This window comes from Copadichromis virginalis, linkage group LG10 (assembly GCF_057382275.1).
Source record: "Copadichromis virginalis isolate Kocher_CV1m ecotype Utaka linkage group LG10, C_Virginalis_male_GT1.1, whole genome shotgun sequence".
Taxonomy (NCBI): Eukaryota; Metazoa; Chordata; class Actinopteri; order Cichliformes; family Cichlidae; genus Copadichromis; species Copadichromis virginalis.
Window position 1 is genome coordinate 22,297,764 of NC_140627.1, and position 274,625 is coordinate 22,572,388.

At 39.7% G+C, this 274,625-nt stretch overlaps 5 protein-coding genes across 11 annotated transcripts; 4 read left to right on the forward strand and 1 right to left on the reverse strand.

Annotated features, from left to right (window-relative positions):
• The first annotated feature begins 1,320 nt into the window (after positions 1–1,320).
• LOC146700469 (uncharacterized) lies at positions 1,321–2,217 on the forward strand. Its single transcript, XM_085471306.1, has one exon. It carries the CDS (start codon positions 1,321–1,323, stop codon positions 2,215–2,217), a length of 897 nt encoding a protein of 298 aa, XP_085327432.1.
• Positions 2,218–32,134: 29,917 nt separating this feature from the next.
• LOC146700470 (glucocorticoid receptor-like) lies at positions 32,135–99,861 on the forward strand. 2 transcript variants are annotated; one of them, XM_085470686.1, is made up of 10 exons: positions 32,135–32,626; positions 34,313–35,559; positions 70,368–70,537; positions 72,832–72,858; positions 76,694–76,810; positions 84,111–84,383; positions 89,015–89,159; positions 90,921–91,051; positions 95,319–95,476; positions 95,846–99,861. In XM_085470686.1, exons 2-10 carry the CDS (start codon positions 34,322–34,324, stop codon positions 95,996–95,998), a joined length of 2,412 nt encoding a protein of 803 aa, XP_085326812.1. In that variant the 5' UTR covers positions 32,135–32,626; positions 34,313–34,321; the 3' UTR covers positions 95,999–99,861. The 2 variants fall into 2 exon arrangements, with proteins under 2 accessions (XP_085326812.1, XP_085326813.1); XM_085470687.1 differs by lacking the exon at positions 72,832–72,858.
• Positions 99,862–102,701: 2,840 nt separating this feature from the next.
• Positions 102,702–188,109, reverse strand: LOC146700471 (rho GTPase-activating protein 26-like). 2 transcript variants are annotated; one of them, XM_085470689.1, is made up of 25 exons: positions 187,905–188,109; positions 187,394–187,660; positions 144,837–144,932; positions 142,004–142,065; positions 141,713–141,784; positions 137,695–137,796; positions 137,489–137,599; positions 137,058–137,162; positions 136,349–136,478; positions 135,863–135,963; positions 133,947–134,041; positions 132,330–132,408; positions 131,521–131,557; positions 131,265–131,330; positions 130,191–130,265; positions 129,979–130,063; positions 128,308–128,366; positions 123,140–123,245; positions 121,373–121,532; positions 120,431–120,569; positions 119,668–119,851; positions 110,499–110,534; positions 110,245–110,355; positions 108,747–108,838; positions 102,702–104,690 (listed from the first exon to the last, which is right to left on the reverse strand). In XM_085470689.1, the coding sequence occupies exons 2-25, from the start codon at positions 187,545–187,547 to the stop codon at positions 104,602–104,604; spliced, it is 2,346 nt and encodes a 781-aa protein (XP_085326815.1). In that variant the 5' UTR covers positions 187,548–187,660; positions 187,905–188,109; the 3' UTR covers positions 102,702–104,601. The 2 variants fall into 2 exon arrangements, with proteins under 2 accessions (XP_085326815.1, XP_085326814.1); XM_085470688.1 differs by having other exon boundaries at positions 187,736–188,109.
• Positions 188,110–192,704: 4,595 nt separating this feature from the next.
• Positions 192,705–197,400, forward strand: LOC146700472 (putative fibroblast growth factor 1). 5 transcript variants are annotated; one of them, XM_085470691.1, is made up of 4 exons: positions 192,705–192,844; positions 194,746–194,962; positions 195,450–195,553; positions 196,065–197,400. In XM_085470691.1, the coding sequence occupies exons 1-4, from the start codon at positions 192,803–192,805 to the stop codon at positions 196,248–196,250; spliced, it is 549 nt and encodes a 182-aa protein (XP_085326817.1). In that variant the 5' UTR covers positions 192,705–192,802; the 3' UTR covers positions 196,251–197,400. The 5 variants fall into 5 exon arrangements, with proteins under 5 accessions (XP_085326817.1, XP_085326818.1, XP_085326819.1 ...); XM_085470692.1 differs by lacking the exon at positions 192,705–192,844 and adding an exon at positions 193,607–194,140; XM_085470693.1 differs by lacking the exon at positions 192,705–192,844 and adding an exon at positions 193,607–193,801.
• Positions 197,401–245,816: 48,416 nt separating this feature from the next.
• On the forward strand, positions 245,817–250,641 carry spry4 (sprouty homolog 4 (Drosophila)). Its single transcript, XM_085470695.1, has 2 exons — positions 245,817–246,144; positions 248,292–250,641. The coding sequence occupies exon 2, from the start codon at positions 248,339–248,341 to the stop codon at positions 249,485–249,487; it is 1,149 nt and encodes a 382-aa protein (XP_085326821.1). The 5' UTR covers positions 245,817–246,144; positions 248,292–248,338; the 3' UTR covers positions 249,488–250,641.
• The last annotated feature ends 23,984 nt before the right edge of the window (positions 250,642–274,625 follow it).

Sequence of the window (274,625 nt, forward strand, 5' to 3'; positions counted from 1 at the left end):
TAGGGGTGAGCTGCCATTTCTTTTGATCACCCGTTTTCTCCTGTTTTGAGTTAGTTAAGGAGGTCAGACTCTGTCTTTATTTTTGACTTTGTTTTGGTAAGGTCAGGGGTGCGGGATTTGTGTAGGTTTGTTTTGTTTATTGTTTTGGCCTTGGCTCACCCTGAAGTGTTGACACTCCCGTTTTGGTTCTCTTTATTCACATTGTAAATAAATCACCTCATATCTAACGGATTGGTTTCGTGTGACTGCTTGGGTCTTGGGGGGGAAGCGAGTGCCTCGCTCATGTTATGGCCTGGCCCTAGACGGGTCGCAACAGTGTTTTTTAATCAACAAAACTGTTTTTTTTAAATATCTTGCTGCATTTTGTATAAGTTCATACTCAAGTTTAAAACAACAACTACACTAAAGCTATTCTGTTATACCTGTATGCAAAAAAAAATATTTCATAGTTCAGCAATACTGATCAATCTAATAAACTTAAACCTACACCATCCTCCCTATTCTGGTATTTTAAAGAGTACTTTGCGTAAATATTAAGCAACCTAACTAATAGGGTTCCAACTCCCAGCAACAAAAATAAATAAATAAAAAATAGGGAACCACCCCTCACGCTCCACCTCATGATGCTTAATCGACGTAATCAACCTTAATTTGATGCAGTGTGAAAAAAAAATGCACAGAAATCAATTATTTTTCAAGAAATATTAAATAGATTCAACATCTTTCTTCAACAAAATTGCAGACTGCACAGATGGTACCTTCCCAAAGGAAAAAGTACTATAGCTTACTAGGGTATATTAGACTTAACAGTTACTATATACAGTAATGGACTTCTATACATTTTACATCAGATTAAAACTTTGGGTGTAAGATTCAGATAATTATTTAATAACAGTCAGACATTTTAAATGAAAATAAGAAAGAAAAGTATGTCTTTGTGCCCCCTTTTCCCTGTTAATGCCCTATCGGCCCCCCTGGCTAAACTTTGCTAGATCCGCCCCTGCACAGTTACAGCCGTCAGCTGTGTAGAAAAGGATCCTGGTGTAGAAAGTAATATTAAATAAATTCTAACAACAGTTTATCAAGCTTAAACGTGCTGCTGTTGTTCAGCCGCTGGTTTCCTCTTTCTGGTGCAAAGTGGGCCAAAAACAAAGAAGAGAGACGGACTCCCGACAGAAAAGCCGATCAGCTGATCATTAAATAGAGGTTGTAACCTCAACTCTTTTCATTGTTGTTTTTCAGTTCGGAGCTTATAGTTGCAATTCTCACACGTCTTGACAAAAGGTTTTTAAAAGTCCCTGAAGTCATTGCTGTGATATCATGCTTGGGTTATCAAAGAAATACTCTTCATCTTCGATGAAGACCATCATTAGAATGATGAAGGCTTTGAGCCTAAAAGATGATCCAACCCAACAGCCAGTGTCTACAAGCCAAGTACGGAGCAGTTTCTCCACTGGAGTGCAAAGTCCACCCAGTGTGATGAAACTATCATTGGTTGATCAATCTGCTTTAACTAGCAACAAACTTGCATCAAAAAGAAAGCGATCTGAAGTTGAGGATCGACTTGATGACAAAAGAAGCTTCTCCACAGCAAAGAAGCAACGGCGTTTCTCAAAAGAGAAACCCTGCAGTCACACTGAAGTGAGCAAGACACAGAAGAGGGTACCTAACATATGGATCATCGGCTCAAGTTACATAAAGCGAGGAGAATGGGCAGCACGCCACATGTTTGGAGAAAACTTTGGACTTGATGCCAATGTTCATTGGTTTGGAAAAACAGGGATGCGCTGGGATGGCGTCCTTCTTCGTTTTGATGCAGAGTTGATGTCCAGAAAGAGTCCACCTGATATTTTGGTCATTCATGCAGGCGGGAACGACTTGGGACTCGTATCCGCCCAGGAACTTTCCTCTGCAATGACTAAAGACTTGACTGAACTGCATGCAAGGATCCCCTCCATGACAATCCTATATTCCTGCATCAACAAACGCCAAGTGTGGAGGTACAGAAATCCAAAGTACATTATGGACATGGGCGAAAAAACTGTAAACTCAATCATGAGAAAGGCAGTTCATTCCTTTGGAGGCTTCATCATTGAACATCCCTCCCTGAAATATTATGACGAAACCCTATTCGGACAGGACGGAATTCACTTCAACAAGAAGGGAAATGACGTGTTTCTGACCAGCATCCGCTGTGCCATCGAGAAGATCCTTTAGAATTTGTCTCACAGAAAATAGACTTGAGAAAACGCACAACCTCTGGCAACCCCAACCTACCATCTGACATCAGGAGCTCTATCAAAACTGTCTTTATTTGATTACTTTAATGTAGTCAAATAAAAATGAGTACAAATCTGAACACTTAAAGTAAACTTCATTAAAATAAAATGATAAATAGATAAATACAAGCTGAATAGTTCAATGTCTTGGCTTCGTTTTAAAGTTTTAATGGTGTCTCTATGTGAATGTGTATGGAAGTAGTTAGAGTTGAAAGACGAGTAAGGTGAATGAGAATTTGAAGATCCTCCCTTTGAATTACATGGAAAATTTTTGTTGAATAAAGTTGAATAATTTAAAAATTATAAATGTTAAAAATGAGAAAAATACAAGCAGTAATGTCCTAAAGAAGAGGAATCTAATGGTGGTTGAATGGGTTTTCTAAGTTGAACGGTGTTGAAGAAGATAGATGCTGAAAACGTATGGAATATATAAAATGGAATAATAAAGATTAAAAGAACAATACTGTGAATGCTGATAAACATTCACACTAATTATACATGAAACATTAGTGAATATGTATAAGTGCAGACATATTCACTGTAAATACCGTGTACATTTTATTTAGTATGTACTTTGTAAGAACAGCTGCAGCAAGTAAAGTTGGATTTCAGTTCTTCTAAAGCCTAAAGTCATTTTACAAGGCCTTCAGGCAGAGAGGCCTAAACAGAAACTGCATGAGGACAGAACTGTCAGTCAGTATTTCTTAGTAATCTTTATGTCAAAGCTAAATATGACACCATATTACAACAACAAACACACAAAATTGCTATACATAGTTTCTTTTTCATTGTTAAAAGTTTTTTGTTCCTTCTTTCTCGATGTCGACATAAAAACTACTGTAATGACGGGCCATTTAAAGCCTGGTAATTGTCTCTGGCATCCTGAAAACTCCATTTTGGCTCAGCGGAGAGCACTTTCACAAACACAGTCCCAAAGATGCATTACTACTGCAAACACACATTTTGTGAATAATTAAGAGAAGGCAGGAGAAAATTAGCTCTTCTTCTAGACTGTGGATGGTTCCCAGCTGTACAGATGGTTTCAAAAAGAAAGCATGGTTTGAAGAGTACAATGGTGTCTCAGGAGTGATTCATTATTTCTTGCTCAGAGAATGTGGAGTTCCTGAAAATCTTTCTTTGGTGAAGGGATCATGGCTTCACATATGTGCAGTTGTTTTTTATTCTGATTTTTGTCTAAATAGTTTTTCTAAGTTACACATGTCTTTTGTTTGTTTGTAAGTTCTTTTTTTTTTTCGCCTGTCCCATTTGGTTCTTTAGCCATCAGAATTGTTGTCTGAAGACCAACAAGGATACCCAATGGATTTACTTTGCCAAATGGATCATCGTGGCATTGCCGTATTGGTCCATTTGGTCGATCTTTGTTTTTCTTATTTATTATATTTTATTTTCAGATGTTACAGACGGGACAGAAATGAGTGAGGGATAGGAAAGGGAGAAAGAAAGAGGAAGGAAAGGAAAAACAGAAGGGGAGAGGGACAGTGAGAAAGGGGGGGAGAAAAAAATAAAAATCTCCTGGATCACCTGTTGAGAGAAGAATAGAAAACAAGCAAAAAAAAACAAAAAAAAAACCAAAGCAACATACTAAACACAACACCATCGCATTAATCTAGCTAAGTGTAAACAGCAGTAAATACTAAATATTCAATGTTGTTGTGCAGCACGCAGGACAGATGTGCTTCGAAGTAGCAGCCAAGAAAGGTGTAATTTGGGTCTATGAGCAGTGAACACCCGTGTGCATACCTGTGTGGATCAGCGCGCTTGTATTCCAAAGGTTTCTCCATGTAACGATCTGCTAGGGAGTGTGGGGGGGCCACAGCCCCGTCCTCCAGGGTGTGAAGCAGGTATGGAGGAGATCAAAACTCCAGACATCCAGAGGCCCCCAGAACACAAGAGACCATGGAAGACCAACAGAGGGGCAGCCGCGCCACTGTTCCAGTAAGAGCTGAGGAGAGTCCCAGATGAGGGTTCACTCAGTAGCCGCGGAGCAGAAGCCAGGGGGAGTTGCAGTGACGCGCCCATGAGCTCCGCCGGCCGCCAGCTGTGCCTGAGTGACCGAGCCCCAGGCCGAGAGGCCGGGGGCACCCCACCCCCGAAGGGGCACCCCACCTCCAAAGGGGCCCGAGCGCTCCAGGCCCCGATAAGCGGCCGCCAAGGAGTGAGCCGGTGTGTACCTGGACGCCCACCCCCAGACACAAAGAACCACCAACGCACCGACACCTGAGGGAGTCCGCCACCGGCAGGGGAAGTGGTGGTAGGTGGAGATAGGCCTCCATACCTTGGAGGGCCTGAGGTGTCCCCAGAGAGGTGGCGTCTGATACCCAGCCTGACATATAGACACAGACATACAGGCACACACAGATACAAACATCCATTCCCCCCCTCATGCTCTCATATGCACTCACTCCACACTCAACCAACGTGGAGACAGACATAAAGAGACGCTGTACACACGATCACACTCCCCAAGCGTACTCTACAAACCGGGTTTAGGTGCCCCCGCCCCTGGAGGGGGGAACTGCACCCAGACACAGGTGGTGTTACCCTTTTCCCTGCGGTGGGGAGAGGCAGACCACCCCGACTCCGTAGCAGCAGGGAGGCCCCACACTCCAGACCGCAGTCGGACGGCCAACTCCACCTAGCCCTCCCGCTCCAGCAGGCCGCAGAGAATGGGGGTGGGAGAAGACTCCAAACCTCCCTCCACCCGCTCATTGTAGTGTTGATGCATGTGTGTTCTAAGGTGCAATTAAAACCCAGGAGGGCTTGGAGTTACCTGCCAGAGAGCAGCAGGTAAGCGCATGGTCCCTCCTGATAGCCCTCAATGTCTAAGTGTATTTAAAATTGAGAGGTGGGCAACGACGCCAGGGGTGAGGTGTACACCCTGATGGTAATTTGGACTCCGTGATTGTGCCCACCCCCAAGATCCTATATGTATGTGTAATGAGAGTGTGAATAATGTGAATGTCTAAGTTGTGGGATAAAATTGAGGCAGAGGCAGCCAGAAGGGGACAGAGGGGGGGGTAGCCTCCTCTGCACCCTGGTGACATACCCCTACTCCAAGGCCCTGGAGTAGTTTGTTTGTAAGTTCAAGTATAATTGTATTATTTATTGTTTCGTCTTATTTCCTTTCACGTAGAGGAGTTTTGTTCTCAAACATACATATGAGACACAGCTGATTATTGGAAGAAGGCAACACAAATCAGTCTTACTTAATCATAAATTCAGATGTTATTTCATGGGCCGTGCACAGCTGCTTGAGATCAACTCTGGCACACTTAAGATCGATTTCATCTCAAGTGGCTCAGTCTTGAGGTTTTTGCACTTAATGAAGGATTCATTGTGAAAACAAACGATGAGCACCATGAGATGTCTTAAGAAAAACAAATTCAATGCCCGCTTTCAATCAGTTACAAAACTTTAAAACTTTAGAGTTTACATTAACAGTACAGTTTATACCAAGGCATTGCTTATGTATGGAATTTGGGAAGTAAACCACTTTTATAATTTACTTATTTCTTTTTCAGATAATGGTAAGGTCTAGAAATAACTAGAGATGGACCGATCCGATATTACGTATCGGTCCGATACTGACCTAAATTACTTGATCGGATATCGGAGAAAAATAAAAAATGTAATCCGATCCATTAAATATCACGAAAGCACCTCACAAAACTTGCAACACGCCGTAACTCACCTCAGAACGTTAGCACGTTGGAGCAGTATGCATCAGGTGATAGAGCGGCTGTGGCATGCGGGACCTGTGGTGGTCTGGATAGCATTTGGAGCTTCGCTAGCAACCTGACATTTCATCTCCGACAAAGTTATCCCGAGAGAAGTAAAGCAAGTGTGTAAGTCCATCTCTGAATGTTTGTAAAGCATTCCTGCTTTAAGCTTAACAAGCGACTGCCTCTTCTTGCTGCTACTTCAATCATGAAACTGCTTAAGGGGTTTTGAAGGTCTGTCATGTGGAATTCCTTTAATGTCATCTGCACCTCTATGATGTCACAGAGTAGACCCGCTTTTTGTATGCTATTTCCTTTATCACCATCAGAGATGGGCAGTAACGCGTTACTGTAATCCGATTACTTTTTTCAAGTAACAAGTAAAGTAAGGGATTACTATTGCAAAAATGGTAATTAGATTACCGTTACTTTCCCGTAGGAACGCTGCGTTACTGCGTTACTAAAACCGTGATTTTTTTTTGCGAGAATGTCTCATGACAGTGATGTAACCAAGTGCGACGTTCGTGACAACAGCTGTGTGCAGCTCAACAATGGATAATATATCGAGTGCAGGAGACAGTATGAGCGTGCAGCATTTAAAGTGTGGAAGTACCTACCTTACTTTGAGTTTGATTCCATAAAAAGTGACAAAAACATTAGTGTCCGTTGTGCGTGGGAAGAAACCTTCTTTTTACAGCGAAAAAAAACCCTAAACTTCCAAGCAAGCACCGAGTGCGCAACGACGTAATGGGAAACTCACAGAGAAACTCGCGGATTCTTCCACTGACCACCGTGGCACACCTGCACCAGGGTAAACCTCCGCCTGCCCCACTCCTGCTCTTTCTGTTTGTGATTTTGATTTCTGCAGCAGGCCTGGATTCTTACATAACATCCAGACAAAAATCAAAAGGCTTAAACAGCATTTGTAGCTTCAAAACTTAGACACAATGCCAGGTGCAGTTGTGCACATTTTCAGTATATTTAGATATAATATTTATTTATTTAATTACCAATTTGTGTGTCATGCTGACCAAATAACATCAAAATGTGCACAAAGTTTCACAGGAAAATACAGTAATGGAGTATAAATAAACTCTAATGACAGTCCAAATATGATGTCAGCTGAGTTGCTGCTTGCTGTGTTAGGATAATGTTTTGAATTATGATGCTTGTGCCATGCATTTTTAATGCTCTGGATTAGAATAGAGAACAAGCATTTTACTTTTTTTCTCTAACAAAAAACTGTTTATTATATTATCGTTCTATTTAGTTTGGGCCACAGCCGGGCTATCAGTTGGATTTATTATTTATTGTTTAGTGAAGTAGAGATAAAATCACCATCATTTTAGGACTTTTAAACTCAGTAGTCCATGCTATGTCAGCAGCTGTGTCTTGAACCACTCTTTTTTTATCCAGGAACCTGGAAGTAATTGGCAGCATACTGGAGAGCTGCAAACAGCTATGGGCTTTAGTGCAAGTCCAAAGGGAAGAGCTCAGGCAGAAGAAAAATTCTTCACATGGTTGAATAACCTTGTGGTTTTAATTATTTATAAATGATCCAGTGACTAGAATGTTGGGTTTCACGCACTTGACCAAAGGGTGGAGTAAGGAAAAAGAGAAGCTAAAAAAGAAAAGAAAAATGGAAAAATGCATCCATCCATCTTCTTCCGCTTTATTCGGGACCAGGTCACGGGGGCAGCAGCCTAAGCAGAGAATCCCAGACCTCCCTCTCCCCAGCCACCTCCTCTAACCTATCCGGGGGAACACCAAGGTGTTCCCAGGCCAGCCGAGAGATATAATCTCTCCAACGTGTCCTGGGTCTGCCCCTGGGCCTCCTCCTGGTGGGACATGCCTGGAACACCTCACCCAGGAGGCGCCCAGGAGACATCCTTGTTAGATGCCCGAACCACCTCAGCTGGCTTCTTTTGTTGTGGAGAAGAAGCGGCTCTACTCTGAGCCCCTCCCGGATGAATGAACTTCTCACCCTATCTCTAAGGGAGAGGCCAGCCACCCTTTGGAGGAAACTCATTTCCACCGCTTGGATCCGCGATCTCATTCTTTCAGTCACTACCCACAGCTCGTGGCCATAGGTGAGGGTAGGGGCATAGATCGACCGGTAAATTGAGAGCTTTGCTTTTACACTCAGCTCTCTCTTCATCACGATGGACCGGTGCAGTGTCCGCATCACTGTGGCCGCAGCACCAATCCGTCTGTCGATCTCCGGCTCCCTTCTCCCATCACTCGTGAACAAGACCTCGAGATACTTGAACCCCTACACTTGAGGCAGGAACTCATTCCCGACCCAGAGTGGGCACTCCACCCTTTTCCGGCAGGAAAAATGCCACTCTAAAAATGAATATATAAATAAATAAACAAAAAGCTACAACATATACAGGCCACCACAATGTCAGTATATGACTTTGATTTATCCATCCAGACATCCATCAATTTTATCCCACTTATCTGGGGCCAGGTCACTGGTATTATAGCCCGATTGTAAGTCTCCTTCTCTCAAGTCACCCTCCAGTATATCCTGGGTTTGCCCTGGGGCTTCCACCCAGGAGGACGTGCCTGGGACACCTTGCTTAGGAGGAGTCCAGGAGGCATCCTAGTCAGATGCTTGAATTCCCTCCACTGGTCCCTTCCAATGTGGAGTGCTTGCCTCCACATTGGAAGGGACCACTTTTTTTTTTGGAATTCCCACTTTTTCTCCAACTTTGGTCTTGCATAAGTTGTCTTGTTTGGGTGCTTTGTCTGATTTACTGACCAAGAGGTTTTGGAAAATTACACTTTGTTTGTAATTTGGTCTCTGTACACCACTACAGTGGATTTAAAATCACCCAATTAAGATGCAATTGAAGAGCAGAATTTCAGCTTTAATTCAGTGGGTTTATCAAAAGTAGTCCATGAACTGTTTAGGACTTACAGATGTTTTTGTATATATACTACTCCAGTTTTAGAGGCTCAAAAGTAATTGGACAATTGACAGACAAGTAATTTGATATCCAGTTGGAGCCTATTTAGTTGCTATTCAGTGACAAAAAAGACAAAATACATAAGTGTTGCACTTGCATTTGATAGTTGAGATCCATACAGATAGAAGATGCACTATCATGGTGGCTATCATTGGGCTCAAAAAAAAAAGAATTTGTTGCAAATCACATCTAAACAAGCCTGCAACGCTATAACAAACAACTCGTTAGACAGATGAAACTTATAGCAGAATGATAGGAAGAGAACAGTATGAAGAAGGAAAGGAACAGTGATCTGAATTGTACCACATCAAACATGGCAGAGGCAATGTTATGACATGACATGGCTTATACAGCCAAATGCTGCAAAACTGATTGGAATCTGCTTCACAGTGCAAAGGACCCACAGCATGATGTAAAGGCAACCCAAGAGTTTATCAGTGCAAAGAAATGGGATGTTCTTCAGCGGTCACTCAACCCAAAGCATGTTTTTTTGGTTAAACAGTTAATGCAATGCTTTTGTAAGCCCCCTTGAGACTTGAGAAGTCGGTACTTTAATCACAAAGGCAAAACAACAAAAGTTGTGTCATTTCCCAAAAACTAGTTTTAAGAAGCATTATTTTCTCCTAAAAGCTAAAAACTACATTATGCAATTACAGGATTTTGGTAACTATCTCTTTAGGTAAAGCAATAAAGAAAGCAACATTTAATACAGATAGCGATGTTTCCTCTTCCATTATGCAATCAGATAGGCATTGTATTGCTCCCAAATTCTCAACTATTGTAATGTTCCCAACATGCAAACATCACAATAATAATAAGCATAATAAATGTTTTCTGTTCACCATGTATGTAACAGTCAGTTTGCATATAGTTTATCCCACAAAGGCACCCAGATTTAATGCAACAGCTAAATGTAGTATTCACTGTGAGATTTAGCATGGTAAGGTATGGTTTCTAATCTTGTACATATGTTTGGAAAGAGACCAGGACCCAGATGTTAAATAATAAAAGAAGCATTGTGTTAGTTCACTGAAGTTGCACTTTTTTTTGGCTTTTTCATACCATCTGTTTGCAGTATGCTTTAAAATACCTAAATCATTTATCACTGTGGGGCTAGTAACATCCTATCCAATAAATCCTGGTTCCCAGGGCAGGATTAAAGTCATTCTCGTTCTAAGACAGTTTGTTTGTTAAGTGGTATTTTGTACAGTCCATTTAACAATAGATTAAGGTTTCGTTTTAATGTATGTTCTTAGTTGGGATATTCACGCATAAGCAGTAGTTTATTTGAGTGGTTGTAATTACTACGAGTTCACATAAATAGCAAAGCCATATCATGTGTACAGAACAAAAGAAGGTGGAAAAAAAGGTTTTCTGTGAGGAAACAAAGGACACCTTTACTGGTTCGATAAGAATTAAGAGGGTAAGTAGCAGCCAGGTGCTGTAAACCAAATGCACTTGATTAACTTAATCATCAGCAAGTGCAAGCAGCACTCTAAAAGCAGATATTTTTGGCAACTTGCCAGGGGTGGATCTAGAAGGGTGGCACCCTAAAATGAACTCTTGCCACCCCTAGCGCCACCCTTGTTTTGCATATGACAGCGTAGTTTATTAAAATAAGATAGCATTAACACTTTGAGCCTAGCTACAGTTAACACTGAATATAAATTACAAAACTGAATATATTGCATAGTGTTACTAAATCCAGAGTTGTGATATAAAATATATATATATAAGCCATTCTTTCTTCTAAATACTACCATCATGGTTTAAAAAAAAAAAAGCATTATCTAAGGACAGCACGAAAACAGTAAAGAAACAAAACAAAAAAAGCCGCCCCGTTCTTATTGGTGGAAAACTGTCGACCAATAAAAAAATGACATGGGATTTGGTTGTTTAGGAAGAGGGGAATGTTTTGGGAGTGGCAGTGAGACGGAGCGAGTGAGAGGGAAAGAGAGAGAGAGAGATTGGTAGTGAGTTTTGAGATGTGAGAGATTTGTGACGTTTAGCATGGAAAATGTATTGTTAGTGTGTTGTGTAGTCGTTATTTTGTGTGTCAGTGAGGGCACTATTGAATGTCCCAAAAGCAGATTTCAACGTAAACATTGTCTCCAGGTGGAAAACCAGAGGAGTGATACACCTCCTGCTGTCAGGCCTGCAGTGTGTGTAGGCCTGACAGCAGGAGGTGTATCAGATAGATAGATAGATAGATAGATAGATAGATAGATAGATAGATAGATAGATAGATAGATAGATAGATAGATAGATAGATAGATAGATAGATAGATAGATAGATAGATAGATAGACTACTAGGATTTTATGTTTTTTGTGTGATTTCAGATCGGTTGCGTTAATGCAGTATGTCAATGAAAAAATAACTGTAAATTCAGACATGTGAGATTGAGCTGAAAAGAATGATACCAAGAAGCAAGGCAAGGAAAAAAATAAAATGAAACAATTTGAGGGTGAAATACAGAAGTAAATCAAAAGTAGTCAAAAACGGCCAGTTATATTTTGGAGGGTTAATCCAACAAATCATGAAAAATTAGGTTTACATTTTTTTCACAACAGTACAGATTTCTGACATTTTGTGTAAATTTAAGCAACAATTTGATTTTTTTAACAAAAAAATTGTGAAACTTAAGTTAGACTTGTGTTTGTAAATGAACCGCCCCATGTTGTGTAGCCTTCTGGATTTTATACTTATTGGGCTGCATATTTTTTTTTTTTTTTTTTTTTTTTTTTTGGCCTGTCCCGTTTGGCTCTTTTGCCATCAGAATTGTTGTCTAAAGGCAAACAAAGATGCCCAACGGATTTACTTTACCAAATTGACCATCCCAGCCTTGCCATAATGGTCCATTTGATTCACCTTTTATTGTTTATTTTATTTTCACTTACTGAACATGGGACAGACTTGACTGGGGGAAAGAAGGGGAGAAAGAAAGAGGGAAAGAGAAACAGCTGAGAAGAGGGACGGGGGAGAAGGGCAAAAAACAAAAACCAACAGAATGAGCAGAAAAAGAAAAAAAAGAAGAAAAAAAGAAAAAAATGCATATATCAATCACCTGGGTCACCTGCTGAGAAAGAAAAAAGAAAACAAGCAGAAGAGAACAAGAGTAATAGAATAAACAACATCACAATGATATATGGGAATATGACAGTAAATACTAAATATTAAACATTATTGTGCAGCACATAAGATCAACAGAACACAGTGTGCTTTGAGGTAGGAGCCAAAAAGGGTGTAGTTTGTGGGTGTGATCACCCGTGTGTACACCTGTGAGCATGGACGCGCTTGTTTTTTGTTTTTTAAAAGGTTCCTTCATGTAATGATCTGCTAGAGGGTGTGGGGGGGGCCACAGCCCCGTCCTCCAGGGCATGAAGCAGGTATGGAGGAGATCAAAACTCCAGACATCCAGAGGCCCCCAGAACACAAGAGACCAAGGAAGACCAACAGAGGGGCAGCTGCGCCACTGTACCAGAAAGAGCTGAGGAGAGTCCCAGATGAGGGCTCACTCAGCAGCCGCGGAGCAGAAGCCAGGGGGAGTTGCAGTGAGCTCCGCCGGCAGCCAGCCGCGCCTGAGTGACCGAGCCCCAGGCCGAGAGGCCGGGGGCACCCCATCTCCGAAGTGGCCCGAGCGAGCCCCAGGCTCCAGGCCCCGATGAGCGGCCGCCAAGGAGTGAGCCGGTGTGTACCTGGACGCCCATCCCCGGACACAAAGAACCACCAACGCACCGATGTCTGAGGGAGTCCGCCACTGGCAGGGGAAGTGGTGGTAGGGGGAGATAGGCCTCCATACCTTGGAGGGCCTAAGATGTCCCCAGAGAGGTGGCGCCTGACACCCAACCTGACATATAGACACAGAAATACAGGCACACACAGATACAAACATCCATTCCCACCCTCATGCTCTCATATACACTTACTCCACACTCAACCAACGTGGAGACAGACATAAAGAGACGCTGTACACACGATCACACTCCCCAAGCGTACTCTAAGCCCCGGGTCTAGGTACCCTTGCCCCTGGAGGGGGGGGAACTGCACCCAGACCCAGGTGGTGTTACCCTTTTCCCTGCGGTGGGGGGAGGCAGACCACCCCGACTCCGCAGCAGCAGGGAGGCCCCACACTCCAGACCACAGTCGGACGGCCAACTCCTCCTCCTAGCCCCCCCGCTCCAGCAGGTCGCAGAGAATGGGGGTGAGAGAAGACTCCAAACCTCCCTCCACCCGCTCATTGTAGTGTTGATGCATGTGTGTTCTGAGGTGCATTTAAAACCCAGGAGGGCATGGAGCTACCTGCCAGAGAGCAGCAGGTAAGCGCATGGTCCCTCCTGCTGGCCCTCAATGTCTACGTGTATTTAACATTGAGAGGTGGGCAACGACGCCAGGGGTGGGGGTGTACACCCTGATGGTACTTTGGATTCCGTGTATCGTGCCCACCCCCAAGATCCTATATGTATGTGTAATGAGAGTGTGAGTAATGTGAATGTCTAAGTTGTGGGATAAAATTGAGGCAGGGGCAGCCAGAAGGGGACAGGGGGGGGGGGTAGCCTCCTCTGCACCCTGGTGACATACCCCTACTCCAAGGTCCTGCATGTGTGGGTGGTTGTGATGGAGCGGGAAGAGGGAGGCAGCTGGAGATGGGGAGGGAAGGAAGGGAGGGGCAAGTGACCCCTCCCTGGGGCCAGCTCCCCCGCTGACCCCAGTAGGCACCCCCATACTCCGCGACCCACCAGGGAAAGGGGGCCCAGGCCCATCCAGACCGGGGCCCAGCGCAGCAGCGCCTCCCGGCCCCACAGAGCCCAGGACAGTCCACCCAACCCCACCACAGAGAAAACTGCACCCACCCCACCATCCACTCTTCTTCCAGACTACATAAGACAATAAACACCCAGGCTGAGATCTTCCTCCACCTCTCCTGTATCTCCCCCTCCTGTAGAGAGAGCCCCTGAGGAGAGGAAAGCTCCTGCAAGATGTGACAATCTTCCCCACCAGTTGAAGAGCCCCCCAGGTGGCTCGATGCACCGGCGGCACCCTGCTCCAGGGCTGGGCCCCCATGCACCCACCCGCCCACAACCCCGGCAACACACCAACCAGGACCCAAGCCCCCGAGGCCCGGTCCGGGCCCCAGCCCAGAGACGGAGCGCCCCCAGAACCTCACGCCCATCCCGGACCCACCCAGGGGCAGCCAGGCTACCAGGTCAGTAACCCACGTCCGTCAGCACAGACCCTCCCCTAGTCCCGCTGCACGCAGCCGCGAGGAAACAGTCACCGGAGAGCCAACAGAGCCCCTAACCGGACATGACCGCTACCCCGGGTTGAGCCCCCCAAGGAAAATGCCTTGGGGGGCTCAACCCAATGCATATTTATTTATTATACAGGCTATACAGAACATAAAACCAAAAATTCACGTTTTATGTAACTGAGATTTTTAATTAAAAAATACAGACAATAATTAAGTTATAGACAATATTTATATGGCAAACGTGCATACTTACTGGATTTGAATAATTTTAGCCATATTTAACACCTTTATATGTGTTTTTAAAAAAAGGCTCTGATTTTGCCACCCCATTTGATTTCCATGCTACCCTCATGCCACCCTAAGAAGATTTCTCTAGGTCCACCCCTGCAGCTTGCTGTTCTGGAGTAGGTGTGTGTCACAATGTCACAATCTTCCAGGACAGGATGTCCCAGTAAATTCACTCCAAGGACAGACTGTGTAAAACCCAGGCCTCCATCTCAAATTCTACAGGCCTTAGTTTGTATGTTAAATGTTAAAGTTCATGACAGTACAGTTAGAAAAAGACTAAGCAAGAAAGGCTTGTTTGGAAGGCTTGCCAGGAACATGGCAGCAGAGCTTAGGTTTGCAAAGCTGTACCTAAGCACAACACGAGACTTCCTTTGAAGACGTCCTTTGAAGTCTTGTGGTTTGTCTTTTGAACAGATAAGACCAAAGTGGAAATTTTTAGCCATAACACAATGAAAACAACACAGCATATCAGCATAAACACAAATATCAAATGTCAAGCATGGTAGTAGGCTACTGATTTGAGCTTGATTTACCTAGGACCTGTGCACCTTGCAGTCATCGAGTCAACCCTGAACATTATGCCAAAATATTCTTTGTGAGGCCATCTGCCTGACAGCTGAAGCTTGGCCAAAAGTGGGTCATGCAACAAGACAACAATCTCAAGAACAGCAGCAAATCTGCAAAACAATGGCCTAAAAAGAAAAGAAAAAAAAAAATCAAGGGCCCCTTTAAAATCTAAACTTCAACCTGACTGAAACTCTGTAGCAGGACCATAAGACAGCTGTACATAAATAAAGCCTGCAAGAGAACTGACGCAACACTGTGGAGAAGAGTGGGCCAGAAATAATTTTGTTTGTTTGTTTTTTATTTTTTCTCCCACAGGACCGCACAGTCATGACAATGTTCTTCTTCACGTGACTGTATAACTGTTTTCTATGATTGGCTGATTCCTTGACAAAGCTCTGGCTGTCTGGACTCTATATTCTGTATTCATATACTGCTACCAAGACACACTTATTTGGACTAAGCACTAAAATATATTTTCTGTTCTGTGAGTGGCCAGGTTACGAGAACTCATCCCCCTCTGTCTTGGGGCAAATTGTGCAAAGTATCTTTCATAAAAGCTGTGCCCAATCTGGAGTAGGCATGAGAACATTCTTTCTGGCTGCATCCTAATGCCAGATTAAAACGCCATGGGCCTAATTGATGCTTAATGACACATCTAATTACTCCTCCTAGATAAACAAGCTTCTCATTAGTGCAACAATTACCAAGGTAATGAAACCCTTGTTTGGGATGACTTCTCAATGTTATAAATGATAAAACAGGAAGTGAAAAATGCTTAGGAAACAGGGACATTTTTGTACAACGGATGCATGAGAAACCTTCTTGAGGCTATTGTCTTGAAAGGATGACTTGTTTTCTGTGTCTCATTTAATATGAAGTCATCTGTCTGCAAAGTCTTTCTACTTAACACCTTTTTTTTCTTACCTGATTGTTGTTATATGTTTCTGTTTAGCTAGAGCTAGTGTGTTATAACTTACCTCTCCTTGTTAGAGTAATTATACAAAGAGCTATTTTAGTTATGTGCGTGCATGCCTGCCACCTCAAATAAATATTATTCTTCTAAATGCTTATTATTAACGTTACTGCTGCCAAGACATTTGGCAGCAAATTAATATGTAAGGTAGTATCACAAAAGCTTTAACCCTAACATATCATTTCAGCCAAATCTGGCAAGTTAAGACTATTTACAGAGGTCATAAAGAGGTCAAAGAGGGTGCATTGGCATAGACACAGATTCTGCACATGCAAGTGCAAACATCTAAAATGTAGCTTGAGCTACAACCTAACCCTAACCTTGTAGCTCTTATGTTTTAAGTTCTAAGGGTTAATTAATTAATGTTGCACTAATATCGATAATTAGTTATGAGGATGTTTTATGATAAAGCACTGAGGACAGTGTCTAATGGTTGTAATGGTTTACATGGTTATTTATGAATTTATAACAGTTCCAGAATGCCTGATTCACATTCACATTCTGAAATCCTTATTGTACTATTATAAGTTTAGAAAACCTAAAAATTACACTTTTGCTCCTCTCTAAAACAGTAAGTGAAGTCATTAGAAGGATGAAATACAAGCCCTATGTTCTTTTTTTAACTTCATTGATTTCTGTTTGGATTACTTTGATGGCTTTTATTATATTTTTTACACTATGGCAAACGCTATTTTCAAATGAACTCAAATAAAGTCCTAATTGTTTTACTCTTGTAATTTAAAGACACAAATTAGCTGTTTTTGCATAGGCAGTTTAAACTGACATCACTTTGTAAGTGAGTTTTTATTTTATTTTATGTAATATAGAAATATTCTATCTACCCTTGGGATGTGATGGAACTCCGGTACTGTGGTTAGCATTGTTGTCCCTATGCATATCGGTTAGGTTAGGGATATGCTGGCTTCCTGTCCTGGTCAAAAGTCAAAATACTTTTACTGGTGACTCTAAATTGGCTGCAGGTGTGAATGGTTGTTTGGCTCCCTGTGTCAGACCTGCAATAGATTAGCAACTTGTCCAGTATGAATCCCACCTCTCACCATATGAAAGTTTGAATACACTTCAGCGTAACCATGGCCTTGAATTGGACAAATAGGAGAAAATTCCTATTTGTCCAATTCAGGGATTCAGATGGGTGAATCTGATGGACAGACTCACCCAAGGACACACCAACCTAAGCCAAAACAACACTAATTACATTTTGTGTAGCTCTTTGTTTTATTAATTAAGTTAATTTAAATATGAAGAATGAGGAGGCCTGTAGAAAAACTGAAGGTCCTGAGGAAAGCTAAACTGTGAAAACACTCAGACTTCTAGCTTATGATCTGCATATTGCAAGCTAGCATACAGCTAACACGTGCACATTTTTAAAGCTCTTTGGAGTGAAGAAAGAAAACAACAAAGTACCCACACACAACAAAAGTAAGGAAGAAAGAGACAGATTTAAAAATGAGTGCCAAACTAAGTCTGAAAGATATAAATGTGTTTGCTTCATTATCCTACCGCGTCAGATGAAAAAAATGTGTCCATGATTTTAGAAGCATATGAAAAGCATTCTGATCCATGATGGAAACTGTTTAATGTTTCAGTTGGGGTGAATTTACTACTGTGTGACTCATTGCATCAGATCACCCTCCGACCACACAAATGTTTCCCGACTTGGGTGTGTGCATGTGTGGATCTGCCAACCACGACCAACCCCTTCCTCCAGCATGAATCTTACTCAGTCTTTGATGATTAATATATGAGATATGCACAATCATTTAGGAACAGATAGCATCATCTTATGCAGAGCCATAAGTTGAAGTTGAAAAGGACTCCTAAAAACGGCACATGATGAGCCATAATATAAAAATCACTGAAAAGTGAAGTGAATAAAATTGCTACACTTTAAATATTTTTGTGAATCCAGACCAAAGAGACCCCATAATGGCAGTTGCATTATGCTGCATCAGCAGCCTCCCACTCTGCTCTTTGCAGAGTTAAGGAACGAAAAACACAACAAATAGCCATCTTGATCAAATATCCATGTGCGAGAACCAGCTCTACCCTGCATCCCACAGGACCTAAAAGATTCAGTGCCAACATCCGGATGCCTGACACCACAGGACACCTTTAGAGGTCATATACTGTATTCATCCCCTCATCAGAGTTGTTTTGGTGGCTTTTGCTTTCAATGGCTCAAAAGAACTAGAATGAAGGGTGTGCATTTCTAAAGAACAAAAAAGCTTCCTCCATTTCTCACAAACTAAATATTTAATCAATTCTTATTTTGTTATAAAACATGTATATAGAAGTTAAAGAGCTGATGGTAAGAGTTGTTGAAACTAGATTAAGAAGAGAGGTGATAATCAGTGAGCATCAGTAGGGCTTCATTGCTCTTGCACTACAGATGCGATGTTTTCTTTGAGTGTTGATGGAGACGTCAAACCTGGTCAAAAGTGCACTGTGTCTTAATGGATCCAGGAAGCATATAATGGGATGCCAAGAGATGAACTGTAGTTCTGCATGAGGAAGTCAGGAATGGCAGAGAAATATGTGAGGGTGGTGCAGAACATGTATGAGGACAGCTAGACAGTTATTATTTATTTATTTATTGTATATTTATTTTATTTTATTCTACTGTATATAGTATTTTATTCTATTCTGTACAGTTGTGTACTGTATTTATTCTTATTGTATTCTAATTTTTGCCTCATAACTTTTGCACTGTCCACTTCCTGCTGTGACAAAACAAATTTCCCACGTGTGGGACTAATAAAGGTTATCTTATCTTATCTTATCTTATCTTATCTTATTATGTGAGGTGTGTGGTAGCAGTGACAGATGGGGTTCAAGGTCAGGGTGGGAGTGGCCCTGCGTTCCTTCTTGTTTGCAGTGGTGATGGACAGGCTGAGAGATGAGATCGGGCAGGTGTTTCTGTGAACTGTGATGTTTGCAGAGGACATATGTAGTGAGAAGAGGGAGCAGACAGATAGCCTGGAGAGGTGGAGGTATATTATGGAGAGAAGAGTAGAAATAAGTCAGTAGAATTTAGACAGAAAACATGTGTGTGAGTGAGAGGGAAGCAGATTAAAATGTAATGATGTAAAGAGCAGAGGTAGTGAAGGTGGATGAGATTAAATGTCTGGAGTCAGGCACCCAAGGCAACGGGCAGTGCACAAGACAGGTGAAGAAGAGAGTGCAGGCAGAATGTAGTGGGTGGAGACAAGAGTTAGGTGTGATTTATGATGCATGGATAACACCAAGAGTGAAAAGGAAGGTTTACAATGTGGTAGTGAGACCTGAGGCACTGCTGAAGGTGGCAGAGTTGAAGTTTCTCAGATTTTCATAGGGAGTGATGTGAATGCACAAGATTAGAAATAAGTATCAGAGGAACAGCTGACGCTGAGCAGTTGGGAGACAAAGTTCGAGAAGTGAAGTTGTGATAGTTTGGACATGTACAGAAGAGGGATAGTGGATATATTAGAACAAGGATGCTGACGATAAAGCTGCCAAGCAGAAGGAAAAGAGGAAGCCCTTAAACAAGCCTCGTGATGTAGTGAAGGAGGACATGGGGGGGGTTGGTGTGGCAGAGGAGGTTAGTTAAAAGTTCCAAATCAATATTTATTTGTAGTGGTGGTCGTGACCACTCTTAAATTTAAGTTCTATTCGCTTTCTTTCAGTTCTATTTAGATCTTCACAAATCTGCTGAAAGAGCCAAATGGGTCATGGATGTGTTACTAATAGCTTCCTTTTTTTTTATCTGTTGAAATTTTACTCAAGTGACATTTTTTACAGGTATTGACATTATAGTAAGAAGCATGATGTGTGCTCTGAATGTAGTGACTGCTATAAATGTTAATAATAATAATAATAATAAACTTTATTTATAAAGCACACTTAAAAACAAGGGCATACCAAGGTGCTTAACAAGTAACATAGAGAATAGAAGGAAGATAATAGAAATAGGACCAAAGCAAGTACTAAGTATGCAAGCAGGTAGCTGTCACTGATACATAGGAAAGCAACAGGTACAGAGCAAACAAGAAATTAAATGAGCATAAAAGTGCATAATATAAAATCATAAAAGAAATATTAACTAGAGGGAAAGGCAAGATTGAATAAGTGGGTTTTTAGTCATGATTTGAACAGTGCAATGGAATCAGATGCGCAGAGGTCGAGAGGAAGGGTATTCCACAGTACCGGGGCAGCCAGAGCAAACGTACGGTCACCCCGGGACTTCAGCCGAGATCTGGATTGGGTCAGAAGTAGTTGAGTGGCAGATCTAAGTGTTCTAGCAGGAGTATGTGATTTGAGAAGTTCACTAAGATAACTTGGCGCTAATTTATTAATAGTTTTGAATGTAAGGAGTAATATTTTAAATTGAATACGGTACTTTATGGGCAGCCAATGCAAGCTAGCTAGAACAAGAGTAATAGGGCAAAATTTCCTGGTACCAGTCAAGAGGCGGGCTGCTGCATTTTGGACTGTTTGCAGTCTAAGAAGAAGAGAAGAGGGAAAACCGTAGTACAAGGAGTTACAATAATCCAACCTGGAGGTCACAAAAGCGTGAATAAGCTTCTCCAGGTCCTCATGCGGAACATAATGCCTAGCCTTATAAGGCGCAGTTGGTGGAAGCTAGCTATCCAGCGAGCTATCCAGCAGTACACCCAAGCTACTGACATAGTCACAAGAAAAGCTAGCAAAGGAACCCAGGGCAAATGTTCCATTGCTTTGCATCATCCATAAAATGTTTGGCACGCACCTGAGCCAGATGTGACTTTTCTGTTTTCATGGCAGTCAAAGCATATTAAGTAGTTTCCAGTAGGCTGTAACTAATGAGTAGTTGTGTACCGGTAGTGGACTAGTAAGGGCCAACTCTTTAGTTTTGCCCTCTCTGTTTCATACAGCTCTTGTATACACCTCACACCTGTGACTCTGAAGGGCAACTTGCTGTTGAGTCATTGTAGGCAATCTAAATTGTGTCACGCTGGCTTTCCGTCTCGACTATGTAAATTAGTCTGCATGCTGTTGCTATCCATCTGGCAAATGACACTGTTAATTTCCTGGAGGCTGATTTATCCATTGTTTACCACCAAACACTAGCGTGCATGGTCTGCACGTATGACCAGGGCTAACAATATCACCGTTAGCTGCGTGCTGGGCTTGCGCGCACCCTGCATGCATTCAGCTAGCTTTCAACTTCTGAAGATGAAACTTCCCATTCAAGAGGTCATTTTATATCATTCACTGTGAAACATTAATAACATTAATTGCTAAAGTGATATTGCAGTAACATGTTACTATAGTAATATGTTACTATGGCTACATTATTATGTCAACATTAGAACTCCTTTAAAAAGCTCACTGACTAATCATTTCTGCCTCTCTTTAATGTTGTTAAACGTCTATCTGGCTTACAATATTGTAGCCATACATACAGATATACTGCATTGATAATTATGTCTAAACCAGCAGACACTAGGCAATCTTTTTAAGACTGCTGCAGGTATATATTGTATATGAGCTTTAGTATTTAAATGTGTAATGACTGTTAAAACAACATAAAGGTTGAGGCCTGATGTGTCTGTGCAGCACTTTTGGTTGTGTGAGTAAGTGTGTGCTTGTGGGTGTGCTACTACAACCCTGCACAGCCATGTCCTCAGTGCTTAGAGTATGCTAGCCACTTTACCCATCATAAGTTGACTCCAGAAGGTCACAACAGAACATGTAGCCATGGTGACAGCTTTGCCAGTTTAAGAAATGGAATAATCTAGGCGCTGGGCTACAAAATGAAACCAAATCTGCTCAGAAATCTGTGTGTGGTATTAAATAAACACACAAATTTCATGCATACGCACACTCAAGGAAATCATGTTCAGGAAAAAAATATGTTGCAAATGAAGGAGAAGGAGCATGACGAATTATTGTTTAAACTAAAAAGCTAGCTGAGATGTGCTATTCGTTCTTCACTTTTATCCTCACACGGCACCAGAGAATGCCGGGGACACAGATGTGTTCATTTCACGAGTGTACATTTTATTTTGTCATTTTATTTTTTAAATAGATCTTGACGATTTAAAAAAGCATTCCAGTTCTTCCCCCAAAAAAGCTTCTATATATAAAAGATTTTGCTATTTGTCAAGTGATTTCCACAGCTGGTTGCGTTTGGGCGCCAGCCTGAATCAGTTATTGCTGAGACAAAAAGAGAAATCAGATGAACCAGACTTTTCAAGGTTACTTTGCAATGACCAAACATCAAGTTATTATCTGTATGGTTAATCTGTCACTTTAGATATTCACCTTTCATCCAAAGATGGTTTAAAACTAATACAGTTCCAGTAAGCTACAGCTATATCTTCTTATTAAGTGAACATATTGTCACCTCCTATGAATGTGCTTTACAAATATTTCACACCAGTGTCACTTTGGCCTACTAGTCATCAACACAAGACCCTGCTCTTCTCACTTAATCTGAACTCATATTTATTAACTTCTTTGTATTTGCTGGAAGGCATATCCTCTATAAATGCTGGCATATAAAGCTGCATTGGTTCACACTCTCACACAGGAAGTGCTTACTTTGTTGTCGCCTCACACCAGCAAAATCCTCCTACGATAGAAGCAAAGCGAAAGTTGTTATGCATTGGGTTAAACAGTGAACAGAAGTCGCACAAGATGTATTGTATACATATACAAATAATGTTTCTGCTTTATTTATTTATTTTAATCTCTTTTTGTTTTATGAGGTGGGTGTTTTTGAAAGGTTCTTTTTTTAGACATAGCGGCTGTTAAACCTCCCAAAATCCATTTACAAAACTGGGGATTTGTTACCTGATCATGTTTCACTCTCTTTCTCTCTTCCATAAAAGAATAAGAGAATGGGATCTGTCTCTGTATGTCTCTCCGGCACTCTGATTGCCAGGTGAGTAAGTCACCCTGTTAAATAGAACATCTGTTTGCCACGTGTCAGCTGTGAAAACAACAGCTGGCTAAATCCTAAAAACAAAAAAGCAAAGGACCCAATGAGAATTGCACACATGAGATAGAATAGTCACATTTTAAAAACTAGGTCAACCTGTCCATATATTCATACGCATTATGCCGATAGTGACAGATTAAAGGAAAATGTTCATGCCTTATACACATTTTTAATACATTTTCCCTTTAGAGCAGAGATGTCAAACTCATATTACATCATGGGCCACATAAGCCCAATTTGATCTTAAGTGGGCCTTTATGTCAGTGTAAATAAGTTTAACTGCACATTTAAGCCCTGAGACATCTTAATATAAGAAAAGAAGTGCAGTTTCAACAGATAAAGGAATCTTGCTCTAATAAATTAAATAAGTCTTTCGGCACAACTCTTTGGGCACAAAATATAAGAAATGAATGTGTAAAATTACGGAAGTTTTGTTGGCTTGTTGCCCAGACTGACCTGCAATTATAAAATAAATATTTTAAAAGTTATTCCTGTTAATACACAGAAAATGTCCTATTTGTTTCCGCTGTGGATTGATTAAAAAAATTTATAGTAGATATTGGAAAAAAAAAAAAAACAGGAGCTTTTCTGTCATTTATTAATTAATCTATTACTTTATTACTTTGGCTCAGTATGAAAAGCCACTGGGGAGGACTTTGTCAGTAAGAAAATCTGTAAATGTTGTGAAAAATCCGCTAAAAGTGCAAAATTTATGATCTCCTTCACATTTTCATATTCTTTAAGAGGCCAGCGCTGTGCAGCCTGACTCGTATTCATTAGATAACACCTGAGTGGTGCCCTGTTCTCTTCACAGATAATTCATGCTTTGGTACTCAGTATAATTTAACCGCACCCTTTAATGTAATAGGTACTTTAGAAAGAAATCATTCTGACTCAGACACAAAGTTGCTTCTGACTTGTTCCCTAATCTCTTATCTACACGTTTTCCCTGATGTTCATGATATAAGTATCCTGTATAACTCAAAAAGACTGTTATCTAAAAAATTACTTCATACTTTTGACAGCAAAGTTAGGACGATTATAATGTGACAAAAATAAAAAAAAGTTATCCACAAAAAGAAGAGTACTCTCCTATATGGCACGTTATTAACCAAACAACAGAATAGCGGTGAGAGAACTTAATAGATCTGGATTTGGCTTCGGAGTTCTCCGAAAAGACACACATCATTGTACAGTTCTCGTAACTGACTCTAGATTTCTCAAACGTGGTTTGATTTGGTGTGTACTGGTTGCTGTGTTCCCAAAATGCTAAAACCCACATTTAGTTTCATGTTCATCTTAATGCCTGAAGCTGGAATCAGACATTGACTTTGTTTAAACAAAAAAAATTGACCTACAATAACTGCATGTGGGTGTAGAGTAGACCTAAAAAAAATTAGATTGTTCTTTGGAGGAACATTGGTCCGTGGTTGCCTTGAGATTTGTGAAACAGCCGCATAGTTGCTGCTGATTTCCTCAGATAACTCAAGGGATATTGGTTAGCTAAATTTGTGCTGACAACATGAACAAAAATATAAATGCGCTATGGAGGCAGCAATACAAATGGAAAACTAAGCACAGCGAAACATCCAAATAGGTTATCAGATGATGGAAACAACGAGGAACATAAAGTTACTGAAGCTTTCGATGAGCCAGAAAATCAAACGAGGTTAGGGTGACATCGGGTTTCATTTCTTAATTCACTGCTGCTCAGGGTGAGCTTTAATCCACAAATTAGAAGGTCAGACAATCAGTCTGAACAACATGTGCACTCAGTTTTTAAAATGCCCTACTGTGGAGGTTGTTTATAAAAGCTGCGTAAATGCCATCAAAAGATGTGTTTGTCATTTAGTTCTAACTCAGAAATGAATCAGATGCATAAAATGTGTGTAAATGTTGAGGACGAACAAACTGCAAAACACTGAATTACATGGAAAGGCATTTAAGCTTAGCAATATATATCTTTATTTTTCAACATTTTGAATATGGAGTCAATTACTATTTTATTTATTTTTATATAAGGAACCCCATTAGCTTCCACAATAGTTGTTGCTAGTCTTGTCCACATAATTTGGCTCTTACATCCACAGTAAGGTTTTACAGCTGTAATAATATAAGCATGCAAATATCAATAATATTGAGGCACAATACACAAGAATCAAACAGGTCACAACATTGCCCTCTTACAATATTTACAGTAATGAAAAACTGTGTAAATAGGCTTTTAAATGTTTGTTTTTAAATTGCTACTTTACTATAGACTTTAAGGTACTGTAAGATCTTGTAAAACATATTTTTACTTGCATTAGCAATATAGTTTCCAATTATTATGGATTGGAGGCTTAATTAATGATAATCAGACATGGTTTTTAGATTTAGTTGTGTCTGGCCTTTCAGATGATTTTATGTGTTGTTTTTTCAGTTTTATTTCTAAAAAGAAAAAGAAATGAGGATCTAAAGGAGCTATAAAAACTGCTCTTGCATTATTAAAGTGGGTGCATTATTTAGCGACGTTAAGGGCTGGCTTGTCTGATTCTGCTGGGACAAATACAGGCAAGCCTTTACAGTAAGGTCTGCATTCCACTCTTAATGACTGTGCTTCTGTAGAAAAGAATCATCCCGTCTTTTGTTTTTGTTGTTGTTGTTGTTTTCCCACAAAAAAATCACGTGTGCTCAAGTTTTTATGGATTTTCTTTACTTTTCTGTTTCGTATTAGAAAATGCATCGTAATAGAGCATCGATCGCATTAATTCTCCTTCTGACTGCACCACGACACGATCCTTTGGGGAAACTACAGTAACAGTCGCTTACTCAACTGTCTCAACTGTTTTGTGTATGGCAGCAGTGGCAGTTGGCTGGTTTTTTTCCCCCTCCGGATGTTTGTAGTTGTACATAAAGCATAGCAGACTCATTCCTCAGCCTTATGTTCTGTTTATATGCTCACACATTTACTGTTCTGTGTCATCCTGACTGTCTGTGTGTGTACAAAAGCCATGTGTCACATTTGCATCTTTGTGTGTGTGCGCACGCATGTGTGTATAAGTGAGTGTGGAGAATACTGAGTTTAGAAATGACTGGACTAGATGCAGGCTGCAGCTTGTGCAAAGTGTAAGTTTGGTGGTTCCAGCTGTCGGAATTTGTTGTTCTGAACGTGAGTGGCACACTCTGTTACTCAGACCCCAAACAGTTGCCATCATTTTAAAATCAGATATCCCAGAAATCCAAATTGAGTTATCTGGTCTAAGAACAAAATAAAATGAACAGTATGTTCCAATCTTGCATTTAGTACAAACCCTTAAAAACCTGGTTTCCTGTACTAGGTTAGATAAACATCCACTTTTTACTTTTTGAGTTCTTACTGGGGATGCAGGAAACAATAGGCTTCAATGTGATGCCACTGTTACTGGCATCGTGCATGATGTGACATGGAAGGCACACCAAAGTGAAACTTTTTGTTCTTCCTGCCTGTATCGCTGCCTTTCTGTCCTTCTTTTGAACTGTCTCTTTCTGTGTTAGCCACAGGGTACATCTGATAATTAGCAACACCAAAAGTGAAATTTGTGGTTTGCTCACAGAAATGTAAACAGCACGTCGGCTAACCTAACGGCATAGTTGCAGGGAACTAAGCAACTAGTTGTCCAGATAAAGTGCTTAAAGAATACATTTACAGTTTGAACAACAACAACCGTTATCTTGTCACTCGGTCTTCTCTTGAGACCTTTGTCTTTCCTTATGTCAGGTTCTTCTTACAAGTAGGTTTGGTCTGGATCTTTGTCCTCCAGGAGATTCTAATTTTTCTTTTTGTCCCTTTCTTTTTCACGTCCACCTCTCTCCAGTATGTTTATTTAATTTGTGAGTGATGTGATGTCAAGTTTGGCTCTTGTTTGTTTGTAGTCTGTTCTTCCTCAAGATCTCTGTTGTGATCATGTGTTCCAGGTCTGTTTTGAGGGTTCTGGAGTTCTACAGTCCTTCCAGATCACATTTCTCATTCAGTATACAATTCTGTAATTTTATCATCTTAATTGTTATTACTGTGTTTGCCCATTGTGTATACACAACATCTATTTTATGTCTGTCTGTCTCTTCTGGAAAGGCCATGTCCCCTCTGTTATTCTTACTGAGGTTTATTGCATTATTCGCCTTTATTTTGTTGTGTAAGAACAGAGGTTGTTGTATAATCTGTATATTATAGAAACAACTAAACTGACTTGCTTTGAATGCAAAATCAGTTTTCTTTTAAACGCTACTTGTGCATTCGACATATTGAATTTTGTAACATTAATAGCTTTCAAGTCAGTGTTCTGATTTGTAAAATTCGAGCTTTGAAAAACCAGATAATGCTACTAATAATGTTATCATTTTGCAAAGCTAGTCACAAAAGAAGAAGAAATATCTGTTGGACATGTTTTAGATTTGTGCTGTGACATTTCTGCCTCTGGGGGAGTGTGAAAGTGGGTGTGAGAATGCAACAACAAAAGAAACAAATGAGCAGGATGGAATCAAGTCAAAACAAGGTGTTCTATCCCACAGTTTAAAACTTCTAAAGTTATTTTTGTTACAGTAAAAAAAATGGCCAAATGTTGCTAAATGATAACTAAGTGATGAGTTAACAGTAGCTTATCTAGACAGTATGAATGTTCACAGATGAGGACGGATAAAAGAGCACATACTTTGTTAAATGTGTAATTTTTTTCCCAGCATGGTAGTTTCACTACACAAAAAGCAACTTGAATATAATGTTTTCCAATCATACAGCTGTGTAGATGTATAATAAATGGCTTCTACTTTTGACTTTGACATGCACTCATCGGTCACTTCATTAGTTAAATCTTCTCAGTATTGGGTTGTACCTTTTTTTTTTTACCTTCTCAACTCCATTAATTCTTCATGGCACACATTCAAAGTGCCGGAAACATTCCTTTGAGATTTTGGTCCACATTGACATGATGGCATCACACAGTTACTGCACATTTGTTGTTGCACATCAACAATGTGAATCGCTTGTTCCACCACATCCCAAAGGTCCTCTACTCAACTGAGATCTGTTCACTGTGGAGGTCATTTGAGGACAGTGAACTCATTGTCATGTCCAAGAAACCAGTTGGAGATGAGCTGAGCTTTGTGACATGGTGCTGGAAGCTCACTGCGGTAAAAAAGCGATGGAAACGGTAGGCAAGAACACTCTGGTAGGTGGTAGTGTTTAAAGAGTGCGCTCAATTTGCACTAAGGGAAAGAGTGTGTCAAGAAAATATCCCACCTCCTGTGACCAACAACCACGCTACATTCTAATGCTCAGTGTGAACTTCAACAGGTCATCTTGACCATATCTGCCTAAATGCATTGAATTGCTGCCATGTGATTGACTGATTAGATAATTGGGTTAACTAGCAGTTGAACAAGTGGAATACATGAATTGGATAGTGGGTGTTTATTAAGGGTTAAAATGGTATCATTTTTAATCTTTTTTGTTTAGAATAAAGAATTATATGTTCATGGAAAATTCCTATGCCACATCCTTGCACTTTCTGTATTCAAAATATTCACTACACTTGAGTTCTGGGCTTTGAGGTATACTTTAGAGTAGTGTTTTGATGCAAAAGCATCACTTTTCATCTGAAATGTACTATCAAGTGGGATCAATTCTTCTTTATCTCTTCCGATGTTTCCTGTGCCATTGACTCAGATTAAAACATGACATTTTCTCCATTAGTGCAAAACAAGTTAGCAACATGTTTTTTTTTAATCAAATGCTGTTCCTGTCCTTTTTTCCAGTATTACTCTGACTCACCCAGATGCCACTTTGCATACTTCAGATATAGACTTTTCTAAAAGGTTATACGTTTGTGGTCGTGGTTAACTAGTGGAAAAATACACTGCCACTTCTATGCCAGTTCATCCACTCTACAGGTCATATGGTGGTGCTTTGTCAGTTTCATTTAGCAGTTTTCTTTCACAATTTGCAAACTTCCATTTCTTAGTAGTTTCTTGGACTGACGTAATGGACCCAGGGCTCCTTTGACATGTTTCAAAATTATTTGACATTAAAATAATTTCACTAGGGATCAATAAAGTATTCTGATTCTGATTCTGATTTCCCATAGTCCTCACTTTATAGGCTGTTGTCATGTTTTGATCAGTCAGATGCTGTTGTTGTTGTTACCACATAAGAATGAGGCTGAAATACTTGCTGTCAGTTCTTGACCTTGCTCTAAAAGTCCTGTTGAGTTTTACAAGGTCTAATCAGTTCATTAAAGTCTGAGTCACTCTGCAGATTTCACAGTATTTTTAACTGTTTTGTAAGATCGCAAAATAAAAGAAAAGTGTACTCTAACAATTGAAGAAATTACATTTTAGCTCATTTTTATTTAGGGTGTATTTCTTTAAAAGATAAGCAAAGGTTATATTTTATCCAGTTAGTTCCCAAATATTATTGGCTGACTTGTGAAGTGACGTGTCTTTCGGTGTGACTGCTTTGTAACTTTCTCCTTTCCCCTGAACTTTAATTTGAAATGTGCCTTTTTATTGTGTCCTTTGTGTCGGCCCATGTACTTAATGGAGCCTAATGGACAATTAAAATCACAGGGCAGATGTTTATCAAGGTTTTTGCACAATAAATCCCAATCGCTACAAAAAAACAAAAAAGCAAAACAACAACAACAACCAGCTACTGCCAGTAGTAGTAATAATGGTACCATTATTACTACTACTGGCTCTAACCGCACTAGAAACCTAAATGATTAACAAACCATAAAGAAGAAGATAAAAGGAGACACTGAACTCATTCACAGAATAATGAACACGAACACATCTGATGGAATGCTAGATAATTAAGCCTGGCCGGCTTTCATCACTGAAATAAATAAATAAATAAATAAATAAAGGAAAGAAGAAATAAACAAATACACGCAAATACCAGTGACACCAACGATTATTCTAGTATACAGTGGAAGACACAAGCGAGCTATATTACACAACCACGATAGCATACTTCTACATGTATTCCGAGTTGAACATACATGCACATGGAGCACGGCATGTCCAATGTTTTTATTGCTTATTGGTGAATAGGATCACCCATTGTTACCCAGCATTAAAAACTCACTGTGTTCCCTGTGATGTTTTGAGAACAGTGTGGTTTTCTCAGGCCCTGGGGAGCTCCTGCATCTCTCCAGCCACACGCCCGTTAATGAGACATCTGCATGCACTGGACACACTTTGCTCCTCCTAATAGGATGACATACATGGACGGCAACGCCTGCTACATCTTCCCATTTTCCTCCCGCCCCTTTAGCTTGTCTGTCTTTCTTCTTTAGGTTGTTGGTTTGGATCAAGCTATCCTATTTTATTTCTTCCCACCGGTCTGCACAGACTCAGCTGTCCCCCCCATTTCCTTTCCTCACCTTGTATGTCTTGCTGAACAGTCATTGTTGCAGTCCACTGAATAAATGGGAAATAAATGTCAAAAATAAAGGCTTTTTTCTGGTAGAAGTGACCAACAGAATCATATTGCTATGTTATTCTCACTCAAGACTCACTATTACACTTAACTGTAAAGAATGATCAGCAAGAGTATTGCCATAATTACTAGCTAATGCTTTCTATAAAAACTTATGCATTTCCTCTTAATGCCTGAATAAGGTAAAAGTAGACACTAGTTTAATTTTCTAGTGTCTACTGAAATGTGGGTTTTTTTTTTTAAGATACAAGTGAAATGACCAGGCTGCAGTGCTATCAACTTGCTCAAAAAAGATACAGATCTGTTGAACCTTCCTAGTTCTTGAAATAGACTCAACCATTTAATTTGCAGCTATTCTCCTGAAAAATGAGTCACTGTAACTGTGCTTCTTTTAAAATTCTGCTGCATTGCCTGCCCGGGTAGTTTGACCTCTTATTTGTTTTGGGTTTTTTTTACAACTGCCATTTACAGATGTCCCACAAACGCAACGCGTGCGCACACACCCACAGACACGAGACATTGTGCCTGTTCAAGATGTGCTTGTGCAGAACAGCTAGATTGTGTGTTGCAGCTTTATCAAGACGCATTCGTCCAAAAAACATAAGTGTTTGAAGTAATTTATAACAGGAAACCAGATTTATAAAAAAAAAGGCTCAATAAAAACATAAAGCAATATAGTGTGAGTTTTATCCAGTTATCTCTGGGAGCCTGTTTCAGCTCTAATAACACGACACGACAGTGATACAAAATTAGGGATAAATTAGGGATAAAACCTGATAAAAGCACTAACGTGGCCGTGCATGAAGGGGGTGTGGTTTGACTCACCGCTCACTGGTCTTTGCCTGTCAGTAGATTTTAAGTTGCTTCAGGCAAGTCTACACTTCATTTGTTACAAGAATTTCATAGGTTCTTAGACACGCATTATATGCGTGTCTAAGAACCCTCAGCAGTCTGCTGAAGGTACTTTTGCAATTTAAGACGTTTCATAGCAGAAAAGATTTTGCGATATTTTAATCAATCTCTGACATGAACTATGAAAGGCGAGTCTTTTAATAACTAGGCTTTTAAAGGATTTGATCTGAGATTTTCTCCTTTATTATTTTCACCTTAACTCTAAATAGAACCCCAAGCTCAAGTAATTGTTATTAGCAGCCTTGATTTTATGTCTGAGGAGCTGTAGCAGGACATAGGTCATATGGCCTAAGAACTGTCTGCTTAGTCCTGTGCCTGGTGGATATAAGGGGCCGATGAAGACACGTTTTGACAGCAGTTTTCAGTGGGCAAAGGGGCGTTCACCAAGTGTTAAACCAACTGCGTCAAGGTGGCACAGACAAACACGGGGATATGGGAACACACGACATCCTGCCTTACACTAAAAGCGAAAAGGTTTGATGTGGAATAAACCTTAATAGAATAGTATGAAAAGAACAAAAGCTGGTGCGTTTCAATCTGTAAAAAGCGGATATTTATGTTGATTAGTAAATACCTCGGCAGTCGGCACACATTTTCATTTAATGCTAGTAAAGACGATTGCAGCAAAGAAGGCTTTTATTTTTGAGAGCTAAAGGAAGTGCGCATCGCCTTCTGTTTTAGCTGTCACCATTTCACTAAACGATCGCCCTGCCCTGTGCCTGAGTTTGCAGTTGAGTGCGCTAGGGATCGCGGCTCTATTATATAACTTTAGAATACTGGCGCTTTTAATGGCGCATAAGCAGAACATTGCGCCACAGATATGTCGATTTCCTGCGGATTTATCCCGAGTTCAGTGAGCGATCGATCACTTTTTTCGCCCCCTCCTGCCGGTGGTGAGCATTAAAAAGTTATCGAGTGATCCGTGAAACGGCGCACACGGCGGATCTCGCCAGCTCGAGCTGGGTCAGCGTCGGGCTGTTGATTTTACAGTTAGATATATTGCGGAGAATGTTTTCTTGCCATACGGGCACAGAGGCAGCAACAAATACAGCTGATACTTCACCACACAACAAAACTGCAACGAAGGGGTTTTATTCAAGCGCTTCACCTTGTGGACGTTGCGGCATTTCTTACATTCTTTTCAAGTTGGACTACTAAAAGATGACCTAACCGGTGGAGTACAGGTCAGGTACTCATACTACAGGTATGAGATCTTTTCAAGTGGAAACACTTGTCTTCTCGTTTGGTCACTGCAGAAATGTTGGCAGGGGTGAAACGGGCTGTTCCGTGGAGTAGGCCGACGGTGAGGGTCGTGCGCGCTGACAGCTCTGTTTGACAGATCGCCACGAGCGCTCGAGGAAAGCGTCTCTTTTGAGTCGGAAGAATTTGTTTAAGAAATGGGAAAACGTTGCACAAACTTCAGCCTACCAGCTGCTTATCAGGCTTTGCGGCTAGCAAGCGTGTGACCTGTGCAGTTTCCCATATAACCAACAGGTTGCACTAATGGTGTTGTCATGCTTGGTGGGAGTACCATGTAGAAAGTCAGGAAATCCCAAAGTTCTTTTTTTTCATATATATATATATAACTTTAGCATCCAACTGGTATTTATTGGTCAAAGTGAAGTTGGAAAGAAATGCATGATCTCATTAGCTTCAGTTTTGAAGCTGTGCATGACAGCTGGCAATAATGCGTTGTGGGTGTGGAAAAGTTGTTGAACCTTACGGCCAAAACATAAATCATTTTTTGCATTTTCTGTAAGATGCTCAATAAAACAAAGGAAAAAAATAATCATGTGTGCACGGAAATCCTGCGCAGCCACAAAAACCCCTTCATAAATCATTGGACTTCAAGCACAATACTGCAGTGCTATAGCTATTTTAGACGCTTTAAAGTGTTTATGAATGTTATATAAAGTATTCCGGAGGAAGAATGTCACCGCTGCGGCTCAAGAGCTGGAAAAGATCTAGCAGAAAAGACCCCGGCGACTTGCATTGATCAAAACATCACCGGAAATTATCCGGTCGTCACGCACGATTCGGCAGTGCGTTATTTTAAGGTTTTGACATTTACAGCGTATCAAATGGTCGACGAAGTTTACAAGCTAATATGCTGGCCTATTTGTGTTCCCTCTTTATTTTTAATATATAGTTTATTCAGGGACACCGCTGCGAAACACTCCAGACCGACCCTTGCTTTAATCGGTTTAAAACTTCTAAATTGGACTTTGAATGTATTATTTACTCGCTCCTTCTTGCAAGTGGGCAGAGGCAGTCGTTCGCGCCAGATGCCAACGTGGTTTAGTGTCTCCCGAGTCCAACGGATGCATGTTGTTACAAACGCTCAATGGGGATCTGACGGTGCGGATACCAGTAACGCAAGTTGTCCGGGCATGTCTTAAACTTCTTTTCCCTGTTCTCGGAGGAAAAGACACAGTTCCTAGAAATAGCACTCATATTTTAGTCATTTATTTCACGCAAGCCTAATAGCCCTGGTCTGATTTTGCAAGTCGGTTTTAAGTGTTCTCCCATTTGTGTGTCTGCCACATTGTTGGAGTGTGGGTGTTGGGGGAGGGGGTCATTCAGCTGCTGTCATTTATATAAAGATGAAAAATAAATAAGTAGAAGCAGAAGAGCGTAGGCAGAAGCACAGCAGCGGAACACTGCTTTTAAAGAGCGCCACTTTGTAATGCAGATGTTTTCAAACACCTGTCAGCATCAGTGATCAGTATTTCAGTAAGATTTGCTGTTTGTTTCGCTTCTTCATTATCTACTGTATGGGTCATCTCATTCAAGGCAAATTTTGTCTCTTTAGTGTGCATGTGTGTCCTTGTGTGTGTGTGTGTGTGTTGTGTTTTTGATTCACCCTGGCTGTCCTCACTGTTACCCACAGGACAAAGAAATGGATCAGGGTGGACTGAAGCGCAATGGTAATCGAGACGACGGCCTGACATTTGCGGAGATAGAAGGTACTGGTGACACACCTGGTTCACTGTTCCAGACTGCAATGCATCTGCCTGGGTCTCTGCCCCCTGCCACAGTGGCCCCCAATAGACAGGGTGAAACCAATGGCCAGGGGGAGCTTGGAGGCTTGTTTGAGTCTCATCAGCATCATGTTCTGGGTGAGGGGACAGACATGAAGGAGGGTAAAATGATTCGAATGCAGAAACAACAACAACAACAGCAGCAGCAACAGGATATTGGTATATTCGGCATGGGGGACAGCTTGCCATTGTTTAACCAGTGTATTTCCAATACACCCACATCTGTCATTAACACCTCAGACACTTCCGTCCTAGGCAACCTTCCTCTGCCTGACCTTTTTTCCCACCCCATAAAGACGGAAAGCATTCTTTCTCTGGACAAAGACTTGGGAACTTATAGTGGGCACACAGGCACTGGTCCATGCGATTTGGATGGCAACAGTGGCCGCCTGATTGAGGATACAGAGATTTGGCAAGATCTGGACCTTCCCAGCTCACTGCCAGAAATCAGTGCTTTTGAGTTGGATTCAGAAGTGGCACACTTGGATAACATTCTACAAGAGAGCACCGGTCGTGGCTGTCCTGTCGGTGGCTTGCCAAAGGAAATAAAGCCTCTCATGGGTAACGGAGAAAACTGTACCAGTGTTAATGGCACAAAGCAGCAACACCATGCCCTACACCCCCATCAACAACAGCAGCAGCACCACCAACTAATACATCACCAGCAACATCAGCCCCAGCATCACCAGCCTCAGGCCCTTCTCTCCACTATCATCATCAAGGAAGAGAAGGATCCTGATGAGTCTTTCATCCAAATCTGTACCCCTGGTGTGATAAAACAGGAGAAGCAGGATAATGGTTTCTGCCAGCCTCAGTGTCTCCAGAGCGGCATCAGCTCTCTCCACGGAGGAGGACCACGCCCCATGTCCTCACCTGTGAGTGTCGGCGCAGTGCCCGGCTACCACTACACAGCCAACCTGAGCTCAACAATGGACATACAAGACCAGAAGCCTTTTGACATGTACTCAAACATGCCTCTGATGGGGGATGGCTGGGCCCGGGGGAAAAGGTATGGAGAGACATCTGGGATTCAGAGCAGCGATGATGGGCCCACTCCTGTCGCGTCCTTGGCACCTTTTTCTGTTGGCTTCTCCAGGTAGGTTGAACTTTATCCCACTATGTTTGCTTTTGACTTCATTGCAACGTTTGTCGTTATTCTCAGTCATCATATGATTGGCTTTGTATTGACTCAGGAGAGTATGGCTGTGCTTTGAAAAAAGAAGTTTAATTGTAAGGAGAAGGGAAGTTGATAATGCGTTATTTGCTGCAGTCTTAGGTGTGAATTCTCTAAATACAAACTTTGAAGACTAATTACTGCTTTTTAGTCCACTAGATGGTCAATTAACTTTAGTAGTATATAAGCACAATGATTGCAGCGTTTCCTTTTCCACTGCGCTACAAAAATGTTTGTGCTGCTCACTTAGCTCCTGAAATGCTAAGTTCAGTCTGGCAACTTGACATCTCAGTCAGTTTTTTCATAACATTTAACACAATGTCCTCTAGTGTGATGATTTTTTAACAGAAAAGCACTTGAATAAGTCAGAAAAGATGCTCAGGAGCTGTTGTATGCTTCCCTGTGACATTCTTAACAGCATTTGGATGCAGGGCGTCTGGTGCTCATCACATCTGCAGACACTGCAGAGCATACTCTTAATACAGCCACTTTGCAGCACATTGTAAATCTGAATCAAGTGTAAATTAAGAGTAAACACTACATATAATATGTATGCAAGAATAGGAGACTGATATAAGAGAAATATTTTGCTGTTTTTGACGAGGCGCAAGGTGACAGTAGGGAAAGTAAGCGGTCTAACTGAAGACTTGATATGAGAAGGTGTGTGAGAATAGCCATCCAGATGAGATCTTATGTTTTCCAGTGTCACAGTATTGTGGATTCTGGATTCCAATATCTGACTAAGCTATATTGCTTAACTGTTCTCATATACGGTATCCAAGAACTATTCATTTGGTATTTTTCCTCTATTGTTTTGTTTTTGTTTTTGTTTTGCTTGTTAGAGAGCAATCGCAAAATAATCTAAACATGTCATCCCACCACAATTTATTAGAAAACGTGTTATTTGCATCTCTAAAAATGCAGTGTGCTCCTGTTTAATTTGATGGAAATGAGCGCTGTGAGAAAGATGTGTACGTGCAGCTTGGTGAGCATGAAAAGTGTCTGGTGGACACACCTCGCTTCAGCTTGGAAAGACTATCTGATAACTGAACCAACTAAGAGCGTGACATTGATAGAGGTTGAATTTTTAGTTTTATGAGTCTACATGGTTATATGTGAAAGTACAAAGATGGTGTTTGATTAATGTCTAGTAATAATGTGAGCCCGTACTGGCCTTCTTAAAGACCTGTTAAGGGATTTAGCTCAGGACAGCTGTAAACAAGTTGTATATGAACGAGTTTCAGCTATCGCTAGCTCTTTTCCGTCAGTCTGATTTTCTGTTGATCATATCTCTTTGTTCTGGTAAATAGTGCAAGTCTCAGTCTTCCCAAGCCACTGTCTTTCTCCTGTATAATAAACTGTAGTGAACTTTATTGCTAAACACGGACACAGGACTTTTGTAACCGACTTCCTGCTGTGTTGATCCCTGTTGCACCAGCATGAAGTGTGATAACGTACTGTGATGCTCTTCGGGACCTGAACACTGCAATGCAAAATCTCTTACAGTACAAACAACTTAATGCAAAAACAAACTCACCTAACAGTCCACTGACCATGCAAGTATAACTGGACTATACGATTTATATATCCTTATTTAGCAGTTAAGCTGTTCCCATGATGTATAAATTATTTAAATCAACACTTCAGATTTACCAATGAACCAAGTGTGAAAGGTTAGATTTTTTAGTAGTGACACTTTAATTGACACTAAGCTGATTATTTTGAATGCGATTTCACATAGATGGATGATTATTTCAAAATAAAACTTTTAAATCATACACGGCTAATAATAATTCAGTATATGAAATCATTAAATATTTAAAAAAAATGTTTCATTTTGTGTTAAATTGATTAATTTTTTTATTTTTTTTTAATATGAGCAACAACCCGAAAACAAAATGAATCAGCTTTTACATGAAATAAAGTAAAGCATTAGATTTTCACAGTCAGAAGTTAAAATACTGAATTTTGAAAAATTGTTAATGATTTTATTTAGCTATATTATACAAATTTCTTTTTAGGGTCTCTGTTTTAGCTACAGACTTTCTTTAAGGAATTATACACTGCGAATTATAAAAGTGGCAGGGATCAACTATAAAAAAAAAATTAACAGTTATGCAACACAACAAAGAACAGCATAAGAAAAAAGGAACTGGTCATTCTGACTGAGTTGTTTAATACTTTAGAATTGAATAAAGATGCACTGGATAAGATAATCAAGCAAAAATGAACTTTTAAACAGTGCTGAATTTTATTTTAATAATAAATTACTAAACTTTACAATCTGCACCAAACTGCAGCAAGTCACAGGACGACCTCTCACTTAAACAACTGGAAAGAAAGTGCTCTGCTACTGGAAGGAGGTACAGCTAATTCACCAAAATGTTTTATATATTTAACCTTATTAAACAAAACCGAGTGCAGAAGATTTACACTACAAAATTTTCAGGTACTTCATTTTCCAGTAAGCTTGGCTCTAAGCTCTGGCTAGCCTTAGCCACTTTCCATTTGTTAGCTTCTTCAAATTGGGCATGTTTAGCTGGGTCTAGGTGATATAAGAGTCTCATAGGTTTGTTGTTACGAATGTTTTCATGGTGGTTCCCCTGTGGTTTACTTTGTCTTCCTCATTTACAGTTAAGAACTCGGCTCAGTCTGTGAGACTGTGAGTGTGAGAACAACTATTTGCCTGTTCTGCTGTGCATGTGCTGTGCATGCATGAAACACACTGGCTGGTAATCAGACATATGCGTGATTAACAGGGTGAAAGTGCTGAAATTTGTCCATTTCGGGTCCCTGGCCAGTCGATCGATGCGTCTCTGAAGCAGAACTGTATAGAAATGTATAGTGTTGCTGTACGTTACAGTGCTTTTGCATTAGATCACATTATACTGTATTATTTCACAGCTATGTGTGTGATACATGCCGTATCTTAACGGAGGGATGAAAACAGTGACTGGTGGCTATATCATATATCACATATATATCATATCAACTACAACCTTCATATCATTTAAGCCATCTAGCTGTTCTATGGGAATTTTCGACACCGTTTGAATGCAGTTTGGCCCAACCACATTTCTTGGCACAGGATTTGTGTTACATAACTGATAATCAAATAGACAAATGTTTGTTGCTGCATGCCCAGGGTAAAAGGAGGCACTTACAAGATTCATATCAATTCTAGAAATAGCATGACACACCCTCTTATTAGGAGACATTTGTTTTAACTTGTTTTAACCTCTTATACCTCCCAGTCTTCTTATTTGTGTGGTGCTAAGTTTAAAATGTTGTGAGACATGCAAAGTAAAAAAGGGTTAAAAAGCTGATATCAACTCTTCTCTGTTGCTCCGTTGCCTGCGTCAGTGTGTGTAAGAGCACGGCTGAGGATAGCAAGCTGTGTGTGTGTGTGTGTGTGTGTGTTTGTGTATTTGTGTGAATGTGTGTAGTGTACACAGGGAAGCTGGGAGGCCACGTGTACATATCTGCTATGGTGTGCTGCTGTCTCGCTCTCCTTACCATGTCACTCAGTCACTTTTTTTCTCTTCACCTACTTACCCTCGCTGGCCCCCTCAAAGCTCTTTATTTAACAGAGGCATGCAAATGCTGTACACACACACAGTTGTCACGTAAACACAGACACACAGACACACAGACACACGACCACATTCATTTTAGAAGTGCTTTTTTTTTTTTTTTTTTTTTTTAACAGGAAAATTATGCTTTTGTTCGACAGTTGGGTGTGTTGCGATTTGCATCATAAAGTAGTTGTTACTGTTACTGAGGACTGCAGATGCTTTGTGTTATTGTTAAGTGGTTTTCAAACTCTGTTTAAAAAAAGAAAAAAAAGTCAGCATATGTCACAGACTGTTATTTACATTTTTTTAGAAAATATATTCTGGAATCATTGCAGCGCATTATATAATATAAACTTTAAGACAAGAGATTAGAGAGACCACATGTTTGACAGCATGTTTTGCAACCATGCCTTGCACACACAGTTCTGGAGCATGCATGTTAGATTTCTCATAAACTGTCAAAACCACTGTTGCTAATGCAAAACATATGTGTTACAGGGTCCAAAATAAGTGATATCTGCTATAAAGGTTGTTAGGCACAGCAATATACTGTATAGTATATAATATACCGTGCTGTGCAAAAGTCTTGAACCATTCCTTATTTCTTTATATTGTGCAAGGACAGTGGGAAACATACATGGAAATACAGAGTGTTATGCCAAAGCGTTCTCAGCCAATATGACTCCATACTGCTTCAAAAATACTGAGGTCCACCTTTTGGGAAACTCTGTTCACAACTGATAGTGATCCACTGTGGGTTTTTGTTGGGGTTTTTCAGTGTCATGCTGAGAAAAAGAGCTTTTAGAGTCAGATGGTATTGCATGGTGTATCAAAATCTGATGTTATCTTCTGCATTCATAGTTTCATCAATTTTGCATTTCAACACTCCTGGCTGAAATGCAACCCCAATCACGACAGAGCCTCCACCGTGTTTTACAGATGGCTGTAGACACTCACTGTTGTAGCTCGCTCCTGACCTTCTCTGTAGATATTCACGATTTGAACCAAAACATTCGCATTTTGATTAATTACTCCGTAAGATCTGTTGCCATTGAATTTGAATCCAGTTCCTGTGTGATTTGGCTTAGCTTAGCCTTTTCTCCAAGTTTCCTTTCCTTAAAAATGGCTTCTTAACATCTTCCTTTGAGACTATTTCTGATGAGGCTTCAGTGAAAACTAGTTAACTGAAGGGCCAACTACATCACTGTGGTCCTGTGTCAGGTCTTTGTTGGATATTTTTCCAACTTTCAGATGCTGTTTATATGCTGTACATGGTTTTTACAGGCCTGCCACTTCTTCTTTTCTCTTCTACTTGACCGTTAGGTTTAAGGGTTCACTGCACACCAAGTCAAGTTTTTGGCTAATAGTCCTTTGAAAATAACATTATTGGTGCAAAAATTCTATTTTATGTCTGCCAAACTGTGTTATCGTTGGCATTTTTTATGGTTTCAGCTGAATAAATGTGACCAAATGAAGTGTCTTTGCAACAAACGGCTTCAGACAAAGTGCCTAAAGATAAATTTTAAAATTGGTTCTGTGCTAAGTTGTCTTGAGTTAGACGCATTTTCTATGATTCATAGGTCAGTGTTAATGACCTTCAGCATGAAGAGTATTGTAAGCTATAGCAGCAGGGGAAAACACTAAATTATACTTAACCGTGTTCAAATACAGTTATTACTGATTTTTTTTAAAACCGTAATTAGTGAACTTAAATACACAGATGTCACCCGAACACCTGAAAGCAAAAAATGTTTTAAATCATACTATTAGTCTGATACTTTTTTTTAAAAACTATTTCTGTAAATTCTTCCATGCATTGTTTATATATGTAACAAGGAGAATAATAAGATGTATTAGCTCAGTTATCTGTAGTGGCTTGTGTCTAAAGATAATAATAATTATCATCATCATTACTGTAATTATCAGACTTAGGCCCAGAAAAGGGGTAACTTGAAACTGAATGACATTGATCACTTATTTATTAGCATTTGCAAACACAAGGAACTGTATGCCAAGATTCACCCTTGCTTATTTACAGAATAACAGTAATTGCGCTGAGCGTGATCAGTTTCTCGTACAGTATATTATCTTAAATAGAACTATACATTGCAAAATAACAGGATTTCTTTGTATTGCCTTGCTTAGCACTATTTACCTCACTGCAAGAAGGTTCATCTGAGGCTTTTCTGTGTCGAGGTTGCATGTTCTCCCTATGTCTGTGTGGGATTCCTCCCACAGACCGAAGACATTCTTGTTATATAAACGGCAGGCTGGGAAACTCGAGTCAAACCGAAAACCTCTATAATTTTTAAAACGGGAACTACCAACAAAAGGTCGCTAAACTATGGCAAATACTAGGTCAACTTCACATCTGTTGTGTCAGTTCCTGTATTTCTAATCTCCGAGATAATGCCACCCTCAGTCAGCTTTGTTTGTTCAGGTTACTTAATATCTGTACAAACAGCTGTTTGATGAGCTGTATAAAACATTGCATTTCTCTGCAACTTACTGGCTGATTGATTTTAGGTACTTAGTATTAGCCAGACAGTTCATGTGGGATCCAGATATCCAGGCTGAGTAATATGAAGTGTGTTGAAATGTTCTGTGATACGTTATATTAATTCACGTTAATGTTTTACAATTCTCCTCTTTCTGTTTGTCTTGCTATCTGACACTTTCTTTGGTTTTGTTTTTTCTAGTTCCTATTGTGAGTCTTTGAAGCACAGGGTCAGAGTGGTGCAAAGAGCTAAACTGAGGTGTAGTCCTGTTCCAGCCAAGCTGTTTCCTTTTTGAAGACTATTTTGGTGGCTGCCAGCTTGCTGCTGTTGTCATCTTTAAATGCCTACATAGATCTTAACATGTATTAATCACTGTATATGGGAACTCTCATACAATGTCAAAGTTTTGTTTCACTTTCTGTCTCTGAAATGACTAGTCTGCGCTGGGAAATTCAGATTTTTCCTTTGAGTATTGCTTCCTTCTCTTCCTGTATTTTTACATTTTCTTTTTCACAAGAACCGTTGTTGAAAAGGCTTTTGTTTCAGCCAGATTTATTTGGAAAATGTTTGTGGGCTTTCCAATTTATAATAGAATTTTTGGATGATTGGACACTCACTGACTTCTTAGATTTACTTTTAATCTGAGAAGCTTTGTATGCACAACACCCACCAACATACTTAATTGATCAGACAAAGACTCAGAAATGCCTCGTTACTCATTGTGAGATGATTGTGCATTGTGAACAAAGCTAGCTGGGCAGGGGAACATTTTTTGGTATAGAGTACCTGTACTCCGAAAAGATTCTTGTCGTATTCTCAATAACCTATTCTTAGTAATGTAATGACTATCATCACCGCGATTCAAAATGCCTGAGAGTGCATAGCTGTCTCTGTCACATGTCTAACCTCTCCCTTCTTTTGATGACTAACCTACCAATGCAAACTACAGTAGCTGAACCTGGAAAAACTGGAGGGAGATGGTAATGGGGCTTGTTTGTGACACTTTATGTCCTTCTTGGCGATGCTTTCGCGAACGTTTTAAAATCATAATACATGCGAAAGCACCAGGTTCTGGTAACCGTATGAGACAGACCAAATGGCAAAAGCTATAGGCACTGGAAATGTCTACATGCTGCAAATAGAATCACAAGGTTTTCCACAGGAAATTGGTTTGTGGAGGTGGTGAGCAAAGTCCCACCACTTCATTTAGCACCCCCGTCACCCGCACACTAAAAACATCCCCTAGCATGCAAGTATACATTTGGGTGACAGGTTAGAGAAAGAAGCCAACAGTCTTAATGATAATGACAGTGGGAGTGCTGGGTGGTGGCTGTCTGATATAATGCTGAATCTTTCAGGGTGATTTGAAATGCTGCATTAAATCGTTTTATATAAATTTTTGTGCTCCTTACGCATATCCTAACTTCTCAGCTGTCAATTGACTTTACCAAACTTTGTACTGCAACATAGGATTTAACCTGTTGTTCAGAGCCTGAATCACAGAAATCCTGATGCATTTCCTCATCCATTTCTCAAAATCAGATTAGTAACACATTAACTGCATACTTTCCTCAGTTGCGTTATGCTAGCTATGTTTCCCGTTAAAGGGGAGTTCACTTTGTTTTGCATTCCTAAAAAATCTCAGCATTTGATAATGGTTTGCCAACACAAATGTCACAGGCATTAAAAAAAAAGTTGTATTTTTGACTGAAGCTGAACGTTGACAATTATTAAACAAGTGTTAAACATTATGACATCATCCCTATCTACTGCATCTGTTACCTCTCTCTACAGTCTTTGTGCATTTTTCTCTTTACATAACTCTGTCGCCTTCAAATTGCAAAACAAACACAGGAAAATTGGGGAATTTTGGAGACCAGTAGAAAGTTCAGCATAAAAATTATAATTGGACTTTGTAGGCATTGTAAATAGTAAATGACGTGTCATAACTTGTTTTCTTATTGATGAGTCGAGTTGGAGGAATTTCCTGCTCGTCGCCGAATAAAAAAAAAAAAAAAAATCCTCAGAGCAGTGTGGGCACTGTGCCATGGTGTGCTCCTTCGGTTCTGAGAGTGAGAGTTATTGGATTTGTTTGTTTGTGAGATATTTTTGTAGCTGTGTTGCTTTTGTGCTGCCTGTCTGCCTAAATGTGGGTCATCTAGTCTGTGATAACCTTTAATCCAGTCTTCCTGACTCAACGAGAGGCGGTTAAACTCTAGAGGGAATACAAATGTCTCCTGTGTCGACAGTTGTTTTTTCAGTGTTACTGCCCGGATTAAAACTCGTCTAGGTGCAGCACGGTTCGACTGCCAAATTTCTGTTAATTTTTTACAGCAGAAGCAAAAGGTGGAGCACGCTTGAAGTTTGGGTTCAGCTTGGTCAGCGTTTTTCTGTCTAGACAAGATTCATAATTCCTGTTAATGTAACTGACTTGTGCTTTATTGATCCTTCTTATCTTGCATCGTAAAAATTTAAGGGTAAAATCTGTATTTCAGCACATTTATATTTCACTAGGAATAGGCTTCAATTTTGATAAGATTTAAACTGAATTATACATCATTCAACAGGGTTGAACTGGATCTCTTGCTCCTTCTTTTGTGTCTCTTTGAGGATCACTTTTCGAGAATGCTGTATAAATAAATTAAGACTCCTTTGTTTGTAACTGTATACACTATTTAGATATGAGAAACTAGATTACTCTTCAGCAGGGCTGCTGTTCTTTTATTCCAAGGTGGGAAAAAACTTTGAACACCATTTTAACTTTGGGATTTTTATATTTACCTACATTCAGTTTTTAACATCTCAGATATATTTAATTCTATTTATTTATATAATAATTAGCAGCATAGAAACACTGATTTATGAGTTGAGCTGTTTTTTTGTTTGTTTTTTTATTTACTTTTTTTACCGTACAATAAAATATTGTAGTACGGTATTTGTCATAAACTAACTTTGTCATTAACTAAATTTTAACTGATGTAAGTTTATCAAATGTTATCTTATCCAATCTTATCTACTTATGCAAAAACTGCTAAAACAAATTCCCCCAAACTTAAGGGAGAGGTGGGGGAAAGGGCAGAGGAAAATCCTAATAACCCTCAAGCTGTTTGAGCTTATCATGCTTATGCCGTTTCTTTTATCTATGCCAGATATTCTAAAAGATTGTAACATAGTTTAATCATGATTTCTATGCAAAATGAATTTTCAGCATCACAGTTCCTCCATATTTTTATGCCATACTCTGGTGGTTTAGACTGAAAACAATTTGCACCTGCCTCTGAAAACTGCCAGCTGTTTATCTGCCAATTTGATATCTAAATTTGAATTTAAGTCTGTTAGCCGTGGTTCACAGCAAAGCGTTATAATCTTCTGATCAGAAGTATGCAATTACAATAAAATTAAAGCCTGTGATGTTGAACATATATTTGACCCCACTCGTTTTTTTATTGTTGTTGCTGAACCAGTTGTTTTAGTAGCGCATATATCGTAAATGACCTCATTAGGTCACTCAAAAGCGAAGTTTGGAGGCAGATCAGAAACAAATTCATTAAAATTACAACACTTTCATATTTTATGGTATATGCACTCTTCGAATACCTTTCAAGCATTACAGTAAAATGCATTTTATTGTATTTTATTATCTTAGACCTACCAATAAACATTTTTCTTAACGTTTACATGTAGTGATGCACGCAATCTATTTCCTAAAAAGTATATTTACATCTTTAGACTTAGTATTCTCAGCTCTCTTTGCCACATGCATACAAAGTGTAATGTATGAGGTTGCCAAGGACCTTGTCCCATAGGCCCGTCAATTATTTACCTAACCAAGGTTACTGTACATGTGGAGGCAAACATTCTCTCCCTGAAGCCTTTGTTCAGACTTGCACTTGTGTAGTCTCGCATTTCATTCCAGCTTTGAGAGAAAACTTGACAATGGCCCCGCTTAAAACACTATTAAGGAAATTAACAAGTTACTCCTGGTGACTAACTTGTAGGGCTGCATGATTTTGCATAAAATGAGAATCACGATTTTTTGGCTTAGAATTGAGATCACGATTCTCTCACGATTTTCTTTTCCAATATAAATATTTATTGCACTTATTAACTGCACATCAACTTTGTAACAGTTGAAACTGAACATAAAAACAATAAATAAACATAAAAACAACAAATGTCTCACGTTTTGTGGTTGCCGCAAAATGTTGTACTGCTTGAAATTCCATCTCCACCGTTGCTCGACACCGCGTGAATAGAGCAGGTAGTGCAACAATAGAAAAATAGTTGCGGGACGGCACTGTGTAGCGTTTGTCTAGGGTGTTGATCATTTTCCTAAATCCCTCGTTTTGCACAGTGTTGATGGGAGCCATATCTTTGGTCAAGTGATAAGTGATAGCCTCCGTAATTTCTTTGTGCCTGCGGGAGTTCGACGGGTATAGGGAAGCGCTGTATAAGGTTCCCGTTATTGATGTTTGGGTGGTTGACCGGGACGGATTTTCTCCTGTCACTTTGTCGTCATCCTTGACGTGCTCTCCGTTGTTTTTTCCCTGCTAATTTTAGCATCACATGGCACAGCTTCTGTATCATGTGGTATAAGGCTCCGTCCTTGTCATTTGTTGAGCAGGAAGAGTGAGCGCTTGTTTTCATGCAGATTACGTCCCGGATCAAAATGCGGTACAATCGTCGTCGTCTTTTTTTTTTTTTTTTTTTTTTAAATCGTTGTCATTTGGAAATGAGATCGCACATAAGTATGAATCGAGATCGCGATTTTCTAACGATTAATTGTGCAGCCCTACTAACTTGTGATCATGCGATTGTAGAAATGCTGCTACATTCTTAAATTCAACTTTAGGTTGAGATGACACACCAATATTAAGAACTGATTGCATGCTCATAATCGGTGTGTTTATTTGCATTGTTTCTGAGCAAACTAAAAGCATTTTGCAAGAGTCCTAATTTCTTTTGCAACCACTAAATAAGCATGTTTTGAAGTTAGTTCGATTCTGACCACAGGTTGTCTGATAAGTCAGCAGCAAGTGTGGATGAAACTGCAGCTTGTGATAGTAAAACTGTACTGAATGGATGGAGTTATGCTGATCCGGCATGTGTTGGTATCAGCGCTGGTCGTATCGAACAGGCGTAGACTCTGTTTATCATCCTGACTAAACAAGCAGCTGATTGAACGACTGGTTGGTGAGTGCGTTTATCACTGGCTGGTGTATGTGCAGGACACATTGGGGGGGGGGGGACACAATGGTAGATCTATCTGTTTCAAACATTTTCTAACAATCAAATCTGCTCAGTTTGAATTGAACTAAAGCACTTTAAAAAGAAATTATAAATTCACATAATAACAACCATAACAGTAGAGTACATTTATGGAATAACTGAGTAAAGATGGGGCAAAATATCAGTACAGCAACACAATATATCTCTTCCTATTCCAATACCATTATTAATGCACTGGTCCAGTATCAGTTGTTCTGAATTATTTGCTAATATGTCATGCATTTGTCTGAGGATATTGACCTACCTCTCAGACACTCTTATTTCATCATTTAAAATAGAAGCCCCCGTGTGTCTGGAGGTTATGTATTTTCCGCACAGCTACTGGTAAGGCCAGTCTACTATTTTTAAAGGTGCTTTAGCTTGTTGTGATGATGTTACATTGTGCCAGTTTTGTGTTGCCAAAGCAATGTTAGAAATAGACCTGTGTGCTGGAAGAAGCATGCCAGCCATGCCGTTTATTGTGTCTCTATTGACATGAGTCAACAGCACATAAGATTTTTAAAGCTTATGCTTTTTTTAGGTTGTTGTCAAATCACTAACCTGCCCATGGCAGGGGTTATTTTGAGGGGGGGGGGGAAATCGCACAGGCATTAATTCACCATCAGTGCATTTTGCATTCACCAGTGTTTTGGTTTATGGAAGTTAGCATGTTAACTCGCCTCAGTTACACAGGCCTAGACCATCTGGCAGTCACCAGTTGCTAAGGAAAAAGAGTGTATACTGGTTGAAGAATGGTGGCTGGAAGTTTCGCACAGCTGGTGTGAATTTGTTTGCAAAGAGGTGCACAATGCTGTACGAAAAAACCTTCTTGCAATTTGCTCTGCTGGGGTGTTGACAGGGCATCACTGACCAATTGCCGGGCATGTGGGGACTGAGGCCTTTATTGCATGTTGGCAATCTGAGTTTACAGTTAGCTGAAAGCATTGCTGTGCCTTAATCTCAATGTGCCACCAGTAAGACTGAACACTTCTAAGAGCAGTTTAGCAGTTTTGGTATTTACTAATGAGCTGTAGTGACTGAAAGCCCAGAAGTGCTTCTTCTGTTTTTTGTGTGTGTCTCTGGTCTTACTGCATATGCATTTGCAGGAATTTTCTCTTTCAGGTTTGCTGCTTGTAGTTCACTGAAAGTTGTGCCAAATTTAGTGATGTGAAAAAGGACGTTTTATTTTGCACCTGTTGTGCCTGTGATAGTAGTTGTTAGGAGGGTTAATACAGTTGGAATGCCAGAGGCTGATGTTATCAGGACGAGAGCAAACCTCGGGGTGAATGATGGATGTCAAAGCTGTGCGCCAAAGCTTAAACTCCTGCAGGCTCTTAACTGAGTGAAGAGCTTAATAATGCTGGTACTTTTGTGTATCAGAGCAGAACTTATCTAAACGGAATCAAAGTTGGCATAGATTGTCAGTTAAAAGGGAAAGCCCCAACACAAGTCGCTTTTTATAGCACACTGGAGGGTTTTCAGTATTTTAGGTTGTTGTGAAAACCACAATTGGCAGAGCTGGCAGTAAGGTGTGGATCAATTACCTTCACTCTCTGTGTTAAACTGAGAAGACTGTGGGCTTGTATGAGAAAGTTATACTATATTTCCTAAATAGGACACAACTAAAAATTAGATTTTTGGGTCAGATACCTACTGAATTGGGCTCCAACACTAGCCTAATTTCATTGCTAATATGTTTCCATTATTCAATTCCTTTTTATTTATTATAAAAGTTACATTTTCTGTTTTTACTGGCAAAGTAGAGGCTGTTCTGCCAATGGTTTGAGTGAAAGTAAATAAATTCCTTGCTGCTTTGAAGTGGTGCTAGGCCACTGTAGCAGGAAGAATCATATATTACTGCGGTCATCACTCTTCTCTATAGATCAGTCATCAGCTCTAAATTTAGAATAGTGGCCTTGGTTTCTCAGGCACAGTGATTCAGGTTATTCCATCATAACATAACAGCAGTGCATCAACTCTGAGATTTGTCGCAGGCATTTTGAGAAAAGTATCCCAGTATGGACTGCTTGGGTTTGGAAAATCCTGCATATTTCAGTTACCCAGCAGCTGGACTGGTGCAGGTTGCCTGCTTAGCCCATAGCTGTTAACATTAAAGGACCTCATTCTACCAAAGCTGGAGTTTGAATAATCTAGAATGGCAGTTATCCTCTCAGTTATGTAGACTCAAAGCTACATGTTTGTTTCATGTAATGTTATGTGACAGATCTTGATAAAATGTCTTACTTTTCTTTATCCCCATCCAATTGTAGAGTAGTTGTATGACAAGAACGAACAAGTACAGGTTTACTTGACTTGAATGCTTTTGCATTTGTACACCGCATGCTGATGAGGACCGCAAAGGTACACTTTGATTCTGGTTCTGAATTAATTTAAAGAACTTTTGGTCTTAACTTTCATTTAATCTTGTGTCATCTCTTGTAAGAGAAAGCAAAATGCTGTGGCAACTATATCTGGAGGTATGCACTCATTCAGATGCGAAGTGAAACATGCGTTTTTCTGTCCTGGCTGAAACAGACTGACAGAATGCTCTTGTTTCTTGCATTCGGTGCAAGATCATTCTGCCTTACTTGCTAGTACTTTCGATATGTTTGAATTTGTTCTTGGGCAAATTCAACCCCCCCCTTATATCTGGTTCTTTGTGTTCTTTTGCTAACACTTGGAAACCAGCCAGTAGTTTTATGTAACCACTTTTTTGCAGCAGACAGTTGCATTGAATTGTTAGTTTGGTGCAACCTTCTTATGCATGCTTTGAAGTGCACCACAGAATACCATTATTATATGCAAGTGGATTTTTCCTTTATGCATTACATGCATCATCCATCCAGTGCTAGTCAACTATGGATGATAAACTCTCATGAATTTTGATGCATAATGCCTATTTAGCAATTTAATAGTACAGTTATTTCACATTGTAGTAGAGTTACATTGTGATGGAAGATCTTCTCTCGCTGTGGGTAAAACTGCCACAACTTTCCTATCCAGCCTCTATAAAAAGACACGTTAGTAAGAGATGTAATAATGTAATGATGTCTGGTTTAACCCTTGTATGGTGTTCGGGTCTGTGAGACCCGTGTTCAGTTTTTTTCAAAAGAAAAATTAAACAATTAATTTTTTTTTCACGTGTAAATGTGTTGTGTCTTTCCACTCACTCCACTTGATTATAACTGATTTATTTATAACATTTTATATAAAAGAAAAACGAGAAGCACATTAATTCATAAATGTGATCTAACAAAGGTAAAGGGAAAAAATTAACCATGTTTGCTGTTCATATGTCTTGTAATTGGGATGAAGTAAACATCTGTTGAGTAATTTAACATAAAATTGTTTGATAGTGTTAATTTGGAAAGCCAAAACTCTAGCGGGTCCACCAGACCCATGTTCTTTTCCTCCTTTTCTTTCTGCCTGTAAATACAGGTCTCCTTAATTCTACTCTGTTCCTCCTTTAACTGTCATCAACATGGGAGCTGGGCAATGAAGAAGGGGAGGAGTCTAGCTCTACTGTAAATGGGCCATAATCCAGCTGGGCCAAACTCTGCCTCTATATCTGACTGCAGCTTTCTCTCCCGTGGCTTTTCTCACTTTCCTCTTTCTCACTCTTTCCTCATCTTAGCCCTTCTTTTTTCTCACACTCTGGGACACTTGAACTTCCCCTTTTTTATATTATATCTCACCTCATTTCAGTTTGCTTTAAGCTACTGTAACTTTCTCTGGACTACTGTTCTGCTTCTAACCTACTTTCAACACTTTGTGTTTTCTTTGTAGATGAAAGCTGCCCAACAGGCCTCAGCTTTGTTTGTGTATTGTACTTTCATGTTCATTGGGAGCTTTTCTAACCTTGTTATTCTTCTGAAATGGTAGACGAGGGCTGGAATTCCTGATGAGCTTCCCATTTCTCAAATAATGTAGACTATTTCTTCCTATATTCCTGCAAGCAAGCTCGACTTAAGGGGCAAATTCTCAGGTGAGCAGTCCCAAAAAGTTGACACTTTCATGAGCCAGCAGTGCTGATTGCCACTGGTCCTAAAATGAATAAACCATCACCATCACCTCAAGGCGCTTTATATTGTAAAGACCCTACAATATTGGTGAAAGCCCAGACAATCACAACGCCTTATGAGCATGTTGATGGTGGGAAGGAAAAGCTCCTTTTTAATGTTACCAAACTTCCTGCAGAGTCTGAGGCAGGGAGGGAGGGAGGGAGGAAGCCCTCTGCTGTGACTGGTTGGGGTTAATGGGAGGGAGACAGGACAAAATTCACACTGTCTAATGATTAACTGTATCATTAGTCATTATTAAATCCAGAATTGATATTGATTTTTGTTGTTGTTGATCTAAGTCAGCCATTAGCGCCATTATGCTTTGGCATAATAATGCATAATTACACTTGGAATAAATGCACGTATGCATATGCAGTAAATATAATACAAGATGGAGATCTTTTGGGTCTGAAATATGAAGCCAGTGCAAAAATGTCTTCCATTTCCCTGTCACTTTGCAGTAAGTGCATTCTGTGCACTCACGCACACACTCACATTAGACCACCACTTGCCCAAGTGAATATGATGTAATAAATTAAGAACTGTGAACCTGTACTTAAGTAAGAATGCAATTTGATGTCTGTAACTTGACACAAAGTGCTTTTCTGTTACAAAAAAAATGTGAACATTATTCACCCCTCAGGCCTGTTTCACTTTCATGAGTTTGGATTTTGCCATTTAATGTCTTGCATGTTTAATGCTGGTCATTGCTCAGCTGCTGTGTGCTCGCTGCTGCTTTTGTACATTAAATAAATTCAGCTTGTACAGCGACAGTCTGAGGCCTCGTCATAATGTCTGCTCTTCTCTCTCCTGCACATTTCCCTCCTCACTGCATGGTCTATCAGCCTTTCAGCCATTAATTACAGCTGACGCTCTATCCATTTTCCTCAATCTGCTCTTCGCTGTACTCTCTCCTTTCTCTGTGTCTGTGCTCTCTCACCACTGATTCATCACTCTTTACTCTGAGTCCACCCCCTCTTGCACAAAAACGATAAATGGTGTTTGTCAGAATACATTAGCTTTACCACTACAGCTCATCTCTCATCTGCATGATTTTAGTCAATAACATTATTATTGCCTATTACAGAGAAAATGTGTTTAATTTATCTTGGCAGTTAAAAAAAAAAGAGAGAAAAAAATTTTTTTTTAGACATTTATTGTAATGGATGTTATAGTTCAAGATAATTTTTTTTGCATTCATGTTTTATCTGTGCCACATAATCCGCTAATAATTTTCTGCATAATTTTAGATTATTTCTGGTGATCTTCCACATGCTTGCTGCTAGCCCCCCCACCCCCCAAAGAAATCCTGCAGTCAGGTGCCAGAGATTTAAAAAATGTAATCTGAGAGATATGGTCACAAGTTCGTGGACACGAGACAAGAATTATTAGTAAAAGATCGTCTTGCTTACGATTGCTGGATGTCTGCAGCCTAGCCCTAAAAATCACAACAGTACGAGTGAGGCGGCTTCAGTGCACTTAGTCATGCTGTTCTTTCACTGCTGTTGCTATGGAGCTGAACTTCAGGTTCAAGTTTTTGTTTTTTTGTTTTTTTTAAATAACTCTGAAATAGGATGCATTTTGAGTTGAAGTGAGCATCATGCCATCCAGAGTAGACAGTAGACAGTTTTCTTAATGCTAAGGGGAATTTTTTGTCCTGCTGCAATCGGTCATATGTCCATATTATGAATGGGGACTTGTTTAGAGTGCAAATGAAGGCAGGATTATATGATGTGGCAGATCTGCAGCTGCATCACAGAGCACTGCTGGATAACACTCTGCCTCGTCTACAGCACACAAATTGTGACAGTGTGCCTATCTTAATGAAATAGATGGATACAGAATAATGTCATCTGGAGGTCTGTATGATTATAAAGTGTCTACACTGAATTATGAGTCATTGCTAACAGTGGAAGTTGAAAATTAGTCCAAGCTTATCAGTCCCTCCTGTCAAATCGGGCATGTTTTTAGCTCATCCGGTTGCAGGACCAATGAGCTCATGCAATGGGAAGGTGTCTGTCATCCTTCCTGCTCTGTCCACAATTCACAATAACTGCTACTTCCCTTAGAGTATTGGTCAGGGTTTAGTGAAACGTGCAAACACAATCCTCACCTAATGGATTTTCAGTATTTCCAAAATATGCCCAAGGACAAGGTTTGTCATCTTACAGGCAGTTTTTGTGCTTTTTCTGGCTGTGTTTACTACTCACTGTGCCACAATACTCCTGAACTCAAACACTTTTGTTTGGTGTTGAGCAACATCACAACATTTGTGCAGGATATGACTGTTTGAGGGCCTCCTTGACTTCTCAGTGGATTTCAATTCTCATTAGTTTGTGCAGTACAGCCTATCAATGACACTGAAAGTTAGATTTTTCTTTGTGTCCAATTCTATAACCTGTGAGCTGTGAGCTGTGGTGGATCATGAGCCAGATGAGCTACTGCGTTACTGACATTAAAAAATAATTTGGCCAGACTCATAACACTGGAGCTTTTTCATGCCTGAGTCACAGGCCAGCTTGTGTTCAGGCACACAGATAGTAAAGCTATTCCACTGAAAATGTACAGGCCTTCTTGTTTCAACACAGAAAATTCACCAAGAATTAAAAAAGGTCTCGACTGAGCAGAAAGTCCAAACATCAAAATGGGCTCTTTTATATTTTCATTTGCTGTATTATTATTATTATATTGATAAGTTAACATGTACACAGCATTTAAAGAATGTAGGCAACTGAGCTAGAGCTGGTTTTATTTTTATTTTCAGTTTTTTGTATATACCATCTGGTGACTTACTTCGCTGCATAATAAGACACTGAATTTTGTATCTTTCTAGTTTGACTGTGCATTATTTCAGATGGAAATGCCAAGAGACAAGAATGTAATATAATGACTGATGCATAACATTTAAATTCTTAAGTAAAGACCAAACACCTCATCATGGTTAAATTACAGTAAATTCCTTATACTCAAAGTATGGCTTTTGGTTTTGGTGATGTTCAGTGGTCCTATCTGTCCACACCTTTGAAAGATTTCTGGGACTGGAGAATTGAAGTGAATCTCCACCAAATTAATTCTGTAAATACTAAAATATTCAACTGTAAGTCAAGCTTAGAGTTTGTATGCATTTATTATTGAGTTTATCCTCCATTGGTTATTTGTGCTTTAGACTCCTGTGTTACTGTATTGTGATGTATTTCAAAGGTATACCCACTGCACTGCAAAAGCAGTCTTACTCACTATACACCAGCATACACTGATTTCACCTGACATCAGAAAATAAGCACAGAGTGTGGTTTGCAAAACATTTCAACCCACTTGTTAAATGAAACAAAGCTGATAAAACTGAGTGGTAGTCAGTTTAAACATGGGGTAAAATAAGCAATGGGGGGGTCTGTCTTTAAAAGATCCTTGCAAGACTTTTGACATATGTTTACTATGCACTGAAATGAAAAGACGACAGGATGGGTATGGTCAGATAAACAGTGATTTCAACAGGCAGGAGGACCTGGGGAAAATGGAAATTAGGTAAGTTTGTATGTGTATTCAGTTAAAACACACGTGTGCTTCCAGCTTACCTCTAATGCATTTGTTAGTGAAGTCTATGCTTTACTGTGTTTGCTCAATTACGGTTGACCCGCAGTGAAAAATGCTACTTTTTGCCATTAATGGTTCTGTTTACTTGTATTAAATCAATGCTGCAGATGGGATCCGGAAGGAGACAATTTGGGGAGATTTTTTGTTTACTTGTGGTTGACATTTCCTTTTTTATATTATTGTTTAAGCTATCTGTTCCCTGTGTGTGTTTCTAAACAACTAGAAAGCATATGGGTTCATTAATGTTAATAATTCCAAAAAATAGATTGTTTTTCAAGCTGACGCCAACTACTGGAAATCTAATATCAAACCTATTGTTTTTTTTCAGTGTTTTTTTTCTCATAACTGTTACCAATTACCCTCTTACATACTGGAAATTGTTGATAGCAAGAGAAGAAGGGTTATCAGACACACCTTCTCTAAGGTCTTCTCTCTTATCTTATCTGCTCCGCTTCATCAAGTCAATGAGTTTGCTTGAGCGAAATCTGACACATGGACGTTTCTTTCCTCCCTCACCCTGGGCCCAAAATCAGCTCAGGGGCTCATATTCCACTTGCTTTTCTCAGAGGAAACCGAAATGTGGGGTAGGGAGGGCAGTGTCCGAAGGGTGGGGCCTTCAGTAGTCCGAGCGCAAATCGGAATCTACACATCTAACTTCTTCCAGGGGGTTTTACAGTGGTTTCTTTTCATTTCATCACTTTTCAAGAAATCGGCTCATCCTCATCCTGCTTTTCTGTTTCCTTCTTTCACAACTTACTTATCTGTCTTCAAATAAGGCCATCTGAGTTGTGAAATCTGTGAAACAATTCTTGCAATGGAATGATCTCCCACTTTAAAAAAAAAAAAAAAAATTATATATATATATATATATATATATATATATATATCTTATATAAGCAAGTCAGTTTTCTCTTCATGTTTTCTCTGCTTTTTTTTTTTTTTTTTCGCTTTCCCTTTCGGCTGAGCAGGTTGGTTAAGGGGCTTTTTAAGCGCACTTTAGTGGGTTAACGATCAGCCTGTTTAATCCCATGGGTGTGTTTGAGCATGCATGGGTGTGTCTGGTGTGAGTGTGTGCATGTGTGTAAGAGATAGAGAGGAGGAGGATGATAACCTTGAGTGAATTGGAATCAGGATATCCAAAGAAAAGTAGCACTGTCCCTCATGGACTTGAGGTAAAAGTCTGCTTTTGCACCTTTGATGCTGCCCACAGAAACACAGCAGGAGAGTAAAGCTGCGCCAGCAAGGACCACAGGAGTCTCGCATCAAACGCGCAACCCATAAAAATCTATTATTTTTAGGGCTTTCACAAGCTTTTATTAAGGCTCTTCCAAGCTTGTGTGTGCATTTGCTTGGTTACGTGTTTGATTTGTTTTGTTTATTGGCTGTCTCTGTGTCTTTGTTTTGAGCTCTGTTGTTGTTGTCATAATGTATTAGCTTTCAATGAGTTTGGTACAGGCTAAGAAAACCATTGCTGCACTTTGACAGCTAAACAGATGCTGTTTCAGTTTTCTAATAGACGGTAAATATTTAATTGAAGTTGGTCATTACGCTCCAGACTGTACTGTTTGCAGTGCGCCTTGGGCTAGAGCGGAATAACTTGCCGGTGTTTTTGGCCAGAACAGGTTATGTAAACCGCAGTTGTGTGGTGTTTTATTTTTGTTTTTATTAAGCGTGACACCACCTGATTTTCAACCACATTTCTGGCCTCCATTAGCGACTTTTCTTAAAAGATATTTTGCTCCGTTGTTTTGTTTCTCCTCTTCTTAGGTTTAAGCGGGTTAGATTGTCCTAACCTATATTAGTGTCAGCTTGAAATTAGTTTACTACAGATAAAAAGACTGATAAATTCATGAGTAAACATGACAGGCAGTAACTTGTGACATGTAATGTCAATACTTTTGAGAACTGGGGGGAAAATTTTAGCTTGTCTGTAAAATCAACATGTTATTTAATAAGGGTCTCCTCCTGAGTACGACTGATGAAACAAACCTCCTACTTTTTTACAATAATTATTTTTTTCCCTTTGCAAATCTTGCACATAATGCTCAAGAGTTAAACATTTATGATGAAGCTATGAGCTATATGTGTGCTTGCTTACTAACAGTCCAGTGGCGCTCTACGCAACTTAATGTACTGTTTAAAGTAATCATTTTAGACTTTGTAGAACTGCTGTTTCTTTTTAACTGTAAAGCAAACAGAAAGGAAGCACAACTACATGAAAACAAGTTTTCCACTCTGCAGTTGCAGGCTGCAGACCAAAGCAGACTGACTGACAGGTTCTTAAGTAGACTTATCACTTAATCTTCTAACTGTATTTTCCAGCAGAATTATTTTGAATTAAGGAATAAACTGTCATCTGATGTGTATCAGATCACATCAGCCTTCCACTTTCCAGTGGTCTGCTGATAATGCGGGATACGTTTCAGTGTTAGAAAGAAATCATGTGGGTAAATCATAAACCCCTTATTAGCTTTTAAGAGAGTTCTAGGCTCTGTATCAGAATAGCAAAAAATTTTAATTATAATTCTTCTTTTTTTTTCTTCTGTACTGTTGATGACTGATTATCATTTCATGGTGCAATAAACACTTTGTCAAAGCTCTTTGTGAGAGGAAACTAGTTTGACAGAGTGATTGCATTGGGTTCTTTTTATTTAGTGTCGGTTCCTGAAACCAGTTCCCGTGTCGTTGTCTCCCCCCCCCCCCCCCCCCCCCCCCCCCGTGCAAGCAAACTCTTACTGCCCTGCTTCTGTGCTCCCATAGTTTTCTCACTGTACATCGACAGATTTCAATTTGCATCTACCAACTTCATTAATCTTTTTGCAGACAGGGGTGGGCGTATGTAAATGTAACCCTCTATTAGTCAGCCAAAGCCATCGCCACTCTTCTCTGCTAATGCTTCCAATGTAGCTGGAGACATTTTCTCTGGCCTGGCCTCTAGTAAGACTGCATGCATGTTTCCTTTTTTTCCCCCTCAGACCTCAGAAATTGATCTAAATGATAATAAAGTTAACCAACAGGCTGGTGAACCTAAATAATCTCAGCCAAGATAAACGTCAGGGAAAATGATCACTTTCCCTGCCGTGCTTCCTTTAAATTGTCACTCTCAGCACTTTTTGCTTGTTAGCAGGTAATGATATAGAAATCAAAGACGAGTCAGTCAGTATTCTTACTGCCATCTCGGTCTATGACTTCAGAAACATTAACCTTTTTTCATGCGGCGTGTCAGGACAGACACTGAGGTGATACCGGCGTTTCAGCTTCTCCTGCATTTACAAAAATAAGTCTCACAGTCTAGTATTTCATTGGGCCACTTTTACTTTTGATGCTAAGGTTATGGTTGCTTCTATTCTTACGCAGTGTTGCAGAGTGGAATTCATTTGTCTTTGAAATCTTGTATTGATGATGGGAGAGTCAGACTGCTGCATAAAGCCTTCTCCATCACATCCTAGAGATTCGCAGTGGGTTAAGGTCTGGACTCTGTGGTTGCCAGGCCATGTGTGAAGTAAAGAAAACACTTGTGACCTGGCCAGTATTGACACCCCTCCTGAATCACCATGAGTGTGCTTCTGAAAAGTTTTGTCCTGATCTATCCCCGGTGTCCAAAGCTCTAAGCTTTGCCATGTAGTTTTCCAGCTCCAGTACATTTCCTTATTATTATTTACATGTTCTGTACTATAATTACACATGAAGAAGGTTACTTTCAGTTACTTCCTTGTAACAAGGGGTCACTGCAGCAGATAGTTCTGCATAGATGATCTGGGAGATTTCTACACCAGATGCCAGGGGTTTTGTTTCTCTGGCTGAAACCAAATCAGCAATCTTTTACTTGACAAGCAAATGTGTGAACTACTACACTGCAGAGGCATCTTTTCCATTCATTCATTTATGTTTGCCTTTATCTCTTCTTCTTTTATTATTATTTTATTGAATAAAGCCTCGCGTAGCCACAAAATTGCAAGTTCTTCGACATGCAACACACACACATACTAACCTTAATGAAATATGAAATATACTAATCTGTATTTTTTTTCTTTTTCTTTTGTTTCCTTTCTTGTTTCTTTCCAGTTCTTTGTCTCTGTTTAGTATTGTGTTTTTTTTAATAACATATTGGGCAAACAAAGACAGAAAGAAAATGATGTCTCATGCTCCCTGAACCACTCTTTCTCAGTGTGAGTCTGATGAATCCTGGCGTTGTCATCTTGGAATATGTTTTAATCTCCTGCTTACTTCACTGATTCTTTCTTCATAATAAAAAAGCACGTTTTGGGCTTCTTATCCCAGCATTATCATTTTTTCCAGTTCTCTTAAACAGTTGGATGTTCACGTCTCTGTACAGTCCTTTACATGTTTATGCCATGATAAATATTTATTTAGCATAAATATTCTGTTAGGTAACTGCTTCTTGCTTAACATTGCATATGTTGTAAAACGAAAAGCAGCATGATAAGGAAATACTTTCTGTCACCCTTTCAGTACTTTTTAGTCAGCAGTACAATATTTCTGACATAATGTTAAAAATAGTGGTAATGATGACATTTATGGTAATTAGTCATGAGTTGCTGAGAGGAAAAGTGTCTTTCCTGTCAAAATGCTGTTGTGAGAGAGAAAGAGGAAAAAGTGCATGAAAGGAGAGAGGAGACTTTCTTCTGAGGCCGAAGCATTAAAATCCTAAATGAAGGCTAATTACATAAGAGGACAAGGGGAAATGCTGTGCACCCTGAGGCCTTGGCCATCTATCTGATTTAAGACACACAATGTGTCAGCGGTAAATCGAATCTGCAGGGAGCAATTGGAGGTTCTCTGCACACACACACACACACACACACACGCTTGTATTGTGATAAGGCTGCGCAGCACACAGGATTTATTGCACTGGTGTTAGAATTATCCTGTCATCTTCTTTATTTTATTAATCAGCTTTTGGTCAAAGATGTGATGGAAAAAAATGTTGAGCATTTGTTCCACTGTGAGGTTTTAGAGCACAGTGTTTGGCTTTGTGGTATCGGTAAAAGCGAGACGATTTTAGATGTGATGACTAGAAAATCTGTTTTATTTAAATTTTGACATTTTTGTCTCCTTTAAATAACAAATTAGCAACAAACTGACTATTTGTGATTTTTAATCAGTGATGACAAGTTCTTTTTAAGTTGTTTTGCAGAATCAATTTAGACTGCTTTGTAAAGAAGTGTATAATATTTTGAAATGTACTAAAGTAGAACAGGGTTGTAGGAAAAAAAAGGTGACACGTGAGTGGTTGTACTTGAAATATTCCATTCTTTCACAGTTATATATGTTAAATAGCAAATGATTAACTTTTCGTTTTTAAATGTAATTGTTTAGCTGCTCCTGGGCTTTATTGTATTCATCTATTAAAAGCTGCCTGTTGTATTCAAATGGCACACTGTATTTTATTATACACTGTATATACTTATAAAAATGTAACATGCTACTGGTCTGAAAAAGTAGATCATCTGTATCTCACACTGGAATAAACTTGCAAGATTGTGCCATTGCCCTTCATTTTGCTCCCTGTGGTCGACACCATGTGGCCCAATTTCCTGTAAAGCTCCACATTCCAATACAGCATAACTTCTCTCCAGGGATTTAGCACGTGACCTCATCTAGCCTAAACCATGCCCTTCTCAGAGAGAAACAGTAGAAGTTTTGTCTCTTGGTTAACTGCTCTCCTCTGTTCTGCAGATTATCTTGTACATCAAAGTGGAGAAGGGCCTTACTGTTAACACACTTTGCAGTTTGACTCTTACTGTAGCTTTGATTTGTTCCTTCCTGGCTTCGTCTGCCTACGCACATGCGCTTGTCTTTGCTGACTGTGTAACTGAAGTGGGGCACAGAGACGAGACTCCTGCAGGGTAGTTTTGGTGATGCTGCACGTTCTCTGCCATCTGTCTGTCTGTCTGGATCTTAGTAATGACATGCTCAACATCATTACTGTAAATGATAAAGTACCGGTACAAGAGAAATGGTGAAAAGAATAGCAGGGATTAATTGCTGCGATGGGGGATTAGCAGAAACAAGGAAAGAAATGCCCTTATAAGAGTTCACATTACAAATGGAATACTGGCCTACAGTGTCTCAAAATCAACTCAATTAATCTAAATATGTTAATAATAATGGATTGGATTTATATAGCGCTTTTCAAGGCACCCAAAGCGCTTTACAATGCCACTATTCATTCACTCTCACATTCACACACTGGTGGAGGAAAGCTACAGTTGTAGCCACAGCTTCCCTGGGGCAGACTGACAGAAGCAAGGCTGCCATATCGCGCCATCGGCCCCTCTGGTCAACACCAGTAGGCGGTAGGGTAAAGTGTCTTGCCCAAGGACACAATGACCAGGACAGAGGGCCCGGGGATCAAACCGGTGACCTTCCGGTTACAAGGTTACAAATGCGCTTCCCAACCCCCAGCGCCCCGGTCGCCCAAATAAACAAGTTGTTAAATATTATTAGCCCTTTAATACTTAAATAAGTATTATCCCTTCTACAACCAACTGTCCTACTCTACCCTACCCACCCCATCTCTTCTTTGTTTTTGTTTTTTATTTTTGGTTGTTGTTTATATCTTTTTCCCCTAAAATATTAAAGCATGTAAGCTGCTAATGTCATTATACACTCACAGGTCTTTATATTAGTTACACATTGTTAGTGGGTTCCTCGTTCATGCTCAGAACTGCTTTAATTCTTCGTGGCATTGCTTCAACAAAGTGCTGGACAGACCCATATTGACATGATAGTATCACACAGTTGCTGCAGACTTGTCAGGTGCACATTCATGATGTGAATTTCCTGTTCTACCACATCCCAAAGGTGCACTGCTAGATTGGGATCTAGTGACTACGAAGGTCTTTTGAGTGCAGTGAACTCATTGTCATCAAGAAACCAGTTTAAGATTATTTGAGATTTGTGACATGGTGCATTATCCTGTAGCCATTGTAAGATGGGTACACTGTGGTCGTAAAGGGACACACGTGGTCAGGCTGCGGTGTGGTGGTGTAAACAATGCTCAGTTGGTACTAAGGGACCCAAAGTGTGCCAAGAAAACGTCCCCCCATACCATTACACCACTAGCAGCAGTCTCAGCTAGTAATACAAGGCAGGAAGGATCCATGCTTTCATATTTTTAAGCCAATTTCTCACCTCGCAATTCAAACAAACAAAATGTGGCAGCAGAAACTGAGACTCATCAGGCCAGGCAACATTTTTCTAATCTTTGTCGTTCAATTTTGTTAAGCCTCTGTGAATTATAGACTCAGTTCCTTGTTCTTACCTGACTGGAATGGTACTTTTGTGGCTTTCTGCTGCTCTAGCCCATCTGCTTCAAGGTTTGATGAAGCTTTCAGAGATGCTCTTCTGCACACCTTGGTTGCAAAAAGTGGTTATTTAAATAACTATTGCATTCCTATCAGCTCAAGTCAGTCTAGCTATTCTCCTCTGGCATCAACAGGACATTTTTGCCCCAATAAACTGCCGCCCACTGAATATTTTATCTTAGATGGACCATTCTCAGTAAACTCTAGAGATAGCTGTGTGGGAAAATCCCAGCAGATTCGGCAGTTTCTTAAATACTCAGACTAGCCCATCTGGCATCAACAACCATGCCACTGAAATCACCTTTAATCCTCATTGCGAAACTTGTTTTGAACTTTAGGTCATCCTGACTGTTACTACATGCATGAATGCAATAGATTGCTGCCATGTGATTGGCTGAACAGGCATCGGGGCAGCTGGACAGGTCTTCCTAATAAAGTGTAGGTATAATGTTGAATATTCCCTATAAACAGTTTTTAAATAGTCTAGTTATTTGTTTTCACAACACAACAGCATATCATAAATCCCCAAAGCCTTAGAAAATCCAAAACACGAAGCTACTGAGAGAGAAAAGCCTTTAAAGCTAAACTATTTTGCAGCAGCTCTGAATCAGGTCATCCACTGCTTTAATTATCTTCTCTTGTAATTCTTGTTCTTGTAAAAGAACTACTTCCTAATGTAATGTTATGCTTAATCATAACATTAAGATGATTGCTGTGCAGCGCTTTGCATTGTGTTTACTTCACCACTGAGCAACCCTGACTACACAGTGCAAGTTGAAGGAATAAATTCCACTAATTCCTGATGAAAAGAGGCGACAGAACAGATTGAAGTAACTAATTTAGTTCTAAAAATTCCCCAGTTCACTGCCTGCCACAGTGGAAATGAGTGCTAATGAGATGTCTTTGTGTCCACTTTCCTAATGATTCTTTGTGGGCATCTGCAGAGGTGTGGACTCGAGTCACATGACTTGGACTCGAGTCAGACTCGAGTCATTAATTTTATGACTTTTAGACTTGACTTGAAAAAATGTTCTAAGACTTGTGACTTGACTTGGACTTTTACACCAATGACTTGGGACTTGAATTGGACTTGAACCGGTTTACTTGAAAAGACTTGATATTTTACCCCAAATATAAAATTTAACATGCATATTATATAGAGATTGAAAATGTGACGTCATTCACGGGTAGAACCGCAAAGGATTCTGGGAACTCGTGGCAAGCGGTACTAGCGCACGCAGGCTTTCAATTAAAATCAGTTATACAGCGATAAAAAGAAACACAAAAATGTCAAGAAGCTGTTGTATTATTAACTGCAATAGCCGGTCGCATGACAGCCACGGGAAGCCGACGGGTAAAGAGATCGGTTGTTATCGGATTACGTCGTTGAAGAGAAATTGTTCAAGCCATGTTTCCGAAGTAACAAAGATGCGACGGATGGCCTGGATTGCAGCCATTCAAAGATCAAATATAACGTCCCAGAACACTCCAGCTCACAGGTTAGTCTGCTCCAAGCATTTACACGAAGGTCAGTGTTTTTTAGTAGTTAATACGTCATTTTCATAACATAATTGGTGATATAGGTTACAAGCAAGTCTGGCGCTGAACAGAAATTGTCGCGCTATGCTCCTTTATTTATTGTGCATAAATAGTGAATTGTCCTGACACAATATTGCGTTTCGCTTCTGTTATTATGGTACATTGACAAAAACATATACTTTTATTCACAGGATAAAACAGGTTTTTTGTATCACTAATTGCCCAGTGCGATTACAGCATACAATATTGTTGTCACTGCTGCATTTCTGTGATGCTACCAGAAATTATTTCCACTACTAATTAATTACCGTTGAGCTCAAAGGTCCTATTAATAAACGGTTAAGGAATGTGTATTTATGACGACAATTTGTGAGACTGGTAAACTTATGATACGTACGATGGTCTTTCGTTCGACACGGTGCGTTTCAAGGTCCTGCACCCATCTGTCGGTAAACTGTACCTGGGCTTGTTGCAGTGACCTGAAGTTACTAAACTTCATGAGTGTGTGCACTCACTCCAAGAACCGTATGATTATAAATATGCATATAAATATGCTAAGATGAGATAGCTGACTTCATCTAACTAGCAAATGTTGTCCAGGCTATGTTGGTGATACAGTTTTTTTTTAATGTGTATGATATTTTTGTCATGCGATTTTAAAGCCGGTCCTACAACCGCATCCAAGAATAACATGCAGCTTATCTCAGAACTGTCGGTGAAAATTATTCTTGGAGCTAGGTTTAATTGAGCTGCATTTTAAAGAGGTGCAATTTCACAATTTGTGTATATTTTCTAAGTTCACTATTTTGTCATGTGTTGAGAAAAACACAGATTTTAAAATTACATGGTCTAATATTTACATTTAGCATATAACTGCAACATGCTTTTTTTCGTTGTTTTTTTTTTTTTAAAGACTCGAAAGGACTTGAAATTCAAAGTTTCAGACTTGTGACTTGACTCGGACTTTTACACCAGTGACTTGAGACTCGACTCTGACTTGCCTGACATTACTTGAGACTTGACTTGAGACTTGAGGATAAAGACTTGAGACTTACTTGAGACTTGCAAAACAATGACTTGGTCCCACCTCTGGGCATCTGTGTCTGGTGTATATTTGAGAATAGCAGCATTGAGGGAAGGAGAAGGAGAAGACGCAGTAGCAATAGCATGGCACAAACTGTTGCTACGTGTGAGAGGAAGTCAAACTGTTAGGCTGAGGTACTTATTTGTGCTTTCACTTGTGTCCTATCTTTTTGAACTTCATTTTAAAACCATCCTCAAAAAGAGCTGGTGGACAATTTGTTGAGTAGGTTTTTTTGAAGTTATGTTCATGTCATAGTAGTTGAGACATAATTTACGCTTGATATTTACGCATTTTCTAGTATTACCAAATTGAGCGGACTATAGTTCAGCACTCCTTGCATGAAGGTGAGAAGGGATGCCAGCAACAGATTTGAGTGCCGTACACTTTCCTTCTTACAGGCTGCATGGCACAAAGACTTTTTCAGGGAGGTATAAATGCAACATTTGAAGAAACCGTCATGCTTTCATTTTTTTCTATTGAGTCTCACATCTGTTTGATGTTTGCTTCGAAGACACTTTGAAAATACTTTGTGAGGATAGTCGCGAACAAATGTTCAAGTTTTAGGTTGGGGAAGAAGTGACTGATGCTATGAAATGATGATTGAAATGACAGCCGTGCGTAGGAGATTTAGACATTCACATGCGAGGATGGCAGAGTTGGTGGGTGAGTGTTGTTTAGCAAGAGGAAGAAGGGAGACGAAAAGAGGGAGCCATGACACAATCACATGACAATTTTTGAAACAAGGGTAGCTTTATAACCCCGCTCCTCTCTGGCAACCAAAGGCTCTGCTTAAGTAATTTGAAGACCAGATCAACAAACCCACACAGGTTCCTATTAGCAACACAAACTGAAAACACACACACACGTACGCCATGTATTCCCGTTCCCGGGTAGGTGAGTTGGATAATCCCATGACTCGCCTGACCTCCTCCATACTCCCTGCAAGTAGTGAATCTGGATTGGCTGAGAGGCCGGGCTGGGGTGGGGTTGGAGGGCGTCCGCCCCAGCGGCCGTAATGCGAATATTATATAACTTGGGAAATGAGGTAGAGTGAGGGGGGTGAGCAGTGAGAAAGGAAGAGAGAGGAAGAGAGAGACGGATGTGAAGAGAGTGAGGAAGTGAGAGTAGCAAGAGGCAACAAAGGAAGAGTACAGTAAAACGGTAAAATTACACAATGGCTTAAAAAATGGAGAACAGACTTATTGTTTTTATATTTTACTACACTGACTAATATTTGCTAGAGCAGGGACGCAGGCTACTTTTCCTGTGCCATCTTATGTGAAACTGTCAGACTTCCTTTCTTTTCAAAACCCAGGGCTTTTGTTACACAACAGATTTCAAATTTGAAACTTGTGCTACGTGTCAAGAATTATTTGCAGCATTTGTTGTTTTGTTTTGTTTTGCAAATATCATTCATAAAAATTACATATTTACAATCAAATATATCTAAAATAAACCTGCAAATCTCAGTTAAAATCATAAATCAGTGTCCAAACAGCTTTTTATTTTTTGCTTGTCAGTTAAAAATTCCACATAAAAATGTTGACGTTTTATCGAATGGAGCAGCTACAGTCACTTTCGGTATGCGTCAGGATCCAACACTGTGAATGCTCTTATTTTCTACATCCCTCCCATGGGCACCTCATACTTTCTGCTCCCACACATTAGCCTAAAAAAGCTTTGATCTGAATGGAAAAACTAGGCTTACTGTATATCAGTTCCCACTGTAGTTACTGCTATATGATTCCCCAGTGACAGATCAGGTCAGCTCAGTTCACGCAGTCTCTCCATGGTTGCTACGGGCAATTTATTTATTTAAGACTGTTGTCCATGCTGCTCTATGTCTTCTACTGCTATATCACATAATTTTTACTGGTGTCCATTAAACAACACGTTACTGCAATTAGTTATAAATCAGGATCCATTTTAATGGAATGTAGTTTACAATGAACACCATATGCTATTTTTAGACACATACTATTTCTTAGCATGTGTTCAAACACAAACGCACGCAGCGAAAGCGATGTTTGTAGGTAGAAGTAAAAGGGTGTGGGAAGTCACTGTCATCATGGCCCAGCCTTTACTTTCCTTCATTTGCCTTTTAAGACCAGGTTCTAGACTGATGCAGCAAAGTCCGTGCAGTAAATCACAAATACACACACACACGTTCCAAAGGCAGTTTGGGTGATGAAAGAGCAGCAAAGGGCAATGAACTGCAACCTGCTTTTTGTGTTTATTCGTGCCTTTTCCTCAAACCCCCCCACTGGAAAGTATTGGTTAATGCGTATGTAGGTGGGTTAATACACTTCTCTTTTCTGCATGTGTACATTTGGCACTTTGTGTCTTAATCACTGTGCAGAGTTGGCTTGTTTGTCAGTACATACAAACCCTGTTGCCCGTGTGAGTGTGTGCATCAGAGAACGATCGACTGTGTGCACGTCTGCTGTGTTCTAGCCCAGTATGCATTCCTAATGAGGCTTGACTCTGTGCTACATGGCTCAGAGCCACACATGATGTCTCAGCAGTGGGAGGAGCATATGAAATGGCTCGCAAGTAGGGGTGGGGGGTTATAAATCTTTAATCCAAACACCACCCTGTGGTCATTTTACATTACCAGCAGTTGAGTCATGCCGTAACAGACCAGAACAGAAATTTGTAGCATGTGACATTTTGTTGTTGTTGTTTACTGAACTTTTAAACATTAAAAATGAGAATAAAAGAAGTGATAAGATAATTTTTTTAAACATATAGCTACTCTACATTGCAGTTGTGTTAATTTTGACAGGATATTTTGTTTTAGTCTTAGCCATAATTTTGGCATCTAAATTCTTTTATTTTTAATCTAGCTTAAGTTGATTAAATATTATAACATTATAGTAGACTCAATATGAGATTTATTCAGTTGACCCAAAATAAAAAGTGTAAAAGTTGGTCATGAGGGTTGCTCCATGTGGTTTTCAAAGCATCTTCTTTTCAGTGATATCAAATACAAAATGTGTCCATATGTCTACTGCCCTCTTCTTCCCAAGCAGTTGATATTTTGTCACATTTTCATGACAAACAGGGAACATGAAAGCTAGCTGTATTATTTGCCAGTGCAAGAGACTTCTTCAGTTTTAATAAGATCAACTACAATTGTGAGCTAGATGGCTGAAAATCTAAACAGACACATTGCCTCCACTTCAGCTGCAGAGGATGAGGTGCCTGCATTTGTCAGTCTTTCTAAACTTCTGTGTTTACATTTGTTTAAATCGGATGATTGGTCACAGGTGGTCTCCCACTTCACTGGCCACTTTTTTGGGGTCTCCTAGAAGTCCAGATATTTACAGCTCAAGCTCTGCCCCATAATAAGTGTCCACAGTTTCGTCAGTTGCTCCTTTAAGTAGACGAGTAATGAGAGCACCAGAAAGATGAGCACATAGCAGGAGCATTTGCCAACATTCACAGAGTTCCAGTGTGGCAAATAAAGTTTAAACACATTGAAAGTTGATTTGATTTCCATCAGTCTATACTCTTCCGTTTATCCTTAGAAGCAACGACCATAGGATGAGAGGCAGGGTACACCCTGGACAGGTTGCTAGTCTGCTTCAGGGCTAACACAGAGAGACAGACAAACCATTCACACTCATATTCAAACCTCTCGGGAAAAAAAAGAAATAAAGGGTTTTATGTCCACTGAAATGCTTGGGCTTTTAACTCTTTTAAGGTCTGCTTGAATTTTCATTGTAGCATCCCAAATGGGCGTGTTGGGGAAATTCCACATTTGCAAAAGCAAATTTTATAGACTTAATTTACAATATTATGCAATACCTGTCATAATGAGGTATTCTGTGTTTGTTTCCTTACGATTATGGCTCAGTTGCTCATGCTGGAAATGATTTACCTAATGACTTCAGATTTGAAAAGCTGTGACACCACAAGTGGAGTTGTTTGCCAGGTTGATGATGAACAAATAGCATAGATGTTTGTTTTTGGTATGATCCTCATTGTTAAAACAACTCATTTAAAAAGTCCTGTGAAAGGACCGCATCGAGCCCTTTGAAAACACGACTGTAGCAGAAATGAAAAATAATCGCCCATCAGTATATTTGTGTAAAACTCTGCCAGATCCCTTGTGTTAAGGAAGGATCTGAATGTAGCACACACACTAGCATATTTTGGCTATGTAATGACAATAGCCTTTTAACTGACATATCATGTAATTAAAATTAGCAGTCATTCAGTTGTTATAAAAATCCTTATAAGTAATCCCATCTTGCATCAGGATCACTGGTGTGTCCTAATATATGGACTATGTACAGGATCAACTGAACAATAAGGGGAAAAGGACTGTTTTGTATATACATTGTCTGCACGTAACCTATATGTGCCAAATTTGATTAGACTATTGAAGCAGATTACTGTACTTCCAGCTGAAACTCCTAATAGTTTCAATTTGTGGGTTTGATGAACCATACTTAGCCTCTGAGGTTATAGTGATGCAGAAAACTAGGTCTGAAATTGATATTTAACAGAGGTGCATTTATTTTTGTGGTGCAATGGAACAGTACTTGTGGAAAAAGTATTCTGTGTTTTGTGATTGCATACTTTGCTCAGATGGGGATCAGAAGTTTAGCTGGGACTGCATTCCGAATCCAGATACCATTCGAACTTGGCTGCGTTGGAGTCATCTTGACTAGCTCACCATAGATATGAATAGACATCTTAGCTTAAGGTGTCTTCCAAGATCCATCAACGCTACTCCCCTTGGTTGCGGTCCAATTTACATAAGCAAGTGTCGTCTTTCCAGTGACCATCAGAAGCTAGGCCCTGTGAATTTGGGTCATGCTTTTTTAGATAGCAGTGCTGCTGATCTGTGAGGTGGATTCAGAGTTCCAGTTAATGTAATCCACTGTACTTTCCAGTTCTGATTGAACATGTGGAGAAAATGGACAGCAAAACACTTGAAGCCTTAGTTGAGAAGTGATGTTGTATCAGCACTGGAGCCAAGATATCTGTGGACCTAAACGCAAAGTCATTGTCAGGCTTAGCAAGCTAATCCTATTACATAATCCCCATATACATTCCAACTAGTGTGCTACCAAAACAAACAACAGGGGAAAGATTTAAGTCCTTTAATGCGGTCAAATTCCTGTGATGGATTACACGGCAGTGTCAGTCGAACACAGCAGACGTAATGTATTCTTGGTTTGCATCCTGCCACTTAACTTGCAGTGCAGCTGTCAAGTTGGTCTTAGTGACTAGTTAAGCCTCACAGTGCACTTCATGTATGTAAATCTCTCAGTTGGAAATAACAACGTGTATGACTGTGTGTGATTACACAAGAAGTATAAAATTCTTTACTTTGTATCGTAACACACTTAGAAGATTGGACTGAGATTTAGAGCCTAGATACAGCACAGAGAAGCTGTTAGTGATAGGCTTCATTGGATTTGGCTTAGAGTTGATTTGTTTTTCACTTTAAGCATTCATTAATGAAAAGACATCTGGCTCATCATTGCGTTGTGTCAACCTGGGGAAAACACTGCAAACACTATGAGGGTTTGAATTCCGATGAGGGATGCATTTTTTTTTTATCACCCTAAGATTTGAGTCGGTTCTTTGTTCTGTCTCTGTAATACTGTGTATATTTGGGATCCGTTTACAGAAAATTGCATGACTAAATTTGGGCTCATTCAAAGGTGGTGTGAATGAGTCACCCTACACATGACATTTCCATGCTGCAAATCAGCATTCTTGACACATGTTTTCCCCCTCTTTCCTCTCTCTACATATTACAGTTCATCACCCAGAGAAGGAGAGATCAGCAGCTCTGTGGTACCTGCCCAATCCAAGACCAGCGGGCAGACTCATAAGATCTGTTTGGTGTGCTCAGATGAGGCCTCTGGATGCCATTACGGGGTTGTAACATGTGGCAGCTGCAAGGTTTTCTTCAAGAGAGCCGTTGAAGGTTGGTCTCCCGCAATCTGCACCCACTGCCTCAATCACTCAGACACGGCACACTCCTCATTAATGCTGGAAATTCAGTTTTACTTTGAATGATGGTACTATGGATGTTTAAATTACATATGCTTATATACATATGCACTAAATTGCTAGTATTTATTACAAGTTTTCTCCCATTACACTACAGCTCTTGATGCTTCTGCACATCTCTGCTCTGTCCTGAAGAAGAAAATTTAATGATTTCTCCAAGTTCAGGGTCACAGTTGAATAGTAGAGTGCAGGGTGAGATCTTATTTCTTCAATTGTTTGTGGGTTTAGTACATTAGTTGTATTTCTCCACCTCTTTTATTCCCCTTCTTGTTTGTTATGCCCCAAAGCAGGGACTGCTTACAACTGGTTTTGATTACCAACAAAACAAAAGCGTGCAGAGGAAAGGCCGTAATCCAGAAATATCATCTTTCCATTTTCTTTTCCAGCTTTCCAATAAAGTGGCCACGCTCTCTAGCCAATTTATTAGGTACACCTTACCATACTGGTTTAGACCCCCTTTGCCCTAATTGTTCATGGCATCGATTCAGAAAGGTGCTGGAACCATTCCTCAGAGATTTCAGTACATGACCTGTTAGCATCACACAATCGCTGCAGATTTGTTGGCTGATAAGACTCTCCGGTTCCACCACAGGCCAATGTGCTTGGGATTATTCAAGCTTTGTGAGGCTGAGGCGTTTAAGCAATGCTCAGTTGGTGTGAAGGGACCAAAAATGTGCCAAGAAAGTATCCCCCACACTGTTGCAACACCACCACCAGCCTGACCGCTTTTATACAAGACAGAAGGGATCCATGCTTTCATGTTGTTTACACTAAATTCTGACCCTGTTGTTTTCAAATGTTTTCAGTTGTCCAATTTTGTTGAGTCCATGTGAATTTGTAGCTTTAGTTTCCCATTCTTAGCTGGCAGGAGTGGGACCTTGTGGGTTCTTCTGCTGCTGTAGTTCATCTGCATCAGAGTTTGACATGCTGTGCGTTCGGAGATACTCTTCACCATATCTTGATTGGAACAAGTTATTGTTGGTTTCCTAGCAGCTCAAAGCACGGTGGCCATTCCTCTGACCTCTGGAAAAAATACCCAGAGAATGCCAGGGCATTCTAGATACTTGCCACTCATTAGATGTTTTCTCTTTATTGGACCATTTTCTGTAGCCCCCAGAGATGGTTCTGTGGGAAAATCTCAGCTCAGAATACTCAGACCAGCCAGTTGCTGCCATGCAGCTTTCTGTGTACATATCTGTGTTAACAAGCAGTTGAGCAGGTGTACCTAATGAAATGTCTAGTGAGCGTATCTTCTAATGGGGTACAGGCAAGGTATTTGATTTTATTTGATTATATTTTTGTTGAATCACAGTGGTTACATAGACCTATTTAATATGTGCACAAACAAGTAAGAAAAGGTTAGCTACATATGTACTTCAATGTGCATATTTATCTCTAAATGGTTTGTGTGTCAGAATGCTTTGGAGGGACGGGCAAGAATGCATTTGACAAACCGTATTTTGCATTAAATGCTTTTACTGTCATGCATTCATCCCTGAGCTTCTCTTCTGCTCTCTTTCCATTCCCTTTCTTTCTACAAGCTGCCTCTGCAGATGTGTTACAGGTTGCTTAGATAGGGTTTTCTGAGGTGTATTTTAAGTCATTATTAGCGACTAACCCTAACCCTAAGACATCAACTTCAATTTATCATTGCCCAAACTTACTGAATATGCACAGAAATGACTCACTTAATTTCAGGTATCAGTTAACATAGCCCTGTCCTTTTCTTTCATTTCTATGCGTTGCTGGTGAAAGAATACCTCGCGATCAGACTTGCTTTAGGGAAATCATTACTCTGAATATTTGGGGACACGGTGTAGATGGATTATTTGACTTCTGCAGCAGTTAAGGATTAACTGGGCCGGTTTTTAATGGAATTTATTATAGAAACATTTCACAGTCTCCAACATAGAAACGGAAAAAAGTATCAGACAAACTGATACAGATAGACTGAAACTGGAAACAAGAACCCTTGGTATGCCCTGAATTATATCCTGATATCTACGATATTTACTTCTATGGTATACTAAGATCATGATTAACGGTTATCCAGCATGTCGGTATTTGTTATGCAGTGCTGGTGTAACTGCCAAGCATTCGATATGAAGTGCAATTTCACTGCCTACAGTAATAATGAGAAAGTCATACCTGTCATTTTTGTTTTTCTCTCCCCCTCTTCCTTCTCTGGTCATTGTCTCTATGGGGAAGGATGGAGAGCACGACAAAACACAGATGGTAAATAAATACACTTTTAATAATAATAATAGTAATAATGATAGTAATAATAATGATTATTATTTTGATGATGATGATGATGATGGAAATTTTAGCATTCATGATTTGCCAATGTCCCCTGTACTTTTTCAGCACTGATCAATCTGTCTAGAAACATGCATAGCCTGTTCCGCCAGCTATCTGTTAATGCATGCAAATGTACTGATTTGGTCATTTAAATCAGCATAAATTGCCTGTGAATGATTTTTGCACTCTTCATTTTCTGTCTGGAATGCCCCTCATCTTATCTTCCTCTACGATGATAGATCTAAACGCAATCACATGCTGTCTCCAGTTAGGTCTGTTTTTTCAGCACTTAACCCACATTACTTCCTGAGATCTGTCATGAGAAATGAAACCTCTGCCACCCCTGTAGTTACATTTTTCCTTCTGTTAATTATAAAGCGAATTATGAAATACTAAACATTTGGTGGTTTACCTTTACAGAATCAAAAAGTGGATTCCCTTCCACTGGTCACGTTTAAGCTCAGGACCTCCTGACTGTGACTTCACAGTGCCAACCACTAACCCTGTATGCCAGTATTGGTTACAAACTCAGCTACGGGCTTCACCATCCACTGCTGATGGGTCGTGCCAGACCCTTGTTAGCAGATTAGGGCAGGATAAGGGAGGGAGAATACCAGTGGGATTCAGTTGGCACTTTTGACACTACAGATGGCTGTTTACGCCATTGTTTGCAATGACTCTCTGTGATATCAGCGACGGCTGCAACATGCAGCTCCAATCTTGTCATCACACCACCAATTTTTATTGTGGAATATTATGATTATTACTGGGTTTCGTAGCGCGTTTATCATGATTTCTATGTGGACATCTGGATTAGTTTCGCCACCTGTAATATGCAATATAGCAGCGCTGATCCCTGCTTTTTGTGCTAATTTTCTCTGTGTATGTGCTGGCAGGCAGGGGAAAATGACTCTGTTTAAGCTTCAGTTCTTTTTCAGCTTCTGCCTAGATCACTGTAGCTTCTGTATGCATCCCTGTTTGTACAACCATATCTGTGAACATATTTTACTGTTTACTGATCATTTTCAGCCATGTTCATTCCTTGTTAATGCAAACCAAACCCTTCCTGCTGCTCATTCTTCACAGTATGAGCTGCCCACTGGTGGACCAGCAGGATGCTACTGTTGTAAAGAAGTTACTTGTAAATAGAGAGGGAATATCAGAGTTAGCAGAGCTTCATTAAGCCTAGTTAAGGCTCTGGATTTCAATCAGATTGAGATGATTTGGCATTAACTTAAAACAGGTCATTCATGCTTGAAAACCCTCCAGTGTGGCTGAATTAAAACAATTCCACAAAGAAGAGTGGGCCAAAATTCCTCCACAGTAATGTAAAAGGCTCAATGACAGTTGAACACTTGATTGGAGCTCTTGATGCCAACGGTGGCACAACCAGTTATTAAGTTTAGGGGGCAATTAGTTATTCACAAAGGGACAGGGAGGCTTAGATCATCATTTAAAAGCACCATTTTATACTTACTTACTTTATACTTACTTTGCTTGTCTTTATCTAATATTCAAATTTGTTTTATGACCTGAAACATGTGTCAAATGTGCAAGAAAACAGCACTGGATAAGCTTTGCTGTATACAAAGGCACGTACTATTTTTTTTATGTTGTCAATTGAATAATATGATTCTTTTTATATAGTGCTTCTCTTCATATTTATATAGTGTTCCTTTCCTTTTTAAGTGCCCACGAAATTTAAGTTGTCACACACTGTGCAGTATTGCTCTTCCATTTTATTACATGTCTCCAGCAGTATAATTAAATGCCCTTTAGGTCAAAAAGCATCAAAAGCATTACATTTTAAAGATCAGGGTAGATTAGGAGATCAGTGTTCATCCTCCACCCTAGGGGGAATACTGACGCTGGTGACTTTGTATACAGTCAATGAGTTTTTCTGCAATCATGCAGAAGGTTTTCAGCGGGTCTATAAAAAAATAAATGAATGGTTTCTGGAGAGTTTGTTGTATCATCTATTATAATGAGTTTCAGTAACATGAAAAGACTATTTATTGAATCCTCTGCTTTTGCCACTCGTTATAATGTGTAGAACAGCCATTACACCATGATGAGTAATGCTATTATAACACGAGTGACTAATAAGTAGGCTTTTCACCGTTCCCCACCATAGTAAGCTACAATGTAGAAATTCAATTGCATAGAACGGACATATTCGATTGATAAGATTGGATGAACTTATCAAACAATTTTTCACAAGAACACCACAAATGATAGAGGAGGGATGTTTTTGTGTTGCAGAGCTGGAGCAGACTATAGTCTGACGCTTGGTGCTTTGCAGCACAAATCCAGTGAGTAAACACAAAGTCGAAAAAGTAGCCTGCATTGCTGATATATTTTTTAACTCTTCTAATTTGTGATTTGTGCATTTTATAGTGTGTCCTATGTATAAGCAGTCTTATTTCAGACAATGACACACAATTCCAACTGTGAGAAAAGCAGACTTCTATGTAAAGCCAGTGGAAATGAAATGTAGAAATGTGCTGACTTTCAGTTGACAGTGACTGGTAACTGAAGGAAGTGGTAAAAAAATTGTGAATCCTTTGCTCTGGCAGATGTCAATTAGTTGCAACTTTTCTAAATAACTGCCCATGGTCTGTTTTTCAGAGTAAACACCACCAACACTTCATATAAAATTCTTGGTTGGGTTAGTTACTCATATGGGGAAAATCAAAGACACTTCTAGTTAATCATCCCATTTCGATTTCAAAGAAGTGTCACAGTGAAACTTTAAACTATGACCAATTCCACAGCATAGGTTATCTACTGAATAGTCATCACAAAAATAAAAAGCATATCTGTTGCTAGAAGGAAAGTGATTAATGTGATGCTTCCAGGTCCTGTCGTATAAGTGTTACATGCACTGGAACAAAAACGCTGTTGCATCAAGACTACATAACTGAGACATAAAATAGATCTTCAAGCATAGCCCATAAAATATTGAGCAACAGCCCAATGATTTAGTGAGGCCTTTCACAGCTAAAAAATACAGACCTGACAATTATATTGACAAAATGCTGCAGATTGTGATCTTGAAAGTGTTCAAGAGACAATGTTAATGTACGAAATGCCAAATTCATCCTCAGGCATGTTTGTCCTTCTGCTGTACACTTGCAATGAGGATCAAAGTTGCACTGTCGTAAGACATACTGCCACAATATGAAAGCATTTAGTATGTCTTCAATGAATTTACAGACATTAAACAAGTAAGAAGTTTCAGTGCAACCAGGGACTAGCTGTGCACATCTGTAAAATATAGAATTATATATGCATTCATAATTCTTTAACAACAAACTATTGCTTGCAAATACCTCCCCCCCCCCCCCCAAAAAAAAAAAAAAGTAGTTTAGGTGGTGATTGACTCCACATGACTTCCTCATTGTGGTCACAAATCAATTGTTCCTTCTTGTGTAACAAAGGATTATTAAGAAATCAAAAGTATCCATGCTCTATAATCAAATGTGGACCTGTTTTAGAATCTGGTGCATGCTCCATAATAGGAATGTTAATGATATGGACTGTGCGTTACTCTCAAAGACCAATGGCGTGGATTTTGCTGTCTAGTCTAAGTGCATAGTTGTGGAAGTGAAGCTGTTAACACCAAAGGGATCCCACAAGCCTGTTAGGCTTACTGTACAACAGGTGATTAGTGTGGTCATAGATATTGCTCGTGCTAATCCTTCTCAAACATTCTTTGCTAGCTAATGTCTTCTTTCCCCCCTCCTTCTTCTCCTTCTTCTATTTACAGGCCAGCACAACTACCTGTGTGCAGGGAGAAATGACTGCATCATTGATAAGATCCGCAGGAAGAACTGTCCAGCCTGCCGCTTCAGAAAATGTCTTCAAGCTGGAATGAACTTGGAAGGTAAATGATCAGACCCATCTTTAAATGAGTCCAGCCAACGTTCAATGCTTTAATGAAAAACTGGGCATCTTTATCTTGTCTTATGTGCAATATTGTGAAGTAAAGTAAAGTACCTGTGCTGGTTATATTTCCAGCAGGCTTTGATTGGATCATTCACACAAAGGTGGATGTTGCAGTTCTTCTCTTAAAGTGTGAATTACTCTTTTCTTGGACTCTCATCTGTATGTGCAAGGGCTTGTTGCTGATTGGTGCTTCCACTTGGCTTATGTTCAGCCTATAATATTGACTGCTCTTCTTTCATCTTGGCTTCCACCATGACTAGACCAGCGCCACAGCCAAACTGCAGCAGTAATCCCTACAGCTGCTTCAAAGTGCAGCCAATTTGTCATTCGAGGCAGCTGTGATTCAGTGCGAGCAGCTTTAGTTTAGGGAAGTGGTTCTTAAAGTTTTTCGGGAAGCCCCAACTTCAGAAGCTGAAAAAAGTTCATGTCCCACACAATTTGTAATCAATCATTAATAAAAACTGATCCAAATTGGTTCATTTAATGAAATTAATTGTACCAGTAACCTAATTTTCCCTTCAAGTATTAATTTCACTTAGTGTCACACTTTCTCCTTGGATGTCCATGTTCTACTTGCAGTGGTTCATTTAAAGAAACTCTGGTCTAGGCAGTATAATTCTTGCAAGAGGTCTCTGGTCCAAATCCCAGATGATCTAGTGAATATGAGCCAAGTGGAAACACCAATCAGGATAAGGAGCTTGCACATATAACTCTGATTGCAAAAACAAACAATCACATTACTTAGTAAAAGGAAGCCAGTGATACAGAGCTGTAACAACAGATAAGAAAGGCGCATTCTAGCAGTGTGGTCTCAGTGAAAGAGTGGTTGCCATGAAATCATTCATAAGGAATGGAAATCATAGAAAATGAGGTAAACGGAGGCCAAATTACACAAGAACTGAACAGAAAATCTTTGACAATACGTCTTATCGACTGAATGATACTAATTTGAATAAAATTCTGGTTCAAATTATCATCAGTATGCATGGAGGAGGTCAGACGAGAGGTCCAACAGTGAGCATATACAGCCATCTGTAAAATGTAGTGGAGGATCTGTCATGGTTTGGGGCTGCATTTCAGCCAGTGTTGTCAAAATTGATTGAATTGTAAACACAGAGAAGTAGCGTCAGATTTTGATTAGCTATGCAATACATTTGGAAAGCATCTCATTAGCAACAGCTAAATTTTTTAGTGCAGCAACGATCCCAAGCACACTGCCAGTACAATAAAAGCGTATAAAAAATGAAAAACACAAACACTCATGGATTGGTCTAAGGAGACCATATGTCACGGCTGGCGGGGTGAGCCGTGTGGTGTTGGAGGAAAAGGAGGACCCAAAATGCGGCAGTGACTGATGATTCAAGTGATGTTTATTTACAAGTGGTGGAGTGGCAAAAACAGGCAGTGAGGCATGACAAAACAACTGAAGAAACCTAAACTGGGAGAACTAAATGACGAACCTGAGACCATACAAAAGGGGTGCAGGGCAGAGACAGGAACGGAACACCATAGAACGCAGACAAGCCGACAACGAACACAGACCGACACCCACTAAATATACACACACACAAGGTAATCAGGTAATCACACACAGGAGGGAAGAACAGCTGAACCTAATACACATGAGGACCGGAGGAGACAAGCTGAACACAATGACAACAGACACAGACTTTCAGAACAAAACAGGAACTCTAGGACACGAGCCTTCAAAGTAAAGCAGGAAACACAGAGACTGATTTACAACACAACACGGGGACATGAACAGGGCCCTGTTTCAGGAAGCCGGTTTGGAAAACTCAGAGTGAAAAACGACACTCACGGTTGAGTAACCCCGAACTGTCCAACTCGGAATATTCGGTTTCAGAAAGGTTGATAACAAGTAGTTCAGTCAACGCGGAGTTGCTTTAACCCCAAGTGAAGCGCGCGGACGAGGATACATAAAGCCCTGATAAGCGGAGCACAGATTAAGCGAGTCACCATGGAGACGGAGGGAAAGAAGGCGCGGTCAATGTATTTCACAGCGCTTGAGGCCGAAATTCTGATGGCAGCATATGCCGATAACATGCAAATTCCGCGGAAAAAAGTAACACAGCCACAGCTGCAAAAGCATGCATGGCAAAACATAGCCGACAGAGTCAATGCGTGAGTGTTAATATAAACATTGATCGAGGGATTTCCACCCATTTAACACGTTATTTTATCATATGTTATTTTATTTGTTATTTTATACATTTTATCTTGTGATGTGATGTGAGCGCAGGTGCAACCCAACAGGCCCCAAACGTGCCTGGAAGCAAGTAAAAATGAAATATAAAAATATAGTCCAAACAGGTAAGGTGTAATTGTATTATGAGCCATAGTGCTTGGTCTGTTTGTCCCATGTAAATCAATTGCAGTTAGAGGCTACATTAATTTTCTTTCTGTAAGCACTTATTGAAATTATCTGAGCACATTACAAGTACATATTTGCTTACTCTGTATGCTCAAATGTGGCCCGTTATAGCCAACAGAAAAAAAGCGGAGGCCCGAAAAACAGGTGGGGGTCCTCCACCACCACCACTCACAGAGGCTGAGCAGTTGGCCCTCAGCCAAAACAGTGGGCGCCCTGTGGCCGAAGGCATCTCTGCGGGGACATCCTCTGAGGCAATAACCCCGCAAGACACAAGTGCCTACATAGGGGGTAAATTCAAAATAATACATGATGTGCATACATCCTTTCTTCACGGTCACCTTCGCAGTGCTACTCATTCATTTGATAAACTCTTTACCATAATGGATTATTTTGTAGTGAAGTTATTTTCCTACTGATTTTGCCTTGCCTCAGTCTTGGTTGTCTTTGAGAGCATAATGACAATGAAGTGTAAGGTGCTTGGTATGTTTGTTAATTGCCATTTGGTCCCTTGTAAGTTATAAGTGACCTGTATAAACCTCATATTCTATCAGTTGATGGTGATGGTGTACTGCATCTGGTGCAGCCTCCTGTTGAGCCAGACCAACATGCAGTTGTGAGTAATACTCCACAGATTATATGAGTTTACAGTAGAACAGCAATGTTGTTTATTCCTTTACTACAGGAAAATAATGAAGAAACATTGACAGCTGTTACAGAGGAGGAAGCAACAGAGACACTTTGAGGTTTACATCTTTTAATACTTTGTGTACAGGAAACACAGGCGACCAATAAAGCCAGTTGAACAAAAAATCTGTTTATTCTTCTTTCAACATGTTGAGGTGATGGGTCAAAGGAAATGATTGTGACATATGGTGTCTCTGACTGCACTTCCATCTTGTATGTCCGTGGGAGGGTCAGGATGTTCATGGTTTGGATCACTGCTGATGTTTGGTTCAGAAGGACAGTGTTCTCCTCTAATTGTGGCAATGTTGTGAAGAATCACACATGCCACAATAATGTCACATGCCCTTTCTGGGGTGACCCTGAGTCTTTGCAGGCACTGGAACCGGGCCTTAAGCATTCCGATAGTCATTTCAACTCTGGCTCTTGTCCTGCAATTAGCCAGATTATATCGCTGCTGTGGGCCCAGTTCAGGGTCAGGGTAAGGGGTAAGCAAATAGGGTAAACATGGATACCCCCTATCACCAAGCAAGTAGCCAGTGAACTCTCCTAAGACAGAAGGATACACTTCAGTTCAAATGTCCCTGAAGCAATTGGTCTTTATATATTTTAAAGTATTTTCAACTCACCATGTCCAAATTTTGTGCTCAGTGTACATTCACGGAATATTTGTGAGTCATGGACAGAGCCTGGCCACTTGGCTTCCACATTTGTGATAATGTTGGCAGCATCACATATGATCTTCACAGTGCAGAGAACACAAATTAGCATCCATTACTATGATGAAATAATTTGTTAGTTTGAAATGCTACAGGGAACTATGTACCTGTACATTAATGCTGTGGAAAGACTTCCTGTTCACATAGTCTCCTTCATTTACTGAAGGAGCAATAATTGGAATGTGAGTACCATCTATACAGCCAATCACGCCTGGGAACCCTGAAAATAAATGTAAAATTTAAGTAGTAGTTCAAGTATCACCACATCATGAATTAAGTTTTGGTCATCCTGATACCTGCAATTTTGTGGCATCCCTCTTTGATGAATCTTGTGGGTCTGTGACCGGGGAACACCACAAACGAGTACAGGAGACGTTTCAGTGCAACTGTAACATTCCTGACTGCCCGACAGACGGTAGCCTTGGAAACGTGCTCAGCGTCACCAATATTATACAGAAAGCTCCCGTTTGCAAGAAACCGAAGTGCAATACAAATAATATGTACAGAACTGAGAGCATGTCCGCGATGTGTCACATGCGTAATATATGGCCTGAGGATGTTATCCAAATAACTTATAGATTGTGCTGAGAAACGGTAACGTTCGCACAGGAAATCATCAGGTAATGATAAGATGTCCAGACGCGCTCGAATCACTCTCTCCCGGCGGAGAGCTCTGCGGAGAATTTGGGCTTCGATATCTACCGGCTCTTCAAGGAAGGGACACGCCATGTCTGAGACTTCCTACTGTCAGGTTTCCGACAAAGGGGCGGAGACAGTCAGGGTTAGTTGTGGTAAACCTGCTAGGGGGCAGGTTAGCTTCACGGCGTGTGTCGTCATAGTGACTCACTCAGGCTGCAGCTGAACTCGCTTTGTGAAACCGAAAACCCAGAGTTTTCGTTAACTCAGGGTATACTTACTCAGTTTTTCCACTAAACCGGCTTCCTGAAACAGGGCCCAGAGCACCAAGGACAGACACAGGTAGGGCTGAATATACACCAAACTTCAGGTTCAACCCTAAACTAATACAAAATCAGAATAAACACAAAACGCTGGGTCAACGACCCAGGACCATGACACCATACCTCAACATTATTGAACCAGTGTGTGATCATCCTGGTAGAAAGGGAAAAAAAGCAGTCAGTATCCAAATAACTTTAGTAGAGTACTTTAATTACAAGAAAGCTGTGGTGAAAAGTAAAGGTGGTTAAACCATATATTGGCTCTATTTTTGCCTTAAATCCAGGTTTTCCAGTTAGGTTTGCACACATTTCAATAAATTGCTGCACTTATTTCCCATTTTTTTTAGCAAGATATAAATAAATTGGAGTGGCTTGAAACTTTTGCACAGTAGTTTATTTCACTTTAAATTTGTTATCAATCAATCAATCAATCAATCAATCTTTATTTATAAAGCACTTTTCATACAAAAAAAATGTAGCACAAAGTGCTTTACATGGTTAAAAGCAGCCCACCCCACCCTCCAACTCACTCCCCACACTCTCATTAACATAAACACAGAAATTTCCCCCCGAAATAGGTAAACTATCATTCTTTTATTTTAGCTTTAAAATTGAGCTAAATGACAGATTACTGACTATGTAAAGAACATTTTAGAGTACAGATGAGATTAGTAGTTTAGTATAAAAATAAAGGAAGAACAAAGGAAAAAAACAAGAATAGATTAAATATGGCCTGATGGCTAATATGGCCTTTATTGTTCTATATGGTTCACACTGATCACTGCTTAATTCACTCCTAAGTCCAAGCCTCCAAAACTTCTATTACCTGATGATCTTTTACATTTTTGGGAAGCAACAGGTTGTAACCAAAACAACAGCTTTATAACCAAGAACCTGCTTGTTGTGCTGTTTCTGCTTGATGCTCCCTAAGGGGAATGAAATTGCTGTTACTAGTTTGTATGAATCAGCGTTGAGTGAGATTACATGTTAAAAGTGCAGTTTTGGTCACAGGGTGAAGGTAGGTTCACAGAGAGTGAGAGGAACAAAGACAGAGAGAGGGATTTGATGGAAGTCAGTGCATCAGCAGACAGACTCCCAGCAGAAAGGCTCTTAGTTGCCATAGAAACACCAAGAGAGGAAATTAAAAAAGGTAGAGTAGGAAAAACATGTTTTTTCATGGTAACCTCTGAAAGTCTGACGTTTTGTACATTTAGTAGCAGGAAATGTTCAAATGAGGCTTAGATAATGTACAGTTGTGGGCAAAAAACACAGCAATTTGCCATATCTGTTGTTTCACTGATGTCACACTGATGGAGAGAAGCTGCAAAACAAAAAAAACAACAAGAAAAATCCACTGTTAAGTCATATGTCGTCATAAATGGAATTCTTTTTGTGATTTTGTAACTATTTGCTGGGCAGAGACCAGCATGTGGCACTCTCCTGATCTTTAACTGGTTTGTTAAAACTCAAAGTGAAATTTCTTCATCCATGTTGTAAGGTGGGGTGAAGCAAGCGTGTAACTTAAATAACTTATTAACGTTAACTGGGAATATAGAAGTGTTTATACAGTACATGGATGCATTACAGTGTTGATTTTTCTAGGTTAATTACACTGTGCAGTAAAACAGTGAAAGCTAATTTTGAGTTGATTATTCACTTCAGGACATAATAGCCTGTCTTTATGTCACAAAGTAACTTTTTTGTATTCTGTGTGTTTCTAGAGCCAGAGAATTTGGTCAGATCAGTTTATTTCAATTGTTTTTATAGTTCTAGTTTCAGTGACTGTATATGTTTTCATTTTAGTTTTCATTTTAGTTCTATTGCCCAGCCCATGGAGAAGCAACCCTTCTGTCCAGGGTTTGCTCCTTGTGCATGTCTGGATCTCTTCCAGAGATGCTGTTGTTCCTAGAAGTATGTCTGCAATACCCATTGGGTCTCCAATTCGTCAAAATCACGAGCCTTTATCTTGCATTATTTTTTAGTTGTGAGGACATCTGCAGAAGAACTGCAGGTGTGGCAAAAATTGTGTTTATGTGGCAAAAATACTACCTATTACATATTGCAGCTGAGCACACAAAGGGCATGTACCACAGCAGAGACCATTTGAGCTCAATATTTTTGGCTCTTGAACTGATGTTCAGTCTTGGACACTGCACACTCTTCCAAGAAAAAAACCCATTTGTTCTTGGAGTCATAACTGATCTTTGAGCTGCACAGTGAAGGATTTTCAGAAAGCGAGCTAAAAACAATAGCAGTGCCTAGAAAGGAGATGGAACTTGAAAGGTCAAAATTAGCCAGTCAGCCTGAAATGAGGTAAAATGAGGTAGAGTTTATGCTTTTTATGCATAGAATTGCTGAATTGTTTTGATTGCACCTTGCACAAAACATTTGTAGAAAACACAATGCTTGTGAACAATTTATTTTATTGAAGCATCTTCTGATTTTTTTTTCTGTACCTCTCTTTTATTGCTATGTCTCACCTCACAGCAAGGAAAAACAAAAAGCTGATCAAGATGAAAGTGCACCGGGCTGGGGCATCAGAGCCCACCATTAGCAACATGCCTGTTCCAGTCGTACCCAGGAGCATGCCCCAACTCGTGCCGACCATGCTGTCCATACTGAAGGCCATAGAACCAGAGATCATCTACTCGGGCTATGACAGCACACTGCCAGATACTTCATCACGGCTCATGTCTACTCTCAACAGGCTAGGGGGACAGCAGGTTGTCTCTGCAGTCAAGTGGGCCAAGTCACTACCAGGTAACAGAAAAGCTCTTTACCATGGATTCCCTTTGGTTTATTTTATATGCACAGACTTGCTCAAACAAACTCCATCACTGGTGGTAAATCCATCTAGAAAATTGAACTAATGGGTCTCAAGTCGATGATGAAAAACAACTACATCCACTTTCACTTGTCTATTTCTTTTAACACATGATGCCAGTTAAGGAAGTTGCCTCAGTCGTACGTCCCCACTTAGGCCTTAGTCATATAGACCTATAGACTGACCAACAACAATGTGGCTACCTCCAGTTGTTATTTTAAAAAGTGGGGGACGAGTTTCCAGCAATGGTTAGCATGAAATTGGTCACAAAGAAGCATATGCCACTATACCGAAAACATTGTCGCAAGTAGATTGCTAATAGCACAAAAGGGAGTACTTTTACTTTGAAGGCACATGTTCTCTTATTATGGTTTGTATTGCACTTCTCAGTTTCACTACTACCTGGTGAGTAGTTTGCGAGTGTTTCAGTAGTACATACTTCTGTAGTGCTCTTCTGGTTAAGACCACAGCCTTTATTTGTCTGAGTGTTGTCATAAAAAGCAAATAACGAGCGAAAGTGCAGTTGTGGCTCAGTTCAGTAGCCAGCTGGGTGTCATCTTAATGGTAGGGTGACCAATAAGGAAGTGTTTGATGCATCTCACTTCAGACTGCACAAAAGGTAAATTTTTGATTTTTTTTATTCCTTTTTCCTCGTTCCTTTTTTTTTTTTTAAACAGTTGTTTAGTTACCAATGTCATGTCACCTTTTTAATGGCTGAATCCATAATTACAGATGGAGGAGTAATTGTATCTCATGGCCAGAGTTTTTAGAAGCCTAGCACTTCCAAGGTATAAGGTCATGACCGATGTTAATAACTCATTAACTCTTAAATTTTGGGGATCACTGCATTGTTTTTGAAGCTTGTCACAAGAGCTCAAGAGCAGCACATGTAGTTTGTGCATTGCAGTGGTACTGAACACACGTGTGCACCCCTTGATACCAAAGGGAAATATGCCACTGCTAAAATGCAGCTTATACACAATAATTTGTATATTAACAAGGGAAATGTGCTTGTAACTATAGATTTGACAGAAAACTACCAGTCCATGATATAATCTCAGATCCACACATATAGAATGTATCTTTATACTATTTATTTGTGAATGTTGAAATGCATGGAAAATGAGAATTGGAAAAAACTTTCTTTGCCATGTTTGGGGACTCTTTTGCTCTAAGTGGAGCAAGACACTACACCAAAACATAGGATTCAGCACATAAATGGATATACTAAAATTTTATTGTTGTCAATATAACTTAAATTCATGGTTTAAATGTCAAGAAAAAACAATAATTGCTGGGTTTTATTCCTACGCCGTTTCCATTCCACCAAAACAAAAATGGAAACAAAATGAATTTGAAACTCCAACCACTCGTGCTAGTTTCAACTCATGGAAACAGAAAGCACATGACCTGCTAATCAGTATTTCTGCTCCTGAGAAACCTGCCAGAAAACCATAACATTGGCTTATGTTTTTGTAATTTCTTTTTATATGACAAGGGGGAAAATGAGGAGAAAATCTGGTTTTAAATCTTATGTATGTGATGTCCAGAACTGGCAAGTCGATCGAGAGGAGAAGCACTAAAAGGAGGAGGAGGGGTCTCACATAGCTGAGCCATATTTCAAGGAAACAGAAAATGAAAGGACTTAATGTGCAGTTCAACTTTTATTGTTTTGAGAGCAGAAACAACTGAACAGCAACTCAATTTAAATATCCAGTTAACTGTATGGTCCATTTCTAGTATTTCTTAGCTCTTTTGTGGTAGTTTTAATAAAAGAATTGAGCAATTACTTCCACTTGTCTTTAATGTCTGTATTCTCTGAAATGAAAACATGAAAATATTCTGCACTGCTGTTTTAAAAGTATGCACAACTAATGACTATCACCTGAAACATATGCAATCATATGTGCTTACTAGGGGTGCAACGATACTGGTATCGATATTGAACCGTTCGATACAGTGCTTTCGGTTTGGTACGCATATGTATGAACAATACAAAATAAATTTTTAATTTATTTTATCAACTTTCCTTCTGACGATGCTGTCTGTGTTGAGCGCTCAGTGGATCTGCGCTCGACAGTTCAGCCTAGGCGGAGTAGTCGAACGCAGATTCACTGAGCGCAGGGCAAGCTAGCAGACAGAAGTTAAGCTCTCCTTGCAACATGGCAAATTGAACCTCCCCCACCCTCATTCAGTTCATGTGACATATGACCCTGAAGGTAAGCGTGTCATGGACTAAAGTAAAACAGTATGTTGGATGTGCCATGCAATGCTCAATTACATGGGTGGGAGCTAGTGTGTTAGCGCAGTTAGCTCATTAAGGTGTTGGCCGTCCAGCCCCATGCACGGGCAATCCGCGGTAGCTCGTTATCGGAGATTTGCCATGTTGTGGCGTTAACGTCATTTCAACAAGATTTACGCTGACAGCACTAGTGGGAACACAACAAATATGACTGCACATTTACACCGACATCATCCTAGTGCAAAGACAAGTGGAAGCAGACAAAAACAACAAGCATGCATGCTACAAACTTTACCGAGTCATTTAGACAGCCGTTAGCACATGATTCTCCTTATGGGGACCTGATATGTTTAATATGCTGCTGAGAATATAGCCCAGAAGAAGCGTATAGTATAGCTTTTATTTTGGAAAGAGCCATTTCTCTGTAATAAACTCTCTTTTCCAAAGATGAGTGATTCCTCAATCAGATACAGGGCTCGCAAAATCGCCTGCCCGATGTCCCGGAGCTAGCGATTTTTCCAGTCGGGCTACCAAAATCTATCTCTGCCCTGCCCATCGGCCTATCGTAGGAAGGAAAAATATATGTCAATGCTTTTGCATTCTTTCGGAAATGTAGCTGGGTAATTATGTCATTGGCATCGGTGAGCCACTGTCAATATGTGACATATTGAAATCTCCTTTGAATTTGCTTGTTTTTTGCTTTCACTTTGCAATCACACGAACTGTGTATAGAGAGCGACAGCACTGATCTGTGAGTGATGATAATTTGTGCACCAATTCCTCTGACATCGTCTTATCAATCGTTAGCTTACTATGCAAACATGACAAGTGAAATCTCAGCAGCAAGCTTAAACATATGAGAGGTTGATCGCGCAGAGAATCGCTGAGCGTTATGTGAGTGCGTGTGTAAAAGCAGCAGGTCAGGGCTGTTCGGGGTTCTGTTTGTACAGTTAAGTTTTGTTTCTGTTGCCATAGTGACGGGTGACGCCCTCTCGCTGCGACGGTGTGTCCTTCCGGGGTCAGAGGGCGCCCTGTGTGGTGTTGCTGTTGTTGTTGTTGTTGTTGCTGTGCTGTTGCTGCGCTGAGCAGTTAGCTAACGGCAGTGTTCTTATGCAGATGTCAATAAACGGCTGTGCTCCCTGGCTAGCTCACGGGAAGCAAGACCAAACGATACCTCCGTCTCCTCCTTGTCTGAGCTCACCACATTGGTGTCAGAAGTGGGATGATGGTGGCACCCCATGTTCTGACCCGAGTGACTTTTCCCCGGTGCGCCAAAAGAAGGCACCTGGGCATTTGCAGGACTTTGTGTGGGGTAATGGGGTCGTCGGGGACGACTGACCCCTTAGGTGGGCGCTATGTAGCGGGTCAGGGCTGTTCGGGGTTCTGTTTGTACAGTTATGTTTTGTTTATGTTTCCATAGTGACGGGTGACGTCTTCTGCAGATGTCAATAAACGGCTGTGCTCCTTGGCTAGCTCACGGGAAGCAAGACCAAACGACACCTCCGTCTCCTCCTTGCCTGAGCTCGCCACAATATTTTAGTTCTGCTGAGCCAAATAAGACAGGTCAGGGTGAAGAAGTGACAGCCAAAGAAAAGCTTACCACAAAACGGAAAAGTTATGACAAATCAGACTATAAGGCAAAAAGAAAGTGCAGCTTTATGGTTTCATGGACAAAATAATTTCTGTGGCTGCAATATGACGAGCGAAATAACCAGGGCTGCACATAAGTGGTCCGCAGGTGCGCATTCGCTGTCAAAATAAAAAACGGGCACAAGATAAGAAGTTGCAACGCGTGTTTGCATACATAAGATTTTCAGGAGGAGGACAGACATTTGTTTAGAAGTCTTAAAGATGTCGAAGAAGCTCCTTTAAGCAATTACTGTGATGTTCCTCCACCTCCAAAGAAATGTCAGAAGGAGTCCGAACCACAAAAGAAGCGCGTATTCTCGGAAAAGTAGTTGCAGGAGGTGAGCTGGCTTCAAACAAATGATGAACGCACAGAGATGTGGTGCGGAATGTGCCGTGAAAATTTAATAAATGACAAATTAAAAAGGCATGAACATTTTTTTTTGTATCGAAAAAATATCGAACCGAACCGTGAATTTTGTGTATTGTTGCACCCCCAGTGCTTACATATTAGCACATTTGTAATAACCTCATAGCTTGCTTTGTTTTGAAGACCGTCAGTCCTAGAGAGAGAAAAAATCACAGACAGTATTTGGTGTCTCTTTTTGGTGTTGCATCTTTGAAATTGTTATTGTGGTTGTTTTATGAACTTCTGTTTATCTGGTTTTAGTTGTTCTAACAGTCTTTTTACGTCCTTAGGCTTCCGCAATCTGCACCTTGATGACCAGATGACTCTGCTGCAGTGCTCCTGGCTCTTTCTCATGTCTTTCAGTCTTGGCTGGAGGTCATACGAGCAGTGTAATGGCAGCATGCTTTGTTTCGCCCCTGATCTTGTCATCAACAAGTGGGTAACAATCACAGCTGTTCTAATATTTGAGCAGTTTTGTTTTTCCATTTGCTCATTTTACGGTGTTAGTCTCACTTCATCATTTGACTTACAAAGTTAACCATTTATCTGTGACTCAGCTTTGTGACTCAGTATAGAAATCAGGTCAGAAGGCTGAGGGATAAAGTCACATGTAAATGAGAATTTGCTGTCTAACAATGAGAATATGGTTATAGTTTTTGCTGAAATCTAAACTCCAGTTCTGTGTTTTATTATGAGGGACGTGGGAAAGGGTGTTCGCTAGTTTTTGCTGATCGCCAAGCTGTGTAGGCTGCTTAACACTTCATCCAGTTTGTATGTTAATCTTCTTAAGAAGCAGACATGAGCCCAGGACTGACCTTCTCACCTAATTTTCAGAAGCAACAAAAAGGCCCCATGAATAAATAAGCTAGGCCAGAACATCAGCTGTTATTGCCACGTTTCGCAGGTTCCTGGTCCAAATGCACTTTTTCTGAGGCAAACTTCATAAACACAAAAAACCTTGATTAAGGCAATGCCGAAAAAGGGGGGAAAATAAAAATAATAATAAATATTTAAAACCATTAATCCTGCAGATAGCACACCCAGGAACACAGTATGACTCAACAAGGAACAAATACAAACTTAGGTTTTTAATATACACAGGAGTTAATCAGGGAGAGTGGAAACGCCAGGGTAACAAGACACGGCTGAAACTAATTAAGACATAAACGGATAAACGGAGACATAAAAGGCAACAAAACTAATATCAAAGCACATGGGGACTAATAAAATAAAACAGGAAGTAACTAAATAGGAAATCATATACAAGAGACAATGACTAGGGAGGCTAGAAAAAAATAAAGTATAAGGAATCAAATATCTGTAATAATAGTCTGTAAACACTTCAAGAGTTACACTACTCAAGTAATTCAAAAAAATACAGGAACAACTGCATTATGAACTATACTGTAAATAATTTTCTATGCCACAGAGGCAGGGCTCAGGTTAGTCTGCAGTATGTTGATTACATAGCCTCATTTTTTTTTGTTGCCATTTGCCATTTATTTGTAACAGCAAGTGACTACCCCTCCCTGAGTCTGGTCTCTTCCCATTAATAGGGAGCTCTTCCCTCCCACTATTGCTTGCTCATAGGGGATCATATGATTGTTGGGGTTTTCTTTCTTACAGTAGAAAGCAAATTCAGGTAAATAGAACTGAACTATTAAGCTATTTAAATACCTGCTGGGATTTCTGAAAGACCCATCCAGTTGTTCTACATTTGTAAACAGTGCTAAACACATCGACATCTTGCAAACAGCTCAACCTTTTTATTGAAAATGGTTAGAAAGAAAGCCCTGAGCTGTTTGCAAGATGTCGCGTCCAAAAACTCCAGAGAGGAGTAAAAAATAGATATGAAATGTGAAGGAGTCATTGCCGATGGCACTGCAGTTGGTCAGAAAGAGTAGACAGCGCTCAGCCCAAGGCTGTGTATCAGGAGAATGTGCTGTATTGATTTTCTAAGAAAAAAGTAATGTGGGCTGTGTGTTAGTGGAAGTGAGGTGTGAAAATCCATCATGACTGATTTTAGAGTCTGTATTTCTCCTGCAAGGATGTAACACATCCCTGCCAGGGCTATTTATTGGGAATTGAATAACAGCATGAGTGAAACAGCTCCAACTCTAACCTGTGTGTCTCTTTTAATTCTGTTTTCTTCTGTTTCTTGTCTTCACCTGCTCTACATTTCCTCTCCTCTCACAGAGATCGCATGAAGCTGCCCTTCATGACTGACCAGTGCGAGCAGATGCTGAAGATCTGTAATGAGTTTGTCAGACTGCAGGTGTCCTACGAAGAGTACCTGTGCATGAAGGTGCTGTTACTGCTCAGTACAGGTAATGGAACACAATTCACTTAGAAAAATGACAGCAGTGTTTTTCAAAAGTCTCTCTGCTGGACTGGAAAAATCACTTTTTATTGTATCTACTGTGTTATACAGCTGCAGCTTTTTTCCATTTCCTTGCAATTTGTCACAGTAGGGCTGTTCTGGTCATGTTCCTCTTGATAAATGCGCAGAGGATTTTGATTGCTGCTGCTAAAGGCCACAAATTTCATTACTTATCAGTAATGCATCGCCTTTGTGGCAAAGATTCAACAGGGTGCTGGAAACATTCCTCAGAGGTTTTGGTCCATATTGGCATGATAGCATCACGCAGTTGCTTTAGATTTGTCAGCTGCACATCCATGAGGCAAACCTCCTGTCCCACCGCATCCCAAAGGTGCTCTTTTGGCTTGAGATTGATGACTGTTAAGGCTATTTGAGTACAGTGAACTCACTGTCTAATTCAAGAAACCCATTTGAGAAAATCTGATATTTGTGACATGGCATGTTGTCCTGCTGGAAGGAGCTATCAGGATTGATCATAATATGGTCATTAAGGGATTGGCATGGTCAGCAACAATACTCAGGTATGCTGTGGTGTTTAAATAATGACCAGTTGGTACTAAGTTGCCAATTGGGCCAAGAAAATATCCTCTAACTTCTACCACTGATACAAGATAGGGTGTATCCATGCTGACTTGTTGTTTACACTAAATTTTGAAATATCACATCAGAAATCGAGGCTCATCAGACCAGGCAGTACTTTTCCAATCTTCTATTGCCCATGCAAATTGCAGCCTCAGTATCCTTTTCTTAGCCAGCAGGAGTGGCACTTTGTGTAGTCTTCTACTGCTGTAGCTCATCTGCTTCCAAGGTTTGATGTGTTGTCCATTCAGAGATGCTCATCTGCACACTTTGCCTGTAATGAGGGCTAATTGAGTTACTTTTGTCTTCCTATGGGCGCAATCTGGTCATTCTCCTCTGACCTGTGGCATCACCAAGGAATTTTTGCCAAGGGAACTGTCACTCACTAAATATTTTCTCCTTTTTTTGATCACTCTCTGTAAACCCTATAACAGAAACATCCTAGCAGATCACCGGTTTCTGAAATATTCAGATCAGCCCGTGTGCACTTGCATCACCTTTTTTCTCCCCGATTCTGATGCTCAGTTTGAACCTTCAGCAGGTCATCTATATATGTAAATACATTGGGTTGCTGCTGTATGATTGGCTGGTTAGATATTTGCATTACAAGCAGATCAACTTGTGTACCTAATGAAGTGGCCGGTGGTTGTATGTTTTAATACTGCAGTTCAAAGATCCTGTTTAAAATCACTGCTGACAGCAGCAAATGGTAAGCATGCCGCAAGTGTCTACACTGTCAGAGGCATAACGGCAGAACAGTAACATTCCTGTCTGCAATAATTTAAACCCAGTCTGCTGACAAAAGCACAGTAGATGTTTTGTTCTGTAGATGCATTATTATGTGTGTCTGTCAGTGCTCGCTGGACCTTTATGTCACTTTACGTTCACAGGGTGTTATGTACCCTAAACCATTTCAAGCACTTGTCTTGCATTTTCTTTAACTTCATTGTTTGGTTTAAAGTGTATCTTAAGTGTTTTATTTCAGGGGTCTTCTTCAGTTCTGAAATTCAGCGATCGAACATGGAGCCATTTCTTTTTAGAAGGACACATGAATTCAAAATGCCACAGAAAAGACCGGGTGTTACTGTTACTATCAAAATATGCAAGTTTGATGTTCTTTTGACATTCTTCACCAATCTGCGATGTAACAATGTGATATTTTCTTTTAGATGCCTTCTGTTAAATGTTACTGCTCTGTGAAAGTGCAGTCCTTTCACAGATCGTACCTTGGTAGAGAGTCATTTAATTTCCATACTAGAGGCTCCACTGAGAGTTGAATTAGTATAACTTTTGTGTTTCTTATCTCACTGAATAAAAACAGTTAGCTTTTTTATTACTGCTGTTTAATCTTCTTTTATGTACGAGTGTCCAGTGAAAGCACATTATTTAAAAAAAAACAAAACTAATTTTCTTTTTTAACAATTTAGTTTAGCTAAAATTGGATTCAGAAGACATTTTTACAAATTGTAAATTTATTCCAACTGCATTTTATTTGCTGTGTATAAATTAGTAAAGGCTGTTAAAGGACAGACTCAAATAGGCAGTGTTCATCAGGCCTCTCTTTATTTAATGTTTGAAGAGGTCAAATAATGAAAGCTGTGGGTTACCAATCAGTAACGTAACCCTACATGCTACACAAGGAAACAGTATCACTAAATCAGACCTTTCCCACTTATTTCAAATTTTCTTGTCTGTGATGGAGAGCATTATTCTCAGAGAATGGCGAAGAAGAGGATGCACTTCAGAAGCAATTAGCTTGTTATGCAGGAGGAAATTACATTTCCATACTGTGCACCGGCTGCATTTTTGTACCTTAGAGCGATTTCCATCCGTTTCCCTCAGGGATGGAAATACTATTAGATGGGACAACTTTGGTTTGAGCTGCTTTTATCCATTCTCGCACACATTATATGGAATTTCAAGTCACTTATAAGACTATTTGATATACTGTCATATTTAGTTAAATATAGAGAATAGAGAATGCTCAGCAGCGTGAAAGCACCACAAAACATAAATAACTCAATAAAGAATTTATAGGTCATAGAATAAGAAAACACAAGTTGTTTAATGAGTTTGCAGTGCCATTGTTGCCTAGCACAATCACTGCAAGTCACTGCTAAACTGTGCGGCTCACTGCCTGACACCAGACTGACAAGAGTCCACAATGTGCTGATACAACTGTATTGCTTTTCAAGTTTGAAGTTTTTGCTTTTCAGCAGTGACCGGCACAGCGAAAGTCCTCAGTGTGTCCTCTTTAATATATCATTTGAACGCAGAGAATCATTTTGAAGGGTATTCAAATGTCCTGATTTAAAAAGCAAAAGTGACACCTTGCACTGCAGCTGGTACTACTTTTAACCCAAATTCCAAAACTTTGGAACATTTTAAGCAAACTGCAATTATTTTCAAATCTCATAAATCTATATTTCATTCATAACAGTACACAGAAAACATACATTTCTTTACCAAAAAATAAAATAAGGTCATTTTGAATTTGTTGGCAGCAACAGCTACAACAGCTTAGTACCATGACTGGGAATAAAAAGAGCATGTTAGAGAGGCAGAGTTTCTCAGAAGTAAAGAAAAGTAGATGTTCACCAGTCTGCTAAAAACTTTGTCTACAAATTGTGGAATAATTTTAGGAAAAAGTTCCGCAATGTAAAATTGCGAAGACTGTAGGATATCTCAAATAATCTCATCATCTACAGTACATGTGCAAGGGACAAGGCCAAAAATCAATATTGAATGCCTCTGATCTTTGGCCCCTCAGGCAGCACTGCATTAAAAAGCAGCTAAATTATGTCATGGAAATCACCGCATGGGCACAGGAACACTTCCAGAAATCACTGTCTGTCAATACAGCCATCCGCAAATGCAGGTTAACGCTCCATCATGCAAAGAGGAAGCGATGTGTGTGATCATGATCCAGAAACGCTGTCATCTTCTCTGGACTAAAGTTTATTTAAACTGGACTGAGGAAAAGTGGAAACTGTTCTGTGGTTTGAAGTTCTTTTTGGAAAATTGGAGACCATCCTGTTTGTCATCAGAACTCAGTTCCCAACCTGCATCTCTGGTATTGGGGGGGGGGGTGCATTAGACCCTCAGGCACTATCAATACTGAGAGGTGTATACAGGCTTCAGGGTATCCAGATAACCTCTTTTACAGGCAAGGCTGGCATATTTGAGCAAGACAATCCTAAACATCAGCTGTTAAAAAGCATGGCTTCATAGTAGCAAAGCCTGCCTGTAGTTCAGCCCTTTAAGCAACTGAAAACATTTGGCACCTGATGAAATGAGAAATATACTCTGTCAGTCTTCTCTGATCCAGAAGAGTGTTGATCATTTGTGTCTGAATGCAAACTTCTCACCTAACTCTTTTTGCCACACGAACAGCAGACACAGACCTGATAAGGACAAATTCTTTGATAAAAGCTTTGTCTTACTTTTATGTGTGTGTTTTTTTTTTAAATTTATACCTTCAGAACCCCTTCCTATGTTAACCACTAGCCTAACAGAGCAACAGTGTCCTTGAAGCTTACCAGCTCCAAGTGAACATGGGAAAAAATCGTATTTTTAATTTTTTTTTTTAAAATGATACTGATATATCGCTCTGTGTTGTCTCTGTGTGTGTGCAGTACCAAAAGATGGCCTGAAGAGTCAAGCAGTTTTTGATGAGATCAGGATGACCTATATCAAGGAGCTGGGAAAAGCCATCGTCAAGAGGGAGGAGAACCCTAGTCAGAACTGGCAACGCTTCTACCAGTTAACTAAGCTACTTGACTCCATGCAGGAGGCAAGTGAAACACACACACACACACACACACACACACACACACACACACACACACACACACACACGTTTAAGTGTTTTTAGGCTACTTTGTTTCATATAGCATTTTCTTGATATTTATCCCATAGATTGGCTTTCTTTGTTTTTTTTTAATACCAGCCAGGTCTTTTCCACCTAAAGAATACACTCATATTCTGTGTAGTGCATTAAGTTTCAATCAAGTTAGTTTTTAGCACTCTCCCCTTCTGCCTCTCTGTAAAAACTTGTTGCAGACGTAAAGATCTTGCATTTAGAACCTACTCCACTTTAAGGGAAATCCTTTTAAGTAAAGTGAGTAAACAACTCTTACTAACCTCTTTGTGTCTTAACCAGATGGTCGAGGGTCTTCTCCAGATCTGTTTCTACACCTTTGTGAATAAAACCCTCAGTGTGGAATTTCCGGAGATGCTGGCAGAGATCATTTCCAACCAGATACCAAAATTCAAAGATGGAAACGTCAAAGCTCTGCTGTTTCATCAGAAATGACTGCCTTAAATTGTGAATCAATGCCTTAAATCCTGCCCTGCACATATACCTCTCCAGGGGCCCCTAGCTTACATATCCTGCCTCCCTCATCGCTCTGATTCAGTTTCTCAGTTTTTCCTGGGCCTCCTCTAGAAATTCTGCCACGCCCCTTCGGGGCTCAGCCATTCAGCCTAATCTTGGAGCACAATACCTGTGGCCTCAAGCCCCCATCCCAGTCCTAGTCCTGCCATAGTATCCTATAACCGACCTATAGCCCTTCCTCTTAGTTGGACTATGAATGTCTCTTGGGGTGGATGCATTTTGGGCAATTTTTTTTTTTCAGTCCTCCCTCACCTACTCTACACCCATAGCCCTGTGCTTGTATTTTTAATGCTTTCTTACAATGGCTATGTGCCTCATATTAATTCAAGCCTCTAGTATTTTACTGCAGTTTTCACAGAGAAGCTAACATATAGAGTACAAACACCTTTTCCTCCAAGAACATTACACCTTGTATACTTTGCAACTTGAAAGGATTAGCAGTTCAAGCCTAGTGTCCCTCCTGCTGTGAATTACTTATCACTTCAGAAATTATTCAAATCACAATTCTACACAAGACCACTGAGAAAAGAAATCAGCTAGAGACATATTCTCTATTTATTTTATGCAGGCACACAATTCAAGTCACATACAGAAGCAAGAGACACACACGTACACACTCACTCAGCCAAATGTTTACACAGGATGTACCTGAGGGAAAACCAGTGCCTTTTAGTTTTTACGCTCTTCATAGCCATCCACTGTAAGCTGTAGGTTTTTTTGCATTAGAAGTTGATGTCGACATCTTTCCACATGATTTGTCTGTTTCTCTATTTCCGCGTTGTAATTTCTGTTTTCTATTTCCAAGCTGCCGTTTCAGTGTTCTTAATGTGGAAAACTCTCCCTTTTGTTCTTATCTCCTGTTCTGCATGTAGGAACACAGCCTATGGTACAGATAAGTAATGTTAAATGTTTAGTTTTATCACAAGTCCCAAAACAAATTTTTTTGATATTTTATTATCCATGTGAAGTATATTAGATAAATTTGCTGCCTCTCCCAGTCAGTATTAAATTCTGTTAAAAGTTTACCCAGCGTATACAATGAATGCACCTACAAATAGCTTTTTTTTTTTCTTGCTTAAGCTTCAGCCAGCTTTGATCTAAATGGGTACTGCTAAAATTAAAATTAAAGACACATTTAATGTTTTGTACTACTTGGGAGCAGACTGACTTAAATTTTAGGATTTCTATCTTTAAAAAGTTTTTTATGCTTTAATTGCATTTGGGGGAAAAAGTGTTTTATAACGAAAATGCATTTGAAAAAGCCATCCGAAGTATCAAAGGGCCTGCTTCAATATGTCAGACCCCAAAAGGTACTACCATTAGGATTGTTGTCATTTTTTCATTTTTCAAAGTAAAAGGTTTAACTGGCTCAAAAATGGTAGCAACATAGCACTCATGATAGGAAATGAAGGCATAACATTGATGATTTCCCTCAAGATACCATTTTGATTTAATATTTCCCTTTAATTACCATTAGCTGAATGTACTTGCAAAATCAGGACTTATTATATGGAGCTGCTGTGCCAACATTGTGAAAATACAAAAATATATTTGTTTAAAATAAAATATTTATTTTGTATACTGGACGTGAAATGGATACCCATAATTGATGAAACCTATGTTTTAAAAATATTTCCCCTCTAAAGCTCAAAACGTTGGTCTATTGATTTGTGAATCCAACCTCAGGAAGTGAGTGATTACTTCACATGGATGCGCTCTACTTGTTCCTAATGTAATGGAAAAACCCATTTTGTTTTGGGTTTTTTCTTTTCTGGAGATGTGACAGAGTACTTCTGATCTGACATTAAGTGGTTGTTGTAACTTTGCTTCAGGGTGCTCATTTATTTACAAAAATAATTACAAAAAAAAAGGATTGTTCAGTGTCACACCTACACCAGCTTAAAGTACTGATTGTTATCATTTAGCCAATTGTACGATAAACCTTTTTGTGATCAACAAAAAAATTGTATTTTTGAATTTTCAAAATACATTTGTAATGTGAAAATCCATACCAGCTTGTGTGATGGCCAAAGCAAAATGCAGTGCAGTTGTATGCTGGCTTCTGCCGGAAGTGTTAAAACAAAATGCCCTTCACCACCTCCTGTAGAGTACAGTTACTTTCCTCCGTATGTGTCTTATGACTGTCAGGCCTCTCTGCCTAAATTTCAACTGTACAGGTTTTCAGCTGTTTACTCTGAACAGTACTCACCCCTCTGCTGCACATAACTCTGAATGCCAATTAGCAGAGACCAGGTAAGCAGGTTGCCATAGAGACTGGTCATTTGTATGTTAGTTACGGCTAACAGCACAGTGGGCACTGGAAGCATACAAGCCACTGCTGAATAAGAGCCATCTTTTCTTCTTCTTTTTTTTCTTTTAGGGGTGGTCACTCGCTTCAGGGTTGTTTCATTGACAGTGCAGGCTTTCAGCTCCACCTTCTAACTGTGCTGCGTGTCCTTGTGCTGTAAAAAAACACGGGCTTGTTGCTGCTCGCATCACTGTGTGTTGATTATTCTAGAGAAAATTTGACTAAACTATTTGGTTGGATAACTTGGAGATGGTATTACAGTTGTTCCAAGGTGGTGGTGCTTCAGAAAACCAGCTTTAACATGTAGATGTAACCATATTGATGCTTATTTCTGAATGGCTATAGGCGCATATAGCAATGCTAGCATATCTAGTGCAATGTAAACATCATCTAAGACTACAGAACATTTTTGCATTTCACCTTCATGCTCGATTAAAGGCCTTGCGAAAGGGAGCCAGAGAGCCATAGAAATAAGATTTCACATCAGGAAATAGATAAACCCTTAACATATATCGATGCTTTTAGAGACTGATCTATTGTAAAAATGATATTTTCTGTGATTTTGATTACATCGGCTTGATCCTCTTTGATATGACTAATTTTGCTCAGTCATTTTTGTACATTGAATGAGTCAAGAAAGTAAATATTTTTCTGTTTGTTGGTTTGTGTTTGATAAAGGTAGATGTGTTAAATCCATAAGGAAGTGTTGAACATGTTTGTCTTGTGAAGTAAATGTAAATTCTACGAGTCCATGAAAAAGTCTACATGAAAGCTCACTGTGTTTTTGAAGATAAGGAAATGAGGGAGTGGGACAGAGAAAGACTGGTGGAGATTTATATAAGAGTGACCAAAGCAGAGGAGAAAACAACAATTAACAAAAGAAGTATTCAAGTTACATTTTGAGTAGCACTTACTATCCAACTTCTAGTACTTCTTGTTTTATTTTAAAGATGTCTTTTGTAAAGGTCGTGGCTTTGGACCCCATGTATTGTTCTGTGAGGATTTACTGGTCACTTTAAAAAGAAAATTTAAAATGTTGACTCTCCATATGAAAGTAAAATTTACCAGAGCCTGACAGAATTGCACTACCCTGATATTGTTTGATATAATCTATTTTGTATAAAATACATGCAAATGTTATCTTTAAAGATTAAGGGCAGATCATGTTTCACTGGTATATATGGCTATAGCTTTCACTAAAGTCTGTTTTCTTCGTATTTCAGTTATGTAAATGTAATCCAATGTTTAAAAAAGAAATACAAACCATTAAAAAAACAGTAGTTTGTATTACTTCTGTATTACACCCTTCCTGTAGTCGGTGTCAATAGTTTCACCTATTTGATTAAATGTTGAATTAAGTTACGTGTCGTTCTCTGACATTGGGTTTGACATCGAGAGTGGAAATTTGGAAGAACTGATTGCTCTTTAGTTAAAAGCATCTTACACAATAAAGTCTCCTGTTTTTCAACACTCAGCTACATGGATTTCATTTTTTTGACTTGGAACAGAGTTAAGGAAAATAAGCTTCATTTTGATATATCAAAACAGGTCTCACTGCCCAATCTGGAATCATGTACTGGAAACATGATTTGATAAACATACACGTGAAAACATGCATACGTCCTTTCACTGCCACGGATTCCTTTTATGTGTTAGATTAAATTTATTGAACCATTATTATCTGACATTTTTACGTTACCAGTACATGCCCATGATTTTGTTAAGTCTGAGATTTTAGTCTGTTAAGTGGTTGCTAGCCAAGCCGATGGCATAGTAATATATCACGCATAATGAAAGTTTGAGGTTATGAGTTAGATATTTCTGCCATGAAAATAAAATTATACAATGCTTTTATAAGCTGTTCCAGGTGCATAAACATTGCAAAGGGTTTATTTTAGTCAATTGGATGGTGGTTGCTTGGCAACATGACTAGCCTTAAAATGTGATAGATGGATAAGACCCTTCAGGGGGACGATGTGCCAATTATGGTTGCTCAATTCCTGATCATGTAAGACACAAACATGGAAACAGACTTTGTGTTGAGGCCACACTTTATCTTGCTAATTTGTATACCAGTATATTATCAGACCTACATAATGTTAAAAATGTTTAGCCTGACTTTTACAGAACTACTAAAAATAATATTTTAGCTATTAGTTCATTTTTATGAGTTTTCTTTTTCAAAATTAAAGAAACAGTTATATTTTATTTTTATTTTGCTCATTTCACATTTTTCCTTTTTAAAGTTATGTAACTAATTAAATTAAACGCACACACACATTTATGTGTAGTGTATTGTGTTCTATGAATGTGCAGAATGAAGTCGTCCCATTCCTTCCTTTCACAATAAAATTCCCTGAATATGAAGTGTGGCTTCTGTGCCTAATATTAGTGGAGAGGTTTAAACTTGCATAGTTGTATAAAGTAACTGTAGAAATTAATATAAACTTGCACTACTATTCTTTAAATTGTGAAATAGTTATTTACTATTGTTATTTTAACTATTATTGTTATTATTATTACATGTTTTTAATATATGGCATGTCCAAAAGCACAAACACTGGTAATTTCATTAGACACACCTTGCTAGTTCCAGGCTGGATCCCCTTTTGTCTTCTAAATTTACCTTAATTCTTCATGGCGTAGCTCTAACAAGGTGCACAGACCTCTTTGTAGAAAAAAAAGAAACAAGCCCAAACATACAAGTAAACTATATTCCCAAAAGTTTTTGCTCATCTGCTTTCACACAACTCTGACCTAGAGTGACTTTTTTAATCCTCACAGTTTAATATGATGTTGGCTCAAGCTTTGCAGCAATAACATCTTCAAGTCCCGAGAAGTCCTGACTCACAGTCTCTGCACTAATTCATCCCCAAGGTGTTCTGTCAGGTTGAGGTCAGGACTCTGTGCAGGCCAGTCAGGTTCTTCCACACCAAATTTGCTCATCCACGTCTTTATGGACTTTGCTTGTGTGCAGCTGTGTTGGAACAGGAAGGGGTGACCCTAATCCCCAAACTGTTCCCACAAAGTGGAGAACATGAAGTTGTTCAAAATGTCTTGGTTCCTGAAGCGTTAAGAGTCCCTTTCACTGGAACTAAGGGGCCAATCCTGACAAATGCCCTCACACCATAATCCACAGGTGGCATCCCTTCACAGTACCACGCTGGAATTCACTGAGCTCCTCAGAGCGACCCATTTTTTTCAGAAATGTTTCCAGATCAGTCTGCATACCGGCTGGATTTTGTACACCTGTGGCCATGGAAGATATTGGAACACCTGAGTTAAATAATTTTGATGGGTGAGTGAGTACTTTTGGCAATATAGTGAACATTTAGAGCATGTGTGCAAGAAATCTGATTTTTATGTATGGACTGGGTTGTATTATGTTCTTAAATATGAAAAGAGGCCAGCTGTATCCTTCCTGTGTCATATAGCTGTTATGCTAAGCTAAACTATATGTAAGCTATTTGCCTCCTGATGCTAGCCCCACACATAATGTACTGGTATCAGTCTCTTTGTCTTTTATGAGAAAGAAAGCATGTAAATGCATTTATAAATTAACTAATAAGTGCTAATGAATTAGCCTGCAGTCACGAGTGCTTGAAACTTAAAGCTTACATTTTCATGTCATCTTAGCTGCAAGTTATGACTCACCACAAGTAGATTCTAAATTTAAATAAACATCAGTAAACGTTTACTTAAAAGGAATCCAAACTGTAAAAACATGACTTAATATGAAGTCCAGTGCAGCTGACTGATGGCCTAACCTTGTGTCAAAGTGCTGTTTAGCAAGAGAGAATCGTTCTGCTTACCTATGAGCCAATCCACTCAAATTCTAGTGTAGTGCATCAAAGTTGTTCTAGTCAACTAAAACAAATCTATTCTGTTAATTTTAAAAACCTAAAATAAAAATATTGCAGAAATATCTTTAGTTTTTATACTTTTTTTAGCGCTTTTATTGCTATACCTATGCTGATTTTCTCAATTCTTGCCTCTGTATGCTCTCTATACAGTAATAAGTTAAAAGCCTAAATCTAACATTTAAACTTTTTCTTTTTTTTTTTTAAAACTCAACTTAAACGTACGACTCCACTCTGGAAACTAACTGAAAATAAACCGTATTAAAACAAAAATAAATTAAAAATAAAAACGAATAAAAAGGATAAAACAATAATAGCTGTTTTTATGCACAATTTTTTTAAAATATAAAGTAGGGATTACAGGATGAATAATTACACATTATTAATAATAAACCAGAAGACAAAAATCGGAATCAGGATTGGAAACTAGAAAGAAAACTTCAAGCTACAGCTGTTCAAGATTTGTCTTTAATTCTGCACATTTTTCACAAAAACATTCAAAAGAATATTTAAGGCTGCAGGATTTAAATGATACAAAAAATCAGGGCAACAAAGATGGAATTAAGGAATTAAATTAGTATGCTAAAAATACAAAATATAAAATTTCATAATGAAAAAAGTATACCTTATCAAATACTGTGTATTTATTTACAAAGTCAAGAAAACACCCCAAAAAGAATGCCGTGCAGGATTTAGCCTTTAAGTAATCTCATAAATAAAAAATTTAGATTTGAATAAAGTAGTCTTATTTCACATTTAAGCTTTTTTTACTCTCCCATTTGATTTTTCTGTTGAATTTATAAACTGGATACAGGATAAAATGGGGAAAAATAATTTTCTTAACAAGTGGTTCAAGGAATGAGCAAGCCACAAAGCTGACCAGCTTTTATACACAAGTAAAAACAATTCTGAAAAATCTATCACCTTTTCCCCCTTCAAGTATCTGAACTGAATGTATTTACAAATTACAGGCTGGGCAGTAAATTTTTGATCAAAGAATAACTCAACTAGGTCAGCCATGGTTAAATTAGATAATCATGTAATCTTGTTTCCTACACAGGAAAAATTAGGCGTAAAGAAGGAACTATGAATGTTCAACTCTTGAGGGATGCTTAACTTTACATTTTTTTGAAATATTAAGTAAAGTGATGAGGTATAAAGGGCATGGAACAATAAAGACTGTGTGATACCTTGACTTTCAAAATTATTTCAATTTTTCAGTCGCACCGTGCTGTCAAGATTTAAGCATCCAAGATAACCAAGTAACTAAATCTGCATAATGGCTAAAACTAAAAGAAAATATTATAAATAAACATGTTTTTCCCAAGTTCATTCAATCTTCCTGAATGGACTGAAATGGTGATGCCTCACAGCTGGGCTTGTTTTAACTGACAGGAATCAGCTGTTCTGCCTTTGTTGCATTTTAAATTGCTGATGGGCTTGTGGGGATTATTTGAAATTTTTCGCATTTTATGCGAGGGCTCTGCAGGGGAAAAATTATAAATAAAGAGAAACCCATAGCTGACCTTTGAGTGAACTAGTTCCAAAGAAAACTCATCCTGTGCCGACCTGCCCGGGGGCTCCTGATGCTTAACTGGAGCTCTGAAACATTAGCCAGGTTGAGTCTTGTCCCAGGCAATAACTGCACTTCTGCAGTGCTCACACATTTACAGCCATAAAGCCAAACCCAATCATTTAAGTCAACTTTTAAAGCTTAACTGTCCCATTTGGCATTACTAATCAATTCTACAATAGGTGAAGTCCAAAGTTAATACGTCCTGTCAACATCTCTGCAGAAACAGTTGCCTATTTATACCTAACCAAAAAAAAGGAGTGTGTGGAAAAGGTGGTTGGAGTGAGGGACAGTGCAGTTCAAAATATAAAAGCAAAGAACTCACACACACTGCAGCTGAAAAATATCAAATCATTTATACAAGTTTGTCTAACTTCCTCCCACTGTTCTCTCTCTCTTTCGCTCACACACACACAAATTTGGGTTTGTTCCCATATAGTCTTCACCAAGACTAAAAGCCACGCACGCTAATCAAATAAAAGCAGTCTCGTCTTTTTATATATGTTTTCATTCCCCAGTGCAATTCAGGGTTCTCTCCCCACTTCGGTATGCTTTGTTTTTGTGTCATATCTATTGGATATGGTTCTGCTTGGTCCAGTTTCAGTTTCCAGTCTGATCAAAACAAAAAGTCACCTTATCTGCATTGGTCCCGTCCAGTACAATAGAAGTGATTGAGCCTGTATCCTCAATCTGTTTAGTTTTCTGAAGTTAAATATAGTTCATTAAAATCCAGTTTGGTCTACTCCCATCCACAATCTTCCAGTTCATGTATGCCGTTAAATTATACAAACTCAACATAGTTCTCTGGTATCAGTCCTGTTCGCCCATCAAGAGTCCCTTCCAACCAGCCAGGCTCCCTGGAAGTATGAACTAGACAGAAGGGGGAAAACATGGATATTGTTGAAATGCATTGACATAGAACTGAAATGTTCATAAAAATGTGAAGACACTATGCATACTGAGGGTGAGAGGGTGGAGAAGCAGGCTTAAGATGATGGTTAACACTTCCACATGTTCCCCATCGAGTGTTTAATGTCTAAATACTTTGGAGAGGATATCTCTGGCATCACAGATTGGCTGTTGTTTACTTGTGAGCATGAAACACAGTATGAGCCCGAAACGTCAGGCACGCGTCCTGCAACAGGAAAGTCTTTTCTGTACATGAACATGTAAGTTCATTCTTGTGAAATCATTCATGTAGGAATGAAATTGTTAACTCAAACATACCACTTTTGATGGTTTGTTCCAACAGCTTGGTAAAAGTGCAGTGCAGTTTTAAATTGGAAACATGATTAGATTAGTTTGGGGTGCTGTGGTGGTTAAACATCCTATAAATACGAAAGTGCAACATTGCTACAGGGTTAGATTGTGTGTTCACCAGATTTGTCCACACCAGGAATCTAATTTGCACCAAGCTGCGCACCACATTTACATCAAAGACAGAAAAATAAAACCATGTAAGCCTTTGCACGTATTTGATTCTTACTATTTATGTAGGGGGGGAATGTTAAATTCAGCAAACCTGTAGTATGAATATTATACCGTTGCTTTATTCTTGTAAATGTCAAGAAAGCACTATGAGGTTGTATTATGAGCTCCGTGTGGACAGCTGGGATGCTTCATCCTTCGCCAGCTGTGAGCAGACTGCATTGCTGAGATACCACGTTAAGGATTGGATGTCCCCAAGGACACATTATGACCAAAAGGCCTCGGATAACATGAGTCTGCATTACATAGGCCTAAATAGTCTTTATGCAGTTAATTCTATTTTGGTTTGGGTTTGAAACTACATCCCACCAACATGGAGTATATGTCTACAAGGAAACTTTACTCAGGCCAACTATAATTATAATAGCCAGCAAAGCAGAAGACCCAGTATAGTTATTGTTCTTAAATTTGGCTGATCTCGGGTAATGAAGCCCAGATCTGCACAAAGAAACTGAGATTATATAATCAGAGTCCTAATGGCTCATTCACAGTAGAATAAAAAATGGATTGCAGTCTTCATTCCAGTTGGGAAAAATCAGTAGTTACCCAGTGATTGCATTGAATTTTTTTATATTCGGCGACTGTTTACAAGTAGCTGCATCAACTATTTTGATTGCAAGAATATTCATGCTCAAAATTCCAACTTTAACTCATTTAATTACTTCTAAATTTTCCACGTAATTTTATTACATACATACAAATGTAAAATGTTAAATTTATCAGTGTCTAGTTAAATGAAAATTACTCCAGTGGTATACAGTGGGGCAAAAAAGTATTTAGTCAGCCACCGATTGTGTAAGTTCCCCCACCTAAAATGATGACAGAGGTCAGTAATTTGCACCAGAGGTACACTTCAACTGTGAGAGACAGAATGTGAAAAAAAAATCCATGAATTTGGTCAATAACAAAAATACAACTCAATACTTTGTAACATAACCTTTGTTGGCAATAACAGAGGTCAAACGTTTACTATAGGTCTTTACCAGGTTTGCACACACAGTAGCTGGTATTTTGGCCCATTCCTCCATGCAGATCTTCTCGAGAGCAGTGATGTTTTGGGGCTGTCGCCGAGCAACACGGACTTTCAACTCCCGCCACAGATTTTCTATGGGGTTGAGGTCTGGAGACTGGCTAGGCCACTCCAGGACTTTCAAATGCTTCTTACGGAGCCACTCCTTTGTTGCCCGGGCGGTGTGTTTTGGATCATTGTCATGTTGGAAGACCCAGCCTCGTTTCATCTTCAAAGTTCTCACTGATGGAAGGAGGTTTTGGCTCAAAATCTCACGATACATGGCCCCATTCATTCTGTCCTTAACACGGATCAGTCGTCCTGTCCCCTTGGCAGAAAAACAGCCCCATAGCATGATGTTTCCACCCCCATGCTTCACAGTAGGTATGGTGTTCTTGGGATGCAACTCAGTATTCTTCTTCCTCCAAACACGACGAGTTGAGTTTATACCAAAAAGTTCTACTTTGGTTTCATCTGACCACATGACATTCTCCCAATCCTCTGCTGTATCATCCATGTGCTCTCCGGCAAACTTCAGACGGGCCTGGACATGCACTGGCTTCAGCAGCGGAACACGTCTGGCACTGCGGGATTTGATTCCCTGCCGTTGTAGTGTGTTACTGATGGTGACCTTTGTTACTTTGGTCCCAGCTCTCTGCAGGTCATTCACCAGGTCCCCCCGTGTGGTTCTGGGATCTTTGCTCACCGTTCTCATGATCATTTTGACCCCACGGGATGAGATCTTGCGTGGAGCCCCAGATCGAGGGAGATTATCAGTGGTCTTGTATGTCTTCCATTTTCTGATGATTGCTCCCACAGTTGATTTTTTCACACCAAGCTGCTTGCCTATTGTAGATTCACTCTTCCCGGTCTGGTGCAGGTCTACAATACTTTTCCTGGTGTCCTTCGAAAGCTCTTTGGTCTTGGCCATGGCGGAGTTTGGAGTCTGACTGTTTGAGGCTGTGGACAGGTGTCTTTTATACAGATGATGAGTTCAAACAGGTGCCATTCATACAGGTAATGAGTGGGGGACAGAAAAGCTTCTTACAGAAGACGTTACAGGTCTGTGAGATCCAGAGATTTTCCTTGTTTGAGGTGACCAAATACTTATTTTCCACCCTAATTTACGAATAAATTCTTTACAAATCCTACCATGTGAATTCATGGATTTTTTTTTCACATTCTGTCTCTCACAGTTGAAGTGTACCTCTGGTGCAAATTACTGACCTCTGTCATCATTTTAAGTGGGGGAACTTGCACAATCGGTGGCTGACTAAATACTTTTTTGCCCCACTGTATATTAAGTTTATACTGAGCACTTTTGCCTTAATAATGAATTATTTGAATGAATAAACCTTTTTTATATACTTCTGTTGGATTTTACGTAAAATTATTGCTTCATGGTTACTGAGGGTGAAGAATCTTTTTTTTTTTTTAAGTGAAGGTAATAATTTATCTACACTGTGTCTCTTTGAAATGGGGGACTAGACTAGTTTTATTCTGCCTATATTTTCTTATAAAAGCAACGTTTTCTACATCATTTGGCTGTAAGTTGCCATTTCTACAGAAACTATATCATCGTTTCTGAGGAAAATTTCTGAATTTCCTTTCAAATTAATGAAGTTCTTGCTAAACTATAAATGTAAGCAGTTCAAGTTCATTGTTTTATCAGTAAACAGACGACTTCATTCAATCAAAAACTGACAGCAAACCAACTCTAGCTTACTGCCCACTTGACACACAAAGTGCTTTGAAGACAGAAATTGACATTGAGTGCTCACAGACCTGGTGTCCATCTTCAAAGGACCCATTTCAAAGGAAACGAGAACACTAGATCATTGCACACAGTGACAATAATTTTAGTTACGCAGCAGTGTCCAAGCATTATTTTCCTTTGGTAAGGTGGGTAAATAGGAAAGTAAAGAAAGGGGAAAATGTTTAGCATTTCCCTTTATCATGGTTTGTATGTCTCTGGGTAACTTTCATATATATAGTATGCATGTCTTTGCTGTTTGTTACATATTCAGTCCAGTGTATTGCTTTAGCAGCTTGTCTGTTTGCCAGATTCTAAAGTCTCAGCACATTTTATTGCCAGGTGCCAGATAAAATATGTTAAACAAATGTTCTGTGGATCCAGTCTCTGGAATTAGCAGTGTACATTCCTCTATGCTCCTTCATATTCACTTCATATCATAAAGAAGAAGTTCCAGAAGTTCTAGTCAAGGGAAAGTGGTGCTATAAGCCTATCATATATAATTTTTGGACGGCTGACTATTTGGATAAACGTCGAGGATTTTTTGAAAGCCTCAGCACCAAGGCCAAGCAAATTCCCAAGTCTGGATTTTTGTTTTGACAACAAATAGTTTCTATACGCCAACCCACATTCTTTCCTTTTTCCTTTCTGCTGGCAAGTCCAGATTGTGACTCACCATTCTCAAAGATGGTCCCAGCGATGAAGGACAGCTCAGAGTCGTGCTCTGCCTTGCAGGCGTATAGAGCTCGAGCTTTTCTGCCCGTGAAACTGGAAATAAGAAGAGAGTTACACTGAGCCAGTAATCAGACACCAAAGTAGTACCTCAATTTAACACAAATGGCAGGTTGGTCACTTTATATGCTCTGTTTATTAAGTATCAGATGGTTAAATTCACACATGGACTTTTTCCTTTTCCTGATTTTAGAGTAGGTATAAAATATTAGTGCATGACTGTACATCATGCAAAGCTACACTTAGCAGAGGATTAACAGCCCTACAGTTGATCCTCTGTGGAAACAGGCCTATGTCCAGAAATCTGCTGAGGGGGAGCACCCAGTGCTTGTGAGAACAACCCTATCCTTTTGCTTGTGTGGAGGATCTGAAGATAAAGATAATGAAGCTTTTTGTTCTATATCAGGAATGACAAAAAAAATTATCTGTACATGTTCAAACCTGAACCAGGTCTTTGATATGGAACTGGACAGGAATGAACCCACCACAGCGTTTCTGTTTGGTAAATAATACACTCATTACCTGCTTATTGTGTGACATGACTCTGAATTAGTCTTTAAAAATAAGCTGTACGTCAGTGTTAACTGCACATGAGGATGTGTTTGCATATGTTTACTTAATTATTTGACACTCTGGACATGGTTTTATGTCGACACTGTAATATTCCATGGTGTTGTATGTCTTTAAAGTTCTAGCTTGTCATTTCTTTCTGCCTTGTAAACTTTACCTTTTCATTCAGATATAATTTACTGTTATATCTGTCTACCGTCTCCTACTGAGTCATTTAGAGGTCACAGCTTTAAAGACCTGATATTTTGAGGGTGCAAAGCACTTGAAAAGAATACTAGCTGTTATCAGCTTCTAAAACAGCACCAGGACACTTAAGGCTTAAAATGTTAAGCACTGAAATGAACTGTAGTGACAGACACTATATATCTACCAAGGTTCAGATGAATAACTGCATCAAATTAAGGCGTATTTTTATTGCCGTTTCAATAGAGAGGCTCATATTAGAATGACTGCTGCTTGACGTGTCCTTGATTTGAGATACTGCGGTAATACCCCGAGGGACGAGTTAGCTCTTAAGCTCTCTCGTTTCATGGGGAAGAGGAGAGGTCAGTCACATCCACTACACCAATGCCTCTTGAGCTCTGCTGGCTGGAAGTGTGTTGATCAAATTAACTACAATAATGGAGATCCATAAGCTTTCAGATAAGGTTTTTTAACTAGTTGGGCAAATATTACAATTTTGTATAAATATATTTTTCCTGAATAATAATTGATGACAACTGCTTTCATCTTTCAAAAGTTCCATCTTTTTTACTTTCATGCCGTCCTAGACTTTTGCAGTTTAAGGTTTCTTAGAATGAGCACAGTTTGCAGTTTCATTCTTATTGCTGGCAAGTCAGCATCATGTCATTTCATAAATACTGTGCACTAACCTGACAGGGGAGGAGTCACTGGAGGCAGAAGATATTGGCTGTGGACTGGAAGGGGCTGAGAACATCGGCCAGGAGGGCGAACGTGGAGAAGTGGGACTGGAAGACGTTGCACTGAAGGACAAATTTACAGAGAATGACATGTTGATAGAATTAGATAAAAACAGGATAAATAACACCTCATGTTGATACCCTAAAGTACTGGAAATTAGGTGTGACAAGTGGCAAGTGTGACTTTAAAGCAGTTTTAAATGTACCTTGTTGGTATGCTGGCGCGAGGCTTCGGGTTCAGCCTGGAAACACACACACAAGAAAAGAAGACAAAGTGAATCAATCAGTTGTTATCAGTGCATTTTATTACATACAGAAGTGTTTCTGGACTTGGGAAAATACATTGTGGAATGAATTTGTACATTATAAATTGAGAGACAATGATGTCCACAGTTCTACATGAGAGTTTTCCACCACATGAGGAATAAATGACAAGTCAGCAAAGTAGCCCTCCAATCTCGCTTAGCTAAAATAGTGAATCCAGAAGCCAAACCATACCAAATTCTGTAAAAGTGTAATGTGCTTCGTGTTCAACTAAAACAACAAGAATAATGGAGGCTAATATGGAGGCTGTTTGAATTTTCCCTTGGTGAAGTCCTAACACAGTCCCAGTTGAATCTTGCGGTCTGTAAACACAGTGGGTAGAGGTCAGAGTGTGGATGTTCTCCCTGTGGTTGCACAGGTTTAATTTTCCACTCATGCTGCCCTTGACCAAGGAATTGGTGTGCATTTGTAGTTGTCTCCTGGGTGCTGCATAGTTGATTCCCACTGCCCCTAATAATTAGGATGGGTTAAATGCAAAGACGTAGGAGGGTAAACACGATATCCTTATATTTATCCTTACATGTAACAAAAAAAAGAAAAAAAAAAAAAAATCAACAAGACTTTAATTAGGTGGGGATAAAAAAAAATCAATAACTACAAAGGACTGATCCAAGAATCAGTTGTAGTGATACTCTTTGTAAGAGAATAGTCATAGATGCAGTTTTGGTCAACGTGGTGATGTTAAATGTATTTCAACTTTCTCAGCAAGATCCATGTCTTCACCAGAGATGGGCAGTAGCGTGTTAAAAGTAATGTGTTACTGTAATCTGATTACTTTATTAGTAAAGTAAGGGATTACTATGGCAAAAAAGTAATTAGATTACTGTTACTTTCCCATAAGCACGCTACGTTACCGCATTACTAAACCGTGATTTTGTTTGTGATGTTTGTGGGAGTGTCTCATGATAATGACGAACAAGCATGCAGCGTCCGTAGCAACAACAGACGTGTGTAGATCAACAATGAATAATATGGATTGTGAAGGAGAGTACGACCATGCAGCGTTTAAAGCTCGAAGTACTGACTTTACTTTGAGTTCGATTCTGTAAAAAAGTGACAAAAACATTCGCGTCTGCTGTACACTCTGCGTGGGGGAAAAAACTTTTTCTACAGCGAAAAATTTAACTTCAAATCTGAGCAAGCACCTAGAACGCTGCCATGGGAATGTGAAATTCACAGAGAAACCCCCGGATCCCCCCACTGACATGACTGCTGTGGCACTAGGCAAACCTCCACATGCCCCACTCCTGCTAAACAGGTAAAAATAGATTTAAGAACGACTGTACTTAGTGCCGCTGAATCTTTGCAAGTACTTGCATCTATTTGAGTGTAAACACAAAACATTGTTTTAGTTCATATGCTGAAATATGCAGAGAATAGGTTAAAATGTTAAACAAATTCCTTCAAGTCAAAGACTGTTGCGTATAATTTAATTTTTGCCTGATGCGAAGTGCATAAAGTTAAAAGATTCAAACTAAAACAAGCTTTAAAAAGAGACTTTCTCATTTGATTCAATTTTATATGATGGATAATGCAGAAAAAAATAGAATTGGGCTGAAAGGTCTATTGATTTATAACACATTCATGTCGTGTATTTAATAATAATAAGAAGAAGAACTTTTTTTTGTTTTTTAGAACTTTGTTTTTTTATTTATCCCGAGGGAAATTCTTTTGTCATAAACATGCTCAATGCAGCAAGAGAGACAGAGGAACAGTGTAATAAGTTTATGTTATGTTTTTAAAAAGTCACTAAGTAATAAAGTAACTATTTACCTCAGAAAAGTAATGGGATAACTTTCTTAGAGAAATAATAATAATAAAGTAACTTGACCAACACTGGACTTCCCCAAAAGATTTTTCATTCAGTCTTTCTAATCCAATGATGCAGGATGCAGATGAACTGTCACTTTTAACACACAAAGATTACATAAAAGGCAACACCAGATTGTTTCAGAGATCAAAACGTAAATGCATCACAGAAAACTGGCATGTAAATTAAGCCAGCAGAGTCACAAAGAACCAGAACACCCACTGTTGTGCATTCACAGCACTGAAAACACAGCCATGCTGCTGTGCATCATCCCCTACGTCGACGTTTATTTTGGGCTTTCTTTTGGAAGCCTTTGCTTCTTCTTACTTGTATTACTCATAAAAGCTAAATACTAAAAAAAAAGTCGTATATTTATACACCTATTTCTAAACTGAATTTTTCCTGGGAGTCTTATTTGCAGGTCTTCTTATTCTTATACTTATTCTTAATAGCACAAGCAATTTGCCTCAATTGTTTAATTAAAAAGATTTCAAACTGATTCTTGAGCTACTTCTGATTGCTTCAATCACCAGGAATCCAACAAGTGAACACATTTAACTGGCCTTTAAAATACTCAATTTGCCCCCATAATCAGTGACAATTTATTAGAAGAATGGAGTTAAAAGGACATATTATAGCCAACAGTGCCAAAATAGTAGCATTTGATATGTTATAGTGGATTCAAAAGGTAGCCAGAAAGTACAGGAAATCTGAGTAGAATTTTCTATTTGTGAAATAATTTTAATTTTAAATTCTGTGAAGATTTTTTTTTACCATACCAAACAGAAGAAGTAATTTGAATGAACAGTGAGGTGAAAAATTCTATATATCCTTCCACTAAAAATGGTAAAAAGAGAGAAACTCTAATAAATGGGCTACTGTAAAGATATGGCTTCTTTATTATTTTATTTTAACAATCTGCACCTGCCTAGCAAAAGCAGACTGTACTCTTTTTCTTCCAGTGTCAGATCAATCCCCTCATTCATTTTATATAACATCACATTGGTGAGTCAGAGGATTATTATCTTTTCCTCTTATCTCCCTCTCTGCACAGCGTCAACAGATTCATAGTCGGCTCTATTCTATATTATAACAGCCTTTCCCTTTTTTTGATGATGTAACATATGGTTGCTATGGTGACGTAGCTATATTTAAAAGTTAGTTTTGTGATGTTTTGTTTCAGGGACCCTGTGACAGACTGGCAACCTGTCCAGGGAAACTGAATGAGCTGAGGATGGATGGATGTTTTTGGGACACTACAATAAAAGCATCAGTAAAATAGCTTTTAGATCAGTAACTCAGTGCACACAGAACAAGACAAACACACATAAACAAAGATGATAAGTGATACATATATCTTTGTTGACCTTAGAAACATCTAGAAACAGTTTCACCCCCTCCATAATTATTTTGGAGCTCTTCTTACACCATCAGTATTTGGCAACTCCAGAGTGAGAGAAGTACGAGTTGGAAGATCAATCTTGCAACTTCTAACTTCTAAATTTACTTTAGAAAATAAATTATTAGAAAGTCAAACTACTTCAACTTGATGTTAACTCTGAACTCTGGTAAATAAACTAGTAACAGGACAGGAAGTGAGATCATTTGGTTTAAATAAGCTCAAAAAGGCACTTTGATATTATCACCGTGGCTTTATCAGGATCAGCAGAGTCACAGTAACTGATCCATCCTTTTCTACTTTATTCTCCACTCAGAGATCAATCAACATTAAAAAAAAAAAAAATCAATCAGTGTGGACAGCACCCTTTAACTGTCACTAATCACAGATCACTGTGATAGACACGGCAAGAGGGGACCAACTTCTATGTCAGTAAAACTATGCAAGAATACATTTTGAGAATTAACAATGCAATTATAAATAATCTGAATATTTCATGGTGAATCTCGTGTTTATTTTGCAACGAATATGACCTGTACTCATGGAATCAGCTGCCTGATTTTTTTTCTTTTGTTTTTAAAGTGGACTTCATGCTGCTGAGTCACAACACCACCATGTAGTGTTTGCCTCTGCAGATGTGAGAGCGACAAATACAGTTTACAGCCTTAAACAAGAATTTATAGTTTAAGAAATAAATCAGATTGACCCCAGAATTGCCTGCAAATGTTGAGTCTGGACTCAAAACACAAGGGTGCAAAAAGCTCTGAGAACATTTTAGTAATGAGAATCATAAATTTTACTTACTTCTTTTGTCACAGAGCCCAGCATTACCTGTACGCAAGGTTAAAGTAGTGAGAGGCTGGTTTTTACTTATACTACATGTCCATTTTTACTGATGGTGGCATGAATTTATCCCTTATTAGAGCTCTGAAGTAATCAGTGTAATATCTGTAATATCCTGAGAGCAGGAAGGAGAAAAAATATTTATATAAACAAGCTGTTTATCAATAAAAGCAGCCAAAGCAGACACATGTAATCTGGTAATGCATGTGTGTAAAAGGGTGTTATGCTGTTAGGAGGGAGTATCTTGATGACAGCCTGTCTACAAATCCTTAATGGATGTTTTTCTTCTTCCTCTCATTGATGGCACGTGAGAGTGTTTTTTTCAGTCACTCTCTCTATACTAATCAATCTCCACTAAACAATTATTTTCTTGCTTTGCTTTCTTTTCATTAAAAATAAAAAAACAGCACGATAAATACAAAACAATTCACTGACTTTCACAAAGAGACAAGAGCAGAGCAGAGCAGGAGGTTTTTGGCATTTACATTTTCACCTTAGAACATCAGGTCCAGGCCACCGTCGACCTCGTAGATTTGACCCAACTCAGACCCCAGTGCATTGCAGACTGACATCTCTTTTAGGTTTGCCTCTAGACATAGTCAAAGGTTTGCAGGTTTGTAAAAAGCACCTGACAAATAGTAGTAGGGAATAGGAGAACAGACAGAGCTAACGATGTCAACCGGTTGCTCTGTAGCTCTGCGCATATGATGAGGTCGCTGAGGCTGGTTTTTCCTGCCAATTTGTGATGTGGCTCTGGGAGAATATGAAATGATGATCCGAGCTGGGATCAGAGTCAGTTACACATATCTATCTTTGCTAGTCCAGTCCAGCAGCTTAGGAAAGACTCTTTTCCCCAAGGTGTAGTGTATTCACTCTGGCTGAAAATCCCTCAACAGCTAAATCGAAAATCCTCTAATGTGTGTCTGTTCACACTGAGCTGGTAGAGTTTTGATTCCATGCTGGTCATTTTTTTCTTTTCTTTCTCGATTGTAGGAATTTTAAAGGCCTTATTTTCAGAGGATGGGCAGGCATGAAAGCAGGGAGACAGCAAGTGACACCCAAACCTCAAACCAAGGACCCTGCAGTAACCTTTGGCATATACACCAAAAAGCAGAAGTAAATAAAGCAAAGTAAATTAAGCAAGTTCGAATTTACCTTTAACATGCTTGGAGACATACAGTGCAAACAGAAAGGGACATAAAGTATAAAAAACAATTACATCAAACATACGGTTCTGCCCAAGCACAAGTATAAGGGGATAAAAGGAAAAAACATAAGGATAGCAGGCTTTGAACATATAATTGCATACACCATTAGGTGCTCTATCATAGCTCACAGGTTGTTCACTACAGTCATTAAATGCTTCTTCCTTGTGACTCATAAAGCAAAGAGTTTCCAAAAAAGCCCTTTTCTCTGTCGGCTGTTCTCTGTATTCTTCAGAGCATCTCTTAAAGCACCTGTTCCTGCTGTGCATTCTTATTTCTCCCCTCATTTCACATATCACGAATAACACTTCTCTAGACATCCTAATGTGGACCCTGGGCTCAGTTTAAAAAAAAAAAAAAAATCCCAAATACATTTATTATTACACCTGGAATATAAAGTATGTGTTTTCTATGAATTGTGTGCACAAATCACTCAAATTATTAAACGATGAAAAATGTAAGTTGTGACTTTTTGTATGCATAAACATTTTTTTATCCGTTAGCTTTCTCTCCATCAAGCAGAGCAGCAGTTGCGTGGAGCCCATTAAATTTCAATTGTATCACTACAGCATACGGGCATACATCTTTTGTTTTATGTTGTACACACAATATAGAGTATACTGTCTATATACAGCCATTGGCTTTCGTTTGAAAAAAAAAATGCTTTCAGTAATATTAGTATTAAAGATATAAAGATGATTATTTTTAATTTATTTTGTTTTTTTACTGATTGATCTATTGTGATTAGTAAAGATAGCATTTAAGCCAAATATAAGCATACCATAAGAAACAGGAAAATACTTCAAATACATCATAAGGATGGCTCCAACCGACCGCATACTCAGTGAATACCTCAGGCAGCAGAAACCCAAGAAAGAAGAGGATAAGGAGGATCCATCATGGAAGGATAGACCCCTATCTGTACCACCAGCAGACCGAGGAAGTGGCTGACCTCCAGAAGTCCTACCAGTGGCTGGACAAAGCTGGACTGAAAGACAGCACAGAGGCAGTAATCATGGCAGCACAGGAATAAGCGCTGGGCTGGGGTCTATCACATCAGGCAAGACCTCAGGTGCAGGCTGTGTAAAGATGGCCCTGAGACAATCCAGCACATAACAGCAGGGTGTAAGATGTTAGCTGGCAGGGCATACATGGAACTCCATAACCAAGTGGCCGGCATAGTGTACAGAAACATCTGTGGCGAGTATGGCCTGGAAGTCCTGAGGTCAAAATGGAAGACGCCCCCAAGGGTGGTGAAAAATGACCGAGGTACGATCCTGTGGGACGTCCAGATAAAGAGAGACAAAACGGTGATGGCTATCCAACCAGACATAGTGGTGGTAGACAAACAGAGGAAGACGGCCGTAGTGATAGATGTAACAGTTCTGAATGACAGCAACATCAAGAAGAAGGAAGCTGCAGAAGTACCAAGGGGTCAGAGAAGATGTGGAGGGTGAAGGTAACAGTGGTGTTGAGTCTATGTTTCCACAGGCCCCGCTAGTTTAGAGACTTATTCCTCATGAAGAACGAAAACAAGACAGAACATCTTCAACCGGTCTTTTACTCGCTAACGAGGGAGAGCTTTGGTCAGAACCAGGCAGTGGAGCAATGCTCCTCACCTGTCTCTAGCCCAAATCCTTCAAAGAGCAGCTCCCCTCGTAGCCTTTTTATTGACATGACAGTTACAATACACATCACAGCACAAGCACCTCCCACCGTAAACCCCCCCAATGGTTCTAAGACAAGGCACTATGTGTGTGTGTGTGTGTGTGTGTGTGTGTGTGTGTGTGTGTGTCATGGGGGTGCGTTTGTGTGACCTCCTGCTCACCAAAAGGGTCATAAAAGCAGGAAGCTTACAACAAAAGAAACAGATCTTTCAGATAAGATGTATCTACAATAAAACCTCCCCCAGCACAGAGTGGCTGGAGAGGTGGTCAGGATCAAAGGAATCTCTTTGATCCTACTGCTTGAACTGAGACTTTACAAATTTAAGAAACACAATGACAACATTCAACAATTTGACTTAACAAGTGGTCCCAGTGGTAATAGAAGCACTAGGTACAGTGACTCCCAAGCTAGGCAAGTGGCTCCAGTGAATCCCAGGAACAACATCATCAACAAGGGCAGGAGGTATGTTTCTGTTCTGTTACAGTCCACAGCCATACTCAAGTAATCAGCAGCCAAAAGTATTTTTGTTGTTTGATGAAGGAAACCTTACAGTACTGATCGCCGTTCATTTCTAACATTAATCAAAGTTCAGATTGAAGATGCAAAATTGACACAGAACTCACACAAATAACAAAGTTGATAAACAAAGGCTGGGTGGAACAGTAGCATGCTGTTGAGAAAATTAAAAAATGAATTCCAAGCCGTGGGAGATAATAAAGGAGAATGAGTGGCAGTATCAGTGGAAGAGAAGGAGAAACAATTATTGGTGACAGACTGGGCCTGCAGTCTTTATAACTAGGTGTATGTTAACAACAAACACCATAAAATAATATCAGGATGACAGACAGAAGATATTGTTTGTGTTCCTGTACATTTGTGTGTCAGACCATATGCCTGGCCAACCTTTGTCTCTGTGAGTTCCAGATTTAACGTTTACATAAAAACATGGTTATTTTCAGCAGGAGACAGGTTCAGTCAGCCCTGTGATAATATTTTTATCTCAGCTGGTTTCAGTTCTTAAACTGACAATCAGACAAGATACCTGTGAGAGGTAAATCTGAGACACTTATTACCATACCAACTTTTTAATGCCATACATTGAGTTTTAAACTAAAAGTGCACTGAAAAAAACCAAAGTCACAATCTTTTAGAAGTTGGATTTAAGGTGCATCGACTCCACGTGGGACATGTCATCTGCTGCATGTCACCCTCTCGTCAGTGAAGAAAGGGGTTTATGACTGGATGTACGTTTGCCACTTTTGTCATGCTGCTTTGCAACAGATCATGAAAGAAAGAAAAAAACTCAGCTTTTGCACAGCATGACAAATATCAAGTACCATTTATGCTTTTTCATTGTATCAAAACCTGCTTGGCTAGATTATGCAGCAGCTATTTTTAAATTTTATTCATTCAGGAGAAGCAGACAGCTGCAGAACTTCACCAGAATCCTTTGGGATTTAACCAGCCAGTCAAAAGTATACTTCACTAAGCTCCTGTCAACCATACATGGAGATGTATACTGATATACAAATATGTAGCACAGTGTTTCATCAGTGTGATTGAAAACAGTTCACATAGTGTATATATTTTTTAGTTTGTATGTATATTTGAAGTTAAATGTTTTCATATTTGTGCACAGAGCTTTATCTGCTGTACCTCATATATTAATATGTTCAAAATACCCTTTAAAAAACCATTAGACTGCTAAGTTATCTTTACTACCTTAATTTTCTTCTTAAAATTCTTGTTAATTTTATGTAAATCACCAACTCATAGATGCTTTCAGTGAACAAAACAAGTCCATCACAGCTGTCACAGGGCGAGAGGCTGCGTACACCCAGGTCGCTCACATCTACTGCCGATTTAGAATCATCAGTTAGCCTGAGAAGCATGCTTTTGGACTGTGGGATTGAGCCAGAGTCCCTTATGAAAGATGCACACTCCACACAGAAACGTCCCAGCTCTCCAGTGCATTCGAATCAAGGACACTCTTGCTGTGAGGTGACAGTGCAAACCACCACACCACTGTGCCATTTTAATGTTTAAATCGAGTGCACATATTTATGCTGGTGCATCTGTTAGAAACTACTTGGGTTAACCTTATTTCGTAATGCTGTCCTACTCACAGTGATGTGGGCCGGTTCTGCCGGCTGTCCTGCTCGCCATCATTGCTTGTCAGGCTGTGTCTCGGGGTTCGACCTTGGCTGCTGCTGCTGCTACTGCTGCTGCTGCTGTTACAGTTAGCAGACGAGGACACCGAGTGTTGCAGGTCAGCAGCTGTGGCGTTGCCAACACTGTTCCTTTTCTCACCTGTAAGAGTAAATGTGTGAGTGATGTATTCCTTGGGGCTTTCTCATTTCATAAAAATGGTTTGAACTATTTAGAAAAACTGGCAACCACTCTCATCTGAGATTTTTAGTAGATGCACTTATGGTATTAGTTTGAAAATCCTACGTTGAATCGTTCCTGGGTTATCATATTCACAAACTCTGGTGTCAAAGCCACCCGTTCTTCCGCTCACCTGGCGGTGTGACGAAAATACTCCAACAGCCTTTTACAGCTGAGAGGTAAAAACCTTGCATTCTTATTTAATGTAACAGATTACTGACCTTTAGGGGTCACTTTTTTTGTTTTTCACCAAGGCTTTTAATAGGGAGCCCCCCCTTACAGCATTATTTTGGGTGCTTTATTCAAGAGTAGCTTTAATAGGTGGCTGAAGGAATTAGGATTAGGAATTGTTCTGTTTGTTGTTCGGTTTGTTTGGTATACCTGTGTTGTCTATGTTTTAATGCAAACAAACAGATGCTTTTAAAAAAACCAAAAATTAAATAAAGAAATCCTAAAATAAATAAATAAATCATTTGCATGAGGTCATGTCCTTCAGCTTACCCTTGTGGGAATGTGTCGGGGTGTGGAAAAGCGTGAGTGGCCTTTCGCTGCAGGAAGGAGTTTTGCTGTCTGTGCTCCTCCTCCTGGGCGTTTTCAGCTGCGTGTTGGACAAAGAAGAATTCGGCATGTCTCTGAATATCTGCACAAACAAGACAATCAGAATTAAATACAAACTAAGAAACAGCACAGTGCATAAATATGTAAATAGTGCTTTGGCAAATTTAAATTTGATTCCAGTGATATAAAAGCAAACAATAATTCACCGCCCTTGCCCATTACGTTGAGGACAGACATTAATTCATTTGTGAGCAGAAGCATTACACTGAATATTAGTTCCTGGATTTTTTTTTATTTTGCAGCAGAGCTTCAACCATTGCAATTACAGAACACTGCAACAAAGCTGCTTGCAGCTGCGTGTGAAACGTCTTTTAAATGAGAGTAATTACACATGTAGAGATTTAACAACAGGGGACATTGCTGGGTCTAGTCTGAGATTTGTGGCAGTGATCATGGCATTACTGAAATTTCCTTCCACTTTAAGTACAGTCAGGAAAGTAAAATCCCCATGACGTGATAAAAATAAACACAGGCAGTAATTTTTTTTTTTTACCTCCGCCTTCCTCGAACCGATTACATAAGTCTATTAGTTTTCAAATATGCTTTTTAGTTTGTTATTGCAGGCTGTGTTAATCGCCTGTGACACTGTACATGCTTCTTCATTATGGTGAGACAAGCGTGTTAAAGATTTTTGCTTTCTTTTACTATATTTTCACACATTCCAGTAGATACAGCAGTAGTCTGGGAAAGTCAAAAGACTGAGGAGTGCCAACTTGAGCTGTGTGTGTTTGTCTATGTGTCTGTATAAATACACAATGTCTGTGTAACGGGTGCATTTAATCTCTCTGCAGTTATGCTACTCATTAAGGTTATGCATCATCTTACCCTCTCATGGTGCTCTATGAGGATCTCCACAACAATGTTCTGGAATTTAATGTCCATGATGGCTGCAACAGTCTCCTCCTGTGGGCGGAGCAGAGTTGGTCCAAAGACTACACCCAGATTGGCAATGGTCATGAGGTTTTGTTGATGGTGACTGGCCACACTATTAAGGTTACACAAAGAAAAGGGCGACACAGTAAATCCAAATTAGAAACGTGGAACTTGACACGATTTGAAGCTACAGTTCCTGACAGTTTTTTTCTTACATTAACAAAGTCTCACATGACGCATCACTCACATAATTATTACCTAAATATACAGCCTCACTTATTTTACCCATTTTCAGGAGAAGCAACTCCTATTTTTTTTCTCCTGTGTATAATAACAGAAGTAACACTAACATATATGAATAAACAAACAGACAAAAGAAACAAATGAACAGGAGGAGCCTGCAGAGACTTTATAGAGCTTACAGGAAAAGCAAATGTGTTTTCACTGCATTCAGAGCACAATCCTGATTTCAAAAGCTGCCAAACAACACAGGTTACAAAAAAATTAAAAAAAATAAGAAACTCATATAAAATGTAAGAGCTCAGTCAAGATAGATCAGCACATTGCCTAAGCAGTCCAAAAAAATGGCATTAAAGCAGGAAAATCATAATGAGGGAGAATATGTTAAACCTGATTGTGACATAATAATACATTTGGCTTACACTTACGCTCTCATTAAATCTCAACCATTACAAACCTCATTGTATACACTGAACAATGCAATAAATCTTAAATCATACATGAACAAAATGACACAGAGAGCTGAGCTACAGTGTGATCCAGCCTCTACCTATAAGCCTGTGATGATAATAGCTATTGGCAGCTGTAATCCACTAAACCCAGGTAACGTGTCCTCGGAACTCTCTGCAAATGCGTTCACCTACATGTGGTTTAAATGCGGCTTATGTCCTCATTACCACAGATTGTATCATGCTGTTGCTGTTGAAGAAAAGCCAGATAAAGCCATGGGGGCTTAGATGCGGGTTTACACTGAAAACACAAAGCAAGTTGGGTGCTTTGGAGAAATAAGTAGACTTAAGCTAGCGGTATCATGCTATCTCTGCTTATGTGTTACAGCAACTTGCAGAATGTGACCTGCAGAAAGACAATGGGTTTTATTCACAATTTCTCTCACCTGTACAATACAAAGCACCACTGCATGTGTACAGTACAGCAGCATCTAAAGCATTGAAGCAAAAGTCTAAATTGTGACAAGGGGTTTTACTAGGTGGGTGAACTTAAAGTCGAGCGCTAATCTTGCTGGGAAAGTCGGGATTGGCATCAGAAACAAGTAAAGTTTAAAATTACATTACATAAAAAAATATATGTGCAATTTCTTAACCTTTTAACCACTTTTAATCCAATTGTAAACTAGACACTGAGAATAAGGTCTGATTAACTCTTCTTGGTACTGACAGAAATACCTGCATCCGGCCACTAGCTCGTCTTTCTTTTTAAAGGCCCAAGTCCAGAAATAGATTTCGCCTAGTGGTTAGCGGATGGGTTTCTATTTTCAGTACACACAGCATTAGCGCATGTGGTCAACAGATTACGCTGAGCATTAATTCTTTTGGACAGCAATTAAGCAAAGAAGCATTATAGCAATTTAAATGGAGTCGCTAATGCTAATAACACTACACAGTGTTAAACTGCTTTAGAAATGAACAGCGTATAATGCAGTTACACCTCTTGTCCCATGTATGCAATTTTTCCACTTACTTGGCCAGGTGCTTCACCAGCAGCTCCAGCATCTGTCTGTTCTTCTCTGGTAGCCGGTGCACTAGCGCGTGGACCTCTGTTACTCTAGCCTCTGGATTGTCCATCTCTGGATAGAGACACATATTAAGACTTGAGAGATTCAAGTGTGTCGCTGATTATTATATCTTTATTGACACAAACAAGCACATACAAAGCCATCAAACAGGTAATTTTGCAACCATGCAAGGCAGTCGTGATGCCTTTTTTATTTTTGTTGTAGACACTAAAAAGCAGTCATTCCAATACACGCCACAGAAATTAAACAAGTATACCCAAGATTTCAATAAAATAAAAGTCTGAATAACATCCAGACTCGCTGGAGTTCTTAGATGTCACACAGATATTTCACATCCTTTTTCCTGTCGCTACAACCAACTATCATCCTAACACAGTCTGCAGCTGCTTATATTCTTTGGTAAACACATTGTTTTCCAACAATAATTAAAAATCAGACCCACATATGCCATCTTGGCATTCTATATAATCACTATGAGTGATATAATCACTATGAGTATCAACCTGCAGTTCTATGAAAACGCACCATAAACTCATGTTTGTGCCATTTTTGTGAGAAAAAAAAAATAGTCCAGCTGATTTAGGAAACCAACTGATGCAATGGGCTTGAGTGTCATAAACAAGGTTAGGTAGGTGATAAATATTCAGAGGGAATCAGGGTTTCTGTGTACCATTACCAAACTAGTTATGAAGCGCATATTAAAACGTTTATCTCCACAAGATGCAGAGACAGAGCTGAGGATGCATGTGGGTATTTATTGGCACTGTGTGTTTAATACTGTTACAAAGTGGAAAAGCTCCATGGCAAGCAGGGCAGAACAGCCTGTTGCTGATGAATAACTATAATAACTCAAGCCTGCGGGGCTAGTCAAAGAGATGACAGCAGACTCACACTATATCAACCTTCAGGCCCCAGCTGTCAGTGCCAGGCAACGCTCCCACAACTGACAGAGCATCTTATACACAGGCAACCATAATTTTTATTATTTTCTTACATAACTGGGCTGGGCTCCAGCAGACACACATATATACAAAAAAAATAAAAAATAAAAATCAGCATTCCTTATTATGGTGCCCACGGCTTTACACACATGCACAAAAGGACAAAAAAACAAAACTTTGTTTTTCTTTAAACCTCAGCCCAGACATGTGTAGTCACAGCACAGTACGAATACACATTCGGTTTTACAGTACTGAAGACCTTTAATTTTATTCGGAGTAGATTTAGGACACCATCAAACGCTTTCTGAATTTAATAAGAGTAGGAATCCAGCCAACATCAACCGCATCCCAGGAGAGAGATAAACAAGGAAATTACACTTGATTCACCAATAACCTGTTTTCTCATTATTGAGGAAGCTGCTAATGTGATGCAAGTTGAGTTTTGGGTGCTTTTAAGACCGTAGGGAAGCAGTTACTTACATCGACGGATCAAGATGATTATGTACAGCAGCCAAAACAAATCCATTGTTAATATGTCAAATGGCACAAACATTTGTTTTCAATTGTCATTCGGTTGTTTCAAACATTTAACTGACATTTTGAAAAGACTTTAAGCTCTAGCATTAAAACTGGAAGCAAGACTGGGGATTTAGAAATATTGCTACTACCAGCTTTTCTTCTGTTTTACCTCTTCATCTGCCCTAAATATCCACAAAGACACACTGCTCTAGTTACTAGTGTGTATGCACCGCTAGCAGCAATGTAACAGTTTAGTCTGCAGAATGTCTTTATAAACAGCCTGTGTGTCTTGCCCATGCTGGTGGTGACTGGCTAATCATTAATCCTGCTATGGTGTTCACTGGACACAATGCTGTTCAGCCAGGATGCCAGATGAGTCAGTCATTTAAAATGAGTGAACAGGCCAATATGTCTGAACTCACACAGGAGTAAGTGATTAAATATAGAGAAATATCTCACTAGATATAGTGATTAAAAAAATAAATTAAGAAAAATCTGGTACATCTGTGACTGATGAAGTGGTTTGCTGATGTCACAACTGAAGGATGATTTTTAAACCATCTTCCATGGCCCGCAACTTTAATGTTTAATTAAAGTTTAATGTATTCCTGGCATGCATAATGTACCAAAATAAGGATTAAATCATAGAAAATGTAGGGATAGAAGAAAAATATTGCAAACATAGTATAATGTGTTTATAATCTACATATCAGGCTATTTCCTGACCTATTATTTTCCAGAAATTTGCCTATTCAGCTTTAAGATTATCTGACACTTTTGTAGAAAAGGCGGCAAACAACTCCGTCTATCATGCATAATCGTGCTTTAGAAGATTAATGTCAATTAGTACTTGCTAAACAGGAAGAAACAGTACTTGTTAAATTGGCTTCTTAAAAAAATAAGACTTTGATTTACGTGTCACGGAGATGAGGCTCATCTCAGGTCTTTCTTATGGACTGCATTAAGTAATGCAAGTGAATAACGTTTGGTAGATCTTTGTAGATGCCTTACAAAATATCACTCCTCCTAGTAGGAGTGAGAAATAAAGCCCAATTGGAAGGAATTCTGGTGATGTACATAAATATTAGACACAAGATGGACAGAGTCAGAGCATTTTCTTCATACACTTTATACTTTCTTTTCTATTCTGTCTCTCGTGAAATTTGAGAAGGAGGAAGAGCACGATGCAATATCAGATCTTGTGGGCGGAGTTGGTGAATACATGTAAAAGAGAGGAGAGAAAAAAAGGGAGGACCTAAAAGAGAGAGTTCAAATGAGGACGCTGTCTTTAAAAAACACCCTGCTGCTTCGGCAGAATTCCACCTTGGAAAAAAATTCGAAAGCTAAGTCACACAGACAGAGGCGCCTTCTTGCACATATGCATTCTGAAAGAAATTTATGACGTCAACCAAACTAATGAGTGTCGCGGAAAAGAGGTCAGGTTAGGCACACAACTGTAAACTTATACAGCAACTTCACAAACACAAGTATTTTTTAATGATTACTAAAAAACCATAATCGCATCCATTATCACATGGGTGGTCCGCCTTGTTTTCAACCGAGCTATCTTGGTAGACTTATCTGCCATCCTCTTTTCCTTTCTCTTAATACACTCATAAAAAACAATCTTCATTGGATTCACTGCAGAGCCTGTCTTGGTACCGTGGCCAGAAACAGACAGTCGTTTCCTGGACTTCCTTCCTATGTCAGCTTGGCATCCTATACGATTAGCTACTGCCAAACAAAGAAAACAAATCACTAAAGCATCCTCCAACACTAGAATTGTACTAATCTACTTTGTCTGTGTCGAATATTCATTAAAAAATAGGAAGCAGCTACATGGATAACCATGGTTAATCGACCCAAGCAAGCTAAACTATGGTTAAACAGAAAAACAAGGAAATCCAAATGAACAGATTTAGCAAAGGAGGGGTTCATGCAAAGTCTCCATTTCATGTTCTAAATCAGTTGGTGCTTGCAAAAGTTTATTTTGTAACCTAGCAGCCTCATGACAAGAATCTAATACACTGAAATGATTGCCATGGCTGTTGGAGAGTTCAGGCAATCTTCCAGGCAGCTGAGGGTTTTTTTCTTTTAATAAAATATGTTTCCTGACTCAAACCACACCCATCAGGTGCAGTTACCAAAAAGGAGCATTTTGCAGCTGCTATGTGATCCACTGAAATTCAAAACAGTAAACCTTTAATTGGCTGTCCGTTTCTGATAAGCTCTCCAGGCTTCTTATAATATTGTATAACCCGCACCGGATAGACAGAGTTACCAGTTCCCCGCTATGTATGTATATAAACTGTTTAATTAAAAACCGTCTAACAAGACAGGAACACCATAAAACACCTTATTTAGAGAATAAAGAGAGTTTTTCAGTGAATATATTGTCACTCTCCTAATTCTACTAAAGAAGAAGGGAAAATAAACAGCAACCATAAACTTTGAACTACTTATAAACATATGGGAGCATATTAAATATTCTACCAGCAAAGGATTTGTGGAAATAGAACATCTCTATGATAGTAATTCAGAAACCAGAGTAGTTCTAGATACTCTGAGGCCTGGTGAACTGTTATTACTGCTGTCAATGTGATAATAGAATAATTATGAATTTCAACTAACCAAATTTAGGACGTTTAGCCTATTTTCCTCTTTAAACACAGCTGATCATATCCAGCGATACAAATAACCATTTGCCCAGCTATGCTATTTAACTATTCTAAAGACAGTGGTCTAATTTCAAGACAGATTTTTTTTTCTGCCTCCCTGGGAAGCGTGGTCTACAGGACATGGCCCTCTTTTACCACATCTGGAAATCTGCATACAGGAAAGGAGGCACCATGTTAATGTACTGACATTAAAAGCAGAGTTTCAGAGTATTTATGAAACTCTGTTTCATAATTCTCGGCTCTGCAACGTGTTCTGCAATGTGCATTGCGCCACAATGGACAGCGGAGTGTGGCTGCTGCTCCAATCAGCCCATCACAGCAGACGCACCATCGGCAGCAAAGCCAACAAACCGTGTGCACAACATTTAGTTAGAAAACACTTATTTGTAAGACTCTCTAACTGTGAGATAACAGCCACGCTGCAATTTAACAAGTTCAAATAAGAAGCTGCAGGTCTCACCTTCTAGGGAATCCTGATGTAGATAATCAGTGTTTAACACCCAGGAGGAATACTTCCTGGATTTTTGAGTCTCCTGTAAAATCTGACTCTCTGAATCTGAATTTTCATTTCTCTTTTACATGGTTAGAGGCAGCTTTCACACTGGCACAGCTGTGAGTTTTAGCCTGTTGAAAAGTTGGCATGGAGCAGGATCCGAATCTGGGTCATTCCCCCAACACAGTGTCATTGTTTGTTTTTGTGTTTGTGCAAGACTTTTTATTCTCAGAACCAACATAATGCAAAATTTCACCAACTCCAATCAACCATTTATAAACTGAAATGAATCAACAGGATTAGCTTAATTTAAAAACAAACAAAAGCTATTTAAGCATTGTCTAGTCGATTTTTATCCAAGGTAGCCTTGAAGAGAAGTCTGCACTATTTAATATCAAGGTTGGCTTTAAACAACTTAAACAGCTTGAACAGACATTTTGTGAAGAAAACGAGATATCAGGAGGCAAAAGGAAACTACTCACTGGCAGCTTTTATAAAGCTCCTCTGGTACTGGTATGTCATGAGAGGTGCAGGTAGCATTCTGGAAACATAAGATGTCAGGAGAAGATTATCAGCAAGGAAAATGGAACAAGAGCTTAGGATTGGCTTCTCTGGAAAAACCAATAAATCTGAAGAGTTCTGTACGAGCACTCATCTCACTACAGTTTGGAGGTGATCGATCGTTTGCTCTTGTTGCACCTGTGCTGTGGAACAATCTCCCGATTGGCATCCGGGCATCTGATTCTATTCATTCTTTTAAATCACAGCTTTAAACATATCTTTTTAAACTTGCCTTCTCCACCTTTTAATTGCTGGTTTGTTTGTTTGTTTGTTTGGTTGCTGTGACCTATTGACCTCTTGTATTAATTCCCTCCTATCTTTCTATTGGTGTCTTTTATTATGGTGGTACAGCTTTTATCTTGCTATTACCCATGTGCTGTAGTCATTCTTATTGGTAGCCTTTATCTATGAACATAACTCGTTATTTTTATTTATCCTTTATCAATGTTTGAACCTTTTATTGTTTTATGTAAAGCACTTTGGTATGCCCAAGGCTTTTAAATGTGCTCTATAAATAAAGATTGTTGTTGTTGTTGTTGTTGGAGAGAAATTAAAGGAAACACCAGGATGAAGTGTCTTAGTATGGTATTGGACCACCATGTGCAGCCAGAACAGCTCTAATCTGCCTTGGCAGTCATTCTAGAAGTCTGGAACTCTACTTGAGGAAGGAAAGACTATTCTTACAAAAGATACTCCTTCTTTTTATGATAGTGGAGACTGCTATCTAGTAGCTTAGACCAAAATAATTCCTAGGTGTTTAGTTGGGACATTTTTTCTTCAATTTATCTTTTTCTATTTTCTTCACCTTCTGATATTTTCTCTCTACACACCAGCTTGACATGAGCTTTCTCCTACTGCCTGATGTGAATAATGGCACCTGCTGGTCTTCAATGAGGCCTGACTTGAGGTCTTGATGGTGTAAATGGGTGTATGTACGAGAGAATTGACAGCAGGTGTTTCTATAAATCTGTCTGTTTATGTACCGGCGAAGTGCTTGCGGGCAACCGAATGAATACGAATCTTTGTATGCCTGTGGATTTGTGTTGTGAACAGCATAGATTCATTTAGCTACAGCAGATTGAGCACAGCATGAACACCTCTGCTACTCTCATTCCTTCCTTACATTTTCTTTCCATTTCAGCTGCTCATCTCTGGCTTCCCACAATCACAATCCTTCTCTTATTGTTGCACCGCACCAGAGGAAGTAATTTAACTATAACGTGCAATATAATGACCAGAATATCGGGCAGTTTTGACACAGCATTAACTCTGAGTAAATAACATATATAAAATAAAGAAAAACAGACCACAAATGATAGAAATGACAGCAAAATCAAGCAAAATATATTCAGGCCAGAGGTCTTTTTAACAAGTTATTATGTGATAAGTGCAGAAAAGTGCTATAATTTAGAATAAGAGGAATAATTCCAAGACACAAAAAGCACATTTAATTCATTCATCACGGTCACGGAGGTTAAAATGCACTCATGCTCGGTGAACACTGGAAGAATTATTTTTTGCCACTAATTCTTAGTAGAAGAACAAATGAAATCACTGTGAGTTTGCATTTATGTAAGAGTTTTCGCACAAACCTGAGATAGTGCTTGATAGCACTAGTTATTGTTTTAATCTCCCACTCTGGGCTTTCCAGCTCTACGTCAGCACACGTCTTTGGATCTGATGGACAAAAATATGAAGAGAAAAAGAAAGAAACAAAAGAGATCAATTTTTTAAAAAGATATTTTAGTTACTGTTTTGATACAATTTAAACATGTGCTTTTTATTCATGTGCTTCAGTGTTTACCCATAGCCAAGCTCAGTAGTTTTTGTATTTTGGAGTTGACGCCAGCGATTCTGTATAAGCCCTGTTCATCGATACCTGAAGGAGGAGACAAGAGATCATCTGTAACTGATATGATAAGATCAGGACTTTATGATACTACAAAATTCTCCCTCAAGCAAGCACGTGGCGATTTCAGCAAGGGGATTTTTACCAGCGAAACTTTAGTTCCTCTACTTTGATAAATGCTTTAGATGCTCTTCTGTATGTGTTAAAGTGTTATTAATGTACTACGATGTGTCTTCCTCTCACCAATTTAAAATCGTGCCAAATAAGGCATGAACAGAAAAAAAGGCACCACATTGTTGTGCTTTGATGCACTTTTTTGGCATCAGCATGAAACTCATATAAATTTAATGTGTTTAATCTTTATCTGTCCCATTGCAAACCTGTCCCAGCTAAGAAATCCAAGGTTACCTTCATATATAAGCTAAATACAAAACCACCTGACAAAGCAATGAAAAGGTACAGAGTGACCAGAAATGGGTGCTCTTAGTGCAACAGATAAAAAGAGGTATTGATATTGTAGATCTGTAGGGAGCGATGTCCAGACACATTAGGAAGGTTTAAATCGCACTCATAACTCCTGAAAGGAATTTCAATTCATGCAAACCAATGTTCTGCATTATAAAAAAATATTCATTTATTTTTTTAGATTATTTGCAATGATTTTGGTGCAAATATTTAAAAAAAAGAGAGAGAAATAATATTCCTAAAAATTCTATTTAGTATCAAATGAACTGAGAAAAACTTCAGTTCTACTGAGATAAACCCTTAAAAACGCATGGCAGCATTGAGAGCTTTACGGTGACTGCAACACTGAATGCAGTAAAAATATTCACGAGAAGACTGTAAACAAACAGTCCACAAACAGTATTATCTTCTGATATTTATTGAAACTATTGTCAATGATTTGGATACAGCAGACGATAAAGTTTATTGGATAAAAAAATACAGTGTATCACAGCAAAGAAGCAAAAAGATTTACAGAGCATTTAAAAAAAAAAACAAAGGAAATAACGTGGGTTGACACTGTACCTCGCGTTTCCACCGCATAGATGAATTTTTTCATCACGTTGAACCCAATGACATCCAGCTGGGCCACTGATGGAGCGGGAAGCGACAAGAATGAATCTGAGCCAACTACCGATTTGTTTTAACATCACTAAAAACACAGTGTTCCAACCTAAAAGTTTGTTGGCACTTTTTTAGGCACAAGTATTATTAGGTCTTATATATTAATTGAAGATGGCAACGATAATCAACTCAATCCAAATAAATTAAAGACACTTACTGCCTTCACTCTGGTTATCTTTATTGAGGTTGTACACCTGCAGAAATAAAGAACAGAACACTTCACAGTTATGCTTAATTAGGGAAGCAAACGTAAGTACATTACCAGTGTTTCACATGCTATAATATAAATATAAATATAGATAAATCTAGTTATGCAAGCATATAGTCAGGGTTCTTTAGGGAATATCCACTTATTATTTCTATCAAAAGTCACATTATATAGAAAATACAGTAGCTATGACTCTAATGCTCAGATCCATCCTTTTGTCTGCTGCTGGTATTTCACAGTCATGATCTGTGGCAAGCTTGTAATGACGAGAAGTAGGAGCCAGAGAACAAGATCGCCAGCATTTTTTAATTTTATGACCGTTCCCCTGAACTCTGCAACCGCGTGTTCCAACTTGTGGTGAGCTCCTGAATGTGGATTACCTTTGCACACTTGAATGCAGACATGAGAGAGGTGTTGGAACAAGAACACATCTGAATAATAGACTTCCAGCCAAAGAGCAAAAATGCTGAGGAGGTATAAACCAAGTGCTGAGGAAGTTGGTTGGCAGAAAGCTGATGTGTTGATTGTTGTGGAGCATAAAGACCAAATTATCCCTCTCAGACTTATGTTGTGTCTCTCTAAATGTGACCAGACGTGGACAGCATGTGCTGAGGAAAAGACGCAGAATTTGAGCCAACAGTTTTCCAATTACACCTCGTGGTTTGTTTAGCTCTCATCCCATCCCCTTTTCTGTCTCGGCCTCACTCTCCTGTTTGTCTGTGTCACATGAGAACAAACTGGTAACCATGGCAACCTACCGGTTCTCTCCCATCCATGGCCTCCATCCACAATCTACGGTCTTCTTCCGACAGAGCCTGCATGGTGATCACTCCCGGCCTTCGCACACAAGCAATAACAGGAAAGGCACATAAGCTTATCAAACATACAGGTGAGTTGCAAACATTAGGTGTTAGATCATCAAATAATAATACTCAACAAATACACACAAAGACAAACATGTCGATAACTGGTGCAACAAGGGGCACCTATAAATCGAACCACAACTGTAATAAAATCATTGTATTTAAATAAAAAGTTTATCAACTAAAGAAATTCTTATGAAGGTTTTCAACTAAGTAGTTATATGTTCTAACTAAAAACTACTTAATAGATGTGCCCATTCTTAGATAAATGCCAGTCTTGTTCTTTTTATAGCAAAACACATTCATTTATGGGTGCCAGAGCTATGACTATACTACTGTGTTCCAGTAAATCACATGATCAGCAGCTCCGATCAGATTTTTCCCCTTAAAAGGATAACAAAAAGATGACGAATACAGCATGAAAATTCAGCATCTAACAAGAATTCATTAGGCTAAGCAGCGAAAAATCATCCACACAGGCAACGTGTGATGCGCACGTACTCATGATTTAAACTGAGACCAGCTCTTCGGAGGTTATAAAGCCTGAAAATCGTAAAAATCCTTGATAACAAAGCCGGCTCTGTTAATTCCATGATTTTGTATTTTGCATAGAGAATATGTAATGTATTGCTCCTATTACCGTCTTCTTCATACTTTTCGTTTTGTGTGCAATTTTACTGGCCTTTGTTTTTATTTTGTGCTGCTTTAAATTCTGTGTTTGCATGGGAAACTCATCACAGAGATGATCACCGTTCCCTCCTCTTATTCCGAGTCACTGTGACGGAAGAAGAATGAATAAGCACTGACGCAGTCTGTAACTCTGTCAGTGTAGCCACTCTTCCCTTTGTGTTATAAACGCCCCCTCCTTGTGTTAAAAGCTCTGTTAAAAAAAAAAAAACTTGTCTATAATGCCAAACAAATGATTTATGCCGTCTCTATTGCTCTTGATAATTTGCTACATTTCCCCCCCATCAGGATCCTGCAGGAACGAGTCTGTGTATGCAGTGATCAGACTGTTTTGATCAATTTGAAGATTTATGTTTTAGAGCTGGCTCTCTAAAATAAACCTGCTTCACGGAGCATGAGTTACTGTACCACAGCAATCTGTCCCGCTTAAGAGTGAGACTGCTTTGTGTTCCTAAAGGACCTGAGTTAAGCCTAAAGATGGATGGTTAACAGATAGGCAGGGTGTGATAGAGGATAGCTGAAGTTGTGTGTGAGTGGACAGGAACAGTGGAGGCGGTATAAGAAGGGAAATGCCACAGAGGGCTGAGTCAGACAGGAAAAAGAGCCTCAATCTTCAAGCTCACACCAACTGTGCAGTGCCCTCATGTGTTGGTTCGCTGTAATTACATCCTGCTTTAAAAAAAAAAGGGGGGGAAAAAGGAAAAAAAGCCCATGCTAATCCTGAGATTATGAGCTGGGACTGAACCACATTTAACCAAATCTTTCATATCGATGACACATAAAGTAAAACCCGGTGAAAAGAAAGCTGGGTGAATATTCACTAACCTGTCCACAGCCTCCACATCGAAACAGAACCGCTTTTCTATCGAGTCCGTCTTCCTTCTGGTGCACGACTTGAGAATAAAGCTCTCTTCCTCTCCCTGACACAGCAAAAGCAAGAAGCAATGTAGTACATCAATAACACATGAAGAGCATTTAAGACATCATAATGCAACCATACTGTTTGAGTGGAATTTAATAGCCAGGACGGTAATTTTCAGCTCCATACTAAGACTAGCTCTGCAAGATTCACTGATTAAAATATTCTGTACTTTTCCCATATGGAGTCTTGGTGCAGGTCGTCAATATATCCTGTCTGAAAGGAGCACATTTAGCTCCCTTCCTCCTCTCTTTAAGCCGACTTTTTTCTAATTGGCTGCCCGTCGCAAACAGAAGACCTAAATAGCAGTTTATTCTGTGCTCCAAGGCTTGTCCGATAAGGCGTATTATACAGAGGCAAGGGCAGAAAAACAAACAAACAAACAAAAAAAAAAACCCCCAGTATGTAGCATATAGTTATTATTATTAGAAATGAATCACTGGTTGAAATATATCTTACGTTGGAGTAAAACTGAAGATTTAGCATTTTAAATTTGCCTTGACTTCCATTTTAGAAGTAAGACTTGCTGTTTGAACTGAGCAATGAATCATATGTGCTTTAAAAAGAACAATATGAAGAAATAGACACTATAAACTGATGTGCGGGGAGTGCCATCTGGCAGTTTTATAACCAATATAAAGGATTACAGCAATATTATTTCCATTTCACACATTATCCATGAGACACTCAGCTTGTTAGCTTTTCAAAAGCTTGGTTTTCTTATAAGTAAAGAAAACACAGACAGACAATGTTGCTACCTGTAGCAACAATATTATACAATTTATGCTATGGTGACATCACTTCTTTTCAAAGGTAGTAACAATTGTTAGGGTTAGGTATACTGGTATACTGGTTTTGAATCTGCAAGCCTGCTGGGGCCTTCATGGATTCTTTGTGTGCCTATGCTGGTTCTCTCCAGATGCTCCTGCTTCTTCCCACAGCCTAACTTAGTAGTAGTAGTAGTAACTAGTACTTAGTTTTATTGATGATTCTAAAATGGCCACAGACGGGGAAGAAAATGGATGGGTAGATGAGTGTGATAACTCACAATCTACAGATGGCTACACACTCTGGTGTCATACCAATTCAAAGTACAGGTTTTATTGCCATACTCTAAAGCAAAGCGCAGATGGGCCAGGTTTGATGTCATTAGTGAGTGCTTTTTTTTTTCTTTCAGTGCAGTCCACCTACTATTTATTTGCTATTTTGGATTTCAGAGCTTTGTGTTAAAGCCAAAGGGTTTTCTGTGACTTTTAATGTTTCCAAGTTTCCTTCAGTTACTCAAAATGAAACTGTGGCAACTTTCTCAGAACTGAGCTGCACTTCGGGCTCATATCAGCTCTGGCTTAATCGGTTTGTAGGTGGAGGGCGATCAGAGATAGGTCTCTGAGAAAACAGCTGGAGACAACATTTTCTGCTTACTGCTGCTTACTCAGAACATTATTCACCCACACTGCACTCTCACCTATTAAGGGTGACGTGGAAGAAGTCGTTAGCACTTGCTCGTAAAACCAGTATCTCGCTCTGTGACTGTGCGACCGAATGAAAACGCACAGCTTTTTGAGCTGATTGCTGAAAACAGTGGTACGGGCATGGGGAATAATAAAAAAATAACTAAATAAAAACACACACCAAGTTGTGCTTATCCACACTGGGACGAAGCACATTTGCATGAATGCCTGCATGAGCGCCTGTATATGAGGGCGCTTGTGAAGTGAACCTGAATGTGTACTTTTTTTTTTCTCCCATACAAGTCCAAACCTGGATTTTGTTAGTGAACTTGTGATTTTATCTGTATATTTTAACAGCACAGGCTACTCACCGTTTTACCTCCAGACTTAGGGTCAAACAGGACCATGGTGACTTTCTTGGACTCACGGTAGTATGTACAGTAGTACTTCACCCAAGTAGATACAAATGAGCCTAAAGATAGATAGAAAACATAGAGATGAAGAGTGGTAAAAAAACAAAAACACAAGAAAGGAGAAGAGAAAAAAAGAAAATGGGTGAATTGGAGACAGGGTCAAAACAACAAGAACCAAAAAAAAAAGAAAAAGAAAAGGACGAGTCCTGGTCAGACCTCTTTTAGTGCTTTAGTGTTACCATGGCTACCGCACGTGGACAGAGCTGCTGTCACGTCTCCAACAGATCAGACTTGAGTTTGTCAACCATTGGTTCATTATGGCTTGTTTGTTCTGCTGCTCCGACACCGTGTGAGCCAAACAAGATGCCACTAACATCCACACACTACACCTCGTTACACACACACACACACACACTCGTTCACTGTTGTATGTGGCTTACTTACGCTTTTCCTGCACATACAGGTAGCCCTCCATCGTGTGCTGGCTGACACTCTTGTGTTCATGTGGATTCTCCTTCATCTTCCTCATCAAACTCTCAACCTCCGACCGCGTGCTCTCAAAACGGTTCCTCGTCTGCCAACAAAAGCACACAGGAGTGCAGATTTTTCCTCAGAAATTCAACTTGTAGATGGGAAAGTACATAACAAGCCTTATATGTTGCAGAATGAACAAGTTTTGAAGGCCTATTTTAAAGCTGCAAGTTGAGAATCTTTGGGTTAAAAACACACATCACAAGTAAGGGCGATCCTGCATTATTCATCAGGTTTATTCTAACTGGACCATATAATGCTAAATAAATACTTTTATATACTACATAAAGCCATTAACTCATCAAAAAAGTGCTTTCTGTTGTAATAAATTAAATTAGCTGTGGGGTCATTAACATAGAAACAATTTTCTTTGGAAAACCAAGTGGCAACAAACAGGTTAGTTACTGTATCTGCTGTTTGCACTGTGGAGACATGTTTTCCTTATAGGAGAAATAACAGGAAGTACTCATCAGGTGATTTTAAGGTCAATTTGGGTCATGGTTAAGATTATGGTTAGACAAGTAGTAAATATGGTTAAGACTAGAGAAAGTCTTCAAAAAATGATATAATGCCCCATTGATACACTACTGTATGTGTGTGTGGTGTGTGTACTTGATCTTACATTCTGTATGCTGATGGTGAGGTCGGTCTTGAAGTGATTAAAGTCCTTTGCCAACTCGTAGCCATGGTGATAGTAGGTGAAAAGGCCTTGAAGAAATGCCAACAGCTACAGGAAGAAGAAAAAAAAACAGAATGAAGGTAAAGATTTAAAAAAGATGAACAACACGGGGATAGGGGAAAATGTACATCAGAAAAAATGAATGCACGTGTCTGAGTGGAGGAAAGAAAACATAACAGGAAGACTGAGCAAGAGGTTGACAATTTAGAAGAAGTAAGGGAAAACAGGGAATACCTCAACAAAAGTTAGCACTGAGTAGCTAATGTGCTTGGTTATCTTAAAGTGTGACTATAACACAAATCACTGCTACAAAAAGAAAGTTTGTGTGCAACATCTTTAAAGAAGAAGAAGAACTTTTTTTAGTAGCATCTTACAGGCTCCACAAAGTCAAACATCTTCCTCTCTTGGACTTCCTGCACCTTGAAGACGTATTCCAAAGAAACCTCATAGAAATGCTGCCTCACGTTATCTACCTGGTTGTCCGCCTACAACAGAGAAGGAAATTAAGGAAACTGACACACCGTAAAACCTGCTCGCTCAGAGAAACCAGCAAGGTCTAAACTCAGACACGGCATCTTACCTCAAGTAGATGTGCCTCTTTCTTCTTTGCTGAGAGGCTAAGGTGCTTTTCCAGTACTGCACAATACTTCTCCGTCTCTTTGTCATATTTTTTCTTGGCGTCCTGTCACAGGGGGGAAAAATTAAAAATAAAATACAAATCTTTTGACTGAGTTTAACGAAACTGTCTCAACACTTGTACCGGGGAGTTTTTCCTCCAGTTTTAATAAACCAACACATGTACTGTAGTATATTTTAGCAGTTATCTGCAGTCAGGATTTGAGAACAGGGAGCACAGCAAAACTTCATATAATGCAGATTTCTTTTAGCTTTCTAATAACAAATTCCCTTTTTTTAGGGAGTAAAGCAATGAATATTTTCCTCCAGGGAGCACAGCTGGTTATTAAACAACAGACTGTTTCATCAGAAATGAGATCAGCGACATGAGAGACAGACATGTTTTGATAGATGATGAGCCTGGGACAGAGAGCTCAGGGTGTGTGTTTATGGAATGAAAGCAACAGAAAGAAACTGTTACACAGGCAATGTTGGAATTACCAGTCAGATTAGGATCATTAAACTTAAAAACGTGTCACTTCAACAGGAAGATAGAGATAGCAGTACAGTAAGACGCATAAAGAGAAACCAGCCTGTTAATCTTATTTACTTTTGAAGCAACAAACTGGGGTATGAGAGAAGTGCTTACTGAATGTGAATACTTGACACTTCTGTTCTAAATGATATATATACACAAGACAAAACAATATATATTCAATTGTTTGGTCATTAAACAAAAAATAACTTGGACTTATTTCAAAAGTCAAAGAGAAATTTCTGAACATCAGTGAGCCGCATGTGCATTTGCTGATTTCATTTTGCCTTTATTATTCCTTTTAACCATTTCTTTAACAACGCTGGAACTGGCACTAAAATAATACGATGTGTACTGTAAGATGATCTCTGCTCACTGCCGAGCTGGTTTCAGCAACAAGAAGCTAAGTGCTCTTGGCCAGAGGAGGAACAGACAGCAGCTGCGGAAAGCATCAGAAATGATGAACGCCCCTCTAAACAACAAGGCCTCTGTTTAAAGTCTGCCTCTCTGGTTTGTCATATTCTCTGCGGAAATCATGTCTGAAACGAGTGTCGTGGCAGCCCTCTCCCATGTGTTCATTATTAGAGATTTCATTACAGCCTTTTGAAAAATTTGAAACTAAAAAAAAAAAAGACAGGCTTCCTTTGTGAAAGGAATTCATTTGCGTGAGACAAATCATCAGGAAAGGTTTTATAACATTAAAATGACTTGTTTCTATTTTCCCTAATGCTTGGGTTAAAAAGTTAAAGGTGTTAAACTTCATTTACTTTAGGTTACTTCCACCCTCAGCCAGCAGGTGGCAGTGTCTTCACAGTATGATAAAATGTCTTCCTTTTTTATTTATTTAATTTTTCCCAGAAATATAAGGTAATTGAAAATGTTTTGATGCAAGACCATACCCCACCAGACTGACTCATCACAGATCAAATCAGGTTCTTTTGCAACAGTTACATAGAAGTCCCAGTCAAATCTAAAGCCAACAAATGCACCAACAATCCTTTGTTTACAAGACGTGCATTATTAAAACACACCTTTTTAACAAAAGCAGCACTTGCTGTCACTCGCAGCAACTTGGAATGACTTTAAAGTGGATAACTGACAACAAACACAAGAGCAAAGTGATTCCTGACAACGTATTCTCAACAACTAAAAGGATTTCTGGAAATGATGATGTTCTCAGTGCGTTTTAACAGAAATCCGTCATTGTTGCATGAGTGAAGTGTTTTTATACAAAAAGACCTTGAATTGCAAACAGCATTTTTTTTTTTAAATTTAGTCTTACACTTAAGCTCTATGTAAAGACTTCTTGTCTAATGTTTCCTACTGGCTGCAGTAATCTGATTGGTGTGAATTCCTCTGTGAATAAGATTAGAATCTGAACCTTGAGTTTTCCTTAAATAAACTGTGATGTGTAATCCCCCCCACACACACACATTTTAAACATATTTATCTTTTATCTGTTAGCCATTCGCTGCTATTTTGGTCAAACTGGTCCCGTGCAAGACGGCTGCCAGCTCTGTAGCTTTGGGACAAGGTGAAACTGTGCCAGGCCAAGATATTATCGGTTCTTTTGGGGCTAAACTAGGATTAGTGCATCACTCGCGGTGACTTAACTGAAGTGATTATGCTTCACACTTTAATCTGACCATAATGTCAAAATCAGACAGTGACCTGCAACATGGGCATGTTTTAATAGATCATGTACTGATAAAACACTGAATGCATCAGGGGAACCCCCTGCCGCCCTATGGCTAATGACAGCATGGAGCAAGCACACCATGACCCTATATAAGGAGATTAAAGACGCTGGGGCGTGGTATATTTACCGCACAGGGGCCGGCGTTATTTAAAAATGTACAGTTCAGTGTTCATCCTTTATCTTTTTAAAGGATTTCTATTTTTCTGGAGTGTGAAAAAATAAAAATTAACACAATCATAACATCAAAAAACTTTGTATACTTATGTTTTACTTCTATAGAATAAGAAGCAAATGAAGAGATTTAAGCACACTTTTAAAAAAATAGATAAATAAATCACACACAGACCTGCTAGAGGGAGCCCAGCCTGCATGTAAGAGGGAATCAGTGATTTATGGCAGCATTTATGTCTTCCTCTAATCTCTTATCCAGGTCATTTAGTAATGGTTCAGACCTTAACATACACCCATCACGTAAGGAGAGGGAGACCCTGAGCCTCGTGTGAAGTGTGCTGCCTTTTATTCCAAGCATACATGAAAAGCACCTATTAGTTCCATGTCACTGTGCAGCGGTAACAACAACTGTAACTAAACTCATGTGTTTGAGTTCCAAACACGAAATTTTATCATCAAAATAAAATCTTTAAGCATTGTACTTTATATTTCTTCTATTCTATCATTGGTGTATTTGGAAATTCTTAAAGGCTGTCCTGTATTCTGAACCATCTCTCTACAACTCTACAAACTATATAGCCAATTTTTTTTAAAAATGCATCGAGACACTCTCTGGTAAATATAGTATAATTATAGTATATTATTGTATTAAAGTCAGATATTATGCAGTAATGCTAACCAGGTGAGTAAACTGGAGTGTTTCTCTGGATTAAAAATCTTGTACATGCATCTACTCTAACAGTTTCTGCAAATTATTCCTAGAGCATCAGACACACATGTAGTCCAAAGTCTTGGGCCGCTGAAGGTTCTTACCCTAGATCAGCTATAATGCCATGATCTTACCAAGCAACTGCCTAGCAATGGGCTAAAATATCACGTTTTTAGTATTTACTCACCTGTAAAGGATTTGTATTGTGTTTATTTTGTGAGAAAAGCTGAATTTTGAATGATATATTGTGACACCATCACACTGCTCAAATGACCCGTTTTTAGACTTTATGCACGTACAGCACCTTATATGAAAATGTGCTATTGCTTTAATTTTACAACAATAACGTCTTATTCATATCCGCATATACTTAATTATGCATGATATACTATGATATTATCATGCTGCCAGGCTACCACCTATCAATTGGCTTAAATGACCTCTTTTCAATGTATAAACAAAATCCACCTCCTCTAATCATTTAAATTTTTTAACCGTGATTACATATTGCGGTTTACCAACAGCTAAACAGGCCAGACAATGGGCATGTATTGTGGTAAAGCAAAGTTTCAAAATCAAAGGCATTGCATTCACGAGTTAATGTGAAACTGTATGCATGTGTCCCTGGCAACCAGCAAAAGGCACAAAAAACAATAAAAACGAGAACAAAAAAAAGAGAGAAAAATCTGAATGTTTTTCTGATCTGTATGTTTTGAGTAGGTGCTGTCTGACACAGATCCTTTAATAGCTCCAGGAGCACTAAAGGCCATTATTGATTTATTCTTCATGCTAGCATACATGTATCAATACAAACCCACAGCTCATGTACAGTTAAAAGTCATTTCTGTGTGTACTGTCACCCTTCTTACCTTGGCTGCACTGATTTGCTCTTTCCTGAACCGCTCCAGCGGCAAAATTAACACATCATTGGCATTCTCGATCTACAAGGCAGATATACACACCATAAAAATCCATGTTACAGACACGCCAGTATACACCAGGTATTTTAATATTTGTATCATTTGTACCAGCAGTTTCTATCACAGCCGCCAGTCATTTTCTGGAGAGGACTAATGTTTCCGTGGTTATAAAAGACCAAACGTTCACTCTCATTAAGAATAACCTATAATATAGACAATATAGCTAGATAGGTCACTCACCATTCGTGTCCGTTCATCCTCCAGGTTCTGTAAAACTGCTGCAAACTCCTGAAGTGACTTGGCTAGGGACAGTCATGTTGGTAGATGGGGTTAACGAGAAAGAGACAAAAGAGATCATTGAAAATAAAAAAAGAGGCAGAAAGGCAAAGCACTGCTATTTTTAATGCTGATAAAGAGCGAGACAAAAAAAAAGATGCAAGGGAAAAGCATCGAACAGAATACAGCTATCGGGGAGTAAAGAGGTTAAAGGTGCTTTGTTTCTGCTTCGGTACCACTTATTTAGAGGTTTCGAAATGTTTCTAAACTCATGACATAGCAGAGTAATTAACTGGAAATGAAACCGCAACTTAAAGGGTTTGTTTCTATGGTGCTTTCACAGTCAGCATGGATCGGTGCAAGGTTACCCCATTCACTGGCAAACGAGCCACAGCTACATTGTTCAGGTCAGAGTTTCCACTTCAATTGCCTCTGACACTGTCCAACACTTCACACACACGAACACACAGACTTGTTCTTCAGGCACACTGAGCGCACCTCAAGTAATTGAAGAGTGTGCCTACAGAACATGTGTTCCGAACATGTGTTCCTTATGCACAGGCATGCAGAAATTGTATGCGCACTGTGATAATCCATTCCACAGTTATCCATTTTATCCTCATTAACATCAAACTTCATGTTTCTGTAAATTATAGGTTTTGTATTTGGCTATTAAAAAGTAGATGCAGGCCTTAAACGTCCGGGTTTGAGTGGAATCTAATGGCAGAAATGTGATATAATTGTAGTTGTGTTTTAATTAGCGTAGAATTGAATTTTTAGTGTAGGAGACAATTTTTCATTGCCTCAGAATAAGCTCTTTATCTACAGAACCTGCAGGTACACGTCCAAGTGCTTCTATAGAAGCCCAGAATGGACAAACCATACAGAGGGCCTTTTCCATTTTGTGTTTTAGCACCAACTCTAGCATCACCAGAACACAGAAATTAATCAGGTTGCAATCTGTACTGTCAGCTGACACTACACCCTACACATGGCTTCTTTCATCCATTATTAGTCCAAGTACAGATGACCAGACCACAGCCCTCCCTCCCCTGTCACCTACTTTAACTGTTCCAAGGGGACATCAAAGCACTCCCAAGCCAGCCGGGAAATGTAATCTCTCCAATGTGTCCTGGGTCAGCTCTGAGGTCTCCAGCTACAGGGACAAGCCCAAAACACAGCACCTTGGAAGCATCCCAATCAGATGCCCAAACCACCTCAACTGGCACCTTTTGATGTGGAGGAGTAGCAGCTCTACTCTAAATTCCTCCCAAATGGCTGGGCTCCTCACTCTATCTAGGAGTGCTCAGACATCCTACAGAGGAAGCTCATTTCTGCCACCTGTGATCTGACACCCACAACTCACAGCCAAAGGTGAAGGTAGGAATGTAGATCAACTGGTAAACTGGCGGCTTTGCTTTCATGCTCATCTCTCTCTCCACAACAGGAAGGTACGACATCCAGATTACTGCTGACAATATGTGTGTCCATCTCCCCCTTCCTTCTCCCCTCACTTGTGAACAAGACCCTAAAATTCTTTAACTCCCACACTTAGAGCAGCAACTCAAGACTTTGAGGTGCTAATTCCCATCCCTGCTGCTTCAGATTTGGCTGCAAACCTCCCAACCACAAGCTGGAGGTCATCATTCAGTGAAGCCAACATAACCACATCATCTGCAGAAAGGAGAGATGACATCCAGAGAGAGACCACAGAATCTAACACCATCCACCCTGGGCTACAAATTCAGTCCATAACAATTATAACCAAAATCCATGACAGATGAAAGCCCTGGTGGCGTATAATACTCGCAAACAAATGTGTCCGACTTATTGAGACAATGCAGACAAAGTTCTTTCTACAAATAAATCCTGATGTCTTAAAAATAGTATAAAATTGTAATACGGCTCTTATTATGCAATCAAAACTTGACGATTAATCTAAACTCTTTCATGTTGACACATTGACGTAAATCAGTACCTATTGTTTTTTTCCACATTGTTCTAAGAGGACTTATTATAGCATCAGAGAGATGAAGATGGGTTTTGACATGAGTCTCGCCATGAATAGCCTAACAGCAACAGTGCTGCAATCCAGCTGAGCACCAAGCTGTTCAGGAAAGATAGCCAGCGATAGTGAAACAACAGCAGGGTTGTAGGTCAGAATCAGGGCAGCAAAGAGCTGCAGACTGACACAGAGAGGGTGTGGTGACTGCACAGACTCTCACACAGCAGGCTGTTTGAGCAGAAACAGCCGGATGAGTTCTGGGAACTCATATTTTACACACCAATATCACAAACTTTTGTGTAATGACATTTTATTTCATGAAATAACTACAACATTTATGAAGACTAACTGTAGCTATCAAAAATAATGAAATTATACCGAAAGGGCTGCAAAATCTGAGCCAATGTCCAGTTTTTTCCTTGTTTTACAGTGTTACTATTAGACTGTCCATCAGCTGCTGATAATCATTTCAATTTTTGAACTATTTTAAGCCACAAGTCAGATGGATCAAAATTACACCCGTTTTCAAAATGTGCCAGTAGTTTTATTAAGTACAGAATAAGCTTTGATATTTTAACAAAAATAGCACATTCAGGGCAGATACCTAATCTGAGACTCATCAGTTTCCTGTCCAGCAGCACTAAAATGAAAATCAAGCTGACCTTGAAGTCAACGCTGATTTGGCTATTCTATTTTAGTGACGAGACATGATACAACATCATTTGATGTCTATTTAGAGGCTTTCCTCTTCTGGTGCACCGAATGTATTGGATTTCACATCCGCACACTCACCTATGCACATCTCATCATCCGTCTCAGCATCTCCAATGCACTGGAATTTAAAGTCATTGAGAGAGTCAGCAAACTTCCTCTTCGCTGTTGACAGACCTGAGAGAACAGAAAAAATAAGAACGTTAAGGTCGTATTTTATGGTGGTCCACCTCACTTTAAGTGATTTTGTAATAATGTAATAACAAGCTGTACCGAAAAATCTTAATCTGAACTCTAGAAAACCTAGTTCTAAATAATGTGATAAGATTATGGACGAGAATAGCTGTTTTGTCCTGATTATACTTTTAATGCAGGTACTGAAAGTGAGTGGAAAGGCGGACAACACGAGTGGGTCCCCTGTGGCATCAGTGATGGAGGTTGACAGCTCATATATTTGTGTGTGTTCGTGCTGAAAAGTGCAAAAAAAAAAAAAGTTCCGTTCGACTTAAGTCACATTAGCCAGGCGAGGAACTGAAAAGCCTTAGACAGCTGGATGCCTTTCAAATAATACATGAGGCGCTAAGAGCTCCTAGGAGACAGACACTCACGGCGAGCTTGGCTTCCCTTGCATTTAAACTCAACGCAGGGTCACCTCCACTACAACATTTCCTGTTGCTTGACTGGCTTAGGTCAGCAACATTCAAAGGATCACGATGAAATAGTGGAAGGATGAAGAGGAAGACACAAAAAAGAAACAGACTTCACATAACTTTCTTGTAAATCGCATGCTGTGGAACAGCACCCTGCAACAATGGCTTGCTCGCCATTCTGACACCGACCCCGAAGGAATGGATTAAAATAATTATCATTTTATACTGAATAAAGTGTTCTTTTACTTTAACATTCAAAAAAAGAAAAGAAACTTATGCATGACGCGGTCAGCTTCAGCAGGGAAACCCACGACGATAGGGAGGAGGACAAAATTTATACAAAAGCTACACAAGCAAATATGTATTTGTGGCATTTTGTAAAATAAAGATAGAAAGTATAATTAAATCCAGGCAAGGAAGGAAAATTTAAAAAAAACGCAAGAGGAGAGATCAAGAGTTTCATGAAAATGCGCATGGGAGTCAGGGAAAGGACAGCAAGCGCAGACAGAAGAAAGACAGAGAGTAATTGGCCATGTTCAAGTAAATACCACTGCTCCTCTGTGTAGATCAGTGCAGTTTGCCAGTCACAGAAATGAAACGCAGGCCCAGCAGCTCCGCTTAAATGTGCTGCCAGAAAAACGTGCACGCTGGCAGAGAGAAACGCACACAGACCACTTTCTCTCTCCGGACTGACTCAAAAAAACATTTAGGATGTCCGTGAGCAGTGAGTCACAGTGGCCCTGTGTCATCAAAATAACTAAAGTATGACCAAAATGAGACCACACTCCAAACTTGAAGGATAAACTGCGGTTTTACGGTGCCAGTCAGTGTCCAAAAAACAAAACAACCCACTGTACTTTCACAGTATTTCCCCAATTCTCAATATTTTGCTGCAATTACATAACAGAAATCATGTGACATATTTTAATAAAATTAAATATATAACAATGTTTAAAGGTAAACATGTATATAGTGAAGCAAATATGTTTTTCCAATAGAAAATTGCAATGACAACCAAATGTCGTCTATAATGTCATATTGCCAGTGAATTTACAGCATAAATAACTAACTAATATAAGTAGCATACATAAAGTAATATAACCTTTTCTTCAGTCGTTTTGAAAGCCAGCAGGTCTCAGCTCTCAAACGTTTCAGGGTGTTTTTAGGTTTCAATGATTAAACATGCTGTTTTCAGGCTTTATAATCACTGCCATTACATATTGGCAAATGAGGCTGCACTGAGTGATCTCAGGTATCTATGAGCCAGATCTTAGGTAACCGAGGCGCCTGCTTTCTATCACACATTTCAGTAAACTTACTTATTTGTTTTGTGTAGTAGCATGGGTGATTTATTTTCAGCACGGGTGGCCTCAGCGGGAATCACATCCAGCCCTGGCAATAGTGACATCACATCTACTGAGCTGTATAAAACCATATCTCTCTCTACACTCTCTCATTCTTACGTCTCCTCTCTCTTATTTTTGGCCTCCACCTCCCTTAGGTCTCCTTTTTGACAGTTTCTTTTTTCCCCCTCCTTTATTCCCACTGACAGTTCTTCTCAGCACCCCGTGAGTGAAACGTGCCCATCGATGATTTCTCCTCTCCGGCTTCAGCCACTCTGTGTGCTCTCCTGCACACAAATCACAACTAACCACAAACTAAACACACACACACTCAGTGCCCCTTTCTGATTTTGCATATTTAAACACTTACATGTTTCAGAGCATTGAACAAATTCTAACATTAGACAACCTGGAGCAAGATAAACTGAATAAATACAAAAGGCAGTTCTTAAATGGTGATTTTTAATTTTCTTAAAGGGAAAAAAAAAAAACTATCCAAACCTTCCTGACCCCATGAAAAAAGTATATCACTTGATAAGTATGTCAGCAGAAAAATCAGCACTTTCCATCCAGGGAAGAACTGGAAGCCCATAAACAGAACATAAAAAGAACTAAAGGTTTGAACACAACATGAAGTTTTATTCCTCCTAGAAATCTCATTTTCATGTCATGGAAACCCCAAGCACGTCGACAAATACATTATAAACACCAGTGTGTAGCACACTAGATAAAGTAGACAACTCATATGCTGCAAGGCTATTGCAGAGGCCTGAGTTCAAATCTGGCCCCAAGGCCATTCACTGCATGTCTTCCCCGGTCTTTCTCCCAGCCGTTATTGTCCTATTGAAATAAAAATTTTAAAAAAGTAATATTACTAGCCTTAAGAAGAATTCCTTCAAGAAATCTTATCTCCTAGATAAGATCTTTCAGGTTTTCTAAGAGAAAATTGAAACGGACACTGTTTTTGTTATCTGTAGCAAAGTATCATCATTAAGACAGGACAAAAATAATTTGATATAATTGCATTATTTTTCAGACACACCATCATAGCACTTTTGCATGAAAGTTTAAGGTTTGTTTCCCCCTTGAATCACTTAAAAATGTGACGGAAAAATAAAAATCAAAGTGCGAAATTCTGTTTAACCTACTTTCCCTAGGAGAGTCTCACTCTACACTTTGGCAAACAGCGTGATAAGGTAACTTTTTACTCTGGCTCATAAATACAGATACGCATCAGGAGTGGACCAGTGGATAGTCAGCATTTTTGGCAGCAATGACACAACAGGACACACATAAATCCACATATATATTCACACATTTATGCACGCGCACATACACGTGTCAGCCCCATGCGGGTCTCTCGGCTTATATGAACCATGTTTTCAAATCAAAACCACATTGTTGGCTGATGAGATTCTGTAAAATCCTGCCAACACAAAGGAATCACTATAAAACAAAAAAAATGAATCACACCACAACAAGTACATTGTCCAGAAAGCTTTAGGAAAAGGGAAAGTCTACTTACAGATGTAGCAAGAAGTGATGCTTGCCATTTATGGCATCCAATTTAATGCGGTAAGACACATGTTCAAGCTCCAGGTTAAAAGAAAGGTTGTAACTGGCTGACAGGCTGAGCTATAACACTGGTCAGTCATTTGTACACATGAGTCCAATTTCTGGCTAGGTACTAAAAAGGAAAGGGAAAAGTAGATGGTTTACATTACTAAAGTTATACAAAAACTATTAACACGATAGCAGACTGTGTGCTTCAAAATTCTGGGCTGCTTGTTGCTACTTTTAACCACCAAACAGAACTGAACTGCATGTTTGCCACTACAGCACTGTCCCATTGTCGTTATTAGTGCATAGGTCAGCTGTCAATGTGATAAAAATCTTAAAATTCTACGAGAAAATATGTAAACCATTTTAAATATGCTGAATCAGATTAGAAGCTAAAATAAAAACACACAGTTGGATGTGTTGATGCCCTGTCGTCAGTATGTGTGTATTTGTATGTGCGCGCCTGTATGTCTGTGCCCAGGCAGGAAGGACAGCAAAAGACAAGGACAACTAAAAATAGATGACCCTGTTGACACTTGCCTCTCCGTCTTTTCTCTCACACTCACAGGACAAAATTCCTGCCATGCTTCGCTCCTTTAATTCTGAGCTTAAGACACCAACGAAAAAGAGAAACACAAACGGAAACACACAAACATGCACCGATAGGACAAACGCCCTGCTGCAAGAGAACTCCACAAGAACAGTTTGATGAACATGATGATGAAGACATGGCCTCCAAACTCCACCCATCCATCAATCGAGCTCTTCTGCAGGAATATTATGGTGCTGCCAAAGCAACCCAGATATTTAGTAGCCCAAGGGCTCCTCTCAGCTGGGACATGCCTGAACTTCCTCGCCTAAGACGCAATCTCATCAGAAGCACTTCAACTAACTTTGTTTGGAGGAGTACTCTGAACCCCTCCTGAATGACTGCCACTCTATAATTAGGGGTAAGCTAAGACACACTTAGCTTTTTCTTTCAGGCACTAATCAGAGCACTCATGAACAAATGTAAAAAGAAAATGTGGGAAGGCGGCTTTTTGAACATATGCAAGTACGGCTGGACCATATCATACCATTCACGGTAATACCGGTATAATGCTAGGTAATGGTAAGAAAATGAAATATCGCGATAGAATATGGATAAAACGCGCATGCGCCAGTGCCTTTGTTTTCATACGTACATGGCGAAAAAAGCATGGCGGCAACGGAGAATGAGAAGGGCGAAGGCGGAGCATTGAACGAAACAGATGAACCAGAATTGGTTTGTAAAAATGGTGCAACTTCAGTGGTGTGGAACTGGTTTGGCTTTCGTCCGTCAGACACACCACAGCACATTTTTTTGGTAGAGCATGCAAGCGGGCCGTCGTTATTACAGTTCTTACCGAACCAATTTTATGTGGTACACAGCGCTCAAAAATCTGTCAAAAAATGTTTTAGTACGACTTTGCTGAGCTACGAAGCCGCACCACTCGATGGATTGTCGGAGCATTATTGCTACCGTAGTCAGGAGCCTCGCTGAGTATTACGTACTGTGTATTACGTACTGTGTATTATGTGCGTATAACCTCTTTTTCAATTTCCACTGGAAATGCCTTTTGGTTAAACTGTCAGCAAGGAATTTGCATTTGCACTGTTCAATTTTTATATAGCTTAAATGCACATAAGAAACAGCTGCTTGTTTAAGTAAAAATACATTGATGGGGGGTTTTTTGCACTAATAAAGTTGTGGAGTTGTAAAGTATTTTGTCTTTCGTCAATTATATCGTCAGTTATATCGTTATAGAAAATTTTCAAATATATATCGTGATAAATATTTTGTCAAAATTGGATAAAATCACTTTTAAAGACAGTACTCTGAGTCACAGTGGAAAATCTCACTGCAAAAGTAGAAAAATCCTCTCAGTGCTGCATTTTAACAAAGGTATTTGTATGACAGTGACTTGGATACTGCTGAAATGTTGCATCTTACTCAAAAAACACAGAGAAACACACACACAGAGCACTGTAAGCTACACAAAAGGAATCTGTAATTAACCACAACCATGCAGCAGCTCTACAACGGCCGCTATGTGTGTCACAAACACACACATACACGGTCAAAAGAATGGGCCTGTGTGATGTCAACAGGATATCCAACAGTAGCTTGAACTCTACAGAAGCTTTGTTCCATGAGCATGTGAATAGAAACTTTATTCATCAAGTAGGACACACACACACACACACACACACACACACACACACACACACACACACACACAATTCATCTGGGAGACAAAGACAGATTTCAGTCTCCTCATCTAATTCTTTACATGACCCAGCAGCCAAGCAAGGAGAGGAACTGATGGACTCAATTATAGTGGAAGGAATGTAAAAATCACTACGTAGTGTACGAGGCACTGTATGGGAGTTTACATTGGGACACATATTTTTATGATGTTACTGGCAGTGTATATGTTGCATCAAGGTTAATATTGTACGAAATAAGGACCATCATTATTTTATGTTAATTTATTTATACATGTAACTTCAAAACCCTATTTTTAAAAAGTGCATATGAATAAAGCATTTTTCATAATGGCCGACTGCCAACTGTTTGACGGGAATTTGTCAGGAACTTGAAAATTAACTGTTCACAGCCTGATACGGAGGTCAAATTAAATTCTCTAACCATTTAATGCAAATTTTCTCTGTTTAAACACTGACACAGTAAAGGCCGTAGTAACACAGTCTTAGGGACTAGTTAGCAACGCCCTGCTTTTCCCCCTCTAACTAGGTGAAAAGTGTCCATGCCTCAACTAGTTGGCTTTGTAATTGGTGCAAAGAAGGTTCTGCACCAAAAACCTCCTTGTGATTGCTTTCGTCACTAGCAGTTTTCTGCAGTCACCTATAGTTTTCAATTTTGGAAGATCCCAATTTGTCTACAAACATTCACTAACTAACCCAGAAATGGAGAATGTTTGTTTCTGACCACTAACCAGTCTTTAGACTTGCATCAATGAGACTTTGGCAATTTATTTCACATTGAGTACCGGGCACAACCACAACATCATGATGCAGTCACTTATATTCGTATTGCTCACCATTAAACTGCAGGAAGCAGTTGCAGTATTCCCCTGAAAGATAGGTGTCGCCACTGAGACAGTATCCCTACATCCTATCTGATATAGGAAGAGAAGTCAACAAAACTGGAAGCAAAGACTTGGTGATAAAAACACTCGGCAAAGTCTCAAGTTTTCAGAGATTTAAATCTTCCTCTGCATATCTGTATATCTCTGAGCTTCTGTAGGGGAATACCATTAAAATGACAGTAGAAACCAACATTATCATACACTTGTGCCCTTCCATTTTCATATCCAGAGAATAAGCTAAGCTGGCTACTAGATAGTAAATGCCAAAACTGCTTTCAAATACATATAAGTGCATATTTTTTAGCTAAATCACAGATTAAAAAACAAAACAAAAATGTGTTTGAAAAGGCACACTCTTGGGCCTTGCTTCCCCTTTAGTGAACAAATAGAGAGTTTCTCATACATGAATCATTATACTGAAGACAAGATTTAACATTGGGTTTTGGCTACATTTAGGTCAGTTGTCATTTGGCAAGTAGTAGGGCTGCCACAAACAATTATTTTGATAGTCGACTAGTCACCGATTATTTATGCGATTAGTCGACTAATCAGATCATCATCCACTGGACATAAAACTACAGCTTATTGCACCAGCAGCATCTGCTCTTATATAACTATCATTAGCTTACAGCTTTAAGCTTTTAAGGTGCTAACTAAAAATAAAGACAAGATGATAGTTTATTCAATTTTAATGAAATTTGCAGATTGTTTCGGTAAAGTTTAATAAACTCCTTGCTATCTAAAATATAACAGGACACCGGAGTATATTCTCCAGCATCTCACACTTCTGATGATCAGCTGTCTGCTTGACGTTTATTCAGCTGTGTAAAAACTATAACTTTAATCTCAGCCAAACCGATTTACTCAGGAACAAATAAAATACTAAAAAAAAAAAAAAAAGCCAAACAACAACATTTTTAATTTATCTAAGTGACTCATATATATTTAACCTGAGTCGCGAAAGACGGCGGTGGGTTTGAAAACAATTTGCCGGGAGTCCGGTGTTCTCACGGCGCTAGTGACCTAGCCCCCGGCTAGCTATCGAGCTAGTGGGTAACAGACGTCTCCGAAAACGTCGGAGCGCTTTTGAAAATATGTGGTGTCCTGATAAACTGAGCCGATATTTGAGGTTTACACAGCTACATTCTCGCCTGAAAATATGTTAAACGTTTATTTTGTGACCCAGAAAGAATAATAAGAGTAATATTAAAACTAACTAGCTACCGCCATTGTTGGAAACTAAGCTGGGCCGCGCTATGAATTCTGGGACACAGCTGCTTCTTCTTCTTCTTCGGGGTTTAACGGCAGCTGGCATCCTTGTACATGCTGTGCTGCCATCTTCTGTTTCAGTCCGTTATTACACTCTTAAATCCTGCTATTATTCCTGCGTCTTTTGCGATCTTACAAAGCTTCAAACGACACGTCGACTATTAAATCAGTCGTCGACGATTTTGATAGTCGACGTAATCGTGACTAGTCGACAAATCGTGGCAGCCCTAGCAAGTAGTCATTAGGGTTAGTGCTAAAGCACATCTAGGAAATGAATAGAAGTCAATGTAAAGTCCTCTCCAGTGTTGCTTAGCTTGTAAGTTAATATAATTGTTACCCATTGACTCCTTATTGAATTACACCTTAAAATACATCTATCAATTAGAAACAAAACTATGCCAACAGTCAAAAAACAAAACTGTATTAATCTTATAATTATTATACCTCTATACTGCCATGTCTTACTGCATGTACTGAAGGATGCATACTATTGTATAGGGGACTCTATTTTTCCTAATTTGCCTTTGTTCTTTTATTAGTGATAGTCATGTTGAGTGACACTTTAATCAGATCTAAAGCAACAAATGCATTATCAGTGCCTTAAAGCTCATTAGTAAAGCAGACATGTCACAAGAACCAAAAATGAAAAGGAAAAGACGCCTGCAATGAGTAAACATCATCAAGCTGAGCAGGAACGTCTGTATATGGGCAGGCTTTCCTGTTGGACGCAGCACACAAGGTCAAACTGATGCGTAGTGGAGAGGAAGCACTAGTTTCACAGCAACAACAGGCCACAGAAGCAGGGAAAGTGTGAGAGCATAAAAAGGCAAGGAAGTGGAGATGGCTGTTTTTCAGGCGTTACCATGGTGAGTGCAGGTTGGGGGGGGGAGCAAGGTTCATAGGTCACGTTGTGTCTGTCCACTCAGCTCAGCCAGCTTTATTGGAAGCTAACTGGGTAGGGCGTTCATTGTCGCACAACACAGCTCATCACTATCATTTTGAAGCATATATGGGTGATTAAGGTCAAATCTGGCCATGAGTGTAGATCCTGTTACGCATCCACATTTCATATCCGTCATCTGCTTGTAATACAACCCACCATCACAGCGGGGGGCCACAGGAAAAAACGCTCACCGCTGTCTGCTAATATTAAGTCCATACCATATAATATCTTGCCATGCATTCCCTGAGGACTGTGCGGAAACGGTTGATGTTCAGAGGTTAAATTAAGGTGGAATCAAATTCAGCCTCTTCAGTGATTAAAATATTGCAGCACAAGTGATGGTAATTTGTTTTGTGTGAAAAAACGCTATGTGAGTGTAAGAACAAAAAATGTAGAGCTTAGAGCTTTGTTATGGCATGGGAGAACGTTTGAGTTGGATGCGACGACAATAACGTCACCTTAGAGATCGAACGAAAGAGTCAGAGATTGGCAGAGAAATGAAGAGAAAGAGAGAAAAACAGTTTAGAGTTATATTTTATATCATTCCCTCCAAAGTCCAGCCTGGCTGTCTTTACAGCAAGTATGTCATCACGACAAGCTGCTGCCAAGATGCATGAAACAACCCCCGGGCTGTAGCTTGGACTCTTTATGCTAACATCCTCACAGATGCAGGAGACACACGCATAGCCTACTTATGCAGTCTACATGGACGCAAGCACACATGCACATATAGGTTACATTTCCTTTATTAGAATGTTGTATACAGCAATACAACTAAAAGTCTGGAGCCAGACTGGTGGTCCTTGATGTCATCCTTCAGGTAAATGTTAATGCCAGCATGCAAAATGTAAGTAAATACAAAGTACAGCTAAGGTTAGTGGATTAGCTGTCATAAACAAAAATGATTACAAGTACATTTTAAAACTGATGATGGTTCAGGAGATCAAGAACTTTATTACACCTCATCAGGCTAAGACTGAATTACCTTACCAACCTTTACAATATTTGTTAGGGGTCACCCAGTTCTTGGTCTGGTTGATATTCTTTCTCCTGAAGTTGTGTAACATGGACCAGTTTATTGGTAATACGAATGTATGGCCTCTTATTAACACTAAAATGGCTGAAAAATGCCATATAATGGCTGGGCTGAGCTAAGGTTATGACTAAGATGCTTACAGTCAAAAGTAGTCTAACAATCTGCTCTAACAGACACATTTGCCCCTCTTATAATTTGTAACGGTATCTGCCGTGAAAAAGCTGTATTGCTAGTATCCATCCAATAGCTGCCAAAAACTGAAGGGGGAATATCTGAACATCTGTACAAAATTTCATGGATGGCTCCAAGGTAAGACCATGCAATGCTCAAAGAGTTTACAAAAAAGAGATTGCATCTCAGACTCTAGAGGCCTCAATTAGCATGTAGCATGTTAAAGTTAATGACAGACAAACGGCAAGACTTCTGGAAGACAGACCAAGACCAAAGAGGAGATTTTTGGCCATAATATACAGTTTAGTTCAAATCAAATACACCACATCATCACAAACACCTCATACCGACTTTCATGCACCTTTATCCTGTTGTTGTAGAACTTCAAGTCCTCTGGTTGGTAATCACTTGACTCAGACTGAAACTGACCCGGGCATCTTGAAGCCATTGAGTCCACCATGAACTCATCTGTATACCAAAATATTCTAGAGTTAAATATAAGGCCATCTGTCCAACAGCTAAAGCTCGGCCCAAAAATGTATCACACAGCAGGAGAACAATACAAACTTTATCAGCTTTCAACAGGCTGATAAAGAAAAGAATCAAATTGCTGCAATGGGCCAGTCAAAGTCCAGACCTCAAGTAATTTAAATGCTGTGGTCAACCTTAAGAGGGCTGCGCCTAAACAAATACCCCCAAACCTCAATGAACTAAAGCACCATTGTAAAGAAGAGTGGGCCAAAATTCATCCACCATGACGTGAGAGATTGATAAAGTCAAACAGAGACTATTGCTTCAAGTTATTGCTGCTAAAGGTGGTTCAGCAAGCAAGAATCATGGGATGTACTTACTTTAATCACAGGACTCCATGGAGACCTATCAAAGCTTTCTTTTTCACATGATTGCTTATTTTTTAAAGATCTATTCACCTTTAAATATTTCTTGTAACTTTTCTTGTACATAGAATAATTCTTTGCACTTTATTGGGATCTGTCAGAGGAAGAATGCGGCTTCAGTAATGTACTGGCCCCATTGCTTCACCTTCTATAGCATGGGGACTACAGATGTGAGCTCCAGGGCAAATCAAAACCTCAGCTACCAAATACAGACGCCCACAGGTGCACGTTCACACACATACACACACACACACACACACACACACACACACACACACACACACACACACACACAGTTTCTGCATATTTCTCAATCATACACTAATTGCTGCCACTTGTATAAATATTCCTGCTGGTGGTTTAACTACAGGCTGACACACAGGCATGAGGTCCAGTGCGTCAGTCACACACACCCCCTCCAACTGCCACCAACAGCAGCCATTCACTGTCAATTTTATTTTAAACACGTGTTTAACCAAAGAGAGCAATGAAGACGGGAAAGGTCATTTCGAAGCTACAATACTAAAAATGAACACTGGCTAGAATATTTTTCTGCATTTAATAACAATGAATTACATTTGCTCTAAAAAACATTTGTCTTTCAGACTATACAAAAAGGTATGATTTATATTTTTCATCAACTTTAATTATTAAAACCTCCAAAATCATAAATTGTAAAAATCTAGCATGGTTATAGTTTTGGTGACAAATGCATTTTGTTTACATGAGCAGATCAGGGTAATTGTTTGTGTATTTGTTTTTGTTTTTTTGTAGTTATTACAATAATGTTGTGAAATTTTGCATGTGTCAACAGAAAATCCATGATACATAAACACCCTTCAGTCCCCTTGAATGTGAGAGTTGACAGTGCACACACAGACACACACAAACTACATGAGCTGTCATTGGCCTGCATTTGGAAGCATTTATAAAAGCAAAGACAGGCCAACACATGACACAGCAGTGGGGTTAACAAAGCAGACCCATCATTGTCACACACACACACACACGCACACACACACACACACACACTGGAAACACTCACTTTGTCTGTCTCAGCAGATGGCTTTCATCACATCTGAATGTGTCAGTGCAGTGACTGAGTGTACACGTGTTATGTGTGCACTGTAGGAGTTCATTGTAATTAGCTTTTATTTTTCCCCATATTTCAAATTGAAAAAACACACAAACACACACACACACACACACACACACACACACAGTACACACCCAACAACATCTTCATTCCTGTTTAATGAGTGTCAAACTGCCCATCCCAAAGAAGAATCTCATGGAAAGTATTTAAAGATGGAACAAGAGAAAGAAAAACAGGAAAAAAAAACAAAACACTTTTTTAAAAATCCTCTGAATTTTACAGAGATTATAAAGTCTACACTAAGTTTATGGTGGCCTTTAGTTACACTGCAATAGTACTTGGCTCATCAGAAACTGTCTCAATGGTGGTCAGAGCCCAACAAAGTGATGAACAATGGCTAAATAAAGCCTGGGAACAAAAAAGACCCTAACAATGACAAAGTCCCAGCCAGAATGAACTGAGAGTTGTATGTTGGAGTGGGGGCAGGAAGGTTCAGGGGAAACACATAGGCACAAGAGGAAGAAAGTCAAAGGTTTAGTGAACGAAGGAGGGAACTAAGCTGAGAAACAGCTGTAAGAGAAGGAAATGTGAACTATTTCTTGCCAGTTTAAGGACTCAGGGAGGAAGTGGAATAAACAGAATTTAGGGATCTGGGTATATCAAAGTACCTAGATCCCTAAATTCTAGATACTAGGGATCTAGTATCAAAGTAGAATTAAGTGGGATTAATAAATCCCACTTAATTCCATAATTAAATAACAACATTTAAATTAAATTTGTCTGAGTAGGTTTTCAGTCATCCAGGTCATGGTCATCTAAGGAGCTTGAAAAGCAAAGCAAATGGACTTCTTTAAGTTTTTTTTTTTAGTATAAATCTGCCACCAAACTTGATTTGACATTTCTCACATTTAAAGACAGTAATCTTTCCCACACCAGATTTCAATGCTCATGCTCCATCTGTCCACCAAATTTTTGTGAATTTCTCCGATGAACTGTTACTCTCTTCCCTATTCCAGCCTGCTGGTCAAGCCAATCAGGATCCGACTGATGCAATTATGTCATGCACGTTGAGCACTTTTGCAGCGGGTGAGAACCCTTCTCTATTTAGTGTCGAAACAGACTGGGTTCGCAAACGGGCAAATTTGCCACAAATGACTCTTTAGAATACAGCATCGTATCCATGTGTGTGAGAGACTGGGTCAGCTGGGCCACAGTCAGTCCATAGTCTTGCTAACAAACAGACAGACAGGGAGAAACACCATTTCTATTTTCATAGTAAATCAAACAGTCATGAATTATCTGTGCAGCTTTGGACAAGAGAGAAACACTGTACATCACCGAGGCTTTCACACTCTCCCTCCTCTTGTCCCAGGCCACATAGCTATCGTATCCTAGCAACTGGCACAAAGAAGCCAGACCACGACGACAAGCAGAAAGTTTAGTTTGTGTCATCGTTTGTGTCTCCCTTACAGTTCAGCTTTCTCTTTGACACTTTTTTCTCTATGCCTTTCCATCGTTAGCTTTTACATTTCACTGTTTTGTTGTTTTTAGTCCCCATCAGCTTCTCTTAGTTTTACACTCAATCCCACTCTGTCCCCTTCCTGCCTCACACACTGTCTGTAGTTCCCTTTCAAACTCTCATTTTGGCACTGCCACACCTGCTGCTGACACAGCGAACAGAGACAACCGGGGAGGTTTTCCTCTCTCCTTTTTTAAAAAGAGCATCTGCGGGGTGAAATCATCCTGCAGACCGCCGACTGCCGCTGGAAAAATCCGCAGCAGGAATGTGGGACAATCTAAGCTGGAATCCGAGCGGAGGACTGGGGGCCAGAAATGCCCTGCTCTGGCTAAAACTTACCTCGTAATTTAAAGGAAAACACCAAGATTTCAGCCAGTTTTATAACATTCTTGTGAAATGTGGAGAACACAGACACCACAAGTATCCGAGTGTCCCCAGGATCATTTGCCCTGGAGCCCTGTTCACAATGTTGAAACCATCTGCAACAAGCATTAAAAAAGTGGTTTTAGTCTGAAGACAGCCTCAGGTCACCTGTTTCCTGTGATAAATAATTGAGTACTCATCATAATTTTGAACTTGTGCTCAAATTTTGGTCTTTGAAAATTTTCAGATGCACCGTTTGAGAGATTTTATGACTTTAAACAGAATATTTAGACATTTTGTATAATAATACAACAATTTTATGACATTAATTTAAAAAAAGGAACAAAATAATATTTATTTCAGGTCACTAGGGTTCTGGAGTTTGACTCAGTTGCAAACTGAAGACATCTCCAGTAACGGCAGCCCTTCATATGACAACCATGACTTACTTAAAGCCCAAGCGCACTCTTCATAACAGGAAACGTAAGAGAATATATGACTTTCCCTTTGCACAGAGCTCACAGGGAGTGCAGGCGATGATAGATACAGACACAGAGTGACAGAGCAGAGGAAAGCAGCTCATCGTACAGAAGGTAAGAAACAGAAGAAAACAAGGATGATGGAGTAGTTTTCCTTCTGTTGTGTACAGTTTTGCTGAGCTGCCGGAGAGACTTGACCCATTAGAGGTCATTGCTGGTAACAAACACCCTAAATACTGTTCCAACACAAACAGTGGGAAAAGAATAATTACACTTCATTATTATTTGAAGAATTTGTGAATAAATCACATTATGCAACAATGGTGAGGACATCTTTCACACATTTTTACACAAGTTTCTCTCAAAAAACGTCCAGTTTCACAAGGCAGTGTTCTCTGTGATGAAGCAAGACAATTCAACTGCCCTGGGTCCCAACTTGTGGCTACAAAACAACCAGTTACTACAAAACAATAGGAAACACATCTTGAAAGTGCTTTTCCCTTGAGTTAAACAACATCCAAGTGGCAGCCTACAGTTTGAATGCCTGTTGGACGCATTACAGATCAGACCAGTAAGGCAGCAGCGGTGATACGAAAGAGGAGAGAGGGTGGAAACCACACTAACCAGATTAGTGCCAGTCTCCAAATAGCCTTCGTCCACTTCCTCCACTACGCCCGACACAAACTTGACCTCTGTTCCAGACAGAAACACAAACATGCTGCAAAACAATGCCTACAACTCTCCCTGAGAGCTGAACTGTCACCTTGTTAATTCAGTTATACTGAAGTTATTACTGTTTACTGCTGGTTTTTTAACCTATTAGCACTGAGAGGTATATTCATTGTCTAATGTTTGACTGGTTATGTAAGTCCTACTTATGCAGTACTGCTTAATGTAAACCTTATCTAGCTTGGATCTAAGACAATCTAAACCACTGTGTATTTTATGATTTCGTGCAAACATAAATGGAAAGGTTTTTTTAGTATCATCCAAAAGCCAGAAAAATGTCTGCATATTGCCCATTGTGTAAAGATACCAATTATCTTCACACAATCTTCATAATTCCTTCCAGCACTTACTAATTATTTTCCGAAATATATTATGTATCATGGGATGTTCAGTGTTCATCTACACTAACTAACACAGGACCTGAACCTTCAGTTTATGCTAGTATTAGATCAAAAGCTACACTTTAATCGTCTCAAATATGCTTAAAAAAGAGGATCTAGTCAGAGGACATTACTGCCATACAGTGTAATGGAGTTTTAACAAAGTTTAGATGAGGAGAATTTAGGCTATTATAACTAGTACATCTGCCATACCAGTTTTAAAGACATTAAATAGTTCTCCTTTACATGCCATACAGCATGGCAACTTGCCTTGTATGGAAGGGAAGCCAAACTCACTAACAGCTAAATACTTGTCTTTGAATTGGCAGCCAATATCGAGCAAGAGTGCCAGTGCTGACTGGATTGGAGGTGTTCGTAAAGCTGCCAGTGTTTTCTGTCCAAGACAACAGAGGACAACACTGGACAGCAGCTCTAAGCAAAGACTCTGTGTGACATCAACCAGGAAATAAATCAGCTGTCTCCAGTGGGCCTGGGTGAAATCCTCTGACCTCATTCAATCAACTCTTATGAGACAGATGAAGGAAAGAATAAAGAGAGGAACAAAAAAAACAAACAAAAGCATGAAAGTCACAAATGAAGCAAAATCAAAGGAAAAAAACAAAAAAAAGAAAGCTGTGTTTGACAGAGTAGTGCATAAAACAATGACAAGTCCTGGTCTATTTTTTATTACCTCCAATATATATATACCCTGTAATGCAGCGAAAACTGGCAGTGAACTAAGAATTTGGAATGCGAAATGTGGTCAGCAGCTCAATGGTTCAGTGGGTAGCATTGTCGCCTCACTGAAGGTCCTGGGTTTGAATCCAGTTCCTACCACAGTCCAAAGATCTGCATGTTAGGTTAACTGCTGATTCCAAATTGACTGCAAGTGTGAATGCAAGCATGCGTCGTCTGCTTCTCTGTGCCCTGTGATACACTGGTGACCTGACTGTGGTCTCGCACTCTATCAAACTTGGGATAGGTTACAGTCCAGACACTAAATTGGATAAGCAGTTGAATGGATGAATGGCTGGCAGTCATAAAAACGTAAGTTTGCAGCTTTGAATAAGTACTGCTTAGTAAGAAAGATCATAAGACCCCACAAAGCTGTGGAAAATAGACTTAGAAAGATCCTTTTATCTGTTCCTTTTTTTTCTCTAAAGGGTTGCCAAAACAGATGGACTGCATATTTGATCTGGCATGGATGCCCTTCCTGACACAACGGCCCCATTTACCCAAGGCTGGAACCAGCACTAGTACACTAGCTTACAACCCCCTGAGGAGGTCATTTCTCCTTTGGTGTACAAGCCAAATGTGTTAACCACAATGCTACGGACCTCTGACATCTAAAAAAAATGATCATTTAAATAGCCAATTACTCGATCAAGAGAAACTTTATTGCTTACGATCGTAACAAAAAATACCAATTGGAAGTCAAGTTTCTTCGTCTTTTTGTGTATTTATTATATTTTTGATTATTACTTCATTAGTTAACAGAGCAATGACTGATCTAAACTACGACTACTTTCTAACTGAGCATTCGACCACAGAGAGGATGACGATGTAAACAGGATGCAGGAAAAAGCCAGAAATACAATTAGTAGGTAAGGTCAACTGAGATAAACTGTCATTTTTCATAAACTTATTGCCTCTCACTGTTTTTTTAAGTACTTAAGCCTATAAATAAACTGCTTCTTGGCCATTTGTGACTGTCCAGAAAAAAATGATATCTGAAGCTTAGGTTCTAGAAAATTACTATGATTCCTGATTTAGTCATGTTCCACACAACACTGCTAAGTAAAATAAACCTAAATATAGCCCTGAATATTTTGTCTGTGTTTAACAAAACGATTTTCCAGGCTGTGAGATTTCAACCCGCACTTTGCCTACTTTCTTTGTCATAGGTCTGGGAAGTCAGGAACAAGAAAGGCCACACAGGAACAGGAAGAGGAAGTAGGTTCTCGATCCAGACAGTTTTCCAGCCAGAAAAACTGAATCAATGTTCTTACACTGCAAAGTTTTGTTGGAAAAGTTTCCATCCTGGCATTTTAGTGAACGTTATTTTGAAATCATCCATCTAAACATGGTCACATGCCCCCATGGCAGCATCATTCAGTGGCAAAAACATCCCCAAGAAGGAAATTGTTTCCCATCATTCCTTAAAGCGCTCAGATCCTGCACGAGCAACGTGATAAGGAGCCCAAGATACTGATGCTGGCTCCACAAGTCATCATCAGATCTCAGTGTTCGCTACAGCCCTGCACGCAAAAGCTCTTTTGGATGGACCAACACAATATCATGCTGCTGATTTTAATGTTATGCATGACAAACTATAATTCTGACCCGATAACCTTGCATACTTAACCAACTATGCTTTCATTAATTTATCACTTTAAACATTTTTAAAGTCTAAGGAAACCAAACATTTCACTTAATTCTGACGTTCGTAAAGTTAAATAACAAAGATCTCAGTATTCGCCAAAAATAACTGATTATGCCAAAATTGAACACCCACAGCAAGAAGTCATCTTATTTTTATGAAGCACTAAACATACTGATTGAAAGGCTGCCACACAGGGCGAACTTTAACTTGGCCTAAACTAGTTGTCCTCTGAGCACAAAACTCATCTCATTGGATGGCATTGGATACAGCACCCCCTTCAATACCTCAATGCCTTTTATGTGTTTTGACAGCAGAACATTTTCAAGGGATCAGAGGATAGTCAGAGAAATCTAGCTTCAAAAAGAATCTGCAAACAGTAATAAAAAAAAGAAATTGCACCTTGATCTTTCCCACAACCTTTAAATATGAGCAACATTTTTATAAACTTCTCTCTCTCTCTCTCGCTTATCTGTATTCCCTCTTTCTCTCTCCCTAGAGTCAGAGAAATATGCATTTAAATTAATATTCTTTTGGCTCTATGAATGGGCCTCAATGTCTGTCCCATCAATACCCAACCCCCCAACCAACCCCCACCATCTCCAGCACTAAAACCTCGACCTATAGAAAGCCAAACCCCACGCGGACCAAGCACCTCGAAGTTGTCATCTCCCTTCCCTCTCTTCTCTGCTTTTCTCATTAATCTGTCGCTCTCCCATTCGGTCTGTTCCTGTCAAGATCTTACTAGGTCATCAGGCCAATCCTATTAAATCACCAAGATTTTAGTGTTATATTCAAGCCCTTAAGCTCTCATTTCTTACCGCGTAGCATGCGTCACCATGAAGAGCACTTTCAGAGAGTCACTTGCAAATTTGTAAATGTTCTGAATATTGCATCACCAATGCTACAAGGCGATGACAGTTAATGAGGTGTGTGTCTCAGTGTGTGTGTGAGTATATGCTGCTGTGTGTATCCAGGCATGTGCGGACAAGCTGTCCCTGACACCTGCTGCAGCCCTGGGCAAGAAGCTGTGAGGTTAAGAAAGGCACAGAGCAAATCCATCCATATGATGATTGATATTAAATAGGTTAAGGGTCGGAAAAGGTCAACAATTGGAGTGTTTATGTAACAGCACAAAAAAATGTCACTCGGTATGTCAATGAATAGGATCCCTTCACAACAACAAAAAATAACACTTAACACAAAATGCCAGTAACCTAATATGCTCGCATGCAGTTCTCACGTTTAAAAAAAAAAAGAAAAAAAAAAAGGTGTTGCAGCTTTCAAAAATTGTTTAATCCACCATGTTTGGTCTGAGGAAAAACAATCCCTCAATAGTACGTCCAACAGCCATCTCTAATCAGCTAACTTTAGACCCTTCATTGATCACTCCATCCATCCATCCATCCATCCATCCATCCATCCATCTAAGCTGTCATCAAGCAAAAGTGTGTAAACTTTAAAATATAAAAATAATGGAAGAAATAACCGGAAAAACTGCAAAAGTAAACAAGTCACACAGAAATACAGAAATGGAAACACTGCCGATGAGCTATAGTTAAACAGTATATCTGACGTATTTCAGAAAACATGCAAGCTCAACTTCCTTCCTCAAAAATCACTCTTTGAGTAGAAGACTAAAAAGCAGCCCCGAAGGCATCCACATATTCTTTATTACCAACTGCACGCACATGCATAGCCTGCTTTTCTCTTCAGCGCCTATTACACAAATACCAGAAATAAAGACGGAGTACATGTTGTGCCCTCCAACTCTTTTGTTAGCATAGCCATCACTGCCTCTCTCTCGCCCTCTTCACCCTGGTTCTCTCGCTTTGTCTCTGTCAGAATGGATCACAGCAGCCTGGGGGATGTGCAGCTGAGTGGCTTGTCTGCTTAAGCTCTTCCTCTGAGGCCGCTGTGGCAGGTTCATGGCCCGCAAATGTCCGCTTCATCTTTATAAGGTGACAGATTATAACTGACACATGTAAAGCATGGGGGGGAGACATAACAAACTGTCAGGTTATCTGTCATTTCCCAGGAAGCTGAAACTTGAAGGTTTTTTACCAACTGCTTGGGGATCACATACTTTTCCCTAGCAACAGGTGGTTGCCAGGGGCTCACTGGTCAGTCTCTGGGCCTGTGTGACTGGGGGGGTTTAGTTATAATTTTCTGCTATCAACCTCCAGCAGCCACTTGCAGCCAGCTGGGGAATACTCATTTTTCCCCTCACAACTGATGGTTGTCAGATAGTCACGGACCGGTCTCCGAGCCTGCGTGGTTGGCTTTTTCACTTGATCCTATATTGCCACCTGCCCAAAATGGCCAACAAGTTAACATCAGATGTTAGCAATCACAGGTCTGCAAAACCTCAATAAATATGAGAGACAGAGATTGCCTTAGTCCTACCCACAACATTAATTACGGACATAAACTTCACTAAACTGTGTATAAATGGTGCATGTAGTGGTGAAAGCACATTTTAATGAAACCACAACGAATGGACCAAAACTAATTGAGGAGAGACAGAATTTAGAGTATTTTTAAATGGAGGCCAAAATCCCAGCTTAAGACTTCAGCGTCAGTGTGGAAAATGATAGCGAACAAAGAACAAATAAGATGCGGGAATGGTTTACAGACAAACCGAGAGGCGATTTCCACTTAATTTAGCATCTTAACAAGTTGTTCGCTTAGTTTAGGGTTAACAGTCTGATCAATAGCCACTGAAAGAAACTGGAAAACCTCCGATTAGCTGATCACACAAAGAATTCTACATGTGATGGTCTGTTGACAGTAGATGGGAAACGGACTCTGTGTAACCAACAGCACACAGAGAGACAAATGAGCCTTACATTATTTTGGTTTTTGTGTTTCAGTTCTGGGCCAGAAAATTTGCTTTTATCACCATATGATCCTCCGCAGCATTCCTGTGGTCAGCGTTTGATTTTCACAGAATGCCTCTCAATGTTAGAGCTCTGCTTTGAATCTTGATTTATTCACTTATTGATTAATTTATTGCCAGATGCACGAAGCAAAGCAAAAATATTAAACTGCTGCATCATTTAAAAGGTTTTTCCTTTTACTGTTTTATAGTTTAAAGAATGTATCCCCCCCAGGATTCCATTTGTTTAGTTTTGGTCAGAGATTAGTTGGCATTTGCCCTCATTTTCCTCTTCAAATGAAGCCACAACAGAACAAATCGCATTTGGAAAGACTGTGTCTTGTTATACAAGGGTCTAAATTTAGAAGAGAGAAGAATTTTGCCAGTGCAAACTTCCAAAATAAATGTCTAATTGGATTAGGCAACTCCTCTGTCACAACAATGAAAGACAGGCAAGCCCATATGGCTTTTTGTGTCAACACAGATAGTGACACGATAATATTTCTATTGCAATTAAATTTGTACGCCAAAATATTTTCATTCTGTTAAAATTATAACATCTGTGTAAGGGTAAATATTAACTTTTTCTCTCAGACCAGTAAAATTATATAAAACTGACATATTCTCTGAGATCGTGCACGTCAAAGAGAACAATAATAATATCAAAAAAGTAAAACTTTTCGTTATGCACTAATTTTTGACCAATGGAATAAGATGCACAGATGCTTTCAGAACTCATAAGTGTTGGTACAGTGCTGAAGACCCATGCTTATGTACTGCTTCCTAGAATATATTTCTAAATGCTCAGAGGTATTTAACATATCTAGATGACAATGGGAATCAATGAAACTCATAATTTAAGGTCTATTATTTACAAAAAAAGCAAAAAAAGTACAATTTCTGTCCCATTTGCTGCATGCATATCACCTAATAAGAGTAAGACTTTCAAATCGAGCTTTAAATGGCACTCACACAGCCATAATTAAAGATATAAATGATTATATATGACAGCATATAAATAAACCCTAATTAAATACAACTGGTATTCTTTGGTATTGCAATAATCAGTTGATGTAGCGGTTAGAAAAATGCACACAAGCACATTAAATATGGTAGACTAAAATGCTTATTTGAGATATATCTATATATATAGCTGCCTTTCAGCTTTCCATTTCAGGTTAAGTAGAGCTAATAGTGCAAAGATCATATTGAACCCCAATGAGTCATTCGCCTGAAGTGCGGCCTTGAATGGATGTTGCATTGCATTAAGTCAAAATTCATGAGTCAACCATCATACTGAAATATACAGTTGGTCGACCAGCTTAATCAACCCCTTCCCCCACACCCTTCTGCCATCATCATCAACCAAACTACCCAAAAAGCTGTGTTTACTACAATTTCCTGCTGAGATGGGCATTAATCCCAGCCTGCCATACTCAATCCTCTTCCACCTACATCACCCTAACCCTTCAGTTTTTGAGCATTAGTCTTGACATCCTGACCCTCAGTCCCATCAGCCCCACAAAATCTGTTAAAGACCAAAAGTGCTCTAAAAAAATCCTTAAAAAAAAAGATTTAAATAAATATATTATAAAATATTTAAATATCAAACAGTGTAATCTCACTCTCCTCTAGAGCGAGAGCCAGACATTAAATCAAGCCAATACCACTTTACACCCAGACAGAGTAAAGCAATACTCACCAACCAGATTACCCCCACTAAGCCAAAGAGTTTTGGCCGGCTGTACACCAGGAGACCCCCAGCCCACTTAGCCTTGCACGTGTGTGGACGAGTGTGTAAAATATGTATATCAAATGTGTGAGGGTGAGATAAAGAGCGAGATGGAGAAGAGCGGTAACCTGGGGATTAAATATTCTTAGCGGGAGGTTATTTCTGGAGGACAAAACAGACCGGAGCTGAATGCAGACACACACTCGGTTTAATGTACATGCACGCACACACGCACACCCTCGCTCACCATGCCAGGGGACTGTGGTTTGCTTGGGTTGGCTCTGGGAAGTCTCAGCCCACCCCTGCACGCGCTCCTGTCTCGTAGACTCATACACACACAGTCAAAGTGAAATTAAAATGTGTGCCTTCGGTGTTCTGCATACTAAACACCATTAAGAGGTAAAGTGAGTGAGCGAGATAATATATTAGGTTTGTTGCATTACATGCATAAATTGCCTTAACTGGATGGGGGGGAAAAGGCGCTGGAAGTTGAGGCGTAGCACACTTCCTTCCACCCACAAACGACGCTCTAAACAAGTGCAGGATGCATGTCTTGGAGTATATTCTGTTGACCTGTATTTCATCATTTCATCTTAATTAATAACAACCACACAAAGACTATGGAATGCTTTTTCTTCTTCTTTTACATCAACCTAACCCACTATCCTTTCCTGTTAGTCAGCTGGCGTCATGTGCTAGGAAGACACCATGTATCAGATTTACTGGAAAAACCTACAAGGGTGGGTGAGACGAATGTGATTAACATGCAAAGGAACAAGACAATAATACAAAAAAATGACATAAAAAAAAAAAAAAGCTCATCACTACAGGTGGCCTCTTCTGAGTCATAAAAACATCTTTCAATGCAAAACAAACACTCTTTTGTTTCACAGAACATTAGACTTAACAGTGCAATGATGTGGTACACAAAAGGCTTTTTAAAAACACAACACATCTGTATCTTGGTTTGCACTACGATGGGTCTATCTGACAGCCTTGAAACCTGAAACTTTGGCTTCTTCCACTGACTTTGCATACGCTTGCATCAAGTCTGGCTGTTCTCCTGATTCCTTCTGATCATACAGTGGGACAACTATGCTGACGCTAAACATGCAAACCATCTCTTTCACCATAAATAAAATATAGCAAAACTTCTATAAATCTTTATTTGATCATCTTCCGTTTCCTTCTGCTTTCATATCTGCGCCTGCTGACTCTCACAAGACAGCACAGCAATAGTTACAGAAAGGCCACACCTCAGCTCGGGTCACTGCATTGTGTTCAATAATTCAGCGCATCTGTTCCTTTTTAGGACTGTTTTGCATTCATCTCAAGCTAAATCTGGTGGGTTGGAAAACCAAAAAGTACAGTCCACTAATCACAGGGTTGCTGGTTCAATTCCCACCTACTAAGTGCAACACTGGCAAAGACGCTAACCCCAAAAGTCCAACCTAATCTGTTGGCTCACTAACACATGTGGCCTGTATCTGTGAGCATTACTTTAAAAACAAATGTCTGGATACGTGTGATTAGACATTTGATGTTCCAGTCACAGTTTCATACACACAGTAATGTGCAAAATTCTTGAGCCAACCCAGTTTTCTTCACTTTTTCTTCCAATGAGCCAAACTGGCTTGTGATCTTTTAAGTATTCTTAAGCAATAGTTCTTCAGGCTTTCTGGAGACCTTTTAAAGTTGTTGTTTTTTTTTGACTGATTTTCTGAGTTTAAGCCACTTAACACTGACCTATTCAAGCATCAAAAAGGCACCTAACTCAAAGTATGAGTTCCACTTTCTTAATAGCAGTCTCTCCAAAAAAATACAAAAAACGCATCATTGTTTCCGTTTCTTTAGCTGCATCTATGAAAAATCTCAAAGTAAACATAGTTTGACAGACATAAAAATAGGATTTTTGTACCAACAAGTCTTAAGGGCTTGAAAAAGAAGGTGACCGACTTTTCTTGTTTTCCACCAACTTGAACAACTCAAGCTGCTTTCTTTTTTGAGCTCTTTTGACTAATATCATGACTTGGATGACTGAGAGCCAGAACACAGACATATGCACCAGTGAGGTGATCTCCAAAGGGCTATTAGCTGAAAACTTGCACATCAACAGTATTAAAGCAGTGTGGGATCATCTTGACAAATAACAGAAAAAACATGGCAGCCAATATCCAGAGAAGAGCTTTAAATGTCTTTCAAGCAGCCTGGAAAACCATTCCTGAAAGCTGCTTAAAGAAATTACAACAAAGCTTATCTAAGAGAGTTGGGCTGTGTTTAAGAATAAAGGTAGACATATCAAATATTGACTTTCAAGCAGGTTAGAACTATACAAACTCTGTTTTTGTCTTATATACTGTATTTTCATGTATTTTTACTACTATAGATTCTAGTATGTGTTTTTTAAGACTGCCAGTAGTCATGGCATTACAGAAGTCTCCCGTGTTTGCATCGGACTGATGCCCAGTGTGATTACTTCAGCACAGTGGGGGTTTGCTCATGTCTAGTTTTTATAAAAATAACACAGGTTCTGGCAAAAATGGCACCATAAAGCCGGGCCAAGAAAGCAGACATTGCTGTTGTGGTACAAAATGAAACAATGGGAGTGATGGAGACACTTAAAGGCTCCTGCACCTCATTTAAAACACACTCCTTCACTCATCCGCCACGCCATTTCACAATGTCTCAACACAAAACAGGGTAACTACACAGAGGGAAACAGAGTAAGAGACGATGGAGGAAGGAAGAAGGCGAATAGTCATTTCCATGTCAGGCTGATGAAAGGAAATGAGGAAGGACATGAGGATGAGAAAAAGAAGAGGATGACGAAGGATGGGATTAATATATTTACAATACAATGATCAAAAACTTTCACCTTAAAAAAAAAAAATGTAACGCAGGAGAAAGAAGATTTGAAAGCAGAAAGAAGAAATCATTGTTTTGGAAGCTCTTCCTTAAACATTAGATTCATTTTTCATTAATCATTTCTTCTCTTAGCAGATTAAGCTGAAATTAAGAGCATTTTTAAAGGTGGCAAGCTGGATGTTGACATGACACAAGTTACTCGCGGCCTGTTTTAACACTACATTTAAATTCTTTATCAAAACCAAAAATGTGTGACCAGAGAGAGCTGATAAATCTCACTCTGGTAAAAGAAGCCACAAGGGGAAGGAAGGGTGTGATTTCAGCGCTAGTAAGGAAGTCACTGAGGATACAAAGTTGAAGAGTTTGAATTCTGAATTCGCCATTCCATAAAAATAGGCCAAAATGAAATATCAGCCTTTCGGAGAAGTGCAGTCATACATCATAAGCATAAAACCTAGTGAAATGTGAAACAGATAGAATTTAGGTTAAAACAATAAGAGCTCAGGAGGAGAAATCCCACAAGTTTTAGGGTCTCCCCTCAAAGAGTTTTGGAAAGACAATCTTCACTAATTCAACAGTTATCTTATCTTGGCATGCCCCCCTCAAGGCTTTCTGTCATCTTGTAGATCACTTAGAGTATCTGCAGTAGAGATGTCTTTTTACAGCTTCAGACACATGCCCCAGCTTGCCACATTCATACTGGAATGACAGGAATAACAGAGAGGAGGAGACACAGTTTCACCAATGCTTTCTGAGGCTGTGTTGCATTGTGATATATTAAAACCATTTTTGTGGAAAAGATTCACTTCTCAGTTTTAGTAAGATGTGGCCACGAAATGAAAAAGTCAGTCGGATTTACACCTCGTTCAGTAAGTAATACTTTAGCAACTATTAAAATACAACCACTGATCTCAAATTACGGCGGCAGCTGGATACCAAACTCCCTGCAAAAAGGCTTTCAACCGAAACTCGATTAACCTGAAAAAGACTCCACATTACACACGAGAAAGAGGAAGCGTTCTCTCCTGTATGAAAGGCAGCATCTGCACTTCTGGACACGGCAACCACCTGCTTTAACCTCACAACCTCCAGACTCACAGTTCCCTGGAAAGAGAGGACAGAGTCCAACCACACTCCAGCTGTGACATGCAACAAAGGCTCCTCTCTCCTTTTGTTCTGACTCATTTCAAGGGCTTTGATGTGAAGGCAAAATAGACGGTTTTATTAACAACATGTGTCAGCAAGAGAAGGCGTGTGTGTTGATGCATTTGTGCATTTATCTCATTTAAGCCACATCTGTCTTCTTGCTTCTGCAAGTGTTCCCAGACAGATCTTAATATGTCAGAAGGTTAAAAAAAAAAACACCATCCTGCTGAATATGCAAGTCTGGGCATCGGCTACAGAGGCCTGAGGTTCCTCTTTGAAAGGTGTATCAACTGTGAGCAACACCTTTTCTCCACCGCAGGCTGAGAGTTTAAAGGACATTATCACAGACATGGTGAATTTGGATATGACGGTTCAGCTCTCCAGGCTAAGAAATAAAAACCTTAAACTGCAAATTGACTTTAAAGAGGTTTGCTGGGGGTAAATAAATCTCACTAAATTCCACCATGTTACATTCCTTTAGGGTCGCAGATACCCATTACTATTACTCCATAACTTAAGTATCTGGGAATTACTGCACTGAAGCACATTTTCCAACCTAACCTTCACACGTGACACTTTATAGAGAGCCAGACCCAGCACACTCGCACGGATGACATTTCTAAGGTGTTTCTTTATTAAAATTCTCAGTAAAGTCTTCAGACTTGTAGCCAGTGGTATGTTAACAGTTTTGCAGGGTGTAAATTGACTATAAAAATCCTGGTTCAACATGAATCCTTTCGCTAAATGTGCAACATCACTCAGAAAGGTGGGTTGTCAGGTACAGCCATTCACCAACATCACCTTCGATAGTTGCAATTAAACAATTTGCTCCCGTAACCTCTTGCAGTAAAAGTAAATTTTTAAACAGCTGTGAAAAATGCAGCTGTCTCTTTTATGACCGAACAGCAGCAATCAGTTATCCGAGTACAGAAAGTAAAAGAGCATTCCTGAGAGTTCAGCTTCCCTTCTCACTTCCTGCTCGATTCCGGGTGTTTTATGATCTTTAGAGTACACCAATGTGAAAACGTGAATGTAGAGCCGGTTAAATGTACACATCACGTTTACCCTTTAAGCAGCATTTTTCTTAAAGTTGATAGATAGCTTACTGCCTTTAAGGGAGAAAAAGGCAGACTGCTACTACACCTGCAGAAGCATGAAGAAACTGAAGCCAAATTCAAAAACGTTCTTTAATCAAGTTGGTTTTTATTGGATTGCAAGTGAGTTTTCCACTAATGGCAGCTGGATTCATTTGCTTTACACAGAGAAACGAGTCCTAAGGTTAATGAACATATCGCTTTCACTTGTTAAAATGGCATTTCCTCCATGCAGCTGTAAAGATCCAAAGTATAGTCAGGAGTCAGCAAAAAGTTGTAAGTGCTCTACACATTTTATTCCCCCATATTTTCCTGCACTTTAATATTAAAACTTAAATAGCAAAGAAAAAATATCAGTTTTGCTTTCCCAAGTAAGTATTTTGTTTATGAAAGCAAGAATTACTGAATACTACATACATAATGACAATATGTCATGTAAAAACAAAAACATGACAGTAACCCACCATGTACTTTCGTGTACACCATGAAAGCATACCACATGATTCAGCAGCTTATAAAACACCAGCAGCAGCTACTGTTTATGACTTTCACGAGTCTCTCAAAAGGTTGAGTCTCACTCTTTTTTTGAAACATCACTTAAAGTTTGAGATGCATAAATAAATATTCTCAATCTGGTTGAGATTTGGACTTTGGGACAATGTATCACCTTGATTCTTTTCTTTGTCAGCTGTTTTGTTGGGATCATTGTCCAGTTTTGGCAACGCTTTAGCTATCTGACAGTCTTATATACACAGGAGTTCATGGTTGACTCATTGTCAGGGTCCAGGTCCTGTGGCTGTAAAACAAACCTAAATCATCACCGTCCCACCACCGTGATTAAAACCCCTCATACAAGCCCTTTTTAAATGACCAGAACACCTTTACTGTTTGTGCAAGAAAGAAAATTCAAAAGGTTTTGGAAAGAAGAGAAGATGAGCTTCAGGGGATTACAAACAGTGTAACCAACTCATTTAGCAGAGTAACAATAGGTTGTACAACTTGGTTTTAAGTGTATTTCAGTCAAAGTATGTTGCAAAAAGGGAGAAAAAAAGAAGAACTTATACAGTATTTCGCAGCAATGGTTAGGTTTATTTAGGTTAAAGTAGTGCAAGATGCCTTTAAATTATTTCAGTAGTTCCCGTAAACAAAACAGCAACTTTGTGGCTAAGCAGACAGGGAGCCTCTATCATTGACACACATGACTTCATGCATATGCAAACACTCACCACATGCATCGGTTCTGCAATTAACTCACTGTACGTGTCAGAGAATGATGTATGGGTTGTGAGGAGTGCAAGAGTTGTAAGCTTTTTTTAAATTTACATTTATGTGCAAATCCCACTTCCTCTTTACAGTTTCATGAACGATCAACTATAATTAATTCATGATGGGTTTTGTGCATTTCTAACCATGGCATGAGAGCAACAAACGAACTTGTTGCTTTGCAGTTCCTTTTTCAGTTCCTTGAGTGACTTCTCTTTGTATCTCTACATTGTGACTATAAATTCTTACTGAATCATTTTAGGTTTAACAGGGCAAGGAACAGATAACGAAAAAGAGAAACGGCATTTTTATTTTTATGCATGCTTCACACCTCGTGAAGACTGCCTCTACATTAATATATGGTCAAATGTGTGAATTTGCGAGTAGACGCAACCACAGAGACAAAAGGAAATATGTCATCCTGATCTGTATGCATCTATTGAGCCTATACTGGACGTGGAAGATGAACCAAAAACAAAAAGTCAGAATTATCACAACACACAAGTACTCACTACATCGAGGGGTTGAGTTACTGTATTGCTGCCAAGCAATGTAACTGAATAACCATAAGCTAAAATATTTACAAGCCTTCGTCCAGCTTGAATACTGGACAAGTATTCGGATTCTAATTGATTCTGAATCCAAATACTCCACGTCAAAGTTTCAATTAATCAGATGACAGGGCAGCAGTAGTAACGCCAATTTAAAACTGATATAGATAAACAAGCCATTTCTGCTTCAAATCGCTTGTCTTTGTCACGATTGCGGGGCGATCGTTGCTCAAGAGTTGGGAGTTCGCCTTCTAATCAGAAGGTTGCCGGTTCGAGCCCCGGTTTGGACAGTCTCAGTCGTTGTGTCCTTGGGCAAGACACTTCACCCGTTGCCTACTGGTGGTGGTCAGAGGGCCCGGTGGCGCCAGTGTTTGGCAGCCTCGCCTCTGTCAGTGCGCCCCAGGGTGGCTGTGGCTACAATGTAGCTGCCATCACCTGTGTGTGAATGGGTGGATAACTGGATGTGTAAAGCGCTTTGGGGTCCCTTAGGGACTAGTAAAGCACTATACAAATATAGGCCATTTACCATTTTACATTTAAATGACCTGATACGACCCTACTAGATTTTTAATGAGGATATTTATTATACTGCAACATGAATGCTTCTCCAAAAGTTGATTCTGTTCATCTGGTTGTAGCGTTTTCAGTGGGAGAAACGTTTCGTCACTCATCCAAGTGACTTCTTCAGTCTCAGCTGACTGCAGGTTAGAGCTGGGCGATATATCGAGTTTTTAAAAAATATCGATATATTTTTATACGAGATATAAGATCTGACAATATCCTTTATATCGATATAGTCTATGTTACGTTATAATTATACTTGTGGAGCCGCAAGTTTGCCTCTCTTTCGTCCACTTTCGTCTTTACGCAACGTTACTCGGCCTCGCCTCTCTTTCACTGAACACAACTCCCCCTCCTCCCCCATCGCTTCACCTGCAGGAAGCGACAAGATGGACACGGCAAATCTCCGTTAACGAGTTACTGCGCATCGCCCCGTGCGTGGGGCTGGACGGCGTCAATGTGTTAGCTAGCTAACCACGCTAACGAGCTAACCACGCTAACGCCATGCAGCCCAGAGGTGCTGCACGGACTAAAATCCTTTCATTTTCTCAAAAGTTGACAGCGCGCCTTATGTATGAATTCTGGTTGTGCTTGATGGCCGCGAACCGATTTTATGTGGAACACGGCGCTCAGCAATCTGTCAAAAAATGTTTTAGTACGACTTTGGTAAGCTACGGAGCTGCACCGCTTGATGGATTGTCGGAGCATTACGGCTGAGCCTCGCGGAGTGATACGTACTGTGCTTCAACGTAATATTACCCTACTGTGTATAAGGACCATAAATGGCACCTGTTAAGAGACGTGGTTGCGAAGCGGATTTCAAACTCCAGGCTGTCAGTCACGCAGTACAAGTTGGGAACAGAGCAGCTGTGAAATCTGTCTTTGTTACTATGCTCAGCGTCTTTTAGTTTACATTTTAACTGCACAATTGTGAGCTTTTTGTTATGCACAAAAACAACATTGTTTTCTTTTATTTATGGAGCATTATTATTTAATAAATGCTTATAATTTATTTTTGAGTAAATTTTATGTACATCTGCTCTATGTTAATAAAAGTGCCTGTGTGACATCTGGGACACAGCTTTGACTAAGAACTCTCTTCTTGTTCTTACTTTATGGCTTTAAAAAAATATATCGAGATATATCTTATATCGCCATCCAGCTAAAAAATATCGAGATATGAATTTTGGGTCATATCGCCCAGCCCTACTGCAGGTTTCCCCAAATCTTATAAACAGTACATTTGCATAATGACTGAAACCAGCCCACTGAAGGAAAAAATGGACTGGGAGGTCAGTTCCTTCATCATGATTATGCTAATCATCATTATGCTAGTTCAATGCTAATGTGCAATAAATACACAATGTGAGATGGATATCTTTTCGTGCGCATTAAAACATATCCATCACAAATTACTGACCACAATTATTGCTTCACAATTATGAAGCAATGACCGCTGGTCTGACAAAAAGATAGAGATTATGAAATCCTTTTTGCCTTACATACATCATACCCACTAGACATTTTTTTTAATTTACACAACCTTTAAATTTCTTCTTGTGTGTACAAATGTGTATGCATGTGTGTGTCTCAGACTGTCTCCATCCAGCGTCAATGCAAGACAACAATAGCAAAATAGCAGGGCTGTGTCGTGCCCTAATTTCCTTTTCATCCATGCTACGTCACAGATAGAGGAAGACCCCCAGCCCCCACTGTGCTGTGCTACGGTGGAAACACACACACACACACACACGTTTACTGTATGCATACAAATCTTCTGCAAGCAGAAATGTGCCTCTAATAGGAAACACACACGATGTACAGGGTGCACAGTTAGAATATAACTGCATGCATGCACACGTAACTGTATCATCTTTGTTCTTATGCGACATATGCAGAGGAGTGAAACGCCTCTCTTTTCTGTCTCCATTTTTTACTCTTTTTCACACATTTCTTTTTCTACTCTTTTGTTTCACCAAGCCAGAGGCTCCTCTATAGACACTTTTGAAAGAAAAAAAAAAAAAGGTCATGTTAGCTTTTAAACAGTGTGAAACACAACCGCACCCCCCACCTCCTTTCCTCCTTACGTACTGGTTCTTTCATTTGCCTCCCAGCACAAACTCTTCTTTTGCTCTGGATGTTAAAAAGAAGAAGAAAGAAAGAAAGGTTCAGTCGTGCCATAATTGAGAATTAGTTATGGTGTGGTGTGCACTTGTGTGTGCGTATAACCCTCATCCATCAGAATAGTTGACAGCTGAACTACTGAATAACCGCCATTACCCCTGTTGTTACTAACCAAGAACACAGTGGGTGGCTACGGAAAAAAGAAAGAAGGTAATGTGAGAAGAAGAATGAAGCCTTTTCCACTCACAGATTTTACCTTTAAGAACAGCTAGCTTTACAGCGCAATTGCATGTTTACACTTAAACACACCAAGCCAGCGCGATGGCACCAAAGTGTGTGATTTTACATAGCGTGCCGGTGTTAAAGAACCAGAGGGGTGTGGCACCAAATGCAACAGCATCACAGTGGGAGCTGAATTGGCTCTGTCACTACACAGACTGCTGGCTAAAAGGCTTTTTATACAGAACAGCCACATGGAGTAGAAGCATAATATTCCCGCCATTAACAGGCGGTCTCAGAGCTTCAGGGAACTCCTGCTTCTTCTTCTTCTTCTTCTCCTCTGGGACATTTACACATTCACTTAGCCAGCAGCCTATTTGTGAGGTTGCCAATGACAGTTAAAGGTCAATTTGAAGTCAGAGTAAATGCTTGAAAAGAAAGCCATTATCAAGATGGCCCTAATGGGTGGAAAGCCTGTTTTTAAACCAGTAACAGACAGCATGCAGCTAAGCACACATGCCTGAACAATATGCTTGTGATTTTAGTTAGCCTTTAATATATGCACACACTATATTTTTGCAGCCAGGAAGCATTACAGGTTTACTACAACATGTCCGTGTAGCTGTAATTCTTAGGGAGTAAATTTACTTTAATAAAATTTAGCCATCAACTATTTCTTCTACAGACCCAGCTCTGGCATTGTTTTACTGGCTAAACCTGGTCTGCACATTATAACAATCACAGTTAAAATACTGTGGTCATCAAAAATTTTACTATTCAGCCATTTGTGTCCAAACTACAACAGAGACAGGGGTCCTTGTAAAGCCATAGCTACACCAACTTATGCAGATGCCTGAACTTTCCTTACACTCCAACAAAATTTTAAAATTCTCAGTTACTTAGTGATTGAAAATCACATGAAAATCAAACACGATTCACTTCTTTGTCCCTCGTTTCTGGGTTGTAAAGGAGCACAGTTTGTCCTCCTGGCATCTTTATCATCCGTCTGGTAGCAACATCTCATCAAAAGTGTAAATCCAACTAAACAACATGTATATTACACACAGACCTCATACTTAAAGAATGCACTATGTCCATATTCTCAACATGTGCAACCTGGCATGCATGGTTAAGGAACATTATCTGTATGGATGTCATGCTGTCCTTTTCTGCACATCCACGCCTGCACGACAGTCTGATTTTAACATATCATATTCATAAACCATCAGACTAAAACAGTTATATACACACTGAGTAGTCACCAGAAAATATTCTAAGAGCGTTGAGCTTTTTGTTGGGGGGCTTGCTGTTATAATACATCAGCAAGCTGCTTTCTACTCAATTCACAAAAAACTGTGGGTGTTATAATTTGTCTTATTATATACAGTAACCACATACATAATGTGTGGCCTTACAGGATGGCTATCGATCAGTAGGTAGAGTAGGTCATCTACTGAATGCAAGGTTGGTGGTTCAGTGGCTGATTGGCTGCTCCATTCTTCATGCTTCATCCTTCGGCAAGATACCACAAGTAACTCTCTGATGTGTGAATGGGTGAATAAGGCATGTTGTATAAAACGTTTTGAGTGCTCAAGTAAAAAAGTACTATATAAGACTCAGTCCATTTACCACTGGAACCAGTATAGGGTTCAAGGGGAGGCTAGAACATATCCAAGTGAAGGCCTCAGTCACACAGGTCTAGAGACCAGTCGTTGACCTCCTGGTGATCACTGGTCTGTAGAGAAAAGTGTTCACAAAAAGAGGTATATGGTGATGTCACTAGCAGACTGCTGTGATCGCCTGTAGTTTGCATTGGGCACAATACAAATTCATGCAATTCATCTACAAGCAGTCACCAAGTGCTTGTAGAGTGGATGTAGGAAGTGTGAAAACCAGAAACCGAGACTATTTTCTTCCAAAGTAAAAGCCTCATCTTTTCAAGTGTGTTAGTGGCTGTAATAAGGTAGAAGTTAGATTTTGAAGACACACTCTCCATTTCTGGCTAGCAGCACACTTTTTCCAAGTTTCAGTACTGCTTGGCAAGTAAATTGTTTGCTGATGAATCTGTGACATCCACTAAAACAATCTGCTACCAACAAAATCAATCATCAGGAGGTTTTTGGTGTAGCACCCTTACACCCAGGTTCACCCAGCGAGAGCCCTCACTCACTCGACACATTTCACTTGTGACCATTGGTGGACAGGGAGTCGTTGACTGATCCCCAGGATTATGTGACTGAGGTCTAACACAGAGAGAAAGTTGGGATAGTACCTAGAAAGAAAAACAACCTGTGGGGCTTGGGCCAAAAAAAATAAATAAATCAAACCAAAACACACATTAGTGGCTAATCTACAAAGACTATGGCCAGATTGTTTAAAAATTGTCACAATTGAGCTCTGAGACTCCAAACTGGAATATAATTACAGGCTGAAGCATTGTTTAAATAACTGAAACATAAACAGCAGTTATAACTGTGAAACAGTATTGGGTAAAAGCAATGGTGAATTGTTGGGGTGGTCATGTTAGGTTCAATACAGGTCCTTTGTCTTTAACTGGTTACAATAATTACAGCAGTTTTCTCATTATGTGTCTTAGACAGGTTCCAAAAACAACTAGACCTTTTAGCTTATCACAAGAACCAAGATAAGGCTATTACAAATCAAAACACTTGCATAGTATGTTTTCAATCAATAGTGTTAATACCAGAACTAAATCACTGAGTTATATTTACACATTTAAGATGTGAAACAAAAAATGATCAAGTATCACAACAGATAATAGAAGTCACAACTCTGAATCTTGAGACACACTTTTAGCTGAAAACATTGCAAAAATCACATGTTGCTGTCATGCAAGCGTCTGAGCATGCTGCCTCGTTTCCTTTGGAGCTCCAGTGAACGCTTAGCTGGTAATTACGATTTTCTTGGCTGATTGAGCCGTGTCATGTTAGAGGTGGAGCAGAGAGCCAAACATTTCTACAGCCTCAGTAATAACAAGCTAGGTCGACCCTAAAATGACATCTGGCTAACACACGCAATCGCATCAACATCTGCGTGTGCGCACACATGGGCATCTGCTCATGCGCATGTTCATCTCACGTCCCACGTTTGTGCACGCTTCAAAACTACTTATTCAAGTGAGGGTTTGTGGCTGTCAGAGTCTATACTAAAACACAGTTTGTGTGCGTTTGCATGTGTACAGGCTTTGGTCTGAATGTGTCTACATCTGTAATTGCTACACAAGCCAGTCTGTTACCCTCAAACAGGATGAAGCTGCTGTTAATTTGCAACAGTGGCGATGGCACCTCTGCAAGCAACATTCGTTTTTTGGTAAATAATATGATGACTATGTGATGAGCAATTACATATCAAATCTGGAGACTGTAAAAATGAAAAACAATTTGGGAAGAATAATAAAAAAATAAATGCAGAAAAAATAAAGACATTGTCATTCCAGTCCAGTGTTAAGCTTTGCTGTTTTGTTCTGCTCTACCTCTACTTTATTAATGTGGAAGTTTATTGACTAGGACAAAAAAGAAAATACAGTAAAATCCCCCCACTACGTTTATATGTTTGGGGGAATTAAGCCAGTTCTTACAGGAAATGCTTGACAAGGCTTCCAATATGAATGCTGCTGGAAAAGAAGGTATAAAGTCTAAACATGAGTATATCTGGAGCAGAGGAAGGTATATAAAACCGCCACAGTTTCTGTTTGGTCACCCAAAATAGCATCACCAACATTGTGTCTGGCCAAAAGTGAGATATGGTCATAAGCACACTTTTAGTTTGCAAGAAGTCAGAAAGTCCTTTCTACAGGCCTCACAACGTGCCAGTCAGATTGACCTTTTGACATGGTGGATATCGTGGGCATGGTGGCGTACAAATGGACTGTGCAGAAAGGGGATTTCAGGATATAGCAGGCAAAACAGTTTTGCTTCACTGTAACTGCTGTCAAAGTTAAAAGAAACAGAACCTTGACAAAAACATTACATAGACTGGTGAGTTAAACATGTGGGTCAGAGGACCCACATGTTTAACTCACCAGTCTCATCACATGACGAACTCTACTCAACTGAAAATAAAAAAGTGACAGGAACAGGCATATTTTACAGTAAGCCCAAGGTTAAAACTGTCATAATAAAAACACAAGTGAAAGCTGTCAGGCTACCCCAGGCAAACAGCAGCAAACTGTAACCAGCTAAACCTTAGGGGCTTCCCGGGACAGTCACACATCCCCCTCACTGTTTACAGAAAAGCCGAGGAGGTAGGGGTGCGTGTGCGCAGACAGTTACTTATGTAACTGCAAAGAGGACTCTGACATGCTGTTAGATATTACAGACCTGTTGCAACGGATTCAAAAGCACATGACGCAGCACAGCGCAGGTATACAAAGATTAACTCAAAAAATTTGCTGACTTGCTCTTTATTTGCCAGCACCCTGCTACAATGGCACAGAACACGCAACAGCATCTCCCTCTCTCATCCCGGCCTTAGTGAATCAGGTCACGCCGTCTGATTTCTGGATCCCACATTGGACAAAAGCAGAATTGTCTTCGTAGCCACACATCAGCTGACCAGCGCTTTGTCGTGAAAGAGAATTGGGCTAGTTTGCTGTTAAAAAAGGTATATTTAGCAGAGTGGAACATCTGCCCTTTGCAGGTTCTGTCCTATCTGAACAGTGTAAATAATAAACTACTTTGAACAAGCATGTTCAAGCTTCATCCCTGTTTGTGGTTTGCTGACTGCAAGGATCACTCTGTACTGCAACAGCGAGGCCAAGTAATCCAAACAATTTACCTAACAGAGCAAGAAGGTCCATCATGATGTCTTTTGTGGTGTTAAGTTGTAGCCAAGAATTTTTGACAATTTATCAATGACCAACTTCAGAGACTGGTTCAACTCGGCTCACGACAACAAACGGGCAATGGATATACTGTTTGTGCACTCTGGCCCTCTCTTTAATGAGCAATGAGGATCTTCCCCATGGAAGACACGTTGGACAAACATGCCATCTTCCTGCTGCATCAACAGTTCTTCAGCAACATCTCCCAGGAGGAAACAGAGCTCTGTTTCAGTCTCCAAGTGACACAACTTCCAATTTGGTCATGCACAAAAGCAGCCATAGCATGCCTGAGTTCCTCTTAACTCGTAATTCAATAACTGGGGTTCATTCCCCAGAGGAATTTGGAAGACTTTTTCCAGTACCATCATAACAGATTTTGTTAAACACATTACTACTGGTCATCTTAGCATCGGCACACCACTGAATATGTTGTTGAATACAATAATCTACTAAGCTTTAGCCAAAGAGATGATTTCACATATGGTTAAACCAAATTTTGGAGTCACTTTCAAAGTACTTAACTCATCTCTGTGGTATTATCCAGTTCTGGAGTGCCAGTCATAGTTTCATTCATTCTTGCATGACATTCTATCATTTCTAGAAACCAGAATAATGGTCAAATACTGCCTGTATTATGAAAATTGTTAATGCTCAACAGTTTAATTTCCCATCACACAATCAAATTCAAATGAAATTACAGTTAACTTTGTCATTATACCGCTGCAGCAGCAACATTGGTAAAGGTTTGACCTCCAAACGACGACTTTTATCAGTTCATTAGACAAAACAGAAACGGAGAAACTTTTGAGAACTAATTCTTATTGCCATTTGTAGATGTGATAGGCTAAACTTGATTGGGAGCTAAATATCCATGAAAATTTCAAAAACATACCCCCAAAAGCTTTTGATTTACTGGACGCTTTTGAACTCACCCATCTCGCGCCATCAAGCAGGTTTTTTTGTGTCTTCTCTCTAGGGCTGGGCCATATTATACCGTTCACGGTAATACCGGTATAATGTTAGGCAACGATAGGAAAATGAAATATCGCGATAAAATGGGAATAAAACGCACATGCGCAGTGCCTTTGTTTTCATACGCACATGGCCGATTGTTGAGTGAAACAGATGAACCAGAATTGGTTTGTAAAAATAGTGCAACTTCCGTGATGTGGAACTGGTTTGGTGTTTGTCCGTCAGATACACAACAAAGCACATTTTTTTGCAGAACATGCAAGTGGCCGTTGTTATTGTCATATTTGTCAGACTAAGATGCTCTTAAATCTGGGAGTAATCTGGGTCCTAAACTCCGTATGCTTCAGGTCAAACAACACTGCAGCATCACTTAGAGTTAAAAACTGTCTAAATTCTTTCATCTTTAATAAAACGATCAGCATTGCTGCTTAACCAGGTGTAACTATAAAGTTTAACTTCCAGGCATCCATGAAAACAAAAGTTATTACATTTAACGGAGTTAGAAGTTAGCAGGAAGTTAGTGGAAGTTAGCTCGCTAGTTTCGCTAGTTACCTAAGCATGATATGTTCTGACTGAGAGATTTCTGAAAAAAATCAAACGTACAGCTCTGCTATCACTTCCAACATAAATGAAGACAGGAAACTAAACAGCAGTGACGTTTGTAGGGTTACTGAAGTTGGGCTAGCTGGTATATAATGAAGTGCTACGTGATCGCTAGCGACACAGCTATGTTAACATAACATAAACAGTGAAGCTGGAGGACGAACACTAACACTTTTCCACTTATAAAAGTTAACGTTAAGGTTCCTCATGGTTAGAGACAAATGCAATCGCATGGCAGGATGCTGTAAACGGACCAAACTTCAGTCAGGAGAACAACTGAGATAATCCATCCACAATACAAGGTTAGTCATTAATATACTGCAACAACATGGGAATAGAGCCGCTGCCAGAGAATTCAACATTAATGAATCAATGGTACAGAAGTGGAGGAAGCAAGAAGAATGAGTTTAATAAAGTTTGATTTATCTGACTGCTTTGTTTCGCTTAATGTACCTTATAATCCTGTGCACCTTATGGTCCGAAAAATGCGTACTGCACACTGCAGTTTAATGTTGCAGAGCACCTCTTTTTAACTTCAGTGGATATTATACATGGTTATGCTCAGGATATGTCAGCCCATTTCTACTGGAAATGCCTTTTGGTTAAACTTTCAGCAAGGAATTTGCATTTGCACTGTTACATTTTTATAAAGCTTTAATGTACATAAAAACCAGCTTCTTGTTTAAGTGAAAATAAATGGAAGGTTGTCTTTTTGCGCTAGTAATGTTGTGGAGTTGTATTTTGTCTCGCATCAATTATATCGTCGGTTATATCGTTATCGCAAATTTTCAAATATATATCGTGATAAATATTTTTGCCCATATCGCCCTGCTCTACTTCTCTCTCTTGTAGTTCATGCTTTTTCCTTCCCGCTGTCCCTTTCCTTCCATCTATCTGCAGGGATCTCTGGCTCCAGGTAACCAAGCTACTCTGTGTTTATTGTTTGTTGTTGCTCATTACTTTTCTTTCTTTTCTTTCCCCACACCTCAAACAGTCCTGGCTGTCTCCACATTGTTGTCATGCATAACAGCAGCAGAGAACACTGGCTTTTCTCTGTAATGCTTCAAGGTCTTGATCTTACTTTGCTCTAACGCCGTTTTCACACAAAAGCAATGTGACTTATTTCAAAGCACTTTATTAATAATGGATTGCATTTTATATAGCGCTTTTCGGGGCCCTCAAAGCGCTGTACAATTCCACTATTCATTCACTCTCCCATTCACACACTGGTGGAGGCAAGCTACAGTTGTAGCCACAGCTGCCCTGGGGCAGACTGACAGAAGCGAGGCTGCCATAATCGCGCCATCGGCCCCTCTGGCCATCACCAGTAGGCAGCAGGTGAAGTGTCTTGCCCAAGGACACAACGACAGAGACTGTCCGAGCCGGGGCTCGAACCGGCAACCTTCCGGTTACAAGACGAACTGCCAACTCTTTGAGCCACGATCGCCCACGATCACTTTGAACATGATTTTGTTGATAAATTATTATCTTTATTATTATTATTATCATCATTAGTAGTAGTAGTAGTATTACAGAAGAATTTTAGCACTGTATCCTCCTGAGAACCGAGGAAAAAAGAATCTTCCCATTAAACGTTTTTTTCTTTGGATCTAAAAGAGGTAACCCAAATACAGGAGATATCACTGGAAAGCCCAGGAGGTCCTCTACGTAGTACATCAGGACGTAATAGGGTACCTGAAATAAGTCAAAAGATATAGACTAAAAACAAATGTCCATTACAGAGAACATGCATTAAACAGTGCTTTTGCACCAACAAGGGGATTCCCAAAGAGCTACTGGGAAACTGGCATAACACAGCACGTTGTTTAATGTGTCCTTAAAAAGAATTGAGGAAACAAGCGGAGGACAAAAGAAGAAGCGGCAGGTCTAAATATATACACATCTATAGCAGATGAGCAGCATCTGAAAATCGTGTCTTACGAACCAGTGGTCTTTGATTTATTTTCCTATCAATCATAGATTGGTTTCCCCAGAGCCCTCACCTCAGTGTGGGATCATCTCAACAGTGAAGAGAGCAAAATTCAGCCAACGTCCACAGACGAGCTTTGAATGTCCTTCAAGATGCTTGGAGAACTATTCATGAAGATGACTGAGGTAACATGAAATGTTACCTAAGAGAGTTCCGGCTGTGTTAAAGAATTAAAGTTGATCTTACCTGACATCGACCGTCATGCTCATTACAATTGTAAAAACTCTGTTTTTGCCTTGGACACTGGATTTCCATGTATCTTTGCACATGTTTCAATGAAATCTCTGCACCCATTTCCCATTTTCTTAGGAAGATATAAAGAAATCTGGGGTGGCTCAAGACTGTATGCAAGCAAACTACACTGAGTAAAAACAGCTGCTAACTGTGAATTTTAGTATAGTTGAACCATGACATCACAAATTCTGAATGTGTTCATTTGTTAAAGTTTATGCCAGAATAAGATTTCATGCTGGTCAGTGCAGACATTTGGACCAGCCTCTAGAACATACCACAGTAATACTGACCACCAAATCTTCCCTCCTTACTGCACGTCATTTTGAGCCCTGCCCGTCATGAACTTTACATCAATGCAGACTTAAAAGGCGCAATAAAAAGTTAGACTTGAATAGTACTGACAGGACTATTAAAGACACAGCAAGTCTTTAATGGCACTTGTTTATCTTTGCACATGCTGATGAAAACTGTGTAGGCACAAGAATGAACTTTACACTACCGAAGCAGGAAGTGCTGTCACAGCCTCTGAGGTGCTCGTGACTCCCTACCAAAAGTGAAAGCCTTGGATTTCATATTTTTGCATGGAAAAAACTATTAGTTTAATCTTTTACTAGGGAGGTGGGATTATGCTTAGCCTTAGCTGAACCGTGGTTCACTGAAGTAAAGTTATGCATAAAAGTTACACATTAATGTTTTGTTTAAGGTTAGTAGTCATGGTTCACCCAGTGTTATGTGATAGGAGCTGCCCTGATTAGGATGATAAGATTAACATTTGAATGTTGGACATTTGCTATTATTCAAATTCATATCTTCTTGCTTTTGAAGAATACACATTAGATAAACCTTGCCATTAAATGTATACACTAGCATGCATTTTCCAACCTTCTTTGTCGTTCACGTCATGCATTAATGTTTGCTTATTCCTCATCATTTCTCTTGTAAATATGTGTGAGAACCACTGAGCCCATTTCCGTGCATGCATAAACACACTTGGCCTGTAATGCTGATCTAAGTTTGACCTATAGAGAAACAAAAATATTTTACCACCACACCTAAAAGTCATATTCCGTTCAATCCCACTCTGATTTTTATGCCTTTCTACAATAAAAATTTTAATGTAAAATAAAGGCTTTTGTTTTTAGATTAAAGGCCAACGTTTGTAGCATATCACAGCCTCAAATCCCATCAGATGAACAGCAGCAGATATCAATGTAGATGAAACACAGTGCACACCCCCTCGCTCACTGTAAACACCTCACAATGTAGCTAATGGGAACAAATGTGCTGACAACATGAGAGGACACTATGCACTGTGATCAGTCAAATTCACCCGCCTAGCCTCTCAGCATGCCTTATCAGAAAAACACACACACACACACACACACACACAAAGCAGAGTGTAAGCCTTTCACATGAATCCAATGAAACTGAGACTTTCACACCTGGGGGCTTCTCACCTCTCAATCCTTGTGATTCTATCAAGCCCACATGAACCAGATTTGGCTGTTTTCCCCTTTATTTCAATAATTAGGGACATCACATATAACTGTCAACTGCAACCTCCTCGCACACATTTTATCAGTCTCACACACTCACGCCCCTTCCAACCTCCACTTACTTTTCAAAGCCTGGATCAGAGCCTTGCTGTCTTTAATCAGCTCTTTGATGAACTTGTTGGTTTTGTCCAGCTCTAGTTCGTGAGACTTGAGTCTCTCCCTGAACTGTGGACTGTCCAGGTAGCAGTCGCTGAATTCCAGGGCAGGTAATCCCATCTTCTGCACCACCACCACCCGGCAAAAGAATAAACGATTGGGACAGCAGGAGGAAAGAGGAACGAGATGATGATGATGGAGGGAGAAAACCTGTTGTTCTGGTGCTGCTTTTGCTGTTGTAAATGATAGAAAATCCAATTACAACATGAAAACAACAGGGCGGAGATGGATCCGAGAGAAATCCCTACCTACATAACCTCGTTTTTCATTGCAAAGGAAAACACTCAGGCAGACACACAAGGCAGCAGCAGTAACACAACAAGACATCCAATTAAAATTAAATTTCAAAAGGGGGGGGGGGGGAGAGAGCTGAATAAGTGTCTGGAAATGGATTTCAAAGAAAAGGTGTCCACTTGCTCAGGTAAGCCGGTGCTGCATTCCTCTCGAACGACTCATTCTGGACCGGACAGACTGAAACGGGGCCGAGGAGGAGGGAGGCAGCAAAAAAACAAAACTCCGCTCGTAAATGCGGTGTCTTCCCTGGGCGGTTTTAAATGCACTGTTTTCTCCCAGCACCGCTCAGCTCAGCGGCGCAGACCGTAATCAACCTACCCCGACAAGGATAATCCACTGATTGACGTCTGTCTAGACCAATGAGATGGCAAGGCACGACGTGGAGGGCAGTTTCGACCATTTAGGGGCGGATCGAGCGGTGAGCTTCTCCAGAGCAAAGATGGGTGGGATAAAAGAAGGAGGGTCCACTCTGACCAAGTTTCCTGAAACTGCATTGGAAAAGTGAACTCTTAGAATTAGATGGAAAGAGCAGCACCCAGCATATAAACAGTGAAAATATTCGCACATTACTACTTCCTTCATAATTAATTAGTAATTAATACTTAGCAGGTAGGCTTAATTTTATTAAGTCAACATTCTACCTTTGATACTTCAACCAATGTCAGCATGTTACACTCTAAACAGAAAAACAAAGAAAGTAAATCACTGGAAGAAAAGTTAATAGCTCACCAAAGTCAACACACATCTGATCTCCTAAGACCTGTAAATGTATGTACTGCATTTTATCCCGGTCCACTGGACCACTTCTGAACATCACCAACCACTACCCCAGCTTTGCCATCCTACATACCTGTGCCACTAGTTTACAAATCTCAGGTGTGGTTAATAATTAGTGCAATGTAAAATTATATGCCAATAGTTTATGTCATTAAAGTATGAAATTAAGCAACAAAGTGGTTGTCTGCTTTTGGTTTGTTTCTATGCAGTTATATTCGCTGTGTTTGATTACCACTAGATTCATCATATTTATGAAAAGCTAATGCAAGTCATCTAATCAGTAATCCCATTAAAAGGCTGTTTTTCTGGAGATGATGTCACTCACAGTGCTTCACAAGCTAGGGCAATCAGCATACTATGCACTTCCCACTACAGTGTACATGGAGGAAAATAAAGGGAGTATCAGGTACACAACAGTTACCTTTAAACCGAAATGATGAGCTTATTACTTTCTTTATTAATTTCTTGGTTTTTCCAAAAGCTCAAACGCCAAAAATATTTGGTTACTATTGTATAAAATGAGGATTTCTGAAAGATTGGAAGACATATCTTTACATTTGAAGAAGAGAACGGTTTACATTTTGAGTCGAAATTGCTTAATTGTCTAAATTTTCAAAGTTTCTATTGAATGGTGTGAACTTTAACCCGTGGGGTAAAAACAATGTCAATTGGAGCTTCCCAGAAAGTAGGCTCGCTCTGGGATGAAAGACTAATAACTGGGTCACATGTATGAAATACTTTTCATTCATTTTATTTCAATGACCGGAACATGTTTCGGCTTAAAAGCGTCCCACAGGTCAAAACCTGTCAAAGATCGAGTGAACCATCTTTTTGTGAATAAACGATCTGTGTATGCAGCGGCTCCGGAGTCTGGTTGGTGGGAGGAGACGGTGATGTCATTTCAACCAGAGCGGGGAATTTCTGTAGAGAGGAGAGGTACCCACCAAGGCTCATCACCTCTGGCGCCCTCTACTGGTAAGAGGCTGCATAAACAGAGAGGGGGCATTACGTGTAAGAGGTGGGAACTCGGAAACCCTTGCGACTCACCCTGTCGTATATGTATTTCTGGGAGGAGTATGCAAACTGAGTTACTGTCGTTTGCGACACGCCAATTTAATGTTAATTTCGCAGTGAAAGAGCATACCTTATTTTTTGCACTGGATACTGGGAAAAACTGGCTGCGACTTTTGTATTTATCGCATAAAACCAACCACACCTGAGCGCACTAGTTTGCCTTTTCTGAAAATCTGGTCCATAGTTGTTTGCATCACATTAAAATAGCTGTGATGTTTTATAATATAATGTAAAAATACGCCATATCATCAAAATATATATATATAATAGGCTGTAATAAATATGGTTCCAGATGGCTCTAAACTGGTAGTTTTAGATATGTTTTTACACTGTATGACTCTCTTTGATAAGAGGGAACATCCGTTTTAAAGTGATCTGATCTAGCTGTGAGCACTACGGGTGGGCTGATAGATCGATAGTATCGATATTTGATGGAAAGGCGTGATTTGTTGCATTAGCTAATAACTGTGGCAAGTAAAAACGAAAGTGATTTATCTTTGTGTTCAAAATTGTTCAAATTAATAGTGATTTATCTTACCATGACTCACTGTTCTCCCCTACATAGGCTATTGGCTTTGGCAATACTTGCTCTGTATTTATTTGATATCAGCTTGATACTGATCTACCGGCAGATCCGGTAAAGCTTGAAGAGGCCTAATGCATTTCCGCCACTGATTCCTGTCCTGAGATCTCACTTCATGTCACTGATACATGCACACTAAGTGCATGTGGTTATTGTGCGAAAACAGCTCATATTTAGAAGTGTCACTTCCTCTGTCAGAGTAGAGCACTGCATCTGGTCGCTTGCTCATTACCCCATCTGTCACAGTCTGGTGTACGCAGACATGCAATGTACAGGAAGTCACCTGTTGTTTATGTATAAATTTTAAAAATCCAGGAGGCTAGTTTAAGAACCAGAATTAACCACCACACAACGAGGTGATGCAGGAAACAGATTTTTCTTTAGGATCAGCATTTGGTCTTAATAATTCTCTGATAACGCCAAGAAAAAATAGACCACAAAAAACTGAAGGGGAAGAAATTGTATCTGAAATGGAGAACATAGCACTTAATAAGACAACTGGAACAAATGCATTTTGATGACAAGCCCAAGACTGCCAGGAACTCAAGAATTTAGGTGGAATTATCTAGAGAAAAAGAAAGCACTGTTACAAACCTGCCTCAAGCATCAGACACATTATTGGGGATTTAATTTTTGGCAGAATACTTGTAGATTAATGGCACCTAATCAGCAGCATGTCAAAGATAAAAGCATATGATGACTGAGTGTCAGTTAGCCTTTTAAAGCCCCATAAAATGAATTCATGCAATATGAACTGAGATGAACCCAAGGAGAATTATCAGACTTTAGCTTTTTAATCTGCAGCTTGTAGTTTTTTGGTTCACTCACACCAATTTTTGGTGTCAAAGCTCTGACAAACAACACTGTCTGCACACAATCTCACTGGCAGGCAAGGCTGGTGTACAATCTACAACATTAAGAAGCTAATTAGCCGCATATTTGTTTCAGGAATGGAAATATTGAAGTTGATATTCACCAGCTGATCACACTCAAACACACAAACACCCAATAAATGCTAGCGTGTAAATGTGCATTTGATACTACTTTCACTGTTCTGATACTGTGCCAATAAAAAACTGAGAATGCCGGTTTAATGAGAATGCAGTATAATGGTGCATGCTCTAAATATGCCTGTGTCAGCTCTGTGGACATGAACAGCAGACTTGATTTTTTGCAGACTGAAGCACCTCTAAGGTTAACCCATTCTGCCATCTTGTGGTTAATAGAAGCAAAGAAAAAGAAGCAGTTCAATGCTGATGGAACAGGTGAGAGAAAAGTAGGTCAGATTCCTCAGTTTTTGGTTATCACTCTTTTTTTTCTGCACATTCTTGACACGGTTTTGTGCCTCGTGATTACTTGACTTCAAAGTGATGGTTTTAACCTTTAGATGCACTGCAGATGATGAATTAGGGAGAGAAAAATCCATTAGAAGAAGACGGGGACAAAGTAGTCAGTGTGAATATATCACCTAGCCTGCACACCGCCACTGTTTATTCTCACATAGCTGCAGGAAAGACAGTGAACGGCTGCAAAAATAGATATTGAGATTGCCATGTCTTGGAAGCCATTTCCACCATTTTTAGAAATGTCAGCGCATCACAGTGCATATCCAAAAATGTCTATTTTTATAGGCTTTGGAAAATGCTTTTAATATGTCCTGCAGAATTTTGAATCATAAATTCCTATAACTCCCCCCAAATTCCCAACATTAACCTTGTGTAAGCGCTAATGTGAGGGTGTCGATCATTTCTGTGTTATCTTCTGGACTTACATTCCTTTTTTTTAATGTGTTTTCCTCTCAGAGCTGCTTCAGTGTTACTGCCAGTCAAAAATCAGCCTCATATCTTTTGGTTAACCTTTTAGGAGAGTGTGTCTGTTCTTTTTCAAGATTACAGAGCTGGAATTATGGAGGTACAAAACTCGACATTTCCTTCTTTCTGTTTTTTTTTAATGAGTCTTTGTTTTGGATATGAAGTATTTTGTTGAAAATACAACTTTGTTTTTCCTTAATGCCTCATTTAAGTACAGTATTCCTCCATTTACACCCCACATACTTTTACTGTATACATGTAATGCACTCGTACTTTTGATACCTGAGCATTATATGTTTTGCAGGAATTTTATGGAATCCTATTATCCTGTAATATGGGAAGCAGAACTTGGAATCCAAAGGCACTGGCATTATGTTAATTCTGGAAGCTGAAGTCATTCCCTTTGTGTCTCTTATAAATGTTTATATTGTGTTGCCTGCCAGTGTCTCCAGGAGGACACCACTACAAGAATGTATCAGTGCTCAGTCAGACAGGCGGCCTGGCTCATTTCTAGGGTCTGGCTTGTCCTCCTTCTCCCTCTCCAGTCGTGGATGGTAATTTTAGTCCTGACGTTAGCCTGTTAAAATGCGTCCTCTGACGTTGTTAGAAGAGGGGGTGAGGTGAGGGAGGAGTGGATGGAGTTCAAATTCATACTTAAGAAGCCCGTATAAAGGCCAGACACTTCACTGGCAGAGAAAGGAGGAAGACAGTTTGGCACAAGAGGCCCCAAAAACTTTGTTTCAGTCAAGCCTCAGTTAAGAGGAAAAAAAGAGGACATGCTGGCTCAACGGGGGCACTGTCACATGACATTGTCACAGGTAGGTGAAGATGGCTTATTGTCTGTGTGGTAATAAAGTTGGCTAGTAATTAGTGCTGCAGAGTTAAATACGGATCTTCATAACAAAAAATGAAGTTAATGTTTGTCTTTCTTTGTGCTTTCTTTTTGACTGTCTGGTCTGTGTGTGTACATATCTGTAACATAACTTTTCCCCTGCTTTTTGATACTTCTGCATATATATATATATACATATATCAATAAAGATGTGGTTTGATGATCGTTAGAACAGCTTCTGGGTTTTTCCAAGGGTAGATGTATAGGTTAGTGATCACTGTCACTAACCTAGTTGTTTTGTTCTATAGGCAGGCCTGAAATACGAAAGAAACTGCTCAGTCAGAAAAGAGTGTTAGTCAAGGGGTAAAGAGTTAAAGACAAGGTAACAACCAGTAGAGTGCACGTGAGAATAATGAAATATTGTGGTAGATGAGTGGTTACAGTATGTGGTACAGTCCGTTTTACCACACAGTACAATCTGTTAGTCAAAGGCCAAAACAACTTACAGTGAAGCCAATTCAAATGAAATAAGAGAAAACTTCTTGTGAAGCACATGTAGAACTATTGCCAAGTGATTCAAAGTAAAAGAGGTGCTAGAAACGTGCAAACTAAAGGTTGTTTACTCGGACCACTGCAGGGTCAACGGAAAGCCTCTTATTTTTGTGGCTTTCATTGCACCCCCCCCCCCCCCCCCCTTCACCAAACTTTACTTTAGCTCACCGTCATGCTCTTCATCTTTACACTGAAATAAACACTAAAATACACACAGATTCCAGCTCTCCTCCCACACATCTGTACTCTGACTCGGTCATTGGTTGGACTTTTGACGTCATTCCCACTTGCTGCTCTGTCCGAAGGTCCCCAAGCCAGTCTGGCACAAGCTCTCATATCCAGTAATCCTGTCCTCCAGATCTTGTTCTTAGGAAAAACAGACCGCCAGTGGGTAGGCCTTACATTCCTCCTGTGGCTTTCACTTTCCCTCGCTCTCTCTCTTTTTCCCCTTCTTCTCTCTGCTTCTTCCAAGACATTCCAGATGTGGGCTAACTTGGCTCTTCAGCAGCTATACCTCCGGTTTCAAATGATAACAAAGACCTGTGCGTGTTAGAGTATCCCCACTGGCTTGGTCTGCCACTGCTGTTTCTGGACTGGATTGACTTTATGACAGCTACCGCTGCTCTGGGATCTCAAGCATCCAGGAAATAAAAACTATACTGACAGTGTGGCTTTAAAATGAGCTTGACTGTTTTTTGGAAAAGCTGTTGAGGAAGCAGGGAATCCAGGGGTAAGACCAAGAGGGCTGCCTGGGCTCTAAATTCTCATATTGATAGTCGCTGATTTGTTGACGTGTTAACATGTCTGTTAAATCCAGCTGAACGATAGATTAGTGTTAATGTGTTTGCACCTATTTGTAAGATTATGCTGGCTAATATAAAACTTACTTAAAGGAAGTTAAACAATTACCACAAATTTCTCTCTTGGCTGTTATGTCCATGTGTTGGTTATTTTGTTGTCTAGCCTCACACTGATTTCAGGTGTAAGATTACATCACCCACCATCTGGAAATTATTTTTCCAAAGAGAATCAAAGTGATGCTCAGTTCTAAAACAAGTCCGGTCATGTTGCTGCCCCTCCTGGCCTTCATCCAGAACTGATCCCTGGATGGTTTTATCACTTCATAATAAAGTGTGTTCCTTAAAAGGCTGACAGAAAGTTACAGAGAGCCAGGCAGATGGAGAAAGTGATTAGGCGAGGGTAGGAAAGGGGAGCATTTCCTGTAATCATGTTATGAAGGCGACGTTGTCCTCCCCTTCCTGTTTCGTCTTGTGTCTCAGCCGCAGTCCAGGTGACGTGAACAGTGAAAACGTTGGATCTTCTCTGTCGTTGCAGACACAGGGACATCACGCTGCTCCGTCCATACCTCAAACTCTCTGTGTGATGTCTGAGGGAGACATTACAGTGCTGCCTTTTGGACCTGGGTCCCTGGACCTGTCCAAGCAGGAAGCCCAGACACTGACCAGGCTCTACAGTATGAATGGAGGCTATCACCTAAGGATTTTACCAGATGGAACCGTCAATGGTGGGAGGCAAGAAAATGACACATATGGTGAGGAAAAAAACAAAAGAACTGTTTGATTTGTGATTGCTGGTTATATTTCAAAATCAGGAGCCAGAGATTACGTGCAAGATATGAAGGGGAGGCTTTTAACTTTAGTTTCAACATTAGGTTAAAAGTCTTCGTGATTGTTATAACGATGGTAAACAAAAGAGAATGGGTAAACTTAAGATGTTTTGATTAAAGGTTATGAGGGTATGAGGAAAAGAGGACATCTTGCCACTAAAGGAATAATAATTAGGCTGCTGGTAAAGCTGCTCAGTGATTTGGTTTTGCAATAATAGCATCTTAACCTGTGTACACATTTGGACAGCAGGGCCTAGTTTCCCTGAAAAATACTTATTAAACTTTTATGCCGGGATATCACAGTTACATTGTTTTTACATGATTTGATCGTCCAGTTAACTTTGAAAAGAAAACAGAAAAAAACAAAAAAGCAATAACGCTGTGGTGTTGTGTTGTGTAATGTGTGTTGCAGACATCCTGAGGCTGAAGGCTGTGAGTGCGGGGGTGGTGGTCATCAAAGGTGAGGCGACAGGAAGGTATCTGGCTATGAACAGAAATGGACGCCTCTGTGGAGTAGTGAGTTGTGTTTATATATATATATATATTTTTTTTTTTTTTTGCAGTTTGACTTAAAAATGAATTTTGGATGGAAAGGTTGAACACTTACAGATTGCAACTAATGCTCACTGGTCCCGTTTGTCTTTCTATGTAACAGTTTCAATTCTTTTTTCATCAAGTCACACAATTGTTCATTCCTTTCTCAGCGTAAGTTTAAACTCGCTGATCGTTACAGTTTTGTAACGGTTGTGCAAAACAACCTAGACTGCAAAACAGTGGAAAGTTTCAGTGTAATTACCAAATTGCTGTGACTAATAATTTGTCACTGGGATGTCTAAAATAAATCAGACAAGCTTTATTTTAGAGGGTTGTTATGTTGATTATTATTTTGGTGATTCAGTATGTTACAATATTCCTCGTTGTATCCTGCTCAGTTACTGTTTGTGAATGCCCGCATTACCTTTAACCGTATATTGGTGATATAATCAATCCCCCCCCTCCCCCCCCCCCTTTCATTTTCTTGCTTCAGCAAGCTCTGAACGATGAGTGTTACTTCCTGGAGAAATATGAAGAGAACCATCACAACACGTATCGTTCTCAGAAGTACAACTGGTACGTCGCCTTGAAGAGGAACGGCCAGCCCAAAGCCGGACCAGACACCCACCAGGGTCAGAAGGCCGTTTTTTTCCTGCCAAGGCCTGCAGGCAACATGTAAAGCCAAATGTCAGCAGGCACTGTATATTCGCTAAAATGTTTAAATGCACATTATTAGTGTAAAATTACACTTGACAAACGATTATGAGGTCACTGAAAATCTGTTATTTCTGGTAATGGCTGAGGCAAAACTCTTACTGGGCTAAATGTCGCTCTTCATACACAAATTTAACATTTGACTGAACAGTTTATAAATGATCATTGTATGGATATGTGATCATATCCAGCACAGTTTTTTTTGTAAGTGCATAGCATATATACTTTATCTCACTGCAGATAGAAAATATATAAAGTGATTAATTTAAACCCTGATTTGAAACACCACAGGGAGGAAAAAATATGCAATTTACATACGTAAATGTATTTAGCATTACTAATGTCTGGCACAAAAAAAGAATATAATTAAAGAATAAAACCAAAAATATGGCATTGAATTCAAAATTTAAGAAAGGAAAGATATTCAAGGTTTACAGTAGTAATCTAAAAATGTCTTATATGGATTGAATTAATAATAATAATTGAATTTCAATCAATAGATATTTAGTCTTCCTAAACAATTCCTCATTTTGTAATGAATATGTCGATCGAGGGAGTCAAGAGAGCAAAGATGATATGGTGTTACTGTGAAGCCAGAATTCTTCCTTTTAAAACAGCAGCTCTTAAATAATTTGTGTTGCTAAGAATTATTATTGTATTAATATACTGTATTTGTGTGACTGTTGGAAGGCTGACAGACCTATAAAAGCAGATGTGAAAACTTTGTCAGAGAAATGAGTGAAGCTTTTATTAAGTGTGTTTATGTACGATGTATAGCAGGTATATAACGTAAGCTTTCTTTTATTTTGTAAAATGCTTCACAGTTCAAGTAAATTCCCCCCTTTTTAATTTTGAGTTAAAATCCTGTTACTGTAACTTTATCCTAGATTATTATGAATATGTATTTATAAAGATTTATTGCTAATAACATTTAATTCTACTCAACATTGTAAAAGACATTTTCTAAATAATGTATGCTTACAGTGAAGGAATAAAAAGGTAACTATATCACCTTTTCACAAAGTAATACATATTGTATTCACTCTATTTAAATGTAATGATTAAGCCTGTATTATTATACATGAATGAATAAATACTATTTTTGATTTACTGTATTTATGATAGTTATTACCTCTGCCAAGGAGCAATATGTTATTGGTAGGAGTTTGGTTGTGTGCCTGTCATTCTTTGGGTGTGTGTTAACGATCCATTAAAATCTGGCATGGATCCACTAAGGTCTTCAAGGTCTTCAAATGATCAAGTTATTGCTCAAAAACTGACAAAAAGCATTTTAACCTAGAAGCTATGATTCTTGCAAATGTGGTGCGTATTGATTGATGTACTACAATTACACAAATAAAAAATAACAACAAATAATTACACTAAAAATGATGTCAAGTATATAAAAATAGGTTTGAACATGGCAGATACCAAAAGCCTCCACTTTGCACTTGTTTTTACAACACGAGAAACTTCTTAAAGTGCATTTAAAAAACAAAATCAGTATATGCAAAATATAATATTACTATTGAGCTGCCTTGGCGGATGTTTGCGCTCTTGTAGTGCCTTTAGTTTTGTATTTAGTCTGTTTCTGATGTAATTTCTATGGCATTATTCCAATGTGAAAACTGGTGTTTTATTGATAAATTACACTGTTAAAGATATTTACTATAGGCAAAATATACATTTGGCCACAAGATGGAGGCATTGTCTAAACTTCCATGTATGGTTCTTGGGTTTACACGTCCAAATCCAAGTAAAGACGACTCGTGTATATAACAGGCATACCTAACAATTGATATAGTATATTTTTATATATTAACTGTCTTATAGTATGTACAAAAAATCAATGTAAATTAAACCATCTGAAAAAGCAGAAGGAAAATAATCAAGGAAAGCCATCCCAGGAGTCATTCTACTATCTAACTCTTTGTATAAAGATAATTACATTTTGAAGGACTGGAATTTTATTTTTATTTCTACCTAAAATAATATTATGCTGTTAAAATGTTATTCCACCACCAAAATATCTGAAATAGCTGAACTTCCCCATAGATGCCAAACATCCAGTGTCAATTTCCTGCTGTTGACAGATTTTCATTCTTAGACACAATATGTGTACCGAGCAGTTGCATAACAAAGCACTTGCAGCTAATTTTTTGAAAACTGTAAGGAAACCCCATATGCACTAGTTTTAGTGAAGACTTTCTCCACTCCAGTCGAAACGATTGTAACCACAAAGCTGTGACAGATGTTACCAGCCCCATTCACCCCGATCAAGTATTTTCACCACATTTTTGGAAGCAGTGGCATTCTTCATCTAATCCACACTTAATGTGTAACGGCTGAAACAGAACATGGCCTGAAACGTTGTTTTAGAGTCGACTGTGCCAGGAAAATATCCTGGAGGAAACACTGGAGCGTGGTTTAAAAATTTTTCGGGAGGACTGGAGCTGATTCATGTCTCCAACAAGTCCCATATTATTGTGGGATTTAAACAGAGTTGGCAGGGAACATTACAGTAGGATTATTACTTATCCAAGCACCATGAGTGTGACAAATTACTGTTTCAAGTTGAGCAATAGGTCTGCCCTTTCCTACTGAAATAATCATTTTGTGCACAAGTTAAATTAGAGCTAAATTAAAATACTTGTAATCCGTCTTACCATACAATTTTTTCAATAATCTTAAATTCTCTATTGATGTATCAACTTTTGTCATTGTCAACTATTTACACTCTAAACATTTATATGGGACATAGATAATTCGTTTAGAGCAAACAATGCATCATAACATTTAAACTAAACTAAACTAATAGTAATTTAGATATGAAGCTCTCTGTAAAGGGCAATTCTGCATAGCAATTGCCTTTGCTTTCAGTATGAGTTCTTTATGTATAGTCCCTGACTTAAGGAGAATAAATATAAACATGCTTTTAAAAAAAAAAAAGTTTTCTGCTTTTTAAATTTGTTTTCTGTCACAAAAATGCTGTGAAGACATTTCGTGTGCAGAAGAAGAAAAAAACTGGTAGACCTCTCTTTCTTAAGGACTCTAAGTGGACACATGGCTGTTGGTGGACAAACACTGCCGATTACACAACTTGTGACCTCTCATTTACAGGACAGTGTCTCTCCTTCATTCCAGCAGGCCACCCTATGAAGCAGCTCAGTACACAAACACCCAGAGACACACACATATACACACAAACCTGGTTGGCCATTGGCCTGCAGGGCTGTGCAGGGCAGGAAGGGAATCATTCACTGTAAACTGAACAAGGACTGGCTTCCTCTGGGAGTCCCCTAGCCTGACAGCAGCCAAGATCCCTGCAACACAAACCACTCTAGCAGACACACACACACACACAGCAATCAGCACGTACACACGCTGGAACTAGGACACATTCTCTCATCTGTTACTCGTCTCTCTTTCCTCAATTCCGTCTTTTTTTTTACTCTCCCTTCCTGCCCTTCTCTCAATTTCCAGCCTACTTTCATCTCCTGCTCCATCCTACTACGTTCCCGCATCAATTTTCTTCAAACAGCTCTTCTTCCTTATTTTGTTTTTGTTTTATCTTCTGTTTTTAATTTTTATGGTTCTTTTTTCTCTTCTCTTTCTTTCTCTGTGTTGCTTCCTCCCTCCTATCAGGGAAGTTTACAAAGTTTGTATAGCAAAGAGAGGATACCTCTGGAAAGTTTGCATTGCATTTTCTTATTAGACAGATGCAGATTTGGTTAAGCAACAATCTTAATAATCAAGCCCTGTAAACGGGGGAGAAACAAATACAGTCTATTGCTTTTTAAAGCAGGCCAAAGAAATAATAATTCATGATATTAAAAAAGGATTGCTCTACATGTTACCTTTCTGTCATGTCACCTTTCTCCTCCACACAAGCAAACATTTACACACCAACAGGAACGGAAGCAGGGGATGCATATCCGTCAGCTGATCCAACTGGAAATGCTGACACTTGTCTCCCCATCTGCTACTGCACTCTGAGACAATGGGGGAGGAAGGCAGACTAGGGGGACAGAGAAAGCGAGAAGGAGCATTTTGACAACTCAGAGAATCGTCCGGATGCTTGTGGTTTGCCCTATTGCAACTGTTTTCCTAATAAATGATTTCTGCTGGATAGACACATTCTGCTGGGCTGCAAAAATGCATCTTGTACTCAGAGCAGAAGCAAATGGTACGGTTCAACAAATAAGCTCAACTACTATATAGCAAAGAGAGTCCTTTCTAGATTGTTTAAAAAAAACAAAGGAAAGAAAGAAATAATCCTGAGAAGATCAAAACCTTTCGTAAGTGCAAACCCCGTCTGCAGACTGTAATATCAACACAAAGAAAGGTTTTATTAGAACACTACTAATAATAACTACTGTCACTGCATAATAAACTAGCGCAACTGCTAACACGCCTTGGTTGCGGAACTTTTTAGGGGAAAGAATAGTGAATTAAAGCATAATAAATGTCTTTATGAGCTTTACATCTGCTGATGTGTCGATATGCTCCCAAAAAACTGAACTTCCTATCAAACAAGTTGTTTTCCCACATGAAATATTGTCCTAAACTTTAAGCCAGCTTGAGAGATATAATCTTTCCAGAGTTTCCTGGTTCTTTCCAGGATCGTCTACCATTTAGAAATGGATGAAATCACCTCACCTAGAAGGCATCTAAGAGGCATATTACTAAGATTCCCCAACTGCCCCAACTGGCTCCTTTCAATGTGTAAGAGTAGGGGCTGCTGTCAGAGCCTCCCCCTGCACGCTACATCGCTAAGGGCGAGCCCAACATTTTTGAAGGAAGCTCATTTCCACTGCTGGTTTCAGTGTTCTAATTCTTTCCGTCACTACCCACAGCTGGTGGACACAGGCGAGGGTAGGACCATTGATAACCAATAAATCATCAGCTTTGCTTTCACACTCATCTCTCACTTCAGCACAATAGAGCAGTACAGCATCTACATTATGGTTTTTCTGCAGTCTTCTTTTAAATATACAAAGCTATTGCTACATTTGTATGGAACTGCATGAACTGCAGTAATGCAGTGTATTCAGAAAACTCGCCTGTTTTGGTATTACCTCATATAAATGGTCCTGGTCTTGGTTTTACAAATAGAGGTTATGAGTTATTAGTTCCTGAAAATTTCAAGAACACCTTAGTTGATATAAATAAATAACTAAATAATAACTAAAGTCTTAGTCTATGAGGGAACCTTGTTTGTAAAGTAAGATTGACCCAATTCATTTTCTCCATCCAAAATTTAAACGGAACCTTCATGCTTTATTATCCATTATGCTCCTATATGAAAACTGTCATGTGATCAATCACAAGCAGAACTATTGATCCCTCTGTGCAAAGTGTGCTACAGAGCTGCAAGATTATACTTTTTTTTCCTTTTAATGACCTTTATGAAACATGTGAAACATGATCTCATTACAAAAAGCATTTAAATTACGAGTTGAGGTGACTCACGGATCTGACTATGATGCCTCCTGGACGCCTTCTAGGTGAGGTATTACAGGCATGTCCTACCTGGAGGAGGCCCCGGGGCAGACAGAGGGCTCAATGGAGAGATTGCATTTCTCAGCTGTCTTGGGAACGTCTCGGTGTCCCCCAGGATGAGCTAGAAGAGGTGGGTGAGGGAAGTCTCAGCTTCTCTGCTCAGAGTGCCCCCACAAACCCAAATCTGGATAAGTGATAGAAAATGAATAGATGGATGAGTGGATGGATTACAGGTTGCTGGGGTATACCCATGATTTTAATTATTTGTGTTCATGAGACATTGTTTCTATTAAACAAATTGATTTTTCACTGTTAATTCACTTTTAATAACAGTAATGTTGAACTAGGTTACTCGGACAGAGATGCAAGAGTTATTTTTAATATTCAATCTTTTTTTAAATGTAAGTAGTCTCATAGATTGCTAATTTATATATGGTCTATATAAATATAGGAAGCAGCTGATCCACTGAGTCGACCCCTAAAGGTGTCAGCTTCAACAAGAAGATTTAAGCTTTTAAAAGGTTCCAATGAAATAAAAGAATTAAACTCCACAGTAGGCAGCAGCGATATTTCAATCCTCTTTTAACAAGTTCAGTGTGAATAAAAGGCAAAGCTATTGAGAGGAGTGGGAAAAGGATCACCTCTGATAAAATATTATGAAAAGGTTTGTATGTGGAGGCGAAAGTATGCATATGACCAATATCATCAAAATCAAGTGCAGACAAAAGTGTAACATAACCACAGTTACCAGATATTGCAAAGCAGAACTTTCTAAACATTCATATCCTGCAAATTTCCTAAAAATAGTAAGAGAGGGACGACAATAACAGCGTGATTGTTTCCCCTGTCATACCTGCACTCGGTATGACTTGTGCACAGACACCCACAGTCCTACACGTGCTAAGTGTGACTCTCTAAATCACTGTTTGTACTTCCACAAATGTGGGAGCAGTGTCATCTATTGTTTTAGTTGGGAAGCCAACACACACACACACACACACACACCCACCCACACACATTTTATCAAGACCGGAAGCTGGCCTGTCGTCTCAGCTGCGATGTCTCACATACACAAATACACTCTCACACTTAGACCAACTGCAGCTATGACGCCTGCGAATGGTCAAAAATATCCCGAGTGGAATAATTAGGAGTGAAGTCACATTGCTTTTCGTGTTTTTTTTAATCCTTTTCAACGCTCAGGAATTTTACACTACTGACACTGCACTCTGCCACAAGAGATGAAAAAACATTCACAGATACACTCTGTGATGAAAGCTACAATACACAATCTACAATCTTTAGAGGACACCCAGGCAAATGGCACCTCACAGTATCCTATGCAGGAAACTGAGTTAACTGAGTTATGGCCCCTTCCACTGAAAACACCTTTTATTACTTCATTTTTCCAAGTATGACTGACGTTTGAGACTTCCTGATGACGTTCAGAACAAAGGAAAGGTCTTGCTATTAAGTTGTTTAAGTATTATTCACTTCTAAACCATAAAAAAATCATCAGCTTTCCCATAACTTTGAGAAAAAGTTATGAAACTATGAGTTTCTTTTTTCATTCCATTTCATTCCAACTCAATTGTTTTTAAACACATAATATTATATAATACAACATAATATAATAAATTTTGTTTCTTTATGTGGCAATGGGAACAGAAAGCCTGTTTCTCTAAGTAAAACCATGACTTCACAAATGTCAGGAACATGATGAAAAAGCCATTACAGTATCCTCTTTTCATTCTCCTGGAAGTGATCATGGAATAGTTCTTATTCTGGCACTAAATGCGTAAGCAAAGCCATTACTCCCACTCTTCTCTGTGCTGCTGCCCAGTCTCCTGTCTGGGAAAGAAATGTCTGAGTTTAACCTCTTATCTCTTCCTCTTCCTTTTCCTTTCATTCAGGACACAAAAATAAAAAGGAGAAAAAAACCTGTCAGACCAAAGGAAAAATAGAGTTCTGAACAAACAGCTGGATCCTATTTATGGGAAATATCTTAAATACCACACATCCCAGATAACTCAGAGTGTTTGGCTGTGGCCGCAGCCATGTCATTGCAGGATACTGTGGCTTCCTCTCTCTCTTTCTTTATGTCTTACTCACTCCCTATTTTATCCTGTTGCCACTTCCTTTCATTTCTGTTTTTAGGTGACATCCTTTTTGCGTGTTCCCAGACCAAAGGAGTAGCTATAATTGTTCTCTCCTTCTCCAAAAAGGAATGTCTAAAGCAAACCAACCTTTTGAAGTGGTTCATTGTTTGCCGACTTCAGTAGGTGAAGAGGTGGTGAACACTGAGGGCAACGAGGGAGAGGTCGGGAGTTTTGGAAAAATGAACAAATAGGACAAGAGAGAAGGAAGGAGAGACTGGGTTAGAAAATAAAGATTCTTAGTAATCTGCATTGTAATTGGATTAGGTACACCGTGCTAGTGCCATGTTGGGCCCCCTTTTCTAGTGACTTTTAAGGTACAAGTTTGAGATTATTTTAGTTTGCTTCACACGGTTCATTATCCAGCTATCAGAAGATACTGTGGTTTATTGTGGTCATAAAAGGATCACCATGGTCAGCAAAAATACTCAGTGAGGCTGTGGCCTTCAAACAATGCTCAGTTGGTTGTAGGATGCAAAGAAAATGTCCTTCACAATACTACCCCCGACTACTTCTCTTTAAACCCTAGTGATGGTTGTGTGGGAAATTCCCAGTAGATCATCAGTTTCTGAAATACTCACACCCACATCCACCCGATCAGACACCAGCAACTATTTGGTCTTTTAGTAATGAGGTATGAACTGTGCTCCCAGTTCCCAACTGCTCTGAGTTTATTAAGGCTGTTGTGTTTTTAACATATTTTAATGCTTTGTATCTTGTTCTATTTAATCTGAACAAGCCCCTAAAAAAGGTCAGTGACCACTGTCGGCCTCTCTCGGTTTTTATTATCACTGTTCATTTTAAAGATCAGTTTTTAAAACCTTACAATCTTACTACAGCCCAGCCCATGCAGCAGTATATTAATGACTAACCTCATATTGTGTATTGATTATCTCAATTGTTCTCCTGACTGAGGTTTGGTCAGTTTAAAGCATCCTGGCATGCAATTGAAATTTGTCCCTAACCAAACTCCAGGACCAGGGTGTTTGTATAGCCATTTCCCTCACTGTCAGGTTTCAAAAATGGCGGTTTTGGTTTTCAGGAAGGAGTCACTCTCATGTCTCATTGAGTAGCCAATTGGTGATGACAACAGGCTGTAGTCTGTTGACGTTACATTTTTGGATTACTTAGATCCGGTTTGGCCAACTCCAGGCCTTGAGAGCCAGTGCCCTGCAGGTTTTAGATATCACCCTGGGTCTACACACCTGAATCAAATAATTAGTTCATTACCAGGCTTCTGGAGAACTTCAAGAAATATTGAGGAGGTAATTTAGCCATTTAAATCAGCTTTGATGGATCGAGGACACATCTAAAACCTGCAGGACACCGGCCCTCGAGGCCTCTGGGTTTGGACATCACTGACTTAGATCACTTGGATCCCTGCTTGAGTACCTGGTACTAGGTCCTACCATCTAACACCCTAAAAACAGTGCAGAGCCTACAAATGAATACATTTCAATGCTGGTTGCCGCATCACTGCTGGTTTTCACAAAGGAAGGATACATGAATGAGGCTTGTGGAGTTAGTGTGTTGCAGTGTAGTGTCTCATGGAAAAGTCCAGGGGTCACAAAAAACTGCAACCCATGTGGATGTCCACACGTCTGCCTCATGTTCACTGAGATGATGAAATTTCACGCTGACCCAAGCAAACCCTCGGCAAACCCATAGTAAACATAACACTGGCATGGAAGACATTTAACAGAGTGCCTCTGTATGTTTGGAGCTGAATCTGGGACTGGTTGGTTAAATCCTCGATGATATAAGTTACAGTTATTTATTATAAAACCTTTAAATGTGGCTAATGCTGTTAGATTTTCAGGCTTCGTCAACTATTTTAAAAGACATGTCAGAATTATTTTTTTTGTAGTCAAGTCAGCAAAAATGCTGCAAACGTTTCTCTCATCCAACCTAAAACTGTGTAAGGGTATAAGCAATAAAGTAACAAGGTTAAGAAAAAATAAAAACACACAGTACTATCCATTTACTGTAAGTGCATTGGAGCTGCAAGCAATTCTTGTTAAGGTGAAAGCTCCACGTGATGTCTGTTCAAAGTGCTGCTGCGGGCCAAGGTGGACTGCAGTGCCAGCATGGTTTTATGTTTGATTTATATGGGAGCTGCTTCAGGCACAATCTCAACATTGTTTTACAGCTTCATGCTGCTATCCAGTGTTATTGCCCTGGGCTTAGGGCACAGGCAGAGCTTACAGGTACAAGAGGGGAGGCGGGGAGGGTGGATCTCATTTTTCTCAGTGGTTTAGTTATTGTCAGATTCCCTTTGATCCAGTCTCTCGTCTCTGCTCCTGTCTGAGAGAGTTTTAAAGTATAATTTTGTTTAAAATGAATACCAAGAACTTGCTTTTAATAACACATATACTCAGGTTACAAAAACTGTGGGAATGTTTAAAATCAGTTCTCTAACATCTACACAAACATAGCTAACTTTTTGTCCTTTGCTTGCTACTCAAGGTTTCAAGAAAATTCAAGAAAATTCAAGAAAATTCAAGAAAATTCAAGAAAATTCAAGAAAATGCAAGAAAATTCAATTCAATTAAACAGTTTCAGTTATAGTTACATACATACATGCATACATACTTATAAAATATATTAGTAATAACTCAGTACCAGAAAGGTTTTCAGCAACATTTACAGATACTGCATGCAAACGAATCAACTTTTAAATATAAGCTATTATTCCATCCACTTTCTTCTGCCCCATTAACTGTATCTTTGGACTGTGGGAGGAAGTGAGAGGAAACCAGAGCACACAGAGAGAACAGGCAAACGAACACAGAAAGCCCAGATGCTGAAGTTCAACCTAGGATCTTCTTGCTGTGCTGTGCTAACCAACGTTGCACCGTGCTGCCTTAGATATTTAACAATTTCAGTTATGTGAGTTTTGTACTGAAATCATTTGACACAAACTTATCATGTATATTAATATCACTTATACAGGTTTTCATTCTCAGACTTAAATAAGACTGATGTCTACTCATGTTGTCAACCATATATCACACCTACGGTAAGAGAAAACTGAGATTAATAAAGGCTATCTGATCTTATCTTATATCCAACAAATCTAGTCGGTCTTAGCAAATTTTGAAGATGACGATGCTGGAAGCTGGGAGGAGGTCAGGGTGGATGGATGGGATGACATGGAACGTTCCACACTGAGGTTCAACATTTCTCTAAATTATGTCCATTATTTAAATTTGTATTTATTATGAAAACTATGAAAACAAATTTCTTTTTTTAAGGTAATCTCAAATCTTTCCCTAAGCCTAACCATAAATACAAAACCAAATGAAACAGATGAGAAAAGTATGTAAGACATATATGCTTGATTTCCTGCTCATGATACAAGAATTAAAGGTTGCGTTTTACTATGTTATTTGCAGAAATTAAATGTAAGTCATACTTAGATTTGTCAGTGCTAAGGTATTTACTGTACATTTATTAAGTTCTGGGCACAAAACTAGCCTATGGCTCCATACTGAGGAATATAGCTGATTCTACCACAGCGCTGTTAAAATGCTGTTTCAAATACACAGATTAGGCTAGAGGACTTGCTGATATATAACATTTATGTCCAAAAAACTGCATATAACCACAAAAAAACATGATCATAACTGGACCATAGTTAAGTGAAAACATTGTATGGTGCAAACACAAATTAAACTTTATTGGAACAAATTTCACAATCATCCCACTACTGTCTCTCTCCTCCTCTTCTTTCCATTTGTGTCTCTCATTCAAAAAGATAACCTACTTGCTACTCACACACATTTTCACACGTACACTCACACACACACGCACACTCTGCCATGGCCCAAGGCACACAGTGTACAGTTACCCACATCGCCAGGAAGCGGAGGTATGACATCACCTTGTCTCCTGTGGGCTGTGGGCCCATGGGAAGACCGGAAGGGGAAGAGACTTAGAAGAGGGGGGATGCAGAGCAGAATAAAGTCAAATGGAGGCAGAGTAAGAGCGATAAGAGGAGGGAAGAGAGAGATATAGGGTGAAAGAAAGCAAAATGAAGTGAAATGTTTGTAGTTGTGTCAAGTGAAGCAAATATGATGAATGGACGGTTTTCCTCTTATATGAATTCTGAATTAGAGCCATTACAGTTAATTTCTTACAGCTAATCTCTTTCTCACACACAGACACACGCACTTACCTTATATTGAATATGTTAAAGCTGAAATCATTCAATGCAGTTGGTGTAATAATCCTAGTTATGCATGCTCTAAAAAGAGGTCAAGTTGAGGAAATAAACAGTGTGCTGGGCTTTATTACTCACACATGACCAAGAATCACTCATTATCAGGACTGACAGCACACTTGGAGCTAGTGCTTTCCTTTTAGAAAAAAGAATACTCATATAGGGATAGATCATGTTGTATATTAATATTGTTAATATCACTATATTTATGCACAAAATGCTATTTTTCCACCATCTATTACATTTTTTTTTACCAAATTTCACAGCGATTTCTTGTCTAACATATAGACAAAGCATTAAAATATGTCCTGTGCTACAAGGGTGACCGTGACGGTGACATGATTATATCAGTAGTTTTTACCCCAGGGCTCATGTGTTGGAAAAAAGCAAGGCTAGCGCTATTGCTGTTGTCCTGAGTAGGATATAGATGGCCCGCTTATGGTATGTTGCAATATAAAACTGTCTGTCCTGGAAGCCATTACTCCTTTTTCTTCTGGTGTGTCAACTTTGACACCACAAACCTAGTGAAAGGGAGATTACTCATGTAAACCTAGCTCTGCCCTCACGCCATCAGAATATGTCATGTTTTTTGTTAAATTGTTCTCAATCAAAGACCAAATTTGTTTTTGTTTTGGTCCTTGGCAAGGTAGAGTCCTTCAGGTATCACTATCAGTACAGCATAATGCATTTTTTTTCTTTGTGCTTAAAAGTGCTGCTGCAGCACATTCATGGATAAAGTCTTTTTAGCAAGACAAAAATACACAACAGTGGCAGTACAGATGAAAAGTTTAACTGTTTTACATCCTGTTTATGCTCCTTGCCGCCATCTAGGATTGTTAACTCAGGGTTTCTGAGATTCCTTCTACTTTCCTGAGTTGGAAGTTGAGAAGGTGTTCCAGATTCAAATTCTGCACCAAAATCTGCTGAACAATGGGTATATAGACGGTTTTCTCTTCTCCTATATATATGCTTTATTCTGAAGTAGGAATTTGTGAGAATAGAGTCTCCGTATATGTAACCCTGTTTCTTATTAGCACAGATTTTTCTTCTACAGTCAACATAGTTTTAATATCTGCATGTATTATTTTTGCATGCAGTCTAGCAAGATAAATGCAAGAGATATGTCTACGGGTGGGCAACAGGAATATGTGAGCCCATCTACAGAATAATCTCCATTGTTAGTCTATTTCAGCGTTCATAGTTTGGCAGTTTTGTCACCTGCCATTAAAATGTATTGCTTTCCTATAGGCCATTTTAAAGATGAGGGTGTGCATAGTCAGTGCTCCTCCCCAAGGCACAACGCTTCCGCATGTGATTCAGACACGGTTAAGTGAACTACCAGCTTCTTTGGTGGCTATTGATTTAGTGATTAGTGAGCTAATGGATCCGGATCTGCCTTCTAAGACTGGAAGCTGTAATTGTATTCTTTCTTCCTATCCCTCACCCATCCCCTTCCTCCTTTTTCAAAACTCAAACTAGGCTCCTGCCCAAATAGCCCACCTAAATAGTCCAAAATGCCACAGAAATACGACACTATAGGAACACCTCTGACTCCAGTGATCACTAATAACCGCAGTCCAATATGACCAAATATTGGGTTATGATCCAATAAGCAGCTGAACTGAAAATGATTAAATATTTTTGAGGTTTTTGAGAGTGAGCACAGTAGTAACACGGAACTGCTCAATCTGCTGTGTCTAATTCTTGACATGACATATCATTACATTGCCTGATGTCAAGAAACTGCTTCAGATTTCCCAGTGTTGTATGTCACCAAGAGCTGCCTTCACTGTCAGTGTTGTAAGTCCTCAGAAAAAGAGATCTCTAGCACTTCCCTTCCCCTTGAACCCGAAAAAGATTTCTTAGAAGGTCAAATGCTTTTCTCAAAACTTAGAAATTGGAATTTTTTTAGTTGAAAAGAAGTTTTTTGTACTTTGGTACTGCTGTGAACATCTCCAGTTGATGTTAAAAATAGATAAATAAATGCCCAAATAAAAGGCTTTAAGACAGAGATGAAGAAAAATTATGAGCAGCAAACTGGGTAAAGTGTAAAAACACCTTGTTTACTCGATAAACAGAGGATTTCCAAAAGTTATTATTAATATGAAATTAAATAAATGCATATATACACGCCTAATACTTGGAAGACATTAACAGGATAAAAATATCTTTGATTAACGTCATTTGGGCAGAAATAGATCACTGGAAAATTCATCAGAAACAGTCAATTGTGCGTTTGTGACTCTGTTTGAATCAGGCACAATGAGAGGAAAAAACATTTTGACTGAGTCAGTGCAGCTTTCTTGGTGGGTGGGAAAAGTGTAAAGAGCTTGGTCTGTGCTATAATATCGCTCAAGTCCAAACAACCCAGATAACAAATGACTTCTATCAACTCTACTCAGAAATTTGCCTGTTAACTGTAAGAAAATGTTATTCAACTGTATTTTCACGAGAGAAAAAAAAAGACCCCTTAAACTCTGTGATCTCATCTTTTTTTATTCAGTTTAGCAAATCTAGCAGGAGGGAAAGTTACCGTTTCGCTGTAGCTTTATAAAACACACAGATTTGTGAGTTTGATTACAGGAGTTTTGTAACTGTGGTGTGAATGGGCGTCATAAACAGCACTGACAGCACCTCCGATGTTTCCATTCAGATAAAAGTTGAGCTGCTACAGGAATCTTTGTACAAATAAAACAAGCGGTTAGGCTAATGAATGATAGAGGGGAAGGGTTTTTCATTATACTTGCACAGTATTTTTCATTTCTTCATACTAGGAAATTCTGCACATATAACATGACATCAATCAAACTAAGGCAGGCACTTTTTTGATTCTGAGAATCTATGCCAATCAAGTTATTGGTATCTGTGAACAAAGAAAACATGTCTTCACTACTGAACTTTAGTCAGATCAGACATTAAACAGCCTCTAACCTGGCAGCTCCCAAATACAAAGTCCAGGTGGAGATATAACCTATAACACAGGTTATAGTCTGGTGTCTGCCTTAAGCCAAAACAATCATTTTCACAAGACATTAAAGTGTAGCCAACTGTTAGGGAGTGCATTCAGTATACAGTAGATTAGCTTTTCCACAACAAAAAAAAATCCACTCTGTACTGACAGCATATAAGATATTCAATCATTCTGCTAATCTGCTTGGCTGTCAGCAAAATAATGGAAAAATCAACAGGCCGAATTTCATGAAATGTGATTGGTGGGGTGGAGTACGGGCAAGGAAAGTTCCAGCTAAGCTCCAAATCACTGAAATATAATGGGCTGGCTATGGTGGAGAGTGTACTCTGCGTGCCCTTTTAAGTGTTTGAATGTTTTGTTTCAAACCTCACGGAGGAAGCAGATGTTTGCTTAGTAGTTGTGCAACACACAGAATTTCACACGCATCAAGTCTGAGGTCAATTGTGGCAAGTTTGGTCTCCATATAGAGAGCAGATATGCATACGCTCAGGGAAACAGAATACAAGATGACGTCTACGATGATGGGTTCAAGAAGAAAACAGTGGGCGAGGGTTTCAGCATGTGCCTATTTGAAGAAACTCATAGTCAGTAGATGCTAGTGTATGAGTGCTGGAGTCATCTTCTTTTTGTTAAAAAAAAAAAGTAAATATATTATCTCTACTTGTATGTTTTCTAATAATACACATTTTCCTTTTCTTGTAAATCTCTGTAAAACAGCAATGTAAAGAAATATAAAAGAATAACACTGAGACATAATCCTATTTTGAAAAAGCAGCATTAAAGCATCACAGAGTGGCATTGGTGTATAAATGGCTCCAGGTCTATTTATAGACCAGTGCATGGATAGATAGCTGTAACTCCTCTCAATGTCACAGAAAGCAATGACATAACAGGAGCTGATGTGCCACTACCATTGTGCTGTGCTAGTAATACCCTTTCAAAATAAGCAGGCTGTTTACACAGTGGTAACTGCAAACATATTTTGAGGACTGCCTGTAAATCAGACAAGCCGCATAATTTTCAAACCCACATTTTCTTCCTAGTAGTAAAAGAATAGTATGACAATGAGTTCAACCATCACTGCTGAGCTTTTTCTTTGTGTGGGTGATGATATTTAATATCACAATTGCAATCTAAGCAAGCAGGGCTGTACACCGTCTTACTCACTATGATGTGGCTCTTTCCATGTCCGTGTGGGAGTTTGTATCCACATTTATGCATCCATGTTTTTGTGTGTTTCAATATGTGTGTGTGTGTTTTACTAAAAATAGCCTTGTTTCCCTGGTAACACCTGAGGATCATACTAATACCTTTTGAACATCACCCCTCGTGAACATTTTTGGTCAATGAAAGTCTATTATTTATGAATCCATTCAAGAAAACAGCCCGGCCTTTGAATGGGTTGCTAAAAATGACGTTTCTACTTTCGCATGCTTTCTCCGAGAACGTGCACTTATAGATGCAAACAAACGCACACTCCCCTCCACCTCTCAACATGCATCTGTGATCACACAAAGTCAGATACGCTCCGGAGGGGGCGTGCCGAAAAGAGATCCATTATTTTAGCTTCTGCCTGGCGCTTTTGTTTGCAGCTCAGCAGCTGAAAGGGAGCGATCAGCCAACCATAACAGTTCATAATGGCTTTTCTGCCTCATCCACAAGTCTAGAAGCGTGCCTCCGGTTGGGGCTATCCCCATGCGCTCCCCACCTCCGGCTTCAGCCTCCACCACCACCCCTGATGTCTGTGAGTGTGCGCGCACATATGGGTGGATTGGAAGGGGCCGTTTATGTGTGTACGGGAATGGGAATTCAGGGCCACGGCTGTGACTATGACAGCGGAAGACCCCATTGAAAAGGAGTGGAGTCAGCCAGTGCAACCAGGGGCCTCTGAGACTGTCTGATCACGCAACAACAGCAGGGAAACAAACTCAGGAATGGTGCAGAGCTGGAACAGCATGCAGTTTGTGGCAAAGGGACTCCTTGTACCCTGACTATAATGCAACCACACACCATGTCGTGATTGTTTGATCTACAGGTTATTGACTGTGTAAAGCAAGCTGCTCCTGTTTTCGGCTGGTGTTCTGCTCACTTTAAAATCTGGCAACATATAGTCCAAAACTTTTAGTATAACAAGTAGATGCTTTTCCATATTTTAGCTGAAAATAGCCCAAAATGTTTGTGCAGTAAGTTTGCAGGTAATGTGGAGCACTAAAGAAACCATGAGACCTAGCTTTCCAAGTGTGGTAATCAAGCTGAATATGACAAACTGTGTTAATCAGTTTTAATTAAGACAGGAAATCCTTTTAGGACCTTTTGAGTGCCTGTCTCATCTACCTCAACTGCCAACACGTAATACCTCCTTGAATTAACAGCCTTCATTTAAGGAGCATCAGTTTTTAGCTCTACAGTAAGTTCCTCCTACTTCCTCTGTTCTCTGCTGACCACTCCCCAGGGAACAGCATCCATTTTAGAGAGGAAAGGAGCAACGGAAGAAGAACAAAATGATAGAGGAAGAGAAATGAGAGGAAGGACCACGAGACTTAAGGTTATAAAGGGGTGGGCGAGCGGGAGGCCAGTAGAGAGAGTGAAAATAAGAGGAGATGAGAGGAAGGGGGAGAAAGAAGAGCAGACAGAGAGAAAGAGAGGCAAATCAAGTAGCCATCCGGTGATCATTTTACAGGCTAAGGGGAAGTGTTCCTGGGGAGGGGAAGGAGCCAGACAAATGGCTGAGTGAGAGCAAAGTAGGTGGCAATACTGGCCTATAACAGAGCATGGTCCAACAGGTAGACAAGAGGAAGCACAGAGACAAATTGCGGCTTGCGAGCGATGAAATACTAACAGAAAAAAGCAACAACTTTAGATTTCCTCTAGCTGACAAGCGGAAAAGAGGAGTTACAGGCACATGCAAGGCAACATTGTGGCCACCTTTTTGTGAACTAACAGGATTTCTGAACCTTTGTGGAACTGGACAGTACAAACATGCTTTGATTCATGACTTGTGTCTTGTTTCTGCTGTGCCCTTACGCCCTGCTGTGTTTGCATCATTTAAATAGTGCTTACTTGCATTATGTGTCTTGCCCCAGTGATCCTGCACAAAAATCTTTTTAGAATTTAGGATTTAAAGGTGACCTCCCTTCAGTCTCCCTTTCTCCATTACTTCTGATACGCACTCCTCCTCTACAACAACCAGGCCGCTCTGCATTACACATTATAAATTAATAGCCCCATTCGTTGACGTGAAAAATCGAGCCTGCGGCGCACTTTGAGCACCCGAGAAATCGCGACGTTTTTTTAGACAGAGTTGAATGTCGCAAAGCAAAACAGTCCACGCCATTGTTATTGTAAGCAGAGAGGCAGATGGAGAGGCAAAGGAGGTGAGTTTACATATAGAAGAATATGAGACAGCTGGTCATTTGTTGACTAATCGCTCACAGGCTACCTTTTGCACTGTAACAGTGTTGCCAGACTTGGCTGATTAGAGAACTTTCATTTTTGCTCTTTTTTCATGGATGTCGTCCCAAATCCTTTCTAATATGTTTATTTTTTAAATCCTTCTGACATATAACAATATTTCTTTTCCCCATTAACAGGTTCCATGCCCCCAAAGGAACTATAAATGTCCTCTGGCTGTAGTCAATGTCTACAACTCTGCCAAAAGTTCACAATAGGATGAATCCAAATGAGGTGTGATGATGATGAGAAAACAGAGCGCCAGGTGTCGCCGTCTACCCCCCCCAACCCAACCCCTCTGTCTGCTCCCACTTAAAAACAGACACCTTCACCTCTCTTTATATATTTCACTGTTTGACAGCGTCATTGTCCTGGGAAGTGAGTGAAAGATGCTGGAGAGCATTTGGTAACAGATACCATAAACTTCTGGCTTGAATCTAATAAGGAAAGTGCTTTGGTCCTCAGTCTCTGGAAGACAGAATAATGCAGGAAGCAAGGTATCAGAAATTTTTATTGCCTGTCTACCTGTCTGTGGTTGCGGAAACTTTTGGTAGTGCAGGTATGAGAGTTGTTTCAGCCATGAAACTTTTCAAAATGAAAACAGGGGGAAAAGGTCCAAAATCAGAGTGTTCCATTTGTGGTTTTCCCTGCCAGTGAGAATGCTTGTTTGTATCTATGATTTTGCCTGTGCATTTGTGCCTGCGTTTGTCTGTGTACATGCACGAGTGTGTGCGTGCATGCATGTGTGTGTGTGTAAGGCCTCTGGTATCGAGCAGAGGAATGCAGCAGTCTCTTGAAAAGTAGTTATCAGCTAATGAGAATTCCACTCGGAGCAGGAAGGAAGGGCTTAGAATGCGTGTCCCTCAGCGAATTGGGGCGAATGTTAATCACAATGCCTTTAAGTGCGCACACACGCACACACATGCACACGCACTCATATGCTTGCATGCATACACACAAAGGAGTCTAGACCCAGCAGAGAGCTGCAGAGCCTGACACATGAATGGACAGGAGGGGGGAAGATGAGGGGAAAGAGAGAGGATGTTTTTAAAAACTAGGCTTGGTGTTGTCTTCGTGGTTTGGAACTAATTGGTTTCAGATGAAAATCAACGCACACAAACTTGAGAAGGCCTTAATGTTCTTTGCCTTGCACTTCATCTCCCTTTCCCCCTTCTCTTCTCCGTCTTTCCCTCACGTTCTCTTTCTTCCTGGCTCTTCGTCTTCCTTCCTGCTGCACTGATTGGTCAATTAATCAAACTTCATCATGTTTTAGTGCGGAAACTCATAGCTCAAATATGCGAGGCTCTGCCGGTCAACTTTCCTTGCTCTAAGTTTGCTTTTTCTCCCTCTCTTTCAGTTTCTCCTTCAGTCCCCCTCATTCTCACTCTCTCTCGCTCCCTCTGTCTCACTTTTTCCTTGTTTTGCCATGAAGGACACCAGCCCTCTAGAGATCCCGTCCCTCAGGAAGAAAGCAAGCGTCCCCCCCCCCTCCCTCCGTCTGTTTTTTCATAACCTATTATTTATGTCTGACAGACCTCCTCCAGACAAATGGCTGCCATATGGAGAAAGAAAGACAGAGAGGCAGAGAAGAAGGAAAGGAAGAAAAACTCTCTGCTGTATCTTCATACTTTATGATCTTGTAGGAGGTTTTCTTCAAGGGTTTTTAAATTTCAATCTTTTGGATGATGCTACGGTAGCATGTTAATATTTCCTGTCGCATGGGTTCAGGTCTCGTGCCACATGAACATGAGGGATGCATCTGAGCTGCCTGCTGTCTCATCGAGCTGATGGAGATATCAATATTAGTGGCTCATTGTAAAGAGATGTACAGCTTCTGTGGGCTGTAAACCATGACCACATTCATTCTGTCTCTGCGGTCTATAGGGACACATTTCTCTGCCACACATGACACATTCAGTAAAACTAAACTTGGTACATAACGCTAGAGACACTGTTGTATGGAGAGTTTCAGTAATGGTGCCAAATGCATCTTATATTATCTAATTTTAATAAAATGATTCACAATTTATCACCAGTGCAAGTGCATTTAATAACTTGCTAATAAATGCAAAAGACATTTTTTGGAAGTAATATTTTTTATTTATAACTCATATATAACTTATTTTTTACTATTTCACAATAATGGTGGCACAAAAAATGGCATTATTCAGGCAGAGGGTTAGGTCTATAATTTGCTGGTCAAAGAGACAATCCTCGTATGTTTTCCCTTGTACACAATCATAGTGGTTTACAGAACAAGGTTTTAATCAAACTTTAATTTTAGGAGGTTTCCAAAAAGAAAAAAACGAAACAATTTGCCAATAGTAGCACAGTTTTATATAAAGGTTTGATGGATGGCTCAAACTTCTGAGTAAGTAGAAACTTTCAGATAATACAAAATTGAGATATCTAACCTGAAACTTTGTTCCTGTTTGAGTATGTAAGTTCACACAGGGTCAACATTACAACGAAACATGTTTGGCGAGATGAAAGACAAAACAAAACATTCAAAATCTGAAAATTTCACAAGATAAAAAAAGTAGCAAAAAAAATGATAAGTAAGGCTTTTAAAAAAAAAACAAAAAACTAAGAAATGAATAAACATTGTTGAATATTCACATGTAGATAAGGTGGGAGGTCAGTGCTAAGCAGCATGTTGCACATGAGAGATCTGACAGTTGTAAGCAGCAGTCAGGTGTCAGGTGTTGCAGGTGAGGAGTCCGATGGCTTGACAATAAAAATCGCTCTTTAATCTGGTAATCCCTGCAGCCACACTCCTGTATCGTGTACCTGACAGTAACCAGGAGAATAGCTGGTGTACTGGATGGCTATGATACCCAATAATACTGTGGGTCTTACGTAAGCACCACTGGAGGTAGAGGATCTTAATGGCAGGAAGGCTCTTAAAAATATGTCCTCTGCCACCTCTACCACAATCTGTAGTGATTTTGGCTGTTGGAAGAGCAACTCCCATACCAAACTGTCATTCAGCCTGTCAGCAGGGCTCCTGTAGAAGGTTGACATAATGACACATTTTGAGATAATAGCACATTTTTTTTACGGATGTATGGCGAAAAACAAACAAAAGCAAAAAAGTTATCAATGCTAAAAGATAGATTCCATAGTTTTGTGTGCATATTGAGACATTTCCATTGTGTTTTATTGCTACTTTTCTAGCTTGTGTACCCCTAGTGTTGAACCAAAGCAGCATTACATCAAGAAAGGCATCTAGCATAAAAATCTGTGTCTAATCAAATGCTTGGATCGATCATTTCTTCTCTCCTTTCTGTAAAAGTTACCAAAAAAGGAGGTTTACTGCTTTAGGGGACAGAAAATATTGAAATATTAGATCAACGGTTAATGTTCTGTATTAGTTGGTGCTCTGTGTGTTTTCACTAAATTACAATGCCTGTGATTCTGACAGAAGACTAATGCAAAGGGTCAAAGATGGTGACCAATGAGACAACAAGTGCTCAGGTGAAGGTTCCTGACCATACAAATTACCATAGACAGGTAGTTTGTTGTCCTAAAGTGAGTGATAATAAGCATGCCGAAAAGAAAAAGGAAACTACGGGGTCACTAAGACTTGATTTGTTGCTTTATTTAGCTAATTTTCTCAGTTACATTCAAAGTGTGCTGTCTTGAATCTGAAACTCCTGGCCCTGACATGTCTGCTAGCTAAATGAACACCTTAAATTAAATTTTATCCCATCCCTTCTGTTATCCCTCAACTTCTTTCAGTTATTCTTTCTGTTTCTTCTTCGCTGCTCTCTCGAGCTGCTCTTCCTATCAGAATAAAAGTGTCGCTCAGGTCTGGTCCCTGAGGGAGCAGCTGGCTGGTTAATCCCTGACGGGGTCTTCTCCCGCCTTCTCCTACTCCTCCTCCTCCTCTTCTACTCACCACCCACCGATGATTCTCCCTTCCTTTCTGCATCTCCGATGTAATAGCTCCCTTATTTCTGCTTAAAAAAAAACACCTATTTGTCCTCCTCCTCTGCCTCGCTAACCATCTCTCTAGCACGACCACACCCTTTTTTTGGGAGGTAAAGCCACATTTAAGCAGGAGCAGGGAAACTGTAAACAGCCGAGGCAGAGTCCAGCAGGGTTCAGTGTCAAACGGAGCAGAGAAGCAGGCTTTTGTTACTGGGGGATTAGTTAAGGTGGTGAGAGTAGGGTTGCCACCTCCAACACCATACTTCTCACACCTCCACAATTATCACCAGCACCAGAATAGCACACTTAACTCCGCACATGCATGGAATGAAAAAAACAAAATGCCATGTGTGCACAGATGTGAACGGGGTTTTATTTTGAAGTTTAGGATGCATTCTAGCAGTTGAAAACAGCACTTTCATGTCATACCCACTAGTGTTTACTTGGTTTGATTTGTTGGATTACTTGCTCATTGTGGATCTCTGAACACTGTTATTGTTAAAGTTATCTGAGAAAGATTTGTGTTTAACATTTGGAAGGCAACCCGATCATTGCCTGGACTGACTACAAGAAAGACTATGACTCAGTGGATGTTGGAGTGCTTTGCACTACAAGGGTAGCAACTTTCTGGTAAACTTCAGTAACTCAGCTGAGCTGTGGAAAAACAACACCAGAATGAAGGTGAAGTACTGTGGCCACTGCGAATCCTATATTCTTTACATGTATATAACATAAGCGTTCACCTTTGTAATTGCATATACTACACTCAGTGGTCACTTTATTAGGTATACCTTGCTAGTAGCAGGTTGGACCCCCTTTTGTCTCCAAAACTAAGCCTTGATGGCAAAGCTCCAACAAGGTGCTGGACTCATTGCTCAGACATTCCAGTCACATTCATATTTGTGACTCTCCTGTTCCACCATATTCCTAAGGTGGTCTACTGCAGCACTCCCCAACCCCCGGGCCACGGACCAGTACCGGTCTGTCAGTCGTTTGGTGCCGGGCCACGAGAGTTGAGGCTCAGCTGTGAAATGTATGGTTTTCAGTGTTTTTTATCATTAACTCGGTTTCCCTGGGTCTTTTCCCGTGCTGTAGTTGTGGGTCTCATTTTGAAAGAAATAATTACACGTTACCATAGTGACCAGAAAGCATTGAGGGACACAGGGGAGGATGTTACTCTCAGTGTTGGCGCGATTCAGGAGGACGCTGCTAATAAAGTTACACAATTACATTAGTTAATTCGCTTTTATTGTTCTATTTATAAAATACCACCATTTTTGTCTTGGTTGTATCATTTTATTTTGTTGTATTTATCCGTGACACCTTAAAGGGCGGTCTGTGAAAATATTGTCTGACATTAAAGTGGTCCATGGCGCAAAAAAAGGTTGGGGACCGCTGCTCTACTGGACTGAGATCTGGTGAATGCAGAGGACTTTTAAATCCAGAAAAGCCATTTTCATGCTCAAGAAACCAGTTTGAGACTACTGAAGTTTTGCAACATGCAAGCAGCCACTAAATGGGTACACTGTGGTCAATGAGCATTAGTTGGTTCTAAAGGGCCCAAAGTAATCTGAATAAACATATTTCGCTAACTGGTTTGATGCGAAACAAATGATATGAATCAAATGGAGATATTTTACTGGATTTCTTTTTTTAACGTTTTATTTTTTTAATATCCAAGCTATGACTTTAAAGCTTTTTGGAAAGAAAATGTAGCTCGCCACCTTTGATTTGCAGCCATTAATTAAAAACACAGTAGGTGTCTGCCTGTGTCTGCCTTTGGGCCAGATGATTCAGCTGAGGCTTTAAATCTTTGCACTGTACTGGAAAGGTGTACAAAAGGGCAAACCATGAGCACTGGCCATTGTTTCTGCTTTAACCAAACATCAGTACCTCGCTGTAAATCACGAAATGACATTTCCTGTCTTCAGAAGAAATCCCTGGCATATGGCTGGAAGGTGTGTGCCCTAAAAACGCACGTGCAAACTGGTGAGGTTGATCAAACACCACGGCTGGGATTGATGTGCGTCGGGTGGGGGGAGAATGACAACCTCATGTTGGAGATTTAGCATCGAGACGGAAATGCAAAGTGCGGCAGGTTAGTGTCGCTCTTTGATGAAAGATATCAAATAGCTTTTGAGGGTTTTCCTCTCTTTCCCTTTTATGTTTCGTTCTCACTTTTCTCTCCCCCCCCCCCCCCCCCCCCCTCGCTCTCTCTTCCACCGTCTCACTGTCTCACTGTTGGTTTTGCGCTGAACTTTCCATCCACAGCCTGTGTGTGTGCTTTGAACTCTTCAAACTGTTCTTTTGAAGGGCAGAGTCATAAAATGTCCTTTTATGCAGGCCCAGTCTCTTTGATGGGGTTGTCACTTTGTACAATGCTCTGCTCTGAACTTCAGAAACTTCAGACAGCCATGACCACACCCACACAGACGGACAGACAGATTGCAGGTAGACCCCATGAATGACTGGAAAACTGTCAGATTAGGGCCTTTGCATGGTTTAGTTTTTTTTTCTCTCTGTAGTTCCTCAGATTGAAGCCTGCAGATTTAGATTGTAGCTTGCTAAAGCTGCCAATACTTTACTCATGTGTAAATGGGCAGTGGGAAGATTTGGGAAATCCAGTTGTTTGTTTTTTTTAACCAATACAAATCATTTGGAACAGGAACAATGCATCTCTCTGAATACAGTAAGTCCAGCGTGCCAGGGTAAAGGTTGGACTTGTCAGAAAACGTGAATGCTCTAATAATGACGAAAGATTAAGTTTACAGGTTTCCAAAACTCCAGCTAATTTTTAAAGCATGACTCTTTGTTGTTAAGTGCAGCTAACGTTTATCTTGTATCCATTAACTGATTGCCCTTGCCATCCATCCGTTTTCTTAACCGCTTATCCAGCTCAGGGTTGCAGAGGGGATGGGTCCTATCCCTTTAGTTATAAGACAAGACGTTGGGGTGCACACAGGTCAGTATGTCACAGACAATTGTTCACATTAATACCTATGACCAATTTAAATTAATTTGCATGTATTTCAAACAGAGGCACAGGGAAAACATAGAGACACAGACAGGCCTCAACCAACCAGGAGGTTCAATCTCGAGTTTCTTGTCGTGAGGTAACACAGTACCATGTGCAAAGAATTTTCGGATATGGTAGATCGACTGAAAAAAGTGAAAAGGTTTTCCTATCTACACAGATATGTACAGGCAAATATTTTACACACATAAATTTATGATTAGTAGGTAATTGACTAACACATTCAAATCCCTGAGCATACCACTCACAGAGTACTGAGAGACAGGCCAAGCCTACAGTTTCTAACCCAAAGTAGAAAGTCTGTTTCAGAGTTGAGGCAGTCACTAGACCCCAAACCAACACACATGTTTACCATTGGACTCTCTGTTGTGGTGTCACACCCGATGAATAATGCACTTTCAATCATTCATCACCTGTTTTTGTTTTGTTTTTTTGGTGGGGTTTACGCATGTCTCCTGTTTGCTTTTACCATCTGTTTTCTCTTCGCGTGATCTTCAATATTGTTGGGTTTCTGTTCAAAGAAAATGATGGTTTGCTGCCATGGCAAGTCTGACCAGCTCAGGATGCAATGATTGGGGCACGTACCACAAGATAACGAGACACAGTGTTTGATTTCTGGATGAAAAGACCTTTACTTCATGTCATTCTCTATTACATCTCTAGTAAATCGTACAAATATCTTCCAAAATCATGTTCTGTCTTGGATTTAACCAGCTATAATTTAACAAAATTGAGTACCCAGTCAGTTTTGAAAACTAGTCCAAGAGAGAAAGCTCCTTCTTGCTCTTTCTCAGATTTCATTTCATTCTCTGGTATGGTAGCACAGGATGGGATTCATGCACATTCATGCTGAATCGAGCTGTTTGCCACTATATCCATTATAGCAGTGCTGGTATGTTACAAAAGTTATTTATCTTGATAAATGGTGGGAGGTATGTTCTTCCTAACTACATGTCATACAGCCTGGGCCGCCACTCCCCCACATCGTGCACTCTTTTGGACTCACGCTGGGCCTGTGCCGATAATCCCTTCTCATCATGATTAGGCTTTAGTTGAAAGGTGAGAGAAGAGTGGAGGATTCTTCTCCTCAGCAACATTTGTTTCTTACTGTGGTTGTAGTCCCTGAGGCAACTGAAGCTCTCTCATTCCCATACGTTGTTTGTAACATGGCTGGCGATGAATCTTACAAATTAGTTTGGGCTATACTATAGACTAATCTCTGGACTAAATTGCTAAAACATGTTATCTGATCATGTTAAGTATTTTACTGTACAAAAGCATAATATGAACTTGCTTGGAGCACTGCCACATCCTCTGGGAATAACCATAATGCAGACAGACATCACAGCACTAATAATATTAAGAATAATAAGACTAACAGCACTGTATTAAATTGTAATTTTGATATTGGGTATCATAATATTTATGTGTGATATTAAAACACTATTAAAGTGTAGAAATCTAATTTCCCAGGCTTATACAGTAGGTCCAGGCTTCCATTCAGTCTCTTCTTAGTTCCCAGTTGTCAAACTGTGCCCATTATAGTTTGGGTTTGGTTTCCCAGAAGCATTACAACACTGAGACAATCTTTGTTCCATTGTAAAATCTGAGCACTGAGAGGCTTTTGGGAAGCTGGAACCTGGCTGTTCCCAGGATCCCTTTCACCTGAGAAGAAGAACAACGGGGGGGAAAGGGGTAACACAGAGTGGAAGCTGTTTGAGAGCAGGAGTACATGTGAATAGACACATGCATGCAGACACGGGGTTACACCTGAACTTGTTGTAAAGATTATTAATCAAGGAAGATTCCAAATCTTCCTGCAATACATGCGTAATTAAGTTTTTTTTAATGGCACCTTTCAAGGTAAATATCAAAAAGTGATGAACAACAACAATCCTAAAACAAAAAAATAAATAGTTTTAGCTGCTTTTTAAGCACAGTCCAGAGTTCTCAGGCTCAGTGGGAGAAAGCTCCAGAGTCTGGGGACCAATGTTACACGAGCGCTTTTTTCTTTAGTTTTCAGGCTTGTATGATGCACAGTCAGCAGCCCCTGACCTCCATACAGCCCTCTCAGGGACTTGCTGGAGATGTATGGATGTAAAGGTTTGCTGATGTACACTGGTATTTGTCTATGCAGGGCTCTAAAAGTCATTATCAGAATCTTAAATAGGACTCTAAAGTTAATTAGGGGTCAGTGCAACTGAATTAGCAACAGTGTGACGGTAGGAAACATTGTACAGGTACAAAGTCAGAAGCCTGACAGAGTTATGCAAGTGTTCCAAGGAAACTGTGAGACAAGTGAATAGTGAATTTAAATGTGATGAAATAAATGCATGCATAACAGTTTCCAAAATAGAGTGTGACACAACGGAACACAACTTGGAAATATTTCCTAAGTGATAAAACCAAGAGATTTAACATGAACATCCAGAGTGAAAGCAGAGTCAAAACCTACCCTAAGGTTTATGAGAGAAGAATTCATAAATATGGCAAGAGAATAGACAAGGAGTTTTGTTTTCCCTTCCCTTTATTCAGAGGTAATTGTCAGCCATTTACCGCTGAATGTCATCTGCATAGCAGTGATATGACATGTCCTAAAAAGTGCTCAAAATGTGCGGAAGAGAAAACTGATATACAGTGCCATAAAAAAATATTTGCCCCCTTCCAGATTTAGCTTTGCAACAATCTGGATTCTAACATACAGCGCAAAAGTGCACGTTCTCCTATTGACTTCTTTGAAAAGTCAGAAATTAATCAAGCATAACATACAATGACTAAAGCTAATTCTTCTGTCCAGGAACAATTGTCATTTTATTAATAATTATTAATATAATATTATTAAGTCATAGAATCTGAAAGTTCTTTACTTAAATACCTTCCACCTATAGTTCTAATACATGGCCCAATTAGTTTTTTCTGCATAAAATATCCCACCTGTATCTCCTGCCCTATTCTCTGGTTCCTTCTCACTGGCAAAAATTTCTTGATGGAAAGTTAAGGTGACAATATGAACAAATGTCTCTGCAAATCTATAGCTCCATTAAGCTCTTATGTAAAAATCGGTTCAGTAGTCAGGATTTTTTTCCCTCTTTTTTTCTCTTTTGATGATGCGAATCAATTTACTAAAAATCCCTTTGATGAGCTCTCATCACTTCGACCATTGTTGATCCCCAACATTGTCGCCCATCTGCCCAAAAGTAATACATACAGCATTCTGTGAACAAGCAAGTAGCTGTTGGCTTTCTGAAGCACTCCATGAGGGGTATCTGACGTCCCATAATCCATAGCGGTGAGCTAACTAACGCCTTGATTATATTCCGTTGCGGATTTGGAAACAGACAGTTGCGAACCAGATTCTGCCAAGTAGTCGTTCCTGTTATACTTCTTTGATGTCCGCTGCCTGGGGTGCGTGCACTCTTGGTGCGCTGTCATGAAAATTCTCCGCAGAGAATTACACGTAGTCACAAAAATAGACATTCATATGGATGTTTGCATGTGTCCTCTGACGCTCGCTGTTTGATGATTAAATTTATATCAAACGGACCCATGTGAACCCAGTAGACTCGTGGATGTGGAAAATATATTCAAGGCTTAACACCAGAGAATGAGGCAGTCTTTAGTATCTAAAATCATACAGCTACATTTACAGTAAATGTAAATGTAGTTTTGAATATGATTAAAATGCATAATTTGAGGGGAATTGAAAATGGCGTATTTTAACCACACATAAACTCATGAAATACCAATATTTCCATTATAAAATGTTTCAAATGGATTAAATGGTCCTTAACACTAAAAACATAATACTGGAGCTCCACTGAGTCACACGACCATGTCACAGTTCTCTTTTTCATTTAGCTTGGAAATGTGATGATAGGCCAGAGGTGTTTACCGTATGTATTAATCTGGGTAACACCTACCGCCTTCTTTGTATACATTGTGCCTACTATTTCCTGTCAGCATGTTGAACTGGAGGAGGAAATTACAGCACATCAGACTTCCTGGACTAACTTATTAAGCATTTGTATTTGTCATGGTGAAATGTTCCTGAAACAAACCAAAGAAAAAACTTAGCAGTTTATTTCTCACGATACAAGGAGTGACTTAAAAATGCTGTCAAAGTGAATTGTGGCTTCAGGTCTTAAACCTGTGCCAAGAATCCAGTTGTTACAGAAACAGAATGCATGTGTGACAGGACTCTGCTAACTTCTGAAATATCCATCACACTCACATTCAGAGTTCAGCGGAAGTGCTGTCAGGGTTGAGTATGTGAAACAGATTTTGTAGGACAAGAACTCTATACAAACATCTTGAGGCCTCTGTTAAACCAGTTTGATCATCAACCTGTTTTCTTGCTGAGCACGTCTTCCGCTCTTTTGGCCTGTGCAATGTGGCTTTTGTGTGTGTGTGTTTTTGCATGTGAGTTACTCATGCTGTGGGGACCTAAATCAAGTTATACGGTCACATTTATGGGAAAGACAAACTGTAGTCATTAAAATTTTAAGGTAAAATCTAAGGTTGGGGAAAGGTTTGGGTTAGGCAAGTTGTAGTTGTGGTCAAGGTTGGAGTAAGTCTCTAGAAAGCATGCATGTGTGTGTGTGTGTGTGTGTGTGTGTGTGTGTGTGTGTGTGTGTGTGTGTGTGTGTGTGTGTGTGTGATTCCTCAGTAAGAATCTCTAGGAGGATGTAAATCACCCTGTCAAAACTGAGTGCTGAGAAAACATCCTGAGTACGTGCTGACACACACACTAATACAAGAAATGTCCATGTGAGGTGAGTAATAACTCAGCTGATGTAAAAGGAAAGCATAACATTCAGTTTTTAACATGAACTGCCTATCTATGCATCCCAGGCGGTCTAGATGTATATCTAATGAATGGATGAGTCAAATGACACTTCTCATGTTTTGTCAGCATGGCAAAACATGCATTAGCAAACCACATCTATCACGAAGATCTACAGATAACCTTTAAGATTAAACCGCAGCATCTTTTTTACGACCTTTTATCCTAACATCTTAACACATGCATATGTCATGACACCATATTTCATCAGCAAATCTGATCACAGAAGCAGCGTATCAGTGGTTTGTTTCCATCTTTCTCACCTCGGAAACTTTTTTTTTGGTTTCCTGTGTCACAGAAAGCTGAAAGTGCTGCTACCCCAGAGAGCTAAATATAACACAGAGACATCTGCGGTGGGATGGTTTTTAAATCATGCAAATAAGCGCTGTGGAGAGAGGTAGGCTGTGAAAATGTGAGTTCTGCAGTTATTGTAAGATGGCTCATAAAGAGGTTAGTGAGTAAGTTTAGTATATTCAGAAGACTTGGCTTTGTTTGAAGAAGCACAAGAAGGTTCAGGAATTTTGAACCGTAATTTTAAGTTTCTCCTGCTGATCATTATAGACCTGTAATTTGAGTTATGATGGACTAAGAAAGTTCGTTGGCCATATAACATAACAAACACAGACAAAAGTACATAATAGAAGGACAAAAATAATTTTGAAGTTATACTTTTAGAGGCCCTTATGAAGTTAAAATACCACAATACTCTTTTGTTGGAATTTATATATTTCTTTAAAGTATGAAATAACAAACTGCTTTGCCAGCTTTCAAAAGACAGATCATATGGGTCATATAGTAAATTGTTGCAGGTGCCACAGAGGAAAAGACACACGCACAGACACACAAGAAAATGCAGGAGTTCAAAGACAAATGCTTATCGCTTGAGTGCCTTCGTGTCGGCACCACCATCTCTGGCTGTCACCACCTTGAACGACACACATCAGGGTTGAGGGTTCAACGGGGTTGAGGAAGCATGTGTGTTTGTGTGTGTGTGTATGTGTTATATTGGTAAAAGATAATAAGTATAAAATAGCTCATCAGAAATCCCAGTGGTTGTCTATTGCCTCTGGAGGGACATCTGAACTAGCTCTAATAATATATAATAATAGACATTTTCACAGGTAGATATACTGAACCAAACTTATCAGTGAGCATCAAAGAGCAACCACTGCCAAATTATCAAAAACTGAATTTACTATTCAGCCACCTGAAGTTCATTCAAAAAAACAATCATTCCCTATTGACCTTCAAGACTTTTAAACACCATTTTATGGACTCACAATTATTTTGATAATGGAGTGTTTATTAAACCTTCTGACGATTTTTTAAAAATGGATTTAATATTAATTTGCATATATGACTTTTAATTAGTATCATATTTACCACACAATATTTTATTTTATTTTATTTTATTTTTTGCAATTTATGTACGTTTGTGAGGGACGAGAAAAAATCACACTGATGATGTAGAAGTCTCAACCACTCTCAAAAACACATGTATCAAGTATAATATAATAGGCATTAAGGAGTTTTTTGTTGTTGGTTTTTATTTCATTTTCATTTAGTGTGTCTTGTATTATCCAATCTGACTATAATCCTGTGCCCTGTGCTTTACATTTTACTGAAATATGTTGCTGCAACAGCATCAATTATCTGTTATAATTTTATATAAAAAGAAGACTCAAACTGACAACTCAGCAGACTTTTAATCTTTAACATTTAAAAGCACTGAGGTGGTAACTGTGGTACTGGAAGATCTGAGAGGAAATAATAAAAAGTGTGACATTTGGCAGAACTCTTCAACACATAATTGAAATGGGCAGATACAGGAAGAAATGAGGCAGTCTAGTTAGCAGTTGTGTGTCACTGTATTACTGTGACAGACCAAAATGACAGAAAAGAAAATGTATGCATGTAGGTGGGGTCTCTGAAGCTGGCAAGACAAAGTAAACAAGCTCCTTTGCTTCATTAAAGGAAGAACCATATAAAGGTGAATAAGATGATAGTGACTTGAGGTTAAAGTGTGCTAGACTGAAAATCAGAGGACAGGTAGGAAGCAAGGCAGTGGGTGGGTGGTGTGAGTGTCATGAAAGGTTAATCTACTGTTTAGTCGGGTGGGAGCTGCAGACGAGATGGGTGACTGACACATGGATGGAGATGACTAGCAGGGGGTGGTAGGAGGTGCCAGAGACAGAATAATGATGACAGGATGTGGATGTGCTGCACTGATAAGGGTGTGTGTGCTGAGTGTGTTCGCGCCAAAGTGTGTGTGAGTGGCACCTGAGGATATGCGCGGTGTCCATGTTGTTTCAGGTGTCCATACACCCCCAGACAACCAGCAGGCCCTGAAGGGACTCTGGCAGCTCATTAGCCTGATCAAAGACTCCACTTCGCCCCTCAGGTTTAAAACATGCACACACACACAGACACACACACGGCTGTGTATACCTGGTTAATCCAAAGCTAATCGGCCTGATATGCAGGATGTGGGGATCAATTAAGGTAATGAAGGTGTGGTGATGAAGAGAGGGGTGTAAGGAGGGAGAAGGAAAAGGCCACTTACATCAGTCTTACAAGTTTCTCAGTGAGTTTGTTTGCACAAAGGTCAAAGAAGTGCAAACATCATACCAAACAACTACATTTTGCTCTGTTATAAACTAAATGCTAACTTTTAGCATTTTGCATGAACACGAGCAAACAAACGCATCAGTTTAAGATAGAAGGATTTGTTAACTGCCTTTTTTCTTCATTTTGACTACAATCGTTCCAGCTTTATCAATACAAATTGACTTATTAGACTTTTTCATTTGTCTGCCTTTATTTGTTGACATTTGATTCCTTGAAAGTAACGTTGGTGTCACGAGCTGTGAGGAGAAGACACAGATACAGGTGACAGATGTTGGTGGTAAAACAAGCAAAAGCCTTTGTTGGTGACACAAAGGTCCAGAAAAGGGGACATAAGCAGAAATTCCAGAGTCAGCAGAGTGAAGAGAAACATTCAGAGATAAATCAGGTGGATTTGGCAAAGTGAGAGACAGGACTATATATACACAGAAGACTAACACCTAGTTTATGATAGACTTTTTAAATGGCAGCGCAATATAAAAGTGACATACCAGATGGCATGCATCATGATCTGGTATTGTTTTGACTGGTAACACACTTCTGGAGTGCTTTTATTTTAACTTGGTACTCATAGCAAGGCCAGGTTGAAGACACAAGTGTACATTTGTATCAGTTTTTAACAAGAGTTTGGTAAAATATCAGTAGAGGCACCCAGAGATTACCAGATTAAACAAAGGAAGATGAGACATTATGGAAAAATCTTGGTGATATCTTTGCTTAATGTTTCTACTTCCTCTGCTTCTATACCAGTGCTGATGCAGAGGTTGTTTCTGATTTGCAAAACCTGTCATTCAGGACAAGACTACATTGAATCCGCATACCCTTAAGTGTCAGTATAAATTACACTTCATAGTGAAATCAGAAATACCCAAAATACAACTAGCACTTTGACATGACATGGCATGAAATCTAACACTAAACAAGAAGTCATGGGCAGGAAAGCACATATAACCCAAACAGCAAAAGTGAACATTTTAAAAAATTTGAACAGCGATAAAACCAAGCAGGAACACAAACTGTAAAATTCAGCACATTTAAAGTTAAGCGTTGATACAATTACAATGAAACCAAAACCGTAATTCCAAACTTAGATAAGATAAACCTTTGTTAGTCCCACATGTGGGAAATTTTTTGGTCACGGCAGAAACTTAGAACTTAGAACCCTGACAAATGACATTAGGTTACTTGTGACAGCTGATAGTAACCAGATTACTTTCCTACAAGAAAATGCACCAAGTGACATTTTCATCCAAGTCAGACACGTGTTCTTTGTAACCTATGCAGAGGTTATCTGACTGTTAGGATATAATCACTGCAACTGACTCAGCTCCTGAAACTGGAATGATTCATTTTAGTGAGAACTGTAAAAAATAGACCTTATAGTGAAGAGCTGCTGTTTATTTTCTTTTCATATTGAATCTGATCCTGATTCATATCCTGTATTGACTGGGACTGCGTTCAGAAATTGACCACCTCATCATCCATCACAACAAAAGAGCTGATGACTCAAAGCACCCCCCCTTGAGCCACATCCTCTCAGCTCAGGGGGAGATCTTGTTATATTAATCAGAGGCCCGTGAAGCACATTCACTATGCACACAATGCACACAAACGCACACCACCTGTCAGGTCTTATATTTGATTTACATACGCCTTTACAGATGGTAAACTGATAAAACCCAATTGCAGGGTGGTCTATGTTATCAGTTATTCTTTAATATCACTGAAGTTAAAGGCGTAGAGGTTTATGGTCAGGTTTATATTAATCATCTAGACCAGGAGTGTCAAACATAAGGCCCAGGGGCCAAAATTGTCCCAAGGGCCAAAATCGTATCTTTATTGGATTACTAACACACAATGTGAAGCTTTCTTTAAAAAAAAAACACCAACAGACAGCAGTCATTATCAGGTGTACTGTCTCTAATATATGAACATCTATCAGCCCAGGAGTTAGTGGACTTTAAGCAAAATCTCAGCACCACATCAAATGTTATCCTGCTCCCTTCCTTTGTAAGCCTTCATCTGCATTTCACAACTGACCAGACTGAAAAATCTTTGCAGTCATGTTGCAAACATGGAACTAATTTTCCTTTGTCAGCCACCCACTTCATTTGCTTCACTTCCTCTCCAGGTTTATGGCTCACAGGAAGTTACTGTTCACCATCTCCTCTCACCTCCATCCCTTATTCCCTTTCTTTGATTGGCTCATCCCTCTCATCTTCCCTCCTCCTTAGCCATTCTCCTACACTTTCCTATTTGCTTCCTTTTCCACTCATCTGATGCTCTTGTCTTTCCTTCTCTCCCTCACTTCTTTGGTTTCCTGGTGTCTTCCTATTTTTCCTCTGACCACTTGATTTAAGCTTGTCCTCAGAGTGTGTGAGAGTTGGGGTTGGATACTGTTGATGCTTCTGCCATAAATTTGATAATTTGATGTCCACTCCCGATTGTATAAAATGTATTATTTCCTTTTTTCAGTCTTTTAATTTAACAGAAAAGGAAGAGAGAAGAAAAAAACCTAAAATTAATTTGTTTCACACAGCTTAAAAATAAAGTTTTGGGGATTTCTCAGAGTTTCAGCTGTATGTGTGTGGTTTCTTTGCCTTTTTTTGTATTTGAGAAGAAGCCTGGTGTTAATTTTTCCATGTCCGATTTGGAAGTTTGTTTTTTGCACTTGGTTTTGCTTTGTTTGGATTTTCTGGTTAGATTAAGGCACCCAGAACTACATAGTTGGTTTTAGGCAATAAAAACTACTTGGTTAGGTTTGGGAGTACATAGATCATGGCTTGGGTGAAAATACTTTACTGCCCAGAAAGTGCTGTTTACCCAGTGTGTCTCACTATTCCTATAACTTAGTTACTCATTGCACTGACATCAAATTACATCTTGTGAGCAACTATGAATTGTCATTGGCTTTTGACATCCCATGAAAATTTTATGTGCTAAGTCATTAAGTAAAAAGTGACGGTAAAAAGAGGTGTACACTCTCTTTCTCAGGTTTTACGGATCAGGGAATAACAACAATTTAGCTCGTCTTTTCTAGTGTTAAAATTGCTACATGACACACAACACAGTGCCATTAGGAAAAATTACACAAACTCCAGAAGCAAAGTGAGAAGAACTAAGTACACCCCATGATTCAATAGCTTATGGAACCACCTGTAGCAGCATTAACTTGAAGTAATGTTTTTTTGTATAACTTTATCAGTCTCTCACATTGTTGTGGAGGAATTTTGACCTGCTCTTCTTTATGCTGTTGGTTCATTCAGGTTTGTGGGCGTTTGTTTGTCCATCCCACCTCACAGGTGTGCCACATCAGGATGCTGATCTGACATCATGAGTAGTGCACAGGTGTACCTCAGACTGCCCACAACAAAAGGCCACCCTGGAATGTGCAGTTTTGTCTCACAGCAAAATGCCACAGATGCCACAAGCAATGAGGGAGCGTGCAATTGGCATGCTGACAGCAGGAATGTCAACCAGATCTGTCGCCTGTGCATTGAATGTTCATTTCTCAACCATAAGCCGTCTCCACAGGCGTTTCAGAGAATATGGCAGCACATCCAACCGGCCTCACAACCGCAGACCTCGTGTAACCACACCAGCCCAGGACCTCCACATCCAGCAGGTTCACCTCCAAGATCGTCTGAGACCAGCCACCCAGACAGCTGCTGGAACAATTGGTTTGCACAACCAAACAATTTCTGCACAAACTGTCAGAAACCGTCTCAGGGACGCTCAACTGCATGCCCGTCGTCCTCATCGGGGTCTTGACCTGACTCCAGCTCGTCGCCGTAACAGACTTGTGTGGGCAAATGCTCACATTCGATGGCGTCTGGCACGTTGGAGAGGTGTGCGCTTCACGGATGAATCATGGTTCACATTGTTCAGGGCAGATGGCAGCTGAGAATGTCCCAGTTCTTGCATGGCCAGCATACTCACCGGACATGTCACCCATTGAGCATGTTCGGGATGTGCTTGACCGGCGTATACGACAGCGTGTACCAGTTCCCACGAATATCCAACAACCTCGCACAGCCATTGAAGTGGAGTGGACCAACATTCCACAGGCCACAATTGACAATCTGATAGACTCCATGCGACGATGTGTTGCACTGCATGAGGCAAATGGTGGTCACACCAGATACTGACCGGTTCTGGGTCCCCAGACCCCCAATAGCGCAAAAAACTGCACATTCCAGGGTGGCCTTTTGTTGGGGGCAGTCTGAGGTACACCTGTGCACTACTCATGATGTCAGATCAGCATCCTGATGTGGCACACCTGTGAGGTGGGATGGATTATCTCAATATAGCAGATGTGCCCACTACCACACATTTGGACTGATTTGTGACCACTGTTTGGGAGGGATGGTTATATTGTGTATCTGGAATGAATTTTAGGTCTCTACGTCCATCCCATGGGGAATGGGAGCAAAAACAAAAGTGTTGCGTTTATATTTTTGTTCAGTGTAGTTGAGGTCTGGACTTTCACTGGGCCGTTTCAACACCGTGATTCTTTTCTTTTTCAGCCATTCTGTTGCACATTTGTTGCTGTGCTTGGGATTATCGTCGTGTTGCATGAAAAAGTTTGGGCCACGCTTTAGCCATTGGACAGATGGCCTCACATTTGACTCTAGAATACTTTTGTATATGGAGGGGTTGATGGTTGACTCATTGGCTGCAAGGTGTCAAGGCACTGTGGCTCCAAAACAAACCCAAATCGTCACCACTCCACCACCATGCTTGACAGTTGGAATGAGGTGTTTATGCTGATATGCTGTGTCAATAGTGGCCAAACATTTCCGTTTTGGTTTTGTCTGTCCGAGGACATTGTTTCAGAAGTCTCGTGCTTTGTTTAGACACATGTCTCCAAACCTACGCTCTGCTGCCATGAGAGAACAGGCTGTCTCATTCAGTCTATCTCTAAGTGTACTGACATGAACATTAAAATTTAACATGTTAACTGATGCATGTAGAGTCTTTGTAGTTACTCTTGGCATTGCTGGTCTGACCTTGGAGTGAATTTGCTGGGTGAATGTTTTCAACTTGTGAATAAGCTTAATCATTTCAAATTGTTCCGCCTTATAACCTTGTTTGGCCTTCAGAGACTGATAGGTAGTCTCTAAGATCACTGTTTGTGTCTTTGCTCCTTGGTGTTCTATTAACACACTTCTGAATGCTCGAGACCAGCACGCTACCAAAACTTCAGCTTGTATAGAGGTGCTTACAACTGCTGATAATCAGTAAGTCAAAGACATTTGATTCCTCTTAATTTCTATGGAAGGAGTAATGGTGTACTTTGTTTTTCACACACGTCTTTTTAGCATTTCGGCTTAGTTTTTCAGAAAAAATAAAATAAAATAAATGATGCAGTATAATATTCATGTTTTGTATTTCAGCTGCAGTTGTATTTACCTAATTTTAAGACCTGATACAATTTTTTTAGTATATTATTTATGTGATGTTTAGTTTTTTTTAAAGAGGCTGTGTTTTCTTTTTTGAGTATAAGAAAATCAGTGGCACATGCTGGTGAGATTATTGGAAATGGAAACTAATTTTGAACTATGTATAATAGTATGAGTCACCTGTTTTACAAATTAAGACGACGGTAACTGTTAGTCACGAGATAGGAAAAGTTAGAAATACCTGCATCAAAGTTGAGAGATCGGTTACAAAACTAACACTACAAACTCCAGATAAGTTTAAAGCTTTAAAGCTGTTAATCAGCAAAAACAGAGGTTGTATAAAAAGCATCATTCACCCTTCACATTGATATACATTATGGGGGAAAAACATAGTTCTGCTTGAGCTTCTTTCATCTAGGACACTTCATTAATTCAAGTCATCACTGAACCAGTAATAACATTTGTTTCAAACATGTAACTGGTAAATCGTATAAATAATGTATGTAATTTCTCAGTAAAAGTTGACAATTGCATCCTGCCATTGGGAGTCATTTGTCTTACACACTAAAACTAATAATGAAGTTGCTTCAGGGTTTAAATATTTTCAGATTAGTAGTTCATTTTGTCAGCTGTGGTCATGTACTAGTTTCCACCTTTTTTCCACTTTTCTTGCACGCGTGCAGAGAGAAAGCTTTTATTCTGCTCTTTTGAAAAGCCCTGAAAACACTTCAGCTTTGATTTTGCGGCTCTCGTGTAACCTGGAAGAGCCCTGCTGAGCGAGAGGAGGAAAGAAGAGCTCCAGTGGAAGTTGACCTCTGACCTTTCTTCAATGGAGCGACAGGACCCCAACTGCACTCTGACCCCTAGGGACCAACCAATTACTATAGCGTGACCTGCCGTCAGAGGCGGGGCTTCCTCCTCACCACACCTCACATTCTGGGCATTCCAAGTGTCACTGTACACACATATCATCCAGGAACTCCAAGATAATGTACATACATACATATACCCGACACAGATGGGGTGAAAAATTGACTGAAGGTGTTTGCACGCCAAAATGTCTTTACCCTACTCAAACTCAGCCGATGAGTTTGTAAATGTCTGTGAGCTTTTCTATGCCGACAGAGTATAACAAGTTACACAAGAAAGCCTTTAATTTAGGAACACTCTCTCAAATTTGCTGGAACAAGTCTTACAAATGTAAGACGTTTTTAGTTGTCTTCCACCTTAGTTTGGCAGATGCACGAGTTTTAATATGAGGCATGTGTATGTTTTGTGGCTGTCTGGTAAAACACATCGCCCCATTCGGTTGTTCTTTGCTATTTGTGTATTACTGCTCGAGTATTCCTGGCACAAGGGTACCAAGGATTGACCTGAGAGTGTGTATGTATGTGTGTGTTCAGTAAAGTGTTTTTTCAGCTTTAAGCCGTGTAGTCTGCATCCCATTCTTTGGTGCTAGCCAACATCAGACATATACTCGCACACACAGCTCGCACACACTCACACACACATATAGTAAAAGCGCACACCGCCCTTACATACACACGCAGTCTCGACGCTGCCCCAGACAGAACCAAAGCAGGCTACACACTAATTACATGCCTGAAATTAGACATAATATCAGCCAACCAGTTGACTCTGGAAACAGTGTTGGAGGGCCAAGTTAGGGATGTGTGTTCATGTGTGATTTCTGCTTGTACTAGCTATTCATAGATTTTTATGGATGACTTCAGTGCTTGTACATATAGAGTAAATGTAGTATGTAAATGCTCTGTTTACTATATATACTGTGCAATGTATATGTTTACTGTTGTTGTGTTTAAGAGGTCAAATGTAGAAACAGCAGGGCCAGACAAAAGCAGGTCAAAAGATGCTGAAAATAATATTGTACTTGACTAAACACAGAAGTTAGTCAGTGATGCCACAATGTCTGCTGCATCTTTTCTTCAAAAAACCCCCCTACAAAACAGAGTTTCCATTAGGGTTTAAATGATGGCCCTGTTCAAAAAATAGCTTTTCCAGTGTTTGGTATAGCGCAGGGCTGGGGCAGGAAAATGTGGAAAGGATATGAACACTTTGTTTTCAAACCCAACAATGAAAGGCGTTCCATACAGAACGTACATCTGAAGGATGCAAAAATCACATTTTCATTTTACAGACAGAGTTCGCATGTGAAACTGTGGCCTAACTTTATTGAAAAAGTGATTAAAAATATGCTCTTTTAACTTAAAAATACCATTGGAGCTGTTGGTCTTGGAGTCTGCCTTTTTGTCATTAAATATGTCTTATTTGCCGTAACAAAAAAAAGAAAAGAAACAATTTTTGCAATTTAAGTATTGAGATGGATGTGAGCAGGACTAATGCTAGAAGTTAGAAGGTGGATGTAGAGTCATATCCATAACTTGTTGGACAATGACAACTTTTTCCAATGTTACCTTTTTATAGCACCACTGTGGATTTTAAATCAATTGAAATATAATAAAAGTGCAAAAGTTCAGCTTTAATTCAAAGGAACAAAATTATTACATTTACTGTTTTGTAATTACAGACATTTTTATGTAGTTCCCCCAAAAGTAATTGGACAAACTAACATAATTTAAAATATAAGAACAGATTTTAGTGATTAGATGAAAGTGACTGTGATAAATATGAAGTCTAAAGTCTCACTGACATCACTAGATACTGTGTTGTGGGTCTTTGCCTTCAGTTTTGTATGTAATTACTGAAACACGTGTTCTGTTGGCTTGAGAGCAGGTGTCTGCCTTGACTATTGAAGAAAATCCCATTTCTTTCTCCTGAGAAACTCTTGGGTTTCTTTTACAGTGTGCTTCGATCACTATCTATTTGCATTGTGAAGCACTGTCCAGTCAGTTCTGAAGCATCTGTCTGAATCTGAGCAGAGTATAGCCCTGTACACTTCACAATTCATTATGTTACTTCTATCATCAATAAACACTAATGACACGGTTACACTGGCAGCAACACATGCCCATGCTGTAACATTACCTTCATCATGTTTGACAGATAATGGGGTATTCTTTCAATCACGATCTGGTCCCTCCTTTCTCCGCGCTTCCACTGCAAAGTCTAATTTGACCTTCTTGTACATCAGTGTAACCAACGGGTTGCATCTTGTTGTAAACCCTCTATACTCCCCTTCTTAAATGCATCTCTTAATTGAAGAACTTAATAATGATACACATTCCACCTCAAGAGATTTCTTGACTTGGTTAGATGTTGTGAAGTTGTTTTCCTTAACCATGGTAATAATTCTGCGAACATGCATTTCAATTGTCTTCTGAGGTCTATTGTGTGTTTGATTTAAAATCCACTGAGATGGTATACACAAAATTACACAAAATCTATCTTTGTGCAACAAATTATTGACATAACTGTATTATGTCACAACTGAGTTGAGCACATTCCAGCAATAGCATGTTGGAAAACGAAGATTAATATGTGTGAATGGTTTCTCTGTGTCTCTGTGTTTGTAGTAGACTGGCACTGCTTTTTTGCCCTGTGGCAGCTTAAAAAGCCTTCAGCAACTCTGGTTGAATAAGCGGATGGATGGATGGATGGATGGATGGATGGATGGATGGATGGATGGATGGATGGATGCTTGACATTTGTTTGCCTTACATGTTATGGTCTACAGTGTTGGTTTCCTTGTGGAAATCCATGCAACAAATGTATCACAGTGTTTTAATTAGATGGTTTCATTGATCCCTGCAGAGAATTTTTTATTGCTTTTCCACCAGCCCAGGAAGTTCAGAGGTCAGGGTCAGCAACAGTGCAGTACCCCTGCAGCTGACATAAAATCAGGGTCTTGTTTGCGACCAACATGGATGCCAAGTCATTAAAATATAGTCTACTCAACCTCAAGGTCAGGGATCTTCAAGCTTGAGTCATCAGGCTCATAGACTTTAACCTGATAGATTTTAAACCTACATTTAATTCATGTGCAATTCGTCACATGTGAAAATATAAATTAACTGATCACAGCATATGGCTTTTGCTTAATATAATGTTCTTGCAACTATAGATAAATGTTTATGCTAAACAACGTGTTTCTTGATATTCTCTTAAAGGTAACAAAGTCAGATCATAAGAGCCTTTATTTTCTGCAATGGCCTCTCAGGAAAAAAAATAACTGCTGACTGGATAAAGTTCTGTGAAGGGAGAAGGCTTTGTGGATGTTAAACTACAAGGAGAAAACCCATTTTCTTCCTGCACAGCCATGTCAAATAATCGGTTACAAGATTTGTCTGGAATAAAGTCATATAAGCACTGACCAGACTGGCAAAAAATATATTGGCTTTGGTAAAATAAGGGCTATTTTCATTCTGCTTTGTTAGAACAACTGTGTCTCCAGGGTTTGATTCCAGGCCGTGGTCTTTCTTTGTTTGCATGTTCTCTCCAGGTACTCCAGCTTGCTCCCACAGTCCAAACACATGCCCATCAACATGAATGTGAGTTTGAATGGTTGTCTATCTCTACTTGCTCACCTGGTGACAGATTGGTGACCTGTCTAGGGTGTAACATTGCGTCTGCTATAGGCTCCAGCCCAACTGAAAACCTGATAAAAGAACCTGGATAGAATATGGTTTAGCTACAGATGTCCTATTAAAATACAAACATGAAAAACAGACATTAAAAGAAATAAGTCAAATTAATGCACTTATGGTATGTTAAATATTCCAACGTTAAACCATATATATATATATTATGAAGAAGATATTACAAGTGAAAATATTCTAGCACGAAGCAGAAGTAATACACAATATTTGCAAAACGATTCAATTGGTTGGACGACAAGTCAATACTGCACTTGCTGAAAGAAATGTTTTTTTACTGGCAGTTTCTTTGTAATTTGAAGTTAGGAACGATTTCAACTTATAGAGCAAAACAAATTTTTAAGTCAAATGGAACAAGAACATTTGATTTCCCAAAGTCTACAAATACGTTTGATTAAAATGAATACAATGGGATGCTGTTACAAATCAATCTGTTGTAAAACTCCTGTGGCAGCAGACCCAGTGCAGCTCATTTGGCCTCTGTCTTGTTTTTCCTTTACAGGAATTTTTGAGCTCTCTAATGGCTCTAAGTGAATTAGGTCTAATGTATCCTATTATGGTGCAATGAGGGCAGGCCAAAGTCATCAGACTCTTTATTTTGATGGATGTGGACACACAGACTCACACAACCACACATACATGCTCCCCCACCACCCCTTCCTACCTCTCTTACCACACACCTCTCCTGACTCCAAAGCACACAAACACACACCCCGAGCAGGCGGGCAGCGAGGAAGGAAGTCAATATTTGAGGAGTTGGGCTACCTGGCCTCATGGTCAAGATTTTACTGTAGGCAAACTATAGTGTTTCCTACAATGCAGCTCTCGGCTTGCTCGTCTTGAGTGTTACTGTAAGTTAACACATCATTACATTTGCGAATTCTGTTAGCTTTGGCTCTAATCTTACCCTACTGTTTAAGAAAAACCCACTCTTACTGTAAGACTTAAGAAAAACACATACTGGTGATCTGCTCTGGTGCAATGATTTCCAATGGGGTTTTTTTTGCCTGGCATTCCCTCACAATCCCTTAAAATACACCCTTACTGACACCATCATACATTTTCAAAATACATGGAATCTATGACAAACTATAACGTTTACGAGGCTCACAAGTCAATACTGATTAAAATAAATACTGCTCCTATCAAGTCTGGCCATTAGCACAACCAATAACTACGCATTTCTTTGATTTACCTCAGTGTCTACATAGTATCAGTTTTATTTTTAGCTACTTATTTAATGTGTTTATTTATTACTCTGTTTTTACCTTTTTAATTGTGTTTTCAGTATGTTTTGCCAGTCTTAGGTGTGTATCTGTTACTGCTTTTAGAAAATGATGCATTGTTTTATTCACTCCCTCTGGTGTGTTTTGTTTTAGTGTCGTCTTTTTTTGTTTTTCTACCAGCTTTTTAGTGGTTTAGCAACAAGTTCACCTATCAGTTACTTTAGTTTCAATCATTAAGCCACTAGTTTGTACTTTTTTGTGAACTATTTCAACAATTGTCACTCAAATTAATGGAGATTTCAGTATGCTGTCTAATTGGTGTTTTATTGTAGTGGTTTGCAAATTTGTTTAGCAAGTAAAAAGCTGCTGGTTTAGAAACGCCAATCTCCTTTGGGACAGAAGGGGCATGTGGCTTAAAAACTCAAAGAAGGAGCCAAAAGTAGTGGGGGGTTTTTTTTTTTTTTTGGTCTATTTGCCAAAAATATGACAATATCTTTATTCGCAAGCTTTCCGTAAAGCACGGTTACTCCTGCTAACACTCATATATTGATGCAAACATTTAAATATCACAACAGATAAATAACATGAAAATTTGTGGGAGGAGTATTTTTGCATCAACATGCTTTTGTAAATTTGACTAGCAAACACTCTGCTCCACAGCCAGGCACAATACCATAACAAGCAAACAGAGTTGTTGTGATTTGTAGGAAATAGTCATCTTTCTGAATGCACCAAAGGTCCCCTGCCTACAGCCAGGAGGTTGAATTGGACTGCTGAGTACTCCTTAACAACTCAAATATTTACAGGAAGTAGACAGAGGAAATTTGCCAACTAAGTGACAGAGCTCTAAAGTGAGCTGAGGATTTATGTGGAGCTGTGGTTTTTATTGACATTTGTATTTGATTTTAAAATGCAGGCTTTTTCCTGCTGGTATTGTGTAATCAACTTCAGATTTCTGATGGGCAAATTTTGTTCAATTGCAGCTGATTGTGAATGTTTAATTAACATTTCTTCATCATTGGTTATAAATCTATTTCTCAAGGTTGATTCTTGCTCCACAGCTATTTCATGTGTTTGGGGAAAGCTGTGAGCATACAAACATGGTGTGACCTTGGAATGCACTATGAAAGTATTCAAACTCTTGAGTTTGTATTTCTGCATGAGCCCCACACAACTGGTGTTAATTGTTGAAAGATTTTAAAACGTGAAACAGGGGAAGGGGTGGGCAGAAAAAATAAATGGTGGTTTACCTGCAAGAGGAAGCTTTAGATTTAAGGTGTGAGTACCCTGTAAAGCTGTTACTGTGATTTGCATTGAAGGGCCGTCACCTAACACCGTTAACATGCTAAGACACACAAATACAGATAGAGTCAGGAAATATTAGACAGACAAACAGCAACAGATTAGTGAAAAACAAAGACAGACAGACCTAAGTGATAAGCAAAAGGTGTACTGATGCTGTAATTTGATTTAGACTGAGACATTTGGGGATTGGAGCACATCGAAAACAAAGCTGAGGATAACAATTCATACAGTAGAAGTATTTTACATTACAAATAATGAAGACTTTCCAAAGTTTACTCAGTGACATGGTAGAAAATACTTTTAACATTAAGTATGTCAAACTGCTCGTGAAGCAGATGGGGCTAATCTCAAACTCACAGCAGTAGCCAGCAGATGTGGCAGGAAGAAAAGTAGGGAGGGAAGACTCTGGAGAGAAATCCGGGCCTTTCCTTCTGTGCATGTATGCCTGGATGATCACACCGATGAGAAATCTACAATTCAACGAGCACTTCATGTGGGCCATGCCTGGAAACCAGCCAGCTGCAGACAGAAATCTTCAAGTATCCACAGTGTGTGTCTTTGTGCATGTCTGCACATCTGTGTGTGCAAGAGACATACAAAAATGTGAGCTAAAGGAAAAGGAGGCCGCCATTTCCTAATGTTTTATTATGTCTTCAGTTTTTTGGTTTTTTTTTTACAGTACTCTTTTAAGATAGCTTTACACTGAAAATATCCCTGCAGACTAACAAGCCAGCACACTGTCATGGTCCATTCATCTATTTTTCCCCACTTCTCCAAATATGGATCAGAGGAGAGAGCAGTCTAGGAAGAGATGACCTCCTCCATTTCAGCCACCTCCTCCAGCTTTTCTGGAGGGGAAACCAAAATGTTCTTAAACCAGCTGAGAGATACAGTCACAGTCACAGTCTGTTCTAGGCTGGCTCCAAAGGCCTCCTTCCAGCTCAACATATCTCTAGCATCTCACCCAGGAGACATCCTACTCTGAACCCCGAACCACCTCAACTGAGGTGTCGCACAACATAAAAATTATTAACAGAATCAATGACAAAGGACAGTCCTGGCAGAGTGCACCTGTCACCAGGAATTAGTCTGATTTATTGCCAGCAATGCAATACAAGCTCTCACTACAGCTGAACAGGGGTCAAAGAGCCCATAACACTGAGCCCTTTAACCCATATTTCCGACGCACTGCCCAAAGTATGAACTCAAATGCTTCCTCGAGGTCTACAAAACACATGTAGATTCTTGAGAGGATAAAGAGCTGGTCCACTGATCTACAAACAGAACAGCTGCACAACATCCAGAGCCTTAAGGGACTTCAGGCAAATCAAATCAACCCCAGGGGCCTGGCTGCTGTGGAGTTTTTAATTACCTTGGTGAACTCAGCTACAGCAATGGGCAATTTATTCCCAATACAGAAGGTGCATCAGCAGGATTCAGGGGCTCCTTGAATTATTCTTTCCACCAGCTGACTAGGTTGAGTTCAGCAGCACCTGATCCCAAATGGTTAGGAAACTGCTTCCTAGTCCTGAGTCACCTGATGGGTTGCCACAATCTCCTTGAGGCTAACCAATAGTCTTGTTCCATGTCCACGGTAAATGTCCCTCACATCCAAGTTTTTTGCTTCAGCTACTGCCCTATCCTCAAATCTCCAGAGTTTCACCAGCCAACCAAGTTCCTTTCCCAACCTGTTTTATCATCCTCCCCCACCACCTGATCAACTGACAGTTCAGTTCTTCTCTTGGTGACATCCTTATGCTCGAACAGTGAGAATGAAGAACATGTGACCAGCAGAGGTCCAGTAACATAACACCAGCCAGGTTCCGATTGGGCCAGCCTATCGTGGCCCTTTCATGTCACCCAGTAGGTCAATGGCATCCCCAGAAAAGGCAACCTAAACCACCAGTGACTCCAATATGCCCGCGCGCTCTGAACTCATTCTGCACAAACAACAGTCAAAGCCAGTGCGTTGACCCAAAGATACAGGAAAGCAAGACTCTCATTCACTGGTAAAAATCCCAATGCACCGAGGGCAACTCCAGCACTGAGTAGTCCAGCCCCTCTCCAGAAGACTGGCTCCAGAACTCAAACTCTCCACTCAGGTAAGCCCAACTATATCTAGCTAATATCTCTCAGCCTCATGCACCAGCTTAGGCTCCCTCTCCACCCGAGAGGTGACATTCCATGTATCAAAATCCAGTTTCAGCAACTGGAGATCACAACCACCAAAGCCCTGACTTCTGACTGCTATGGACCCCTATGGCCTTTTCTGTATATGTAGGCCCACATGAGGGCTAGCCCATACGGCACATTCAGGCTAGGCCTTGTGAGATAAGCCCCTCCCCCAGAACTGGATGCAGAGAGTGGCCTCAATAATCCTGTTCTGGGAGCAGTAACGAGGACCATTGTTTTCTTCGTCAAGGGGATCTTGTGAATCGCACTTACTCTAGCTTCTCACCTTGGCAGACCCTACCATGGGCAAAACAATACAATTCCTGGGACCACACAGGTTTGCACACCGCTTCACCATGATGAGGTGACACTTCATCGATTTATAGACTCATTTATATGTTTAGGTCTATAAGCATTTAGACAGTGGTAAGATATTTGTAATTTTGTACACCACCGCCAGTGAATTTGAAATCAAACTGTTAAGATATGAATAAAATGCAGACTTTCTGTTTTAATTCAAATGGGTTTAATGGCCATTTTAGAAATAGATCTGATTAAAACCTGCACTTCAATCATATCTTGATGGTTTGATTTAAAATTCACTGTGGTGGCGTACAGAGCCAAAGCTCCACAAAAAAATGTGGTCCAAGTATGTTGATCTTATAAAATGACTCCCACCAGAGCAAAACAAGAGACTACAAGAAGCTGCAAAAGTTCTCTTAAACTTAGTCATTTATGCAATGTAAATTAAATAATAGGCTATTCTTTGCAGGTGTGATTGTTTTCGTATGTCTCCTACTGCCGTACCTGACCATTTGAAACACCTCTGACTAAATTCAAATTCTTTTCAATACATGTTTTACCGACATATCACAGTAATACGCCAGTCCATCCAAACACATATTCAAAAATTGAATGCTGACTTAATTCCCTTTCTTTCTTGTATTCTTTCTTTTTTCTTCCTCCTTTTTCTTCAAAACAATAATCCCAATTTGGAGATGTAGTGGTTTCCATGGTGATGAGTGCAAATGGATAATAGGGCAACTGTTAACCTTTGACTGGTTAAAAGCCCCAAGCTGAGGGAGGGGAGGTAGGATAGTGGTGGGGAGTTTGCAGGGAAACACACACACACACACACACACACACACACACACACACACACACACACACTAGGATGTCAGTGAGAAAGGAAATTCGCACTCATTTCCTCCGTGTGGTTTCGGTACAAATCAACAACATCCTGTCCTTTTGTGAATCCTGCCTGCCCTCATGCTGGTTTGTGTTTCAGAGTAGGCGTTAAACCCCCCGCCGTTCTCCTACCCCTCCTCCTCCTCCTCATCTTCTCCTTTTTTTCTTTCTTTTTTTTTTTAACATTGCCAGAGAGGCTGTAGTCATACCTCACATTGTTGCCGAGGAAGGAAGGGCATGTCCTTGTTCGCAATAAATGTCTTTAGCTGGAACAGGAACACAAGGGGAGCGGCTATTATGAAGTCTAATCGAGCAGAGGCATGTGACCTCCGGTATCTTGATATCCTCGTTGAGAATCCGCTGAATGAGGCAAAAAAATAAACCTCAGACGTACACTATATTTATTAAACGTTTTATATTCTCGCAGATTCTGGTATGTATTGTTTTTCTGCATCTGCATGTTTTCCATTAGACACAGGTCGCCATCCATTCGTCAGAATCAATACCAGAGATCATATCTGCCTTCAATGAAAAAAAATTAATTAATTCATTGCAGATTTGGCCCACTCATATTCCGCTCTATCGCCTTTCTGTTACCATATTATAATCATAACAACATGTAGCATCGCTGGCTTCGTATATAAATAAATTAGGGGGATAAAAGGGTGGGGGGGACATCAGAGCCCACTCTTTATGTAAATCAGGCCTGACATTGCCCTTGTGACCAAAAAAAAAACCCCACCTCCTTCTCATTTCCTCGCCCCCTCCTTTTTCTTACACACACGCCTCATTCGCTATTTCTTCCCATTCATAAAAACGTAGGTATGGCGCCTGCGCAATGCTATTCGGAGTCCTCCCCATTCATAAAAATGTAACATCCGCATTTCAGCCCTCCCCAGTCGCGCGGCCCTGCCATTCACAAAAAAACAGAGAAAAAAAGACCAGGCATCTGCGCAGTGCCGTCCCTTTCCTTTCCTCTACCCTCCCATTCATAAAAACTCACTTCCCTCCCCCTCGGTGGTTGCAACATCATATCCAAAGCTCCGAGTCCACAACCGCAGTCGTCTTTTATGCACCAGCGAGTGGAGAATAGTGCGGGGCACCAGTTCGCCGTCCCCATACCTTGTTCTTATTACCCTGTAAAGTTTGGACTTATCTTTATCCATTATTCCTGGAGCTACTCGCTGCCTTGGAATAAAGCCTGTGCGTAAACGTCGCGCGCAGCGGAGAGATGAAAATTGTATCCTGAAACAACAGTAAGTGATCACCTCTCGTGTTTTTCCTTTCTTTCATCTCTAGATGTTTGTAACTAGTAAGTGTGTCACTGTAAAGAGAAACTGTTCGGTACTGTTCAGTGTTGCCTTCACTTGACTGGTCCTCTCAGTCTACTCAATCGCGTGCACTAAAACGCTCCTGCAAATTCTATTTTGCAACAAGCTGTTTCCGAGGGTTTGCAGTTTAGGTCAATATTTAACCACCGACTTCGGACCAAAAGCAAGGTGAAGGTATCAGAGATGGAGAACGACGCGTAGTCCAAACCGCCGCTTTTTTTCTTTTCTTTCTTTTTTTTAATATCAAATACGCATTTCAGCGGCTGTCGCATCGCTTCGTACATCCCCCCCCCCCCCCCCTTTTTTTTTTCTTGTCTTTATTTTTTTTTCAAAGACACAATAAAAAGCAGCGGGGCAGACCCACACTTCAATCTCTGCGTGATTCGCCCTTCTCTCCAAAGCCTGTAGGTACGTTTATCTCTCGGGCGGTTCGGTTGCGTGTGTCCTTCTCGCTCTGCAGCGACTGCCTGGCTGGCACGCCATCGATGGTGTCAGGTGTTTATGCCATTAGTTTTTTCGTTTTAGCCCATTGGCTGCGACAAATCTTGTATTAATTTTCTACAATGCATTTGTTGTTGTTGTTGTTTTTTGCGTTTTGGTTTTTTGAGTGCCGTGGACGTATAATGTCCAGCTTTACACACACAGCTACGCACCGAACAGCCGCCTATCAAAACGACTCTACATTCCCGTGTCTGGTGGCACGCAATGTACCATTTCCTTTATTAAGCTTGTGTGTTTTTTTGACATTTTACAAAAACTGTTTGAATACCTGCTTATAACGCCTATATAAACATGCTATTTGTGTAAGTCGAGCTGCCGCCTCCGGTTTTTATGACTCAGTCATTGACATGTAGGGAGGGACGCGCACACACATAGACACACACACGCACACATTCGGGCTTGCACACGCATAGTTCCGGCTTGGAGCTTATAATAGTCTAGATTTGACGATCACAAGCGCTTGTGTCGGTGCCAGCTATGTCGCAACAGGTTTCTCAACCGGGCTTCTGAAAATATGAGGAATGGGAGAATCACACTGACAGCTGACGGTCAAGCAAAGCTGTGTCTACCACTGATACATTTACGAAAAAATAATACAGATGTATATATTTGCTGGGTGATGTGCGCAAGCCCAATAAATCACAAGACGAGCATAATCAAACGAAAATGATCTGAACAAGCTGATTTTTTCGTCGGTATATTTTGTTATAAGGTAACCCAAATGAATACTGTAGACAGTAGGTCGGTGAGCTGCTTTTCGTCAATATATATGTAAATAAAATGGATAAAATAAATCTGCCGAGCGCTCATTGATGAAACGGATGAAACCGATTTCTTTCAGCCTCACCATGACTGGAGCGTCTTGATTCATGCTCGCAACACCGAGTGCAGCCAGCAGCCCATTCACAAAAAACTGCAGTTCATAAAATCAGCCCCATTCACAAATCCCAGGGTCTGATCTCTGATTCAGATTCGTGTTTATGCAGTTTGCACACTGACAGATCAAATTTAAAAATACAACATTAGGTCAACTTGTATTACATGAAATAGCTGTGATTCTATAAAAAGACCTAATTTCCTTTGCCTCTTGCATTCATTTAGTCACCGTTGAAGTCTCTTTTCTGGCAACCTTCTTGTTACTTTGCCTTGTTTTGCATCTTTGAGTCTTTTGCATGCAAACCCTGCTCTCTGGTGCTCCCTGCTCTTTGGAGGGGAGGCAGTGAGAGCCCAACTTCTATTGTTCTAATGTCAAAGTTAGAATGGAGGAGGCTTAGACTGAATACCCTGTCGGTATTCAGTCTAAAAATCACCATGGTTTGGAAACTCTACATTCAAATAATTGCAAAGATCCGGTCTGGAGAAAAAAAAGATTTCTATGGAGAGACTTGTTTTAAAGATTCAGTATTTGTTTTCTGTGAAGTGAACTACTTATATCAAATGTCACGTTCGCATGCTGTTAGAGGTGTTGATCTGACATCTAACCATCTTTAATTCTCTAGTTTATTGCCATTTTTTTTTATATTTTAAGATGAGATTAGTCTTAAATGTCTCTTTTGTATCTGTTTCTGCAGTATTGCTAAATGCTGCTTTAGAGAGAAGTCGAGGCACCAGCCTACATATGGAGTCCAGGGTTCCCCACCACATCCCCGGAGTGTCCTCCTCCCTCATATCTCAACCCCTGCTGGACAGTCGTGTGCCCTACGGTCGTCTTCAGCACCCTGTCACTATTTACCCCATCGACCAGATAAAGTCATCACACGTGGAGAACGATTACATTGACAGCCCTGCTGTTGTTTCTCAGCAGCCTCCCAGCCAGAAATCTTTGAACCCAAGAATCACCTGGCTAGGTCAGAATCAAGAAGCCTTTCTTGGTGCAAACCACAACCATCATCACAATCACCAACACCAACCTCCCCAGCATAGTAGGTGCGAGCCCCACCTTCATCAGGACACCACCACCCACCCTTGGATTTCCTTCAGTGGAAGGCCCAGCTCTATCAGCAGCAGCAGCAGTACCTCATCTGACCAGAGGCTGCTGGAACACGCTGCGCCCACTCCAACAGTGGACCACCACCCTAAATTGCACCCTCACCCCGGCCCCATCAGTACAATCACTACCCAAACTCCAGGCTGCTTCAGTTCCTCAGAATCTAAGGTCCTCACTTCTTCCTCCTCTGCTTCGTCCTGCTCCTCCTCCTCTAAATCCCTTGACCTCAAGTCCGCAAAGATGCCTGTGGGAGGTGTATGCTCCGTTGGAGGTCAGCAAGGGTTGGCAGTGATTCCTTCCTCTCCGACCGAGAAGAAGCACCTCCTTCTTTGCGAGCACTGTGGGAAGTGCAGGTGCACAGAATGCACACTTCCCCGAACCCTTCCTTCTTGCTGGGTCTGCAACCAGGAGTGCCTGTGCTCTGCTCAGAGCATGGTAGATACCGCCACCTGCATGTGCCTGGTCAAAGGGATCTTCTACCACTGCACCGAAGACGAGGATGATGAGGGCTCCTGTGCCGACAAGCCCTGCTCGTGCTCGCAGGCCAACTGTTGTGCACGCTGGTCCTTCATGGCTGCCCTTTCTTTCGTCCTGCCTTGCCTGGTTTGCTATCTACCAGCGATGGGCCTAGCCAAACTGGGACAGAAATGTTATGACAATATTAGCAGGCCTGGCTGCCGCTGTAAAAACTCACAGAGCGGCGTGAGTGTCCCCGTGTGTAAAAGTGGAGCCACAGAAGCAAAATCTGGCACTCTGGAGAAGCAGCAGCAGGGATCATGATAGTGGACCAAACTGTGTGGTGGTGACCTTGCTAAAAAAAAAAAAAAAAAAGTGGACTGGACTATACCATACTTGTTTGCTCTCTATGGATTGGACAATCCAACACCAACCCATTAAACTATCCCGTTAAACTGCTGGAAGATGACTTATGTAAAACAAAGGTACAAAGATGTTTAATAGGGTGTATGATCAAAAATGGGCCTTATATGAGGGAGGTGGCAAGTAGGAATAGCCAACAGGCCCTCTGAGATGTTTTTGTTCTTCTTTGTAAGAGTGACAAAAGAACAAGAGACAAGCTTGTGGGACTGGTATTTGTGTTTTGCGAAGATGGCCGTAGGCACAAAGTCATTGTACCTCTCTGCTGCTCAATATTTCTCAGCTAATTTTGTAATGCTTACTAAACAGAAGCTGGTTGCTGATCCACAGAATACATAGAAATTATTGATGGATGGTTAATATCTATACTTAGCCCCCACCCCCCACTCCCCACCCCAACCCAAAAGCACAGCCCAGCGTTAAACATGAAAACAAGTGATTATCTATAGCGTGGTTTCAATGACAGGCCATTGCAGGAGTGAAACTAACACTTTTAACTACTCACTCGCTCCAAGGTTATCGTGGCCACCAATCTTTTAGCGTTTCCCCTCTCTTACACCTGAAAGATGCTACCTTGGTATTGCTAACATTTGATCTCCATTGAGTTTTTATGTCCAGAGTGGAGCTGTAAAAACAAACCTTTCTAGACTTTAAAATAATAGCAATTCCCCTTAACTCTCACCATGTATTGTGCATAAGCAGTTGAGATGATCACCTTACAGTGTGTTTTCCACTACGAGGTGGTGAAGCCTAGACATTCTCAAATATTTTGAATGCTGTTCACCAGTCACCTTTGACATAATGCATGTCATGACTTGCATGCTTTAGTCTAATGGTTACCCACTGTACTAGAAGTCGATTTGTAGTAGAGAAATGTGTTTAAAGAAAAAAAAAAGTAAAGTACACTCAACCTTCTCAGGGACAGTTACAGTAATCCTCTCTAGAACTTGGCCTACACCGCATGTTGATTACTAAACTGCCTAAGAGCCTGGTCTACTTCCTCTTTGCACAAAAAAAACAAAAAGGCAAAGAAATATTTAGGGGCAAAAAGGCAAGAGTGAATCATTTAAAACGAGTAAGCTAAGCTAGAGACAAACTGGCCAGAAAAAAGTGTTTCCAGACGAGAGGGGGTGCAAGTGATAGAGAGCAAAGAGGGGGAAGAGAAGGCATAGCAAAGTCGCTGTTGTGTATGTCTGCAGTCAGCCTTTGTAGAGTAAACCTGCCACTTGCACAACCTTTTTAGGAAGACGCAAACCCCTTAAAGGATGTACTAAAGCACAGTATTAACCACCTCAGCTATCTCACATTACGTTGGTGTGCACTACATTTAGTCCCCACCCCACTGCCCCCACACACAGAGCGTCTTCATCACGTTTAAATCATTATGCCGCGTAGCTGCATACGTTGAATAGCCTCTTTTTTTAATTCTTAAAGTCTATTTTTGTGGCTTGCGTGACATTTTTAGGACTTTGCCAAAGGAAGCTGTTATACAGTAGCATGCTTTTCCTGTCAGAATGATCACAGTCACGCCACGTGGTGTTGACGGCAGCTGGTCATTATTAAAGGTGGGCTGCCCTTTAATACAGATGGCCATTTCCGTTTGGCATAAAAGCGTACTGTCTTTGCGACTCCATAACACACATCTCTGCTTCACATCGGACCTGTGACTTTCATTAGGGTGCCTAACTTTGCTTTTACTTGTACTTGTCTAGTTGCACAAAGCTATCAGACGGGGGGAAAGGGAGGGAAAAAACACACATGGTCCTTAGTCTTTAATGTATGAGGCAATATTTTCAAAACCTAGCAATTCAGCCTGAGAGAAAAGGTGCCAAAATGGGATTGGTCGCGGGACTGGGCAAATGGCTGGTCGTCTCTAGGTGGGCAGCAAAAATCACAAATGTTTTGACAATATATTTAGTACTAGAGCTATGCAGGTGAAATGTTATTTGCTGTAAATAGTTTCACAACATTTGTGTTCTTTAGAAGACACTTTTAAATGTCCTTGAAAGATTGCATGGTACATTATAGCTACGATTCAGTACAAAATATATAGAGAATATATTAGATATATATTTTGAGGGTAAGAATACGATGTTTTTGTGGTTGTGAGGAAAAGGAAAAAAGGAGAGTTTCAAGAAGAAGGTTGGGGAAAGGGGTAACAGAAATAACAGACGTTTCTATTACTAGCACTTGATTTAGAAAAGTGTGCCCGGCAATAAATTAAAGAAGAAAAAAAAGGAGAAGAAGCAGAAAAAAAACTCCTGCTGTTTATGCTATCCATGGCTCATTAGCAGTCGAGAGGCTAAGCTAATTCCCTGGTTCCTCTCCGAGTCCTAAAGACTGTGGACTCATTGAATCCACACAGGGAGCACAATCTACCCCCATCAGCCCATTTCCTGCCGTTACTCCTCGGTGTTTCAGCTCCCTCTTTTTCTCTTCTTGCTTTTCTTTCTTCCTCGCTTCTCTCTTTCCTGCCCCGAGAAATTGCCCAACAAACATCCCTGACCTTCCATGATTGACAAACACAGCTGCTGTGCATAAACTTGTCATACCACAGAGACATGGAAAGACATGTCTGTCTCTCTTTCACTCTCGACTTGGTTTTTCCTCTCCAGTTGTGTTCTGCGCCATCTCTTCTCACCAGAGGACATTTATTTCCAACAGTTGCTGCCTTTTTTCTTTTCTTCTTTTGCTGTTACTCAGCTCCATCACTGCAAAAGCAATGCTCCTAACTTCATGTTGGCTTTATACAATCACGTGCTCGCTATCCTGTTTAAGGTGTGGAATAATCATCCAACAGCTCAAACATTAAAACCTTTTCTTTACGCTGTGACTTTTACACACCAATCCCCCTGTGTGTCATTCATTTGTGAACACGGTTTTCTTTTCTTTTCCTTTTTTCTTTTTTTTTTTTATTTAAACCCAAACAAGAGGAAAGGTCTCAAACAGTTGGGTGATGCTACTCCATTCTTTTATACCTTTACAATGTCATTGTTGGGTATTGAGAAACAAGATCTGTGCTTTTGTTTTGTGTAGATATAACAAAAAGACAAAAATCTCATATAAAAGGTTCCCTTTATAGATATATTTATTTTGAAGTTCTATTTTATATAGTATTTATTTAGATGCCAACTTTTTGTTTGTGAAGAAAGCTTATGTCGAAATGGAATGTACATTGACAATGGAAATATATATTGTTAAATATACCGAGCTGTTTGTGTCGTTACTGTTTCAACTACATAACACAGACACACACTTATACACCGTGCCATCATAACGATCATAAACCCAGAGGATTTATACTAATATGAATTATTACCACTAAAAAAGTTGACTTATACTGACATAAAGATAGCAGCACCAACAAACTATTATCCCCCCCCCCCAGTGGCTCTATGCCCCTCTAGTGGGGTCTGCCCCACAGTTTGAGCCACTACTTCAATGTAAAAAATATATTATATACTGCTTCATTTCTGACCCAAAGTTTCCGCTACTCAAAGTTAATCGTTTTCTTCTTTTTGGCTGCTCCCTTTAGGGGTCGCCACAGCGGATCATCTGCCTCGATCTGACCCTGTCCCTAGCATCCTCCTCTTGGGCACCAACCCCATTACTCACAGTAGTGCTGCATGTGTACATCCCAAAAAGGTTGATATGCTTCTGTAGGTCAAGATTTCCATCTACCGGTCACTGTTTACAAACCTAAGGTGAATTTTAAAAGTTAATGAAACCCTCAATCTGGAGCTAGATGATTTTCAATAAATACAGTTGGGGTTTTTTTTGCTCTTGACATACATACATGAGTTCAATAGAACTCAAGCTACAAGTGGACTACAAATGAAACCAGAAAGCATCTGCTACCAAACAGTTTGGTGAATCACATGCACATATCTAAACAGGAGATAGGTTTGTATGTGGGTTTTTTTTTTAACTGCTTACAATAGCAACCGATCACTTATAAGCTGAATTTGAAGATTTTTTTTTAACATTATGCAGTCTGTAAAAGACCAGCGAGGCGCTTTAGTCTCTTTATTTCAACAGTTCAAATTCCCGAGGTCTCCCTTCCTGTGTCTGAATAGGTCGCTCTCTATAAAACACTGGTAGAGCAGCAAAGGCCAAATAAATCTGTATGACCTTAAACAGAAAGAAAACATTACATAAGGAACAGGAAATGATCCGCAGACCCCTCAGGACGACGTAACATGAGACAGGAACTAGTCAGGATGCTTAATTCATATCAGAGCTTGATGACTGCAGTGTGTGTGTGTGTGCAGGTTTAAATGTGTGTTTGACTTGTAGGTTAAACTCACTTCCTTTTAGTTTGAAGGGGTGGTCTGTTATAATCTGGATGTGTAACATTCCTTTCTCTCAAAAGCACCACCTTATAAAGCCAGAGCACATACGGCTTCTTCCTGTCACACACACCTACACACACATTGTTGTCATCCCCCAACCCCCTCCCCCAGAACACCTGTGCTGCTCTTACCTTTTGGTGTTCTTCCTCCCTTTACGCAACCCCCCAGCTCCCAACCCCTCCACCTCCCGCGCATGTACTCGTGTACTGGGTGTTCACCTGGATGCACCTGGGAGAGGAAAGTGAATGAATTACAACAGAGTTTGTTAGGAGGAGAAGAGAAGAGAAGAGAAGAGAAGAGAAGAGAAGAGAAGAGAAGAGAAGAGAAGAGAAGAGAAGAGAAGAGAAGAGAAGAGAAGAGAAGAGAAGAGAAGAGAAGAGAAGAGAAGAGAAGAGAAGAGAAGAGAAGAGAAGAGAAGGGCCTGGCCTTCCAGCATCACATAAAGAAGATGTTTCCGCTGTAAAAGCCCTGCAGGCGCTGCTGTGTCTGCTCCAACAGGTGAGATCAGAGACCAACCTGCCTGTTTACCTGCCGGTCTGTCAGCACCCACCTGGGACAGCACACATATACACACACACACACACACACACACACACACACGCACATGCAAACACCTGCATTTGACTTCCTCCACACCTACATTGTCATCTCCACCCTATCAGGCCACATACATATCATCAACACAGGAAGCTGCAGCACAGGCAAGTGGAAAAGAAAGCATTTATTATCAGCTAGTACTATGACGCAGCCTAGATTCAGTGAAGAACCCATCCCGGGTCGGAAACTGTGCATGCAAATAATTATTTGTGCTGTGGTTTGGCTTGCTGTGCTACAAAAAGGTTGGGTTTACCACAGAAGACAATGCAAGGACAGCAGCCAGAAACTGGTTGAAACTAATATTTCAAAGTTTTTGAATGTTTACAGTGCTTTTTTTTTAAGTTGTTAAGCTGTGCAAGTGAGAGAAACTAGTACAAGATTCAGGTCCTCTTGTTCTGCTTCATTTGCAATGTAATTGTTCAGTCGCAAGAATAAGGTCGTCACACCCAGCACACACAAACACATCATCATGTTGTAGTAGTTCTGTTGTGTGGGTCTTTTCTAACACAAGCAGGCTAATCAAAATAATGTAATAACACATAGAATAGATTTCATAACCAAGTGCAACCCTTGTTATTATATAAAAGGAGAATACGGGGAAACAGAGGGATTTTTATCTATGTATATTGTAAAAATGTGCTAGCGGCCCTCAGGCTGCCAGGGACTTTGTTCCAGCTAGTCACGTGATCAAGTGTGTGCACTGGTTTAAAGCGTCACTGAAAGCAGAAGTTGCGCTGCAATAACACAGGACAAAGGGATCATCAGGTGTGACATCCAGGTGGTATAATCTGACTTGAACCATCCCACATTTGTCTTCTTATCGGCTGCATTTCACAACCAGCAGAACTTGCTAAGTCATTGTATCAGCACACACTGATGTGACCTGAGATACCACTTAAAGGGATAAACCAACTTTTTTTTGTTTTCTTTCCAGTGTGAATCTGCATTTAGGTAACATATGTTAGACTAATTATTTAAGGCCGTGGGGGAAACCGCATGCCAGTTTCCTGCTATGAATGATGTTTCCCCTCAGCTGGTCTCCGAATCTGTTTGAGATTTTCAAGAAGCTAGCTGTAATTTCGACTCTCCCGCACTTATGTGCTTCAAGTTACCTCAAGTAAATCCCCTGCAGTTTGCTGTTTAGATGACATATTGCAAAAGCCATTTTCACATCTGGTGTAGCGCTCAAGCAGACCCCCGCGCACCACTGACAACCCATAGATACACACACACAGTTACACACTTCCCTCTCTTCCTCTTCTGTGCAGCCCATTTCTTCACTCCTCTCATTCTCTGTTTTATACATACAAAAATACAAAAAAGGGAAAACATGTGAAAAATGTGTGTGACATGTATGTATATTTAATTAATCAAGATTAAATTAAGGTAGACTCTCTTTACCCGTGCACACAGAGGCCATAGTGTTCTCCTTACCTCAATCATTTATTTACCAGGTTTATTTACATTATAAATCAACATTATCTTTATGGTATGGATGAAATAAGACAGTGGCTACATATGCATGTTCATATATAACTTGCATACATAGCAAGTGCATTTTTGTCCCCTATCAAACATGCACAGTATCTCTTCCTCTGTCCCCTCCAGTCCTTCTCTCTTCTTTCCTTTGTGGAATTTGACAGTAAAATTAGCTTAAGTGCGGCTTGAAGAAAAACACACATTTCAGCACTTGGGAAGTAGCAGGGATAGCATAGAAGAGAGGACTGGGAGCTGGTGGGAGAGACGGAGGTGGACAACAGGGAGAAAAGGTTGTCTGGGAAGCTTGACCAAAACAGTCAATAAAAGCTGTGATAAACATATTATACACATTGCAATAAATAAAACTATATTTTTGTTGAAAGCTTCCAACTTGACAAGTATTGTAAAAAATCGAAATAGTTTTCACTTTCACTAGCATGCCAATAAAATAAAATAAAATAATCTAAAATTTCCAAATTCGTCACTTAAGTGTTCTTATGGGCCCAAAATAGGCCAATGACAGAAAAAAAGGCAGAAAGAAGAAGAGAAAAGAGAGATTAGCCACAATTTTTAATGCCACAGTTGCCTGCCTACCAGCAAGTCAACCGGGCAGTCAGCCTGTCCACCATGAAGCCAGTTACCCAGCCAGCAAACAAGCCAACCGGCCCGTTTCATTCAGTGGGACCACTGGCACGGGACCAAGTAATGCCACTAAACAAAGAGCTACTGTCTTGCATCACTTCCCCTCAGAGAGGCCAACCAGGCTGCAGCCTCTTATCACCAGGCACTGCCACTCTAAAGCACACCAAGGCCTCCGCCACACCGACCTCTTTACTGCTTTCTGGTACAGCCTTCTCCCATTATACTAACCCTGAACCCAAGGGGAGGGTTTTATTTCGGCTTTCACGAGCGTCAACGAAAGGGGCAGCACATAAAAAGAAAAACAAATTAAACCCACCGAGCAAATGGTTTTAACCGAATTTCACGTGGCCTGCGCTTCACTTGGTCACATGCTTTTTTTCTTCTTCTTTTTTAGCACTTGTGAGGCTATACCACGTGATGTTGCATGGCGTTTGAGAAGTTTAGTCCCATCACTGGACTCTGACTTTAACACAGCGTACTGATTATATGATTTACTACAGAGAAGGACAAGTTAATGTTTTCTGTTCGACCCTATTTTATTTTTTTCTACTCGATTCCTTTCTATTCTATTCTAGACTGGTCTGTACTGTGATCCTATTATTTTCTTATTGCAGAAGTTAAGGAGTGAAAGTGTGGAATCTTAATGGGCAGCTTTGCTCCTCTGTCTTGATAAGTATTCTGCCGGTGTAGTTTGATACTTCCTTCCACTCCTCAACCTCCGTGTGTGTGTGTGTCTGTGTGTGTTTGTCATGGGTGCGTGCCTGTTTTCAACAGGCCCTGTAGCTGCCTGAGGGGGGGTGGACATGTGTAAAGGAACAGTTGCATTCCTTTCAGATCCTCCTCTCAAAGGGAAAACACATACACACACACATTCAGGTTTATACAAACTAAGCTTACAGGAACACACAAACCCTCTCCTTCTCTCCCTTCTTTCGCTCTCTTTTCCCTCTTTCTGAACAACAGCAGAGCGAGACGGTCCCCCGAGGTGTCGGAGGGGCCAAAACTGAACCGACCAAACTTGGCTTCCAACCCCGGAGCAGTGACACGCCCACTTGGCGGACGCCTGCAGTGCATTCCTGGTGAGAGCATTGTCAAAGACAAGCACTTCCTCTGGAGAAGGGCCAGCCCCACCACAATAACATTTTATACATTTATTTGCTGGCTTGAGTCACAAACAAACAACATGCGCGCACACACAAACCCACGTGCACACACACACACGTGCACAAGGAAGGATGTGTGCGTACTTGCATGCATGATGTACAACAGTATTGCAAAACACTGTTTTGATTCTTATCTTTGCTCCCATATCACTCCCTCTACTCCTCCCAGTCCAAGTGTTCCTATCGATGTTCCTTTTCTAATCTTGTTTTTGTTTTTTCTCTCCTCTTAAGTGAAGCTGTTGCACTGACTTTTCTCCTGTATGATATTCAACAGATTACAAACAAAACCGTCCTCATCCTGACCTCTGCTTGTTCTGAGATAGAGCTGACATTCTATCCTCTATAGACTCATGGGTCTCACAACTTTTGCAACAGTAAAAAAAAAAAAAGTAGGATTGTTGCCTCATTCGATTTTTTTTTTTAAGTTTAAAAGAAACAGATTCAGTGACTATTTCCAGGGAAATGTTTGACATTTGGCTTATTGCAAAACCAGAAGGAGTAATTTAGCTTCCTCGGCTATTTTGCTCATTAATTTCCTTGTCAGTGAAAGAGGTAAACCTGCTATTCTCAATGTAAGTCAAATAGCAAGCAGTGATCACACTTTTAACCAGCAGATATTTGGAAGTTTTCCTTGAGTAAAGCTAAAAGTCACAAAACTGACTCGTTTCAAACAAAACTTGAATTTCAAAGATGGAATACGAACGTAGGAGTTTATTGTCCCAGTGGGGAATTTGTCTTGCTGCCTCTATTAAAATCAAGAAATCAAATGTATATTTAAAAAAATCTATCTAATCAACATAATGTTTGATAAATCAAATCAAAAATCAAAAACGTGATTCTCCTGCGTATACGTCCGTGCATCCGTGGCTTTTCGTTACCTATTGTGCTACACATGGTTCAGTCTGCTTTATTCATGTGTCTGCTTGTCCTTTTGTGTTTGCAGTATCTGCCATGTCAGGACAAACACAAAAGGAGCCAAACACACTCTTATGTAACAAACACGACTTCACAGGAAGTCAATTACAATGTCTGTGAGTGTGTGCCTCTGTGTGCATTTGTTTCCGTGGTGTTTATACCATTTGACCATGTTTTTCAGTGCATGTTGAGCACATATGGGCATTAATTAATTGTAAATTATGTATGTAAGTGTGTGCGAGTGCTTGCTTGCTTCATGGTCCACAGTGAAGTTAGGACACAGGAAGACACCTCAGTGTCCGCACTGGCCCTTGGATGTCAGGTCCCTGAACTGTACTGGTACTCTGATCAGAAGTGGTATGTTTGATTGTTTGATTTTTAGGTTTGCACTAACATATGTTAAATATGTGTACTAGTATGCTTCTTTATTTCTTTAGTCTGTAATAATTTTTGTTATTCAGTTAAATTTAGTTAAGAAAATCTGTTTTGATTTGTATATGAAATCAAAGGAACATATTTCTAAAGTGTCCACGCACAGCTTTTAAGTTTCTGTATCCAGGTCCAGTTTGCACATCAGACAGAGCCATTAGAGAAATGTTTGCACTTACAAACAGGCCAGCAGACTTGTAGAGTTAAGTTGTGAATGCTGGATATCTGATGGTAAACTTACAGCAGCTTTATATTACAAAACTAATGGCAGTTATGCCAGTTACTGGAGTAACACATCTGTGTTCTCTGGCAGAAGAAAGGAGAGGACCCTACTCTTGTGAAACTATCCAACTGTAAATCTAACACAGTCAAGTCTTCTCCTGCAGTCAACTGTGAACACTGTTTTTACCTGACAAGCACTCCCACCTTCCTGTTGCCATACATCTGTTTCACTAATTTCATTAACAACAAGGAAAATCACCAGGGCAACCCCTCAGACACAAGCAGACTCACTACCGCTAAAACTGGCACGCTTGTAGATAAAGAGGTCAAGTCATGTCTTCTCAGATATGTGAGAGTTTTGTGCATTCGTGCAAGGCAGAGTGCATGTGCATGTTTATGTGCGTGTGTGTGTGTGTGTGTGTGTGTGTGTGTGTGTGTGTGTGTGTGTTTGCGTGTGCATGTTTTCGACCTCAGGGTGGAGTATCTTGGCATGTCTCACCACAGTTTAATGTTTCCTTTTAGCTCAGCTGGCACTCTTGAGCTCCTGTTGGTTGACCTTTTCGCTTCCTGTGAAGTTCCTGTCATGCATTCTCAGTCGAAGGTCACAGATCTTTAAAGCCAGGCCAATTGTTCCATACGAAATACTTTAGAAGAAAGATATACTAGCTAGATTAGCCCAAGAACGGAGACTGCTTTTGAATATTTAGCACGCATGGTAGGTATACACTGCTGCATTTAGTTAACTAACAGCAAGCTAAAAATAATAATAATAATAATAATTCATTGTAATGAAAACTTGAAAGGCAAAGTGTGCATTTTACAACCTGCAATTGTGCAGATTTATTTTTGTAGGAAACACAAATGTAAGAGTACAAGCCTCCTCTGCCGCACGATTATCTGTCTTTTGACCAAAATCAGCTACCTGGATCGACTCTTGTAGTCAGATCTGCACAGAGTACCTTGCCAACTATAAATACCAGCAGTGAAAGAAAAACTACTACATACAGTGCATTTACACAGGTTTTAGCACACATTGCTATCGTTTGTATTTGAATAAAGATTATAATAAGTTTAATGACTTTTTAAAAGAAGTAACCAGTAACTAGCCACCTCACGTGATGAGGGGTTTTCATCAAAATCTCCTTTGATCAGTCTTCAGCCCCAGACAGTAACAATGTACCAGACGCTCATTTAAGTGTACATTTTTCCTAAAGTTCATTCAAGAAATGGGTTTTGAAAATCTAATCATATGCCAAAGCCATAGAGGTATGAGCTAAACGAGACACATAATCAATTAAGTTAAGAAACAGCTTCTCAAATTCGCAATGCTGGGTCTGGGATACACACTGTAGACACGCACACTAAGACCATTTCCCACACCAGAAACATAAACTACTCTACACTCTTTTTATACTACCGAGACTTTATTCACTTTTAGTCACTTACAGTTATTATACAGTTACAGTTACTTTAATTTTAAAACTGTGTAATTTTAAAACTCTATATTCTGTGTATTTATTATCTCACTCTTATTGCCTGTTCTTATTGTCTTTATCTTCAACGTTATGCTGCTCTGTTGTATGTTAATTGCCCCTTGGGGATAAATAAAGTCTTTCTGATTCTGATTCTGATTAAAGCTCCACAATTCACACAGCAAAATAGCAACAAGGTCCACAGACTTCCCTACAAATTTCCAGTGCAGTTCCACCACAGACAGCAGAGGACAGCACCCCTAGTTAAATGCAACCAGTTTACATAAATAATGCCTATACTTAGTCAAGCCTGTTTAATGTCGACATGGTTACTATAACAGTAAATACGTTCACATGAGCTCATTGTTGCAATTTATTGCACATGTTTGAAAAATCAGTAAAAAAAAAAACCCCAAACGATAAAATATGAGGCTACTTTTCAGAGTAGTGCACAGTCCTGTCACACAGCAATGTAGGAAGGAAAGGGAGAATCCCAGCGGTACCACAATGTTTCCACATCTCTATAGACATGGCAGCTGGTTCTCACTTGTAAACTGCAACATGCAGAGAAAGCCTCCTCTGCTAACATTTCAGATATCACACAGGCTTAAGCCAAATATGATATTAACATAGCACAAACATGTGACCACTGTATACAAACAGCAGCAGCAATGAGAACGCACAAACAGAAGGCTAAAGCTGGAAACAGTTATTCAGCTTAACCTGCTGCCATCAGTTTTTCTTAACAGCTGATAGCTGGCTTTCACAGTGAATGGGAGGAAGTGTCCATCACGGGGTGCCGGGAACAAGGTTGACAGTTTCACTACTGAAACTGGAGAGGAAAAAAATAGGCATTGTCACTTTTCTTGATAATTTAACTATTTCAAAAGTTTTCTTTGTGCTTGAGCCATTTAGGAAGTGTATGAGTAGATCTGTTTTAAATAACGGAGGCCTGTGGAGTCAGAGATGTAGTTCTTGGGTTTTCTTTGGTTTTCAAAGCATTGCACAGTTTGATCTTGTGGCCAGTTTGTTGCAATGTCATTGTGGCATTGTTAACACAAACGTGAATGCTCCAGACCAAAAAACTGCATTAAGGGCCTAAAGGAAAGGAGTAGTTTGGTATGAATTTCTTTTTCAACCTACTCTATACAACATTGAATACAGCAGCCAATTGATGGGTCGCAGAGGACAGAACCTCTGAAAGCATGATGATGGGGAAATTAATTAAAAATCCTTTGGATACGCTTCCTGCCAGCCATTGTGAAAAGTGATGTGAGTAATGGTTTCCAAGAAAGGGAATCTCTAAGAACTACAGGAACAAGCTTAGCTGAGCCATATACTCACACACGTGCACATGTTCATGCGCAGTCATAGAAATGAGTATTAGAAGCAAACCCTGTAAATTTTGTGTCTGAGAGGTGGTCTGGCCTGTGAAGCCCTCTGGCCATGAATACTATTCTTGTGGCTGTGTATTTGAGTCTGTGGCTTAGCCAAGGATGTGGTTGGGCTCAGTGAAAAGCGTACAAGACGAATCATTTAAATCCCCATCTATAGTGTGCTGCATGTGTGTCTTGTTGCACGCGTGTGTGTGCGCTTGTCAAAAAAGAGGAAAAGGGGCATCATTCAACAGCTGCTCCTCCTTCCAGGAGCATAGGATATTGGATTAGTGTGTTAATCTCACTCTCGCGTTTTTTTCTCAGTGTTCCTCTTTCCTACATTTGGGTTTTTCTATGGTTGCATACATCTTCTGTCCTACTTGTTCTCAGGTCTGCTACATTTTTTCTTTTACTGCTGATGGCCCGTACACAAGAGGTCCATATACCCACATATCTCCTAACTGTTGTAAGACACAATGCTGTTCAGTAAGCACATGACTATAAAAAAAAGGATCAGAAAATAGAAGCATGTTTTAAATGAGGTTACACGTTTTTAGTAATAAATTAGCCATTGTTGCTCTGATATAAAGCTTTTATCAAAAGATAAGGACTAGACAATATTAGTGAGGTTATTCAAATGTATGCCCTAAAAGCTACCATTAGTGATACTTCTTATTTGGAAAATTGACGGGATAAAAGGTCTGTTTTTCCCCAAAAAACAGAAGCCAGTGCATGTATTTCTGTGAGTGCATCTTTTGGTCTTATAAATGCTTTTTTTGCAAGCTAGCCACTACACTATCTGCTCTTTCAATGTAATTTATTTATTTAAGAGAGTATTAGAGACAAATCGCTCCAGCAACTAGACTGGACAAGACTGGATATGGACCACCACCCACAAAATCAAAGATGAGCTATCAATCTTTCTGTGTCTGGACCAAGGGAGGGGTCTCATGGATTGAGTGTTGAGTCCATATAAGCTGCAGACATGACTAAGCAGCAGGGTCCTGGGTTTGAATCTAGTGGTTAGCTGGGTCTCTTTCTGTGGGGAGTTTGCATGATTTCATTTTTTCCCAGTACTCTGGCTTCCTCCCACAACTCAAAGACATACATGTGAAGTTAGCTGGCAAGTCTAAGTTGGGTGTAGGTGTGAATGAGAGTGAGAATGGTTGTCTCTCTCTGTGTTAGCCCTGCTATAGTCTACCTTGCTTCTCACTCCATTAAAAGTTAGGATAGGGGTAAAAGCCAGAATTAGGCATTCAGATTTTCTTCAGTTTAAGTTTATAATAACTTGATAAAATACTTTGTATAAAAACTGTGGGTAAACTGGAACTTTTAGCTTTGGCTCTGGGGTGTAAAATAATATATTAATAATAACATCACTAAAACTGTAACTACAAGCCAATCAGCACAAATATTCACACACAAGAAAAAACCTCTAATGTTATAATGTTATTTGCACATTATGCATCTGAATTATCAACATTGGCCTGCATGGATGGAACAGTCCAATCTGTTATTCTCCCTTTATACTGGGCTCTTTTGAAGAAGGAGTACTCTCAGAAGTGGGAATGTTGTATGGATGTCAGTTGTCCGAAAAATGTAAAAACTTGTCTGTTTAGTTAGGCCTGGATCAGTTGACTCTGAATTCTCTCTTAGTTGTGCCATAATAGGCTTCTTCACTCACCTTTTTCACTCACTTTGCATTTAATCATTAGTTCTGGCTCTCTTCCCCAGTGTGTCTTTTGTCCTGTCTCCCTCCCATCACTCCCAACCGGTCGCGGCAGATTGCTGCCCTTCCCTGAATCTGATTGTGCTGAAGGTTTCTTCCTGTTTAAACGGTGGTTTTTTTTTATCCCACTGTCACCAAGTGCTTGCCCGTAGGGGATCATCTGATCAGGTCTTTACCTATCATTCATGAGTGCAAGATCAAACAAATTCAAAGCATAACAGATCCACTTTAAATATATTTTCATTACATATCTAATCCAAAGATTGAACCTAACATGACATTAAAGCAAATACTTCAATTTAGGTGCTTTACAAAAACTTATATTTGCACTTTATGATGTTCATATGTGCATAATCTCCAAAGGGGATGCAGCTAGAGATTTTTTGGAAAGTGAGAGGAAGCCAGATACAAAAACAAAGAACAGACAGAGTGACCGAGAGACACTGAGGGAACAGAGAGGGAGCACCTGCTCTGCGACCTCGGCCCAGACAAAGACACCTCTGTCCCACAATACAATGACGTCCAGGACACTGCAACTTCCTGTGTCTGGTGGGACGACCAAACAGCACAGCAAGATAGCTGTTTGTACAGAGTGAGTCTATTCATACATGCACACACACACACACACACACACACACACACACACACACACACACACACACACACTTGTAGGCAGTAATCACACACAAACGTTATATTCAGTGGAAAAAAATGGTTCTCCACAGATTTTACTCTGTAGTGAATTTAAGCAGGAACTTAGATTAAACGATAATGTCAGTCCAACTTCATCTAAGTAATGTCAGAGCAAGGAAAAAGGCTTAATACAGAAAAATCACTGGCATCTGCTTGCAAAAGAAACAGTGTTTCCTGGCTGATAGCGATGAAAAAAGTGATTAGTTTACTGGTTCTGTTTTCATTTCTAGTAGACTAAAAGATTTGGGGGGGTCTCACTGCAAAAAAATTAAACACATTAGATATATTATGTGCCAGAAAAGCTGCCCTGTCCTCCCCCCTGTTTCAGGGTGGGCTGAACTTTGGATGCTAAACTTGAAACTGCCATCCCCATGGAAACAGCTCAACAGTCAGTGAAGAAATCTAAGTAGTATTTCTGAAATTCAGCTCGTCACCAGTAGGAGGTCAAAACGAGAGAGAAGGGAAAATCTGCAAAAGTGGGGCATTGCATTAGAGCTTAAATCGCTGGATTTATTTTCCTTTCATTTCTTTCTTTTTTTTGGCCACAGATTTCAGCTCAGCAACAGGTCCATGATATGCAGTGTTACATAATTGTCCTCTACCTCCATTTATCACAAAGCCAGTAGCAATTCTGATTTTTTAAAAAGGAAGGCGACTCACATTTCTGAATTGTTGCACAGTTCAAGGAAATCAAGGCATAAATCTGTTCTTCAAATCATTAAATTCAGGTGTTCTAATCACTTCCATGGGCACAAACATCTAGACAAGGAATGGGGGAACTCCAGGCCTCGAGGGCTGGTGTCCTGCAGGTTTTAGATGTGTCCTTGATCCAACGCAAATGATTTAAAATAGCTAAACCTCCTCAACATGCCTTGAAGTTCTCCAGAGGCCTGGTAAGGAACTAATCATTTGATTTAGGTGTGCTGACCCAGGGTGGTATCTAAAACCTGCAGGACACCGGCCCTCAAGGCCTGGAGTTCCCCACCCCTGATCTCGACATACAGACTGCTTCTACAAATCTTTGTAAAAGAATGAGTCGCTCTCAGGAGCTCAGTGAATTCCAGCGTGATACCGTGATATGATGCCACCTGTGCAACAAGTCCGATCATGAAATTTCCTCGCTCCTAAGTATTATAACAAAGAGCAGGGTCAGTGGATGCTGAGGGGCATAGTGCACACAGGTGACCAACTTTCTGTAGACTCAGTCGCTACACATATCCAAACTTTACACAATTAGCTTAGATTAGCTCAAGAACAGTGTATAGGAAGCTTCAGGGCTTCCACGGCCGAGCAGCTGGATCCAAACCTTACACTGCCAAGTCTCATGCAAGGGTTTGGATGCAGTGTCTGCAAGCATGTTGCTGACAAAACACATCTCCAGCAGTGGAGATGTGTTCTCTGGAGTGACAAATCATGCTTCTCCTTTTGGGAGTTCGCTGGACAAGTCTAGGTTTGGCGGTTGCCAGGAGAAAGGCACTTGTCTGGCTGCACTGTGCCAAGTTTAAATTTTGGTGGTTAATGCTTCATCCCCAAACTGTTCCCAATTTTGTGGGAACAGCTTGGGGATGGCCCCTTCCTATTCCAACATGACTGTACACCAATGCAAGGTAAATAAAGACATTGATGAGCGAGTCTGGTGTGGAAAAACTCGACTGGCCTGCGCAGAGTCCTGACCTCAACCCAACACAACAGTTTTAGGATGAATTACAGTGGAGAGTGTGAGCCAGGCCTTCTCGTCCAACATGAGTGTCTGACCTCACAAATGCACTTCTGAATGAACGGTCAAAAATTCCCATAAACTCAAAAGCCTTCGAAAGGATGGGCCCACATCATATGAATCTATGGATTAAGAATGGGATGTCACTCATTGGATGATCATATGCATGTCAAAGCAGACAAGCAAATACTTTTGTCTAGGGTAGTGTAGTTGCCATGCACAAATTATGCCTCAGTTTATTTGTGCTCTTCATCTCAACCCTAAACCAACCCTCACCCCTCATTACAAGATAAACAGCAAAACTTTTGTAAGCAAAAGAAAGATAGACTAGAAGAGGTGCATCAAATATTTTGCAGGAAGCAAGACAATTTATCTAAACTTAAAAATCCTTCTGTCATGCAGATAAGTGTTAAGTGGCTTCATAATTTTGTGTCTTTACCCCATCCTGTTCTATCCCTTGATGCATTTGAATGCATTTTAAAGTTCTAAACTATTAAAAGTAAGATTGCATCACGATTTTTCCATAAAAGTGACAATGGCATTCATTCAGCCAACTCTTCAGATGTTGCCAGATCAGTGGAGTGTGATTTAGTGAACAGTGAATGCAAATGATGTATGCCAAAACAAATATGCCACACTAAACGGCAGGTAAAAAACATTTTTCAAAGCATGTCTGCAATTCCATTTACTACCCTGCAGATGTTTTTAATGCAGTTGTTGTAAACCGATTACATACATTCCAACCAAACCAAACCAAACCCTGTAGTAGCAGAGTTGTGTCACTGTCATTATGGCTCAAGATATATGGGAAAAGAACAGGGTACAAAACCTCACCGATGGGACATTGTGATTGAAGTTTGATACTGGCCAACAATTATGTGGTTGCTATGTTTCCTCTGTTGCTACCCTGGTATCTTCCTTTCACACGCTCAAGAGGAACGAGGATATCATGAAACACGTGTCGTATGTAGACATGGAGTCAAAAATACATGTGTGACAAGACCAAAAATTAGTCGTCTTTCATGAGTTTACAAAGCAGGAGGAAATATTTTGTTTTGTGGAATTATGAAGGTTATGAAGATTTATTATTTGAGCACAGCTGAGAGAAAGGTTATAAAAAAATAAAGCATTAAGAAAGAGCTAACAGAACATATAAAATATGATAGTTCTTAGTTGGGTTAATATTTAATAAATTTGTTTATGTTTTGTAGATCAGTTTAAAACCCAAGAAGAACCTTTTTTGGTTGCCAGGTGGAAAAAGTATTCACTCTATTTAATAAAGATTATAAATGCTGTCAATAAATTAGGATATTTTTAATTTTATCAAGTTAAATGTACACAAATGGAATTAAAATAAACACACGGGCACAGCTATACACACATAGATTGTATTATTTTGTTGTTGTTTTTCTTTGTTTAGTGTCGGGACGTTATCATTCATACAAAGTCTTTTTCCATCCTTGACAAATCCTGATTTGGCTGACATTAAAAAACCTCACATTTGCACAACGAATAGTTGACATTTTCTAGGCTTGCAGGCTGGCTCGGTCAGGGGCCTGCACGCGTGATGGTTAGCCCCGAAAACCACCTCTGACTATCTAAACTCTGAAATAATCGCATCTATCAGTGCAATTTCACTCTAAAGCCAACACAGACCCATTAAATCTTAGCCTTAGTATGGTGGTGAATTAGGCAGAATTGCTTTTAAGCCCTTAATAGATACAGCCCAACCAATAAGTAGTTAGACAGTGACGTGAATTTTGTTTTACCCTGTGCTTCTATGCATGAATTGTAATAAACTACAGCAGTGATGATTTTTTTTATTCATGCGAAAAGAACTGCACAGTAATTTTGATTATTTTAAAATATTGTTTCATTTTATTGCAGCAAAACCAAATAATTTTACAAGTTAAACAAGTTGTTTGGAACAACTGTAAATTCACTTTTGTAAGATCCAAGTGGTGCCGCTGCCGGAGCTGGTGAAAAAAAACTAGCTTAGCTTAGCAGAAAGATAATGAAAAAAGAGAAAAGATGGGTTTTAAATAAAAATCAAATCAAATCAAATAACTGCATATTTAATAGGTTTTATTTCAGGTGTTTAATGAGGGAAAAAGTGTATTAATTTACCAAAATATCTAGTTTAATGAATTAATCATCCTTAAAATTACAGTTTGCAATCACTGTCTTAAAATCGTCATGTTTTCGTTTCGTTTTTTGCTGGTCTTTCCCACCTTACTGCATCTCACTGAATTTTTTAGCTTCACTGCCATTACTGACTCACCCAAGCGTAAATATTTCAGCTGCTTTTATGTGACTAAACAATAAATAATATGTACTGTAATTAAATTGCCAGCTACGAGTCTATGACTCTTGGAATGTCCATATAGGTAAACGGGAAGAGAAATACAAACTTATAAATAAACGTCAGCTTATTTAAATGAGAAATGCTGTCTTGGTAAGTTTATTATGATAGAAAATGTTTCTACTTTTAACTGAAACACAGGAAAACTTGCAGAGGATGGAAACTTTGTCCAAAGAAGAAGTCGTCGACTTCTCCGAGACCCTAATTGTTGAGTGGACAATTTCCTTGACTTAACCTCTAAAATATGGGCATTAAATCTTTGTGGAATTGCTGGTTATCGCCTCCGATTCCTCCCTTCCCTCATCCTGTAACGGAAGGAGACGTTCACCCCTCAACAGTGGAAACCTCGGGACACTGAGTCCAAGCCCACAGGCCTCTCCGAGTGTCAGCTCGTAATATTGCTGCTTAATGAGGGAAGAAATAGCAGTGGTTACCCATTCGGTCTAAGTCCTCTTTCGGGCTTTCGGTTTGTGTGTCTGCACATGCCTGAATGCTTATGTGGGTCCTCGGGTATTTTTGCAGCACGGTTGTGCTCGAATGAATGCCTTTGTGTGGTTGTGTGTGTGTGCGTGTTTGTGTATAGGGGTAAATGAATGTGATTGTGTTTACTTGCTGGCTGCGTGTAGGATACAGGAAGCCTTGGGGGCCCAGGCTCTTGCTGTTTGTTATGGAGCGAGGAGGAGGTAGAGAGTGTGTACGTGTGACAAGGAGAAAAAGAGAGGGAGAGAGACGCAGTGGAAGTTATAGCCGTCTCTGCTGTCTGTAACTGCTGGGCACGGAGTCTCAGTGGAGTCAGAGCACGGTGCAAGTGCACACACACACAGACTCGCACAGTCACAAATGGTAACACTTTATTTGAAACATATACCAGTGATTTATAGCAGCCTAATGATCCACTCAGGCCTTGAGCTGATTCATCCCTTATGTCAACTCTTGCAGCGTTTTCATGTTGCATCTTCCTCATAAATGACATGAAAGTGGAATCCTGCATCAGTTTAACAGGCAGTAATGTCAAAATAAAAGCCTTCTTTTTGTCAGCAACTGCGTAAAAAGGTAAATATGCCAAGTGCTCCACCTCAGGTTATACAAATGAGATCTTAAGACCTTTTTTTCTATTTTTTAGTACAGTTTCCAGAAGTGAACATTAAAAACAAACAAGCTGCAGCACTATGAGAGTAAGAAGAGTATGTTGTGAAGGGACCTAACAAGCAGCAGGAAGTCGGAGGAAGATGATGCCACTGACAGCTGTAAGTGAAAGAAACACCACTTCACATTTTACCTAACATTAGGAGATTTTGTACACAGCAGTAGGGGGGATTTATTTTTGTGAGCGTGTGAACAAATGATCAGTGATCGGTATTGTGAAATTAATAAGAATCCACAGTTTCACAACCCTGTTGTTTAAATGAAATGTTTTAGGATGATCTCAAAGGAACCGGGGTTTAGGTAAACACTGACCTGGATAAACACTAAGAAGTCTAGAGCACATGGCATAAAAGTTATTTTTAATAAGTAGTGGAAACCCTCATCATCGCTAACTTTAACCAAAGTACATTTGAAGGTCTTTGTACGCTCTCCATCTAGGCCAGGCAACTCCCTGCGACTACCATGCGGTGTAAAAACATAGCATTAGAGTGCATTCGGAGAAATGCTGCCAATAAACAGACTCATTAATTATGTTTCTTTCAAAATCAAATCTGCATTATATAATTATAATCTCAAAACCGGGACTGCAAATGGATGTGGTCTAGTGTTTCCTCATCAAAAGATTTACAAGGTTTACTCTTTCAATAAGACAGTTTTCATTGCTTTTCACAGTAAAATCTAGACAACTTTATTGTTTTCGTCCCACTGATGTGGACGAATGGTTGTAGAAGTCACGTATGTCGTTTTTACATTACTTAAGAGCTCACGGTGGCTGGATTTGGATCTTAGAATAGAATTCAAGGAAAATGCACAGAAACCCTCTTCGATTCAAATCTCTCATCTTCGGGAAGCATCTTTTTTGCTTTGTTTTGTTTTCTGTGGTCATAAATGCTGTGGTCAATTATTTTAAAAGTATTTTGGGGAATTGTATTTAGAAGCTTACAGGAAATGAGGCAACAGAGATATAAGGAATGCATCCAACAAAGAACCCCTGCTGGCTTTGACTTGAACGTTGTGGTTCATGGTCATCACCAAAGGCCTGTAGGCAAAAAAAAATGAAATGTAACTATCAAGTAGCAGTATCGTGAAGAAGTTAATTATTTTTTGGATCAGTTCGTATTCATTAAAAAGACTTAAAAACTAAATCGTGTAACAGAACTCTGCAAGATACTGGAAAACAATGCAAACCCTGCCTGCATCTCTGCTGTCAGACCAACCAGCGCCAGGGCGCTTGAAAAGCAGCTGTGCACCACCAGGTATCCTCTTTGACAGCTTTTAACTAATAACTTAAAATTATTTTTGAAATAAAATTAGCTTTGCTTGTTTCACAACACACTGAAGAACTCCTCTCCCTGTCTGTTTTTTGCCTCTTGAGGTTTTGCTGCAGTTTCCTTAAGTAATTTGACAGTTTCACCACATCCAGTTTGGTTTCTGGCCGGTGTCTTGGCCAGGAGCACTGGCATAGCTTTTTCTGGAGCCGCCTTCTTCTTCTTTTTCTACCCCCTGCTACAGCTTCAGTGTGTGGTTTCGTCCGTGAGGGCCTCCAAAGCACATGGCTGTCATCCCAGTGGGAAAGAAGGAACAAGAGAGCGAGGGGTGAAGGGGTGAAGGGGTGCGGGTAAAAAGAAAGTTAAAAAAAAGTACAAGGATAGAGAAAAGGACTAAAGAAGAATACTGAAAACGTAAAATGACCACACTGACACAGAACATTAGTTTCTGCAAGCAGACACGCTGGAGAAAGAAAAGGCTGTCACCCTTTAACTGTCTTTTTTTAAGCCTAAACATCAGACAGGCAAAGAGGCAGACCTAAAGACGAAGAAACATTTCATTTAGCAATTTGTCCTTGTGTTCCCTGACCTCCGCTAACCTAACCTAACCCTGTGCTTTACAATTCACGGCTGGAACAGAGACAGAAAAAACCTCCCTGCAGCTCCCAAATGGAGGGTTTCGCTGTTTCATTGTTTAAAGGCAAAAACAAAATAGGCTTCTGATGACTGCGACTTGGTCTTGATTTGGTTTTGTAAACCCAACTGCTCTGAAAGCAAAAGGACAGCTGGCTAATACGTGCACATTCGCAGGAACATAGAATAAAACGTCCTTGTAAAAAAAAAAAAAGGATTAAGAATCAAAAAACCTTAAAGAAATACTTTAAGTCTTCAGTTTTTCCTGGTACAAAGTTGTATCTCTCAATAAATCTCGTATTCATGAGGATTTATTATTAAAGGATTAAGGCTGTAAGTTGCATTACACAAAATAAACTTTGTTGTATCTTACTAACTACAATCATTCCATTTATCTGCTGTCAAACAAGCAAAAATACAACCGTATCAACTAAAACAAATTACACACAATGTAATAAGTTGTTTTGCAAGTCAGGATTATACTGAATTAGTAATCTGTTTACTGAGTGCATTTTTTTCCCCCTTTAAAACGTCTCGTGTTGCAGCATCTTTAGTTACAGCAGTATAACCGCAACTTTTTGAGGGGTTTGTGTTCAGACACTCACAGCATGCTCTGGTTTAATAAGGGAAAAGTCCACCGTTGCTGCAGATACACTGTATTTATTTACGTAAATATTAATTACATCATTGTGGCTCTTTAACTAAATTAAGAACTTTTAGCTGGGTCAAATGTTAATGAAGTAACCACTTCAATTACTAAACTTCATGACACTGTGAACTATTTGAGAACTTAACATAGACCACAGTGTTTTCCTGCACTTAAAGGGGGACTAATGCAGAAGCTTTCCAGGATTTAACATTTAAAATCACCCTTGTTTAATGGGCCTTGGTACAGATCCTCAGTTCTGGACCACCCGAGTGAGGGTGGGCATCTTTTGCCTGGTCTGATTGGGTCTCAGTTTCTACTGTGATATTCATATAGTATCATCAGAATTTAGTATAAACAACACAAAAGTAAGGATGTGAAAGAGTATTTTCCTGCCATGCTTTGAGCCCTTTAATAGCACCTGAGCATCATTTAAATGTCCCAGCCTGCCTGAGTATTTTTGCTAACCAAAGCTCAAATCATTTGAGCCTGGTGGTGTGGTGGAACTTCAGTTCTGAAGGCAAAAGAAGCCCAATCCTGTACTAGTAAGGTTCACCTAATGAAGCCATTGGCTAGTGTATAATACAATGATATCAACAACTTGATCTCTATCAGACTGATGTGGACAATTAAGAATTTTACAGGACTAATAATGATGGCATGAAGTTGTAGAAAGTCTATTTTTCTCTTATAATCGGTTGTTTGTTTGTCTGTCTGTTTATTAACAGTAACTTTTTCAGTTTTCGATAGATTACTTTTAAATTTGGTGTAATGTAAGATACCATTAACAACTTAATCTGACATATTTTGGTGAAAATCATCATATTACCCCCACATTTTTAAGGCTCGTGTTCAAACTTCACAACGATCTACGAGGCCTTGGGAGACAAAAACACGTAGGCTGGCTAAGCGTTTCACCTTGACCTTCATTATTCATCTTAGTTGACCCTGAGAGAAACAAGGAGATGGAGAGAGCTGCGCAACACACTTTTTATTTTTTCAATACCAAGCCCCACGACATCACAATGACGCCATAACAGGCTGACTTCATCATGTTGTAATAAAAACATCATAAAACACAAAGGTTTTAGTGCAGCCCTTGCGTTTTGGGGGTGTTGCGCCCTCTGTTATCATAACAATGTCAAGTTATTTTAAATCAGTTGCGAAAGGTTTCTTTCCTGCTAATCCACTGTTACAATTAGCCACAACCCATTTTTTCACAAGGCAGCCCAGGACGACTCGTCTTTATGATGCCCTTACTTGCTCGTTTAAAACCTGAACCTTGAATAGGCTGTGTGAATGGGGCTCGGGAGAAGAACAGAGGCAAAGCGAGAGAGGAAGCGGGTACGCAATTTGCACCAGGAAGTAATTATGTAAATTTTGAGCCGGGGCCTTCTAGTTTACAGTCCAGCCATAAACCCACTGTGATGTCTGGCTCGCAATAAACATTATTTATTTCTTTGTTTATTAATGCTCGCACTGCTGGTCCTCCCCCACATTCTTATGTTATGCTTTTAAAAGAAAGAAAGTACAATATAGAAGGGGAAAAACAAAACCCACTGACGAGGACTTGAGTTTAATGTTGAAATACTGGGTTCAAGCTTAAAAGCAAAAAAAAAAGAGAGAGAGAGAGAGAAAGAGAGAAAGGGGCTATGTTAATGTAATTATTTTTTATGGAACAAACATGAGCCATTGATGTGGCTGCGTCACATGTGGTTTGAGATAGATTGTGAAATGAAAGGCTATAGTTTCAGTCTTAGTCTTTTAATGGATTTAAAGGCCTCGGGACAAAGAAAGTGAAAAGTTAAGCTCGGATGAGGCCATCCTCAGCCGACGAACGTTTGGTAATCAGTGAGGATGTCCAAGAATTTTCATTTGGAAAAGTGGGGAGAGAAAAAAAGAGCAATAAGATGTTTATTAATGTTAACCCAATTGCTGTGGATACGTTTTATTTAATGCCTTTTCCAACGGAAAAGCGTTTGGTGAATCAGAAAAAAATCTTGCATAGCTTTGAAAAACAATAACTTAAACCTTTTTTTGTCTTTTCCTTATTAACCAGTTATAGCCATGTTTACTCAGGGATATAACAAAATATAAAAACTTTTCATTAAAGAGTTGTTTTTATTTCAGCAAAATCAGATCAATAAACAATAATTATGGCTAGAACAATTCTACATGGCTGTCACATTTTTGACCCGGGG

Excerpts from the sequence above, each read along its gene's own strand:
- LOC146700469 (XM_085471306.1), top strand. The coding sequence starts at position 1,321 with ATGCTTGGGTTATCAAAGAAATACTCTTCATCTTCGATGAAGACCATC.
- LOC146700470 (XM_085470686.1), top strand. The coding sequence starts at position 34,322 with ATGGATCAGGGTGGACTGAAGCGCAATGGTAATCGAGACGACGGCCTG. Across the intron at positions 76,811-84,110 it reads AGCTGGAATGAACTTGGAAG|CAAGGAAAAACAAAAAGCTG; the intron begins GTAAATGATCAG and ends CTCACCTCACAG. Across the intron at positions 91,052-95,318 it reads GCTGTTACTGCTCAGTACAG|TACCAAAAGATGGCCTGAAG; the intron begins GTAATGGAACAC and ends GTGTGTGTGCAG.
- LOC146700471 (XM_085470688.1), bottom strand. The coding sequence starts at position 187,814 with ATGTCTTGTTGTGTTACTGCTGCTGCCTTGTGTGTCTGCCTGAGTGTT. Across the intron at positions 137,797-141,712 it reads AGCAAATCAGTGCAGCCAAG|GACGCCAAGAAAAAATATGA; the intron begins GTAAGAAGGGTG and ends CCCCTGTGACAG. Across the intron at positions 135,964-136,348 it reads CCTGTATGTGCAGGAAAAGC|GCTCATTTGTATCTACTTGG; the intron begins GTAAGTAAGCCA and ends ATCTATCTTTAG.
- LOC146700472 (XM_085470690.1), top strand. The coding sequence starts at position 194,644 with ATGAAGGCGACGTTGTCCTCCCCTTCCTGTTTCGTCTTGTGTCTCAGC. Across the intron at positions 194,963-195,449 it reads GCAAGAAAATGACACATATG|ACATCCTGAGGCTGAAGGCT; the intron begins GTGAGGAAAAAA and ends TGTGTGTTGCAG. Across the intron at positions 195,554-196,064 it reads ATGGACGCCTCTGTGGAGTA|CAAGCTCTGAACGATGAGTG; the intron begins GTGAGTTGTGTT and ends TTCTTGCTTCAG.
- spry4 (XM_085470695.1), top strand. The coding sequence starts at position 248,339 with ATGGAGTCCAGGGTTCCCCACCACATCCCCGGAGTGTCCTCCTCCCTC.